General features: G+C 39.0%; 5 protein-coding genes and 6 long non-coding RNA genes across 13 annotated transcripts; 4 read left to right on the top strand and 7 right to left on the bottom strand.

Annotated features, from left to right (window-relative positions):
• Positions 1-91729: 91729 nt before the first annotated feature.
• mmp15b (matrix metallopeptidase 15b) lies at positions 91730-135893 on the bottom strand. The gene is made up of 10 exons (XM_065261569.2): positions 135000-135893; positions 121443-121591; positions 120736-120858; positions 120289-120596; positions 114387-114548; positions 111218-111444; positions 101236-101374; positions 99600-99750; positions 97371-97489; positions 91730-97059 (listed from the first exon to the last, which is right to left on the bottom strand). The coding sequence occupies exons 1-10, from the start codon at positions 135117-135119 to the stop codon at positions 96596-96598; spliced, it is 1962 nt and encodes a 653-aa protein (XP_065117641.1). The 5' UTR covers positions 135120-135893; the 3' UTR covers positions 91730-96595.
• A 5248-nt stretch (positions 135894-141141) lies between these two features.
• Positions 141142-256256, top strand: LOC135743641 (adhesion G-protein coupled receptor G2-like). The gene is made up of 11 exons (XM_065261414.1): positions 141142-141247; positions 241505-241643; positions 245814-245930; positions 246041-246157; positions 246245-246284; positions 246485-246582; positions 246700-246818; positions 252131-252399; positions 252627-252732; positions 255378-255658; positions 256085-256256. The coding sequence occupies exons 2-11, from the start codon at positions 241584-241586 to the stop codon at positions 256168-256170; spliced, it is 1293 nt and encodes a 430-aa protein (XP_065117486.1). The 5' UTR covers positions 141142-141247; positions 241505-241583; the 3' UTR covers positions 256171-256256.
• Positions 150016-156710, bottom strand: LOC135743989 (uncharacterized). 2 transcript variants are annotated; one of them, XR_010530637.2, is made up of 5 exons: positions 156583-156710; positions 155746-155792; positions 154212-154258; positions 151942-152078; positions 150016-151018 (listed from the first exon to the last, which is right to left on the bottom strand). It is a non-coding gene; the product is annotated as an uncharacterized lncRNA (long non-coding RNA). The 2 variants fall into 2 exon arrangements; XR_010530636.2 differs by having other exon boundaries at positions 150016-150094.
• On the top strand, positions 159816-167372 carry LOC135743628 (adhesion G-protein coupled receptor G6-like). Its single transcript, XM_065261401.2, has 6 exons — positions 159816-159867; positions 159985-160103; positions 160478-160746; positions 164824-164929; positions 165839-166119; positions 166540-167372. The coding sequence occupies exons 1-6, from the start codon at positions 159844-159846 to the stop codon at positions 166623-166625; spliced, it is 885 nt and encodes a 294-aa protein (XP_065117473.2). The 5' UTR covers positions 159816-159843; the 3' UTR covers positions 166626-167372.
• LOC135743876 (adhesion G-protein coupled receptor G2-like) lies at positions 185745-204042 on the top strand. The gene is made up of 13 exons (XM_065261753.1): positions 185745-185821; positions 186192-186274; positions 187067-187109; positions 187328-187457; positions 187687-187803; positions 192341-192457; positions 192545-192590; positions 192776-192873; positions 192991-193109; positions 193516-193784; positions 199055-199160; positions 202014-202294; positions 202722-204042. The coding sequence occupies exons 1-13, from the start codon at positions 185814-185816 to the stop codon at positions 202805-202807; spliced, it is 1503 nt and encodes a 500-aa protein (XP_065117825.1). The 5' UTR covers positions 185745-185813; the 3' UTR covers positions 202808-204042.
• LOC135743697 (uncharacterized) lies at positions 205840-208683 on the bottom strand. The gene is made up of 5 exons (XR_010530563.2): positions 208580-208683; positions 207053-207109; positions 206850-206913; positions 206502-206563; positions 205840-206342 (listed from the first exon to the last, which is right to left on the bottom strand). It is a non-coding gene; the product is annotated as an uncharacterized lncRNA (long non-coding RNA).
• LOC135743794 (uncharacterized) lies at positions 223530-226518 on the bottom strand. 2 transcript variants are annotated; one of them, XR_010530581.2, is made up of 5 exons: positions 226242-226518; positions 224637-224693; positions 224433-224496; positions 224084-224145; positions 223530-223931 (listed from the first exon to the last, which is right to left on the bottom strand). It is a non-coding gene; the product is annotated as an uncharacterized lncRNA (long non-coding RNA). The 2 variants fall into 2 exon arrangements; XR_010530580.2 differs by lacking the exon at positions 226242-226518 and having other exon boundaries at positions 224637-224926.
• Positions 256257-264001: 7745 nt separating the features above from the next.
• LOC135743839 (transmembrane 4 L6 family member 5-like) lies at positions 264002-266752 on the top strand. The gene is made up of 5 exons (XM_065261702.2): positions 264002-264237; positions 264559-264624; positions 265074-265207; positions 265329-265546; positions 266245-266752. The coding sequence occupies exons 1-5, from the start codon at positions 264061-264063 to the stop codon at positions 266262-266264; spliced, it is 615 nt and encodes a 204-aa protein (XP_065117774.1). The 5' UTR covers positions 264002-264060; the 3' UTR covers positions 266265-266752.
• LOC135743841 (uncharacterized) lies at positions 265058-269251 on the bottom strand. Its single transcript, XR_010530595.2, has 3 exons — positions 269152-269251; positions 265342-265499; positions 265058-265195 (listed from the first exon to the last, which is right to left on the bottom strand). It is a non-coding gene; the product is annotated as an uncharacterized lncRNA (long non-coding RNA).
• A 4825-nt stretch (positions 269252-274076) lies between these two features.
• On the bottom strand, positions 274077-274823 carry LOC135743765 (uncharacterized). The gene is made up of 4 exons (XR_010530578.2): positions 274746-274823; positions 274514-274647; positions 274328-274431; positions 274077-274217 (listed from the first exon to the last, which is right to left on the bottom strand). It is a non-coding gene; the product is annotated as an uncharacterized lncRNA (long non-coding RNA).
• A 13-nt stretch (positions 274824-274836) lies between these two features.
• LOC135743764 (uncharacterized) lies at positions 274837-276975 on the bottom strand. Its single transcript, XR_010530576.2, has 4 exons — positions 276789-276975; positions 276477-276644; positions 276199-276294; positions 274837-275129 (listed from the first exon to the last, which is right to left on the bottom strand). It is a non-coding gene; the product is annotated as an uncharacterized lncRNA (long non-coding RNA).
• Positions 276976-288187: the final 11212 nt, after the last annotated feature.

Below are 288187 nucleotides of genomic sequence, written 5' to 3'. Positions count from 1 at the left end.
ACCCAGGGCATGAGTCAATTCATGTCAACAGAGCAAACCATCACAACAGGGACTCTCGGGTTATTCATTAAACACCAGGTGAATTTTGTATTTCAGCTTGGTTTACCAAGAGCGTTTTACGACGGGTGAGTTAGTTTTAGCTCTCAGCGATAAGAATCTCAGGGAGGACTGAACTCTTTGAAGACAGGATCAGAGGAACACGCTCAGCAGGTCGAAATGAAGATCTATAAAAATGGTCCTCCTGACCTCATAGGCAAAGCATGGAGTCTGGGTTATTGCTCCGTCACAGTACGCCAGTGCTCACGTGCAAGCTGTTATTCTCAGCCGGTCAAAGGTCTTAAACACTCACATTAAAAACAAAGTGCTTTTCTCACCTCTGTTTTTACAGCTTACACGCCTCAGAGAGAGAGAGAGAGAGTGAGAGAGAGAGAGAGAGAGAGAGAGAGAGAGAGAGAGAGAATTTATTACTGAAACTGACATCCATTTTGTACACATTCATATATCTTAAAGAGCACCTATTTCATTTGTAAAAACAACGTTATTTTGTGTATTTGGGATAATACAATGTGTTCTTGTGGTTTATGGTTAAAAACACATTATTTTCCACACACTGTACATTAGCTCTAGATTTTACTCTCTTCCTGAAATGCACAGATTTGAAAAGCTCTGTGTCCCTGATTGGCCAGCTAATCTGTATGCTGTGATTGGCCTGAATTCCTTTGATGTCAGTCGGAAATGTGACGCTCCCTTCCATGTTTGAAAGATTCGGTTGCTAACAGGAGTTAACTTACAGGCTGTGAGTCCAAAGTAGGAGGAATTATGATAATGTCGGTCTTGTCTACATCATAAATCCCAGGAAGTAAACTGTTGCCTACAATCCGTGTGTTTGTTGTAGTCCAAGAAAAGAGATTTACGTTGGAGACGATAACTCGCGTCATCGTTTACTTTGGGGTTTGTTCCTTTTGCATATTGTTGACGTGTACTAATACACACTTACGCACCAAAGGAAATTTAAAAACGTGAATCGGACAATAGGTGCTCTTTAAATATCCCTTCGCCTGAGATATCTTATACAGTATCTCAATTGGTTATCACATGGCATGAGCAATGCGAAAGAACATGTAAGAACCAGATACAGAAAACAATTCCAAAGTAGGGCAACCCTTGTGAATAATGTGGAAGAAATGCCAAAAATCATACTTAATACCAAATTGAGCATGCCCTATTTTATTAACACACTTAGCGTGCATGCCAAAGCGTTAATGCTGGCGACCAGCATATGTTTTCAATTGTTTCCAATGGAAGCGCGGCGCTTTTCAAAAACGCCAGCAGCTGGGCGCCGAGAGTTGAATATTTTCAACTTTGGGTGAAACGCTCAGCTCATCATCAATGTCATTTCTCACTAAGCCATCCAATCATAGTGGAGGAGGGGTGGGACAAATATTACAACAACCAACCGGTGCATCGCCAACGACTGGTAAAGCAGAAGTATTATTCAGTCCTTCCAGAAAAGTTTTTTTGTGATTGTTTTCCTTGAAAAATCCTTGATCTTGCAGCACATTTTCTTAAAGGGGACAGAGAATGAAAAACCATTTTTACCTTGTCTTTGTTGAATAATGGTAGTCTACCGGCATTCACAAACATACAAAAAGTGCTAGACATGCTAAACATCTCAGTCTCATAGAAATTCCTCTTTTAGAAATGTCAGCCAGAAAACGGCCCAATCTGAAAAACTGATGCTTATGACATCACAGGCATCTCACTGCCCCTCCACTTTAAAATAATTGGCTACATTTTTGAGTGGCAGCAAAGTCATCCAATCAGTAATGAGATTGCAAGTTAAGCCAGTAGGGGGAGCCAAATAGATGCAAAACCACTTGTTTAAAATCCCCACACTAATAGAGCTATCTGAGAGAGGTTTTTAGGAAGCTTCTAAGGCATTACAGACACAAATAAAAAAATTTTTGTCTACATGTCACATCACAGAACAAGGATAAATACATCGTTCAATCATTCTATGTCACCTTTAAAAAATGTGATTGAATATGCGGGATATTTATGCAATTTTATGCAATGAAATTGTGTCAATTGCAAAAACTGTTTGCAGCTTTTGCAGCTTTTCATTGATGTTCACGTCGCGTAATTACGTCAATTCCTAACATTCCCATGACAACAGGGGACATGGCGGCGCATGTGTGAAGTAAATGAAAAAAATTTCAACTTTCTGCTAAGATATTTATGACTTTTTGCTCCGAAAATGCGGGGATTATGAAATCATGCAAGCCCTGCATATTTTGCGAGCAGAAATCTGCAATTTATGCGGCGAAAATGCGGCGTATTAAAAAATGCGGCCCGCATTAATATGCAGACTTTGGCTGATTATGCATTGAATCATGCGATCGCATAAGCGCGTTTTTTTTTGATGGACTGATTATAGCAACCAAAGCACTGAAAAAAGCTGGCAAGCGCCTACAGATTGCATCCGCCTGGCGTTTCAGCCACATTTAGTTTCAGCTTTTAGTTCTCTCAGCTTGCCATAGTTTGCCGTACTAATTGCTTAACAATTTCACTTTATTATTTTTTTGAGTTATATCATCTTTTCTTGTTTTATATGTGAAATTAAAAACAGAGTTTCTCCAACAAAAGTTGGATTTTTTTGTTGATAGTTGATAGAAATGCCTCATTTTTAAAACTCCAAAAGCACCTCCATTAAACTATAATCTATACAGTTATTAATTGTAATTGATATGAAGCGGTAGGTCTTTGTAATGTTGGGTCAGCCTTCCGCCTGACCTTAAATCTCTAATGAACATGTGTACGACTGTAGTGTAAAAAGTTTGAAATATAAATGTTTCCTTATTAAACCCATCACTTTACCTCAAAAGTAATGTACTATATAAACTGTTGGATTAGTTTTTAATGGATGAATGCACTTTTGTGAGATTAAAAAATCTAATGGAATTATCAAGTTGAAAGTATATTATTTACTTTTTCTCCAAATGTATTTGAAATTTTCATTTTGGGGTGAACTATCCCTGTAATTCACAACATTTCTGTTGTTTGCACACCCAAACATTCACAACATCAAGATCTAACCAGACAAGAAGTTTTTCTCTGGCACACCAACGCTTCACACCCAGCCTGCTACTCCAGAAATGACATCACCCACTACTCTTCCGCTAGGAAATGGAAATCTATCGATTGTAATCCTCTTTCCTTTCCCCCCTTCCTTGAGGGCATGAGATGAGTGACCAGTTTACCAGGGGCAGGAAGTCCATTGTTCTGGCTGCTTCACACACTTCAGCCAATTTACCACGGTAACCAAACTATTGATGTCAGCAAGTCAAGGTTAGCCAAGAAAAGTGCACTCGACCACCCCGAACTCCACCCCTTTGTCTACACGTCTGTCACAAAGCTTTGTTATCTATTCACTGACTTACAGCTGAGTCCTTAGAAGTAAATATCAATTACGCTTTAGTGTAACATATCCGTGTGGCCGTTCGAAAAGCACAAATGGATTTGCGTGACCTTTGACCATTTCACTATAAATAATCAGTGTGAGAGAATTTGGGAGATTTATATTGCATTTATAATCTGTATTTGTTTTATGGTTTCTTTATTGAGTGTTTTAACTGTAATGCATATCTTAAAGTTGAATATTGTGTCTTCTGTCACCTGAATAGAACTGTTTTGCTGTTAAGTTTCGGTTTATTAAAAGGACATTGAGTGCATTATTTCCCTTTTGAACTAAGTTCATTGCAAGTGCATCGTTAGGTTTCCAAGAAAAGTGCAATTGCATTGAAACTAAAATAAAAACAAAATTGCTCTGTAGCAAACAAAGCAAACCTAATTGCTGACTGGTGAAAACTAAAAGGTTGAAAACAAAAACCAGACAATTCATCAGCTCAAATTAGCAAATGTGACAGACGCAGAATCTGAGGCTGTTGCTATGGAAACATTGAGTCTAGGTATTAAAAGGTATTTTAAAAAAACAAGCTTGCAATGAAACTATAAGAATAGGAATTGGTGGTTTGGAGTTTTGGATGAGCTGTTACATCTTTTTGGTGATCACCAGGCTGAGCCAGTATTTTATTAATTGCTGTCTGATACAATTCTTTAATAAAATGAATTTGTTTACATCTCTCTACTGTTTCCATTATTTCATTAAAGCCCCTTCTTTCCTTTTTTAATAATATGATGAAGGGTTTTTTGACACACACCTCGAAATTCCCCGACAACAGTAAATCCCCAGCACAATTTGTGTAGTGCATGCTTGGCTTACCGCTATCCGTCCTTTATATCTGTTCTCCTCAGTTGGTCAAGCGTTCCTCGCCATTGGAGTTTCGTCAGGAAAACAAGTGGAGCTTTTGTAGTCTGAGCTGGTGACCCTCACGGCCAACTGAGGATTCGTCTGTAATGAAGTCTGTCCATTTTCTTTCTTGAAAAGCCCACATACAGTACATGCACACATCACATACAAACTCAACACAGAGACCAGACACCGTTAGCACTGTTACCAGAAATATATGGACTTAGTTATCATAATTTATTGCCATAAATGAACTGACCATTATTTGGTGAAATGGTTGCAATGCACGAGAAACTCACATATGTTACACTGGCCGCATTCTTTGAAGGAAAGGTCAATACAAACTGAGATATTTTAGGAGTATTTGTGGCATGTCAATGACAACAGAAATGTATTTCAACTCAAAAATCTTTAAATTTACAGTTAAAAAAAATAAATGTAAATTAAAGCTGCAAGCAGCGTTTACCGGGTTTCGAGCATTAAAGCACATACAACATGTCAGATGTCGTCGACCAGGCTGATACACCACATCGCATCCAGAAAAACGTAAGAGATGGTCAGAAACGGTTCAGACAGACTATGTAGCTTACACACAGGTGCACCTATAGGACAAACATGTCACATCCTTAATGTTAAGTCATTCTGATAATTTGTTAACGAGAATTAGTTTTTCAGATTTATACCGTAAAATACAATTCAGAAATGGCCGTGTTTAGTTGAATTTCAATGCCATTGAGTCAGGTTCAAGCGATTTGGGACCTTAAGACCTTTAAGGGCATGCCTGTGTAGTTTTGCTGAATTGTACAAAATAAATTATAAAAAATAAGCTACCTCACACACCTGTTCAAAGTCATCAGCAAAAAAGGTGCTATCATTCAGTGAAATGTCTCCCTCTCTTCTCACAAAGCATTGACAAATAGAACACTGAAGGAAATGTTTGTGGTGCTTACAGTGGCAAAACTTGGGTCACAAAATGTTAAAATAGTGTAAAAAAGTCAAACGAGCCGAAACTCATATCTCTACGATGTTCTGATTCAAAGATACAGCTCTTGCTAAATGGTTGCTAGGGTATTCTGATTGGTTGCTAGGGAGTGAATTGCAATCCACCAATGATTATACTCAAAGCCATGAAAGGCATAATCCACGATGACTCATGATTTTAGATATAAGGTTGCAGTATTTTTAAGTCAAAATAACAAATAACCACTAGGTGGCGCTATGAAAAACTTGTGCATGCAACGTCATGAATGTGTTACATCTAGCTAGTATCATGGCTATACACTTAAGTTTAGTGAAAAAAACTGTTGTATGACCATTGTGCTAGCTCAACGTCAAAGGTTTTGTTCAATTATGAGGCCAACTAGTGGTGCAGGCATACCATTTTTTTTGTATTGCCTCAGACTCTGCTCAGACATCAGCGTATCAAATCTGGTAAAAAAATATCATTTCGTTGCGGAGTTATAACCATTTATGTGTAAAAAACACAAAATTTGGAGTAAATTTTTCGTTTTTTGCAATTTTCGGCCATTTCTGATGGAAATTTTAACATAATGCCAATAGAACTTTTTGTTCAGAAGGTAATACAATATTCTTCCTATGGTTGTTTCGAGTCGATCGGATGAACCCTCGCGGAGTTATTCGCGCATGTTTTTTAAGTGCTATTTTCCTGTGCAGAACCAACCGTAAAGCAAAACCTGGCATGCTTGGTATCATTGGACTCGGCAACAATTCAGGAGTCCATTGAAAAACGTCGCATGAAAATACGTTAAACTCAGCCTAAGTTATAAGCATTATTCGATTCGTATGACCACTAGGTGGCGCTGTGACGAAACGATGCATGAAACCTCAGGCCATGACTCTCATCACAAGTACCAAGTGTCGTGTTGATACTTCATTCCTGTCCCCAGTTATAGCCAATAATGTTCTAGTGCCTGCCCACAATTCAGACGTGTGGGCGTGGCATGTTGACCGTGAGTCGAAAGTTCAACTTTTTTTTGATAATTATTGATATTCAAACTCCAAGGAACATTTTAGCACTGGAATGATTCCGATCGGGCGAAAAACCTAGGACTAGTTCGTTTTTATTTTTTTCGACAAAATCGAAAATAGCGGAAAATTTTTCATGACGGAAATGAAATCGGAGATATACATTTTTTAAGTTTGGAGCCAGGGATTACAATGATACCAAACACTTGAGTGTAGGATGTCCGGTTTAGGAGTTATGAGCCCCAACGCGTCGGGCATTGCTATAGCGCCACCTATGGGCCGATTTGGCTGATTCACTGTATCTGAGTAGCCTGCTAATATACAACCAGTTGACCAAGTGGCAAGTTTCTACGACTTACGGTTTGTGCTGGGCGACGCGTTTTATGGCGGAAAAATAATAATAATAATAATAATAATAATAAATATAGCTGCAAGCAGCGATTAGCGGGGTTCAAGCTATTTGGGATCACAAGACGTTTAAGGACATGGCCATATAGATATTCTGCATTGTATATTGTACACACACACGTTTACCTGAGAAAGGAGAAACAAGACTGTTAAAGAACAAGACTTAATATTGACATGGTTACACACTTATTTTGTATGTAGTTTTTTTTAATAAAAAACATAAAAATATAATTCTTACTGCAAATGTCGTGTAAGTGCCTCCAAAATTATGTTCACGTTTCACAGCTATCATAAAGTGACATGAGTGATAAAACTGACAACTCAGAACAATTGAAGTGGTAGTCTTTCACTAAATTTGATTTTAATAGTATAACAGTAAAATCATGAAGTTAAAGGTGCAGTGTGTACATTTTAGTGGCATCTAGTGGTGAGGTCACAAATTGCAACCAATGGCTTAGTCCACTACTCACCCCTCGCTTTTGAAACACATAGAGAAGCTACGGTAGCCGCCAACAGACAAACATGTCATCGTCGGAGACAACTTAGTAAAAAAATTTGTCCGTTAGGGGCTTCTGTAGAAAAATTGCGCCACAAAATGTTGACTTCCATGTAAGGGGACCTTGGTGTATGTAGATAAAAAGGTCTCGTTCTAAGGTAATAAACACATACCGGTTCATTATGAAAGGTCTTTATACACCCCTGATAATATAGTTTTGTATATTATTTTGCATTTCTGTCAAGAGATCCTTCTAAAAATTACACACTGCACCTTTAAATGTGAACAGATTTCTATTAATAGTAGAATTAGTTAAAGAGTAATCATCTTCTGTGTTTTCTGTGAGTTCAAATGTCAGCCAGTGATTGATCCTCTTCTGCCATCTAGTGGACATAACGGAAAATTGCACCTAAAATCCACAATAAGGAATTTGAGTATATTGCCTGATCTCAATAATACATTGTATGCTTTGTCATAAGCTTTAGGGTCCGTTCGTCAGGGCCATTTTCAAAATGACTGTGTGATAGCTATACTTTTTCAAAGTTGTTTTTGTATTTGATATATATAAATATATATAAATTAATTTATACAGTGTAGAGAAAATTGTACTGCACTGGCTTTACTGTTGTTGAGTGTAAGAACTGAAACAATTTAATAAAACAACCAGATACGTTATCTGAATGGTGGATGGTGTTATTAAATCGTGTCAATAACAAATATCATTTCATTTAGCAGATTCATGTTCATGTCCATTAATCGAGTACCATGAAGACTTTCTGTTTTAATTAGGTAAATAAAGTGAGGTGTGCAAGTTATTAAACCGTATATATTTTTATGGACAAAAGGAACATATACACAAACATGCTCTGCACATTTTGTATGTTTCTCTCATCTGAAACAGTCATTTTAGTTCATAGAGATCTATTCTGTAGGTCTTACTAAATGTTTGCTTGTTTAAATCTTTTAGACATTTTTTTAAACAAAAGTAATTGTTCTTATAGAACATATATATTCTTTGACATAGATATTATGTGCAAACATACAAGTATTTCAGATGACAGCCTCTGTCATATTATAGTAGGCCTAAAAGTAGTACTAAAGCTCTACATTTTTTTATATTTAACCGCTGGCTATGTCCATACATAACTGATACAGATGTGTTGTTTATATCAAATGGAGTTAATAACAAATGATGTCATTAAGCAAATGTCAGTCAGATTTGCTATTAAGCACTTATTAGTGTTCACACATGTGCTGTGCTAGAGTAAGTTTTCAGCAAATCATTTACATTTGAAATAACCAATTGTATCATAACATTACAATTTCATTGCAATAATTCTATAAACAATTATTAAAAACTTTATAAGATACATCATGACATGTTTATGTTCTGGAAAGTAGATTAGAATACTAAAGCTACTGATAACCAAATATATATTCTCTTTATGTATGACTATTAGTTATTATTTCTAATGTTGGCCTATTATTGTTCTTTAAGGATCCACATATTTACAGCAATCTTTTTCATACCTTTAGGATTTGAAAAATTCTAAGACAACATTTGAAGCTTTATAACTTTATTGGGTTGTTTCCCACAGGTTTAGATTGATGCATGACTAGCTATTAGTTATGTAAAAACATTTAGGTACTTTTTACAAACAAACCTTATAAAAAACATTACTTGTGTACATCTTAAGACAAAACTATGGCCCAGATATATTAAAAGGTAGGCCAGTGTAAGCTATTTTCAAGTAAGATAACTAAAACTTAAGCCTAAATTTTAGTCTGGAACTACACTTAAACCAATGGTCAGTAACATTAATCTCTAAGACTAGTATTCAAAGTTAGTCATACATTTTTATCTTCACGATTGAACACAACTGTTTTAATTATCACGTGAAAAAATATTTAAATTATTTAAATTATATTTAAATCCAAATAGTAAGCAGCGGGCCTCCCAGGGCCGGCGTCATGGGGGGGCATTCGCGGGCAGTGCCCCCCTAAACAGGTTGTTGTGCCCCCCCTACAAAGTTTTTTATTAATTTAATATATATCAAGATTAATTGAAATAAATTAAACTTTGAATGTTTCATGACTTGTAATGTAATCAAATGAGGAAAATATAGTTGATATACGTTTTCTTTAATTAAAACAGACCAGTTTCTCTGATTCGATGTATTGCCGCATCTCACCCGTCTTACGTCTTTATCATATTTCTGACTTGATACTTGCAACGTGTTTTTTCGCGGCATTTTATGGATCGTGTAAAATATGGATATTAGAACATTTAGAACGAACAAGCACCGTCTGCTTCATCTGACTTCATGCAAACACAGACTGGCTCAAACTCAGAGATTAGAGGTCGAGGTGGAATTTACAAATCTACAGGACACAGTTTTAAGGAAGTTTAATGTTCGTACACGCCGTCTTCAGCTATTTTAAAGGTAAGTTAGCGTTGTTTTAAATTACGTAAGCTTAAATGTGAAGTGTGGCTGTAGACCATTAACAGCATAACGACGTGATTATGGTAAAGCGGCTTTTTTAAAGCTAGGACGCGGTGTGCGCTGCGCTATGAAACCCATTCATTTCAATGGCTTGCGCCGCGTGAGGGCGGTTTGTTGTTGCATCGAGCAAAGCCCGAGCGCAGCGGAGCTCAGCTTGCGCTCACGCCGCGGTCGAAGTTCAATAGTTTTGCGCATAGTTTGTGGTCTTTTGCACTTTATACGGGAAAAGAGCTGACAGTCTGTACCAGTTGTATGAATGTGTGCTTGCTGTGTTTTTAATGTCTTGTTTTTGCAAGTTATTGTTGCTATTGCGTGCCCCTCCGTTGGAAGCCAAGTGCCCCCCTGTTAGTTATGGTCTGGCGCTGGCTCTGGGGCCTCCAGGAATAATTTTGAGAACCACTGATCTAGGGGACAGTTAACGTAACACACGTTGTTCTAGATGCAAATATTTCCGGAATGATGAGCCAAAAATCCTCACAGACACTTGAGAACATAAGACAAACAGGCCCATCAGTTTAGTTGTAATCGCACACCATTACACTGGACTCGTACATGGTTAATGCTGGCTGGCTGTTGGTCTCATGTTTTCTAAGATATGTAATTATCCTAATAGACCCTTATAAGAATCTGAAAGCAGATGTTATGTGCAAAATAACAAGTAGGTCAGACAAATATTTATGTGTCGTATACATATGCTATAGTCATCGTTCTTTGTTCTTAGGTTGTAGCGCCACCTAGTGGACAATCTCTGAAATCTTTTGCATGTGACCTCGGCCTAGGTCTATACATATGTGTACCAAATTTCGTGTTGATATCTGATTCCTATCATAAATGATAGCCATTTAAGTATTTGTGGCACCGCCTCTTCGTACTTTTGACCGTGGTATTGCGACGATGAGTGCAAAGTTCAACTTTTTTTTGATAATTATTGATAATCAGTGTCTAAGGAATATTCCAGCACTGGATTGGTTCAGATCGGTCAAAAAACCTAGGACTAGTTCGCAAAAGTAGGTTTATAAGAAAATGATGAATATCTAACAAACGATTTGACTGAGACAAATGCTTCTTGAGGGAAAGTTGTTCATTATAAGTACCTCTATTAAATTATGTGAAGATCTTGTTGATATCTGAAACACTGCATAATACACAATCACTTAAACACTGAAAAAATGTGATAGCGCCTCCCGGAGGCCGAATTTTTTCTTACTCTGCACAGACCTTCATGGCCAAGAGACAAACAGGCCCAACGCGTTTCGTTTTGATCGGCCTCCGTTAACCCTGTCTAATAGCTGCTTTTTCTTGATTGGCCGATGGCGGCCATGGTTTTTGAGCTACGCGAAATTCCTTTTAGACATAGATAGTACCCTAGACAAGGAGCACCGGTGCCAAAGGTCAAGTTGATCGGTCGCATATTTCTATAGTTACAGACCTTCAAAGTTGAGGTGGTGTTATAGCGCCAACTAGTGGTCAAACGTCGCAATTTTTTGCAGGTGACCCCAGAATAGTCCCCTGTATATGTGTACCAAATATGGTGTCGATACCTCTTTCCAATCCCAAGTTATAGCCATTTAAGTCCAAGAGGCTCCGCCTATTGGGGGCGTTTGGGCGTGGCTTTACGACGGTGAGTCGAAAGTTCAATTTTTTTTTGATAACTTTTGATATTCACACTCCAAAGAATATTACAGCACTGGAACGGTTCCGATCGGACAAAAAACCTAGGACTAGTTCGTTTTTATTTTTTTCGACAAAATCGAAAATAGCGAAAAAAAAATTATGACGGAAATGAAATCGGAGATATACGTTTTGTTCGTGTTGACGCAAGGATTCCAGTGATATAAGACACTTGACATTTGGACAAGATTTGTGGGAGTTATGATCATCAACGCGTTTGTTATCGCTATAGCGCCACCTATAGGCCAATCGGGTTGATACTCTATCAACCTCTCCCCAAATTGGGTCCTACCATTTGGCCAAGTTTCAAGTCTCTAGGCCTTACGGTTTGGTCTGCACGTTCCGTTTTACGGCAAAATAATAATAATAAATAAAAATCTTAACAATTACAATAGGGTTTCAGCCCTACGGGCTTGAACCCCTAATTAAAGCTGCAAGCAGCATTTACCGGGTTTCGAGCATTAAAGCACATCAGAGACGTCAGACGTTGTCGACCAGGCTGATACACCACATCGCATCCAGAAAAACGAAAGAGATGGTCAGAAACGGTTCCTAAAGACTGTTTACTTACACACAGGTGCACCCATAGGACAAATAGGTCACATCCTTAATGTTAAGTCATTCCGATAATTTGTTAACGAGAATAAGTTTATCAGATTTATACCGTAACTTACAATTCAGAAATGGCAGTGTTTAGTTGAACTACAAGGCCATTGAGTCGTGGTATGGTGCAATGGTGTAAACAGACTGCAGACGTGCACATAAGGCACACACACAGCAACGCAACAAACCGCAAGGACCTACAGTGGACAGCAAACACAGCTGGAAAGATAATGCTTGACTTATTTAATGTCCTCCTTGATTGTGTTCTGATAACTCCAGGACTAAGCATAAGGCAAAACCTGGCATGTTTGGTATCGTTGGACTCTGCAACAATTCAGGACTCCTGTGAAAAAAGTCTCATGAAAATACGGTGACTGCAGCCAAAGTTCTAGGCGTGTAAAATATGCGTCCGACCACTAGGTGGCGGTGCAACGAAACTGCAGGCTCCCTCAGGCCCTGACTGCCATCAGAATTACCAAGTACCGTGTCATTATGCATACGTTTGGCGAAGATACAACCTTAAATACATTAGTTATCAGCAAAAAACGGCTCTCATTAAGTGAAATCTCTCCGCTCTCTACTCACTTTTAAGTGAAAATAACAAATAACCACAGGATGGCGCTATGACAAAATTGTGCATGCAACGTCAGGTCATGACTTTGTTACATCTAGCTAGTATCATGGCTGCACACTTTAGTTTAGTAAAAAACAGTTGTAAGACCATTGGGCTCGATCAACGTCAAAGGTTTTGTTCAATTATGAGGCCAACTGCAGGCATACCATTTTTTTTGTATTGCCCCAGACTCTTCTTAAACATCAGCGTATCAAATCTGGTGAAAAAAGTCATTTTGTTGCGGAGGTATAACCATTTATGTGTAAAAAACGACAAATTTTGAGGTAATTTTTCGTTTTTTGTAATTTTCGGCCATTTCTGATGAAAATTTTAACATAATTCCAATAGACTTTTTTGTTCAGAAGGTAATGCAATGTTCTTCCTATGGTCGTTTCGAGTCGATCAGAATAACCCTCGCGGAGTTATTCGCGCGTGTTTTGTAAGCGCTATTTTCCTGTGCAGAACTAATTGTAAGGCAAAACCTGGCATGCTTGGTATCGTTGGACTCGGCAACAATTCAGGATGCTAAAAAACAACTCCCATGAAAATCTCTTGACCACAGATAAAGTTATAGGCGTAAAAGTTGTAACCATTGCATAATCACAGTATTTAGTGCCATTTTCCCCGTTATAGCGCCATCTAGTTTCCGATCGGCAAGATTTTTATATCACGACCTTAGACCGATGGCCTACACATATTATTCAAGCCCCATGATGATATCTAAAACCCCTCTCAAGTTATGGCCGTTTAAATGTTCTAAGCTCCGCCCAGTTCGGTTTTTGGCCACTCCTTGCGTGTATGAATACAAATTTCAACTTTTTTTTGATAATTATTCATATTCACACTCCACAGAGTCAATCAACCTTGGTTAGGTTCAGATCGGACGAAAAACCTAGGACTAGTTCGCAAAAGTAGGTTTGAACGTTATCGCCAATAACTAACAAACCGTTTGATTGACAGCAATGCTTCAAGAGGCAAAGTTTTTCGTCATGAGCCGATCTATCAAATGATGTCATGTTTGTGTGTGTATGTCAAACGTCACGTGATACAGGCACCAAAATACGGTATTATGCCCCCTAGTGGCCAAATGACACCGTAATTCTTACAGGCCTTCAGGAGCAGTACACGAAGAAGCACAGTGCGTTTCGTTCCGATCGACCTTTGTTAACCCTGTCAAATCAGTCCTCAACGTTCATTGGCCGATTACGGCCATGTTTTTGGAGATACGCCAATGTCCTTCTATACCCTCATGGTACATTGCACAAAGACACACCATACCAAATATGAAGTGTATCGGGCTTACGGTTGTGTAGTGATAGCCATTTTCGACCTCAAGCTTATTATAGCGCCACCTAGTGGCCAAAATCCGCGTATTTTTTTCCTGTGACCCCGGAGTGAGCTGATACACATGTGTACCAAACCGTGTTAAGATATCTCTAACCGTTCACGAGTTATAGCCATTTTCCTGGAGATAGTCTACTTCCGGTATTGAATTTTGGCGCCCCTTAGTGACACTGAAGCGAAATTACACATTCTGTTCGATAATTATTTACCTACTCACTCCACAGATTTCTCCTGCGTTGGAACGATTCCGATCGGGCGAAAAACCTAGGACTAGTTCATTTTGGCTTGAAATGCATATTATGCAAATTAGCGAAAAAATTTGCATACCGGAAATGAAATCGGAGATATACATTTTTTAAGTTTGGAGCCAGGGATTACAATGATACCAAACACTTGAGTGTAGGATGTCCGGTTTAGGAGTTATGAGCCCCAACGCGTCGGGCATCGCTATAGCGCCACCTATGGGCCGATTTGGCTGATTCACTGTATCTGAGTAGCCTGCTAATATACAACCAGTTGACCAAGTGGCAAGTTTCTACGACTTACGGTTTGTGCTGGGCGACGCGTTTTATGGCGGAAAAATAATAATAATAATAATAATTAAAGCTGCAAGCAGCGTTTACCGGGTTTCGAGCATTAAAGCACATACAACATGTCAGATGTCGTCGACCAGGCTGATACACCACATCGCATCCAGAAAAACGTAAGAGATGGTCAGAAACGGTTCAGACAGACTATGTAGCTTACACACAGGTGCACCTATAGGACAAACATGTCACATCCTTAATGTTAAGTCAATCTGATAATTTGTTAACGAGAATTAGTTTTTCAGATTTATACCGTAAAATACAATTCAGAAATGGCCGTGTTTAGTTGAATTACAAGGCCATTGAGTCGGGTTCAAGCGATTTGGGACCTTAAGACCTTTAAGGGCATGCCTGTGTAGTTTTGCTGAATTGTACAAAATAAATTATAAAAAATAAGCTACCTCACACACCTGTTCAAAGTCATCAGCAAAAAAGGTGCTATCATTCAGTGAAATGTCTCCCTCTCTTCTCACGAAGCATTGACAAATAGAACACTGAAGGAAATGTTTGTGGTGCTTACAGTGGCAAAACTTGGGTCACAAAATGTTAAAATAGTGTAAAAAAGTCAAACGAGCCGAACCCCATATCTCTACGATGTTCTGATACAAAGATACAGCTCTTGCTAAATGGTTGCTAGGGTATTCTGATTGGTTGCTAGGGAGTGAATTGCAATCCACCAATGATTATACTCAAAGCCATGAAAGGCATAATCCACGATGACTCATGATTTTAGATATAAGGTTGCAGTATTTTTAAGTCAAAATAACAAATAACCACTAGGTGGCGCTATGAAAAACTTGTGCATGCAACGTCATGAATGTGTTACATCTAGCTAGTATCATGGCTATACACTTAAGTTTAGTGAAAAAAACTGTTGTATGACCATTGTGCTAGCTCAACGTCAAAGGTTTTGTTCAATTATGAGGCCAACTAGTGGTGCAGGCATACCATTTTTTTTGTATTGCCTCAGACTCTGCTCAGACATCAGCGTATCAAATCTGGTAAAAAAATATCATTTCGTTGCGGAGTTATAACCATTTATGTGTAAAAAACACAAAATTTGGAGTAAATTTTTCGTTTTTTGCAATTTTCGGCCATTTCTGATGGAAATTTTAACATAATGCCAATAGAACTTTTTGTTCAGAAGGTAATACAATATTCTTCCTATGGTTGTTTCGAGTCGATCGGATGAACCCTCGCGGAGTTATTCGCGCATGTTTTTTAAGTGCTATTTTGCTGTGCAGAACCAACCGTAAAGCAAAACCTGGCATGCTTGGTATCATTGGACTCGGCAACAATTCAGGAGTCCAAGGAAAAACGTCGCATGAAAATACGTTAAACTCAGCCGAAGTTATAAGCATTATTCGATTCGTATGACCACTAGGTGGCGCTGTGACGAAACGATGCATGAAACTTCAGGCCATGACTCTCATCACAAGTACCAAGTGTCGTGTTGATACTTCATTCCTGTCCCCAGTTATAGCCAATAATGTTCTAGTGCCTGCCCACAATTCAGACGTGTGGGCGTGGCATGTTGACCGTGAGTCGAAAGTTCAACTTTTTTTTGATAATTATTGATATTCAAACTCCAAGGAACATTTTAGCACTGGAATGATTCCGATCGGGCGAAAAACCTAGGACTAGTTCGTTTTTATTTTTTTCGACAAAATCGAAAATAGCGGAACATTTTTCATGACGGAAATGAAATCGGAGATATACATTTTTTAAGTTTGGAGCCAGGGATTACAATGATACCAAACACTTGAGTGTAGGATGTCCGGTTTAGGAGTTATGAGCCCCAACGCGTCGGGCATTGCTATAGCGCCACCTATGGGCCGATTTGGCTGATTCACTGTATCTGAGTAGCCTGCTAATATACAACCAGTTGACCAAGTGGCAAGTTTCTACGACTTACGGTTTGTGCTGGGCGACGCGTTTTATGGCGGAAAAATAATAATAATAATAATAATAATAATAATAATAAAACAGACAAATACAATAGGTTTTCAGCACTTCGTGCTCGAAACCCTAATTAAAGCTGCAAGCAGCATTTACCGGGTTTCGAGCATTAAAGCACATCAGAGACGTCAGACGTTGTCGACCAGGCTGATACACCACATCGCATCCAGAAAAACGAAAGAGATGGTCAGAAACGGTTCATACAGACTATGTATGCTTACACACAGGTGCACCTATAGGACAAATAGGTCACATCCTTAATGTTAAGTCATTCCGATAATTTGTTAACGAGAATAAGTTTATCAGATTTATACCGTAACTTACAATTCAGAAATGGCAGTGTTTAGTTGAACTACAAGGCCATTGAGTCGTGGTATGGTGCAATGGTGTAAACAGACTGCAGACGTGCACATAAGGCACACACACAGCAACGCAACAAACCGCAAGGACCTACAGTGGACAGCAAACACAGCTGGAAAGATAATGCTTGACTTATTTAATGTCCTCCTTGATTGTGTTCTGATAACTCCAGGACTAAGCATAAGGCAAAACCTGGCATGTTTGGTATCGTTGGACTCTGCAACAATTCAGGACTCCTGTGAAAAAAGTCACATGAAAATACGGTAACTGCAGCCAAAGTTCTAGGCGTGTAAAATATGCGTCCGACCACTAGGTGGCGGTGCACCGAAACTGCAGGCTCCCTCAGGCCCTGACTGCCATCAGAATTACCGAGTACCATGTCATTACGCATACGTTTGGAGAAGATACAACCTTAAATACATTAGTTATCAGCAATAAACGGCTCTCATTCAGTGAAATCTCTCCGCTCTCTACTCACTTTTAAGTGAAAATAACAAATAACCACAGGATGGCGCTATGACAAAATTGTGCATGCAACGTCAGGTCATGACTTTGTTACATCTAGCTAGTATCATGGCTGCACACTTTAGTTGAGTAAAAAACAGTTGTAAGACCATTGGGCTCGATCAACGTCAAAGGTTTTGTTCAATTATGAGGCCAACTGCAGGCATACCATTTTTTTTGTATTGCCCCAGACTCTTCTTAAACATCAGCGTATCAAATCTGGTGAAAAAAGTCATTTTGTTGCGGAGGTATAACCATTTATGTGTAAAAAACGACAAATTTTGAGGTAATTTTTCGTTTTTTGTAATTTTCGGCCATTTCTGATGAAAATTTTAACATAATGCCAATAGACTTTTTTGTTCAGAAGGTAATGCAATGTTCTTCCTATGGTCGTTTCGAGTCGATCAGAATAACCCTCGCGGAGTTATTCGCGCGTGTTTTTTAAGCGCTATTTTCCTGTGCAGAACTAATTGTAAGGCAAAACCTGGCATGCTTGGTATCGTTGGACTCGGCAACAATTCAGGATGCTAAAAAACAACTCCCATGAAAATCTCTTGACCACAGATAAAGTTATAGGCGTAAAAGTTGTAACCATTGCATAATCACAGTATTTAGTGCCATTTTCCCTGTTATAGCGCCATCTAGTTTCCGATCGGCAAGCTTTTTATATCACGACCTTAGACCGATGGCCTACACATACTATTCAAGCCCCATGATGATATCTAAAACCCCTCTCAAGTTATGGCCGTTTAAATGTTCTAAGCTCCGCCCAGTTCGGTTTTTGGCCACTCCTTGCGTGTATGAATACAAATTTCAACTTTTTTTTGATAATTATTCATATTCACACTCCACAGAGTCAATCAACCTTGGTTAGGTTCAGATCGGACGAAAAACCTAGGACTAGTTCGCAAAAGTAGGTTTGAACGTTATCGCCAATAACTAACGAACCGTTTGATTGACAGCAATGCTTCAAGAGGCAAAGTTTTTCGTCATGAGCCGATCTATCAAATGATGTCATGTTTGTGTGTGTATGTCAAACGTCACGTGATACAGGCACCAAAATACGGTATTATGCCCCCTAGTGGCCAAATGACACCGTAATTCTTACAGGCCTTCAGGAGCAGTACACGAAGAAGCACAGTGCGTTTCGTTCCAATCGACCTTTGTTAACCCTGTCAAATCAGTCCTCAACCTTCATTGGCCGATGACGGCCATGTTTTTGGAGATACGCCAATGTCCTTCTATACCCTCATGGTACATTGCACAAAGACACACCATACCAAATATGAAGTGTATCGGGCTTACGGTTGTGTAGTGATAGCCATTTTCGACCTCAAGCTTATTATAGCGCCACCTAGTGGCCAAAATCCGCGTGTTTTTTTCCTGTGACCCCGGAGTGAGCTGATACACATGTGTACCAAACCGTGTTAAGATATCTCTAACCGTTCACGAGTTATAGCCATTTTCCTGGAGATAGTCTACTTCCGGTATTGAATTTTGGCGCCCCTTAGTGACACTGAAGCGAAATTACACATTCTGTTCGATAATTATTTACCTACTCACTCCACAGATTTCTCCTGCGTTGGAACGATTCCGATCGGGCGAAAAACCTAGGACTAGTTCATTTTGGCTTGAAATGCATATTATGCAAATTAGCGAAAAAATTTGCATACCGGAAATGAAATCGGAGATATACATTTTTTAAGTTTGGAGCCAGGGATTACAATGATACCAAACACTTGAGTGTAGGATGTCCGGTTTAGAAGTTATGAGCCCCAACGCGTCGGGCATTGCTATAGCGCCACCTATGGGCCGATTTGGCTGATTCACTGTATCTGAGTAGCCTGCTAATATACAACCAGTTGACCAAGTGGCAAGTTTCTACGACTTACGGTTTGTGCTGGGCGACGCGTTTTATGGCGGAAAAATAATAATAATAATAATAATAATAATAATAATAATAAATATAGCTGCAAGCAGCAATTGCCGGGTTTCGAGCTTTAAGGCAACGTCAAAAACCTCACACGTCGCTTACCAGGCGGAGCAGTTACACCAGAACACAGCCACAATGAATGATAGACCACCTCGCTCCAGAAAAATGAAAGAGATGGTCAAAAAAAGATCATACAGACTATGTATGCTTACACACAGGTGCACCTACAAGACAAACATGTGATGTCCTTAATGTGACGTTATGAGGATAATTTGTTAACTAGAATTAGTTTTTCAGATTTATAATGTAACATACAATTCAGAAATGGCCGTGTTTAGTTGAACTACAAGGCCATTGAGTCGTGGTATGGTGCAATGGTGCAAACAGACTGCACACGTGTACATAAGACAGAAACACAGCAGCGCAGCAGACCGCAAGGACCTACAGTGAACAGTAACCCCAGGACTAAGCATAAGGCAAAACTGGGCATGTTTGGTATCGTTGGACTCTACAACAATTCAGGACTCCTGTGAAAAAAGTCCCATAAAAATATGGTGACTGCAGCCAAAGTTGTAGGCGTGTAAAATATGCTTCCGAAACTGAAGGCTCCCTCAGGTCCTGACTGCCATCAGAATTACCAAGTACCATGTCATTATGCATACGTTTGGTGAAGATACAACCTTAAATACATTAGTTATCAGCAAAAAAACGGCTCTCATTCAGTGAAATCTCTCCATATAACCATTTATGTGTAAAAAACGACAAATTTTGAGGTAATTTTTCGTTTTTTGCAATTTTCGGCCATTTCTATTGGAAATTTTAACATAACGCCAATAGACTTTTTTGTTCAGAAGGTAATGCAATGTTCTTCCTATGGTCGTTTCGAGTCGATCGGAATAACCCTCGCGGAGTTATTCGCGTGTGTTTTTTAAGTGCTATTTTCCTGTGCAGAACTAACTGTAAGGCGAAATCTGGCATGCTTGGTATCGTAGGACTCGGAAACAATTCAGGATGCTAAAAAACTAACTCCCATGAAAATCTCTTGACCACAGATAAAGTTATAGGCGTGAAAGTTGCAACCATTGCATAATCACAGTATTTAGTGCTATTTTCCCCGTTATAGCGCCATCTAGTGTCCAATCGGGGAGCTTTTTATATCACGACCTTAGACCGATGGCCTACACATATGATTCAAGCCACATGATGATATCTCAAACGCCTCTCGAGTTATGGCCGTTTAAATGTTTTAAGCTCCGCCCAGTTCGGTTTTTGGCCACTCCTTGCGTGTTTGAATACAAATTTCAACTTTTTTTCGATAATTATTCATATTCCCACTCCACAGAATCAATCAGCTTTCGTTAGGTTCAGATCGGATGAAAAACCTAGGACTAGTTCGCAAAAGTAGGTTTGAACGTTATCGCCAATAACTAACGAACCGTTTGATTGACAGCAACGCTTCAAGAGGCAAAGTTTTTCGTCATGAACCGATCTATCATATGATGTCATGTTTGTGTGTGTATGTCAAACGTCACGTGATACAGGCACCGAAATACGGTATTACGCCCCCTAGTGGCCAAATGACACCATAATTCTTACAGACCTTCTGGAGCAGTACACGAACAAGCACAGTGAATGTCGTTCCGATCGACCTTCGTTAACCCTGTCAAATCAGCCCTCACACTTCATTGGCCGATGACGGCCATGTTTTAGCAGATACGCCAATGTCCTTCTAGACCCTCATGGTACATTGCACAAAGACACACCATACCAAATATGAAGTGTATCGGGCTTACGGTTGTGTAGTGATAGCCATTTTCGACCTCAAGCTTATTATAGCGCCACCTAGTGGCCAAAATCCGCGTATTTTTTCATGTGACCCGGGAGTGAGCTGATACACATGTGTACCAAACCGCGTTAAGATATCTCTAACCGTTCACGAGTTATAGCCATTTTCCTGGAGATAGTCTACTTCCGGGATTGAATTTAGGCGCCCCTTAGTGACACTGAAGCGAAATTACACATTCTGTTCGATAATTATTCACCTACTCACTCCACAGATTTCTCCTGCGTTGGAACGATTCCGATCGGGCGAAAAACCTAGGACTAGTTCATTTTGGCTTGAAATGCATATTATGCAAATTAGCGAAAAAATTTGCATACCGGAAATGAAATCGGAGATATACATTTTTTAAGTTTGGAGCCAGGGATTACAATGATACCAAACACTTGAGTGTAGGATGTCCGGTTTAGGAGTTATGAGCCCCAACGCGTCGGGCATTGCTATAGCGCCACCTATGGGCCGATTTGGCTGATTCACTGTATCTGAGTAGCCTGCTAATATACAACCAGTTGACCAAGTGGCAAGTTTCTACGACTTACGGTTTGTGCTGGGCGACGCGTTTTATGGCGGAAAAATAATAATAATAATAATAATTAAAGCTGCAAGCAGCGTTTACCGGGTTTCGAGCATTAAAGCACATACAACATGTCAGATGTCGTCGACCAGGCTGATACACCACATCGCATCCAGAAAAACGTAAGAGATGGTCAGAAACGGTTCAGACAGACTATGTAGCTTACACACAGGTGCACCTATAGGACAAACATGTCACATCCTTAATGTTAAGTCATTCTGATAATTTGTTAACGAGAATTAGTTTTTCAGATTTATACCGTAAAATATAATTCAGAAATGGCCGCGTTTAGTTGAATTACAAGGCCATTGAGTCGGGTTCAAGCGATTTGGGACCTTAAGACCTTTCAGGGCATGCCTGTGTAGTTTTGCTGAATTGTACAAAATAAATTATAAAAAATAAGCTACCTCACACACCTGTTCAAAGTCATCAGCAAAAAAGGGGCTATCATTCAGTGAAATGTCTCCCTCTCTTCTCACGAAGCATTGACAAATAGAACACTGAAGGAAATGTTTGTGGTGCTTACAGTGGCAAAACTTGGGTCACAAAATGTTAAAATAGTGTAAAAAAGTCAAACGAGCCGAACCCCATATCTCTACGATGTTCTGATACAAAGATACAGCTCTTGCTAAATGGTTGCTAGGGTATTCTGATTGGTTGCTAGGGAGTGAATTGCAATCCACCAATGATTATACTCAAAGCCATGAAAGGCATAATCCACGATGACTCCTGATTTTAGATATAAGGTTGCAGTATTTTTAAGTCAAAATAACAAATAACCACTAGGTGGCGCTATGAAAAACTTGTGCATGCAACGTCATGAATGTGTTACATCTAGCTAGTATCATGGCTATACACTTAAGTTTAGTGAAAAAAACTGTTGTATGACCATTGTGCTAGCTCAACGTCAAAGGTTTTGTTCAATTATGAGGCCAACTAGTGGTGCAGGCATACCATTTTTTTTGTATTGCCTCAGACTCTGCTCAGACATCAGCGTATCAAATCTGGTAAAAAAATATCATTTCGTTGCGGAGTTATAACCATTTATGTGTAAAAAACACAAAATTTGGAGTAAATTTTTCGTTTTTTGCAATTTTCGGCCATTTCTGATGGAAATTTTAACATAATGCCAATAAAACTTTTTGTTCAGAAGGTAATACAATATTCTTCCTATGGTCGTTTCGAGTCGATCGGAGGAACCCTCGCGGAGTTATTCGCGCATGTTTTTTAAGCGCTATTTTCCTGTGCAGAACCAACCGTAAAGCAAAACCTGGCATGCTTGGTATCATTGGACTCGGCAACAATTCAGGACTCCAAGGAAAAACGTCGCATGAAAATACGTTAAACTCAGCCGAAGTTATAAGCATTATTCGATTCGTATGACCACTAGGTGGCGCTGTGACGAAACGATGCATGAAACCTCAGGCCATGACTCTCATCACAAGTACCAAGTGTCGTGTTGATACTTCATTCCTGTCCCCAGTTATAGCCAATAATGTTCTAGTGCCTGCCCACAATTCAGACGTGTGGGCGTGGCATGTTGACCGTGAGTCGAAAGTTCAACTTTTTTTTGATAATTATTGATATTCAAACTCCAAGGAACATTTTAGCACTGGAATGATTCCGATCGGGCGAAAAACCTAGGACTAGTTCGTTTTTATTTTTTTCGACAAAATCGAAAATAGCGGAAAATTTTTCATGACGGAAATGAAAACGGAGATATACATTTTTTAAGTTTGGAGCCAGGGATTACAATGATATCAAACACTTGAGTGTATGATGGCCGGTTTAGGAGTTATGAGCCCAAACGCGTCGGGCATTGCTATAGCGCCACCTATGGGCCGATTTGGCTGGTTCACTGTATCTGAGTAGCCTGCTAATATACAACCAGTTGACCAAGTGGCAAGTTTCTACGACTTACGGTTTGTGCTGGGCGACGCGTTTTATGGCGGAAAAATAATAATAATAATAATAATAATAAAACAGACAAATACAATAGGTTTTCAGCACTTTGTGCTCGAAACCCTAATTAAAGCTGCAAGCAGCATTTACCGGGTTTCGAGCATTAAAGCACGTCAGAGACGTCAGACGTCGTCGACCAGGCTGATACACCACATCGCATGCAGAAAAACGAAAGAGATGGTCAGAAACGGTTCATACAGACTATGTATGCTTACACACAGGTGCACCTATAGGACAAATATGTCACATCCTTAATGTTAAGTCATTCAGATAATTTGTTAACGAGAATTAGTTTTTCAGATTTATACCGTAACATACAATTCAGAAATGGCCGTGTTTAGTTGAACTACAAGGCCATTGAGTCGTGGTATGGTGCAATGGTGTAAACAGACTGCAGACGTGCACATAAGGCACACACACAGCAGCGCAGCAAACCGCAAGGACCTACAGTGGACAGCAAACACAGCTGGAAAGATAATGCTTGACTTATTTAATGTCCTCCTTAATTGTGTTCTGATAACTTCAGGACTAAGCATAAGGCAAAACCTGGCATGTTTGGTATCGTTGGACTCTGCAACAATTCAGGACTCTTGTGAAAAAAGTCCCATGAAAATACGATGACTGCAGCCAAAGATTTAGGTTTCTAAAATATGCTTCCGACCACTACGTGTTGGTGCAACAAAACTGCAGGCTCCCTCAGGTCCTGACTGCCATCAGAATTACCAAGTACTGTGTCATTACGCATACATTTGGCGAAGATACAACCTTAAATACATTAGCTATCAGCAAAAAACAGCTCTCATTCAGTGAAATTTCTCTGCTCTCTACTCACTTTTAAGTGAAAATAACAAATAACCACAGGGTGGCGCTACGACAAAATTGTGCATGCAACGTCAGGTCATGACTTTGTTACATCTAGCTAGTATCATGGCTGAACACTTTAGTTTAGTGAAAAAAAACAGTTGTAAGACCATTGGGCTCGCTCAATGTCAAAGGTTTTGTTCAATTATGAGGCCAACGAGTGGTGCAGGCATATTATTTTTTGGGTATTGCCTCAGACTCTGCTCAGCCATCAGCGTATCAAATCTGGTGAAAAAATGTCATTTCGTTGCGGAGGTATAACCATTTATGTGTAAAAAACACAAAATTTTGAGGTAATTTTTCGTTTTTTTGCAATTTTCTGCCATTTCTGATAGGAATTTTAACATAACGCCAATAGACTTTTTTGTTCAGAAGGTAATGCAATGTTCTTCCTATGGTTGTTTAAAGTCGATCGGAATAATCCTCGCAGAGTTATTCGCGCATGTTTTGTAAGTGCTATTTTTGCTGTGCAGAACTAACCGTAAGGCAAAACCTGGCATGCTTGGTATCGTAGGACTCGGAAACAATTCAGGATGCTAAAAAAATAACTCCCATGAAAATCTCTTGACCACAGATAAAGTTATAGGCGTGAAAGTTGCAACCATTGCATACTCACAGTATTTAGTGCTATTTTCCCCGTTATAGCGCCATCTAGTGTCCAATCGGCGAGCTTTTTATATCACACCCTTAGACCGATGGCCTACACATATGATTCAAGCCCCATGATGATATCTCAAACGCCTCTCGAGTTATGGCCGTTTAAATGTTTTAAGCTCCGCCCAGTTCGGTTTTTGGCCACTCCTTGCGTGTTTAAATACAAATTTCAACTTTTTTTCGATAATTATTCATATTCCCACTCCACAGAATCAATCAGCTTTCGTTACGTTCAGATCGGATGAAAAACCTAGGACTAGTTTGCAAAAGTAGGTTTGAACGTTATTGCCAATAACTAACGAACCGTTTGATTGACAGCAACGCTTCAAGAGGCAAAGTTTTTCGTCATGAACCGATCTATCATATGATGTCATGTTTGTGTGTGTATGTCAAACGTCACGTGATACAGGCACCGAAATACGGTATTACGCCCCCTAGTGGCGAAATGACACCATAATTCTTACAGACCTTCTGGAGCAGTACACGAACAAGCACAGTGAGTGTCGTTCCGATCGACCTTCGTTAACCCTGTCAAATCAGCCCTCACACTTCATTGGCCGATGACGGCCATGTTTTTGCAGATACGCCAATGTCCTTCTAGACCCTCATGGTACAAGACACACCATACCAAATATGAAGTGTATGGGGCTTACGGTTGTGTAGTGATAGCCATTTTCGACCTCAAGCTTATTATAGCGCCACCTAGTGGCCAAAATCCGCGTATTTTTTCCTGTGACCCGGGAGTGAGCTGATACACATGTGTACCAAACCGCGTTAAGATATCTCTAACCGTTCACGAGTTATAGCCATTTTCCTGGAGATAGTCTACTTCCGGTATTGTATTTTGGCGCCCCTTAGTGACACTGAAGCGAAATTACACATTCTGTTCGATAATTATTTACCTACTCACTCCACAGATTTCTCCTGCGTTGGAACGATTCCGATCAGGCGAAAAACCTAGGACTAGTTCATTTTGGCTTGAAATGCATATTATGCAAATTAGCGAAAAAATTTGCATACCGGAAATGAAATCGGAGATATACATTTTTTAAGTTTGGAGCCAGGGATTACAATGATACCAAACACTTGAGTGTAGGATGTCCGGTTTAGGAGTTATGAGCCCCAACGCGTCGGGCATTGCTATAGCGCCACCTATGGGCCGATTTGGCTGATTCACTGTATCTGAGTAGCCTGCTAATATACAACCAGTTGACCAAGTGGCAAGTTTCTACGACTTACGGTTTGTGCTGGGCGACGCGTTTTATGGCGGAAAAATAATAATAATAATAATAATAATAATAATAATAAAACAGACAAATACAATAGGTTTTCAGCACTTCGTGCTCGAAACCCTAATAATAATAAATATAGCTGCAAGCAGCGATTAGCGGGGTTCAAGCGATCTGGGACCTTAAAGGGGTCATAGCGTGAAAATCTGACTTTTTCCAAGTGTAAGTGCTATAATTGGGTCCCCAGTGCTTATATCAACCTAGAAAACATGAAAAAGATAAAAAATAAAATAATCGAGAGCACAATTGAATTTCAATTACAACAAACCACCATCATTGTGATCAGTGTTTGCATTTCATCCACTCATTTGCATTTTAAAGGAAACACCCAAAAACTGCACAATTTTGCTCAGGCCTACAAAGTGTCAATTTTAACATGCTATAATAAATGATCTGTGGAGTATTTTGAGATAACACTTCACATACACACTCTGGGTACACAAACAATTTATTTTACATCTTTAAAAAATCTCATTATATGAACCTTTAAGACCTTTAAGGGCATGCCTGTTTAGATTTGCTGCATTGTTATCAAATATACTTAGAATATGAAATACTAACATGTTACCAATTAGGTAAATTTTCTGAAGAGAAAATTATGTGGTGCATGCTGTTGCAAGATTTGTCACACAAAATGTTTCAAAAATTGTTAACATGAGACAAAACAGCCCACCACAATTTCTCTACGATGTTCTGATATAGAGATATAGGTCTCATATGGCTAATCTATAACACAGCAATGATGAAGAATAAGCTAAAACACATACATGCATTTACACACAGAAGCAGAAATGGCAGGGTTAGGAAATAAGACTTTGAAATAAATGACCAATCTCCATATGCTTGGTGTCCTTTAAGAGTTCATCAACCTATTTAAATGTTTATCCTATGTTCGAATGTCACATGACTGTTAAAACGGATACCGTCAGAATGATTGACGAAATGTTATTTTAACATAATAATACTGACTTCATAAAGTTAAATCATGCATCCATTGATGAAACCTGTGAACACAATTTCATTGAGTATACATTTTAAATAATAAATAATAATTTTAGCCAGCAGATGGCAGAAGATGACCTTCTGCCATCTGTTGGCTAAAATTATTGTTTTCCTTTTACAATTAATTTAACATAAAATTAGTATTGAATATTTAAAAGTAAATAAAGGTAGACACATTTTTAACTCAAATCGTGATAAGCATGCTCTTAAGTATATTAATGAGGGTCTGTGTTTCACACAGAGAGTATATATTTTTCATATAATCCTTTTATTGTGTTATTGTAAGAGAATACTAATTTATGGATTTGGAAGCAATAAAGCAAAGTTACATATTTTAATAGAAACATTTTTAGGCTCTGTCATGTTAAATTGTCAAATAGTGGTATAGCTCTGCAATTATTTTCATGTGATTTTAGGCTGGGCCAATAAATAACTGATCCAGATATGTTTTCAATATCAAATTATGTCAATAACAAATGTCATGTTATTTAGTAGATTTGCAGCAGATTTGCTGGTGAGCATTTGTCTGTGTTACTTTCATAAAGTGCTGCTTTTTAGTTGGGTTCTAGCAGGTCATTTATGTGAATAATAACCAATTGCATTATCACATGAAGTTTTTGGTGCAATATTTGAAAAATAACATATAAAAATGTAACAACTTTGTATTATACATCATGTCAGGACACGTTTATGTCATGGAAGGTAGAATAGAATCCTAATGCTACTGATGTAAATAAATGGAGATAATGAAAAACTTTAATCCATATCTTTATGAGTTCCTTTAAACACACATGCTGCAATTCAGTCGTACAAATGGCACCTACACCAATGTGTGACATCACATGAAATCTATGCTTACAAAAGCAGGTATTCAAATTCATTACATTTTGTATTTGATATACCTTTACACACAGAGGACAGAAAAATGTACTGCGCTGATTTTATTGTTGTTGACTGAAAAAATTCTAGTAGTTTTGAAAAGTTGTTTTTGTAATTCAAAGCTAAACAACTAAAGGAATAAGACGTACAATTGGTGATAACAATTTGGCATTCATATTTGCTCACAGACTACAGGAAATTGTATTGCATTGGCTTTAGTGGTGTTGAGTGAAAAACCAAGTATTAGTTCACAAAATAGTTTTTTCATATAAACATAAACATATAGAGCAGTGGTTCTCTACTCCGTTTCTGAAGAACCACTGCTCTGCACATTTTGTATGTTTCTCTCATCTGACACAATCAGTTTAGTTAATAGAGATCTCTACTATTGTGCTGATTATGTGAAGCAGGTGTGTTGAGAACCACTGATCTAGAGAACTGTTTACTTTGCACACATTGTGTTAGATGCAAAGATTTTCAGAAAGATGAACTAAAAATCCTCACAGACACTTGGAAACATAAGACCAACAGTCCCATGAGTTTAGTTGTAATCACACACCATTAGGCTTGACTCGTACATGGTTAATACTGGTTGGCTGTTGAGTGGCATGTTTTCAAAGATAAATAATTATCCTCATAGACCATTATAAGAACCTGAAAGTAGATGTAATGTGCAAAATAACAAGTAGGTCAGACAAATATTTATGTGACATATACATATGCTATAGTTATGGTTATTTGTTCTTAAGTTATAGCGCCACCTAATGGACAATCTCTGCAATTTTTTGCATGTGACCTCAGCTTGGGTCTATACATATGTGTACCAAGTTTCATGTTGATATCTCATTCCTATCATAAATGATAGCAAAATAAGTATTTGTGGCCCCGCCTCTTCGTACTTTTGACCGTAGTGTTGCGACGACGAGTGCAAAGTTCAACTTTTTTTTGATAATTATTGATATTCAGTGTCTAAGGAATATTCCAGCACTGGATTGGTTCAGATCGGTCAAAAAACCTAGGACTAGTTCGCAAAAGTAGGTTTAAGAGAAAATTATGAATATCTAACAAACGATTCGACTGAGACAAGTGCTTCTTGAGGAAAAGTTGTTCATTAAATGTAGCTCTATTAAATGATATAAAGATCTTGTTGATATCTGAAACACTGCATAATACACAATCACTTAAACATTGAAAAAACGTGATAGCGCCTCCCGGAGGCCGAATTTTTTCTTACTCTGCACAGACCTTCATGGCCAAGAGACAAACAGGTCCACCACGTTTCGTTTCGATCGCCCTCCGTTAACCCTGCCCAATAGCTGCTGTTTCTTGATTGGCCGATGGCGGCCATGTTTTTTGAGCTACGCGAAATTCCTTTCCCACACAGATAGTACCCTAGACCAAGAGCACCCGTGCCAAATCTCAAGTTGATCGGTCCCATATTTCTCTAGTTACAGCTCTTCAAAGTTGAAGTAGTGTTATAGCGCCAACTAGTGGTCAAGCGATACAATTTTTTGCACGTGACCCCAGAATAGTCCGCTGTATATGTGTACCAAATTTGGTTTCGATACCTCTTTCCAATCCCAAGTTACAGCCATTGAAGTCCAAGAGGCTCCGCCCATTGGGGGCGTTTGGGCGTGGCTTGACGACGACGAGTATAAAGTTCAACTTTTTTTTGATAACTTTTCATATTCACACTCCAAGGAATATTACAGCACTGGAACGGTTCCGATCGGACAAAAAACCTAGGACTAGTTCGTTTTTATTTTTTTCGACAAAATCGAAAATAGCGAAAAAAATTTCATGACGGAAATGAAATCGGAGATATACGTTTTGTTCGTCTTGACGCAAGGAATCCAGGGATATAAGACACTTGACATTTGGACAAGAATTCTGGGAGTTATGAGCATCAACGCGTTTGTTATCGCTATAGCGCCACCTATAGGCCAATCGGGTTGATACTCTATCAACCTCTCCCCAAATTGGGTCCTACCATTTGGCCAAGTCTCAAGTCTCTAGGCCTTACGGTTTGGTCTGCACGATCCGTTCTACGGCAGAAGAAAAATAATAACTAGAATAATTAAAGCTGCAAGCAGCGTTTACCGGGTTTCGAGCATTAAAGCACATACAACATGTCAGATGTCGTCGACCAGGCTAATACACCACATCGCATCCAGAAAAACGTAAGAGATGGTCAGAAACGGTTCAGACAGACTATGTAGCTTACACACAGGTGCACCTATAGGACAAACATGTCACATCCTTAATGTTAAGTCATTCTGATAATTTGTTAACGAGAATTAGTTTTTCAGATTTATACCGTAAAATACAATTCAGAAATGGCCGTGTTTAGTTGAATTACAAGGCCATTGAGTCGGGTTCAAGCGATTTGGGACCTTAAGACCTTTAAGGGCATGCCTGTGTAGTTTTGCTGAATTGTACAAAATAAATTATAAAAAATAAGCTAACTCACACACCTGTTCAAAGTCATCAGCAAAAAAGGTGCTATCATTCAGTGAAATGTCTCCCTCTCTTCTCACGAAGCATTGACAAATAGAACACTGAAGGAAATGTTTGTGGTGCTTACAGTGGCAAAACTTGGGTCACAAAATGTTAAAATAGTGTAAAAAAGTCAAACGAGCCGAACCCCATATCTCTACGATGTTCTGATACAAAGATACAGCTCTTGCTAAATGGTTGCTAGGGTATTCTGATTGGTTGCTAGGGAGTGAATTGCAATCCACCAATGATTATACTCAAAGCCATGAAAGGCATAATCCACGATGACTCATGATTTTAGATATAAGGTTGCAGTATTTTTAAGTCAAAATAACAAATAACCACTAGGTGGCGCTATGAAAAACTTGTGCATGCAACGTCATGAATGTGTTACATCTACCTAGTATCATGGCTATACACTTAAGTTTAGTGAAAAAAACTGTTGTATGACCATTGTGCTAGCTCAACGTCAAAGGTTTTGTTCAATTATGAGGCCAACTAGTGGTGCAGGCATACCATTTTTTTTGTATTGCCTCAGACTCTGCTCAGACATCAGCGTATCAAATCTGGTAAAAAAATATCATTTCGTTGCGGAGTTATAACCATTTATGTGTAAAAAACACAAAATTTGGAGTAAATTTTTCGTTTTTTGCAATTTTCGGCCATTTCTGATGGAAATTTTAACATAATGCCAATAGAACTTTTTGTTCAGAAGGTAATACAATATTCTTCCTATGGTTGTTTCGAGTCGATCGGATGAACCCTCGCGGAGTTATTCGCGCATGTTTTTTAAGTGCTATTTTCCTGTGCAGAACCAACCGTAAAGCAAAACCTGGCATGCTTGGTATCATTGGACTCTGCAACAATTCAGGAGTCCAAGGAAAAACGTCGCATGAAAATACGTTAAACTCAGCCTAAGTTATAAGCATTATTCGATTCGTATGACCACTAGGTGGCGCTGTGACGAAACGATGCATGAAACCTCAGGCCATGACTCTCATCACAAGTACCAAGTGTCGTGTTGATACTTCATTCCTGTCCCCAGTTATAGCCAATAATGTTCTAGTGCCTGCCCACAATTCAGACGTGTGGGCGTGGCATGTTGACCGTGAGTCGAAAGTTCAACTTTTTTTTGATAATTATTGATATTCAAACTCCAAGGAACATATTAGCACTGGAATGATTCCGATCGGGCGAAAAACCTAGGACTAGTTCGTTTTTATTTTTTTCGACAAAATCGAAAATAGCGGAAAATTTTTCATGACGGAAAGGAAATCGGAGATATACATTTTTTAAGTTTGGAGCCAGGGATTACAATGATACCAAACACTTGAGTGTAGGATGTCCGGTTTAGGAGTTATGAGCCCCAACGCGTCGGGCATTGCTATAGCGCCACCTATGGGCCGATTTGGCTGATTCACTGTATCTGAGTAGCCTGCTAAAATACAACCAGTTGACCAAGTGGCAAGTTTCTACGACTTACGGTTTGTGCTGGGCGACGCGTTTTATGGCGGAAAAATAATAATAAATATAGCTGCAAGCAGCGATTACCGGGGTTCAAGCCATTTAGATCACAAGACGTTTAAGGACATGGCCATATAGATATTCTGCATTGTATTTTGTAGGAGAAACAAGACTGTTAAAGAACAAGACTTAAAGGTTAAATGTCACGTTCTTCCTGATACCATTTTTTAAACCCTAGTTTGCGTGTAATGTTGCTATAATAGCATAAATAATACCTGTAAAATGATAAAGCTCAAAGTTCACTGCCAGGCGATACATTTTCTTCAATAGAATTCCTCTTTAAAAGCCTACAACGAACGGGCGGTTTGGACTACAGCTCTCTATTTCCTGCTTTAATGACGTCACTAAAACAGTTAGTTGACTAAATTCCGTCCACAGGAATACGTCAGTCACCTGCTTTGGCTCAAACGGCTCTGCTAAGCTTAGCTGCTATCGAATCACAGCACACTTAACAAACTACACAATAAAAACTTGATACGTATTTCTGAAGGAGGCACTTCATAGAACAAGGAAGACATCAGCCCGTTTTGAGGACAGTGAAAACAGCGCTATACAGATAAGTAAATTGTGTGAAAACTACCGCGTTTTTTTAACACGTGAAAAACATGAACACATGTTATATTGCCCACTATAAACACAATCAAAGCTTCAAAATCACAGACAGAACGGGAGCTTTAATATTGACATGGTTACACACTCATTTGGAATGTAGTTTTTTTTATAAAAAAAAAAATATATATAATTCTTACTGCAAATGTTGTGTAAGTGCCTCCAAAATTATGTTCACATTTCACAGCTATCATAAAATGACATGAGTGTTAAAACTGATAATTCAGAACAATTAAAGTGTTAGTCTTTCACTAAATGTGATTTTAATATTATAACAGTAAAATCATGAAGTTAAAGGTGCAGTGTGTAAATTTTAGCGGCATCTAGTGGTGAGGTCACGAATTGTAACCAATGGCTTAGTCCACAAAAGGAACATATACACAAACATGCTCTGCACATTTTGTATGTTTCTCTCATCTTAAACAGTCATTTTAGTTCATGGAGATCTATTCTGTAGGTCTTACTAAATAGTTGCTTGTTTAAATCTTTTAGACATTTTTTTTAAACAAAAGTAATTGTTCTTATAGAACATATATATTCTTTGACATAGATATTATGTGTAAACATACAAGTATTTCAGATGACAGCCTCTGTCATATTATAGTAGGCCTAAAAATAGTACTAAAGCTCTACATTTTTTATATTTAACAACTGGCTATGTCCATACATAACTGAACCAGATGTGTTGTTTATATCAAATGGAGTTAATAACAAATATGATGTCATTAAGCAAATGTCAGTCAGATTTGCTATTAAGCACTTATTTGTTTTCACACATGCGCTGTGCTAGTGTAAGTTTTCAGTAAATCATTTACATTTAAATTAACCAATTGCATCATAACATTACAATTTCATTGCAATAATTCTATAAACAATTATTAAAAACTTTATAAGACACATCATGACATGTTTATGTCATGGAAAATAGATTAGAATACTAAAGCTACTTATAACCAAATAAATATTCTCTTTATGTATGATTATTAGTTATTATTTCTAATGTTGGCCTGTTCTTTAAGAACCCACATATTTACAGCAATCTTTTTCATACCTTTAGGATTTGAAGAATTCTAAGACAACATTTGAAGCTTTATAACTTTATTGGGTTGTTTCCCACAGGTTAAATTGATGCATGACTAGCCATTAGTTATTTAAAAACATTTAGGTACTTTTTTACAAACAAACCTTTTAAAAAACATTAATGGTGTACATCTTAAGACAACACTATAGCCCAGATATATATAAAGGTAGGCCAGTGTAAGCTATTTTCAAGTAAGGCAACTAAAACTTAAGCCTAAATTTTAGTCTGGAACTACACTTAAACCAATGGTCAGTAACAGTAATCTCTAAGACTAGTATTCAAAGTTAGTCATACATTTTTATCTTCACGATTGAACATAACTGTTTTAAGTATCACGTGAAAAAATATTTAAAATATTTAAATTATATTTAAATCCAAATAGTAATACTGATTAGCCCTAACTAACTACTAGTTCTTCAGACTAGTCCTTAAAACACAGTCTTAATTATGTTTTTTATATTATATAGTTTTTAAAATAACATTACTAAAATATTAAATGTATCATTTTTTATGAGGAGTTGAATTTGAATCCCGAGCAGTTTTAACCTTACGGACATGTTACTATAACAACAACTCTAGGATGACCTTAGAAGAAACAAATAATTCAACATGAAGCTAAATCGTCAACAATGAAATCCAGCTAATTGAGTAATCTACGTATGAACGACGGACCCAGCAGTGAAAGCTTTTAACAACTATAGTGTATACAGCTCTTGCATTAGAAGTCCCACAATCAGTTATAAAAGAGTTGGATATTATTTTGTTTAATTTCATATGGAAGAACAGATCGCATTACATTAATAATTCAATTCTATGTAATCCAGTTGAGAAAGGAGGATACAATTTTTTTACTAGATTTTAATACTGCTAACTGTGTTTTTAAAAATAAGTGGATAAAAAGTTACTGAAGTTGCAAAGGAAGTATATGGAACATCATACCAGAAAAGATTTTAAAGAAATTGGGTTGTTTGGAATTGTTTTTGCGATACAATTTTGATATAAACAAGGGTTCCCATAAAACTGTCAGGTTTCCATAAACAGGTTTGTTTATCTTGGATGCTCATATATAAACATAACTTTTCTCCACATAGATATGTTATTTGGAATAACAAGAATATTCTATACAAGAAACAGATCCTTATTTTATAGAAATTGGTATGATAATAATATAATATTAGTGAGGCAGTTATTTAAAGATGATGGTCACCTCTTTAATTATTGTGAATTCCTCAATCATTATAAGATTCCAGTAACTGCTAAGGACTTTGCAGTTGTATTTGATGCCATACCTAGTGGACTTATTCAACTCTGTCAATGTTATACATCTTATGATTGTAACTCCTTACATAATACTGAGTTATGTATTAATGGAGTAAATATTCTAGAAAAATTTTTTTATAACTTTTTTATAAGAACAGAAATGAATGTAGAAATAATATTTGCCTAGATGTAAACCATACTAATCTCCAGTTCAACCTTTAAACAAGTTTTAATTTAAACTATTTGATTGTAATAATATAGTAGTGAGTTTGTAAAACTAATATATATAAATTGTTCATATTTTAATTTGATAACAGAAGTAGAGATAATTAGATTTTATTTCAAGTTAATAGACACATTCACTTGAATTCAAAATAAAATGTATAATACAGTGAAAAGTCTTGATGATGACAACTATAATTATTACTCGATTATTTGTCATTTAATACTATTGTTGTTTTTTTAATAGAAAACAGTTTTAATACATTTTGATGATTTGATTATAAAATAAAATAGATATAGTACAGTAAATTCACAAAATTGTTTTTCATATAAACATAAACATCTAGAGCAGTACTTTCAAACTCAGTGAAAAGCAGTGGTTTCTCGAGACCCAATGCTCGGCACATTTTGTATGATTCTCTCATCTGACACAATCAGTTCAGTTCATAAAAATCTCTACTTATCATTAAAGTAGATTTGTTTAAAATAGAAGACTTTTGTATATGTGCGAGCAGTGGGCCTCCAGGAATAATTTTGAGAACCACTGATCTAGGGTACAGTTAAAGTAACACCTGTTGTTCTAGATGCAAATATTTCCGGAATGATGAGCCAAAAATCCTCACAGACACTTGAGAACATAAGACAAACAGGCCCATCAGTTTAGTTGTAATCGCACACCATTACACTGGACACGTACATGGTTAATGCTGGCTGGCTGTTGGTCGCATGTTTTCTAAGATATGTAATTATCCTAATAGACCCTTATAAGAATCTGAAAGCAGATGTTATGTGCAAAATAACAAATAGGTCGGACAAATATTTATGTGTCGTATACATATGCTTTAGTCATCATTCCTTGTTCTTATGTTATAGCGCCACCTAGTGGACAATCTCTGAAATTTTTTGTATATGACCTGGGCCTAGGTCTATGCATATGTGTACCAAGTTTCGTGTTGATATCTGATTCCTATCATAAATGATAGCCATTTAAGTATTTGTGGCACCACCTCTTCGTACTTTTAACCGTGGTGTTGCGACGACGAGTGCAAAGTTCAACTTTTTTTTGATAATTATTGATATTCAGTGTCTAAGGAATATTCCAGCACTGGATTGGTTCAGATCGGTCAAAAAACCTAGGACTAGTTCGCAAAAGTAGGTTTAAAAGAAAATGATGAATATCTAACAAACGATTCGACTGAGACAAGTGCTTCTTGAGGAAAAGTTGTTCATTGTAAGTACCTCTATTTAATGATATGAAGATCTTGTTGCTATCTGAAACACTGCATAATACACAATCACTTAAACACTGAAAAAACGTGATAGCGCCTCCCGGAGGCCGAATTTTTTCTTACTCTGCACAGACCTTCATGGCCAAGAGACAAACAGGACCACCGCGTTTCGTTTCGATCGGCCTCCGTTAACCCTGTCTAACAGCTGCTTTTCCTTGATTGGCCGATGGCGGCCATGTTTTTTGATCCAAGCGAAATTCCTTTTACACATAGATAGTACCGTAGACCAGGAGCACCGGTGCCAAATGTCAAGTTGATCGGTCGCACATTTCTGTAGTTACAGACCTTCAAAGTTGAGGTGGTCTTATAGCGCCAGCTAGTGGTCAAGCGGCGCAATTTTTGTTTCGTGACCCCAGAATAGTCCATTGTATATGTGTACCAAATTTGGTGTTGATACCTCTTTCCAATCCCAAGTTATAGCCATTTAAGTCCAAGAGGCTCCGCCCATTGGGGGCGTTTGGGCGTGGCTTGACGACGGCGAGTCTAAAGTTCCACTTTTTTTTGATAACTTTTCATATTCACACTCCAAGGAATATTACAGCACTGGAACGGTTCCGATCGGACGAAAAACCTAGGACTAGTTCGTTTTTATTTTTTTCGACAAAATCGAAAATAGCGAAAAAATTTTCATGGCGGAAATGAAATCGGAGATATACGTTTTGTTCGACTTGACGCAATGATTCCAGTGATATAAGACACTTGACATTTGGACAAGATTTGTGGGAGTTATGATCCTCAACGCGTTTGTTATTGCTATAGCGCCACCTATAGGCCAAACGGGTTGATACTCTATCAACCTCTCCCCAAATTGGGTCCTACCATTTGACCAAGTTTCAAGTCTCTAGGCCTTACGGTTTGGTCTGCACGTTCCGTTTTACGGCAAAATAATAATAATAAATAAAAATCTTAACAATTACAATAGGGTTTCAGCCCTACGGGCTTGAACCCCTAATTAAAGCTGCAAGCAGCGTTTACCGGGTTTCGAGCATTAAAGCACATACAACATGTCAGATGTCGTCGACCAGGCTGATACACCACATCGCATCCAGAAAAACGTAAGAGATGGTTAGAAACGGTTCAGACAGACTATGTAGCTTACACACAGGTGCACCTATAGGACAAACATGTCACATCCTTAATGTTAAGTCAATCTGATAATTTGTTAACGAGAATTAGTTTTTCAGATTTATACCGTAAAATACAATTCAGAAATGGCCGTGTTTAGTTGAATTACAAGGCCATTGAGTCGGGTTCAAGCGATTTGGGACCTTAAGACCTTTAAGGGCATGCCTGCCTGTGTAGTTTTGCTAAATTGTACAAAATAAATTATAAAAAATAAGCTACCTCACACACCTGTTCAAAGTCATCAGCAAAAAAGGTGCTATCATTCAGTGAAATGTCTCCCTCTCTTCTCACGAAGCATTGACAAATAGAACACTGAAGGAAATGTTTGTGGTGCTTACAGTGGCAAAACTTGGGTCACAAAATGTTAAAATAGTGTAAAAAAGTGAAACGAGCCGAACCCCATATCTCTACGATGTTCTGATACAAAGATACAGCTCTTGCTAAATGGTTGCTAGGGTATTCTGATTGGTTGGGAGTGAATTGCAATCCACCAATGGTTATACTCAAAGCCATGAAAGGCATAATCCACGATGACTCATGATTTTAGATATAAGGTTGCAGTATTTTTAAGTTAAAATAACAAATAACCACTAGGTGGCGCTATGAAAAACTTGTGCATGCAACGTCATGAATGTGTTACATCTAGCTAGTATCATGGCTATACACTTAAGTTTAGTGAAAAAAACTGTTGTATGACCATTGTGCTAGCTCAACGTCAAAGGTTTTGTTCAATTATGAGGCCAACTAGTGGTGCAGGCATACCATTTTTTTTGTATTGCCTCAGACTCTGCTCAGACATCAGCGTATCAAATCTGGTAAAAAAATATCATTTCGTTGCGGAGTTATAACCATTTATGTGTAAAAAACACAAAATTTGGAGTAAATTTTTCGTTTTTTGCAATTTTCGGCCATTTTTGATGGAAATTTTAACATAATGGCAATAGAACTTTTTGTTCAGAAGGTAATACAATATTCTTCCTATGGTTGTTTCGAGTCGATCGGATGAACCCTCGCGGAGTTATTCGCGCATGTTTTTTAAGCGCTATTTTCCTGTGCAGAACCAACCGTAAAGCAAAACCTGGCATGCTTGGTATCATTGGACTCGGCAACAATTCAGGACTCCAAGGAAAAACGTTGCATGAAAATACGTTAATCTCAGCCTAAGTTATAAGCATTATTCGATTCGTATGACCACTAGGTGGCGCTGTGACGAAACGATGCATGAAACCTCAGGCCATGACTCTCATCACAAGTACCAAGTGTCGTGTTGATACTTCATTCCTGTCCCCAGTTATAGCCAATAATGTTCTAGTGCCTGCCCACAATTCAGACGTTTGGGCGTGGCATGTTGACCCTGAGTCGAAAGTTCAACTTTTTTTTGATAATTATTGATATTCAAACTCCAAGGAACATTTTAGCACTGGAATGATTCCGATCGGGCGAAAAACCTAGGACTAGTTCGTTTTTATTTTTTTCGACAAAATCGAAAATAGAGGAAAATTTTTCATGACGGAAATGAAAACGGAGATATACATTTTTTAAGTTTGGAGCCAGGGATTACAATGATATCAAACACTTGAGTGTATGATGGCCGGTTTAGGAGTAATGAGCCCAAACGCGTCGGGCATTGCTATAGCGCCACCTATGGGCCGATTTGGCTGGTTCACTGTATCTGAGTAGCCTGCTAATATACAACCAGTTGACCAAGTGGCAAGTTTCTACGACTTACGGTTTGTGCTGGGCGACGCGTTTTATGGCGGAAAAATAATAATAATAATAATAATAAAACAGACAAATACAATAGGTTTTCAGCACTTCGTGCTCGAAACCCTAATAAAACAGACAAATACAATAGGTTTTCAGCACTTCGTGCTCGAAACCCTAATTAAAGCTGCAAGCAGCATTTACCGGGTTTCGAGCATTAAAGCACGTCAGAGACGTCAGACGTCGTCGACCAGGCTGATACATCACATCGCATGCAGAAAAACGAAAGAGATGGTCAGAAACGGTTCATACAGACTATGTATGCTTACACACAGGTGCACCTATAGGACAAATATGTCACGTCCTTAATGTTAAGTCATTCAGATAATTTGTTAACGAGAATTAGTTTTTCAGATTTATACCGTAACATACAATTCAGAAATGGCCGTGTTTAGTTGAACTACAAGGCCATTGAGTCGTGGTATGGTGCAATGGTGTAAACAGACTGCAGACGTGCACATAAGGCACACACACAGCAGCGCAGCAAACCGCAAGGACCTACAGTGGACAGCAAACACAGCTGGAAAGATAATACTTGACTTATTTAATGTCCTCCTTAATTGTGTTCTGATAACTCCAGGACTAAGCATAAGGCAAAACCTGGCATGTTTGGTATCGTTGGACTCTGCAACAATTCAGGACTCCTGTGAAAAAAGTCCCATGAAAATACGGTGACTGCAGCCAAAGATTTACGTTTCTAAAATATGCTTCCGACCACTAGGTGTTGGTGCAACAAAACTGCAGGCTCCCTCAGGTCCTGACTGCCATCAGAATAACCAAGTACTGTGTCATTACGCATACGTTTGGCGAAGATACACCTTAAATACATTAGCTATCAGCAAAAAAACAGCTCTCATTCAGTGAAATTTCTCTGCTCTCTACTCACTTTTAAGTGAAAATAACAAATAACCACAGGGTGGCGCTACGACAAAATTGTGCATGCAACGTCAGGTCATGACTTTGTTACATCTAGCTAGTATCATGGCTGAACACTTTAGTTTAGTGAAAAAAACAGTTGTAAGACCATTGGGCTCGCTCAATGTCAAAGGTTTTGTTCAATTATGAGGCCAACGAGTGGTGCAGGCATATTATTTTTTGGGTATTGCCTCAGACTCTGCTCAGCCATCAACGTATCAAATCTGGTGAAAAAATGTCATTTCGTTGCGGAGGTATAACCATCTATGTGTAAAAAACACAAAATTTTGAGGTAATTTTTCGTTTTTTGCAATTTTCTGCCATTTCTGATAGAAATTTTAACATAACGCCACTAGACTTTTTTGTTCAGAAGGTAATGCAATGTTCTTCCTATTGTCGTTTAAAGTCGATCGGAATAATCCTTGCAGAGTTATTTGCGCATGTTTTGTAAGTGCTATTTTTGCTGTGCAGAACTAACCGTAAAGCGAAACCTGGCATGCTTGGTATCGTAGGACTCGGAAACAATTCAGGATGCTAAAAAAATAACTCCCATGAAAATCTCTTGACCACAGATAAAGTTATAGGCGTGAAAGTTGCAACCATTGCATAATCACAGTATTTAGTGCTATTTTCCCCGTTATAGCGCCATCTAGTGTCCAATCGGGGAGATTTTTATATCACGACCTTAGACCGATGGCCTACACATATGATTCAAGCCCCATGATGATATCTCAAACGCCTCTCGAGTTATGGCCGTTTAAATGTTTTAAGCTCCGCCCAGTTCGATTTTTGGCCACTCCTTGCGTGTTTGAATACAAATTTCAACTTTTTTTCGATAATTATTCATATTCCCACTCCACAGAATCAATCAGCTTTTGTTAGGTTCAGATCGGATGAAAAACCTAGGACTAGTTCGCAAAAGTAGGTTTGAACGTTATCGCCAATAACTAACGAACCGTTTGATTGACAACAACGCTTTTAGAGGCAAAGTTTTTCGTCATGAACCGATCTATCATATGATGTCATGTTTGTGTATGTATGTCAAACGTCACGTGATACAGGCACCGACATACGGTATTACGCCCCCTAGTTGCCAAATGACACCATAATTCTTACAGACCTTCTGGAGCAGTACACGAACAAGCACAGTGAGTGTCGTTCCGATCGACCTTCGTTAACCCTGTCAAATCAGCCCTCACACTTCATTGGCCGATGACGGCCATGTTTTTGCAGATACGCCAATGTCCTTCTAGACCCTCATGGTACATTGCACAAAGACACACCATACCAAATATGAAGTGTATCGGGCTTACGGTTGTGTAGTGATAGCCATTTTCGACCCTCAAGCTTATTATAGCGCCACCTAGTTGCCAAAATCCGCGTATTTTTTCCTGTGACCCCGGAGTGAGCTGATACACATGTGTACCAAACCGCGTTAAGATATCTCTAACCGTTCACGAGTTATAGCCATTTTCCTGGAGATAGTCTACTTCCGGTATTGAATTTTGGCGCCCCTTAGTGACACTGAAGCGAAATTACACATTCTGTTCGATAATTATTTACCTACTCGCTCCACAGATTTCTCCTGCGTTGGAACGATTCCGATCGGGCGAAAAACCTAGGACTAGTTCAGTTTGGCTTGAAATGCATATTATGCAAATTAGCGAAAAAATTTGCATACCGGAAATTAAATCGGAGATATACATTTTTTAAGTTTGGAGCCAAGGATTACAATGATACCAAACACTTGAGTGTAGGATGTCCGGTTTAGGAGTTATGAGCCCCAACGCGTCGGGCATTGCTATAGCGCCACCTATGGGCCGATTTGGCTGATTCACTGTATCTGAGTAGCCTGCTAATATACAACCAGTTGACCAAGTGGCAAGTTTCTACGACTTACGGTTTGTGCTGGGCGACGCGTTTTATGGCGGAAAAATAATAATAATAATAATAATAATAATAATAATAAAACAGACAAATACAATAGGTTTTCAGCACTTCGTGCTCGAAACCCTAATAATAATAATAATAATAAAACAGACAAATACAATAGGTTTTCAGCACTTCGTGCTCGAAACCCTAATAATAATAATAATAATAATAAAACAGACAAATACAATAGGTTTTCAGCACTTCGTGCTCGAAACCCTAATAATTAAAGCTGCAAGCAGCGTTTACCGGGTTTCGAGCATTAAAGCACATACAACATGTCAGATGTCGTCGACCAGGCTGATACACCACATCGCATCCAGAAAAACGTAAGAGATGGTCAGAAACGGTTCAGACAGACTATGTAGCTTACACACAGGTGCACCTATAGGAGAAACATGTCACATCCTTAATGTTAAGTCATTGTGATAATTTGTTAACGAGAATTAGTTTTTCAGATTTATACCGTAAAATACAATTCAGAAATGGCCGTGTTTAGTTGAATTACAAGGCCATTGAGTCGGGTTCAAGCGATTTGGGACCTTAAGACCTTTAAGGGCATGCCTGTGTAGTTTTGCTGAATTGTACAAAATAAATTATAAAAAATAAGCTACCTCACACACCTGTTCAAAGTCATCAGCAAAAAAGGTGCTATCATTCAGTGAAATGTCTCCCTCTCTTCTCACGAAGCATTGACAAATAGAACACTGAAGGAAATGTTTGTGGTGCTTACAGTGGCAAAACTTGGGTCACAAAATGTTAAAATAGTGTAAAAAAGTCAAACGAGCCGAACCCCATATCTCTACGATGTTCTGATACAAAGATACAGCTCTTGCTAAATGGTTGCTAGGGTATTCTGATTGGTTGCTAGGGAGTGAATTGCAATCCACCAATGATTATACTCAAAGCCATGAAAGGCATAATCCACGATGACTCATGATTTTAGATATAAGGTTGCAGTATTTTTAAGTCAAAATAACAAATAACCACTAGGTGGCGCTATGAAAAACTTGTGCATGCAACGTCATGAATGTGTTACATCTAGCTAGTATCATGGCTATACACTTAAGTTTAGTGAAAAAAACTGTTGTATGACCATTGTGCTAGCTCAACGTCAAAGGTTTTGTTCAATTATGAGGCCAACTAGTGGTGCAGGCATACCATTTTTTTTTGTATTGCCTCAGACTCTGCTCAGACATCAGCGTATCAAATCTGGTAAAAAAATATCATTTTGTTGCGGAGTTATAACCATTTATGTGTAAAAAACACAAAATTTGGAGTAAATTTTTCGTTTTTTGCAATTTTCGGCCATTTCTGATGGAGATTTTAACATACTGCCAATAGAACTTTTTGTTCAGAAGGTAATACAATATTCTTCCTATGGTTGTTTCGAGTCGATCGGATGAACCCTCGCGGAGTTATTCGCGCATGTTTTTTAAGCGCTATTTTCCTGTGCAGAACCAACCGTAAAGCAAAACCTGGCATGCTTGGTATCATTGGACTCGGCAACAATTCAGGACTCCAAGGAAAAACGTCGCATGAAAATACGTTAATCTCAGCCTAAGTTATAAGCATTATTCGATTCGTATGACCACTAGGTGGCGCTGTGACGAAACGATGCATGAAACCTCAGGCCATGACTTTCATCACAAGTACCAAGTGTCGTGTTGATACTTCATTCCTGTCCCCAGTTATAGCCAATAATGTTCTAGTGCCTGCCCACAATTCAGACGTGTGGGCGTGGCATGTTGACCGTGAGTCGAAAGTTCAACTTTTTTTTGATAATTATTGATATTCAAACTCCAAGGAACATTTTAGCACTGGAATGATTCCGATCGGGCGAAAAACCTAGGACTAGTTCGTTTTTATTTTTTTCGACAAAATCGAAAATAGCGAAAAAATTTGCATACCGGAAATGAAATCGGAGATATACAATTTTTAAGTTTGGAGCCAGGGCTTACAATGATACCAAACACTTGAGTGTAGGATGTCCGGTTTAGGAGTTATGAGCCCCAACGCGTCGGGCATTGCTATAGCGCCACCTATGGGCCGATTTGGCTGATTCACTGTATCTGAGTAGCCTGCTAATATACAACCAGTTGACCAAGTGGCAAGTTTCTACGACTTACGGTTTGTGCTGGGCGACGCGTTTTATGGCGGAAAAATAATAATAATAATAATAATAATAAATATAGCTGCAAGCAGCAATTGCCGGGTTTCGAGCTTTAAGGCAACGTCAAAAACCTCACACGTCGCTTACCAGGCGGAGCAGTTACACCAGAACACAGCCACAATGAATGATAGACCACCTCGCTCCAGAAAAATGAAAGAGATGGTCAAAAAAAGATCATACAGACTATGTATGCTTACACACAGGTGCACCTACAAGACAAACATGTGATGTCCTTAATGTGACGTTATGAGGATAATTTGTTAACTAGAATTAGTTTTTCAGATTTATAATGTAACATACAATTCAGAAATGGCCGTGTTTAGTTGAACTACAAGGCCATTGAGTCGTGGTATGGTGCAATGGTGCAAACAGACTGCACACGTGTACATAAGACAGAAACACAGCAGCGCAGCAGACCGCAAGGACCTACAGTGAACAGTAACCCCAGGACTAAGCATAAGGCAAAACTGGGCATGTTTGGTATCGTTGGACTCTACAACAATTCAGGACTCCTGTGAAAAAAGTCCCATAAAAATATGGTGACTGCAGCCAAAGTTGTAGGCGTGTAAAATATGCTTCCGAAACTGAAGGCTCCCTCAGGTCCTGACTGCCATCAGAATTACCAAGTACCATGTCATTATGCATACGTTTGGTGAAGATACAACCTTAAATACATTAGTTATCAGCAAAAAAACGGCTCTCATTCAGTGAAATCTCTCCATATAACCATTTATGTGTAAAAAACGACAAATTTTGAGGTAATTTTTCGTTTTTTGCAATTTTCGGCCATTTCTATTGGAAATTTTAACATAACGCCAATAGACTTTTTTGTTCAGAAGGTAATGCAATGTTCTTCCTATGGTCGTTTCGAGTCGATCGGAATAACCCTCGCGGAGTTATTCGCGTGTGTTTTTTAAGCGCTATTTTCCTGTGCAGAACTAACTGTAAGGCGAAATCTGGCATGCTTGGTATCGTAGGACTCGGAAACAATTCAGGATGCTAAAAAACTAACTCCCATGAAAATCTCTTGACCACAGATAAAGTTATAGGCGTGAAAGTTGCAACCATTGCATAATCACAGTATTTAGTGCTATTTTCCCCGTTATAGCGCCATCTAGTGTCCAATCGGGGAGCTTTTTATATCACGACCTTAGACCGATGGCCTACACATATGATTCAAGCCCCATGATGATATCTCAAACGCCTCTCGAGTTATGGCCGTTTAAATGTTTTAAGCTCCGCCCAGTTCGGTTTTTGGCCACTCCTTGCGTGTTTGAATACAAATTTCAACTTTTTTTCGATAATTATTCATATTCCCACTCCACAGAATCAATCAGCTTTCGTTAGGTTCAAATCGGATGAAAAACCTAGGACTAGTTCGCAAAAGTAGGTTTGAACGTTATCGCCAATAACTAACGAACCGTTTGATTGACAGCAACGCTTCAAGAGGCAAAGTTTTTCGTCATGAACCGATCTATCATATGATGTCATGTTTGTGTATGTATGTCAAACGTCACGTGATACAGGCACCGAAATACGGTATTTCGCCCCCTAGTGGCCAAATGACACCATAATTCTTACAGACCTTATGGAGCAGTACACGAACAAGCACAGTGAGTGTCGTTCCGATCGACCTTCGTTAACCCTGTCAAATCAGCCCTCACACTTCATTGGCCGATGACGGCCATGTTTTTGCAGATACGCCAATGTCCTTCTAGACCCTCATGGTACATTGCACAAAGACACATCATACCAAATATGAAGTGTATCGGGCTTACGGTTGTGTAGTGATAGCCATTTTCGACCCTCAAGCTTATTATAGCGCCACCTAGTGGCCAAAATCCGCGTATTTTTTCCTGTGACCCCGGAGTGAGCTGATACACACGTGTACCAAACCGCGTTAAGATATCTCTAACCGTTCACGAGTTATAGCCATTTTCCTGGAGATAGTCTACTTCCGGTATTGAATTTTGGCGCCCCTTAGTGACACTGAAGCGAAATTACACATTCTGTTCGATAATTATTTACCTACTCACTCCACAGATTTCTCCTGCGTTACAACGATTCCGATCGGGCGAAAAACCTAGGACTAGTTCAGTTTGGCTTGAAATGCATATTATGCAAATTAGCGAAAAAATTTGCATACCGGAAATGAAATCGGAGATATACATTTTTTAAGTTTGGAGCCAGGGATTACAATGATACCAAACACTTGAGTGTAGGATGTCCGGTTTAGGAGTTATGAGCCCCAACGCGTGGGGCATTGCTATAGCGCCACCTATGGGCCGATTTGGCTGATTCACTGTATCTGAGTAGCCTGCTAATATACAACCAGTTGACCAAGTGGCAAGTTTCTACGACTTACGGTTTGTGCTGGGCGACGCGTTTTATGGCGGAAAAATAATAATAATAATAATAATAATAATAATAATAAAACAGACAAATACAATAGGTTTTCAGCACTTCGTGCTCGAAACCCTAATAAAACAGACAAATACAATAGGTTTTCAGCACTTCGTGCTCGAAACCCTAATTAAAGCTGCAAGCAGCGTTTACCGGGTTTCGAGCATTAAAGCACATACAACATGTCAGATGTCGTCGACCAGGCTGATACACCACATCGCATCCAGAAAAACGTAAGAGATGGTCAGAAACGGTTCAGACAGACTATGTAGCTTACACACAGGTGCACCTATAGGACAAACATGTCACATCCTTAATGTTAAGTCATTCTGATAATTTGTTAACGAGAATTAGTTTTTCAGATTTATACCGTAAAATACAATTCAGAAATGGCCGTGTTTAGTTGAATTACAAGGCCATTGAGTCGGCTTCAAGCGATTTGGGACCTTAAGACCTTTCAGGGCATGCCTGTGTAGTTTTGCTGAATTGTACAAAATAAATTATAAAAAATAAGCTACCTCACACACCTGTTCAAAGTCATCAGCAAAAAAGGTGCTATCATTCAGTGAAATGTCTCCCTCTCTTCTCACGAAGCATTGACAAATAGAACACTGAAGGAAATGTTTGTGGTGCTTACAGTGGCAAAACTTGGGTCACAAAATGTTAAAATAGTGTAAAAAAGTCAAACGAGCTGAACCCCATATCTCTACGATGTTCTGATACAAAGATACAGCTCATGCTAAATGGTTGCTAGGGTATTCTTATTGGTTGCTAGGGAGTGAATTGCAATCCACCAATGATTATACTCAAAGCCATGAAAGGCATAATCCACGATGACTCATGATTTTAGATATAAGGTTGCAGTATTTTTAAGTCAAAATAACAAATAACCACTAGGTGGCGCTATGAAAAACTTGTGCATGCAACGTCATGAATGTGTTACATCTAGCTAGTATCATGGCTATACACTTAAGTTTAGTGAAAAAAACTGTTGTATGACCATTGTGCTAGCTCAACGTCAAAGGTTTTGTTCAATTATGAGGCCAACTAGTGGTGCAGGCATACCATTTTTTTTGTATTGCCTCAGACTCTGCTCAGACATCAGCGTATCAAATCTGGTAAAAAAATATCATTTCGTTGCGGAGTTATAACCATTTATGTGTAAAAAACACAAAATTTGGAGTAAATTTTTCGTTTTTTGCAATTTTCGGCCATTTCTGATGGAAATTTTAACATAATGCTTATAGAACTTTTTGTTCAGAAGGTAATACAATATTCTTCCTATGGTCGTTTCGAGTCGATCGGAGGAACCCTCGCGGAGTTATTCGCGCATGTTTTTTAAGCGCTATTTTCCTGTGCAGAACCAACCGTAAAGCAAAACCTGGCATGCTTGGTATCATTGGACTCGGCAACAATTCAGGACTCCAAGGAAAAACGTCGCATGAAAATACGTTAAACTCAGCCGAAGTTATAAGCATTATTCGATTCGTATGACCACTAGGTGGCGCTGTGACGAAACGATGCATGAAACCTCAGGCCATGACTCTCATCACAAGTACCAAGTGTCGTGTTGATACTTCATTCCTGTCCCCAGTTATAGCCAATAATGTTCTAGTGCCTGCCCACAATTCAGACGTGTGGGCGTGGCATGTTGACCGTGAGTCGAAAGTTCAACTTTTTTTTGATAATTATTGATATTCAAACTCCAAGGAACATTTTAGCACTGGAATGATTCCGATCGGGCGAAAAACCTAGGACTAGTTCGTTTTTATTTTTTTCGACAAAATCGAAAATAGCGGAAAATTTTTCATGACGGAAATGAAAACGGAGATAAACATTTTTTAAGTTTGGAGCCAGGGATTACAATGATATCAAACACTTGAGTGTATGATGGCCGGTTTAGGAGTTATGAGCCCAAACGCGTCGGGCATTGCTATAGCGCCACCTATGGGCCGATTTGGCTGGTTCACTGTATCTGAGTAGCCTGCTAATATACAACCAGTTGACCAAGTGGCAAGTTTCTACGACTTACGGTTTGTGCTGGGCGACGCGTTTTATGGCGGAAAAATAATAATAATAATAATAATAAAACAGACAAATACAATAGGTTTTCAGCACTTCGTGCTCGAAACCCTAATAATAATAATAATTAAAGCTGCAAGCAGCATTTACCGGGTTTCGAGCATTAAAGCACGTCAGAGACGTCAGACGTCGTCGACCAGGCTGATACATCACATCGCATGCAGAAAAACGAAAGAGATGGTCAGAAACGGTTCATACAGACTATGTATGCTTACACACAGGTGCACCTATAGGACAAATATGTCACGTCCTTAATGTTAAGTCATTCAGATAATTTGTTAACGAGAATTAGTTTTTCAGATTTATACCGTAACATACAATTCAGAAATGGCCGTGTTTAGTTGAACTACAAGGCCATTGAGTCGTGGTATGGTGCAATGGTGTAAACAGACTGCAGACGTGCACATAAGGCACACACACACAGCAGCGCAGCAAACCGCAAGGACCTACAGTGGACAGCAAACACAGCTGGAAAGATAATACTTGACTTATTTAATGTCCTCCTTAATTGTGTTCTGATAACTCCAGGACTAAGCATAAGGCAAAACCTGGCATGTTTGGTATCGTTGGACTCTGCAACAATTCAGGACTCCTGTGAAAAAAGTCCCATGAAAATACGGTGACTGCAGCCAAAGATTTACGTTTCTAAAAAATGTTTCCGACCACTAGGTGTTGGTGCAACAAAACTGCAGGCTCCCTCAGGTCCTGACTGCCATCAGAATAACCAAGTACTGTGTCATTACGCATACGTTTGGCGAAGATACACCTTAAATACATTAGCTATCAGCAAAAAAACAGCTCTCATTCAGTGAAATTTCTCTGCTCTCTACTCACTTTTAAGTGAAAATAACAAATAACCACAGGGTGGCGCTACGACAAAATTGTGCATGCAACGTCAGGTCATGACTTTGTTACATCTAGCTAGTATCATGGCTGAACACTTTAGTTTAGTGAAAAAAACAGTTGTAAGACCATTGGGCTCGCTCAATGTCAAAGGTTTTGTTCAATTATGAGGCCAACGAGTGGTGCAGGCATATTATTTTTTTGGGTATTGCCTCAGACTCTGCTCAGCCATCAGCGTATCAAATCTGGTGAAAAAATGTCATTTCGTTGCGGAGGTATAACCATCTATGTGTAAAAAACACAAAATTTTGAGGTAATTTTTCGTTTTTTGCAATTTTCTGCCATTTCTGATAGAAATTTTAACATAACGCCACTAGACTTTTTTGTTCAGAAGGTAATGCAATGTTCTTCCTATGGTCGTTTAAAGTCGATCAGAATAATCCTCGCAGAGTTATTCGCGCATGTTTTGTAAGTGCTATTTTTGCCGTGCAGAACTAACCGTAAGGCGAAACCTGGCATGCTTGGTATCGTAGGACTCGGAAACAATTCAGGATGCTAAAAAAATAACTCCCATGAAAATCTCTTGACCACAGATAAAGTTATAGGCGTGAAAGTTGCAACCATTGCATAATCACAGTATTTAGTGCTATTTTCCCCGTTATAGCGCCATCTAGTGTCCAATCGGGGAGCTTTTTATATCACGACCTTAGACCGATGGCCTACACATATGATTCAAGCCCCATGATGATATCTCAAACGCCTCTCGAGTTATGGCCGTTTAAATGTTTTAAGCTCCGCCCAGTTCGATTTTTGGCCACTCCTTGCGTGTTTGAATACAAATTTCAACTTTTTTTCGATAATTATTCATACTCCCACTCCACAGAATCAATCAGCTTTCGTTAGGTTCAGATCGGATGAAAAACCTAGGACTAGTTCGCAAAAGTAGGTTTGAACGTTATCGCCAATAACTAACGAACCGTTTGATTGACAACAACGCTTCAAGAGGCAAAGTTTTTCGTCATGAACCGATCTATCATATGATGTCATGTTTGTGTATGTATGTCAAACGTCACGTGATACAGGCACCGACATACGGTATTACGCCCCCTAGTGGCCAAATGACACCATAATTCTTACAGACCTTCTAGAGCAGTACACGAACAAGCACAGTGAGTGTCGTTCCGATCGACCTTCGTTAACCCTGTCAAATCAGCCCTCACACTTCATTGGCCGATGACGGCCATGTTTTTGCAGATACGCCAATGTCCTTCTAGAACCTCATGGTACATTGCACAAAGACACACCATACCAAATATGAAGTGTATCGGGCTTACGGTTGTGTAGTGATAGCCATTTTCGACCCTCAAGCTTATTATAGCGCCACCTAGTGGCCAAAATCCGCGTATTTTTTCCTGTGACCCCGGAGTTAGCTGATACACATGTGTACCAAACCGCGTTAAGATATCTCTAACCGTTCACGAGTTATAGCCATTTTCCTGGAGATAGTCTACTTCCGGTATTGAATTTTGGCGCCCCTTAGTGACACTGAAGCGAAATTACACATTCTGTTCGATAATTATTTACCTACTCACTCCACAGATTTCTCCTGCGTTGGAACGATTCCGATCGGGCGAAAAACCTAGGACTAGTTCAGTTTGGCTTGAAATGCATATTATGCAAATTAGCGAAAAAATTTGCATACCGGAAATGAAATCGGAGATATACATTTTTTAAGTTTGGAGCCAAGGATTACAATGATACCAAACACTTGAGTGTAGGATGTCCGGTTTAGGAGTTATGAGCCCCAACGCGTCGGGCATTGCTATAGCGCCACCTATGGGCCGATTTGGCTGATTCACTGTATCTGAGTAGCCTGCTAATATACAACCAGTTGACCAAGTGGCAAGTTTCTACGACTTACGGTTTGTGCTGGGCGACGCGTTTTATGGCGGAAAAATAATAATAATAATAATAATAATAATAATAATAATTAAAGCTGCAAGCAGCGTTTACCGGGTTTCGAGCATTAAAGCACATACAACATGTCAGATGTCGTCGACCAGGCTGATACACCACATCGCATCCAGAAAACGTAAGAGATGGTCAGAAACGGTTCAGACAGACTATGTAGCTTACACACAGGTGCACCTATAGGACAAACATGTCACATCCTTAATGTTAAGTCATTCTGATAATTTGTTAACGAGAATTAGTTTTTCAGATTTATACCGTAAAATACAATTCAGAAATGGCCGTGTTTAGTTGAATTACAAGGCCATTGAGTCGGGTTCAAGCGATTTGGGACCTTAAGACCTTTAAGGGCATGCCTGTGTAGTTTTGCTGAATTGTACAAAATGAATTATAAAAAATAAGCTACCTCACACACCTGTTCAAAGTCATCAGCAAAAAAGGTGCTATCATTCAGTGAAATGTCTCCCTCTCTTCTCACGAAGCATTGACAAATAGAACACTGAAGGAAATGTTTGTGGTGCTTACAGTGGCAAAACTTGGGTCACAAAATGTTAAAATAGTGTAAAAAAGTCAAACGAGCCGAACCCCATATCTCTACGATGTTCTGATACAAAGATACAGCTCTTGCTAAATGGTTGCTAGGGTATTCTGATTGGTTGGGAGTGAATTGCAATCCACCAATGGTTATACTCAAAGCCATGAAAGGCATAATCCACGATGACTCATGATTTTAGATATAAGGTTGCAGTATTTTTAAGTCAAAATAACAAAAAACCACTAGGTGGCGCTATGAAAAACTTGTGCATGCAACGTCATGAATGTGTTACATCTAGCTAGTATCATGGCTATACACTTAAGTTTAGTGAAAAAAACTGTTGTATGACCATTGTGCTAGCTCAACGTCAAAGGTTTTGTTCAATTATAAGGCCAACTAGTGGTGCAGGCATACCATTTTTTTTGTATTGCCTCAGACTCTGCTCAGACATCAGCGTATCAAATCTGGTAAAAAAATATCATTTCGTTGCGGAGTTATAACCATTTATGTGTAAAAAACACAAAATTTGGAGTAAATTTTTCGTTTTTTGCAATTTTCGGCCATTTCTGATGGAAATTTTAACATAATGCCAATAGAACTTTTTGTTCAGAAGGTAATACAATATTCTTTCTATGGTTGTTTCGAGTCGATCGGATGAACCCTCGCGGAGTTATTCGCGCATGTTTTTTAAGCGCTATTTTCCCTGTGCAGAACCAACCGTAAAGCAAAACCTGGCATGCTTGGTATCGTTGGACTCGGCAACAATTCAGGACTCCAAGGAAAAACGTTGCATGAAAATACGTTAATCTCAGCCTAAGTTATAAGCATTATTCGATTCGTATGACCACTAGGTGGCGCTGTGACGAAACGATGCATGAAACCTCAGGCCTTGACTCTCATCACAAGTACCAAGTGTCGTGTTGATACTTCATTCCTGTCCCCAGTTATAGCCAATAATGTTCTAGTGCCTGCCCACAATTCAGACGTTTGGGCGTGGCATGTTGACCCTGAGTCGAAAGTTCAACTTTTTTTTGATAATTATTGATATTCAAACTCCAAGGAACATTTTAGCACTGGAATGATTCCGATCGGGCGAAAAACCTAGGACTAGTTCGTTTTTATTTTTTTCGACAAAATCGAAAATAGCGGAAAATTTTTCATGACGGAAATGAAATCGGAGATATACATTTTTTAAGTTTGGAGCCAGGGATTACAATGATACCAAACACTTGAGTGTAGGATGTCCGGTTTAGGAGTTATGAGCCCCAACACGTCGGGCATTGCTATAGCGCCACCTATGGGCCGATTTGGCTGATTCACTGTATCTGAGTAGCCTGCTAATATACAACCAGTTGACCAAGTGGCAAGTTTCTACGACTTACGGTTTGTGCTGGGCGACGCGTTTTATGGCGGAAAAATAATAATAATAATAATAATAATAATAAAACAGACAAATACAATAGGTTTTCAGCACTTCGTGCTCGAAACCCTAATTAAAGCTGCAAGCAGCATTTACCGGGTTTCGAGCATTAAAGCACGTCAGAGACGTCAGACGTCGTCGACCAGGCTGATACACCACATTGCATGCAGAAAAACGAAAGAGATGGTCAGAAACGGTTCATACAGAATATGTATGCTTACACACAGGTGCACCTATAGGACAAATATGTCACGTCCTTAATGTTAAGTCATTCAGATAATTTGTTAACAAGAATTAGTTTTTCAGATTTATACCGTAACATACAATTCAGAAATGGCCGTGTTTAGTTGAACTACAAGGCCATTGAGTCGTGGTATGGTGCAATGGTGTAAACAGACTGCAGACATGCACATAAGGCACACACACAGCAGCGCAGCAAACCGCAAGGACCTACAGTGGACAGCAAACACAGCTGGAAAGATAATGCTTGACTTATTTAATGTCCTCCTTAATTGTGTTCTGATAACTCCAGGACTAAGCATAAGGCAAAACCTGGCATGTTTGGTATCGTTGGACTCTGCAACAATTCAGGACTCCTGTGAAAAAAGTCCCATGAAAATACGGTGACTGCAGCCAAAGATTTAGGTTTCTAAAATATGCTTCCGACCACTAGGTGTTGGTGCAACAAAACTGCAGGCTCCCTCAGGTCCTGACTGCCATCAGAATTACCAAGTACTGTGTCATTACGCATACGTTTGGCGAAGATACAACCTTAAATACATTAGCTATCAGCAAAAAAACAGCTCTCATTCAGTGAAATTTCTCTGCTCTCTACTCACTTTTAAGTGAAAATAACAAATAACCACAGGGTGGCGCTACGACAAAATTGTGCATGCAACGTCAGTTCATGACTTTGTTACATCTAGCTAGTATCATGGCTGAACACTTTAGTTTAGTGAAAAAAACAGTTGTAAGACCATTGGGCTCGCTCAATGTCAAAGGTTTTGTTCAATTATGAGGCCAACGAGTGGTGCAGGCATATTATTTTTTGGGTATTGCCTCAGACTTTGCTCAGCCATCAGCGTATCAAATCTGGTGAAAAAATGTCATTTCGTTGCGGAGGTATAACCATTTATGTGTAAAAAACACAAAATTTTGAGGTAATTTTTCGTTTTTTGCAATTTTCTGCCATTTCTGATAGAAATTTTAACATAACGCCAATAGACTTTTTTGTTCAGAAGGTAATGCAATGTTCTTCCTATGGTCGTTTAAAGTCGATCGGAATAATCCTCGCAGAGTTATTCGCGCATGTTTTGTAAGTGCTATTTTTGCTGTGCAGAACTAACTGTAAGGCGAAACCTGGCATGCTTGGTATCGTAGGACTCGGAAACAATTCAGGATGCTAAAAAAATAACTCCCATGAAAATCTCTTGACCACAGATAAAGTTATAGGCGTGAAAGTTGCAACCATTGCATAATCACAGTATTTAGTGCCATTTTCCCCGTTATAGCGCCATCTAGTGTCCAATCGGCGAGCTTTTTATATCACGACCTTAGACCGATGGCCGACACATATGATTCAAGCCCCATCATGATATCTCAAACGCCTCTCGAGTTATGGCCGTTTAAATGTTTTAAGCTCCGCCCAGTTCGATTTTTGGCCACTCCTTGCGTGTTTGAATACAAATTTCAACTTTTTTTCGATAATTATTCATATTCCCACTCCACAGAATCAATCAGCTTTCGTTAGGTTCAGATCGGATGAAAAACCTAAGACTAGTTCGCAAAAGTAGGTTTGAACGTTATCGCCAATAACTAACGAACCGTTTGATTGACAACAACGCTTTAAGAGGCAAAGTTTTTCGTCATGAACCGATCTATCATATGATGTCATGTTTGTGTATGTATGTCAAACGTCACGTGATACAGGCACCGACATACGGTATTACGCCCCCTAGTGGCCAAATGACACCATAATTCTTACAGACCTTCTAGAGCAGTACACAAACAAGCACAGTGAGTGTCGTTCTGATCGACCTTCGTTAACCCTGTCAAATCAGCCCTCACACTTCATTGGCCGATGACGGCCATGTTTTTGCAGATACGCCAATGTCCTTCTAGACCCTCATGGTACATTGCACAAAGACACACCATACCAAATATGAAGTGTATCGGGCTTACGGCTGTGTAGTGATAGCCATTTTCGACCCTCAAGCTTATTATAGCGCCACCTAGTGGCCAAAATCCGCGTATTTTTTCCTGTGACCCCGGAGTGAGCTGATACACATGTGTACCAAACCGCGTTAAGATATCTCTAACCGTTCACGAGTTATAGCCATTTTCCTGGAGATAGTCTACTTCCGGTATTGAATTTTGGCGCCCCTTAGTGACACTGAAGCGAAATTACACATTCTGTTCGATAATTATTTACCTACTCACTCCACAGATTTCTCCTGCGTTGGAACGATTCCGATCGGGCGAAAAACCTAGGACTAGTTCAGTTTGGCTTGAAATGCATATTATGCAAATTAGCGAAAAAATTTGCATACCGGAAATGAAATCGGAGATATACATTTTTTAAGTTTGGAGCCAAGGATTACAATGATACCAAACACTTGAGTGTAGGATGTCCGGTTTAGGAGTTATGAGCCCCAACGCGTCGGGCATTGCTATAGCGCCACCTATGGGCCGATTTGGCTGATTCACTGTATCTGAGTAGCCTGCTAATATACAACCAGTTGACCAAGTGGCAAGTTTCTACGACTTACGGTTTGTGCTGGGCGACGCGTTTTATGGCGGAAAAATAATAATAATAATAATAATTAAAGCTGCAAGCAGCGTTTACCGGGTTTCGAGCATTAAAGCACATACAACATGTCAGATGTCGTCGCCAGGCTGATACACCACATCGCATCCAGAAAAACGTAAGAGATGGTCAGAAACGGTTCAGACAGACTATGTAGCTTACACACAGGTGCACCATGTCACAAACATGTCACATCCTTAATGTTAAGTCATTCTGATAATTTGTTAACGAGAATTAGTTTTTCAGATTTATACCGTAAAATACAATTCAGAAATGGCCGTGTTTAGTTGAATTACAAGGCCATTGAGTCGGGTTCAAGCGATTTGGGACCTTAAGACCTTTAAGGGCATGCCTGTGTGGTTTTGCTGAATTGTACAAAATAAATTATAAAAAATAAGCTACCTCACACACCTGTTCAAAGTCATCAGCAAAAAAGGTGCTATCATTCAGTGAAATGTCTCCCTCTCTTCTCACGAAGCATTGACAAATAGAACACTGAAGGAAATGTTTGTGGTGCTTACAGTGGCAAAACTTGGGTCACAAAATGTTAAAATAGTGTAAAAAAGTCAAACGAGCCGAACCCCATATCTCTACGATGTTCTGATACAAAGATACAGCTCTTGCTAAATGGTTGCTAGGGTATTCTGATTGGTTGCTAGGGAGTGAATTGCAATCCACCAATGATTATACTCAAAGCCATGAAAGACATAATCCACGATGACTCATGATTTTAGATATAAGGTTGCAGTATTTTTAAGTCAAAATAACAAATAACCACTAGGTGGCGCTATGAAAAACTTGTGCATGCAACGTCATGAATGTGTTACATCTAGCTTGTATCATGGCTATACACTTAAGTTTAGTGAAAAAAACTGTTGTATGACCATTGTGCTAGCTCAACGTCAAAGGTTTTGTTCAATTATGAGGCCAACTAGTGGTGCAGGCATACCATTTTTTTTGTATTGCCTCAGACTCTGCTCAGACATCAGCGTATCAAATCTGGTAAAAAAATATCATTTCGTTGCGGAGTTATAACCATTTATGTGTAAAAAACACAAAATTTGGAGTAAATTTTTCGTTTTTTGCAATTTTCGGCCATTTCTGATGGAAATTTTAACATAATGCCAATAGAACTTTTTGTTCAGAAGGTAATACAATATTCTTCCTATGGTTGTTTCGAGTCGATCGGATGAACCCTCGCGGAGTTATTCGCGCATGTTTTTTAAGTGCTATTTTCCTGTGCAGAACCAACCGTAAAGCAAAACCTGGCATGCTTGGTATCATTGGACTCGGCAACAATTCAGGAGTCCAAGGAAAAACGTCGCATGAAAATACGTTAAACTCAGCCTAAGTTATAAGCATTATTCGATTCGTATGACCACTAGGTGGCGCTGTGACGAAACGATGCATGAAACCTCAGGCCATGACTCTCATCACAAGTACCAAGTGTCGTGTTGATACTTCATTCCTGTCCGCAGTTATAGCCAATAATGTTCTAGTGCCTGCCCACAATTCAGACGTGTGGGCGTGGCATGTTGACCGTGAGTCGAAAGTTCAACTTTTTTTTGATAATTATTGATATTCAAACTCCAAGGAACATTTTAGCACTGGAATGATTCCGATCGGGCGAAAAACCTAGGACTAGTTCGTTTTTATTTTTTTCGACAAATTCGAAAATAGCGGAAAATTTTTCATGACGGAAATGAAATCGGAGATATACATTTTTTAAGTTTGGAGCCAGGGATTACAATGATACCAAACACTTGAGTGTATGATGTCCGGTTTAGGAGTTATGAGCCCCAACGCGTCGGGCATTGCTATAGCGCCACCTATGGGCCGATTTGGCTGATTCACTGTATCTGAGTAGCCTGCTAATATACAACCAGTTGACCAAGTGGCAAGTTTCTACGACTTACGGTTTGTGCTGGGCGACGCGTTTTATGGCGGAAAAATAATAATAATAATAATAATAAAACAGACAAATACAATAGGTTTTCAGCACTTCGTGCTCGAAACCCTAATAATAATAATAATAATAATAAAACAGACAAATACAATAGGTTTTCAGCACTTCGTGCTCGAAACCCTAATAATAAAACAGACAAATACAATAGGTTTTCAGCACTTCGTGCTCGAAACCCTAATAATAATAAAACAGACAAATACAATAGGTTTTCAGCACTTCGTGCTCGAAACCCTAATAAAACAGACAAATACAATAGGTTTTCAGCACTTCGTGCTCGAAACCCTAATAAAACAGACAAATACAATAGGTTTTCAGCACTTCGTGCTCGAAACCCTAAAAACTTATAAAAGGAAAATAAATAAAAAAGTATGAAATGAGTAAATGTTTCAATACAAGCTAACTATTTAAAGGTACACTCCACTTTTTTGAAAATTTGCTAATTTTTCAGCTCCGCTAGAGTGAAACATTTGATTTTTACAGTTTTGGAATCCATTCAGTTGATCTCCGGGTCTGGCGGTATCACTTAGCATAATCCATTAAATCTGAATAGACCATTAGCATCTCGCTAAAAAAATAACCAGAGAGCTTCGATATTTTTCCTATTTAAAACTTGACTCTTCTGTAGTTACATCGTGTACTTAGACCAACGGAAAATTAAAAGAAAATTAAAAATATTTTTTTTATTTTCAAGAAAATTGGAGTGTCCCTTTAAGTGCATGGCCCTTTTTGCTTTCTTTGTAAGGGTAAAGAATCATCTTTGTTAAGTTTTAATTGAATTTTAACTGGACTTTCTTCCTACATTTATTTACATTTAAACATTTGGCAGATGCTTTTATCCAAAGAAACTTACAGTGCATTCAAAGTACACATAAAAAATGCTGGGTTACTTCCAGCCCAGCACTGGGCCAAAAAGCTATGAACCCAACTTGTTGGGTTGTTTTAACACAAAATGCTTGGTTGTTTTAATTTTTGGGTAAAATATAAAGATTTTCTTGGTTAATTTAACCCACAGGCTGCTTTTGTCCCACTTTGACCCAACGCTGGGTTGAAAATAACCCAGCATTTTTTTTCAGTGTACACTCTGCTCGCTTGTTTTATCCCATTGTTGGGTCAAATATAAACATTTTCTGCGTTCATTTTAACCCAGCTGCTGGGTTTGTCCGTTTTTGACCCAACGCTGGTTGAAAACAGCCCAGCATTTTTTAGAGTGATGTTCCCTGGGAATCAAACCCACAACCTTGTGTGCTGCTGACACAACCCTGCTGAAAAAAACAGCATTAAACCAGGGTAATTACGCTGGTCTATGCTGGGTTGCTGCTGTTCACAAGCAAACCATGCAGCACCAAAAAAACATATGCTGGTCTTGCTGGTATGCTGGATTTTCCAGCAGGGAATGCTCAACCAATTATGCTACAGGAATACTATGATACTTTACTGTAAATTACATTATCGATACAATAATTTCTATGGAAACATGACATAATGCCACAGACGCTGGTGAAATTGCAAAACCCCATCATTTTCTAATATGCCACACTATTACAGAAGATTTAAACCGAACGAGTACGCCAGAAATCTTAGAAAAGTAGACTGAAACATTAGCCAGTTTGCTGTGTAGTGTTTTAATTACACATCCACAAAGCATACCGGGTGGTCAGCATTACTGCCAACATTTACACATCCACTGTCAGAACAAACTAACCGTGTTACACTAAACCTGTGATATTATTGCAAATTTGCCTCGTAAGCCATGTGGTGTCACTGCAGCATGAAAATGTAAACAAAGTCTGAATCTTTCCTCAGTCTACTGTCAGCTCGAGAATATTAACTTTGGCGTGAAACATTGAGGTCACAAAACAGTGACAGGGTCATTGTGTAAATAGTGTACCTTACCTGAAAACCATCATAGTCAATTAAACCTAAGGGGTAGAGACTGTCCAGTCTCTTTTCGAACTAGAATAACCAATAACTTTTCTGTCAGTGTACATGAGCCAGTGTCATGATGAGACATTAGTCCTGCTGACCCCTAGATGACTTCCAAGCTAGAAAACCTTATTTACTAAAATCACCCAAACTTTTGATTTTGCATTGATTTCGATCAAATAAATTATTACAAGCATCTTTTTCATTTCAAATGTTGCTTATTTTACATGATTGGAAAGATGTGAGTTGAATGTGAAATGCATTGTGTGTTGTCTCTGAGGAGATGTTGATGAGTATAATCACAGGAAACAGCCCACATGAGGACTGACAGGAATGGGCGAGGACACACGACTGGAGGATCCGTGAAACATGATTTACTTGCAAATAAGATGAGACGTTTTTTGATGATGTATAGTATTTGGAATATAAATGTATGTTTGTCTTCCACAAAACTATACATTTAAACGGCGCATTTTACAAGACTTTTTAAAGATGTCAAATAAATCTTTGGTGTCCTCAGAGTACGTATGTGAAGTTTTAGCTCAAAATATCATATAGATAATTTATTATATTTCTGTTGAAATTGCCACTTTGTAGGTGTGAGCAAAAATGTGCCGTTATGGGTGTCTTTTTTATGCAAATGAGCTGATCTGTGCACTAAATGGCAATGCCGTGATTGGATAGTCCAGATTAAGGGGCGGTATTATCCCCTTCTGACATTACAAGAGGATCCAGATTTCAATGACCTATTTTTTCACATGCTTGTAGAGAATGGTTTACCAAAACTGGTTGATCTTTTTTTTTTTTACAATTTTTTGGTTGATAGAAGCAACGGGAACCTGATTATAGCACTAAAACATTGAAAAAGTCAGATTTTCATGATATGTCCCCTTTCAATTTCAGACACATCATGCAGAAACATAATTTTATCTTAAATGGAGTAAGCCGACATTGGCTTAACTTAGCACCCTCATCTTTACATTACATTATTACAACACTTGCTTGTAAAGTTTATTCATAGTCGCTGTATTTTGCTACTTATGTTGTCTGTCGATTTTTCTGTGTCTTTCCCCTCTTTTATTAATGTAAAGCTGCTTTGAAACAATTACCAATTAAATTGAATTAAAATATTAAATGGCTCATATAATGTTTTTAAATATAAACATTATTTGGTGTAATACAATGTGTAAACATGGTTTATGATTCAAAAAACACACTATTTAGCACACCGTACATTTTCTTTTAACCATGGGCGTTGGAAGCAAATAAATACATAAATAAATAAGGGTGGGTCCAAAACATTTACTGATGTAGATGCCATTTTCTTGTATTCTGGTGCCTTTAAATTAAACAATTGCTTTTATAGCTTAAAAACTTTGTTTACCTTGTTCTGTCATCACCCATAGTGCGGCAGGCGAAAGTAGTAAAACTTTTGAGTTTAAATTATTGCTGTTAAATGAGTTAAGTTAAATTTATCTGAGAAGCAGCAGTGTGGAAGTCAAGGTTGTTGCTAAAACATGGAACAGAGTTTAATTTATTAAGGCATTCCTCAAGTGGAATGGATTTGACTAACGGTGCTCTGACAAGTGAAAAGACATATGCGTGAGCATCCCTACTGCTTTCAATAGGCAAATCCCTTGAATTGAGCTCTTTGAAAGCTGTACAAAATATATGGTCTCATGTATGCGTTTGGATTTCCCTACAAATGGTGCAAGAGATTTCAAAAGCTTTTCAGTGATAGCTTATTTTGTTCTTTCCTCCACACAAAGCAATTAAAAAGACTTTAATTTCAGAATAAACTACTGTGTGTTAAGAAATGCTTGTTAATGTGTCGGAACAAATACCTTCACTTTTGGAGGTCTAGTAACTGAGATATGTGGGGTTCATAAGGGTCGTGTGATTCCTTGCAAAGGCCTCAGACTGCTAAAAGTGTTGCCATTATCTGTGATGTACGGTATGTTGAAGAGCAGCAGGGTCTAATGTGAAGAAATACTTCACTTCTGGTCAGACCGCTGTATTAGAGACTTGAGCTCCATCTTAGATCGTCAGTAATGTTTTCTCATTATATGGGAGGTATTTGCAGTGCCATCTGTAAAACCACAGAGATAATGACAATACTGATGATCATAACACTGCAGATACATTATCATTTATGCATTTGGCAGACACTTTAATCCAAAGTAACTTACAATGCATTTAAGCTACATTTTATCAGACACTTTGTAGGTGTGAGCAAAATTGTGCTGTTTTTGGGTGTGTCCCCTTAAATGCAAATGAGCTGATCTCTGCACTAAATGGCAGGGCCGTGGTTGGATAGTGCAGATTAATGGGCGGTATTATCCCCTTCTGACATCACAAGGGGAGCCAGATTTCAATTACCTATTTTTCACCTGCTTTCAGAGAATGGTTTACCAAAACTAAATTACTTATTGTCTTTTTTCTTTTTATCACAATTTCTTGGTTGATAGAAGCACTGGGGACCCAATTATAGCACTTAAACATTAAAAAAGTCAGACTTTCATGATATGTCCCCTTTAAAATAGTAGGTTTAATTAAACAACCAAGTTGTTTTAAATTCATGCTGCATTTTTTTTTACAGTATATGTGTTTCTGGCATTGAACTAGTGATGCACCGATGTATCGGCCGCCGATATTTATCAGCCGATTTTTGATGAATTTGAAACCATCGGCATATCAGCAATGAAGAAAGGCACGAAAAAGGCTGATACCGATTTTTTAGTAATCAACCGCATTGAACCTATGACCTTTGGGTTACAAATACAATGCTATACATACCAGTTGACCTACAGGAATACAGGATACAGTAATAGCGATATAGTACAAATAAATCTTACAAAAAAGTAACAGATTGACTCTTGTCAAAAAATCTAATGTGGAGGAAACACAAGTATTAAACAACTTTTAATCAAACTGAGAACCAAAGTTTTATTTTAGCTTTTCTAATATTATTTTATAAAAATAACTAATATTAGCTTTTATTTTGTTTTTGTTTTTAGTCAATTTTAATATTTAGTATCTATTTAGTAGCTTTTTATTACATTTTGTTTTCAAACTAATGCTAATTTAAATTAAATCCCATTTTTATTTCAGTATTATTTAATAATAACATCTAAAATTATAATATAATATTATCATTTACTTCAAGTCTTTTAACTAAAACGTAGGCCTATTTGATTTCAATAAACAGACATCTTTAAATAGTTTTTTAAGTTATTTTCAGTTTCAAATTACCTGCAGTAGATGCTATATTTTAATATTTTGAATCATTTATTTATAACTTGTGGCTTTAACTTGGAATTTCCACAGTTCTACTTAACAATAAAAGAAAAGGCAGAACTACTATATATAGTCCTGTAAATTGAGTAATTGTGCGTATTATTTCCTGTTCTCATATTTATTTTGAGGTGCAACATAATTTTGCATGCTTAAAATAAAGTCTGACACCTTCTCGCCCTTGTACGCACATGTGCAAAAACAAATGGTGTGAAGGACTAGGGCTAATGCGACAGTGTGACTGTATGTTTGCGTAGCTGATGTTGATGTCATCGTACCTTTAACCGATCGCCATAGCAATACTGACGTCAAACGCTTTTGCAGATATGCTTGCAAAAGAAAAGATGCTGCCCTTTCTCCTTTTAATGAGCAGTGACTCCACATCAGGATTTAAATCACCGTACCACAGGCTGAGACATCATGACCTCGGACACGGGCATCACGGTCCAGCTACATTATAGTGATGCGCACCACCATAGCGATATAATTCGCCATGTCGCCTTTGCTCTGAGGTCATTCTTCACTGGCACAATTAACCAAAATATTGTCCAAACTTCCCTGTGTGCCATGCGGTCAATGACATCATCTTTCCGTACCCAGACCCCCCCACCTACGATCTAATGACCTAACCTTTGCTAACATCCACTGGGTTTTCCCCTTTCTCTGCTCTTTGGATCCTGAGAGCACAATTAAACCGGATCCGTATGTATAAATATGCCCTCAATATAAGGGTCATGTTGAATTATGTGTATTTTACAGTGAAGGGTAAAGAGTGGAAAAATCAGGTCAAAGCAATTAAAGTGGTAAAGCTGGTACTTCAAAACATGAAAAAAACAGCTGGTCTACCAGGTCTAAACCAAACATGTCCGTCATTTTAATGTGTAACATCTCCTTTGATACAGCAGATCCAGACTGGATCTCCTCCCATCTTTATCTGTCTTGTCTTCATCACCCCAAGATCTTACTCGACACAACCAAACATTTCTTTCACAGACATCCGTAGACATTTTACAGTCTACCGGCGGTAAATGGCCAAACTGTCCTAGGTTAATAAGGCCTTTAATGAAAGGGTTACTGTAATCTCCGCCCCCTTTCATTTATTTGTTTATGTCTTTCCATTGTCTGCCGTCCTCCGTGTCATCTAAGATTCATCGGTGTCTCCTGAGAGCAGTTAACTGTCTGCTGCGTCAGCAGACCTTGACCGCATTACCTGCCCACCGAGAGGAGGAGGTCTCTGAACTCATCTTATCTAAAGTGCTCCTTTGTTAAAATTGGAAATAAACATGACAGAGAGAAAAACGAGATGGGGGAGTTCTTCTTGTTGAAGTTTCATCTCTGCGTGCAGCATAATTCAGACGGTAGCGAAGATTGAGTGACCCGAGGGTCAGACAGGGTCAGCAGATGTTGAGATGTATGAGGCTTTCGGTTTTTGAGAGCATCTTTCTCACACGACTCCCTGCATCGGATAGCACAGAGGATTAGCACATAAAAGTCCAAATGCATTTCTTCAGGCACGCAACGGACCTAAATATCAGTTTCGCAGCTAATGCAATCCATTTCGCCCCTCTGCGCAGGACTGTTTGATGTTAGCACCTGTTAAGGCTTCCCTGAGAAAAGACAAACATTTAAAAGAAGAAAGATTAAAGGAGTACGTATCTGTCTTCTGTCCTGAAACCCACTGGAGACTCTCATCCTTTGAAAAGTATGTCAGCTGTTTTAATGGTTTTCATATTTGAACGCTGACAGGGTTCTTTGCCAGGTTCAGAAACATTTAGATCTTACTCCTTTCTCAGGCCAGCACTTGCTGTTCCCTTAAAAAATGTATGGGAGAACAACACGTTGAGATATCCAATAGAGGTGTATATTTACAGATTTTTTTGTCACAGGGTTACTCAAGGGCAACAGTATACATAAATGTCATTTTTGAGTATAGTGTTTTCCCAAGCACACAAATGAATGTGTGTTTTAATAAAACAAGCATAACACACAATTCCTAACAAATGACTGCAAGTATTAAATTAATTATTAAAGGTATAGTTCACGCAAATATAAAAATCTGTATAACGTATATGTTGCTCCTGACTACTGCATTACTGCTTTGCTCAAAAAGGAACACAATATAAATAACATAACAGAATATTTAGGCATCCTTTGTCTTTACAGATGTAGATTGTGACTACACACTGTCACGATTCAAAAAGATAAACAGATACCAAAAGGATTCCAGTAATGGTAATATGCAGTCCAGTAATCTGTAGCCTGTTTATCTGAAGTCCAGCACGATTCTCTGTAGTCTAGTAATCTGTAACCCAGTAATCTGTAACAAAGTAATCTCTATGCCAGCACATTAAAATGTAGTCCAGTAATCTGTAGACCAGTAATCTGTAGATCAGTAATCTGTAGTCCATCACTGTAATCTGTAGACCAGTAATCTATAGACTAGTAATGTGTAGCCCATCACTGTAATCCGTAGTCTAGTTACCTGTAACCCAGTAATCTGTAGAGCTGCAAACTGATCTCTAGTCTGTTAATCTGCAATCCAGTAATCTGTAGTCCAGCGATCCTTAACGCAGTAATCTCTAGTCCAGCACTGTAATCTCTAGTCCAGTAATCTGTAGTCCAGCACAGTAAAATGTAGTCCATTAATCTGTAGATAAGTAATCTCTAGTCTAGCACTGTAATCTGTAGTCCAGTAATCTCTAGACCAGTTCTTTAGTCCAGCACAATAATACATAGTCCAGTAATCTGTAACCCAGTAATCTGTAGACCCGTAATCCTAAACCCACTTATATGTAGTCCAGCACAGTAATCTGTAGATCAATAATATGTAACCCAGTAATATGTAGACCTGCAATCTTTATTCTGGTTATTTGCAATCCAGTAATTTGTAACCCAATAATCTTTAGACCCGTAATCTGTAGTCCAGCACTGTAATTTGTAGTCAAGTTATCTATAACCCAGTAATCTCTAGAACAGTAATCTCTAGTCTGGCACAATAATATGTAACCCAGTCATCTGTAGACCAGTAATGTGTAGTCCATGACTGTAATCTGTAGTCCAGTTACCTGTAACCCAGTAATCTTTAGATCTGCAAACTGATCTCTAGTCTGTTAATTTGCAATCCAGTAATCTGTAGTCCAGCACTTTAATCTGTAACCCAGTAATCTTTAGACCAGTAATCTGTAACCCAGTAATCTCTAGACCAATAATTTCTAGTCCAGCACTGTTATATTTAACCCAATATCCTGTAGACCAGTAATCTGTAGTCCATCACTGTAATCTATAGTCCAGTAATCTGTAACACAGTAATCTCTAGGCCAGCACAGTAATATGTAGTCCAGTAATCTGTAACCCAGTAATCTGTAGACCATTAATCCTAAATCCAGTCATATGAAAGTCAAGCCAAGTAATCTGTAGTTCAAAAATCTGTAACCCAATAATATGTTACCCAGCAATATGTAGACTTGCAATCTGTAGACTGGTAATCTGCAATCCAGTTATCTGTAGTCCAAAAGTGTAATCTGTAGTCCAGTAATCACTAGACCAGTAATTTTTAGTCTGGCACTGTAATATGTAACCCAGTAATCTTTAGACCAGTAATCTGTAGTCCATCACTTTAATCTGTAGTTCACTAATCTGTAAAACAGTAATCTCTAGACAAGTAATCTGTTGTCCATCACTGTAATCTGTAGTCCAATTACCTGTAACCCAGAAATCTGTAGAGCTGCGATCTGATATGTAGTCTGGTCATCTGCAATCCAGTAATCTGAAGTCCAGTAATCTGAAATCCAACATTGTAATTTGTAGTCCAGTAATCTATAACCCAGTCATCTTTAGAACAGTAATATGTAGTCCGGCACAATAATATGTAACCCAGTAATATGTAGACCAGTAAATTGTAGTCCATCACTATAATCTGTAGTCCAATAATCTGTAACCCAGTAATATCTACACCAGTAATCTGTTGTCCATCACTGTAATTTCTAGTCCAATTACCTGTAACCCAGAAATCTGTAGAGCTGTGATCTGATATGTAGTCTGGTCATCTGCAATCCAGTAATCTGTAGTCCAGTAATCTGAAATCCAACAATGTAATCTGTAGTCCAGTAATCTATAACCCAGTCATCTGTAGACCAGTAATCTGTAGTCCGGCAAAGTAATATGTAACCCAGTAATCTGTAGTCCAGTAATCTGAAATCCAACATTGTAATCTGTAGTCCAGTAATCTGTAACCCAGTCATCTTTAGACCTGTAATCTGTAGTCCAGTTACCTGTAACCCAGTAATCTGTAGTCATCACTGTAATCTGTAGTCCAATAACCTGTAACCCAGTATTCTGCAGAGCTGCAATATGATCTGTAGTCTGGTCATCTGCAATCCAGTAATCTGTAGTCCAGCACTGTAATATGTAATCCAGTAATCTGTAGTCCAGTAATCTGAAATCCAACACTGTAAACTGTAGCCCAGAAATCTGTAACCCAGTAATATCTAGACCAGGAATTTGTTGTCCATCACTGTAATCTGTAGTCCAATTACCTGTAACCCTGAAATCTGTAAAGCTGCAATCTGATCTGTAGTCTGGTCATCTGCAATCCAGTAATCTGAAGTCCAACACTGTAATCTGTAGTCCTGTAATCTGTAACCCAGTAATCTTTAGAAAAGTAATTTGTAGTCCAGTAAATTGTAGTCCATTACTGTAATCATAAATCCAGTAATGTGTAACCCAGTAATCTGTAGAGCTGCAGTCTGATAATCTGCAATCCAGTAATCTGTAAATTTATAATTGTATTCTGTAACCCAGTAATCTGTAACCCCACATTAAACACAAGATATTTGCATCATTTTCTGCGTACAGCTGGAAGCAAACCTAGTGCTGTAGAAGGAATAAAATGTGCAAAACTAATTGGTTCTCATGTGTATCATAACCACACTATGTATGAACACAACAGAGTGAATAGTTCGTCCAAAATAGGGACAGATGGTGGATAACAAAAGTGAATAACAAATTCATTATTCATACTTTATTCATCATTTAAACTTTATTACTGTTTATTTCCTCACAAAACTGTATTAGGAAAGATTTAATTTTTAAGAAACGCTTATAAATGTGTAGTCACAAATACTGTCACCATCAGAGCTCCGGTCACTGAGATATGTGGGGTTCATAATGGCCGTATCCAGACAGATTCCTTTAGAAAAAAGCATCAGAAAGCGAGAACGGTTGCCATTAGCCGTGATGCATGTCATAAAGCAGCAGGGTCTAATGCGAAGGAATAAATGGTGAAGATCTCTGTGTGGTCTAAAATCTCTAAAGTCAAGCCTCTTCTTTATCTGCAGGACACTGCTGAACTGTCCATGACAAGAAGCAGGAGGCATGACACCAGATATTAGATTAAAAGTTACTGTAGGGGCAATCGTAACAATTGCCACATTTTCCTTGTTGCACAAATACAAGCATACAGTGTCTCAAAGTGGTTTATTTGTAGAAGTCTGTGACATTTAAATGAGACAATGCTAATAAATAATATTATATGATAATATGAAAGATGATAGTACAAGATGATTTAATACAAAGGTTTCAAGTGGCCCCTTTTAACCCACTGTATTTCACCCTTATAAGATATTGTATTAATTCTTCTAGATGTCATGAATGATAAAAATGCAAAAGTCTAAGAAATGTTCAAGTCACTATGGGATATCCCCAACACAGCTGACTGAGATGAAACTGTTTAAGAAATAAGAGGTAGACAAACTTTTGAGAATGTAAACAATACAGTAATCCTAATTCCCTATTTGGCAACAGAAGCTTCATTTAGTGACGATGGCGGGGTGCAATGAGATTTGATGATTGGCTCAGCTGGGGTGTTTATAGTCTGTGCTACGTAACCCTTACAAAAAACACGGCCTCAGCTTTGCTGTGCATGACAAGCGAGCATTAGTGAGCTGTAGAGAATAAACAGGTCTATAAATTCAGACTGGAGGCCCGTCATAGACCTCTCAGCCCCCTGGGACACATGTCTGTGTGTTGCAAGTGTTTTTTTTTGGTGTTGTCTAAAATAAAGTGGAACAAAGTGAGCCCACAGAACACACCAGGTCAGAGTTTCATTAATGTGGACGAAGAAAGGAACAGCTCATTATTTTGCCGTCTAACAGGCATTTCCTTTCTTATTTATGGGCCACTACATCAATCTTTAACAAAATCAAGGTTTAGATGCAAATCAGTATAGGTTCAGACACAATGCTGAGTGCCATAAATACACTCTCAGAAAAAAATGGTACTTTTAAAAAACGTCTTAAGGTGCAGATATGTATACATTTGGTACCATTAGGTATATGCTTTCTTTGGGTACAACAGTGAACTTTTTGAAAACCCAGTGACAGATTTTGTACTTTTTTCTAAGACTGTATAAGGAAACGTAATGCAAGCGATATCAAGCAACAAGTCATGGTCCACAAAGCTATTAAACATATAATAGGATTCATTTACATTGGATTTATAAATTTGATTGATTGTTTTATGTGAAGTGAATTGAGACATTTCTCTCCTGGGGAATCAAACCCAAAACCTTGCATTGCTGGTATCTTCTACAATTTGAGTTATACAAATTAGCAATTGAAACAACATTTGAACAAAGCAAAGTTTTAGATTAAAAAATCTTATACATTATATCCACTGTAAAAAAAATTATTGGTTCAACTTAAAAAAATTAAGTTACCTGGTTGCCTTAAAATTTTAAGCTCAAAATAGTTGACTCAAAAAAGTTATATATAATAATAGTAATATATGTCAACTAATTTATTTTAGGTAACCAGGTAACTTACTTTTTTAAGCTGAACCAACTTTTTTACAATGTATAAATGTAACATAAACCTATTAGATGCTGCAGCTAACTTGGACGTGGTGGAAGTTTTGCTCATGAAGAATTGAATTCCTACACTGTCAGAAAAAAAGGTTTAAAATTGTACCTTTTCTGTCACTGGCACCTTCAAAGGTTCAGTTTTGTACCTTTTAGGGCTATACGACACATTGAAATGTTTTACCTTTTGGGGTACAATATTATACCTTAACTCTTTCACCGCCAGCATTTTTCATGATTTTCTCAAAAGTTTAATGCCTTTCAGAAAATGCTCCTTTTTAAATATATAAACATACAATATATGAAATAAAAGAACAGACACTCTGCTTTCAAACAGAAAAAAATCAGTTTCATCCTACCTTCATGTTTTCTGTTTTTATCACCTCTCAAATATGTGTAGGTTTCATCAAAAACACCAAATTTTGAGCAAAAAGCTGAGATAATTCCATTTTTGTGAAGGACTTTTGATAGAGATCAGATGCAGAGCGATCTTTAAAACATATACGGACATACAGCTGTTTGCCCTAGGGCAATACTTCCGGGTTTTATAAGTTGCGGAAGAGCGCCATCTGGTGAATAATAGTAGTATTGCAGATTGACGAGATAACTCGTCAATGGCGGGGAAAGAGTTAAGGACCTATTGTGTACCTTTGGACCAATTTTGTACCAAATAAATGTTACGGCGCATTCACACGGGGCGTAAGCGTTGACGCTTCCCTTTCACTTTTAATGGGTGACGTCAAGCGTTGACGAACTGAATTGTGGATCCGTCGGCGCCGCGTCAATTTCTCAACTTTTCAAGCGGCAACGCGTGCGTCAGCCAATCATATCGCCTTATGCAAATAACCTAGGCAGAGCCAGCCAATTACGTTTATGGAAGACCGGAGCTTGTGTTGCGGCCACAGTGATTGGCTGTTGGCCACGCTTCACACAAGCCTTCCGTTAAGCGTTAACGCTTACGCCCCGTGTGAATGTACCGTTAGTGGTACAAAACATTTTACTGTTCCTTTAAAGGTACAAAATAGGTCCTTAAAGTATAATATTGTACCCCAAAAGGTACAACATTTCAATGTGTTGTATACAAAGGTACAAAACTGAACCTTTGAGGGTACCACCCCAGTGACAGAAAAAGTACAATTTTAAACCTTTTTTTCTGACAGTGTAATATAAGAATTTTTAGATATTTGAACCTAGAACCTAGAAAATGTGAAAAAGATCAACCCAGTAACTTGAGTTACAATCATTGAAATTTGGCTCCCCTTGCGATGTCAGAAGGGGATAATACCGCCCCTTAATCTGCATTATCCAACCATGGCACTGCCATTTAATGCAGAGATCAGCTCATTTGCATTTAAAAGGACACCAAAAACAAAAACGGCACATTTTTGCTCACACTTACAAAGGGGCAATCATAACATGCTATAATAAATTATCTATATGATATTTTATGCTAAAACTTTACATATGTACTCTGGGGACACCAAAGATTTATTTTACATCTTAAAAAAGTCTTCGTGAAATGTCCCCTTTAAAGCAAGCAAAAAAATAATAAAAATCTGCCAATGGGTTAGGAAAAAATCACTTAATTCAAGAAATTTTTTTTTTGTTTTAAGCACAAATTCACTTAAATTTTACACTTATATTTTATTAGGTAATTTTTCTCATCTAGAAAATACATTTTCATTGAAGAATTTCCAAAAATACTAAGTAAGAAAGTCTTTTTTTGCAGTGTATCTCTACACCATCCTATCATAGTTCAAACTGCTTTGCTTGTCTGTCTGTTTATCATCATCTGGCTGAGAGTTAAAGAGACCTGGAGGGTGTTCACTTATCACTGCCTAAAACCCTTTCATCTCACTCCTAATCCTCCTTTCACTCCATTTGAAGGATGCTTGTATTGTAGAGATTCCACGTTGGAGAACAGACCTGTTAAACCTCATACAGATATGAACTTTACTTTAAGACTATACTTTTAAAGTTGTTGCACAAAAGACTTAAGACTTAAAATCAGTTCTGCACCACTGGCTTCATTAAATTATTTAAAATAATGTAATTTTACCAACGGTAAGAAGTTTAGTAGAATGAAATTATTTGAAAACCATTCTATGTTAGATAATCTATGTAATGCAAAGTGCAAAATAGTTTTCTGAAATATCTTAGGCCTTGTGATGTCATTATTTCCATGTATGCAATTGGCAGACGTTTTCATCCAAAACAACTTACAGTGCATTCAAGCTATACATTTTTGCAGCATGTGTGATCCTTAGGATCGAACCCTTGACCTTTGCATTTGCTAACACAATGCTGTACCAGAAACAGGCTAAGAAACAGATGCACAACCCCTCATTATCACACAATGATGCCATTCAAGTGTGTGTGGAGTGGAATAGGGAAAGGATTGTGTGTCGAGAACCGGACCAGAGCATCACACACAACTTGCATAAAAGCTCTTTTCATTCAACACCAACAAATGAACAGATAAGCGGAGACTCACTACAACTACAACTGAAACTAAAGTTTGACATCTGAATGGTGCAAAATCTACCGTCGTCAATCACGTCTCTTTACCAAACTGCACAATTTAGCATTCACGTCAATGCAAAAGCTTAATAAGTAAGGGTGCTAGGACTTTTCAGGCCTATTAATAATGCAAAACACTAATTTATTTGGTCATCCTATTTCTGTGTGTTTGAATAGGAAAGTAGACAAATGAGGAAAAGTGGAAATGTCCAAATAAAAGTGCATTAAAAGTCAATGTTAGAAGTTAAATAATTATTTATGGCATGTTTTTAAAGGTCATAGACAGACAGACAGACATTGCACTAGAGACATCATGTCCTCAACAAGTAAAAATACTCTACAAACCCACAATATACAGTGGTGGCCAAAAGTGATTTGCCCCCTCAGATTAAATTAAACCATAAAAATGTGAAGAGTATGCTACAAAAACTAGAAAATACAACTTAGTTAAGGTTTTATTTGACAAAATTATTTGGCAAAAAGGAGAAACTATCCCATATAGCAAAATGTGGGGCTAATGATAAGCAAAACAGCCCACTTAATCTAAGTCCACAAACAGTACAGCAATGAATTACGGTCCATTAGTGGTCCAGATCTGGTAGCCAGAATGCAGGCCACATATGGCCGACATAACTGCCACATTTAAGCCACCTTTATGCCCACTGACAGTATATAATAATAGGTTTTATTCTAATATACAAAAATGCATAGAAAAACAAAAAGCTGACAGTCTATAAATAGGCGTGAATCCCGAAGGTGCTCAGGGGCTCCGAAATAGCCAAAATGCCAGATATGCTCAATTAATTTTAATTAAAAATGCTTTTAAAACTCTGATTGGTGGATCTCGTGAGTTTTAATATGCTTAAATTAATGAGCTAAGAGGTGCTTCACATTTTGCATCTAAATCGCGTCCACGCTGCTTTCCTCCTTCTTTCCAAAGCGCTTGTGCGCTCCCGTAGCGTCTGCCATTGCTAAGCAACCAAAGCGTTGCATGACGTTGAGCTGTTGTGCCGAGCACCCACCACTGGAAAAACAAATCGGCGCCTTGAAATATAAATTATTCATATACTACAGTTAAATCAGTTATTAATACTTTGTTGATCCTCTTTTCATGCTGACTATGACTATTGTCATTATTCTGTGCCTTGACTTTCTAAGCTCTGTGTGTGTGTTTTTTCTTTGCCAAGCTTTCTTAAATTCGTCCCTATACTCCAAACATAACTACACAATGCGCAAACTAAATATTTATTGCTGATATATTTATATGTGACCCGTCACGGAAACTAGTGACACAAGTCAGCATCACAAGTTTCGAGAAAATGAGAAACAAAGGTTTTTTTTACAACATTTGTGATTTTCGTTTTATTGCAGAATCACGAAGAAGCCTCTCCATGTTTGAGATAGCAGTTTTGTACATTTAAAAGCGTACATTTTGCGTTTGAAATCGGCTTGTTTTTCCTGAGATTCTAGCGTGCAGCGGGGGGCGTCATTGTCTGTGTGTATTTACATACTGGATAAGCGGATTTAGTTTTTGCCCCGCCCCCAAAGGGAACAGCGTGACTACTAAATAAGGATAGTTCACCCAAAAATGAAATAATGTCATTAATGACTTACCCTTATGTCGTTCTAAACTCGGAGGACCTCCGTTCTTCTTCTGAACACAGTTTAAGATGTTTTAACGTTAGATTTAGTCCGAGAGCTTTCTGTCCCCTCCATTGAAAATCTATGGTTTCCATGTCCAGAAAGGTAATAAAAACATCATCAAAGTAGTCCATGTGACATCAGTGGGTCAGTAAGAATGTGTTGAAGCATCGAAAATACATTTTGGTATATATATAGCAAGAATTACAACTTTATTCAGCATTGTCTTCTCTTCCAGCTTGAGCGTGAAGTCACGTGACTGTAGTGACGCGGCTGACCTGTTCCTCAGACATGTTTGCTAAGTTTTTTTTTCAAACTTATAGCGTGCATCTCCCCAGACTGTAAACGAAGCTCGGGCGAAACATATAACAGTCAGCCGCGTCGTACGTCAGCCGCGTCACTGACTTCATGCGCCGCCACAGTCGGATGACGTCAAAGTACCGCGAGCTCTCAGGGAAATCTTACAGAGTAGTTAAATTTGGACTCGCTCTCGCGGTACTTTGACGTCATCTCTCTGTCAGTTCTTGCAGCGCAGAATGAGTCCAAACACACATAAGTTACACAGAGATCGTTGAATTGGTTATATAATTGGCTACATGTTTTGTCTATCAATATTTTCCATGAAGTCATTGGCTGATGGAGGAACGAGTGAGTGATTGGTTACATCCCTAAAGGACTTCACGTTTTCGACGGCGCTGTTTGGATTATCTATTGTACTACCGCCCTATTTTAAATACAAACTTTGAAGGCGGGTTTATGTGTTTAACGGAACGTAAATTACTGTGTGTAATCTCATATACCCTTACATGTTACGATGTAAATAGTCCTCAGATTGTATATTCTATTCTATTACCAGACGTTCATGCAAAATCTGATGTAAACAATAGACTATATATCTATATTTCATAGATTATAAGCATTTGTGGACAAAAATGGTCATTGGATGATTCACACATCTGAAGCAGACTGGATTCGACTTGTGATCAACACAAAGGTAAAAAGTCATGTTTATTTTTGCATGTTGTCATTCGGACTTCTGTCATAAAATACTACATATGATGCTAGAACATCTGTATCTCAAAACGGCTTTACAGGGGGTATGGCTCAGCTAAATGAGATGTAAATGAGCCCTATTGTCTACCCCAGCTGGAAAGAAGAGTCCCTTTCATCTCGATTTTCTCGGTTTGAGTTTTTCTGAATCCCTATATTCAAATGGCCACAACCTCTCCAAATCTTATCAGATTTCCATGTGTTACACATCGTTGGAAAGCTTAGAAACTGCACTTTCAGAATTTGTGAATAACTCAAAATGGCCCAAAATTGTGCGTCACTTTTGGCCTTTACTGTACAACATTACATTTAAGATGTAATTTTAAAAAATATCAGATTTTTATACATTAGACTAAAATATTTGTTAATACTCAAATTAAAATTGAAGTAAAAACTGACTGATTCCTATGAAAATGCAAAACACTATAACAGTATTAATGAGTTTGCTTGTCTTTGAGTGTCCAAACTTATTAAAGTCACCACGATCCAGAGTTCCTATATTTTCCTAATGAACATGCAAGAGAGGAAATGTTTTTGTTAGCCGGGTCTCCCTCTCTCTCTGGTGTTTAAGTTGTTTAGGGGAGCGATCTTATCTGACAAGCCAACAAGAACAAGCGTGATGGATGAGGTGTGGTGCAGTGAATGAAGCATTGGCTGACACGGAGGAAGAAATGACATTAGGCTATACTGGGATTTACTCTGACTGATGAGTTTGATGGGTTTGGTCTGGATTACTGATGATTGTTGCACAGAGGTCCAGTCTACCAATTGTGGCCATTGATTAATAAAAAAAAGTCTGTTTATAATTGCTTGCAAGCAGTGGCGGCCGGTGACTTCTTTTTTCGAGGGCGCTCAATGCGAATTTCGTCACAACATGTATGTAGCCCGTCATGTGTGTGGTTCCTTTATTTAAAATATGTGTTCTGCGCATCGAGAGATCATGTGTGCATCACGTGTTTTGTCAAAATAAGTGCCTGCTGCAGATGCGTCTAAAGGGTTTATTGTAAAATGACGCTAGTGCCAGATACTCACATGTGTTAAGGGAGTGTCTTGCATATATTTTGTGAACGTGAGCATCTCTTTTATCATAAACAGTTTTTACCAGTGTGCAGCAGGCACTTATTTTAACAAAACACGTGATGCACTTGGTTTACATGACGCAACAAACACATATTTTGAAAACGCAAGCAACACATGCGTGTGAGTCCAGAGAGATGTGATTGCATTTGTAAGAAGTAATGGGAAACACTGACCTATGTACACAGGATTTGTTATGGAGAATTATGTAGTCTTGCAGTCTGCAGAGGTGTGAAACTGATCAAATTGTGTCCCTAATTCACCATCTCTAATACCCTGTTGGAAACGAGGAGCACATTTGATGGACTCCATATCCAGTGCTTCTTCCCAGGAATCTTTTTACTGCCTGACCTTTAAACACACCCTGAAACTAGTGTATAAAGTCCAGATGCTGAACCCCGTCACGAGGGTCTTCACCGCTCACACAGCTGCAGGACCAGCCGACATCACGGACAGAGAATGTCTGACTAATCGGCGAAAAGATCCGTGCACAGATGTGCTGAGTCGACTAAGTAATGTAACATACATTCATGTGGACTTATACGAGAGCACTCCTCCCAACAACACACACTTTAATCATTTACAATGACTTTTTATAAGTCTGATGCAGCATTTTAGCATTTAAATGTCCTAAGAGCAGATACTAGGGGAAGTTTTTGTTTTATTTGCCAGGTCTCCCTGATATGGGATGCAGGTTTCTCCACTAAGTTTCTTAAAGCCGCCATGAAAATAAAATAAAAAACTGTAGTATTGTGGTATTATGGAATATTGTTGTATTTTTTTTTTTTTACAAAGGACTTATCTGTGAGCTTCATTATTTTTTTTATTCATGTGCCCTCATAATGTTTAATCAAAAATGCGAATCTCCTCACCCCTCCAAAGCAATCTCTCTTTACTTCCGGTTATATGGTATGGCAGCTGGGCGGGGTCCAGGAGAAGATGGCTGCAGTTAGCAATTAGCAACACGACCAAACTTCAAATGATCCAATCAGATCTCCATGGAAAAATTTAAATCCAGCCCTGCCTTATTTCATTTAAGAAGCCAGTTTCACCCGGATATACCTCACCACGTGGTAAATAAGGCAATCGGGTGATTCTTACGGAATCCAGATTTAGAAGGTGTCCAGCATCAGAATTTTCAAAAAGCCATTTTTTTTTTGCACATATAAGATTAAGGTCTGAACTTACTTCCATTATTTTTAGAGGATTTAAAAAATATTTCCTATAGAATTATTTACAAACTCATGTTTCGGTAATGAGAACTAAAAAGTTTTCTAGGTACTATGACAAACAAAATTTCAACTTTTATCTGGAGAGAAAAAATAAGAACTGTTTACCTGGAAGCCATCTTGAGTGTCACAGTCAATTATGTCCCTTCCAAAAAGGAAAAAGACTTTTTTTAATGTTAGTTCCTTGAGGGTTTAAACAATGATTGAAAATTGTTGCGGAGGATGAGAAAATTGGTCTTGGACACATTTATATTCCTTATTATTGTCTCTACATTTATCAATGATCACCAAATACCACATGTTTCTTTACTGTAAATGTTTATAGTATAACATGAACTGAAGCTTTTTATTTTTTAGATTTTTTAAAATTATAAATATTTCCATGTCAAAGAACCCAAATCCAGTCATGGACACATTGTGGTAATGACAATTTTCCCCTTAAATGTGAAAAAAAACAACAACAAAATTGTTTGTATGATGTCATTTGAAATCATGTGCAAAACTTTGTTTTTTAAGTTATGCCAACTAATCACAAGTCAAAACTTAAAAAGTATGTTAAATTGGCAAAATTAAGTTGTTTAAACTTTATGCCGCATTTTTTAGAGTTATAATAATGACATTGGATGCCCCATTTTAAAAGCTCTAAAACGCGGATTCATCCATCAAAAAATAATCCATACGGTTATTAAATGTTTTTTTTTTTAAAGTGAAGCGATTGATTTTTTTTGGACATATTTACATTTCAAACTTTATTAACTATGATCAACAGCTTATGGAAACGTCTGTACAGGTACATGCACGTGTTTATGAGAGAGTTGACAGAAATATTTGCCTTACAGAACTCATTGCTTTATTTCAGCAGACAATTAATAATTGTATGGATTAGTTGTTTGATGATGGATTGATGCAGTTTTTAGAGTTTTAAAAGTAGGGAACTATCCAATGCATTTATAAAGCTGAAAAGAGCCAGGATATTATTTAATGTAACTCCACCTATGTTTGTCTGAAAGAAAAAAGACATATACACCTAGTATCCTAGGTGAGTTGCTTGAGGTGAGTAAAATGTGATTTTGAAGTGAAATATTCCTCTAAATAGCCTAACCATCAAGAAGTTCCTTGGTCGACCATGTTTACTTTGCTGGTGAAAGAAATAACTAACATTATATAGATCATAAACAAGATTAGCATGACATTTACAGTATGGTGTTTTATTTTACTTTATGTCTTACTGCAAATTGTTTTGAAACTAATTCACAAAATATTTACCAACAGCAAAATGATTGATTTTACTCAATTCTGGCCTGTTATTTCTTCAGTATTTAATGGTAATGAGTTTAGCATCCGCATTCTGTCTGAAAAAGCACATTTCAGAAGAAAGCACATTGAAACACCTGTACTGTTTACAGGCGTCTAGAGACCCCGCGGAGCAGACACAAAGTAAACAAAGCATTTACACAAAATGCCCAGAGTGCTCACAGATGTGCATGCCACATAAACTCATAAGTGTTGTTTGCTAAGGCCAGCTTTACTTTTGTTATTGCTAAAACTTTATTCTAAGGATTTTTCCAAACTCATAGACCATACTGACGCATAAAGGTGGGCTCTTCAGACAATGGCCTGTTTGTCGATGCTCCATTGTGAAGCACACATTTTCCAAATCAGACTGATCTCATGGAAAGTTGTGTTATAGTCATGAAAAATTTGATTCATTTATTTGTGTCCATGGCATGAAATTCAGCTTTTTCATGCCTTGAGCATGAATGTCTATTTCGTGTCACTCGCACAAATTTCTATAAATAGTTTTTCGTGTCCGTGGCACCACTTTTTTGTGGCATTTTATGTATTCTTTTCTCATTGTTTTTTTTCTATTTTCTTGCCATTGTCACTTGGGTTTGAATTTCGTGCCATGGACACAAATAGCTTAATCAAATTTTTTGTGACTATAACACGGCTTACCGTGAGATCATGTTGCATAGAGGACTAATACATTTGTTAAGCATTGTTGGCTATATGTTCGTGAATTTGTAGTTGTGTTCATAGCAATGTCTTTGTAAAATTTGGTAGGTACTGTAGTACAATATGCAGTGTGAATTGCCTTGGAGTGCACAGACATTGTGCATGGCTTTTAATAGTCCAAGAGAAGTATTATAGTCTTTTGCATTTGGCTTTGTGACCGTGTTTGATTCTGAAACACATATGGTATTTTGCTGATCTAAATCTTTGATGTATAGTGCAGTCTATTAAATATATTTTATTGATAATGCCCCTGTGGACTTTAAACTTATACAGTCACAATGTGTTCACATAAATCAAAACCATATAGAGGACTGTGCATGTGCGTCATGCGAAAAAGAGTTTCAGTTGGTTTGAATTTGCATTTGCACAGGCATACTATATTATTTAGTATTCTCTATTGCATAAAATGTTATATGAATTAGCATACAGTAGAAAATAATACATAATTGAAAAAGACATAGTGTTGCCATATTTTATAATAATTTAGTGACTTGCAGCAAAGATATTGGATCAAACAACATAGAGGGACAATGCAATGCTTAATATGGTCGCTCTGGCGACAGAAGTCCCGCCTTTCAGTTAAAAAGGACCAATCATCAATCAATACAGACTGATGTTCTCTGGGGAGGGCTTTGTATACAGAATCAGCCACTTAGCATGATCATAGCTGAAACGACAAAGATTGAAGGTGTTTAAAAAAAATAAAAGTTATGGTACAGTTCAGGTTTAATTGTTGGTCAGAAATATGTTGTTTATTTGTGATTTTAGCACGCGATCTGTCTTTCCTGGTTTAAATAGATAGCACTAGTCTTGCATGCTTAAATAACTGCCCAGAGGCATTGCATTCATTCCCTAAAGGGACTTTGCAGTTTGTTTACTTCTCCAAAACAAGGTTACATTGCATCCGATTACATTTATGTTATTTTTTTGCCAGTGCGAACAAATAATGAGTCAAGGGGATGACTGTTTTAAAAAGGTTGTTATGACCTCTTCTTTATCTATCACACTGGAAATGGAAGGTATGGTTGAGGTAATTGAATGTATATAATATAAATAAAGAATATAACCACTAATATAATAGTAAAGAACTGTAAAGTCAGAGACAGAGATGGGAACTGAAACATGTGATAAGCAAAGGCGCAAATGCTATATCATAAAGGACAAGACTTTCCCTCAGGAAACAGAGTGACCCGAGCAGACCGCCTGACCCCGACAAACTCACTTCCTCTGACCTCATCAAACATCATCAACATACATCACATGTAGCCTAACTGCTACAGAGGCGACACAGTTTATCCCATGATTCTTTAACATTTACAATAAGGAATATGGCAGACACTTATACCCAAAGCGACTTTTACAAGGTATACATTTTATGTATATGCATGTATATGATCTAAACAATAACCTGGTGCGATGCTACGAACATACTGCTCTACCAGTTGAGCAACAGCGACATTTTCTACAGGCACACTTTCAATTCAATTCAATTTTATTTATATAGCGCTTTCACAATTGGTAATTGTTTCAAAGCAGCTTTACATTATTAGAAGCAGTGAAAAGCACAGAAAAACGACAAAAAGCACAACATAATACACGATAGCATAAGCAGCTAAATTTGCTGCAGCTATGAATCAACATTATAAGCGAGCGTATTACTAATGTAACGTATAGAAGAGGGTGCTAAGTTAAGCCCAAGAAGACTGCCTCACCGGGTTGAAAAACCCCCTAGGAGAACCCCCCCCCTCGGCTTTTTAGCCGGGGAAATAAAAAAAGTCCTGGAAGGGAAAAACCCTTGGGAGATATATATATGTACACATGTAAACGGATAAGGAGATTAAGCGGGTTCTGCCGGTGGTCGTTGGCCAGTAGATCAGAGGTGTGCCCACTTTCACATTTACCAGAACTGGTTCTGTTTGTCTCATTGTCCTCGGGGTCGAGGACGAGACAAAGAGAGAGAAACAAAATCCTATTAGCGTAGGGGCCGTTTACATGTAATGCAAGTGTCACACAGTGATGTGGTTTAAATCAGCTTGGTTCCAGACAGGCTAACTATTGCGGCATAAGTATGTTACCCACAGTTGAGGGTGTAGCAAATTGGGGGCCCAATGCGAAGGTATCTATGGTAACTAAGGGTCACCTTCCGATATTTAAAAGAAAATGAAACACTGATACTGTTAAAGTGTTTTCATTGCAATAAAATATGCTGTTTTTTACCTATAGCGTTGGGTCAAAATGGGACATATCCAGCCAATAGGTTAACTTAATTCAGAAAATGTTTATTTTTGACCTAATGCAACAACCCAGCATTTTTAATAGTGCATTGGCATGACATTTTTTAATTGTAACAGATACGAGCGTAAAGATTTACAACAGAATGTTTGAGTACAGTTTAACACATACACTGCATGCATAGTATACACTACAGTATGTACTGCTTAGTAAACAACACTTCTTGCAATGCCAAATGATTCAGCGGTAGTTCAGTAGGCCTAGTATGATACATTGTACATCTTGCATATTTTGTGACTGGCATATATTAGATATAAATAGGGTGACCATACGTAACACTTTCCTTGTATGCTTCCTAGTCAGGATTTTGGGTTGCTTCTTCCGGAAGTTGTATTTGTTGAACACATGCGTCAACAAGGTTCTAACATTTCATCTAAAATCATTGTATAGTTTCATTATTACCTTGAAATGTAATGGTTGCTTTTCTGAAATAATAAACCTTTATGATGTATGCGGTCGACAAATACGACTTCCACAAGACGCACCCCAAATCCTGGCCAGGACCCATCCCGGGAAAATGACATGTATGGTCACCCTAGATATGAAACATTTCTCAGATTATAAATCATTTTTTTTTTATGGAAGTATTGTGATAAATGATGAAGAAGATATTTATTTTTTTATACAAAAAAATGGTAAACACACAGTTGAAGGTACCCATTGAGTTTCATCATATTAGTTTTTCCTACTATGGAAGTCAATGGTTACAATCAGCTGTGTGCCTACCATCATTTATAAAAATATCTTTTTTTATATTCATAAGAAAAAATAATTTAGGGGTGAAAAAATGATGACAAAATTATCATTTTTTTTTGTGAACTATCCCTTTAAATGTAAAACACACAGATCTTAAATTAGGCCTATATTTTGTTTCTTTTTATTGCTTTTCTTTTAATATTATGTTTTTTTACATCCTATAGGGTTATGTGTCATACATGCCTTGTAGCAAAACTTAGATTCATGCAGTTCTGCATTACCGGAAAGTCATTATGTGCTAAAATCTTATTATGACGATCATCACAATGATCATTTCCCTTTAATGTGTATCATATGGGTGACTTCAGCAGTCATTTCACCACAAGCCCATTAACCAGCTGCTAAATGACTCCCGGTGTGTTTATTCAACATTGAACTGTCAGTAATACTCACGCATTTAGGGGTTTTTCCCGACCAAAATGTTTCATGATAGTCTCATAATGCTGATTCAACAGTTCAGTGCACATTTTATGCAAAAGGTTTGTACAGGTGTGTGTATATTTGTTTCCATATTTGTGATATGACGGCACATCTGCTCTCGCTTTGTGTAAAACTGCACGTTTAAACAGCAGTGTTGAAAAACTCAACTTACGGCTACATCCTGTACATCCCCACCTATCTGTAATTTTCAAAGTAATCCTTCAGGTGTTTCATTTGGTCGTCCAGACACAGAACTGAATATCCCTGCTGTATTTTAACTATTTGAAAAGTATGCCAAACTAAATTTGTAGATTTCATAGTAATCTTGCACTTCCATATAGCAGCCGAATCCGCGCCAAAGTCAGCAGCTCCGGTAAGGATCCAGTGCAGATCCGGCCCAGAGTCATCTGATGTCTCCTTTTGTTAAAATTCTAATGGATTCAAAATGATGCACTTAGTGGACAAAACAATTGATCAGGAAACAGTTAAGACCCTAAAGGAATAATGTTGTTTACACTACAACCTAATGGACACCTTGCGTTTAACCATTGTGTCTTTTTCATTAAGCATTGTGTACATTCAGAGATGCCATCAGTCCTTTGGCTGGCCTTAGGCAGAGAAGCTGACAAAGCATTTTGTGCCTTCTAGGGTTACAAACGTGCGGCCACAAGTGTGTCAGCTTAGAAAAACAGATGGAGGGTTCATTTTAAAGAAAACACCTCTGAGCTGCAGGTGTTGTGTTTATAAGCGTGAGTTCATTTTCATCATTAAAGCAAACAGACCCAAGGCTCACATCAGACATGAAAATGCTGCGTTTTGTTCCTCGTTGTTTACAAGTTATTGAAGGAAAACATTGTTCGTAAAGGAAACCATATAAAGAATGTGCTTGCTGGCTCTTGTTAGCGTCATACTGCTTTTATGGAGAGATCTGCCCACCCCAGTCGTTCCAACTCACTGTAACATACAAATAAACAGCCAAAAACCACACGCTTTCTGCTCCACGCACTGACCTCATTCCCCGAAAGAGAGAAAGTCAGACGAACAGAGCGGATGATGGTGTATGAAAGAGTAAGGAGTTATGATAGCAAGACCCACCTGTTTTCTTTAAGGTTGTTTTGGTAGGAAACAGCAGGTGCTTTGGGGAGGGGCGGGTGCTAAGTGTTTCTTTAAAACGCCAGGTGCGAATCTGAAAGCAATTAGAGGAGAAATCAAGTTGAAGGTCGGCGTATTGCTTTCTGTGCAGCGTACATTAAATGCTGTCTATTATTCTTATTGCACAATTGGGAAAGACAAACATTTTTAAACAACGTTGTGACGTGATGTCATTACACGCACTACTCACAGTTATTGCCTTGGCACTTAAAAATGGTTACGGTTGTGTTTTAAATGTCGTATCTTTTGGCAATCAATTAAATAGAGTCAAGATGCTACAGCTGATGTGTCTTTTCATGCAGGAAATTGGTCAAGCTGGAGTGCATTGTGGGATTTTGAGAGGAAACAGAAAATAACGGGGATCAAACAAGTTTGATTTCAACCTTTTATACAACCTTAATATGGAAATACGTTAAATATTGTTTAAAAATCAACCCAGATTAAGACCTCAACTATGCAAAGAAAGCCTAAATTTGTTGGGACCAATTTGTATGGGCAGTACCCTTTAAAGGGGTTCTAATATGTATGACAGGTACAGATATTTATATTTGTGGTGAGGTAACATACTAATATGAACTCTTTAGGTGCAAATATGTACTTTTTGAAAGAGTACTACTACCCCAGTAACAACTAGGGAGCATGCATTTTTCTGACAGTGCACTTTCATGATGTAAAAATTATGACGTATATGGAAGCTTTTAGTGACATCATAATTCCCAAAGTTATAGTTGTGTTATTCAATAGTTTTGATAAGTTTACTATATTATCATAAATGTGTAAACAAACAAAACTCAATCTTATGGTAATGTATGTGTATAAGTGGTTTTGAACAACTTGTTTAATCAGACTCCAGTCCTCTGAGATCCCATAAGGCAAAAAATACATGTCTCTGGCCAAACATATGTTTTTATGCTGAATACATGTTGTAGAATGTTAAGCTTAATTAAATATATTTTGAATTTAAAAATGTGTTTACTTTTAACTTTCATATTAACATATATTTCAAATCATGCCCCAGTTAACTATGGCATACCACAGGGATCAGTTCTAGGCCCTATTCTGTTCTTGTTATATATGTTACCTCTAGGAGACATCATCAGGAAACACAACATAAGTTTTCACTGCTATGCAGATGATACCCAGTTTTACATCTCCTCACATCCTAACGAAACCCACCAGTTTTCTAAGCTAACAGACTGTATTAGCGATATTAGTGACTGGATGGCAAATAACTTCCTTATGCTAAACTCTAATAAGACAGAGATACTTATTATTGAACCAAGTTTTTTTCACCTCCTGGGCCTTTTCCCGCAGGGTTTTTCTCCTAGGGTTTTTTCAACCCCTGGGGAGTCTGTCTACATTGGCTAATTTAGCCCCCTCTTATATACGTTAGATTATTACTACACTAGTATGGTTAATCGTAACCAGCGTTTAAATTGGGCCGGGGCCGTCCGGGGCTAAGCCCCGGCACATAGGCTGAAGGTCGCGCTCTGCTCTTGCCAGTGTACTCGCTGCGCTGGTGCGTGTGCACTGACGCGAAGGGAATAATGTGTTTTCATTCATTATGGGGCATACTTACCAACGCAAGTTCAACGATTTGCGCGAGCAGATTATATACAAAGTTAATGCAAAGACGCAACCAGGTGCGTCCTCGCACGGGTCGATGAAAATGACGCGAATTGGGCGCCGCAATTGCCGCGAAAACACACGCTTTTCCCTTTAAATGCGTCTTCGCGCAAGTTATGGAACTCAAGCGAAAAAACTCAGAACTTCAAGAACGCGCTCTCACGCAGGATCATTTGACGAGAGAGAGAGAGAGAGACAGAGAGAGAGAGAGGTAATAATGGTGCCCACGTCGAGAAAACTTCATAGAAGACTAGAAACGTGTAAAGGATTAAAGTTTGTATGTCACTCATCTAATTACATTATGTTAAGGATAACACTGGATATAACTATTGTATAGTTTAATAAAATAATGTATTTTGATTACACAAATCAAACCTAACTATATGATTGTTTTAGCTGCTGACCAGCATAGGGAATCTCTGTGGCTAATTTATAAGACATGTTGATGAGACATGCAGATGCTCTTTTTAAAATATTTTGGTTCAACCTCTGGCACAGCTTTAAAGCTGAAACTTATCAAATCCTATCAGAGGTCCAGAATGTCATTGAAACACACCAGTGGCTTTGCTATCATCAGTATTAAACATGTTACCCCTTGAAGTACCCCTCCCCGCAGAGCCCCCCCCACATAACAAATCCCAATTTAACCCCTGATCGTAACCGTTGTATTCTGCTGCTTATGTTTATGATTTTTTTCTGTGTTTTCTCCTGCATCTATTAATGTAAAGCTGCTTTGAAACAATTAAACAATTGGGAAAAGCGCTATATAAATAAAATTGAATTGAATTATATCAGGGGCAACAAATACATTTCTAATTCTGCAACCTATACGGTAAAATATATATTTTTATATTTTAATATAGAAGTATTCTTTTCAGTTAAAAATATATATAATTAGAATCTTTTCAAGCCTGCTTTGTTTGCAGGTTTGTAACATACAATGATTTCTTCCAATGCAATGTGAATATAAATGCTGTTAAATATATTTATTTTTTAAATATATTTGAAAATATAAAAAATGGGCAAAAAATATATTTGAAAATATATTTTTGGCAATTTTTTTGTATATTTTGAAAATATATTTAACATTATTTTTCATCTGTATGGGATGCTTCATTAAAAATATTGGCAATGATCCACAAAGTTTCCAGCACAGATGCTAATAATTAAAAGTTGTATGACTGAATTGCACACTCATATGTTTCTGCTTGGATTCTTGCAGCCACTTTATGGCACCTGTTCATGCTTCAGTCACTTGTTTCCAGTCCTCCTCACGTCTGTCAGCGGGCCTCTATAAATAATCCACCCAGTCGCTCACGGCTCATGTGGTCCTGCTGTTTCCTGAGGGAGGGGAAGCACTGGTCGATTCAGGGACTCTGAACTTTCTCCCAGGAGAGAGGAGAGCACTGAGATGGGGGTTGGGAAGGATAAGGTCTGTTTACAGTGGAGCTCTCTGGAGTTCTGCACTGTACAGGATGAGAGAAACCATGAAAGGCAGTGGTAACAATGAACATATACTGCATGAAAGTGAAGCAATGTTTATTTATGCAACGACTGGGAAACAATACGAAAGGTTACGTCAACATAAAAATGTTGGGTGTTTGTAATCCTGTTACTTCCGTAATGTAAGGAAGTCATTTTTTAAAGCACTTTTCAAGACCAGTGTCACTAAGTGTGTGACTTCATATATCTAATTAAAACTGCATTGAGCAAAAGCAAGTTTAAACAAATGGGTTTTCAGTTGCCTTTTAACATGTTTCCGAGTAAAACAGGATGTTCGGCAATAACAATTATACATATGGTGGGGCTTGTTTCATTTAGCAACTGACTGGATCATAATAAATATCCTATATGATAGAGCTAAAAAATAAGACTGCTTGGTGACGTCACTCAAAAAGTACCCTGCCAGCATTTCAACGTTTATTTACCGTTGAATCAAGAACAAGGTTGAACTAACGTTGAATTACCTTTTGATTTTGCAAACTGAATCAACATTGAACAAACACTGACATTATTTCAACCAAATTTCAACGTTGATTTTTAAGCATTTTATTAAAGGGACACTACACATTTTTTGAAAGTGTGCTCTAGTATGCCCTAGAGTTAAACATTTGATTTTTACCATTTTGGAATCCATTCAGCTGATCTCTGGGTCTGGTGCTAGCACTTTTAGCATAGCTTAGCACAATCCATTGAATCTGATTAGACCATTAGAATCGCGCTCAAAAATAACCAAGAGTTTGGATACTTTCCTATTTAAAACTTGACTCTTCTGTAGGGGTGTAATGATACACTAAGCTCACGATTCGATCTGTATCTCGCTGCTTGGCCCACGATACGATACGATACACATCACGGTGGTTTTTTTGGGGAGCAAATTAAAACAATTTAACTGTTATTGAAATTTCAGACTAATTTTCATAATATTAGTAGTTAATATTAGTTTCAGTAACTTTTTTGTTGTACATAAAACTTAATAAAGAATTTTAACATTTTAAGGCTTAACTGAACCTTCTGTACTGCAGGTCTCTCATGGAAAAAAGGGAAATTTTACATAAAATTAGAATTAAGGGACTTAGCAGGGGCGTTGTTAGATATAAAGCTCTACTGGGGCACATGCCCCCTATTTTTTCTGACTTTTTTGAAAGCCTAACACTTTTATACAATGTCCTTTGCTTACCTATTCCTACATTTATTTAAAAATGTTTAAGTATCATGTTCATTATACTTAACATGAACATTGTTAACATGTTTGGAGGCATGCATGGCATAAAAGGTTTGGAACTAATGACAGCAGAGAACATATTTTCTTGCACATTTGCATTTTACATTATACAATTATAACAATGATTAATAACTTATTTTTTACAAGAATATTTTACAATAGCACTATTTTAAGAAACTAGTCATTTTATGACTGCTATACTAAAATAATCTCAGTCATAGTTACTGCCAACTGTGTCCTACAGCTAGTTAACTAAATATTAATTTTATATCTGAAAATGCAGAACAGTATAACACATACATGTGATTTTTTTTTAGCAACAATGCAATTCTATAGACTTGACAGAGGTTTACTTGAGATTTTCCTCTAATGTTTAAGACCTGACTAGGTAACTATTAAACTACTTTAAACTCATCATCTCTCATTTCTGCTTCCCTTTCCCTGCTGTGCACAAAACATTTCTGATGTCCATCTACAGGAGCCAATAGTGATCGAGTCAAAATAAGATAATCATTATCATTTATAAAGTTGCTTTAGTTATGTTATGTTTTCATAAGATATCTCAATCACGTGGCGTCATGTTGTATGCGGGTGCGCGCGGCTGACGGACAGAACAGAAGCGCTTGTCTGGACATGTGTTTGTGCGTGCACGCGTCCGTGCGATTCATTAAGATTCCCGTCGAGTGATATGAAAACAAAATGCTGCCAGACGTTGGACTTAAAAGATGACGGGGCAATTTCTTATATCAATCTATATCAATTTCTGTTTCTACCGAAGTCATGTTGCTGACCTTCATTTCAAGCTGCGGGTGATTCAAGCGATTTCTGTGTGACTGCGGTGAAGCACAGGTGACGCTGGCGCAGAGTAGATCACGTGTTGACCGGTCAACGAATAAAATAAAAAAACGCGAAGTATCGTTACATCGCTACTCTTCTGTAGTTACATCGTGTACTAAGACAGATGGAAAATTAAAAGTTGTGATTTTCTAGGCCGATATAGGAACTTTACTCTCATTCCGGAGTAATAATCAAAGACTCTGCTGCCGTAACATGGCAAAACAAATAGTCCCCTGCTTTATACTAAGGGGAATATTTCCGGCTGCTGCGTAATATCATTGCGCCATGGAAGCAAAGTCCTTGATTATTACATCAGAATGAGAGTATAGTTCCTGGCCATATCTGCCTAGAAAATCGCAACTTTTAATTTTCCGTCGGCCTTAGTACACGATGTTAATACAGAGTTTTCAATAGAACATTTTTCTAAAACCTTTGGTTATTTTTTAGGGTGGATGCTAATGGGCTAATCAGATTCAATGTACTGTGGAAAAAAGTTGAGTGTCCCTTTAACCTTTTGCAACTGTTTAGCATTAACTGTTGTATCAACATTGTTTCAACGTTAAAACAACAGCTGACATTATTTCAAGGTTGAAGGTCGGTCAAATGCCTGATGGGTACAAGCATTTCAGTAGCACATATAGTTTCCCCTCAGAATGCATTGATAAATATGGGTAATTGTATACATAAAAATTATTATAAATATATATCATTGGAGAGCTGAATAAATAAGAATAAATAAGAATAAATTCCATTGGTTTGTTAGGATAAGATAATATTTGGCCGGGATACAATTACTATAATCTGGAATCTGAGGGTGCAAAAAATCAAAATATTGAGAAAAATCACCTTTAAAGTGTCAAAATAAAAGCCCTTAGCAACACATTTTACTAATGATAAATACATTTTTGAAAAAATTACGGTAGGAAATTTACAGAATTTTTTTCATAATAAATACATGATCTTTACTAAAAAAACTCTTGACACACACTGGATCATCCGCGGGATGACGTCACTTTTTAACAAATGACTTAAAAACTGATTATTTTGACCCATACAATGTATTTTGGCTATTGCTACAAATATTCCCGTGCATATTATTACTGGTTTTGTGGTCCAGGGTCAAAATTTTGCATAATAAAAACAGAAATGTGTAAGAATATTCCAGCAAGCAATAGCCGTCATGTTGTGTTAACTATAGATCCGATATAGTCCAGCTATGAGTAACCCACTACTAGCCAAAATAAACTTGAAATTGGTCGTTATTGTCAAAATAACTTGTGAGACGCATGATATTACATCATGTAAGCAATGTCAAACATCATTACAAGATGTTTAGTTCTATTTATTTATTTTATTTAACTTATTTTTGGCCTATGGTGGTTGGACGTCTATAAAATTTTCACTCCCAGCTCAAATTTTGCCTTGTTTCAGTCTAGACGTCTGGGTTGTGTTTGGACAGCTATTGAATGTGTTTTAAACCCAAAATTGCTTGCTGGGATGTAAATAGGGTACATTTGGATTTTACCTTGACGTTTGCGATAAAATTTAACGGGAAACATTTTAATAAATCACACTTTTATGACTCTTCTCACATTTTGATCTTTTATTATACTTTACATGTCCAGCATGGATTGTTAAACACACTCAGATGTGACAACAAACATAAATGTATAAAATCCTCAGTTTCTACATAAGAATAAAATCAAAACACAAATCGGAATGTTATTAACAAGGTAAAAATCTAAAAAACACGAAAAAACGAAAAATATTTCAAAAAGGTACTATTTACAATTTTTAAAATGACCAAATTTAAGATCAAGAAAACTGAACTGTAAATACAATTAATGTCAGTATAGCATCAATAAGAACCACAATGAGGTGTTTACGAAAAACACTGCAGCACATATTTGCACATCATTGCTTTACAGTAAATGTTAGTGATTTGCTACTTGAGTTTTGTCTGCGAATGCTTTTAAACAGCATGTTTTTGTCAGTTTCCAGTAAAGTGAGATTCCCTTCAAGACAGCGTGCATACCCAGACGCACCGTCACACAACAAGATGATTTCAAATCAAATCTACCCATGCTGCCGCATGCTTGCCATCGCTGTCCGTGTCTCATTCAACCAATTCCACAAAACTGAAAACAACGCTATTGTCTCGACCCAGTTTGTTCAGTTAACCAACAATAACTGCATTTGACTAATGAAAAGTGGTTAATAAATGGGATGAACATATGATTTTAGAGGCACGTCTGATCAGAGCTCAAGTTTATATCAGGAGAAGACACACACACACACACACACACAACCTCACTGTCCAGACCGATACTATACACACGCTCCATTTGGGTGGTGATTCTAGCGTGATCCTAAACTGTTTATGAGAAAGGTGTGACCCAAACAGCCAGCGTTCATCATTCACACTCGAGTCTGTTGTTAAGAATGCTATGTTAGGGTGGTAGGAAGCTTTGTGGCCCTGGCCGAGGGCCCGGTCGGACAGAAGCAATGTGCCCGGCAATAATGCAGAGAGAGAGAGGCCATTGTTATAAGAGCCAGTCAGATACTTGGCCTGAGGTTGATTCGAGATGGATATGTTTAAAAACTACAGTATTAAATACTGACAAACAGACTTGTTTGATTACGCAGTCATTGTCTATCACAAGATAAGTCACACAAAAGAATACAAGAAGTAATGCACGTTAATGCAGTTTAGACTTACAAATAAAGTACTGTTGTGGTACCGTGATACAGCAATGGTTTCAAAAGGACCCCTGGCTATATGTGACCCCGTGTCTGTGAAATCCAGGCTAAAGTCTCATACTCTAACTTTAAGATTTAGAGTATGAAACTTTGATTTCAATTATGATCTTACTTAGGTTATAGGTTATATTTTCACTGAATGTTCTTTACATCCTTAAAAATACCTTTAGCTGGGTTTTCACAGACTTTTACGTCTATGATGTATGCTGCCTAATTCATGTACCATGGCGCTTAAAGCAGTGGCACATTTGGGAAAACATATTTATAAAATAAAAAGGAAGGGAAAAAAGCCTGAGTGAGCCGAGATCCTTAAAGCCTATTTCTGTATTCCTCATTGATCCGGGCGGAAGGAGGGGAAGGTAAAGGGCACCGAGCGAAACGCAGAGGAGCTTTTATGTCTGATTAACTCTCTCCCAAATCTCCCCAGACGACAGGAGCACCACGGTGAGGGGTGCACTCATAAGTGACGGCATTCATATCACGACTGTCCTTGCTCTCCTCTAGGAGTAATATTTATTAAAGGGCTTTATGCTTTACCCTTGTCTGACAGAGCAATATTTACAACACTACTCTCAGTCTCGCTTTCCTCTGAGAACAAACTCGTTCGGAGAGCGTGACGGGGACATTTTTCACTTTTAAAAAGGTTTTGTTTCTGAATACTGCGTACTATGTCGAGTTTATGGAATCTTCCGAAGTTAGACATTAGGCTAAGCAAAAAAAAAAAACAGATTGCAAAGACAGATCTATCTGAGAGAAGTTTAATCGTACAATGTTCGGAAACGTGCCTAGTAGATCGCATCTGGGTAATGAAAAGTCGTGAATGAAAAGGGGATCATATTACTAGTGATCCAAAAATTACCAGTGGTGGGCCATAGCAAAAATGGGTTGGTATGCCAACAAACTCTCATACAGGGTTGGCGCCGTTATGCATGCTATCTAACAAAGCTCAGATGAGGTCAAGAACAAACTCTACACATGTATGCAAGAAAGCAACACTTGCATTGCATTATGAATTGGTATGGTACTAGGGATGCACAGACACGAAATATCGGTGTCGATACCGATATTCGATTACTTAGAATCACATATGCAGGGTTCCCACACCTTAGTTAAATTCAAATTCAAGGACCTTTCAAGGACTTTCCAAGTCCAATACCCTCACATTCAAGGACTAAATGTGGGGATACATTTCAAGTGAGAGCAAGGATACATTGCGATACCTTTTAAGATACATTGTAACAGTTCTCTTTCGAGGGAACTCGCGCTGCGTCACTGCGGTGACACTTTGGGGACGCCTCCAGGGGTAAGTGCGCCTGAATGTGTATATCAAATTCAACCAATGGTGAGGCTTAACGACAAAGACAGGGTGACGTGGGAGCCAGGAAGTATATCGCTATCTGAAATATTGCCAAATACGGCATTACAGGGACGCAGGAAGTATGGTGAGGGAGACGCAGCGTCTCGTTCCCTTCTCAGGGAACAACAGTTACATAACCAGAGACATTTTCATTTGTCAAACACAACTATGCAAAAAAGCATTTTGGTATGAATCAACATTCGCATACAGAAGATATAAGCATTTAAAGTGAACAGTTTAGCACGTGTGCTTAAAAAGTCTAGAATTTGTATGATATTTTCCTACACTACACAGGGACTAATATGGATTTTTTTCCTTGCATAAATTAGATTCAAGCACTTTCAATGACCTGTACCTATGTATGTATATTTTCAAAAACTTCCCAGGGCCTTGAATTTTTTCCACCAGATTCACAAACTTTCAAGGATTTCATGGACTCGTGGGAACCCTGCATTTGGCGTTACCGATACCGATAGTTTTGTTTTTAGGTATTTGGTTTTGAAACAATCTGCCGATGTTTAATGATGGGAAAAATACTCTCATCTGCCACTTACAGGCCGATATATCGGTGTTCCTAAACACAATGACACATCAATCAGGCTTGTGTAGAGTATGCAGTAGGATAATCCTTGCCTGTTTATTTCACCCCCACCCCTAAAATCTGCACCATCACTGTAATACAATCCACACCGAGCTGTTAAAACATACAGTAAGCCCTCGTGCAAAGACTTGGTAGATCAAGTTTCTGTGTCTTAACCCTTTCTTTAAACTCACACAGTTGTTCCTGTTCTTTTATTCCTGTCCTGGCCACCTCTGCATTGTCAACGAGAGTCATATTTCTGAGTCGGAGAAAGATTTGGGGTGGGAAAATGTTTGCATTGTGTTTTAGGCCCCTGCTGTTTTTCAAAATGAGAGGATTATCTAACAATCCTGACATGAGGGCAACAACGAACACCGTTTTAGGATTTTTATTCGTAATTGGGCCCTGAAGCGAATGTGAGCGCATTTTATGGAGTTTTAAATTGGTGCACGTAGCTGTATGCTTTTATAGCCTCGGTTTCATACAGTATGTATAAACCTATTTAGCGAATTGCTCCTACATCAGCAAAGGTAAGATATTTCTTTAACCACAATGCCCCAAGTTTCATAAGTCTCAAGTGAAGCGAAAGAGGTCGAAGCGGCTCTACAAATATGTACGACGAAACCACAAAAAAACATGTTTGGCTGGCAAGACCAAGGCACCGTTTAAACAAGAGGCAGTAAAATGTGATTTTTGTTGTGATCATACCAAGTCAGCAAAATCTGGAGAAAAGTCCCTACTTTATGATTTTGAAACAAATGGCTATGCTGCATTAAAAATGTTGTTAAACGCAACTGGACTTGGTTACCGGTCGGAAAAAAACATCCAGCTGCTTTTATTGCTAATCGACTAACGTGCTATGGTAATCTGGATGACCAAAATATTTATTGACATGAACATACAGTGGGGTCCAAATGTCTAAGACCACATCTCAAAACATGGAAATCAACATTTGTCATCAAACGTAGGCAGATAATTGTGATTTTCTTGGTTCCATTGGCACACATAAATCTCTTGGGAAAATTCTGGAGTTATGCTGGGATAACAGCAATCATCAGATTTTGGACAAACATGTGGAGTCCAGGCCAGCTCAACTGCATGTTGTCATAAAAGCAAAAAAGCGACATGCTAAACACTAAAAACATCTCAAACTTGTGTTCATCTTAAATCTGATTTCAATTGTCATACCAATAATATTGTTTTTAATTAAATATTCTGCATTGTACAGGAAAATAAATAGTTAAACATTTTCCCAAGCACAGTAGCTTGAAACTTTTGGACCCTACTGTATATCCATATATTAATGTTAATGATTGGCATGTTATAATTGAGTTATAATATGAGTTGCCCGGTCGGTAGGTACATCGCAGCTCAGAGTCCAAACAGGAAGTTATTCCCATCTCCGCTTCCGTATTCCTCTTTTGGAGATTTTCCAAATCTCCCTCAGTCTGTTCTTCTTTAGCTCTGAGTGCAGATCTAGAGGTCTAATTGTTACATTTCAAACTGAAGAAAATAAGAAAATCCCACAAATTAATAAAATATTATGAATAAGAACACCGAAAAAAAAAAAATCAATGTGCAAACTTTCTGATATAAATAGACTAATCGACATGTTAGAGAAAAGCACCATGGGAAAAAAAAAGAGACGTGTGAATGAAATGTGTGCGTTTATGTGTTTGTGTGTGCAAATTGTTTTTGATTGGATGATATGGGTGCACAACGGAGGTGAAAGGTTAAACCCAATCCTGCAGCGAGCGTTTGCAGTGCACTAAATATTTAGGCGCTCCTTTCCTCTGTAGTGTGTGAATGATGGCGTAGATCAATCCCAGGATGCACAGCACCAGGACCAGTGGTACCGTCACCATGATGATGTTCATGGTGCGTTCTGTCTCGTCAATCTTCAATATCACGTCGGTTGTTTCTTCTTCGATTTTGTCTGTGTGGTCGACATCATTAGTGTTGTCTGGCTCTTTCTCTTTCTCCTTATCTTTATCTTTGTCTCGTCCGGCATCGGGATTAAAAGGTGGCCGATCGGGCCCCTTGCGGCCTGGGTCCACATCGGTGTCTCTGTCGGGATCGAGGTCAACGTTGCAGCCCATGAAGTCTTTGAGAATGGACTTTGGATAACCCGGTTCGCTCTTCATTCTGTGGTTGTCGAATTTCCAGTACTTTGAACCCTTGTAGAAGTATGTATAAGCTGTGAAAAAAGACAGGGTTGGAGAGTTTAGTGCCATGGAAAAAGCATCACATTTCTGCATTTAAATCTTTCACTGTGAGCCTGTTACCATAACCCACTGAAATTAAAACCAATAACCCACCACAGATGCTTGCTTGTTTTCAATCCCTCCAATAATCGAATGTAATATTGCGTTTTACTTTAATCATAGCCTTTCACTCATTGGCTGATGAGATTGATCTGACTGGTCCTTCCCCATCCATCCTCTATATTAAGCTGACAGGTCTCAGAAAACCCCCCATTCGTTCATCCCATGCATTAAGACGGCTCACCTCCATCATCGCTGAGGAAGGCTCCTTTGGGAGAAGAGGGTACAGAAGTGCCCCACACGCTTATTGGTTTAGGGTATTCCTGATCCGCGGCTCTCGAGTGCTCATTAAAGCGCCAATACCTGTAATTTATTAAACACAGTTTAATAGAAAACATACACAATGCACTTTATATGAATCATCACATTATTAGGAAGCATCACTAAAATGCAGCCATCTTAGCAATTTTGCATTTCAGCAATTGGCAGACGCTTTTATCCAGTGCAATCAATCTATACGACTTTTCAGTATGTGTCATATCTGGGATTGAACATCAATGTACCCCACGAAGGAGTGCCTGCTTATAAAATATGCATTTACAATGATCATCACTAACCAGTCAGGTTCATACTGTTTTGAGCTCATCTTTTATTTAGAAAAGCTCATACATACATAAACAAGATTTTACCAAACAGTGATAAACTGTCATAAGTGTTAATCTAAATTAAAGTGACACTTTGTAGTTTTTCAACCTTTATATTATATTTTCAAGACCCTTGTGATGGTACATGGACTTAAAATAGGTTGAATGACATGTCCATAGCCTGACGGGGTCTGTATCACTTTTACTCGTACTTTTAAACTTAGGGTTTCTGGTAGTAACCCGAGCACAAAACAAAAAACTACAAAAAACTGCTTTATGGCATACGTCACTTTCTCCACTTCCTCAAATTCAGACTTGAGAGCGCAACTATTTATTTTCCTGATGTTTTTGTCATGGCCGAAGCAGCAACTAAGAAAAGAAACCAAAGGTTTTGTTGGAGGAGACCAGAAAGAGAAAACGGGAGAGTGACCGAATAAGAAGAGGATGAAGATCAATTATATTGGGCCAGCGTTCGCTCACTGGCGTGAACTAAAGAAGGAGGAGGGGTTTCTGACCAATGCTGACTTGGCCCCAAATGCTTTCGTACTATATACATAATGTTATATTGCTTGCATATATAAGTCCTGTCTGGTTTTTTACGTGAATTCTACTGGAGGCTACTTGGAGAGTTTAAAGAAAGATTTATATCACGTGACATTGTGGTACTGTGGTGGCATCATGGACCTACGACACGGCCGATCCGGGTTCGATTCCCCTTGAGGACAATTTTTTTTAAATATAAACTTTAACCAAGCGACAACCGTTACAACTGGCTTGTAAATGTGAGCTACGCGATGTTTTTGGCGTTTGATGAAAATAAAACCCATGGAATTATATTATATGACACATGACATGCTGGAAGGCACACTTTGTGACCTAAAGAGTTGTCTTCTTTTCCTTTGTGACAGTGCTGCGGCGCTTGTGGCCACTAGGGGCGCTAGACGTGAAAAATACATGTCTAGCACCTCCTAGATGCCAAAAAGTTCCATGGTGTGCCTTTAAGTCACAACGTTGAACTTTGAATAAAAAAATTGAATCGGCGATGCTGCCACGCCGCTATGTCACGTCCTGTCAGCAACCTCCTCTAACTTTGCTAGCTACAGCCAGTTAAAAGATAGCATGGGAGATGCAGGAGACACCGCGCGAGTGCTCTTTACATTGGAAACAAAAAAAAGCAAGCGCAGCAGAGCGACGTCTGTGCCAGGACTGGTCGTTTCTCCAAACTGAGATCAGTTTAAGTTTCACAACAACTTATTTTAGTTGCTTAAGAGTTATGAAAACAGCATTTAAACATGACTTATAGGAGTATAGTCTTACAATCTCGTCTGACGGTAATAAAAGCGTGTTTTTAAGGTGCAAAGTACTGACAGATCTGACGGGAAGTTTCGTTTTCTCAGGTATGTGCGTGTACCATATTTTTCCACTGGCAGCACGACTAACATGGCAGGGCATCTTCGGGTTCAAGGTCAGATATTATATTTCATAAAAGTCCAGTCTAAAAATGGCATAGGAACCTGTTCTTTAAAAAATAAAGTAAAAACCGAGAATCCAATCAAACCGTGACCTTAGAATAAAAAAATGTATTCGAATTGAGGATTTGGAGAATCGTGACACCCTTACACTGTCATATAGTGAGGTACGTAGTCACGAAATCAGATTCCCTCTCTTGAAGGAATCTAATCTTCTGTGGTCATTGGAGAAGCAATGGATACGCCCTAATACCAGGGTAAACAACAGTCTGCCACAGTGGTCCGATCACCCATGTCTAAAGTTAAAACCTGGTGTAAACAGGCCCTGGAAAGCAATAAAGTACAACACTATCCACTTACCTGTCTCCTTTGAAGAAATAAGTGAATCCAGACGGTTCCCACCAGATGGCCGTGTCTATCTTGTCGTAAGGGATGTCTCTACCGTAGTCCATCAGTTCTTGAGGGTAACCCGGTTCCAGGTTAGCTTCCCTAAACAACCAGAACTGATTTCCTACAGGAAAAAGATTACAAAGGAAAAGAGATGAAAGGATTGATTAAGATATTTGCATATTTCAGCCAAGCAAAACAAACATACACATATGAATAACTTTATTGAATACTTTTACACAGATTATAAACACATTTACTGCTATGTATATATTAGGGCAAGAATCATTTGCAGAATACAAATTTTTTACATCATATATGTGTGTGTGTGTATGGTGTAAAATAATTATGTATGTAACTAGTATTATGTAATATATATAAATACACACGCGTGCATGTATAATTTTAAGAACGAAGATGTGTATATATTAAGTATTCATGTATTTGTGTATAATATAAATGAGATATAAATATAAAAATGTACGTACACATGTAAATAGTTCTTAAATATATACATGAATGTACACACATATATGATGTAAACAAAAACTTTTATTCTGCAAAATTTACGATATATCTACAGGGACTTTCCATCAAAGACACCGCATTACAAATGTGTGTTTATTCTCGTGAAAACACAAATAACTGCATTACAACACTACACCGCCCATGTGAATTCAGTCCCAATCCCACATAAATGACGACAGAGCATTACAGGGAGCAGTAACAGAAACATTACGACAAGCTTCAGTTTTATGATTTTACGGTATGGCAGACACTAGGGCACCATCCTCATAGACTCTCCTAAATTCAACAGGCCCGTATCCAAGTCCAACCTCTGCTGTAAGCATCTGGTAGAACCGCCAGCTGACGCAATGAACCTCACCTCACAAAGAACAGATGTTTTACCCCAATATTTTCCTTCCCCTGGTTTCTATTGAATGGCGGAAATCCAAATGTAAAAGGCCCTTGCCAATGACATCATATACACGTTTGCTCATGAGCGAGCAAAAGTTGTTTTGTGTGTGTTTGCTTCAAAATACAAAGACATCTCCACTGTGCTCCTGCATAGCTCGGTGGGAGAGCATTGCGTTAGCAACACAAATGGTCATGGGTTCGAACCCAAGGAACACATTTAGTGCCAAATGTATATTTAAATAGTTAGCTGCTTTAGAGGTGAAGTGTGTTGATGTGTATAAATAACTTGGTAAACCTCGCTGCGGTTTGAGCAAGTTTTGGTTTAAGTTCACAGAGAAGGTTAAAACACTGTGGTTAGCCTGTTTTGCAAACTTTGGTTAGCGCTCCAACTGTTAACAGTTCCACAATACAGCCTTACAATAACATAGAGTACACCCAAAATATCTTTTGCAACACTACCTGTAAAATGCATCAGACAACTGGCTGAGGGAAATCAAAAGGTTCTTCCTGTACTATATAACACAAGTCAAAATCGATCGCTCTTTTTAATACGACGACCACTTCAATCCGACATAATTCTGCCAGCCCGGGTAATGATCTCTCTCCGGATATAACATTTTTATGGTTTATACCTTTGACGTATCCACTTTCAAAGTGCATACAGCAATAACAGAGTTAGGGAGGGAAATACCTTTGAAAAACACAAAGCGGCCATCATGTCTTTCATATGCGGCGTCGATGTCTCCCGGCAGGCCTCTCCAAAAGTGTCCAATAGGCATCGGGTAATTATCCAGCACTCTATTCCTCCTCACTCTCCAGAACCAGCGACCCTGAGGAGGCAAGAAGATCTGAATCAGCGACCAGACACAGACTATTTTTACATGCGCATCAATAATGTGATTGCTTTCAAAGTTATGTTGATAGAAATGTAAAGAAAACTGTTCACTATGAATCTGTGCTTAAAAATTACAATTCCTATTTTTAGGGAATATTGCAGTGTTTATAAATGATTCATCCATGTAGGTCATTATAAAAAAAAGTGCTCATAATTTTTTATTAAAAACTTTAACTTCCCCTCCCCCTCAATACGACATGTCTTCCGTTTATGATGTACGTCTCGGCCTGAGGGCGGGGCTATATTCACTGTCCAATGGTCAGACTTCCAAATTTCAAGGATTTAATCGACTCCTGATGGACAAAATCAAGTTTTTAGCTTTCTAGAAGCCATAATACGAAAAACAATCCATTTTATGACGACTTTAAGGTGCATAATGAAATTATGTGTGCAAGTTTTTATTGCAATTTAAATTGGCATACTTTGCATGTTTTAAAAGGATTATGCTTGCTGCGATAATGAGCTTAATCACATTATTTCGATCAAAGTATTTTGTTTACAAGGGGTAAAGTGTAACCGCAATAGAGTGCTACAGTGGCAAAACCGGGAAGCGAGTTAGCTTTTTAGCACTTCCGGTTGCATCGTCCTGAAGTCGATGGTTTTTTTAAAGGTCACATTCTTTTCTGAATTCATTTTTTAAACTTTAGTTACCCTGCTGAAAAAAAACAGCATCAAACCAGCATGGACCAGCATGGGAATTATGCTGGTCTATGCTGGTTTTGCTGCTGGTCACCACCAGCATACCAGCACCAAAACACAACATATGCTGGTATGACCAGCATGGTATGCTGGTGCTAATGCTGGTTTGGTTCTGGTTAAGCTGGTGCTGATGCTGGTTTGATGCTGGTTTAGCTGGTGTTCACTAGCAAACCAGCACCAAAACACAACATATGCTGGTCTTGCTGGTATGCTGTTTTTTTCAGCAGGGTAGTGTGTAATGTTGCTATAATAGCGTAAATAATACCAGTAAAATGTTAAAGCTCAAAGTTCATTGCCAGGCGATATATTTTCGATAACAGAATTTGCCTTTCAAAGCCTACAGCGAACGGCCGGTTTGGACTACAGCCCTCTTCTTCCTGCTTTAATGACGTCACTAGAACAGTTTTTTGAATAAACCACGCCCACAGGAATACGTCAGTTGCCAGCTAAGCTAGGGTGACCATACGTGCCATTCTTCCCGGACCCGTCCTGTCCAGGATTTCGGGTGCGTCTTTTGGAACTCGTATTTGTCGACCGCATACGTCATAGAGGATTATTATTATTATTACAGAAAAACAACCGTTACATTTTAAGGTAAGAATGAAACAACGATTGTATATCTTATGTTTTTAACTGAATGGCGTATGCGGTCAACAAATACGACTTCCGGAAGACGCACCGAAATCCTGGACGGGATGCATCCGGGAAGAATTGCACGTATGGTCACCCTAGCTAAGCTAACGGAAAGCTAAGCTAATGGCAAGCTAAGCTGCTATCGAATCACAACACACTTAAAGGGATACTTCACCGATTTAGCATTCAGCTTTGTATCTGTAGAAACCCGGCAGTATTACTGAATGACCATGTTTCCCTCCATCATTTCCCCCTGAGAGGAGAGATATCTGCATTTTGGTTCTGCAAAAAAGTCCTCCGATGATGCAAAAATCGTCATATTACATCATCGGAGGACTTTTTTGCAGAACCAAAATGCAGATATCTCTCCTCTCAGGGGGAAATGAGGGAGGGAAACATGGTCATTCAGTAATACTGCCGGGTTTCTACAGATACAAAGCTGAATGCTAAATCGGTGAAGTATCCCTTTAAAGGCAGAGTAGGCAGGTTTAAGTCTACAAAAGTCTAAAACACTTTTTCCAAATTTGTTTAAACTGTCTTTATATACCAATATATAAGTAAAATGTAAGTACTCTGAAAAAAGAGAGTATAAGAATGGAGTGTCTGTAGACCTCTCACGACTGTTTTAAACACAGCTCATTTTTCCATTCACTCCACCCCCTCCCTTCTGGGTTTCTTCTAAAGCCACGCCCCCAAAACACATGACGCAAGAAGCATTTACCTCAGACGAGCGGAGAGGAAGGAGCGCGGTGCATGTAACATCATGTCACAATCACATGTAATACACCTTTATCACTATGAATAAACAAATAGAATGGCTTTTAGTACTCACTGTTAAGCTAGCATAATGATACTGGTAAAGTTTAAAATATATTTTGTTTGATTCGGTAACAAACAAGCTAGTTATATTTATAAGACAAAGCTAAAAACAGATTGCATTGATACAAGTTTTTTTATTACCATCAGTTACACTGTGATGAAGATGAATTTTGTGGAAGATTCATAACATATACGGTGTTTAGCATGGAAGAGTTTCCGTAATGAAAGCATTGTTGACTCTGATGAGGACTAAACTCCGGAGACAATACCGCTACCACATTGTCGACTTGAGGAAAAGCCACGCGATATTTACTCTCGTTTGATTTCTTTGTTTATTCCTTTGTTTGTCTTCGCTGACTGCATATGGAGGTACTGTGAGTTCTGAATGCTCTTTCTCTGCCGTACATTTTCTCCTCCTAGAGTGTCTCGTGCACGTTCAAATCAATCGGGTGTGCGCATGCGTGGGCAGATCCCATAGCAACAGGGGTGGTGCCAGGGTCGCGCGAGAGAGTGATAGTCGCGCAAGACAATCATTTGTTTCGGAAATAATAAACTGTGTTTAAAACAGTGGTGAAAGGTCTACAGACACTCAAGTTTTATACTCTCTTTTTCAGAGTACTTACATTTTAATTATGTATTGGTATATAAAGTTTAAACAAATTTGTAAAAAAGTTTTTTTAGATAATTCCTGCCTATCCTGCCTTTAACAAGCTACACAATCAGAACTCGTTACGTATTTCTGAAGGAGGGACTTCACAGAACAAGGAAGACATCAGCCCATTTTGAGGACAGTAAAAACTAGCGGTATAGAGATAAATAAATTGTAGCAAATTGTAGTAAATTGACCGTAGTGTAGTTCGCTTATAGCCTAAGGTTTGCTATTAATTTCTAGAAAATGCATGTAGATGTCAAAATTTACAAAAGTTGTGTTCATCTGCGAATATTATCTTGTTGGACAAAACGTGTAAGTGTCATATGGTTGTATATAGTTGTATATGGTCATATGGCGATGGAAAGGTTATGGGATCGATTCCCAGTGAACACACATGCTGATAAAAAAATGTATGCCTTGAATCCACTGTAAGCCACTTGAAAAAGCATTTGCCGAATGCATAAATGTAAATGTCATAAGCTTATTTTTTTTGCAATAATCCAAAAGTCTATAGGAAAAATGAATGCGGTTTTTGGCAAGGGAACCAGTGTCCCGCTAACTTCAGGGTTGGCATACAAAAATACGTCATCCCTGCGGCAGTCTATATTGCCAAAATCTCATGGCATTATGAGGGTGCATGTTAACATAGTGACTGATGCCTTTGTATTTCTGTCTGAACACTGTCCAGATTCACGAGCAGACTGATTCATATTCTGATTCAGAATCATTCTGAATTCAGTTTTCTGGTTTTTCTCCAGACCAAGAAACCAGGTTTATTTGTACGTCCTCTCTGCCAAGCCACAGTTTTAGTCGTTCAAAGACTACAACCTGTTCTGCACATGCTGAACAAACTGTGAACAGACTATAGAGGCATATTTATTCACCTCAACATTTACTTACTGTACATTTATGTCAATCCAAACCTGCGTAACATAAATGAAAAAATTCTGCAGATGTTGACACTTTCCATACAATAAAACTAAATAAAAACTACTATTCATCTTCTTGTGTGTTCTATGGAAGAAAGTTATTCAGGTTTGACATGAATAGGGCGTTTTATGTCTTTGAAGCAGGCAACAATAAGAGGTTCAGGAAACATGTAGTTATTGCTCCATCAACATACTCCAAACCTCTTTTTTATTGGTGGTGCTTGTAAAGGCTCGTGTCACTTATACTATGGGTTACGATTTGTTAAAAACCTCAAGGATGTAACTCCTTTTACATTGCTTTTTTAATGGTAAATGAATCTTGAATTATAAAAAAACGAACACACCTGGTGCTATGCATACACTTGACTAACCCGAAACTCTTTACTTTCCATAGTTTAACAATACAGTACTATACAAACACATCTTTCTTTAATACGGTTCACTTTAAGCTTCATTACTATTTCTATTTGTAAACAAAGCTTTGTGTACTGTTACATGTTGTCTCTTAAAGGAAAACATCACTGTTTTTTCAATATTTTACTATGTTCTTACCTCAACTTAGACGGATTAATGCATATCTATCTTTTTTTAATGCATGCACTTAATCGTTGTACAGCATGCCGTGAATGTGTTAGCATTTAGCCTAGCCCCATTCATTCCTTAGGATCCAAACAGGGATGAATTAAGGAGCCACCAAACACTTCCATGTTTTCCCTATTTAAAGATTGTTACATGAGTAACGTGAATAAAACGTGACAATTTTTTATGTGAACTATATTGTATGGCGGAAGAGCACTAAGTGCTCCTCCGCTATACAATAAAGTTCTCATTTTTATTCGCTTAAAAAAAATCGCAATGTTTTTATTTTTGTGCCACCATACTCGTAAAACTAGTCATGTAACAGTCTTTAAAAAGAGAAAAACATGGAAGTGTTTGGTGGCTTCTAAATTCATCTCTGTTTGGATCCTAAGGAATGAATGGGGCTAGGCTTAATGCTAAAACATTCACGACATGCTGTACAAAGATTAAGTGCACTCATTGAAAAAAAGATAGGTTGTATTAATTTGTCTAAGTTGAGGTAAGAACATAGTAAAATATTGAAAAACGGTGGTGTTTTCCTTTAAGACACAATGTTAAATGCTCCTTCATTTGAAAGTTGCTTTGTATAAAAATGTTTACTTAATGAGTAAAGTTCCTGTATCTCCTTTGGTAAAGCATTTCATTGGGTTTGATACCAGAGAAAAAACATACTGATGAAATGTACACACTTTGGACAAAACCAAATGTACAGTAAACCTCACCATATTCTTAAAAAAACAAAAAACTTGTAGTACAATAAAACCTAACCATAAAAACACAAACACATATCCCTTACATATCTATAATAATCTCCTCTATTGCTCTGGCTCTCGGCCAGAACCTTCAGAACATTTTAAACGGAGCCCAAATTAAAACCAGAGACCGGACCGCAGCCAACATACTCTAAATTTATCCAGCCGTCTCCTCCACACCCCTGAACAACTACTCACAACGCAGACATACACTCCAATTTACAGACTAAGCACACCTCGTTCTTCCTTGAAAACAAATGAGGAAATAGGCAAGATTTGGGTTGCGGAGCGCACGGGGGACGACTTTATTTCCGAAACCTACATGTTGTCTTTCATGCATGGGAAATACGCAGATAACCGAGGGTGGTCCTTCACTCAAGGGTATCTGATTGTTGTGCACTAGTGGATAACTTAACCACTGAGACCAGTTAAACAATACCACCTGCTGAACAAACCCTATTAATAATTGCCAACAAATTGTAATAGCAAGTCCAGTTCGGGTCATCGCATGCTGTCAAATGACTTGCAAATGTTTGGTTGTTAGAGCCAGCAACACATCTGAGGGGAAATCTTTTAAACTTTCATGGATGGATTTCCAATCGTCATTGGATAACTGTGAATCCCAGGTGATGAAGAATGGGGCGAGGTGGAATTGGCTTGATTTCCGGCATAAATCATCTAAACATTCTTAAATAAATGTTTTACCTGTTTTAGGGATAAACTCACTTAAAGGCAGGGTGCACAAACTCTGAAAGCCAATGTTGACATTTGAAATCACCTAAACAAACACGTCCCTACACCAATAGAATCTGGACTTTCTTTTGATAGACCCGCCCCACACATACGCAACCCAGGCAACGATGTCAGTTTGTAGACACGCCCCTTACTGCTGATTGGCTACAAGTGTGTTTTGGTACTCGCCCCGATTCCCTTTCCAAAGCGTTTCTCAAAAAAAGTGCACCCTGCCTTTAATGGAATATTGCAGTGTTCATTACAAACCATTTATCCGTAGTTTATGTCCCCTGATAAACTTCACTCAAAATCTGAAAATCATTCTCTGATGATGTCAGCTAGATGGCTTGGGCGGGAGCATCTGTTAACCCCGCCCCCCTCCAACTGTCAGTCTACTGCGAGTTCCATTTCTGAATGAAATGCCCACTTTTCTATATCCAATCAATTCAGAGTGGAAAACTGAAGCCACACCCCATTATTTTACTTGTGTGATATTCTGTTTCACTCGGAAGTACATCAAAATACAAAGTTAAGTCAATCGTGACTTCCTGTTCACTTCCTGTTGACTTTAAGGATTAGTCCATTTTCTTAAAAAAATCCAGATAATTTACTCACCACCATGTCATCCAAAATGTTGATGCCTTTCTTTGTTCAGTCGAGAAGAAATTATGTTTTTTGAGAAAAACATTCAAGGATTTTTCTCATTTTAATGGACTTTAATGGACCCCAACACTTAACAGTTTTAATGAAGTTTAAAATGGCAGTTTAAAAGGACTCCAAACAATCCCAAATGAGGCATAAGGGTCTTATGTAGTGAAACGATTGTCATTTTGGCAAGAAGAATAAAAAATATGCACTTTTAAACTAGGGATGCTCTGATCGATCGGCCGATAATTCTTGCTATGTTTCTCAATGAATTACGGTGAAATGCCACTACATCCAAAAGCCAGGGGGCGCTCTCGTGCAGAAACTCAAAATGTGCTGTAGACGAAGAACAATACAGACGCAGCTGTGATGACACACAGCTCCAGGAAATGGCTTAAGGATATATTTATATTGCTGTTCTTCAAATCTTTTCAGGTATTTTCATGATAATAAAGAATATGTTTAATAATTATGTTTGACGAGTGTTGCTTTTTCAAATGCATGTTATAAACGACTCAAACTAACATTGATTTTAGATCGATAAGGACTTACTGATCAAAAGCCGTAGTACATGAAATAGCTGTAATAAGATCGGCTGTCCGATTCAGATATGTGATCGGCCACGTATTATTAGTGGAGATCGGGACATCCCTATTTTAAACCACTACTTCTCGTCTTCCTCCGTTCGTATGATGCGCCAGCATGACCTCACGTAATGCGTCATCACGTCAAGAGGTCACGGATGACGTATCAAAACTACGCCCCAGTGTTTAGAGTTGGGTCCTAGTCCACCTTTGTCGAGTACGAGTCAAGACCAAGTCCTTAAACATCAAGTCCGAGTCCAAGTCCAAGTCCAAAAGGGTCCGAGTTGGACTCAAGTCCCAGTTCTTAAAGGCCGAGTCCAAGTCGAGTCCGCCCGAGTCCAGAAAGTAATTAAATTGAAAAAAGATACAAAATTTGTATTGTAAATGGTTACTTTCTATTAATACTTTAACCTTTCAACCCATTTAACCAATGGCAATATAAAAATGTAATAAAAATACCTCTTTTGCATCATGTCATTGCCCTTGAACATTTTTATTCTATGTAAACTAGTTTCCTATCAAAACTGATTTCAAAGAAAATAATGGGATATAGAGGTATCTTCTTTTTTCCAGATGTCATGCAAATAAATTCTCTATGATTTTCGTAAGCAAAACAAATTATTGCTGACTTTGGGACATCGTGCTAGCCACGCATTGATGTGTGTGATGTGTTTGTCTGCAAGTATGATGCGACTGACTGCTGCCTGCCAGTGTGTTGCAGTAAAATAACAGGAGGGGAGACGGTCCCGTACACACTGCATATTAATTCGGTTGTCACTTCACCTTTTAATGCTTAATCCTGTTCTGTACACACACACACTTCAGTAATTTACAGTATTTACGTACAAAAAAGCTGAGGACCTGGCAACACTGCAAGACCGCGCGCTGTGAAGCAGCCTCACAAAAGAAGCGTACAATACACAACGCCCGGACAGAGGTTCATTGCAAAACACAATGCTGTTAGATTATTTTGGTCAAAGCTGTGAGTAATAAGCACGCGAGACGGCAGAACGTTGCTATGGTTATTTCTGTGTCAATCATCACATTGTCTTGTTCTGTACAGACATGAAACGAACATTTAGGGGATTCACTCCCGCATTTAAATGCGGTTGTCACTCTCGAAAGTTTGCAGTGTGTACGAGACGAGACATTCATTACTTTCTCATCTCAAGTTCATGCTGTTTTTTCACATGACGTGGACTCGACTGTACTCGGGATATTTTCCGAGTCCAAAATGTCCAAGTCCGTGTCAAGTCCGAGTACAAATTCACCCGAGTGCGTGACAAGTCCGAGTTCATTCAAAATTGGACTCGAGTCCGGACTCGAGTCCGAGTCCAAGTTCGAGTACCCCAACTCTACCAGTGTTTACAAGTGTGAAGAAAGAGGACTGTTTTGACGTTGTTGTATGTGGAATGATACTGTACTAATTAATGTCTTTGTGTCAGTTTATTGTTTAAAATGGTCCGCAAATGTGCGTTTCATATATGTAACACTTGACCTTCCTACGTTATTACGCAATTACGTGAGGTCGTGCTGGCTCGTCACACAACCGGAGGAAGATGAGAAGTTGTGGTTTAAAGTGCATAATTTTTATTTTTCTTACCAAAAATGACAATCGTTTCGCTAGATAAGACCCCTATGCCTCGTTTGGGATCTTTTAGGGTCCTTTGAAACTGCAATTTTTATTAAAACTGTTAAGTGTTGGGGTCCATTAAAGTCCATTAAATGAGAAAAATCTTGGAATGTTTTCCTCAAAAAACATAATTTCTTCTCAACTGAACAAAGAAAGACATCAACATTTTGGATGAAATGGTGGTGAATAAATTATCTGGATTTTTTTTTTTTAAGAAAATGGACTAATCCTTTAATATATTGGGTCATTTTACTCAGTTAAATAATTTTTTTTATATCTATAGGCTACTTGAAAACAAGACAAAAATACCAATACATTCATTTTTTACAGTATATTGAACTTGGCTGACTCTCTTTTAAAATCCAAAGTAAGCTGATATCTGATAAAAGAGTATTTACTTCTTAGTATTAATATCAAAAAATTATTTTAATTGCCTGAATTAAGACGGAAACAGTTTCATAACCAGTAATAAATATTTATGTCTGGTAACTGATTAAATTCAAATCATCACTATTGGTAGATTTGTTAATTTTAGCCCCTTGCTATTCCATTGAACTTCCTCCAAAAGCAAAACAATTCAACATGTGGAAGGAAGGAGAACAAGCACATGCTGCAGTCCCTGTTTTCATATAAAAACAACAATTGAATACAACTCGACACAGAGAACGCTCCCTTCATGCGAGAGGAAATCACATGACATTACATGACCACAAAACAGCAAACTCCAGCAAAAGACACAAAGAAAATGAAGTCAGATGTTTCTCCTGATCAACTCCAGACTGCAGAGTCTTTCTCATTTTATAGAGATCTGCCACTTAACAAAAACCAGCACTGGGGTTTTTACAGCCCAAATCGTAACAGGGCACGATTAAGAGCAGGCCGACCTCACCAGGTCTCTACCTGCATGTCAGGTCTTTCACCTGGAACCATGAACTTTTATTGTTTCACAGTCTGACCTGCTTTCATTTAGAGAGCTCTGCAGCGGATGAGCGAATCTTAACAAAGCTGTCAAGAATTTTAAGGTTGTATTTCAGCACACAATTTACGGTACATCTCTGAAGATCGCATAATCACAACACAATGTTTGTCTTAATGCAGGACAGCTATGATCTCCAGCTCACCTTGAAAACGAACATCTCTCCCCTCAGCATTGTGACCGTGTCGAAATTGCCCTCACAGATGTTGGGGCCGTAGTGATCGGGTCGATCGGTGGTCCTGGGCTTGTCTGGACGGCGCGGGGGTGATCCGGGTGGGCTTTTAGGTGGGGTGGGTGCTCTGGGGCCTGGCTGGGCCGGTCGACGTGGGGTCACAGTGGGGAGCGCCTGAGTTGGGGAACTGTTAGGAAGTCCTAGAAGAATAAAATATTAAAGAGACTTTTCAAAAGAGTATCATTATTCAGCAACTGTAGAAAAAGTATCAAATCCCTACTAAAAAAAGACCAACTAAAACCAGCCTAACCTGCTTGACTGGTTTTAGCTGGACTCCCAGTCTGATTTTAACTGGGTAGGCTGATAAAACAAAGTGGTTTTTTTTTAGACTTTTTAGCTGGTCAGGCTGGAAAGCCAGCTGATCCACCAGATTCAACCAGCTTGACTAGGCTGGAGGCTTAGCCAGCTTAGCTATAATGGTTGGTTGGTTGGTCTTGGCTGGCATAAGATGAAAGTAGCTGGTTTAAACTGGTCCTCCCAGCCAGGCAAAGCTGGTTATTGCTATTCTTCCACCCTGGTTAAGCTGGTGGGTCAGTTGGTTTTAGCTAGTGGAACAGCTGGTCTCCCAGCCTGACCAGCTAAATACAGCTTGGCCAGCTAAACAAAATTGAGCCAAAACCCCTCTAAAACAAGCCTGTTACCAGGCTGGGAGACAGGCTGGTTTTAGTTGTTTTTTTTCAGTAGGGATAATATATGCAAATATAGTCATGAAGATATTATGGTCCCTAGATATGTGTCTATGTAGCTTGGTTGAAAGGTTATGGGATCGATTCCCAAAGAACACACATGCTGATAAAAAAATGTATGCTTTGAATCCACTGTAAGTCACTTCAAAAAGTGTTTTCCAAATGCATATATGTAAATGTAATGCAGATATGTTTAACGTCCTTCCTTTGTCAAAATCCTGCCAGATCCTTGTTTGTATTTAGATCTAGTCATCATGGCAGGGTTCTGACAGTACAATGTTTTATGTGGGAGATGCGTGGTTTTAGTATTGGTTTATTCTGACCACGCATTTCCCGGGTCTCGTCACTTTTCCCCGATCCCTTACTATTTCCAGGTGTTTGTAATTTACTTTCTCCCTATTTAAGAGTCCTTGTGTTTGTTGTCCAGTGCGGGTTCGTCAGTGTTACGCTGTTGGTCTTTGAGTCTTCCAGTATATATCTTATGTTCCAGTTTATGTTTAGTGTTTTGTTTAAGTAATAGTGTTTAGTGTAGTCTTGTTAGGTTTGTGTTTGCCCTGTTCTGTTTGCCCAATCGTGGGTTTTTGTTTTTCTGTTTGTACCCTGTTTGTTTAATAAAGTCCTGTGTTGTTTCATCACATCCGCACTTGGGTTCTTCCTCGATTCAAACACTGACATCTTTAAATGTGTGGGACTTCTTTACCCATATATAATATAATTTTTATATATAAACCAGCTTGACTAGGCTGGAGGCTTAGCCAGCTTGGCTAAAATAGTTGGTTGGTCTTAGCTGGCCTAAGATGGAAGTTGCTGGTTTAAACTAGTCCTCCCAGCCTGACAAAGCTGGATAAGCTGGTCTTCCAGCCCGGTTAAGCTGGCGGGTCAGTTGGTTTTAGCTAGTGGATCACCTGGCCTCCCAGCCTGACCAGCTAAATACAGTTTGGCCAGCTAAAAAAATTTGGGCCAAAACCCCTCTAAAACCAGCCTGTTAACCAGCTAAAACCAGGCTGGGAGACAGGCTCGCATGCTAATAAAAAGAAATGTAATGCAGATATGTTTAACGTCCTTCCTTGAATACTGTATGTGGGACTTCTTCACCTATTTATTTGTCCTCCACGTGGAAATCGAAGGTGGATAGAGGTGTTCATACCAAAGGATAAAGATTTGAATAAACTCCTAATCCTTTGATTCTTTTTATAATGACTTACTGTGGATTCAACGATATAAGATACTTGACCTAACAAAAGGTTAGCAGACAAAAGGTCACATACTGAAAATACCATCTTGCTCCTCACACACACAAAAATACTGTATGAATCAAAAAAAAAAAAAAAAAAATATATATATATATATATATATATATATATATATATATATATATATATATATATATATATATATATATATTGATTGCAACATAAATATCGCAATGGTAGTATGTAATAATTGAATGATTTTAATACTTTAAAATGTATAGTCAAAGATTTGGGCCGATGCAGATAGCAGAGAAACTGTGAAACAGAGAATCTGATGCTTTCTTTTGCTAAAAAGTATGTGAAACATGTATGTTGGTTATATATTTTTCAGGTTTTTTAATGCATTAAAGCATTACTGTAATGCATATTGTATATTGCATTATTTACCAAATTATCACAATTGCATTTTTCTACAATATCGTGCAGCCGCAGTATGAATAAAACATTATCAAAGTCCATAAACACTAAAGCATCTTAGTGGCAAAGTACGCAAACGGACCATAAAAATAAACATTATAAACTTTACAGCATAACCATGAATAACACGAAAACAACTTGTAAACTACTTTTATAGCTCTGAACCAGAAAACTAAAACCTAACAGCTGTAAATGAGCAGCTGACAAATCACCAATCCATAAAAATTATTATTTAACATCAAGTTCTGTCGTTTCTAAACTCAGAATTTACAAATATATTATGTAAAGAAAAAACATTTTTAATCAACTCAAAATTTCCTCCTATACAAGGATGAATGATTTACAAATAGTCCATGTAGTCTTTTGAAAATTATGAGGTCATAAAAACTGCATGTGTGACCATTATGCAGAAATCAGTTTCAAACTGTTTTAGAGGAAGAACAACACGCTATACTGCAAGACAGTTAAAGTCAACTTCATAAATCTTTATAATGAAGTCAGATTATGCATTTCATCTTTTTAGGCCGTTGCTACTTTTTATAGTCTGTAAGGGAGAAGAAATGATGGAGGAAAGTTAGATCAAGATATGACATAAACCCGACTCAATCCCACACCCCCTCATGCGCACAATGGCTGAAAATATCAGCCATCTCTCATCTCTCAAGCAAAAAAACCCATATAGAGCACATAGGTAATGTTAAAGACATCATGCATGCACAAGGTTACCATAAATCTGCTGAATCCCACGGAGATCATCATCTGGAAGTTCAAAGTTTTCCGTGTCCATCCATTGGTAGAAAGGAGCCATGATAGCCATGGGATTATTGGAGTGTTCCAATCCAAGGGCATGGCCCAGCTCGTGCACCGCCACCAGGAAGAGATCATTACCTGCGGGAGACAGATATTAAATATCACAGGCTGTGGTAGAAAAGAGAGCTGATGGTCAGCAATGAGGTGATTTACTGAGGTCACTGGCGGGGAACGTCTGATGCAACAGTTTATTCATCTTTATTCGTCCTGGGAGATCACAGCTGGACTTTATGTGCAGTCTCGCTTAAAGACACATGATATATAGCGAATCGGGCAGAACATTACATTCTGCTGCGCTTAATGACACAGAAGCGCTTCGCAAAAGTGCTACAGGGCTTATAATGGCTGGAGATGAAATAAGCACAGGGAAGCTATATTGAATCGACTGGGTAAATATGTGAGAGAGGGAGAGAAGACGAGCACTTTAAAGTCGAAATGAAATTAAAATTGAACAAACGCTCCTGGTCTTACTTTGCAGGATCTTAAGCTTCACATTACTCTAAAGGAACATAATGTTTAGCTTCCTAATCTTTCATTATATACTGTGCACAGTATGCAATTGTGGATGACCTGCTACATGTGTAGTGGGTATGAGGTAAGGAACACTGTACTTCTATGTCAAAAGAACTGTAACATCAGCAATGACTTTAAAGGGTTAATTCAACCCAGAATTAACATTTTGTCAATGTTTTCTCATCCTAATGTCAATCCACACCCATACAACCTTTGTTTCTTCTTCGGAACACTAATGAAGATATTTTTGATGAAATCTGAGAGCTTTCTAAGCCCCCATAGACACCAATGCAACTTTTAAGTTCCAGAAAGGCAAAAAAAATGTCAATGTGACAACAGCTGTTCAATCTTCATTTCATGAAGTGGTTAAAAAAATACTTTTTGTGCTCATCAAGTAAGTCTCCAATGCATATATATGAAAGCAGCTCAAGTATTCGTTAAACACCGGCATTGTGCGTCAGCCATAGACATACATATACATAGATACACCATTAATGCCTCGCATCAGAGACTTTCCATGGGTGTTTAAACCACCAAATGTTGACATCTGAGATATCAGTATGGTTAAAAACAATTGGTTAAAACTTTTCATGGTAAGGTTGACATTTGCGTTGGATTGCTCTGACGTATTTACTTCAGAAACAAAGTTGCAGTGTTGTTTAAAAAAATAAAAACTCCATAAGGGTTTGTGCTTAAACAAGTCAAATAATTTGATAATGAAGTATTTAAAGGTGCAGTGTGTCATTTTTTTTTAGAAGAATCTCTTGACAGAAATGCTAAATAATATACAAAACTATATTGTCAGGGGTGTATAAAGACTTTTCATAATGAACCGTTATGTTTTTATTACCTTAGAATGAGACGTTTTTATTTACATACCGAGGGTCAACTTACATGGAAGTCGCCTCGCCATTTTGTGCCGCCATGTTTCTACAGATCCCTTAACGTCCTTGAATTTGAAGTTAACTAAGGTGTGGGAACCCTGATTTAAGCTATATTTTATAAACTTACAGTGTGTACTACATGCTCTAAGCTCACGACGTCACAGACAACAATACTTTAATTCATAGACGATTAATTACTTTTCGGTCATCAGGAATTTCAGTATGGAGATAAAGATTGCAATTTTTCAGTAGTTTTACACTGCACTGTAAGTGTATATTATTATTATTGTTGTTTGTTGTTCGTTTAAGGTATCTGATGTGAGCGTTTGGATCCGGAAGTTGTGCCGTGTGACGTCAGACTTAACAACCGGATAAACAATGCCAGCCATTTACACAGGCCTTATGAAGTCATCAGACAACATTATTAGTGCTAATAGCAGTGTAAAGATAAGTGCTGTACTGAACATCTTTCCTTATAATGCAGTCAGACAGCTCCATCAATGATGGCATTCACAGATACACGATCCTGTGCCGTTCAAAGCGGTCTTGTATGAGAGCCACAATTGTTGAAAGATGCAAGTTCAGAGCGATAGAAGACATCTCTCCTCAGAGCTGTGAAAGTGACCGAGACTTCAACTGCGTCTAACAATGACAATCCTGTAGCCAGACATTACAAACCTACAGAAATACACGTTGGAAAATACAACAGATTCCTTTTGAAATGCTTGATCAGTGAATGTTGCTTTGATTTGATGTCATTTCAAATGCACTGTGCGTCGTGTTGTCAACCAAATTACAGGTTATTAATCTTACATGGGATGATTACATATTGCACTGGAGCTTTTGAAAAACCTGACATCCTATTGCATGTAGACAGAAACACAATCACGTTAATCAGAAGCAATTTGAGCCACTTTTTGAAAGTCATTTTAATGTCAAAATATGTGGCCCAATTCATCTAATTCATTCATATTTTTCTTAAACACTTTACTGTTCTCCAATGCAAAAGAATAAAACTAAATAACGCTTAAAGGGACACTCCACTTTAAAAAAAACTATACTCATTTTCCAGCTCCCCTAGAGTTAAACATTTGATTTTTAACATTTTGGAATCCATTCAGCCGATCTCCGGGTCTGGTGCTACCACTTTTAGCATAGCTTAGCATAATCCATTGAATCTGATTAGACCATTAGCATCGTGCTAAAAAATGAGCAAAGAGTTTCAATATTTTTTCTATTTAAAACTTGACTCTTCTGTAGTTACATCGTGTACTAAGACCGACAGAAAATTAAAAGTTGTGATTTTATAGACCGATATGGCTAACTATACTCTCATTCTGGCGTAATAATCAAGGACTTTGCTGCTGTAACATGGCTGCAGCAGGCGTAGTGATATTACGCACAGCCCGAAAATAGTCCCCTGCCATTGAAAGTTACTAAGGGGGCTATTTTTGTCTTTTAAATAGGAAAAATATCGAAACTATTTGGTTATTTTTGAGTGCTAATGGTCTAATCAGATTGAATGGATTATGCTAAGCTATGCTAAAAGTGGTACAATCAGACATGGAGATCGGCTGAATGGATTCCAAAACGGTAAAAACCAAATATTTAACTGTAGGGGAGCTGGAAAATTAGTATATTTTCAAAAAAGTGGAGTGTCCCTTTTAAGGGCCGCTAACCTTTGTGTTTTCAGCAATATAAAAATAGTCTCTGGTATCCCCAGAATCTGTCTGTAAATTTTCAGCTCAAAGTACATCACAGATCTACGGAAGAGGATTAGAGCCACTGGTGAAAAAATTATTTGAATTCTGAATTTTTTCTCAGAATTCTGACTTTAATCTCAGAATTCTGACTTAAATCTCAGAATTCTGAGATTAAAGTCAGAATTCTGAGATTAAAGTCAGAATTCTGAGAATAAAGTCAGAATTCAAATTCTGAGTTTAAAGTCAGAATTCTGAGTTTAAAGTCAGAATTCTGAGTTTAAAGTCAGAATTCTGAGAATAAAGTCAGAATTCAAATTCTGAGATTAAAGTTAGAATTCTGAGATTAAAGTCAGAATTCTGAGAATGAAGTCAGAATTCATATTCTGAGATTAAAGTTAGAATTCTGAGATTAAAGTCAGAATTCTGAGATTAAAGTCAGAATTCTGAGATTAAAGTCAGAATTATGAGAATAAAGTCAGAATTCTGAGAATAAAGTCAGAATTCAAATTTTGAGTTTAAAGTCAGAATTCTGAGTTTAAAGTCAGAATTCTGAGATTAAAGTCAGAATTCTGAGAATAAAGTCAGAATTCAAATTCTGAGATTAAAGTCAGAATTCTGAGATTAAAGTCAGAATTCTGAGAATGAAGTCAGAATTCATATTCTGAGATTAAAGTTAGAATTCTGAGATTAAAGTCAGAATTCTGAGATTAAAGTCAGAATTCTGAGATTAAAGTCAGAATTCTGAGATTAAAGTCAGAATTCTGAGAATAAAGTCAGAATTCAAATTCTGAGTTTAAAGTCAGAATTCTGAGTTTAAAGTCAGAATTCTGAGAAAAAAGTCAGAATTCTGAGATTAAAGTCAGAATTCTGAGAATAAAGTCAGAATTCTGAGAATAAAGTCAGAATTCAAATTTTGAGTTTAAAGTCAGAATTCTGAGTTTAAAGTCAGAATTCTGAGATTAAAGTCAGAATTCTGAGATTAAAGTCAGAATTCTGAGATTAAAGTCAGAATTCTGAGTTAAAAGTCAGAATTCTGAGATTAAAGTCAGAATTCTGAGATTAAAGTCAGAATTAAAAAAAAAATTCACTAGTGGCCCTAATCCTCTTCCGTACAGATCTTTCATTATATGATGTAAACATGGCCATTTGTGGCTGCAATGAAAATCGCACTGTTTTTATGTGTGTTTCTTTAAATGCAAATAAAGCTGTTGTTCCCCTCCCCGTTTGTAAAGTATGGGATAGAGCGCTTACACATGTGCTTGGACTACATCAAAACATGTGTCTCTGGCAAAAGTTCGGTCTACGCGCTCATAAGGCGGAGTCTGTGAGCGGTCATGGGTTGGGTGTAATCAATGTGACATCACATTGATATGGGATCCCCAACAGCCTGTTTTGTGTGACTGTTGCGGTTCAAAGGAGATTACACAAAGAAGAATAGATGGATTTGTATAATAAAAAAGGTTTCTGCACACACACTGGTGTCTCATTTTTTGCTAGAAACACATTTAAAATGCATTTTCTAGGCTTTAAGAGTCTCCAGGCATCGTCTTGATGCTGAATCACGCTCCTCACACAGTCAAGCATCTGTCTGGAATGACATCATCCACCTCCACAGACATATGAATTCCTCAGATCATTGAATCTCTTTGATAGACACAAGAGCACACAAGTACACTAGCCAGCCACTTGGCATTTAGAGTGAATACATGACATGAAACTAAGCTTGCAAATGTGACCTTTTTTTAACTAACAAACTTGAAAAGTCCGCACTTGATTTTGGTGGTCGAGTTTAAACATTAGAAAAACTCTGAACGAAGTTATAATTTTTTTTTTACGTTGCATGAATTCATGTTCCCCATTCATGATGACACATAATAATAGGTTATCAGTGGCGGCTCGTGACTGCCCTTCCAAGGGGCGCAAATTCAAAATATGTGTTCGGAGTGTCTTGTGTGTTGCTTGTGTTTTCAAAATATGTTTTGTTGCATCATGTGAACCATGTCCATCACGTGTTTTGTCAAAATAAGTGCCTGCTGCATACGCGTCAAAACCATTTATGATAAAAGAGACGCTCACGTTCACAAAATGCACGCAAAACACTCCATTAACAGTAAACTCTGATTACGCATGACATTATGCGAGTATCTGACAAACGCAAGCGTCTCTTTTATCATAAACCCTTTAGACGCGTCTGCAGCAGGCACTTATTTTGACAAGCAACGTGATGCACATAGGTTCACTCGACGCGCCGAACACATATTTTGAAATTACGAACCACACACATGACGGCTACATAAATCTTGTGACGAACTTCGCACCGTGCACCCTCAAAAAAAGAAGTCACCGGCCGCCACTGTAGGTTATACAGAATAGAAAAACATCAAATTCCTAAATGTACGTTTTATTAAAGCTAGTTTAGTTAATTTTTTTCTAAAAATTCAAAACCTACAAAAATTTCTTAAAATGTGTTTAGAAGAACAATGTAATTTATAAAGGTAACTTAAGGGTGAGTAAATGGTGACAGAATTTTCATTTTTGGCTGGACTATCCCTTTAATATTATTACTAGTGTGATCTTTCTGACAGCAGTTTATAAATCACAGATAGTCTTGGTAATTTGGACCTGAGGTGGGAAAATGCTAAGTTAATTTCCAGAACTGCTTTCATTTTTTTTTACCAAAGCACAGCAAATGTCTTACACAGGGTCCTGTCGACTCACCTTGCAAGTTTGCTGAACCAATCGTCCACGGCTCATCCGAGTCAAAGTGAGTATCCCCTCCCATTCCTGGACCGGGGAAGTAAGCGTGCGCCAGAAATCCACCCTCTCCATCAAACGGTGAGCTGTCACCGTGGAAACCAGAGGCGAAGAAGATCATGATATCAGGTTCCTTCCGACGGCCGTATTTGACCTCCAAAAAGGGAATTTCAATGAATGTGAGAGGCGTCACCTTCTGCCACACCTGGAAAGCCCTTCGGATAGCTTCGTACGAGTTGTACTCTCCGATCTTAGGGGTGTAGTTCTGAATACTACAACCACAGCAAAGACCAAAAGAAAAGTTAGATGCGACTAAAAGTTAGATGTGCCACACTGAATCGCGGTACTTACTTAAACACAAATACAAGAACATGGATGTGGTGCATGTACTTAAGAGTAAATGGCACTTACCTAAAAGTCAATTGCGTCTTGTCCCATTTGTGGCCGGTGAGTGCGTATCGTTTCCGCCGGACGTTGGTCTTGATTTGACCTCCAAACTTATCTGGCACACCACAGCGGGGTCTTCTCATAGCACTTTAAAGAGAAAACCAGAAGTGGGCTTAATATAAAGAAAGGTAAAGCATGCACAATGCAAAATGAAGATCCTTTTATTCCCCAACATTGGGTTCTGATCCTATTTCTTAACTTAATGGATATAGCATATTAACTTCTTATTTCTCGGTTTAATTAAAACATGAAACGTATTTACAGACTAGCAGGTTGGTGCAAGGCACCATGAATAAACAAATAGGCATTTTAAATAGGCAACCCTCACAGTGTTTTGAAAGCATAGCCATAGCAATTAAACCTTACCATGAGACTGGTTTAATATAACTTCTACAAAACTGCTCGCCAACCCTGTCTGTACAAAGTTATATATAAACCATCTACTCATGTCATTACAATCCAAAAAATAACCAGACGTTCCTCCACCTCGAGAAGTACTTCCATTTAGATTACATCAAAATACATCTTTATACATGTATACACTTCTCTATATGATCACAGGACGTAACATAAATGGGGAACATAAATGTTTTAGTTGAGATAAGCAACAGCTGCTTGGGTCTAGCAGTGCAGCTGATGTATTGGATTAAGTGATGGAGCGAGTCTCTTACTCGATGGTCTTCGGGTCCATCTCTCCAGTGATCTCCAAGCCATAAAAACGCTGCATGTCGCTAATGGCGTTAGACAGGATTTGGGCCGAGCGCATGGTGGACATCTGCCTGCTGGCCTGAGGGAGGTAGCCGTACATTCGCAGCCATGACTATAAAAAAAGAAAGAGAGACAGAGGAAATTAAAGAGAGACACCAAATTGATACAGTTCAGTTACTTATTTCACATGCAAACAAGACACATCCTAAAAAAGCTTGATCCTGAAGGTCAGGTAATGGTCAAGAACTCAATAAAGGCATGACAATTTAAATACGCATCAGTCTTAATCCACCCTGACAATGGGAGATAAATTCGATACGGTCACACACTGTAAGAACGTCACACCTGTTATACTCGACATATAATACTGGGCCAGACTGTGAGAGACATTTGAGGCGGATGTGAGCCCAGATTGAGGGGTGACGGCACCAGCTGGATTAACAGGGAGAAGTCATTGCTGGGGGATTTTCCTGAGGCTATAGAGACATGCATGAAGTCACAACTCTGTTCCCATCTGGCCCACTTGTGGATAGGATGGGGGATTCCAAAATGCTTGAGGGTCTTATGGCTTCATCGGATGGAGTAAAGGGGGGTGAGGGTTACACTTGTGCTCTTGTGTGTTGCTTCTACTGTTAATCATCCTTAATTAGGTATTTAACACAAATTGGTCAATTAAACTCCTCTTTGTGGAGGGTGCCCTGTGGCGACTGCAACCCGGACGTCCCGAGCCAGACGGTAAAGATAAATCACAAATGAGATCTACTCAATATCTCAATTGTTTCTTCTAGACATAAATCACATTAAATGAAACACTACTATTAAAAAAAAAAACAAGTAATCGTACATCGATACTCTAGATGTGTGACTATCATCTTTAAGATAAGATCTCAGCAATAGTTATGTTTCTATTACACTTCAAATTGCACAAATTGAAACGTTTTTACTTTGCACGAGGCAGTTAGTAAAAGGAATATATCGCAAAAACAAGTTTTTACATTTACAGGTCACCTAACATGCATTAAAGTTACGAATAGGGCTGTCACAATTATTAAATAATTGATTTCAGATCACCGCAATGATTGCACATCTCTCTGAAAAACACAAGGGGGAGCTGCAGCACCTGTATAAACAAGGCATCAGATTATCACATAAAACAATGTGTGAAAATAATTTCATAAACAAACAAAAAAATGTCACAATTTATTAGTCAATTAACCGTCGCCCAAAATTCATAATCGTGACAACTCTAGTCACGAATATTGTTCACAGATGCAAACTTGTGTACGGTAACCTCCCGAAACACCTCAAACATGGTCGCTTCTTGCCATTATTGCTTGGGTTACACTTCTACGTCTTTAAACACTTTTTTTTTAAATAATAATAACCAGCGCGGTGGCCACAATATATGTAAACCTACCAACATTCGTTAGCATGATTTCTGGATTGACTTATGTTTTAGTGGCATAAGATTAGTTAACTCTTTCACCGCCAGCGTTTTTTAAAAAAGTTGCCAGCCAGCCCCAGCGTTTTTCATGATTTTCACCAAAGTTTAATGCCTTCCAGAAAATGTTCTTCTTTAAATATATAAACATACAATATACCAAATGAAAGAACAGACCCTCTGCTTTCAAACAAACAAACAAAAAAAAAAAACGTTTCATCCTACCTTCAGTGGTTCTTTTGTAATCAGCTTTTGAATATGGGTAGGTTTTTGCAAAAACACCACATTTTGAGCAAAAAGCAGATATAATTCCATTTTTATGACGGACTTTTCATAGAGATCCCATTCAGAGCGATCTTTAAAACAGACACGAACATGCAGCCACTTGCCATAGGGCAATACTTCCGGGTTTAAAAAGTTGCGGAATTCCCCTGGTGGATAATAGCGGTATTGCGGAAAGACGGAAAATCTCGTCATTGGCGGGGAAGCGTTTTCTCTTAATTGACGAGATATCTCGTCAATGGCGGTGAAAGAGTTAATAGAAACTGCATCACTCTGCAATAGTTTTTACCGGCTTTTACAAAATATAGTAAAAGTTTTGTGCAAATCTGTAATGAAAACCAGGCTAATGTCTTACGCTACTGTGTGTTTAGGTCTGCCAAGACACTAAAGTTTTCAATCACAAAACCAAATTGCATCTTAAACCTGTGTGTAAGCCAACATTTGTCTCATTTTTTTCATTCCTCATAGGGTAATATAAGAGAAGAATACTTGAAGCTGATACTTGAATGATACTTTAATACTTTAAGAGCTCCATTTGAACAATAAAATGTTCCTCTAGGCTGTTAAACAAACAAAATGAACACATTAAAGTGGTATTAAGATATAATTTATTGATGTCTATTTTTTAACCTACCTCCATTTTCGTTTTCTCCACATACTTAATATAAATGTCAGAACCTCTGTTTTATACTCATTTATTTCTGAGTTGCGGTTCGAGAACCATAAAGAATTTAAATAAATGATCACAGAGGACCAAATTGGATTGCTCTGGATTGTGACAGAGTTGAATTTCACCTGGATTTCATTATAAGAGGCTTAATCTGGAGTCCCACTGGACTCATGAATGTAGGGGTTCAGTGCCTTTATAATGCCCCCCCCCTATCTTTCTACTCTATAATCAGTGCTGTCACACAGTTGCTTGGTCTGATCCCCCTTTACCATGGCCACAGTAAACACAGGCCTTTGTGTGAAACTCTGAGCATTGTGACGGTAGCTGAGTCAAAAAGTTGAACGGATGGTCTTGTTTCTAGCCATGGATATTATGCCCACCGCCAATATGTAGATCTGGAAATCTCATGTAACACAGCATACATGAGCAAGTCTAGGATACTGCAACACAGGCCCAAATTTCTCATCACTTTCCTGGTCTTGCCCCTTATAACATTCCCTTTTATAAAAAGAGAGACAATCTGGGAATCAAACCTATTGCCTTAACTTTGCTAATGGGTGATTTTCGCGAAATCGGACTTATGAGGTGTCATGAAACATTTTGATAAAAAAAGTAAATGCAAAGAGTATCAAAATAAGAAACATACAGTCACAAACACATGTACTATTCTGCACATGATTTCAAATGACATCATACAAACCAATTTTGTTTTTTCCCACATTTAAGGGGAACATTTTTATTACCGCAACGTGTCCATGACTAGATTTGGGTTCTTTGACATGGAAATATTTATAATTAAAAAATCTAAAAAATAAAAACCTTCAGTGCATGTTATACTATAAACATTTACAGTAAAGAAACATGTGGTATTTGGTGATCATTGGTAAATGTAGAGACAATAATAAGGAATATAAATGTGTCCAAGAAAAATGTTCTCATCCTCCGCAACAATTTTCAATCATTGTTTAAGCCCTCAAGGAACTAACATTTTTTTTAAAAATAAAAAATTGTTGGAAGGGACATAATTGACTGTGACACTCAAGATGGCTACCAGGTAAGCAGTTCTTATTTTTTCTCTCCAGATAAAAGTTAAAATTTTGTTTGTCATACCTAGACAACTTTTTAGTTCTCATAACCGAAACATGAGTTTGTAAATGCATACATTTAAAATAATTTCATGTTGCAGTAATGATCATTTTTGATAATGATAATCTAAAAAATAAAATAATTCTATAGGAAATATTTTTTTAAATTCTCTAAAAATAATGGTTATAGTAAGTTCAGAGCTTAATCTTATATGTGCAAAAAAAGCTTCAGAGGCTTTTAAAAAAAATCTGATGCTGGACACCTTCTAAATCTGGATTTCGTGAAAATCTCCCTAATATATAAATATATATTTTGCTTCATATCATGAAAATCAGACTTTTTCCATGTTTAAGTGCTATAATTGGGTCCCCAGTGCTTTTATCAACCTAGAAAATGTGAAAAAGATCAACCCAGTAACTTAGTTTTGGTAAACCATTCTCTACAAGCTTGTCATTGAAAATTTGGCTCCCCTTATGATGTCAGAAGGGGATAATACCGCCTCTTAATCTGCACTGTCCAACCACGGCACTGCCATTTTGTGCAGATATGCTAATTTGCATTTAAAAGGACACGCCCAAAAACAGCACATTTTTGCTCACACCTACAAAGTAGCAATTTTAACAAATTATCTATATGGTATTTTGAGCTAAAACATCACATACGTATTCTAGAGACACCAAAGATTTATTTGACATCTTAAAAAAGTTTAACCAAAAAAGTATCCTCAGATGTCAAATTCACGCTGGTCACAATCATGTTTGTATCAGCCTACAGACTTGAAGAAAGGAAGTGCTAAAGAGCTGTTCAGTGAAGGACACACCTCACCCTATAGATAAGACTGGGTTTCTTTCAGTCAGTCTGAGCCCTGGGGCTTTTAACAGGGCAAGAGGTTGAAGGGTGTGTGAGTACTCCCACAAAAGGAGAAACACATTAACCCAGTGTTCTGCTTGCTGTCTCACACAAAATAACAACTTTTGAGGTTTCTATATTCTTTGTTTCCTATCTCAAGGGCACCTAAAGTCATTCTGCTAGATATTCATTAAAGGACCCTGTCACGAATGCCAAGTTCTGCGGTGCTTGAGATAAGCAAAGGCCCCTTTCAAAGCATAAAGTATTTCAGCGTCCACCATCACAACATCCCATGTCTTGCATACAGAGTAAGTTTGCAAGGAAAGAGAGGCACGGAGAGTCATCTTTCTCTCCGATCAAACGTCGTGCCAGCCGTTGCCTCAATGGGACCTTGAGAGTGTCTGCCAATAGCACGTCCTCCAGGAACCTGTGATTCACAACGCACTGTAAAAAGACTCAGGTTTGTGTGCGAGAGAACGAGTGTGTGTATGCAGAACAATGTCAGCCAAGATTTTAACGACTAGAGAGCGCTATTATTCTTAGGCCTTGGGTGCATGCCATCTTTTCGGTCATTAAGTGAAAGGGAACGTAGAGCGAGCAAACCAGATCAAGTGAAAACGATTAAGAGAAAGACAGGAACACAGAACATGATAGAGGAGGGGAGGAATAAAATAAGTTAAAAGCAGACTTGATCTTCCAGACAGAATCCTGGCTCAGATATATCAGGTAGGAAGAAGTGACAGGACAAATTTCATCTATTGTGATCTTGAGCTTACAGGAGCTCAGGGACTGTGTCAAAAATGCATGCATATCAATTGCTTTTAAATTATCCCATGTATAAATACCAACACTGAAAAATGTGCAAATATTTTAATGCATTTTTTTTTCTTTAACCCAAGACACTGCCAGCAGTCCAGTTTATGTGTCTGTGTGATACATGCTTGAGATGTTTAGGTACAAAATTAAAAAAATTAAAATTGCCTCTTTATATAATGGCATATACTACATAGTATAAATAAAACATATAGTATCCCAATCTTCTTTTTACTGTTTATTTCATGCATGAAACGTTTTGAATCTGCTTTACACCAGTGGCTATTTTTTACGTATATCATAGCCCTACAGTATGTATATCTTTATTAGATGGCAGCAGTCAATTGTGAAATGAGACTCAAGCGAGGTCAAAGAACCAAGTGCATCAGTCAGAATCCAATTTCACTTTCCAGCTGTGTAAAAATCAATAATAATCAATAACAAAAGGAACGACAAACTTAATTAAACGGTCAATCAAATTAACATTTCTTAGAAACTGAAAGTAAAAGCAATAAATGATTATATACAAATCAGTATTGAAAGATGATCAATGGTTTACTGTGTCAACCAAGGATCGTCTCACAAACCGACGTGGAGACGGCGGGCCGCCATTTAGATCTAGATGTGTTTACATTTAAACGCAATATAGCGATCACTAAATACCATAGGCGGAGTCTCGCGTTTGTGCTTGGAGAGCGACCTACCGGCAAACAAGGGTACTGCAATACTTTAAGATTAGTGAAAATATGGTTTAAATTAATTAAAGCTATTCTAGCCTTAAAGCAACACTAAAGACTTATTGCTCTTTGCTCCCCCTACAGGTTAGAAGCGTAATTGTTCATTAGCACTGTCGTAAATACTGCAGCATAGCTGGCTCTGATTAGATTGTAGGTCTGCCGTAAAGCAAGTTTTTGTAGTTTTCACTCGAACTACAGGACCACTACACGACGGTTGGAAACTTCTTTAGTGCGGTTTTGGCCGATAGAGGGCTGCAAAGCGAATGTGAAAGTGCCATTCACTCTGTTTTGAGTGGATGAACCACTGAAACTTTTTTGGAAACGTTATTTTAAGGTAAAAAAAACCTCTTTGGTGTTGCTTTAAGTAACTTGGTCCACCTATTAAAATATTAAGATTAGTCGAATAAAGTATGACATTTTGTATTTCTATTTCAATAATAGCTCAGACAATCACAAATGGCTCTGGTTTGGGGGGGTAGTGCCTCCCCCGCCACCCCCACCTATGCTAAATATTCTCAAAATACAAATGGTTTTCTCTCACAAACATATATTTACACTTAAAGAGCAACTATTGTCCGATTCACGATTTTTCGTTTCCTTTGGTGTGTGTGTGTGTATAAGTATGTTAACGATATGCAAAAGGTACAAACCATAAAGTAAACGATGACGCGGGTTATTGTCTCCAACATAAATCTCTTTTCTTGGACTACAACAAACACACGGATTGTAGGCAACGGTTTACTTCCTGGGATTGGTGATGTAGACAAGACCGACATTATCATAATTCCTCCCACTTCGGACTCACAGCATGTAGGTTAACCTCCTGTTAGCATTGCATTGTGAGCAAATCTTTCAAACACGGTAAGGAGCGTCACATTTCCGGCTGACGTCAGAGGTATTCAAACCAATCACACCGTACATATTAGCTGGCCAATCAAGGACACAGAGCTTTTCAAATCTGTGCGTTTCAGGAAGAGAGGGAAATCTGGAGCTAAACATAAACCACGCACACACATTGTATTATACCAAATACACAAAAAAACGTTGTTTTTTTAGCAATGAAATGGGTGCTGTTTAAAATATTACGATTAGACAAATAAATTATGACTTCTTGTATTTCTATTTCATTAATAGCTCAGACAATCATAATAAGCTCTGGTTTGGGGGGGGGGGGTAGTGCCCCTCCCGCCACCCTCGCCTTTGCTAAATATTTCTAAAATACAAATGTTTTTCTCTCACAAACATTTCGTTGCACTTCAGAAAACATAAAAACATATACTAACCTACTGGAGTTCTTTATCTGATGATGGATGGATTAAAAAAGGGCTTGTAAGAGCCAGGATATTATGTGCTCAGGAAAGAAAGTCATATACACCTAGGATGGTGAGAAAATTTTGGGGCAATTTTTTATTTGGTAATATATTTCAGTACTGATAAACTATTGATTAAAAATATATTAATTAATGAACTATAAACGTATATTTGGGTGCTTTGTGTTTTAATAAAGTATCATGTTGTTGGTTTAGCAACACACCAGCCTAAATCTCTGAGTCTGAGAGTCAAATCATATATGACAACTCCTATTTGTGTGTACAAAATCCAGTCTCTGCATACAAAGACAGTAGCTCTATACAGGATTAATTAGTAACTGAGTTGATGGTTGACCCTGAGTCTTAATGAGGGCAAATAGCTCTAACCCTCTTAAGTCATCTACTAAAACAGAAACACAAGTGCCATTTCCTGGTCCAATCAGATCTCATTATCCTTCGTGTTCAAAGCGAGGCAGTCCAGACCCCACACCAACAGACCTCGGAGCACATAAGATGGACCTGATACCCTAGATACTGCCATAGATACACATAAGGCAAGTGGCACTGCAGGGGTTAAATGAAGGATCTAGATAATGTTACAGGAAGCGATACAGTCGGCTCCTTCTGTACTACAGCTCTCATATCCCCCCCCCGTCCCTCCCACCCGAGTTTTTCCTGTCTCTCTATCATGCTGCACCTCTGTGAATGCAGTCAGCTGAACACAAGAAGTCTCATTGTTGCGCCTGGGAGCCCCGCAGGCCTGAACATCTCATTCTGTTTCTGTTTGTGACCTATTTAGAAAACAGCTGTTGCATTCACCAATCACATGCAGAACAAAAAGGCAAAGCACCATTACTTTATATTTTCCCTCATCTACATGGTATTGTGTCTCATTTATAAATGTCAAGCGAATAAAGTTCGGACGTTGAAGACTTGCAGTGGGAGAAACAGAAAGGCTGATAGCTGCTTTGTTGCTACAGTAATCCTCCTTCCTGATACACATGTTCCTCGTAAACTTCAATCAAAAACAGTGAAAATCTGTTTGAGAGAGAAAATGCTTTGCTTTTAAGTATTGTGTTGTGAATAACTGTACAACAATGGGCTTTCTGACCATCACCCACACACACACATACTCTCAACACTCCCTGATCTAACTCAAGCGTCTATATTATTTGTGTTGAGGGTTACACAAGTTTCATTTGTCAGTAATGATCAACTTGTCTTAATTATCATTGTACTATTTCACAAAATGGAGATAGCAAAGGTTCCTTGTGTAACTTCTTGCATTGTTTTCACAGTGAGGCTGCGTTTATATGGCCAGTAGATGGCGATGCTACTTTGTAAAGAAACACTATGCATTTGCGCACATATGCATTGTTCTACAGAGCATTAAATACAAAAAATCAAGATCATCGCACAACTTTGTTTAGATGGACGGTTAAGTAGGCTTATTACAACATGTGACCCCGGACTATAAAGTGGCTAAATTTGTACATTTAGTTGGAAAAGCATTAAAGAGTACATATTTCATTGCTTAAAAACAACGGTATTTTGTGTATTTGGTATAATACAATGTGTTCGCGTGGTTAATGGTTAATAAAAAATAAATATTTTCAACATACCGTACTTTTTTGTAGCTCCAGATTTTACTCTCTTCCTAAAATGCACCAATTTGAAAAGCCCCTGATTGGCCAGCCAATCTGTACATTGTGATTGGCCTGAATACCTTTGACGTCAGCCAGAAATGTGACGCTCCTTACCATGTTTGAAAGATTCACAATGCAACGCTTACATGAGTTAAAGGCGGGGTGTACGATCTCTGAAAGCCAATGTTGACATTTGAAATCACTTAAACACCCCCCTAACCCAATAGAATCTGGACCTTCTTTTGATAGACCCGCCCCACACAAGCCTACGCAACCCAGGCAACGATGTTGGTTAGTAGACATGCCCCTCACTTCTGATTGGCTACGAGTGTGTATTGGTACTCAGCCAGACTGACTTTTCCAAAGTGTTTTTCAAAAACCACCCCGCCTTTAACTTACAGGCTGTGAGTTTGAAGCGGGAGGAATTATGATAATGTCGGTCTTGTCTACATCACCAATCCCAGGAAGTAAATTGTTGCCTACAGTCTGTGTGTTTGTTAGTGATGGTCAACCCGGATCTTTTTAAGGATTCGGGTTATTCTGAGTCACTCACTAATATGATCCGGGTTGTGCGAGTCACTCGAGTCCCTTGGTCAAAATCTCCCAATTCCAATCGCTAAGTCATACTAATGCCAACCAAGCAACTCGGATCACGCGTGCAGCTACGAGTTTATGACTCCTCTGCTCACAAAAAAGGGCTTATGTGACCTGAGGAACTCGTAAAAAACATGCATGCCCGTGGTAACATTATCAATAACATAATTGTAAAAGTTTGGTGTGTTTAGTTTCATTTCATAACGACAATATCAACACCACATTTAGAAGATGTCAGGCTTGGTTGACTTGGACGTGAGAGGAACGTGTCCTGTTTCAGATTGACTTAAAAGATCCACGATAGGCTTCGGTTAATCTTGTGAGTGAGTCCCAGACAGAGCCGCTCGCCCGCTCCTGCACGGGTCCTGTGAGTGAACCACTCACGTCACTCTGAGTGACTCAGTCAACAAGAGGAGCCGTGTACGTCCGTCGGTGGCGGATCTTTCCAGCAGCACTGCTGCAGCAGTCCTCGTATTTAAAAATGTTAAACATTTGCAGCTTCTACCCAAAACATTGTGCCAGTCAAATATTTCAACAGATTAGCCTACATGAGTCAGTGGGTTAACAACACGAGCAAGGTTTCTCCTAGCCCAGGATTCAAGCTCCATGAGTTGAGTCACTCTCTGTGTGAATCCCCGAGCCGCCGACCAACTCATTGTCGCGCGCACGCATCCCTTTGTACTCGGACTCGGAGCTGCAAGAAATAATGATCCGGAATAGCAGCTTTTGGTTCACTCGGTACCCCCAGTCGACATTTGGTGATGTAAATTAACTCGTTGTTGCAAGTTATAGAACCTATGTCAGCTTATGTAGAGTTATTTGTTGTAATTCTGTTGTAAACATTTGAAGAGCTTTGTGTTTGATACAATTTCTCATTTTTAATGCAAAATCTGAGAGGACTCAACTGACTCGGGTTAATGGTCACTAAGGACTCATGGTTCTCGAGTCATTTTAGGGATCGGGTTAAATGATCCGAGTTTCGGGTGACTCGCTCATCACTACTGTTTGTTGATGTCCAAGAGATTGATGTTGGAGACAATAATTTACGTCATCGTTTACTTTGGGGTTTGTACCTTTTGCATATCGTTCTCATGTACTAATACACTTACACACCAAAGGAAATGTAAAAACATGAATCGGACCATTGTTGTTAGGGTTGTGAAGTACTCGCACATGCCTGTAGACTGAACGCATAATATACGTGTGTGACATTACCAAATTAACAGATTTGAGTTTATGACATTTAGATAGAAATTATTACGCTATCATTTTCAAAAACTTCCACTTTGAAACCCATTTTCAAAAGTGGAAATGTAAAAATGATCACAAACCCTAAAACTCCGTGATCGTGCAAACAACAAGCCAAAACATAAGAAAGTTTCCCATAAACAACTTCTCAGTGACAATATAGAGGCTGTTTACACTTGTCATTAACATGCGTTTTCGTCGATCGGATCACAAGTGGACGACTTTAATGCCGGGTGTAAACGGTGTTTTGAACGCGTCCACTTTCAACCACATTCAGAGGTAGTCGAAACCCCTTTCAATCGGATTGCTTTTGTAGTGTAAACGCACATGTGGTTGAATGTGTTCGAACAGCAACACGCGACTGCCTTCTCTCCGCCCATTTATCTAATCTGAGGTACTAAACACAAGTTTTACGTCTTTTTTTACTTCTGGCGTGAACACACGTTGAATAGCGTTATTTTTAGCCTTTCATTGATACAACTAAAGCGGCTGATCTCCGTAGTTTCATTTTGAAAGCATGTTAAAGTTGCGCGATCCTATTTCATCAATTGTGCTGAAAATTCAGAGAAAGCTCTAACATATAAACGTACAAAACACTGTGCAGCATGTTTACTTGCTAAACAAGCAGTGAACTCCGACATAATAGTAGTTTGCGTCCATATAAACTCATAATTACTGCCACTTGCGTTTGAATGACAGCAGAGAGACTCGCCCACCATCTCACAGACCACCCCCTCACAGTATTCAGGACAGAAGTGGTCGAAAGTGGACAAAAGAGACGGATTTACATACCAGGTGTAAACGTGATGTGTCTCTCTCTTCCACTTGTGATCCGATCGATGAAAACACATCTTAATACCAAGTGTAAACAAACCCATAGACATTATCTTTTCAAGCTAAATTTTGAGGTGATGAAGCATCACTATATATTTATAAAAACATGGTGCAACGTGGGATTTTTAGCGGCATCTAGTGGTGAGAGTGTGAATTGAAACCAATGGCTCAGTCCACAGCCCACCCCTCCTTTTCAAAACTCATAATAAAGCTATGGTAGCCACGGCAGGATAAACTCCATTGTCTGAGACAACGTAGTAACAAAACGCTTGTCCGTTTAGGGCTACTGTAGAAACATGACGGCGCAAAATGGCGACTTCCATGTAAGGGGACCCACGGTGCATGTAGATAAAAATGTCTCATTCTAAGGTAATAAAAACAATACAGTTCTTTATGTAGCGTCTTTACACACCTCAGATAATATAGTAATGTATATATTTCATTTCTTTCAATAGATCCTTCTAAAAGTTCCACACTGCACCTTTAAAAAAAAAAAGAGCATACCAGACTTACATTTTACTACCGGTTGTATATGCATTGCATATAACTGTGTATGTGACAAATACAACTCTTGAATCTTGATATACAGGACACACAAAAGAATAGAAGCATACTAATCTATTAAGTTCATGAACTACTTTTAAGTGACTGTATCTTAGAGTTATCTTACCCCACACACCATGCTCAAATCTGTGGGTCCTACAGTATAATCCCTTTAAGACCCTGCCCACCACTGTGGCATGTACAGGCCTATCTGCTGTCATAGTGCCTTAGAATAACTCAAACAAGCCGCTTATGTCTAAAAGCATTCATATGAGCTATATGTTTAGAGAGGGCTATAGGTTAAACTACAGGTTTAAAGACTAAAACCTCTCCCTTGAACATTACAACGATAATGCAAACGTCCAGATGTTCCAAGAATTATAGGGTAACATATAAGACCTGAATGCTTTGAAACGTCTGAAAAAATGCAAGCTTGATTTTAATGAGTATAGCATTACATAAACATTCACAGAACTAATAAAGGTAAATGGTGCATACATCTGAAGAGAAAAAGACTCCAATGTCATGACACCTACTGTAGATGATTACCTCTGCTAAACACAACCTGCATGGATAGCACTATACATAAAGCTGGAAGAAGATGTTATAGCAAATGTGTTAGTCAAGTCTGAGCAATATCACTGGCTACCCTAAAGAATGACCATATGACACATCTCCTCCACAGGTAACCAGGTAAAGCAAAGCAAAGCAGAAAGCATGCAGGTACCAACCATCTGGTTTGAAGGTGACTTAACATCTCAATTTTAACTGGACCTTCAATTTGAATAACTTAACAGAGATGGGTTGCAGTGTTTAAGATGCTATCTTTCCATCATTTTGTTAATCTTGGTCAGTGCTGCTCTAATGATGAGCTATGTTCAAGAAATGGTTATGAAATTCATGATAAAATCAGAGAGCTGGTTCTGCTGTCAGTCTCTCTGCACCGTGCCAGACCACCAATGAGAGGGTTTGGACCACTACACTACTGAATACATGGGGTGGCAGTGGCACACCACAACCAAACCTCAAACCAAGAGACTACATGCTTGTGGCCAACATAAAAAAGATATAAATCTCTAAAAGTTAGTATTTCCTTTCAAACTGGTGTGTTAAAAGCCCTGCTTTCTAATTTACTCTTGAGCATTACAACCCTTCACATGCTGGGTTACAGGCAACATCTTAAGTGGAAGAAAATTAGCAGTCCAATGAAATCCAGACCTGGGGACACGAAGAGCCTAAAAACACACAATGTAGTCTACAAGAGACACATGTCATATGGTTGATCCTTGTTGAAGAACTATATAGCTCTATAGAAAAGCAAAGCAACGAATTCAAAAAGATAACAATTAGCTAATGGTATTACACAATAATGGTATGACAAATGTGTTGGCTTTTTCAAACATTGAATGATTGTGATAGAAAACTGTGCTTTGTGCATTACACTAAATAAATACTGAATAAAATTACCTCTCCATTAAAAGAGTCGTCTCCAAAGGTGCGCAGATCAGTGATAGAAAACATCAGAACAGAATAAATAAGAGTCCGTCTCCACATGAACGTCATCAGGACATCCCATAATTCAGCCATTCTCACCGGGACCAGACAACCAAGTGTGTGATGCTGATCTATAACCGCTTTAATTCAAACATATAACCAAATTCAAAGTATGTGGAAGCCAAACTGTCCAGAAGTAAAATAACAAAAACGCAAATGCATTCGATTAAAAAACAAATTGCAATTTATGTTGAGTTTTCCAATAAAACTCTTGAAACAGTCAGTATCCCTGAGCTCCTCAAAAGTGTACCAAGTCAAAATGAATCACAAAAGTCAAATAAATTGGCCACTTTGTGTCCATTCTTCAAAAACGCACGGCTTCTTCAGTGTAAAGTGCGCGTTTAACGCTGTAGATGTAAAGCGGACTCCCAACGCAGTACCAAAAGTCAGGGACGGATGCTGTGGTCTTGTAAGTTTCTGAGGGTTTGGTATCACATCCCATGCGTTGCGTCCCACTCACGTGGTGCTCAAAAAATTAATAATAGCTACAAGCCACTTCAAAGTGCTACGCGACGCGCAAAACAAAGTCGCAATTTCCCCTTGCGATACGACTCCGTAAACGAGGCATGAACAGCGGCTGTTACCTCAACTGACAGAAATAAAACAACGCGTCGCGCAGCAACCACAACAGCGCGCAAATCGTTAGCAGATGACAGCGACGCGTAACGACACCTGCTCTCGTAAAGGTTTAATGTGACAGGGTTCCTCTCAATAAAATCCACGTTTTCTGTGTTTTCCTGGAGCGCGTACTGTACAACTCGTATCCACTGCGCGCTCTTGGGGCGTGCGCAACGCCTCGTGCTCAGTTTGTCGCGCGGACTTTGTCCCGCTGTCATTAAGCGGGGAGGAGGGGCACACGCCGTACGGCTATCAGTATCCAGTGCCTCCCCCTGTCAGGATTAAGGATATTTCTTTTAACAGATTGTGAAGTCATTGACCCGCAGCTGTTTATTAAAACATGCTCTGTTTTCACTTTACATCTGCAGTTCCAGATAAATCAAATGGTGTTTATTAGTTCTTTAATATATTTTTGAATATATTTATGAAAACTTTTAAAACATGACCCCATCAAAGTATTTTTGTTTTATCACAAAATAGCTATGCACATTTTATAGATGATTATTACAATAAAAAAATCTGTTAATCTGTCCAAGTAAATTTTGAATCAAAAGACTGCAGGATCATGTCAAAATCAAACTGAATTTTATGTATGATTTTAGGAGCAAATAAAAGGTCCTTGGGTTCTCTCGGGGTCCCAAACAGAGCATAAGGGTTCATTCTTAACTTTTAAGCAGATTAACTGTGGTCATAAGCCCAATAGCTTTTAAATCTATATTATTAGGGGTCCACCTTATATTTCAACTATTCTCTAAAATTACAAACTATTTCAAAGTTACTTCTACCATAAATGAATGTGATCATAAGCCGTACCCAAAATAAGCTTGAACATTTTTTTTTATTACGTTTTTTTATTTTATGATTTTGTCATACAAATTCTTTGGAGGGTGGCACAAGGGGGGCCACCGTACACAAGAGGGGCCACAAGCCGAAAAAGTTTGAGAACCACTAATGTAGAGTATAGGCTTTGGTACTTGTACAAGAGCGCCACCTACTGAATAAAGTAAGTCAAAATACATGAGCACTGTACTTATGTTTTAATTAAAAAGCAGATTGGACATCTATGTTAAAAATGACCATTTCCTTTACAGTGCCACCACAAACAGAAGCTAAAGGCTTTCCTGAAAATGTAAGCTTTGGTACCTCTTTTGACAGTGTTTGTAAATAGCATTTAACATATTGCAATTTAAATTCCTGACACAGACCAAGAGGAGATTTCAGGTGCTTGTCATTAGCAAGGCGTCTGTGCTACTTTTTAGAATATTTGAACTTTCTTGTGTCCTAGACAGCTTTTTTAAAAGACTGACAGTGTCAGAGATAAAGACATAATTGACCATGTTGCTAATAGCAGTAGATGAGTGTATAGATCTGTCAAACTGTTGAACATTTTAACTTCTGTCAGCACAAACAAATTAAAGCGCTTAATTTAAATACACAGGAATGAACAGGTGGACCTCTCAGGAAAAACTGCTGGTCAGCAAACACCCTGTAATGTACACAGACAGAGAAAAAGAAATGAATCCACACTTGAAGCGAATAAACTGAGCATTTTGCTAAAATAGTAATAGTTGGTAAGAAAAATAGTTAGATTTCCATTTACAATACATTTTACATAAAAATATCACTTACTTAAGGTCAGATTCTAAGATACATCACCCTCTTGTGGTTAGATATATAACTACAACTGAGACTTAACAGAGTTCCATGTGCAAAATCATACTGGGGTGGCCACAAGGGGTGTCCAGAGTTTAGACAGTGGTGGTCGCCCTGGTATTAAATTGTTGATTGACGATCTGTATATCATGAAAAAGTAGCCAAATTAAAAACGTAAACATATACTGTAGCTGTAAATAAAGCATAAAACAACACATAAAATACATTCACACATTTTTATTTGGCTTTCATTCAAAGTGACTTGCACATGAGGGAGCACATGCATGTGATAAAAGGTTAAATAATAATTTAGGGCATAGAGAAAACTAATATCACAGTAAAATATTTAAATGCAAAAACATAAGCATTTTTCTGATTCTGTGTAAAAGTGTTAATTAATAATAATTATTTGTGCCCACAGCTGAAATGTTGTAAAATGACCCATACAGTATATGCCAAATAAAAACAAACTATTCAGATTTATAGGTATTAAGCTAAATTAATTGTTATACTGTAGCATGGTACTTTTTGTATATATGTTATGTTTGTTAAATGCTTTCTGCTTATGAGTTTTTGTTTGTTTGTTTTCAAAGCTATTCTAGTCAAATGACAAGCAGTCCTTTTCATTCAATTAATTATTCAAATGTCTTTGAAAGGAATTTGTTTTCTGTGGACTCACATGCCCACAGTTGCTGACAGTATGATATCAGACAGTAATGCCACAGTACTGAAAAAATTACCATTTACCATTCATATACTGGTATTTGCATGACACCCCAGGGCACTGTAAGAATAGCATAACAGTAAGTGAATGAAATTTTTTTAAATGTTTTTTTTTGGATGTTTATAACATTTAAAACTATCCTAATCATCCCAATCCTAATTAAAAATGTGACTTAAAAACATTAAATCAACTAAACGTGACAATGTGATCAAATATACTTTAACTGTTCAGTTCATGCAAAATAAATTAATTCATTTACATTTAGGCTTTTATCCAAAGCTACTTACAAAGGTTAGGAAACAATAACGCAATTTGTCCTATAAAGGCAAAGACATGCTTATAAGTTATTCATATTCTGAAACAATACCTGTTAATAAAGAAAAAAAATAAAGAAATCTTTTTTTATGAAGATAGAAGAAATGAAAAGCATTTAACATCTATTTGTTCAGTATTCTTGAAAAATATTATTATTTATTATTTTTTGTTTGTTTTCTATCATACCACCGCTCATTTGCCAAGCGTAAGGAAGGCATGGCATACATAGTTAGGTAGAAAACTGTGTATAAAACTTTCATATAGGTAAATGTGATGACCAGGATCTGTCATTACAGCAGATCAGTGCGTGTGTGTCCAAAACCACAAGATTTGTGTTTGATTGTTCACCTCTAACATAGCGTGTGAATTACAAAGTTTGCCACACAGAGCTTCACAATTTCATCCTTCACAACATAGAAAATGGTTAGGTAAGTGATCTAACTTATTGTCTAATATGAAATATAAAAGTAAATCAGAATCACAAAATGCATCTGAAGTTTGTAAGAGATTTTACATAAATGTACGTGCGTAGCTCAACAATAAAGTTTTTTCTGCAAGCCCAGTTCAGATTTTTATATCTTAAGGTGCACTGCTAATAATGATGTCATTTTGACTGGAGATTTATATTACAACATATAGTTTATCAGTCTGTCTATATTGTAAATTATTTTTCACAGAGCTGAATATTTAACACTTCTTCTATTTCTGACTGTGATGTGTGGTGTGGATAATATATATGATACAACAAGTGGGCAAAGCACAACAAGTAAGTTCTCAAAATGTTATTGAAATTTAGATTCCTTTTTATATATATATAACAGATTTGAAATTTTACTGTTTCTTATCAATGTCGGCAAACGCAGAGGGAATTAAAGGCCATAGGAGACTTTTCTTGAAGGTATTTTGGAGAGTACCTGCTTCCCCTGACCGAATTATAAAAGTTTTTAATATCAATATTGTATAGATATGATAATGTGGTAACGACGTTTAATATGCGGCGTCAATTGACCTAAAGCCAAAGTATGGCAGAATCTGGTGATGTCATTCAATTTTACTTCCTCGATGTGACGGTTCCATAGGCTATATTTTCATTATTTTCCTCCTGACCCTATCATACACTAGCGGCCAAAAGTTTTGGGACACTTGACTAAAATGATAACTGTGATCTCTTACAAATCATTTAACCTGAAGGTGTCTGGTTAAATGCTTGAAATTACTTTTGTAGACAAAAATATACCTGTGCAGATTAATTTCTGTTATTAGAAAACTAAAATTTTAGTTTAAAATATTATTTTTGAAATAGATGACTTACACTGAATATTGAAGAAAAAGCAGCCAATAAGAGCCCAGATTAAATATGAACTCCTTCTATACTCTTTAAAATTCATCCTAAATTGAAAATTTGAGAAGCTTCTTGAAAAAATGACATGTGTAGGGTTGTACAATTTCTAGTCAAAGGGTGAATGTTTCAGATAATAAAATATAACAGAGTTTTGATTTATTTTGGATGCTTTCAGTCACCAACATGATTCTCACAGTTACAATTGTGTTATGCCTTAGTTTGGACGAGTTTTTATTATTCTGTAATATGGAAAAAATATAAATAAAGAACGAGTGAGTGTCCCAAAACTTTTGGCCGGTAGTGTACATGCTGCTGCAGCAACCATGCTCAAATATCACAACAAAGCACAGCACTTTAAATAATCTATTGATGAGAACATCATCTAAGCAATTTGACAAATTGACATGCATGACAAATTCGTCAAAAGGTTATTCTGCATGCTAGACAAAAGCACAAGCCCTAAAGTGCTTTAAAACGGCAAGAAACCTTATAGTCTTTGTTGACTAACTGTCTTTCTTTCTCTTATAACATTGCAAAGACAGCGTTTTGCTGCCAAATTGCAACATAAATGAACTGCTCAAGTCGGACAATATTTCTAACCAGCATGCACTGCTTCAAGCAGGACCGGCCCGTCTAATTGCAGTGCTTTGACATTTTTTACACCAGTGGGGTCCATTTTTTGTGGTCTCGCCTAGGGCCCCATAACCCCAATGGCTGGCCCTGGCTTCAAGTCAGCCGCCGATTGGTCTGCATAGCACCGCATGAAGCTAAACACTATTGTTTATTACATTTGCATATATTACAACAATTTACGATTAAATAAGTATAATTGTTAATATTCTGAAATAAGAATAGTGTCACCCCAGCACTATAGCCTATCCTTATGTCTCTAACATATACTTTTAATCAGTTTCTTCGACTTACAGCAGCGATGCTTCAATGTGATGAGATAGAAAGACCATAGCTTACCTATAAATAATTGGCTTGATTTAGATGCGCCTTGCCTCACCTAACATTTAAAGAAGTGCAAGGGGCTGCAGTAAGGGGGGGGGGGTCTTGTAAGTCGGACACTTCCCATGAAGGTGAACTGTTTATTACTGGGAAAGGTTAAGCTAATTAATAAATGATGTGATGTATAAATCTTAGTCTAGTGGTACATTTTCTGTTGTGTGAAAATTAATCAGCTCACAGTAAAGGCAGTGAGCTTTTTAGAATTAAGAAGTTATCAGATGACATTTCCGGATCAATGAGCATTAGCTGTGTCATCAGCAAGTCTTTTCACATCATGCTTTTCATCAATGCAGTCATATTTAGGTGTTTTTGACTTAAATAAATCAGTACTTGATACATTGCGGCTTTTTGGTCACAACATTATTTTTTGCAGATAAAATCCATCCAGGATTTTTATAAAGACTTACAAGACAACAATAAAATTAAAAATGACTGCTCGCAGACCAATAGGGACTCGGAGCCTCAAAGCAGCAACAATAAAGACTGTTTAATATACAGGTAAATGTCAACTATTTTAAAATATTTTAATATATGTGATGAACCTGGTGTCGATTTGTTTTAATCCCATTGACGTCATATTATCATTATGCAGAAAGGAACAAGAAATCATACTTAACATTACAAACTGTGCAGAGAACAACAGCATCTACACATTTGAGGGGCTTTTTAAAATGAATGTTGTCATAATAAACAGTACGGCAGATGATTTTGTTCCAATGAATGCAGCAGAGGTAAGAATCTTCCCACATTCTCAAAATACTGTAAAGAGACTCAAAAACACAGCTTAAAACAGGGCCAAAAAGACTGATGACATCACATCATAATAAATGCAAAAGCTGTAGGCTACACACTTACTAAACAATTGTATTTAAAAAACAAAGTTTTAAAAATCTAACAGCATACTGTTTAATCGAATTTGATGTAATTTCCATTTAAATTTTTCATTTAAGCTTTTTAATGATACTGACGCACCACATCTATGGATCCCAGAGGAGTCTTTCCTAAATATTTCAGTCACAGAGCACAGAGTCGGTGTAGTTGTCTATGATTCAAATGAGCAGTTCACTGTGAGTCATTTAATTCTTTATTGTTCTGCTGAGCGTAAACTATTTCAAGTATCCTTATTTCTACTTTAACTCTGTTCCTTATATACATCTGCCCGTTGTTTTATGTAAATGTTGTAATTTCAACAGCTTGGACTGGAAAATGCGACTATAATATCTAAAGTCCTACGGATTGAAGTTCCTGGGCATGACATTGTGAATTTGACCGATCGACTTATAATACAGTTCCCAACTGTAAGTGTAACTCTGACAACACTTTTCACATGTTCTCAACATTGTTAAGTCTGATTTTTTTGTGTGTGTTTTGATATTGATAGGAGAATGCCACATATTCCTGTCAGTTCTATGATGAGGAAAGTAGGTTGGAGTAAAACGTCTCGGTTACGGATGTAACCCTCGTTCCCTGAAGGAGGGAACGGAGACGTCACGTCGTGACCGACGAATTGGGAACTCGCTTCGAGAGACCAATCTGCTTCGAATACTACTAAAACGCCAATGAACTTGGCATTGAGATATTTGCATAATGCTGGCGCCGCCCCGCCAGGTGCGTATATAAGCAGCAGGTGCAAATAGGGAAATTAGCTTCTTATTCGCTGAGAAAGCCGGAAAGTGTGACCGGCCGTAACAGCAGGTGGCAGCACCTGTGGCGACGGGACGTGACGTCTCCGTTCCCTCCTTCAGGGAACGAGGGTTACATCCGTAACCGAGACGTTCCCTTTCAGTCGGTCACTACGACGTCACGTCGTGACCGACGAATTGGGAATCCCTATCAAAACGCCACTAGGGGCTGACCTCTTCCAGTGACTGCGTAAAAGCCCTCCGGTTCCACTTAAGGAGGAGGAGGTAGGTTTTAAGGCAGAAGGCCGGGCACTAGATGTTCCTTTAACCCCACAGAAGTGCCAGCGACTGGGAAGCGCCCTACCTGAGCGGGATAGGAACGCTGCGGAAGCCACCACCCGTCTTAAGGGCTAATGGTGGGCGAAAGTCAACCGTAGTTGAGGAAATAAGACAGCCGTGGCTGTGTAAGCAAAGCAGTGCTCTGCTAAGGGAAACGTGGGCTAGTAGGATTAACCCCACGGAAAAATACTCACAATGGAACCCGGTGGGACACAATGTGGAGCCCGAGCCAGACACGTAGGTTCGCGAGGATACAGCTAGTGAAAGGCTGACAGCCAATGCTCCGCAACAAAGGCTGCCAAGGCAGCGGAGGAAGAACAATTCAAACCATTACGCATTCTTGTTCTGAAGGCCTTCCATACTGACACAGTTATGAAGCATCAGTTGGAGGCTGCAAGCCGACCTGCGAGACTGTTCTCCGTGCTCCCCCTGGTGAGGAAGAACACGAGAGGATACAGGCTCGATACGAACCCTGTAGAATTTAATGAACGTATTAGGTGTCGCCCAACCAGCAGCTCTGCAGATGTCTGTTAGCGAGGAACCACGAGCGAGAGCCCAAGATGAGGCAACACTCCGTGTGGAGTGCGCCCTCAAATTAAAGGGGCAAGGAATACCCTGAAGATTATAAGCCAGGGCGATAGTATCAACTATCCAATGAGACATCCTCTGCTTAGTGACAGCTTTCCCTTTCTGCTGGCCACCATAACAAACAAAGAGCTGGTCTGAGGTCCTGAGGCTTTGCGTGCGAACCACGTAGAATCGCAGTGCGCGTACGGGGCACAACAAAGCCATGGTTGGGTCTGCCTCCTCCGGGGGCAGCGCTTGCAAGCTCACCACCTGATCTCTGAAGGGAGTGGTGGGAACTTTGGGCACGTAGCCTGGTCTGGGCCTCAATGTTACACTCGAGGCAGCAGGACCAAACTGAAGGCACGAATCGTCAACAGAGAATGCATACAAATCCCCTACTCTCTTCACTGAGGCCAAAGCTAGCAGGGTCAGAGCTTTCATTGATAAAAGCTTCAGACTCGCAGACTGCAAAGGCTCGAACGGGGGGGCCTGAAGGGCTTTCAGCACCATGGACAGGTCCCAAGTAGGAATAGAAGGAGGGCGCGAGGGGTTTAGCCTGCGAGCGCCTCTTATAGTGTAATAACCAAATCATGCTGGCCAACTGATCTGCCGTTGATAAGTGAGTGAGTGACGAGCAGAAATAGCGGCGATATCAACTTTAATGGCGAAGGGACAGCCTACCATCTAACCTATGTTGAAGATATAAGCACAATGTTAATGGGGCATTCTCTGGGGTCCTCGCGTTGCAAAGAGCACCAGGTGACGAAAAAGGTTTATTAAGCGCGTAAGCCCGTCTTGTGGACGGTGCTCGAACCGCGTCGATGGTGTTAGATACCGTTTGCGATAAATCACCTAAACCTTGCGCGCGCTCAACGACCATACATGGAGATCCCACGGGTCGGGGCGCGAGTGCCAATGTGCCCCTTCCTAAGAAAGAAAGTCCTTCCTCAGGGAAATCCGCCAGGGAGGGCTGTCGCGAGGAGCATTAACTATGAAAAACCAATTCCCAGTCGTCCAGTACGGACGATTAATAAAAGGCTCTCCTCGTCCTGCCTGACTTTGCACAGTGTCTGTGCGATTAAGCTCACTGGAAGGAATGCGTATTTGCGCATCCCCCGAGGCCAGCTGTGTGCCAATGCGTCCACGCCGAGGCTGCCCTCGGTTAGTGAATAAAATAGGCGACAGTGGGTATCGTCCGGCGACGCAAACAGGTCTGTCTGCGCACGACCGAACTTCTTCCAAATTAGCTGGACCGTCTGGGGGTGGAGTCGCCATTCGCCGGGGCGCGCAGCTCGAGAAGCGCGTCCGCTGCTGTATTGAGCGAGCCCGGAATGTGAATGGCACGAAGGGACCTCAGATGCTTCTGACTCCAAAGGAGGAGATGACGAGCGAGATGCGACAGGTGACGAGAGCGCAAAACCGCCTTAACGGTAAATAACGCAACAGTCGCAATGTTATTGGTGTCGGCTAATACATCCTTCCCTCGCATCTCCATAGCGGAGCGTACAAGTCCCAGATATACAGCGCACCGCTCGCGGCAGTTGGGGTGCTATGCACACCCCTGAGACTGCAAGCCCGTCATACGTGGCGATCATCCCGTGCTAAGGGCATACATGCTACAGAATGCCAGGAGACCTTTCAGGGGCGCATTGTCTATCGGCAATGCCGGGTCTACCACGGGGAAGTTGGAATGACACGCAGGTGTAATGTTTACACGGTGTATGCCGGTGCGCCACGCTCTCCTCGAGACTCGATCGTAAGCCAACGCTGAAGCGGTCTCATATGAAGCAGCTCGGGCGGTGTCACAACCGCAGCATGCTGTCATATGTCCAGGAGCTTCTGAAATTGTTTCAGAGGGACCGCGTACTTCCCTCGAATTAAACCGAGGCAAGTCAGAACTGACTGGTTGCGCGCTCTTGTAAAACACGCCCTTTAGTCGATCGAGTCTAGTTTCCATACTGAGAAAAAGGATCCTCTGCACGGGGCAAAGTACTCTTTCCCAGTCGACCTGAAGACATAGACGAGCGAGATGCCGAAGCATTAACTCTGTGTTCGCGCACGTCTGCCAAGAACGGGCTATTATAAGTCGACGTACATAAAGCAGAATGCGAACAACCCTCTCTCTGATATTTTAAAGCCGTGACTAGCACATGGAGACACGGAGAGAGAGAGACAGCTCGAATGATGTACTTAGTATTAATATGCCCACCCCACGACGCAGAGCGAAAACCGGTCTAAAGCGAGGGGAGATGGACACATAAAGTACACGTCTTACAGGTCTAAGGCTGCAAACGATCTGAATATTGAAATACGAGCCTCGGCGTTATCGTCCAAAAGAACCCCTTTGTAGAGCCGGTGCGTAAATCAAATCGATCGTAACCCGCCGCGTATTTTGGGTACTATGAGATAAAGGCTGGAAAAACCCTATCATCATCATCATCTCGGTAAGAGGGACCGGCTCGAACATCCTTCGCCAACAGGATATCGATTTTTGCACGCAGTACATGTGCATCGGACGCTTTCACTACAGTGAAACGAAAGCCCGAATTTTGGGTGTGCCGGATTCGTAACCGAGGCGGATTGTGCGTAAAACCCAACGAAACGGGCTGGGAACTGAAGCCAAGCACCCAGGCACCGTACGAGGAGAAATAACGACACTACCGAAGTACCCGCGGTGGGGCAGCGAAGCGAGACAGGTGGGACTGCCGGTGCGTCTGCTGTGACAGCATAAGCATCTACAGCATGTGTGTGTGACACTGACCTGAGCCCGCTGAGGGTGACGGTCGTCTGGTCTCCTCAGCGGAGAGCACAGACTCCGAGGAGGGTGCTGGTGGTCCCGTCTCCTCAGCGGAGAGCTGGAACTCCTCAGGACACCCGCTGGCGATAGAGGAGAGGGAGGAAGAGCACGTGAATGCCCGCTCACATCTCTCTCGATCCTCTGGAGACCTGGAGAAGGAATAGGAATGCACTCTTTTTGTGGTTTTGTGGGTGCCGGCTGAGAAGCCGGCGGAACAGAACAAAACGAAACCAAAGATTCTCCACCCGGCCCTCTACCGGTGGAGGGAGCGATGCCATCACCGTCTCCCGTAGAGTGATCCCATCCGAATCCAGGTCGCCCGTCTCAGGGCCGCTTCGATTTCCGTTTACCACGGGAAGCGGGTGGGGCGGGCGGGGCGGGCTGCCGACGGCTGTTCCCCCTCCGTGGCCTGGAAGATGTTCTAGTGGGGGGGGTGGAGGCAGCCGCCGCAGGGCGCCCTCGGCGAGGAGCAGACGGGGCCGCCGGCGCTGGAGGGCGAGATGCAGGTCGCTTGCGCCGGGGCATGATCTGAGCGATCGCCTCCGTCTGCTTCTGGGCGGCGGAGAACTGCTGGGCAAAAGACTCCACCGACTCACCGAAGAGACCAGCCTGGGACACGGGAGCGTCTAAGAACTTGTTCTTCTCCGCATCCGACATGTCCGCCAGACATAGCCATAAGTGGCGTTCCTGGACCACCATCGTGGACATGGCACGACCAATCGCCTGCGCTGTCACCTTCGTAGCGCGAAGAGCCAGATCAGTGGCAGCCCGGAGCTCCGAAAGGACAGGCGAGTCGTGTCCTCCCTCGTGCAGATCCCTCAAGGCCTTCGCTTGATGAACCTGCAGCAACGCCATTGCGTGCAGGGCTGAAGCCGCCTCTCCACATGCCTGGTGGGCAGCGCCCGTTAAACCGGAGGACTGTCTGCAGGCACGAGAGGGGAGGGTTGGGCGGTCCTTCCAAGAGGGAGCGTGTGCCGGACACAGTTGCATCGCGACAGCACGCTCCACGGGAGGGATCCCCGTATAACCCTTAGCGGCTCCGCTGGTGAGGGAGGTGAGGGGGGAGGGCTGAAACGGCCGTAATCTCGTGGAAAACGGCGACTTCCAGGTTCTAGTCAGCTCCTCGTGCACCTCGGGGAAGAAAGGCACCGGTGGAGAGGGTTGTGAAACCCGGGCAGCTCCAAAGAACCAATCATCCAGGCGGGACGGTTCGGGCTGAGGGGGGGGAACCCACTCTAACCCTACGGTCTCCGCCGCTCGAGCGAGCACGGCCACCATCTCTGGATCGAACTCCGGCGTCCCAACCCGACCAGAGGGAGGAAGGGCGTCGGGGTCCACGTCAGGGGGAGGAGGCCCACCCTCGGATGCTGCGGCGTCGGTGGACCCGGAGGGCGGCACGATGGATTCTAGAGACATCGTAGAACACGACGCTGAAGTCTCCATCGGCACATCAACCGGCTGTGGATGAGGAGGCTGAGAGCCTGAGGACGAATCCCCCGCTCGGCTCAGCACAGTGATGCGCAGGTCGTCCTTTGAGAGCTTCACAGCCGCACCGTGGCGGCGTTCAGCACTCGCATGACGAGGGTTGCGCTTTTCCCGGAGGAAAGACAACCGTCTGCGCAAATCCACAAGGGACATGCTCTCGCAGTGAGAACACTTACCCCCAGCGAACGCTGCCTCTGCGTGCTCGATGCCCAAACACGAAAGACAACGCTCGTGACCGTCCTTCGGACCGATGTATTTGCCGCACCCAAGATCGCACGGACGAAAAGCCATCCTGAAAAGGACGCTGATGTCCGGATATACGAGAGAGTGGCTGCCTTTAACAAGGCACAAAGCTCTCTCGTATCACTCTTTTAGGGAAATTCACTCAGATGCTTAGTTGATGAGCGCACAGGGAAAGGCAACGCACACACTAAACTCAAAAACAACAAACAGATGTAGAGCCGTGGAATAAGCGAAGCGTCCGCTGTGGTACTGCTAGTACAACCAACTTCAGCAATCAGATCCCAACAGAGTAGAGTAGCTTCTCAGTAGCAGATACTGCAGGCTTTCGAAGCGAATAAAAGCTAATTTCCCTATTTGCACCTGCTGCTTATATACGCACCTGGCGGGGCGGCGCCAGCATTATGCAAATATCTCAATGCCAAGTTCATTGGCGTTTTAGTAGTATTCGAAGCAGATTGGTCTCTCTAAGCGAGTTCCCAATTCGTCGGTCACGACGTGACGTCGTAGTGACCGACTGAAAGGGAACCATTATTTCACCAAAAATAAATAATCATCATTCACTCACTCACCTTTGTGTCATTTATTAAAAACTGCATGCTGGTATATTTCTGAATAAGCATTTTATTCTGTACAGTAGACCGTTTTGCCATTTTATGCTGATAAAAATGAATATGTGTTGTTTTTTGTTTGTTTCATGTCACTCAAAAGACAACACCTGGAAAAATGACGGGTGTATCACCGAACAGATCAGCCAATCAGGGGCGGGGCCAGGGGGGGGCCAGGGGGGGCACGGGCCACCCCCACAATTTGATTGGCCACCCCAAGTGCCCCCCCTCCCACACCATCAGTCTCGTCAGTATTAATTATGTACTAGTGGTTTTGCTTTTCTTAAAATAAAACTTCATATTTTACAGGGCTTTGATTTATTTATATTACATTTTTTTATTAGCTTAAAATATTAAAATAAAAAATTTTGTGGAGGCTCCGCCTATGAAAAATTGTCTAGACCCGAGGAACCACTCTACCGTGACATGTTGTTATCGGAGTCAATTAGTAGGCGCACACTTACAGTATAGTAACGAACGGTGGTGGCACCAATAAAAAGCAAGGAAAAGCAAGGAAAAACACAGAGGACGGAGAAAGGAGTTTTATGCAGATAGTGAAAAAGGACAACAAAGTCATAGGTGAGTGAGCTGAGTTTTGATATGTTTCCTTAAATGTGGAAACCTGCGATTAGGAAGTTAGAGCTAGCTCCTCTCTGTTACTGTCGAGAATGCTCATTACTAAAGTTGAAGACAACCTAACGGTACATTAAAAGAATATATAAAGTCACGTTTGCCTTTGCGTTTGTAATAAATAGTGGTGTGTTAGATCGCAGTTTATCCATACGGATCAGAACCCACGTTTCAACCCGCATGCGATTCGATCGCGGATTAAACAGGGATAGTTTATAATTTACACGTGTTTTAAAATGTTAACCTTCAAGTGCTTTTAAGCAATTTAACACTAAAAAGGCACTAAGTGAGTAGCTGTATGCAAAGACAGGTTGAATGTGTCCGGTCCCGTTCCAATCAGACGTAATCCTCCCTATATCCTTCAAATATTGATGTGTAAACTTTAGGGAGAGTTGCGCTATTGTATCTCATAGTGTATGGAATAGATCAATGAAAAACAACGTAACGTTGGCCCAGGTAGCCAAAACAGTTTGGCCCAATAATGGCCCAAATCCGGCAGGCCAGAAAAAAAACCACGGCCCAGTTCCGGCTGCCAGAAAAGGGCCAACTCTGGGATGAATGACGCCCCAGAATCGGCCCAAGTACACTGGCCCATTTCCGGGTGCCTTAAGTGAGCCGGCACTGCCAGCACAGTGCCAGAATCACGCCAGCTAAAACATTACACTCAGCCGAAACTGGCCCATGTCCGGGTGCTTAAAGTCAGCCGACACTGCCAGCACAGTGCCAGAATCATGCCAGCTTAAACTGTACACTCAGCCGAAACTAGCCCGAATTATTTTTTAAAGTGTTTTTTATTTTATAACCTTAGCCCTTAAGATGTCATGTACTTATCCCTTCTTAAAAAAAAACTTTTATTATATTTAGTTAAAAAAAGTTAAACTGCACATTAGAAGTTCTATCCTCAATGTTTGTGATGCTTTTAATGTGTTAAGTGTCACACTTTACTGTAGGTGTTTAAAAAAAAAGAAAAATATACAGTATGTTTACATGTTTATTTGAAACATAACATTACATTAATAAAACATTAATAAACATCTGGACACTCCTCAAGTGTACCCTAAAAGAAGGAAAGATTGAGAGAAAAGAGATAAGAGGGGGAACAGAAAATGACTCATGGTTACTTCATCAGATAGACTGAAGGCATTAATGTTAACTTGGGTAAATGTTAAAGGAATAGTTCACCCTAAAATAAAAATTCTGTCATCATTTACTCATCCTCATGTTGTTTTAAAGGTAGGGTAACAGATTTGATCCTGAAAGATTTTTAGTTATGCTGGTTAAAAGTCTCCTCACATCCTGATAGCAATCACTGTGTTAAGTTGTTTAAATGTATTTGTAGAATTTATGTCATCTGTGAAAGGCGTAGGACCAAAAAATGTTCAACCAATCATAAATTTCGGTCCGAATGGACGTTTCCTTTTTTGTCCCTCATACGTAAGCATAATTTGAATGCCCACCGCGCAGCGAGTCCATACAGACTAGGGCTGGGTATCGATTCAGATGTTCCAGATCGATTTGATTTCGCTTCACAAGCTATCAAATCGATTCGATTCTGATTCTCGATTCAATTTTCGATTCTGGTTCTGGGGTAGGTTTTTATACTCGATTCTCGATTCAACTCAATGAATATAGATTTAATACAAATACTATATTAATAAAAAAGAACAGTGAACAGCAGTTTACAAGTGTGTAATTAATAAAAAAATTAAAAGCCACAACACTAACGTTGAAGAAGACTAGTAATTAGATTAAAGTTAATCTTACGTTCAATGTTTGTGGAAATAAATATGAAAGAAAAAAATCTATTCTGCTCTTTGAGAATCGATTTTTATTAGACCACGTTTTAAAAAACGATTAATCGGAAAATCGATTTTTTTGCCCAGCCCTTACGCAGACACCATAGGTCATCTGCGTGTTCACATGCGCTTACCTCCTGTCTGTAAACAGCGAGAACAGCAAACTTTTCTGCTGAATTGACAACCTGTACAGGAGGCACAAAATGAAAGCCATCTTTTATAACAACAACAGCAAAAACTGCCTGGATCTGCAAAGAGCAAAAACCCAAATTAACATCGGTAACTTTACTGCTTTACCCCAAGATGCAAACAGCTGCAGGAGGCAAAGGGTCAAAAAGGGTCGTTGTTTATTTTGGTAAGGTACGCGATATGTTTGTATTTGAGATGGATTCGATATTCTACTTTGATGAAACATTGTGTTGCTTATGAAATTTGTGTTCGTTTTCCGGATTAGCATAACGATATAGTTACTACGTCTACACAACCGAACGTGTGCTTAAACTAATTCTGATATAAACCAGTTGTTTATGTTGGTTATTTTGGAAGTGTTATTCACTTTGTACTGCAAAGTTTTCTCACTGGTGAATGAGACATGAAATGTGACCGTCTGATCTGTGCGTGTTCATGTGTTTTGAAAGAGGCGTGACTTTGGATGGCGATTTGACTTCATCGTGATTTCATTACTAGGCGGCTACCGTTAGCATTTTTCAAAATGTGTTACCCTACCTTTAAACCTGTATGAATTTTTTCTGATGAACACAAAAGAAGATATTTTGAGGCATGATGGTAAACACACAGCAGATTGTAACCATTGACTTCCATAGAAGGAATAAAAAAATATGATGGAATTTAATGGGTACCGTCACCTGTGTGCTAACCATCATTTATCAAAATATTTTCTTCATCATTTATCACAATACTTCCAAAATACTTTTTCCTACTATGGAAGTCAATGGTTACAATGTGCTGTGTTTTTACCATCATTACGCAAAACATCTTAATTTGTGTTCATCAGAAAAAAATCATGCAGATTTAGAACAACATGAGGATGAGTAAATGATGAAAGAATATCTATTTTGAACTATCCCTTTAACAACAATTGAAATACCTTGAATTTGCTTGTTTTCAGGCCCGCTCTCTTCTTCTTTTTGCATCTCTGTCAGATGCAAGCTGCAGAAGTTTTTACGAACTTTTCTACTTCACCATCTGGTGCACGAACAGTAGTTGAATTTCTTCTGACAGATTCTTGAAAAGAAACAAAATTATTTAATTAGGTAAATGCAAGCATGTTAGTTTAACCCTGGAGAACCCAAGAACCCTTCTCTTAGAATCAATTAACATTGGCCACATTTGACCCGTGGGTTCTCCAGGGTTAAATGTTACCTACAAGCTATTCTGCTTCAAAAACAATGACAGGTACTTTAGGGTGGAAGACTTATAGCTTCATAGATTAACATTGTAATAGCTTTATATACAGTGGCAAAAAAAAGTATGTGAATTTCACAGTTTTCTGAACAAATTTGTCATAAAATGCGATCTAAACTTTATCTAAGTCAAGGGCATTGATAAACATAATGTGTCTAAAATTACACATAATTACACAAAAAAATTCTGATCTTTCATGTCTTTATTGAGAACTACCAAAAAACATCTTAGTGCTTGTGAAAAAAATGTGAACCCTTGATTGAATGACCTCAAAAAAGCCAATTGGAGTCAGGACTTAGCACAGCTATTCGCCTATTGTTTTTTCCCCAGATTCAGTTTAATTTTTTCTCAAATTCCGTGTTTTTCGTTTTATTCTGGATTCTGGTTAAATTAAATTTCAGTAATCAAAAAGCACATCTTATCAACTGAAAACATAACAGAAAATTAGCAGATCCACCACTACAGTGATTATACTGTACTGTATGAGTGTGCGACTGTGCGTTTCCACAAGGTCACTAAGACACGAGGGCTCACTAAGTTTTCTTTCTTGTTTAAGTGAACATAAACAGCTGTATGTTTATTAGTATATTGAAGCAGTGCCGTCTTAAAGCTGTCTTGGGTGTTCAAAGCTGTCTTAGGTGTTCAATGTTCATTACACAAAAAATGAAAACCCCTCACTACTATTAACTGAATAAATTTCCCAGCTGCACATTTAATCCATACAGTGAGGACAGTGCAGTGTTTTATTTGTATTTATTGCTAAGGTTCATGTTAAAATCATGTTGACAGACAATTTCATAACTAATATATTTACATTTAATACAGATGCCTGAAAAGTAAAACAAGAAAAGTATAGTATTATGATTAAGAGGAAATATTAAAAATTTGGTTGCTTTTCAGTAGCATTGTTGTAGTGACAGCCAAAATACATTGGCCTATATGTAATACACATGAGTAGTACAAAGTCCATTTCCTACTTTGCAAACTCGACACAACAAAAAAAAAACTAAACAAAAATGAGTGGAAGTGGCAACGAATATCCAAAGATGATAAATTGTGGACAAAAAGGTAGCACAAATTCCTTTATATGGAAGTGGTTTGGCTAGCTAAAAAACTGACGAGGCGCAGATTAAAATATAAATGAACCCTCTTGTTTTTGTGGCTTCAGTCATTGTTGGCATACTGTTTTAAAGCTGGAAGCATTAACAACTTGCATCGAAATATATATCGTTATCGTTCAATATGGATTTTTTTCTGAGATCACATTTTTGCCATATCGCCCAGCCCTAGGCCGATGTATTTTGGCTGTCACTACAACAATGCTACTGACAAGCAACCAAATCTTTTGTTTTTTTTTATCATAAGACTATACTCATCTTGTTTTACTTTTCAGGCATCTGTATTAAATGTAAAAATATGAGTTATTAGAATCTATGATTTAACATTAGCAATAAATACACACAAAACACACAGTCCTCACTGTATGAATTAAATGTGCAGCTGCAAAAGTTGTTCAGTTAAGAATAGTGAGTGATTTTCATTTTTGGGTGGAAAGAACATTTCTGACACAGAAAGCAGCAGGCTACTGTCACTTTAAGACCCAAAACAGCTTTAAGACTGCACTGCTTTAATATACTGATACTGACACATCTAGCTGTTTATGTTCACTTAAACAAGAAAGAAAACTTAGTTTAGTGATCACGCATGTGTTGACTGCGCATTGTGTGCGTGCTTCGCGAGCCCTCATGACTGAGGAACAGATGTCAAGCGTGCGCGTTGTGGGAACGCCGAGTTGCACACTCATACAGAACAGTATATTCAATGCAGTGGTGGAGCCGCTACTTTTCTTCATTTTTTCTAAATTTGTGAATGTCCTGTAAATAATATATACTTTTTAAAGCGGTACGGATGTGTGCGTGGGCAAGGCGGACATGGAAAGAAAGTATACTGTACCTTTTCTGTCTGTTCTGTTCCAGCCTTTATTGGAACCTGCTAGTGCTCTGAAAAACACATGAAAGATCTGAATTTCTTGTGTAATAATTTTTAGACACATTATGTTATTTATGTATATTTATTCAGAAAACCATTACATTTACTTGCTAATGTATATATATACATAAACATACAATACATATATATAATATTGATGGCTCTTGCTTCGTTCTGAAACCCTAGATGGCAGTTTTCTTATCCTCGAACAAACTGTCATCGCAAGGGCCATGTTTACATGCACAAAATTTTGTCAATCCGACTGAATTTAATCCGATGAAAGGTTACAACAATACAGTTTACATGCACCCTAAACATGTTTAAATGTTTGCACCTCAAAATGTTTGTTTTCATGTACATTTTATATAAACCGAACATCTGTGCAAGCGCACAGCCAGGGTTGGCAGCTTCACATATCAAAACCATCCCCATGGACATTCAAAATTAGCCCAAAAGCATCCCAATGACTTATCACAGCCCAAATACCAATAACTAATGAACAAAATCCTTTCATATCTGACCCGCAGAAAAAACAACTCGCAAAGACAGTTTAAACAGTAGCCCAAATCTGAACGAAAAAAACAGATGACTTGGCAATGCCACCCCAAAGCCAAACCAAAGCAAATAAGAGGTAAATATACGACGTGAACTTGAGCACAAATTTTCTGTGCACATGCACAATGTATTTTTGCATCCGACAAAATACTTCGATTCACGCATTTACATGCATACTTTTCTCCTGCTGATCGGATCACAGATTGGACTACACCACCCCTTTCAATACGATTCAAATTTGCATCCAATCTACCTCAATCGTATTGATTAAGGTTTTTACATGACGACTTTTTAATACGATTGAGCCATCAATACGATTACAAACTGATTAATTGGTTGCATGTAAACATAGCTACTAGAAACATAAGTACTAGAATAAGGGCACACCACTAAGGTTAAAAAAACGGTTACATGCCCAATTGTGCCAGTGTTGTATTATCGAGAAAGTTCATTATTATTTTTATACCTTTTTAAGCCTTGCCTATTTAAAATTGTAATATTTGCAAGATGCAGCAAAAGAGAACTCAATTTGGTTTTTAAGTTTTGTTTTGTTTTGTTTTGAGATTTTCAATTATATAAAAAAGTAAGTTTTCCTTACTCTTAATCACACACATCCGCAGATAATTGTGTTTTCTCTACCATTATATTTATATTTCAAAATGACTGCAAATGCCAAATCCATAAACTGGAATTGTGATCTAATAAAATATCTTGTTATTATAGTTTACATAACAACGTTTACATATCAAAGTTTAGTTTAGACTACTTAATGAAAATACTTTTTAAAGACTTGTTATTTGTAATATATATTTGTAGCCCTAAACAAATCCCTATCATACTTCAGGCCCCAATTGACCCCTCAGACAGTCCTGACATTAACAATGCAACAAAACTGATTCCCAAGAAATATCCATGCCCCGTCCAATATTGTACTTTTACTTACATTAATTCTTCAAATGAATTCTGTCCAAACTGATGATCTTGAGAAATCTAAATGTGACAAAAACAATCACAATAAGTTGTTAAGTTGTATAACAGACAGACAGATCATAGATACAAAATGTTGAGTAATAATTACATAATTTAGGTTCACTCATTTTCTACAAAGTATCTTTCAATAGATGAAATCGGTTATAATGTTGTGCAACAGTGAGGTGGAAATATTTTTACTGCAGGTGCACTTTAAGTAAAGAAGTTTAACTACCAGCTGTGTCCTGTAGCTGCAATGCTCTCTATTCTGTGAAATTTAAACGTTTTCTGTACCAGACAAAGTTATACCTTGGTAAAAAAAATTACCTCAGTCAGCTGTATAATAGCGGAACTGGCTGAGGTGGCTACGAGTGTTTAGCAGAATAGCTTCACGATCCCTCAGTTACTCCCGCCTGCTGCATAGACTGCTGAGGCAAATCCTCAGACCAGTTGTATGAGTTGCGAAATATTATTTGTTTGTTTTGCTAAACGAAATATTACTGTTTAAGTAAGTTCATTAAACTGAGCAGAGTTCATTTCTTATGTCCGAATTCTCCTTGTCAGATAAATTATAAAAATCGATTTTCTACTCAAATTTATCTAGAAAGACTTCAGTATTTTAATAATAAATTCAAATGCTAATTTACATATTTGTTGAAGCGGGATTGTGGTCATTTAAAAAATTACGTATACTATATCAGTCACACCAGTTTGTCCTTCTTTTAAATGAAGTTTACATATATCTAATATGTGCAGAGTATAAATATTTTATGCATTAAAATTATGTTAAATAACTTCCAAAAAGTCTTACCTCAGAGAAATTGCAGCAGACTTCATGCAGCAACAACCGTTAAAGCCCGGTAAATGTCGTCACTAGATGTCGCAGCTAGTGCGCATGTCTTGAAACAGCAGCAGTTCTTTTTCCAAAATAAAAGTTCCTTTAACCAGCTTTTAAATTGTCTAAAAATTGTAATCGATAAATTATAAATAGATCAATCTTTATGATCAAATTAGTTCAAATTCTGGAAAAGGGATGAAAAATTGTAGTTGTAATAAAGTAAACAAATTGACAAGCTTTACAGCTTATTACATTTTTTATAAAATCTTAATTTAGTATTTGACCATTAATTAATACAATATGTGTTTGTTGAAATATTACATACATAGAAAATATTTCAGTATAAACTTAATAGCCCAGATACTTACATTCAATAGGCTAATGGCACTTTATGCCTCTACAAACCTATTCTTAACATTAAAATATGCTTCTCCCCTTCCCTTATTTTATTAGGGAAAAATTTCTAAGCTTAACTTTTCCTCACACTACTTTTCACTTATTGACATAGGCTACCATTAATCAGGAAAACTAAAAACAATTATCAAAACATTAAATAGAAACAATTATATGCATATCAATTGTTAAATTAATATATTTTTATTAAAACAAACGTGAAATGTGAAAGCCAATATGTGGAAAATATGCCATTTGTCAGCCAAAATCGGACCAAATCCGCATATCCACAGCCTAGCCGAATCTGGCAATTTTTGCTGGGCCAGTGCTGGCTTAATGCTGGTAAGCCGCAGCCAGAACACAGCCGTGTGCGCCGACACTCAGCCGGATCTGGCCCGAATGCACTGGCTACCTGGGGAGTGACTGTTTAAGCTGCGCCGTCTGTGTGTGCATGGGTTTATTTAAGACGACAAACAAGTGCCCTCAATAGTCGACACACGGAGAGAGCTTTGCGTTGATTCGGCGCATGCAAAAACATTAACATGTCATACGACTATGAATAAACGTCTAGAATTTCCTCAGCCTCTAAACATTCATTGCTATTAACTGTTTTCCTTTTGTTAAGTACATTTTATGTTGCATGAAGCAGGTTTCACTTTCAGGTGCACAGGCTTTGCAAACTCTAGATAAAACACAAAGTTTAAACCAAGCACTGTCCAACATCTGATCCTGATCTAAACCAGTTTGGATTTATCTAGATTTGTCGACTCCAAACTTACTCTGAATTTTGAAAATTAAGAGTTTGTTGTTCAAATAGCTTCATGCAACAGACCACAGCCTCAGAAGCATATTTAAAGAAAACAACATAAACATTATTTCTTTCTATACATTAACTCACTGGGGCTCTGTGCAATATGCCATTTAATACAACCAAATGATAGGGATGGCGAAAACGAAAAATGTTCTTGACCGGCCACCGAGCCTCATTGGCCGGTTGAAACCGGTTAACTGATAGGCCTATTAGTTTAAAATATGCTATGCTATTTAAAATAAACAGCCATTTCGAGCCGCGCCTGCAATTTCGCAACTCCCATCTCTCTGCGCTCTGCCTCCGGCTCACACACACACACACAGACCTCACAATACTTTTTAAATCCCCTACAGCGCCAAACATGAGTCCCGCAAACGCGGCGCCGTGCTTAGTTTTGAAATAGTTTAGGTACTAGGTGATCGCGTTGAACTTGAAAATAAAGGCGTTTGTGAAGCTCATTTGAAAATTTCCGCGGCTCATTTAATAAAATGACAGCTCAGAAGAGAGACTGCGCTTTAGTTTGGGGTAGTAATATTAAAGACATAGGATGATCATCATCACCTTTTCTGTTACCACTGAAATATAGATGTAATGTATTTCCAAATCTAAACCCATCTTATGCGGAATGTTGCCTAATAGACTGCAACACGATAAAACCAATGGATTAAACGGGCACCTTCAGAATGTGTAAAAGCACCGGCCAAAGCAGGTCTCGCACTGTTTTTGTTCTAGAACAAATGCAGCAAAGATATTTAATGCTTGTATGAGGCATATAGGCCTACGCTGAGTTTTATTTAATTATGATGAGGTGCGTTCTAATTAACAATGCAATGCAAGTGAACGCGCAGTGCCGGCGCCTTCATGCACGGACCGGTAATTATATACTCTGCTATATTTGCTTTTTATTTAATAAATACATGCATTTGGTTGATTAAACATTTATTAAAATTAAGATACAATTTATACAAAACGAAATTCACTTCAAAGAAATGCTTTCTACAAAGCAAAACTTAATAAAGTGGTAAAAATCATGGCTGAGGATTTACAGAAACAAAACTTACTCTGCACTTTACTGTTAGCCTAAAAGACATAAATGTTAATAATTTGGAACACAACCAGGAGAGACTTTAATTTTAATTATTGTATTACTGTATTTTATTTACTATTCGAATAAAGGAATTTATCAAAAAATAGCCTGTAGCATTTACTTTTCGCAAACCTTGTGAACATGCGAAACCAAAAGCAGTGACCTCACGCCAAATGTTTTTTTATTGGTTTATAAAGTACAAACAGACCAGTTATGAAAAACTGAGTGTGAGGGATTTGTTCACTTCACACAAAAAGATCTTGGAAAGAAAGAGATGACTAACTGTAGTAGGGTTTAGTCTATAATAGCCCTTTACAGATCCCTTTTTTTAACCGACAACCGACAACTTTGACAGGTTAACGTTGATACGGTCAACCATCGGTCAAACGGTCATCGGTTAACATCCCTACCAAATGTAATATCTTTATTAAGATGATATGCGGACAACATTCAACTTTAGGAAATAAATTAGTTTATGACTTGACAAAGTAACTGAGAAAAATGCATTATTATTTCTTTAGGGACAGACAGACAGTCAGATACAGGCAATAGGACCAATGAAAAGGTCTCAAAAAATTCAGAATTTCTTCATTTTGAAGAAAAAAAGAGAGATAGAAGCAGAAAGGCATGAGGAGAGGGAAGAGAGGAAGATGCAGCAGTAGTCCACTGACTTTTCTGCAAACCAAGGTATTTGTATTACATGCAGAGACCAGAGGGAGGTTAAAACAAAAACACATCAGGAGGTTTAAATGTACTGAATGTATCAGGATACAGTATACAGTATTATTACCTTCAATGTAGGGCAAGTTACACTAATTCACTGTTTATATGTATTTAAATGTGCCACCCCTCTCTAAGTCTGTGCCCCAGTCCGGCCCCCCCATGAAAAATTCTCTAGACCCGCCCCTGCAGCCAATATGTTGTGAATTGTTCCTATGCTCAAATGACTCCATTTGCTTTGCTTATGGTGAGAACCTATAGTGACTTTCTATTTGATGCATTAAATAATGATGGAATTATTAATTGATTTATATCATCCTCATAAACATTACAATGCTATTTGTGCTCAATTCACTCATAACAGATTAATATGACGAATATTGATGAAAAACAGTGGGAAATCTTGTCATACATCAGCTATATAGGCTGCAGTCTGTCTGCCGTATTTTCTGCTTTCTCCATATTGTCCTATATTGTCAACAGGTGCAGTTCCTTATGTTTTCAATTAAATGTATATGGACCTAATCTCTGATTCACATTATTACTTACATGAATGAGCTACATCCAAAGTAAATGTGTGAATGTGAAAAATTCAAAGCCACAGTGCAATTTTTATTCATGTCATAGTAATGCAGTGGTCTCCAAAAGTCTAAGACCACTACACAATCTCAGAAAAAAGGTAGAAAAGTTGTAGAAAAGAGTGCAGAAAAGACTTTTAGTTTGCATATAAATGACTATGACTATTGCAGAAAACATATTGTACAAAAGTTTAATTTTGTTAACATTTACAGAACATGGGTGACTAGAGATTTGTTAAACATGTCAAACAGTTAAAAAGTTAACTGTGTGTTTTTCAGTAATGCCAGGAAAGAAGTGTCCACCAGCATCCATGTGTCTCTGAGCGCTGCTCTGTTTCACCTCAACATCAGCTTCATGCTCAGTGAATGGGCCGCCACACTGAATATAAATGAAGTTTGTGTGTTTATTGCTGTGACGATACACTACAGTCTGTTGTGTTGTTTCACCTGGATGGCCATTGAAGCTCTGCACCTCTATCTTCTTCTGGTCAGAGTCTTCAACATTCACATCAAGCACTACATGGTCAAGCTCTCTCTCATTGGATGGGGTGAGAAATATAATCAATGTTTTTATATTACATGAAATGTACAGTAGCCTTGTGTGTAAAGAATCCAAGATGCAGGGAAGTCATCAAGAAACAGGCTTTACAAAGTCTGTTAACAGGATGTTCAACAATTCAACAACAACAGCAATCAAAAGGCAATAGAGACAGTTAACGATTTTAAATATTTAGGTGTTATTTTAGATTCTCATTTAAAATTTGATGTGCAGAGGCTGTGTAAAACAATCAGATCAAATTTGAATTGTTTATCTTATTGTGTGACTGTCTGGAGTCAGGTTTCTCATCTGACTATTAAACCTGTTAGATCTCTATATAAACAAACACTTAAAATTCTGGACAAGAAACCAAATAAATGGCATCATTGCAATATTATACAAAAACTTAGTCTGCTTAGTTATGAAAATTGTATTAGTTTGTCTCTTATTAAATTGGTTTTTAAATGTGTACATAATCTTGCTTCAGACATAATATGCAAATGAATATTGAAACAGTGGTAACACTTTATTTTACGACCCGCAAAGTACCGCGTAATTAAACTGAATTTACAAAGGTACCTATTTGTAACAACAGAGTACCACTACAGTACGTACTTGTAGTTATAAGGGAACAATATTTTAAGTTTGGGGTAATAAGGGGGTAAGAATATATGGAAAATTATTCTCTAAGTATTTCATAACTACAGGGTACCTTTTGTAATATTACGTGGTATGTATGACTTACGCCTCTGGGTAATATGGTCTATGTGTAATTTTTTTTTTTTATATATATGCTACTTACCTGATGAAGTGTATTGTATAGCCTACAGTTGATGTCTACAAGCCACGTCGGCAAATAAAATATAACACACAATAAAAATAATAGCAACTTGTACCTCTTTGATCTGTATATGTATATGTATACATGAGTTAGGAGGTAACTCTTATATTTGCGTGCTGTAAATTAAAGTGGGGCTTATTCCCCGCTTGTTCTGTGTATGTACCAGGTAACTCTTATATTTGCGGGCTGTAAATTAAAGTGGGGCTTATTCCCCGCTTGTTCTGTGTATGTACCAGGTAACTCTTATATTTGCGGGCTGTAAATTAAAGTGGAGCTTATTCCCCGCTTGTTCTGTGTATGTACCAGGTAACTCTTATATTTGCGTGCTGTAAATTAAAGTGGGGCTTATTCCCCGATTGTTCTGTGTATGTACCAGGTAACTCTCATATTTGCGGGCTGTAAACTACAGTAAAGTGGTGCTTTGTTCACCTCTTGTTATAAAAGTTATAGGGTAAATACCATAAACATACAGAATATTGTTATTTTTATTTTAAAACAACTTATTTCAAAACATCTTTAAAACACTATAATTAAGCCAACACTTAATTTTTATTAACACAAAACTTTTATTTCAAATAAAAAGTCATGACAATTTTTCATTGTTTTTGCGGCTTGGCTTCCTCTGTTGGTGTTCTTGTCCACTCGGATGATGAGTTGATGTCGTCTCACAAATGCTGTTCTGCATTACATATAAAAAACATAAATGAAAGCCTTCAGTAAATGTTTCTTCACTGTGCCTTGACAGAAACAAAGTTTTCTGAGCCAGTTAATAACTTTAGGCTAGCTAAACTGCTTCTACCGTTAGCTGGCAACTTTCTTGAAAAAACAACTTGTTTGAAATGCGTTAGTCATGTATTAACAAAACCAGTCACCTTATTCAACATGCGGATCCTGCTAACATCACTCGCAGCCGTACTCCACAGTGTAGAACGATTTTAAAACCTCTTAAAGAAATTTCACCTCAGGATCGCGTTCCAGCAGGCAAACCTCCTGCAGACGGCCGCGCGCTACACCTGCGCAGCCGCAGTAGCATACGCAATAAAATAAAATAAAAAAATAACACATAATTTCCACAAAGATTTGACTAAGTCATACATACCACATAATATTACAATAGGTACCCTGTAGTTATAAAATACTTAGAGTATAAATAATTTATAATTCTTCATATTCTTACCCCCTTATTACCCCAAACTTAACCCTTGTGCATTGTTCAAATTTACTACCTTCGTGTTGTTAGTGGATGAAAACATCCCCAACAACACATGAGGGTTAAAATATTATTCCCTTATACCTACAAGTACGTACTGTAGAGGTACCCTGTTGTTACAAATAGGTACGCTGTAAATTTGGTTTAATTACATTTTCCACATTTTCAGTTCAAGGTACACTGCTTTGGAACAGCCTGCCAACTGAACTGAAAATGCAAACAAAGTTGAACATTTTTCAAATACATTTGAAAAAGTGGTTCAAACAAAAACAGGTTGGAGAATCACGAGGCGGAGAACCCAGATGCAGACTTTTAACACAAAACTTTAATAACAATAACAAAAAGGCCCACGAGGGGGCAAAATTACTGACAGGACAGGAAACAGGCATACATGAGACAAAACGAACCAGCACAGGACAGCTAGTGATGGTCGTTTTCGATGCACTGCTTCATGAGGCTTCGAAACATTTACGAATCTTTTGTTTCGAATCAGTGGTTCGGAGCTTGTTTCAAACTGGCCCAAGTCACGTGATTTTGGCAAACGAGGCTTCTTTACGTCAGAACTGTTTCGAAACGTTTCGAAAATCCGATGGTTCACCACTAGGGGGAGTTGATCACAAATGACCAGTGTCTAATATGTTTAGGTGAACTCGGGTCAGTTTTATTATGCAAGTTCATAAAAAATGTATCCTTCTGACTAATTACACTACCATTTTGTCTACTTTTTGACAGATTTAATGACAAAATGTGCATAATTAAAAGAGTAGTTAGTTTTAATGATTTGTTTGCCCCAAATAAAACTAAAAACACATAATACACTTTTAACTATGTCTTAAGTTAAACATTTTTTTAAACATATTTTAATAAAAATCTTGGGTAACACTTTATTTTGATGGTCCCCCTATAGATAGTTAGTTGAAAAGTAACTGATAGCCAACAAACTATCTATAGGGGGACCATCAAAATAAAGTGTTACCAAATCGGGCTATTGTTTTGAAAAAAAATGTTTTGTGTAAAATGTTTGGACATATCTGCTTTTACACTCTTTTGACCAGCAGGGGTCGCCAGCGTGTGTGGTGTTTGGAACTGCTTTGAAAAACTGAATCAATTTTCGAAGCTATTCGTTCAATTGATTCGAAGCTTCGAAAAGTTTAATTTCTCCCATCACCAAGGACAGCAAACACAAGGGCACTAAATAGGAGAGTAAATGATGAGGTAGCAGGTGATATGAATTAAACAATAATGGGATAATTAACAAGGAGACAAGGGGGCGGGGTCAGAAGACGAGACAGGGAAGCACACAGCACAAAAGCCATGTGCTACCACACAAAAAGCATGGGGCTGTCATGATCCTGCCACAAGGAACAAAAACTATGACAAGAAGGCAGGACCATGACAGTTTGTGAACACTGATAGTCTTACGCAGTCTCAGCTTTGTTTTTCTTGTTTTGTTTTTTTAACTTTCACTTCGTTTTCTTTGTTTGATTTATTGTTTTATTGGCTAGAAGCCTGTATGTAGAGCAATGGCTGCTTGAAATATAATGACATAATCGATTATGGCACTTTGCTGCATCGATGCTGAATCGTGCATGTGCGCATTGCGATGCATTGCCGAATCGATTATTGTTGACACCCTTACTGTGCATTCAGACCGCCACCGGCGAGAGCGTCAATAAAAGCTCTGGCTGCCCTGACAACGACGCTAAAGAAAAGTTGTAGTGGACGCTCTGACGCTCGAATGCATTCTCTGAACTCCTCTCAGGCGGAGGTTTCCGCCTTCCGATTGGTTGCCGGTGAACATTTCCGCCTTCCGATTGGTTGCCGCCGAACCGCGTCATATCTCATTACCATAAAGTTGAGCTTATTTCAACTCTCCTCGACGCTCACGCTGTACATGACGCGCCGTGCCGCTGCTCGCCGCCGGCTCTCATTGAAAATGAATGACTTCCGGCCACTTTGACGCTCTCGCCGGTGGCCGTTTGAATGCACAGTTAGTTTAAAATGTGGCTGATTTTGTGATCTTTTCCTCTTGACAGGAGTCCCAGCTCTTCTTGTTGGAAGCTTGCTATCAGTTCATAGCAGTAGTTCTGTGTATGGTACTAAAAATATCACATTATCAGACACAAATCAAACAAATGCAATGTAAGTCCTCACATTATAATTTTGCACTTGATATAGAAAATGTGTTTTCTCAATGCTGCATGCACTTTAACAGCCCATAGCAGTCGAATTTAACCAACTCAAACGTATTTATGACTTCAAATGTCAAAATGATTTCTTTAGAATTTGTTACATATGGATTTTTTGGCATTATGCACAAATGTAAAACAATGTAAAATTCATTCAGTGATGGCTCAAATAACAGTCAGATCTATTCACATACTCAAATATCTCCTTCCTTGCATGATGCACACATAAAAAAACTGTTAAATAATATGGCCCACATTTATCAGATCTATGCAAATAATATTTTTTCTTCTATAATGCAAAAATGTAAAATAAATGATGTGTAACCCCATTTATCAATTTACCATGGACAGTCGGTAAAACACTGATATGGCCAGGGTCCTGAATTTCCATGGACCCCTTGTTTTCTGATGAAAGTGTACCCCAAACTGACATGTGAATTATTATTTCCACTCAAGATACCTTATTCAAATAAGTCTCAATAGTGGAGTACACACTTCACTAAATAGGCACAAGTGAACTTCAAAATAAATGTATTAAAATAAGGAAACTTATAAAAAGACAATTTTAGCTTTAGGAACAATCTTGTATGTCACAATATATAGCATAATATAACCGAAAAAAGTTTATGGGATTTTTCAGGTGTTTTTTTACCCATGTGAACATTGTGCGTCCGATCGCTTATGAAAGTCATAGCACACCTCTTCTCAATAAGCCAATCGATTTAAGCCTTCATAAATCTTTATAAAATATTGACATTTGAAGATTGTAGTTTTCCTTAAACTGTACTGTTTTTCCTCACTCAGTGCCACACATCTCTGTATCTATTTAAACCTTCAAACATGTTTATTTTGTTTAATACAGCTGCTGGACCACAGATGGTGTCATCCTTTATGCTGTGAACATTTCCTACTTTATCCTTGTATTCCTGTTCAACTCTGTAATCCTGATCTTAGTGTCCAGATTAATCTTTAGACTACAAAAATCAGACAACAGACCTAAGAGCAAAACCACTTGCAAGAATGCCAGCACAGTTCTTGGTTTAATGTCTCTGCTGGGGACCACGTGGGGTTTGGCCTTTTTCACTTCTGGATATACAAACTATCCTATTCTTTACCTCTTCTGCATCTTCAACTCAACACAAGGTAGACTCACCTCCAGCAAAAGTATATTTCCTAACTTTTTTACACAATTTTTAATGCATTCAATCATTTGCATTTATGCATTTAGTGGATACTTTAATTCTTAGCAGCATACTTAGAAACTTGAAAAGATTTTGGACTGAATGCAACGCTATTTCATGGCAAATCGTATGATTTTTATAAAGGTGGCTGATTCGTATCAATTGGTATCACACTATTCATACATTTTTGTACGATTTGCCTTGACCCCTTTGATGTTGAGAATAGGGTTGGGGTATCCGTATTGTTTTTTATGATAAATGAACTTTTTTGCATGATTAACTTCGTATAAATTCATAGCCAACACTTACAATGCATGTGCGAATTCTCAGGATATCAGGCCGAAACTCGCATCAACTTGATCATTGTTGTTTATTTTGGCAGGGTTTTACATCTTTCTGTGGATGTGTCTGACAGGGAGGACTAAAAAACAGCAAGAAGAAAAGAGGACTACTCCCACTGACACCTAACCTTAAAGCACTTAAATCAAAACAAGTTTTAGTAAATCACTTTTAATATAACAGGGAGCAAACAACATTAAAGTGTTTTTTTTTTTAACTTAAAATCCTTAAAAATATTACTTACTACATAGTTTATGGTTGTTTAATTGAATATTAAAAAATGCTAATGCTAAGTTCATGTGTTGTTTTGCAACATTTAAAAACATTTATTTTATTATATTTTATTAAATACATGACGACTTCAGGTAGTGCATTCATTCAAGTCAAAGTGATTTTTTATGTCTTTTAATTTGCCTTTTTAGACTTACTGTTTACTCAACATATAAACATGTTGATGAATATTGTAAATAATGGCATGTTTATCATGATATGAATGTTGTGATGTTGAATTTTAGTTGCCGACAAACCAACATGAAGATCACAGCACAAGCACATCCATTTTCACATGACATCACACATTTTCCGCTTTGAGTCAAAGCTGCGTATTTCTACTTCTGCCCTCATAAGTCGAGCGCTGTGTCACCGGGTTGTTTGTATTTCTATCCTCTACACACTGTCACAAAAACACCTGGTAGATTTACAGCATCTTTTCGCTTACATGGTGATCAAAACGTGACATATGAAAGACAAAGAGTCTTCATTGAGTGTATCTAAAAAGGTGTTTTGGTCGTTCTTGCATTAGCAATTGTACTAGTCTTAGCTGTTAGTTTTTGTTTTAAAATGTCATATTCTTAATTAAATGAGCACAAACTCTTGTTGCAACCACGTTTCTATATAACTGTTAGCAAAAGATGAAAAAAAAAATATATGTTTATAAATGTTTGTTGTTTGTTTTTTAATAGAAAAGGTGTACACTTGTACATGTTAAATAACCTTAATGGCATAAATGTGACTTGCCGTCATGGCAAACTAAAATTCAATATAAAACATTAAATATACATAATAAACATAACATCCAAGGAATCAAGGAATATTGCAAATATAAAATATAAGAACCAAGAGATATTAAAAGTTTATTTGCACAAAAATATAACATGCAATGCATTTTAGATACAGAAAGAAACAATGTATATTGTCCAAAAAAAGTAACTTAAACAAGATAAACTATTACTGATTCTAAACTGACCCCAAAACATGCATGTGCCGATCAGTAACTTTAACAAATTCTTGACACAGTTTCTTCTTGTCCAAGTTATACATTCTCTCTCTGTGAACATGACAAACAGCCATACTGTTGAGTTAGGTTTGTGACATTGAAGAGCGCAACCAGGTCTTCAGATGTTTCAAGGGACTAAAGTTTCTCTCTGCTTCAGCAGATGAGGCAGGAACAACGAGCCACAATCGCAGAAGTCCCTCAACTTGGCTGAAGAGACCATATACCTCAATTGTTGGCTATTGCTAAAAATATACCCGTGCTACTTACAGTAAGACTGGTTTTGTGGTCCAGGGTCACATATGTTGCGTTGTATGCTTATGCCCTACTGAAAAATCCAGCTAAGACCTGCATAAGCTGGCGATCTGGTTTTAGCTGGTCTCCCAGCTTGGTTTTAGCTGGTATTGCTGGTGTAGCAAGCTGGTTAGGCTGTGTTTTGATCACTTTTTTAGCTGGGCATAGCTGGTCATGCTGGAAGACCAGCTTCTTTGCCAGGCTGGGAGGATCAGATTGAAGATCAGGTAAGAGCGCGGTTTTATTTCGGCATGTACCCATTTTAAACTTTATGTGGGATAAAAATACCCCACTAGTGGGCTAGGACAACATCGACCACGTTTTGCTGACTAACTGCACGGAAGCCTTGAAAATGCCGCCAAAGAAATATTCAAATCTACCCGAAGAGATGGAGGAAATTAAGAAGTCTCTAGACTTTTTGTCGGCGGAGATTTCAACCGTTGCAGGACAACAGAAGAAAATAATGGATCTGATGGGGGAAATACAAACGTTAAAAAAACAGAGTTTGGAGAAGGACCGAAAGATCGCTTTTCTGGAGTCTCGAGTTGCTGATCTTGAGCAATACTCTAGAATTAATGATGTTATCATAAGCGGCCTGAGAACCAACCACCGGAGTTATGCCAGGGTGGCTGCGGAAGCTGGGCACAACGCTGACGGAGGGAGTGAGGCCTCCGAGGTGGAGAAGGAAACGCTGGAACAACAGGTGATTTGTTTTTTGGACAACAAAGGCATCTACGTGGACAGCGGGGACATTGAGGCATGTCATACCCTGCCAAGCAAAAACAAAAAGGCTACTCCATCGATAATAATCCGGTTCACGAACAGAAAGAAAAAGCTGGCACTCCTCAGACAGGGAAGGAAATTAAAAGGGACAGAAGTTTACATCAACGAACATCTTGCTAAGAAAAATGCGGAAATTGCAAGGAAAGCACGCTTACTCCGAAAACAAAACAAGATCCAGGCAACATGGTCAAGAAATTGTAAAATCTACATCAAATTACACGGGTCGACACCTGAGGAAGCGAAAGTGCTTCTTATCAGGGATATCACCGAGCTGGATAAATATGATGATGAAAGTACGAAGCAAGAGCAACACAGGCATGCATAAGGTAACTGAATACACAGTCCTACTGAACTGAAATTGTTAAAGTATAATGAGCATGACAAACTTGGTCAGAAATTCATTTGATACATATGACCAATTGAACTTGGAAACCTACAAATATACCGAACATAAACCACAAGATATAGAAAATGACATTGATCCAGATAATAACTTTTACAGTGGAACCCACAGCAACTGTGAATATTATACAATTGAACAGTTCAGAAAAAATATTAAAATGGATGGCACGATATCAATAATACATTTCAATAGCAGGAGTCTTATAGCAAATCTTTCAAAACTTAAACAGTGCCTAAAAGATGTAGAAAAAAAATTCACAGCAATTGCCATAACAGAGACTTGGCTCACTACAGAACATCAGGATTTGGCTGAGATCGAGGGATACGAACTGTATTTCATCAATAGGAAGCAATTAAAGGGTGGGGGGGTTGCATTGTATATAGACAAGAGTTATCATTGTAAAATAGTTAGTAAAATGTCTTTTGTTGTAGATACAATCATGGAATGCATTACAGTACAAATTGAAATGGGAAAATCTAAAAATATTCTAATTAGTTGTATTTATAGGAAACCAGGATCAAATATTGATATATTTAATGAAAAAATTACAGAAATATTCAGTGATAGCATTAACAAAAAAATGGTTATTATTTGTGGAGACTTTAATATTGACTTGCTTAACCCACAAGAACATACTAAAACTACAGAGTTCATTAATTTGATGTACAGCCTTAGTTTATATCCCACAATTACACGACCAACCAGAATCACAACAAATAGTGCTACACTAATTGACAATATATTTACTAATGTTATTGATTGTAAAGTTGAAAGTGGATTAATAATAAATGACATTAGTGATCATCTGCCAGTCTTTGCAAATATATATAGCCGTATTAAGACCAGGAAAGACTGCAAAAAATATACAATGACCAGACACAGAACTCAAGAAAATATCAATAAATTTAAAGAGGATTTAATGAAACAAGACTGGGGTAAAGTGTATGTAGAAAATGTGAATGAAGCCTATGATACATTTCTGACTGTTTTAACATCACTTTATGAAAAAAACTGCCCTCTTGTAAAGAAAGAAGTAAAACAGATAGATGATGAAAAACCATGGTTAACTAATGGAATACTAAATGCATGTAAGAAGAAAAATGCGTTATACAAAGAGTTTTTAAGGAAGAGGACAAAAGAAGCAGAACAGAAATATAAGATATATAAAAATAAACTCATCAGAATTATGAGAAGCAATAAAAAGAATTATTATAGTAAATTATTAGAGGATAACAGAAGTAATGCAAGGAACACCTGGATGATTTTGAATGAAATTATTAAGAAAAAGAAAGACAAATCAAAAGACACTAGCTATTTCATTACTAAAAATAGAACAGAGGTTATGGATATCTCCTTGGCTGCAAATGAATTTAATGATTTTTTTGTTGGAGTTGGTCCAGGTTTAGCTGAGGAATTTGCAGAAACTGAAAAAATTACAGATGTGATAAGTAAGAATGTTAATATAAAAGAATCTATATTTATTATGGGAATTGATGAAAAGGAAATTATTGACATTGTTAAAGCATTTAAGAGTAAAAAGTCCACTGACTGGAATGGCATTGACATGTGTATGGTCAAAAGTATTATTGAATGTGTTGTCAAACCTCTAACTTATTTATGTAATCAATCTCTGATAACTGGAGTCTTTCCAGACAAAATGAAATTGGCAAAGGTGATACCATTATATAAGGCTGGTGATAAACATACACTTTCAAATTACAGACCTGTTTCACTGCTCTCCCAATTCTCAAAAATATTAGAGAAATTATTCTCTACAAGGCTTGAAAAATTCATTACAAAACATAATATACTGTGTGATCAGCAATATGGGTTCAGGGCTAACAGGACAACTTCACATGCACTTATTCAATTTGTGGAAGAAATATCAACAGCAATAGAACAAAAAAAATATGCAGTGGGGTTATTCTTGGATCTTAAAAAGGCATTTGACACAGTAGACCATAATTTATTGACTATGAAATTGTACAATTATGGTATTAGGGGGACTGCACTTTCTTGGTTAAAAAGTTATTTACATAATAGACAACAATATGTTGAACTGCAAAACCAGAAATCAGAGATAAAGAAAATTACTTGTGGGGTCCCCCAGGGGTCAGTGTTGGGACCATTGCTGTTTATTTTGTATATAAATAATGTATGGGAAGTGTCAACAAAATTGAAAACCATTCTATTTGCTGATGACACAAATTTCATCTGTTCCGGGGAAAATTTGGAACAACTCTTGGATACTTTAGAAAATGAATTAACAAAATTGAAAAGTTGGTTTGACGCAAATAAATTAACATTGAACTTAAGTAAAACAAAATGTATAATTTTTGGTAATCGAACAATACCTTTGCACAAAAAACTTATGATAAATGACATTGAAATAGAAAAAGTAAAAGAATATAAATTTTTGGGAGTAATAATAGATGATAAACTTTGTTGGAAGCCACATATTCAATATATTAAGACTAAAATATCCAAATTAATTGCCATACTGTATAAAACCAATTACCTATTAAATCAACGCTCATTGTATACATTATACTGTTCCTTCATAATGCCATACATTACTTATTGTTTGGAAGTGTGGGGGAACACTTACAAAACGAACACGGAACCTATTTTTATTCTTCAAAAAAGAGCCTTAAGAATTGTAAATAAAACAACTTATAGAGCATCAACTAATCCATTTTTTATTAAATTAAAAGTTCTAAAATTTAGAGATATGGTTGAGTTTAAAACTGCACAAATTATGTACAAAGTAAAAAATCATCAGTTATCGAACAGTATCCAAGGGCTGTTTCAAATGAGAGATAGCAAGCATAACTTAAGAGGAGAGTCAGTTTTTCAAAAGAAACATATTAGAACAAATGCCAAATATCACTGTGTTACAACTAAAGGAGTTAATGTATGGAATAGCTGCAGTGACAAGATGAAATCATGTACAACAATTAGTAAATTCAAGAGATTATTTAAAAATCATGTATTGAATGGCTATAAAAAGGACTTGAGGTTATAGTATGGTATATTGAAAGAAATGAAAATAGTGTTGTAGGTATGTATGCATGTTTGCATCTGTCTGTGGTCTATGTATGTATGGGTATATGTGAGCTGTAGGTAGGTAGATATGAGGTGAATATTTATGTAAATAAGAATTGTGTGGAATCCTTGTGTATTTATCTAATTGATAAAACTAGAGAAAGGGGGTGGGATTTGAAAAGTTTATGAACTTCTTCCTACTCCTTTTGAACATGGGAATATATTTGTGTTTTTGAATTATTTATTATTTATAATAATTTTGGTTGAAAGTGCTGAGAAGTACATGTCCTAATTTATCTGTTATTTTATTTTTATTTTATTTTTTTTGTTTGTTTTGTATGTATGTATACACAGTATAAATACTTATTATAATATATATGTATATTTTTGTATTTTATTACATGTTCAAATAAACTTATTATTATTATTATTATTATTATTATTATTATCAGCTTAGACCAGCTTCCACCTTAAACCAGCTGAAACCAGCTATCGGCTTATGCTGTCTTTGCTGGATTGATGTGTTTTCTTTTACATATGTAATGAATTTCATTGTAATCATTGATTTAACGCAGTTTTCTACAGTGTGATGCTTTGGCACTGTTGGATTGAGCTGGTTTTGCAGGGACTGTTACATGTGCAGTCGACATTGATGAGGTATTTTCGTGTTGCGGACTGGCCTATACTATGCCCATTTTTAATGTCCCGTTATTCAATATTTTTCCAGTCCTGTTGTAATGTTTTTCACCTGATCTTTTGTCCCCACTACTTTTCAACACAAACTGATGCCCCTGGTGATGCTGATCTATAACCTCTTTAATTCAAACATATAACCAACTACAAAGTATGTAGAAGCCAAACTGTCCAGAAGTGAAATAACAAAAACGCAAATGCATTCGATTGCAATAAATCTCTTGAAACAATAGTATCCCTGAGCTTCTCAAAAGTGTACCAAGTCAAAATGAATCACAAAAGTCAACTAAATTGGCCACTTTGTGTCCTTTCTTCAAAAACGCATGGCTTCTTCAGTGTCAAGTGCGCGTTTAAAAAACTTTTATACAACAGACAATACTTATTATTATTAATTAAATCTGGTAGCTAGTGAGGGTCAAATAAATTCTGATTACCCATAAGGCGTTATTAAAAGCCTGTAATATCAATAAGAATCTAACTCAAGTAGTTTTTTACATACATCACCCTCTTGTGGTCAGATATATAACTACAACTGAGACTTAAGAGTTTACTTCAAAACCAATCCATGTGCAAAATCATACTGGGGTGGCCACAGGGGTGTCCAGAGTTTAGACAGTGGTGGTCGTGGGGGCGCCCCTGATATTAAATTGTTGATTGACTATCTGTATATCATGAAAAAGTAGCCAGTTGAAGTAAATTTGATGAAATATGAACAATTAAAAACAAACATATACTGTAGCTGTAAATAAAACATAAAACAACACCTAAAATACATTAACACGTTTTCATTTAGCAGAGGCTTTCCTTCAAAGTGACTTGCACATGAGGGAGCACATACTGTGTGTGACAGCAGAAACTGTTAAAATATAATTTAGGCCATAGAGGAAACTAATATCACAGTAAAATATTTAAATGCAAAAACATTCATAAGCATTTTCATGTTCTGATTGTGTAAAAGTGTTAATTAATAATTATTATCTGTGCCCACAGCTGAAATGTTGTAAAATGACCCATATATACCAAATAAAAACAAACTATTTAGATTTATAGGTATTTAGCTAAATTAATTGTTATAGCATGCTACCTTTTGTATATATGTTGTTTGTTAAATGCTTTCTGCCTTTGTTTTGTTTGTTTTCAAAGCTATGCTAGTCAAATGACAAGCAGTCCTTTCCATAATAATCATTCAAATGTCTTTGAAAGGAATTTGTTTTCTTTGGACTCACATGCCCACAGGTGCCGACATTATATGGCATCAGACAGTAATACCACAGTCCTAAAAAATTACCATTTACCATTCATATACTGGTATTTGCATGAAACCCCAAGGCACTGGAAGAATACCATAACAGTAAGTATTCATGAAAATGTTTCAAAATGTTTTTTGGATGTTTAAAACTATCCTAATCATCCTAATGCTAATTAAATAGTTTACTAAAAATATTAAATTAACTTAAATGTAACAATGTGCAGATCAGATATACTTAGTAGCTCAGATAACCATTTAAGCATTTAGCAGACGTTTTTATCTAAAGCAACGTACAAAAGTCAGGAAACAATAAGGCAGGGCTATTCAAATCTGACCCTGGAGGGCCGGACACTACAGATTTTAGCAGTAGGAAGATTGCAAACTTCTCAATTCTCACAAGTGTGTTCTGTGTTCTCGCGATCTTTTGAGTTCGTTCTTCCAAGGTCGCCTGGCAAGACCAGCCTTAATGAGAATGCAAGTCCGTTCTTGGAATTGAGAAACAGCCGTGTTTTTTCAAAATGTCTGAGGGTCGCAAGAGAAAAAGTGTTTACGAATTGTATGACAAAAAGAGAAAGGCCTCTGAAGAAAGAAACAAGAAAGTGTTTTTGGGAGAATATTTGACACGCAGGTGTAACCTAGGTTACTATAGCTCATGTCAAACCTAAAAAAAAAAAGGGAGAAAAGAGAAAATAATTAAAAATTCACAAATAATTTATTTATTTATTTATTTTAGTAAATAAAGAGTTAAATATTGTTGAACGAATGTAGAAAGTGTCACAAATTGAAAACCGAATTAAAATTGAACAATTCGGAATAGCTCCGCCCCCAGAGTGTTGCATCATCTCTAGCGCGGAGCGGAACAGGCAGTCTCTCGTAACAGAGCGAGGTGAAATGGCCGCTTGAGCAGTGATGCACGTCAATCGCAGTTCTAAAGTTAAGAAAGTAAGTGAGTGTTATTAGATTAATTATTGAAACGCATAGTTTAAAGCATCAGTATGAAGGAAATGTTATTTAAATAGTTTTAATTGCGTTTGTGTTGACTCTAAGGATTAAAAGAGAAGTTGAGCTGATTCGTCTGGTAAAACTGATTCCCTTGATACATCGAAATCGTTTCTGATTGTTGTCGATTTATTTTTGGTAAGTGAGCTCATAAATCCTCCCTATTTAGCTATATGATTTGTGTATTTTCAATCTTTTGTGGAGTTGAGTGTTCTTAAATAATACTGTGATGTATATATCTTGTGAAATATGTTGATAAATGAGTTTATATGTAAATTTATCACTTAAATATGCTGTTGATCTGCTGTTTACAAATGTTTATATCCATTTTCTAACTTTGTGAATGTGACAAGTGTAACGTAGCTCACGTGGAGTTTTTGCTAACCATGCGGGCCACGTGCTACGAGCTACGAGCTAATTGAGTGCACATTCGTCACTTTATGACATTATTCTTCATTAATAGTTATATTTCTGTTGAAATATATGAAAAAAGAGAAAAATGTGTAAAATGTGTAGCATTTTAAAGCATTTAATGTGTTGAAAGTGATCATTTGAAATATTAATGTTGTTATATGAAAATTAATTGTGATTTTCTGCCTTGTTTTTGCAAGGTTGGGTTTTTTTTTTTTTCCTCTCTTTTGTTTTCCCTCTCCATCATCTTGTTCCTGGTCCTTTTACATCTCTCTGGAAACTGAACGAGGATTCGTTCAGAATCGTTTCTGCCAACAACGAGTAGTGCTCAGTATTGGTGGAGACTGGCGAGCCAACCTGGTTTTCTCGAGCTTGTATATTTGATTGTTTCTTCAAAGTGGTAGGATCTCACTTATTCTGTGAACAAGAACTGTGTTTTCCCTTTTGCATTTTTCATCTTGGAACTGTGTGTTTGCGCTCCTTACACTAACTGAACATTGAAACAGGAGTACGAAGGAACACTGAGTTAAACTCTTGTTAAGTTGCTTGAGTTTATTCCAAAGACATTCCAGTCGGTTGAAAAGGACTCTGATTCTGTGTCATTTTGCACTTTATTGGGCATTGTTTCTGCTGTTATTTTGTTATTTTTTGTTTTATTCGTTTTCTTCTATTGAAGCTGTTCTGAAAAGAGAGCACAAGTTGCTATGAAGCTGTGATTTGTGTAAATGGGTCATACCATCTGTTTGTAAAAGAAAAGTGTGTTCAAAGGTATACAGCTAACCAAACCAAGCTAGAAAATTGAACTGAGTGAATTAGGAATACTAAAGTTAATTAAATAATAGAACAAAATAAATAACTAAATTCATAGTAGCAAATTAAATATACTAAATACATAAATATTTTATACATAACTAAGGAAATAAATAACACACAAAGAGTCAATAACTGAACGGTTTCATTTAAAGGAGTTTATTAACAAAGGGGTGTTATTGTGAAATACATTATTGTTTCATTCACTGCTTTTTGTTTGGTCCCTTGTTTATTTCAAGAAACAGTTTAATACAAGAAAACATAAAAAGAAAGAAAATACTCACCTTTTAAATCATAGTTCTGTCTCTTGTCGTCTTTTCCCTTGTCTTGCTGCAACGCTGGCTCAAGAGCGAACATAGACTTCTGATCTGGTCCAAGGTATTAGAAAGTGTGTTTTATGAGACTGTAGACGCGTGTGCTACAGAAAAGTTGGCGAGCCAGCCAGGAGCCAGTTCTTGCAGCGAGGGTAACTGTTAAGAAACAGAAAAGGGAAATTTGTAAGACACAAGAAGCAAATTATCGAACTTGCAACCGTCGCAATGGAAATTGTGAAACAAGAGGACGTTAACGTGTCAAATGCGCTCATAGTTGAGGGCCTTACGTTAACTGAAACAGACAATGAGCTAGAAATGTACCTGCAGAGACATGGTTCAATCAACCGAACCATAATAATTGATAGCCCAGCCTCAGAGTTCCATAGAAATGCCATCATTGAGTATAACCATAACTCAGCAATCCAAAGTTTGTCCCCTTCCCTACCCTTAACATTAGGGAGCCTTTCTGACCCAGATGTTACCTTCAGAGTGCGCGCCTTAGCTAATGTCTACACTGAACCTGCTAACGACACTGCCACTGAAAGATATCTGGAAAACCTGAAAACCGTTGCCAAAGAGAGTAAAAGGCCCTTTCAAACGGTACTTCAAGAGGAGTTGTTGAAGCTCAGAGAAACCCACTCTGTTAACCAAGATCCAGCAGAACCTCAGAGTGTAGGAGCTATCGCTCCACCGCCGATAAGTAGCTTCCAGACCCTCAGTCTGGCTCACCCAAAAGTGACAGAGACTCAAACCTCAGAACTTAAAAACCCAACCAAGAATAATGTGACATATGTGTCTCCCTCCTCTCCAGAAACCACCACAGATGGTGTTACTGTGACAACCAGTTCTGCTTTCCTCACAAACGTAGTGGACCCACCCAGTGTCCAGAGAATGGTGGTTGAACACATAGTGAAAACAGGCGACGCCACCCTGTCACAGCAAACCTCGGTCCGTCTGAGGGTTTTCTCAGGGAGATCTCCTCGTCCTCCCAACGAGCCAGACTTTGACACTTGGCGTGCCAGTGTCGACTTCTTGTTAACCGATCCTTCTATCTCTGACTTGCACAGAACACGAAAAATCCTTGACAGTCTCTTACCTCCAGCAGCCGACATCGTAAAGCATGTGCGCCCTCAAGCCTTACCTGCTGTGTATCTTGAGCTGTTAGAGTCCGTGTATGGTTCTGTTGAGGATGGAAACGAGCTGCTGGCTAGACTAATGAACACCCTACAAAATCAGAGTGAGAAACCATCAGACTATCTGCACCGTTTACAAGTCCTTCTGAGTGCAGTGATCAGACGAGGTGGTATAGCAGAAAGTGAACGTGAACGTTACCTTCTGAAGCAGTTCTGCAGAGGGTGTTGGAATGATCGCCTCATTGCTGATCTTCAACTTGAAAGAAGAGAAACTCAACCTCCCACCTTTGCCGAATTAGCAGTACTCATTCGAACCCAAGAAGACAAACATGCCTCTAAGGAGGAACGGATGAGGAAACATCTTGCGATGACAAAACCACAAAATGCCTATCCTAAGTCACGGGCGATCTCTAACAATGTGTCTGCCTGTCCATGTGACGTGCCCAATTCTGATAGCTCTGAAACCAGTGTTCTGAAGAAACAAATTGCTGAAATTCAAGCACAAGTTACCGCTTTGAAGCAGTCTCCTGATCAAAAGAGAACAAAGAGTCATTCTGAGAATGCAGAGCTGACCGCTTTAAAGAAAACTGTGGAAGAGTTATGCACACAAGTAGCCTTGATGAAAGCATCGGTTACACAGGGATTAAGACAAAACAATGATGAGTCAGAAATAGCTAGGCTACAACGTCAAGTAGCGGAGCTGCAAATTCAAAGTACTGCTTACAAAGTACCTCGAACTTCAAACTCGCAAAGACCACTTGAAACAGATGTGAACAAAAGTCCAAGGATGGGACCACTGAAAGTTAATAGACCACGACCCTGGTACTGTTTCCGATGCGGAGAAGATGGACACTTGGCCATTAATTGCGAGAATGCTGCAAATCCTTCCAAAGTTGAGGAGAAGCAACTCAAGTTAAGAGAACAACAAAGACAATGGGACTCTCTACAAGGAAGGCCTGCCCAGCCTTTAAACTGAAAGGGGTCTCTGTAGAGGGGCATATGGAGACCAGACGTTCAGACTGTCGCCCTGAATGTTACAAACATGATGTGAATAACCATGATATACCACCATTGAAAAACTTGCCCAAGGGGTTAGTGGGAATTAAATGCACAGCAAAGGTCACCATCGAAGAGAGAGAGGTAGATTGTCTGTTGGACACAGGATCACAGGTGACTACGATCCCCCAGTCATTTTATGAAACAAATCTCCCAGACATCCCTTTGAAACCATTGGAAAACTTGCTGGAAGTAGAAGGAGCCAACGGACAGGCTGTGCCTTATTTAGGTTACATTGAGTTGACTCTAAAATTTCCTAGGACATTTGTAGGAACTGAAGTTGAAGTCCCCACCCTGGCCTTAGTGGTGCCAGATCTAACAAGCTTTTCCCAAGTTCTTGTAGGGACCAACTCCTTAGATGTGCTTTATAGCAAAGTTGCTAAAGAAAGTAGGCATAACCCCCAGTCAAGCTTTCATGGCTACCAAGCAGTACTTAAAGTTCTGGAAGCCAGATGGAAACAAGCTAGTAGTGAAACCCTAGGTTACTTGAAGTCAAGTAGAAACTCTCCTGAAGTCGTGCCTGCAGGAAGCACAGTAGTCTTGGACGGTTTCGTCCACTTAAACGGCCCGCACACGGAGAAGTGGGTAACCCTTGAGCCTCCGTCTGTCCCGTTACCAAGCGGCCTGCTAGTCGCAAACTGTTTGCACACCTTACCCTGCAAACGTCTGTCCAAATTGTCAGTTCTACTGAAAAACGGAACACAAACTGATATAATGATCCCTCCCAAAGTCGTACTGGCAGAGATTCATGCAGTCCAGGAGATTATAGACCAGCAGCATCAGAATTCGGATGTCAAAGCTGAAGAAGAAACACCTACCTGTGCCAATCTTACCTTCGAGTTTGGTGATTCCCCTCTGCCCACAAGCTGGAAAGAGAGAATATCAAAATTGTTGAACTCCATGCCTGAAGTCTTCTCTTTGCATGACCTTGATTTCGGCCACACTGAAAAAGTCAAACATCAGATCAAGTTGAGTGATGAGACGCCATTCAAACACAGAGCTCGACCCATCCATCCACAAGACATCGATGCTGTGAGAAAACACCTTCAGGAATTATTAGAAGCTGGCGTCATTCGTGAGTCTGAGTCTCCGTTTGCGTCACCCATAGTTGTGGTCCGTAAGAAGGATGGTTCAGTGCGGTTGTGCATTGACTTCCGAAAGCTCAACTCGCAGACAATCAAGGATGCTTATGCCTTACCAAACCTAGAAGAGGTCTTTTCGACACTGACCGGTTCCAAGTGGTTCACTGTGCTTGACTTGAAATCTGGTTTTTACCAGATCGGCATGGAAGAGGCCGATAAGTGTAAAACAGCATTTGTCTGCCCGCTTGGATTCTGGGAATTCAACAAAATGCCGCAGGGAATTACCAATGCACCAAGCACGTTCCAGAGACTAATGGAACGGTGCATGGGAGACTTAAACAGGAAGCAGGTACTGGTCTTCATCGACGACCTCATAGTGTTCTCAAAGACTCTGGAAGAGCATGAATCCCGATTACTGCAAGTTCTCAACCGACTAAAAGAGTATGGGCTGAAATTGTCACCTGAGAAATGTCGGTTCTTTCAGACATCAGTCAGATACCTGGGACATATAGTCTCTCAAGATGGAGTAGAAACTGACCCCACAAAAGTAGAAGCCTTACAAACTTGGCCAAAGCCCAAAAACCTAAAAGAGTTGAGGTCCTTTCTAGGTTTTGCCGGATACTACCGGAGGTTTGTACGTGACTACTCCAAGATTGTTAAACCTCTTACAGACCTTACAGCTGGATATCCCCCTCTCAGGAGGAGCAGTGACAAAAAAACAAAAGGCGGAGTGTACTTCAACCCCAAAGAAGAGTTTGGTAATCGGTGGACTCCAGATTGTCAAAGTGCTTTTGATACCATAATTGGCAAGCTCACGTCCGCACCTGTCTTGGGTTTTGCTGACCCCAAGCTTCCCTATGTGCTTCACACCGATGCCAGTACTACCGGGCTCGGTGCGGCTTTATACCAGGAGCAAGAGGGGCAGATGCGCGTTATAGCCTTTGCCAGTAGAGGGTTGACTAAGGGTGAGAGTAGATACCCTGCACACAAATTAGAGTTTTTGGCGCTAAAATGGGCAGTCACCTCCAAATTTAGCGACTACCTGTATGGTGCAGAATTTACAGTCATAACAGATAGCAATCCCTTGACGTATATACTAACTTCAGCAAAGCTTGATGCCACTAGTTACCGTTGGCTGTCCAGCTTGTCAACCTACAACTTTAAGTTGCAGTACAGAGCAGGTAGTCAAAATCAAGATGCTGACGGGCTTTCCCGACGACCACATGGTGAGCTCCTAGATGACATGGTCTCACAGAAGGAGAGAGAAAGGATTAAGCAATTCACGCTCCACCATCTTGCAGGACCAGGACCCGAGTCATTGGTTCTCATGGCAGATACCATAAAAGCAATCTGTGAAAGACATCAGGTGTTGGGATTATCTCAGAATTCTAGTCCTTCTCACTCTTCACTTACCTTAATTGAATCTCTTACTAATGATGAGGATGCTCTGCCGAACGAGTTCCAACATGAAGATAGACATGGTCTTCCAGATCTTCCTCACCTTTCAGAAGCTTCCTTAGTAGACCTACAGAGGAAGGATCCAGAAATAAGGATTGTTATTGAAGAGGTGGAGAAAGGCAAGAAACCTTGTAACCTGAGGAATCACACACCTACCATGAACTTGTGGTTTAAAGAGTGGAACAGACTTGAGCTGAGAAATGGAGTGCTCTATAGAAGGAGACAGGAGAGTGGAGCCTATCAGTACCAGTTAGCACTGCCCACCGCATTGAGAGACATGGTGTTAAAAAGCCTTCATGATGACATGGGTCACCTAGGTATTGACAGGACCTTGGATCTCGTCAGGTCAAGATTCTTCTGGCCGAAAATGTCACAGGCAGTGGAAGGAAAAATTAAAACTTGTGAACGCTGTGTCCGTAGAAAAACACCCCCAGAAAGAGCAGCTCCTTTGGTAAACATCCAAACTAGCAGACCCTTAGAGCTGGTATGCATAGACTTTCTGTCGCTGGAGCCAGACCAAAGCAACACCAAAAACATACTGGTTATCACGGACCACTTCACAAAATACGCTGTTGCGATACCAACTCGGAACCAAACTGCTCAAACTGTTGCTAAGAGCTTATGGGACCATTTCTTGGTGCACTATGGGTTTCCGGAGAAACTACATAGTGATCAAGGGGCTGACTTCGAGTCACATACCATAAAGGAGTTGTGTAAGGTCGCAGGAATTCACAAGATAAGGACTACCCCATACCACCCACGGGGCAATCCAGTGGAACGATTTAATCGTACTCTTCTACAGATGCTGGGGACACTGGAAAATGAAAAGAAATCTCGCTGGAAAGAGTTCGTAAAGCCTCTAGTGCATGCATACAACTGTACCCGAAACGACACCACTGGGTACACTCCTTACGAGCTCATGTTTGGACGACAGCCCCGCCTACCTGTTGATCTGGCTTTTGGATTGCCAACGGACACCCCCACCAGGTCGCACTCTCAATACGTGCAGGACCTAAAGAACCGGTTGCGTGAAAGCTACGAGGTAGCTGTTAAAAATGCTGGAAAGGTAGCTGAGCGTAATAAAAGAAGATTTGACAATCGTGTGGTTGCTTCAACATTGGAGGAAGGAGACCGAGTTCTTGTAAGGAATGTGCGGTTGAGAGGAAAGCACAAACTGGCTGATAAGTGGGAACAGGATGTCCATGTTGTTGTCAGACAAGTCAAAGACCTGCCAGTATACACAGTCCAATCTGAGAGAGGGAATGGTCCTCTTCGGACCTTGCATCGAGATCTATTGCTGCCATGCGGGTTTTTGCGACCAAGCAATCCCGAAGAACAACCAAAGCAGAAAGTTCGAAAGCCAAGAACCAGAGCTTCTCATGATAATGAAGGGAAACAAGAATCAGAGTTTGCTTCTGAATGTTCACAATCTGAGGATGAACAAACTCCATGTTATGTACCTGGGAGAATATTGGGCTCTGAAACACATATCATTACAGGCCTTGAGCACTTACCTTATTTCCAACCCCCCTTATCTGCTTTACCCAACTTACCTGTCCAGAAACCTGTGGAAGGAAATCCTGAAGAACCTTTATTGACGTACTTACCTGTCCGGGAACCTGTGGAGAAAACTGTTAATGAACCTATAGGAGTGGAAACATGTGTGGATGAGGTTGAATCAAATTGCACCAACCCAGAAATTACTGTGGAGCAAATATCAGAACCAGAACAATCCTCTATGTCCCTGAATGAATACCCTATTCAAATTCAAACAGCACCCATTAATTCTGAATCAGAAAGTGAAGAGAGAAATCTGACTTCAAATGAAACAAGCCACACTCGAGACACTGAAAACAAAATAAGGAGAACTGAACCTGAAAACAATGTTGGCCCCAGACGCTCAGAGAGAGAGCGACGCCCCCCTAAGAAATTTGAATACCCCCAGTTAGGGAATCCACTTACCTTAGTGATTCAGTCCTTGTTACAGGGTCTAAATGAAGCTTTTAGTTCTTCTTTAGAAGAGTCAGCCTTAGCCCCCATAGTCCACTTATAAATGCAACGGGACGTGCATATGTTCCAGAGGGGAGAGTGTAACCTAGGTTACTATAGCTCATGTCAAACCTAAAAAAAAAAAGGGAGAAAAGAGAAAATAATTAAAAATTCACAAATAATTTATTTATTTATTTATTTTAGTAAATAAAGAGTTAAATATTGTTGAACGAATGTAGAAAGTGTCACAAATTGAAAACCGAATTAAAATTGAACAATTCGGAATAGCTCCGCCCCCAGAGTGTTGCATCATCTCTAGCGCGGAGCGGAACAGGCAGTCTCTCGTAACAGAGCGAGGTGAAATGGCCGCTTGAGCAGTGATGCACGTCAATCGCAGTTCTAAAGTTAAGAAAGTAAGTGAGTGTTATTAGATTAATTATTGAAACGCATAGTTTAAAGCATCAGTATGAAGGAAATGTTATTTAAATAGTTTTAATTGCGTTTGTGTTGACTCTAAGGATTAAAAGAGAAGTTGAGCTGATTCGTCTGGTAAAACTGATTCCCTTGATACATCGAAATCGTTTCTGATTGTTGTCGATTTATTTTTGGTAAGTGAGCTCATAAATCCTCCCTATTTAGCTATATGATTTGTGTATTTTCAATCTTTTGTGGAGTTGAGTGTTCTTAAATAATACTGTGATGTATATATCTTGTGAAATATGTTGATAAATGAGTTTATATGTAAATTTATCACTTAAATATGCTGTTGATCTGCTGTTTACAAATGTTTATATCCATTTTCTAACTTTGTGAATGTGACAAGTGTAACGTAGCTCACGTGGAGTTTTTGCTAACCATGCGGGCCACGTGCTACGAGCTACGAGCTAATTGAGTGCACATTCGTCACTTTATGACATTATTCTTCATTAATAGTTATATTTCTGTTGAAATATATGAAAAAAGAGAAAAATGTGTAAAATGTGTAGCATTTTAAAGCATTTAATGTGTTGAAAGTGATCATTTGAAATATTAATGTTGTTATATGAAAATTAATTGTGATTTTCTGCCTTGTTTTTGCAAGGTTGGGTTTTTTTTTTTTTCCTCTCTTTTGTTTTCCCTCTCCATCATCTTGTTCCTGGTCCTTTTACATCTCTCTGGAAACTGAACGAGGATTCGTTCAGAATCGTTTCTGCCAACAACGAGTAGTGCTCAGTATTGGTGGAGACTGGCGAGCCAACCTGGTTTTCTCGAGCTTGTATATTTGATTGTTTCTTCAAAGTGGTAGGATCTCACTTATTCTGTGAACAAGAACTGTGTTTTCCCTTTTGCATTTTTCATCTTGGAACTGTGTGTTTGCGCTCCTTACACTAACTGAACATTGAAACAGGAGTACGAAGGAACACTGAGTTAAACTCTTGTTAAGTTGCTTGAGTTTATTCCAAAGACATTCCAGTCGGTTGAAAAGGACTCTGATTCTGTGTCATTTTGCACTTTATTGGGCATTGTTTCTGCTGTTATTTTGTTATTTTTTGTTTTATTCGTTTTCTTCTATTGAAGCTGTTCTGAAAAGAGAGCACAAGTTGCTATGAAGCTGTGATTTGTGTAAATGGGTCATACCATCTGTTTGTAAAAGAAAAGTGTGTTCAAAGGTATACAGCTAACCAAACCAAGCTAGAAAATTGAACTGAGTGAATTAGGAATACTAAAGTTAATTAAATAATAGAACAAAATAAATAACTAAATTCATAGTAGCAAATTAAATATACTAAATACATAAATATTTTATACATAACTAAGGAAATAAATAACACACAAAGAGTCAATAACTGAACGGTTTCATTTAAAGGAGTTTATTAACAAAGGGGTGTTATTGTGAAATACATTATTGTTTCATTCACTGCTTTTTGTTTGGTCCCTTGTTTATTTCAAGAAACAGTTTAATACAAGAAAACATAAAAAGAAAGAAAATACTCACCTTTTAAATCATAGTTCTGTCTCTTGTCGTCTTTTCCCTTGTCTTGCTGCAACGCTGGCTCAAGAGCGAACATAGACTTCTGATCTGGTCCAAGGTATTAGAAAGTGTGTTTTATGAGACTGTAGACGCGTGTGCTACACAGGCATGCGCTTGATTTTCTTTCATTAAAATGTATGTTAACTAGAAAGCAGACAAACAAATGTGATGACCAGGATCTGTCATTACAGGAGCTCAGTGGGTGTGTGTCCAAAACCACAAGATTTGTGTTTGATTGTTCACCTATAATATAGCATATGAATTAAAAAATTGTCACACAAAGCTTCACAACTTCAACCTCCACAACGTAGAAAATGATGCGGTAAGTGAATAAACACTACACATACATATAGTTCTAACTTACTTTCTAATGTAAAAGTAGAATTACAAAGAGCATCTAAATTACTTTGACATTTTACATAAATGTATTTGTGTGGCTCAACAGTAGTTTTCTGCAAGCCTAGCCAGATCAGTTTAGAATTTTACTTGCCCAGGTCAAATGTTTGTTATCATATTAATATAAAACCTTCAGTTCATAATAAACACTAGGGTATGATAACATTAAGGTGCACTGCTAATAACAAAGACATTTTTTGTTGCTCATACTGGCCTGAGTCATTCTTACTTCTGAGCCCTTACTGGACATTTATATTACAACATATAGTTTATCAGTCTGTCTTTATTTTTCACAGCGCTGAATATTTAACACTTCTTCTATTTCTGACTGTGATGTGTGGTAATGATGATGGGGGAAATAATGGGCGTGACACAACAGGTAAGTTCTCAAAATGTTATTGTTTAAAACAAGTTTAAAACTATTGGATCTGCTCAGAGTCACTCTGCCATAACCAATCGCTAACGTTTGGTCGTGACGTATGTCACTCAGTCTGGCGCGCGACCTCAACCTCATCGTTCTTAGCCACCCCCCCCCCCCCCCTGTTCGCTGATTGGACCTGCAGATTTTTGCCGGAGAAAACAAACTCTACACAGCAGTCCCAGACGTTGTACTGAAAATTAAGCGAAAGCACGTAGGAGGGCGAAGCCAGGCGACAAATTCAGTGCCTTTGTTATGTCTACCAAAATCATTCATGTAGTTTCAACTCCAAATTCACTTCCTTCTTAAAAATGTTAGTGGATTAAACATTAGTAGGTTTAATTTCAAACTTTTTAAAATTTTAACTCAAATTTTGGTTAAAAAAAAACAAGAATTCTTTTTTTATAGTTTACATTTATTTTATTCAATCTACCAAGGCACATAATAATTGTTTACAGAGTGTGACATCAATTGTAACAAAAATGGTCAACCAGTTAATTAAATTCAAAATAAATTTTTTGTTTTTAAACTAAGAAAATAGATAGTCTAGAAATGTTAAAAAACTAAGAAACATTGACAATCTGCAACAGGTAAACAGCAATGAAAATAATAGAAATAAGTACGAAGTCAACATGATGCCGTGAGGAGAAAGAAATCATATATTAAATGATTAAATTGTGCGTTTAAATTTAAAAATCATTACCAAACTACACAAACCTAAAGATGTTTTTGTCACAACATTATCTGTTGCAGAGGCAAGTCAAAACTATGGCAACATCATAAAAAGCTACAACAGGTAAATGCCTTTTTTTACATTTTAAATATACTACTAGTCAACATTTCAAGTGGATCCAAAACATTTTGTCAAGAAAAAAAGTTGCCAAGAACGGGTATTTGGTATTGGTTTTAAGACAACTTTTATGAATGGTTTTGATCCACTTTAAATGTTGACTAGTGTTTTTGTGGTCTTGGTGTTGACTTGTTTTAATCCCTGTTGGTGTCATCATTATGCAGTCAGCCAAAAGATGATAAAAACAACATTATAAAACTTGCATTTAATGCTACGTTTGACAAATTCAGAGGTCTTATGGCTGTGGTTAGGATAAATGTAAGAAGGGCATATGGTCTAATCAACACTTCACAGGTAAGAATCTTTCACAAAAATCATTACATACCTCAAAACATGGAAACTTAAAAACACACATAAGAACAAAGGCCAAAAATACTGAAGACATCATATTATAATGAAAACAAAAGTTGTACACACTTATTTCAATTTACAAGGTTTTTTATTTTAAAAAAAGTTTTTAAAAGTTTAATAGCATACGATTTAATCTCATTTTAACCCAAATATGAATTTCAATTCATTGTAGCTTTTTAATGATCCAAAAGCACCACTTATATTGATCCCAGTGGAGCTTTTCCTAAATATCAGAAAAGCAGAGCATAAAGTTGGTGTAGCTGTCTACGATTCTGATGAGCAATTCACTGTGAGTTATTTGAATTCTTTATTGTTCTGCTGAATGAAAACTGAATTTTTGGCTGCATCTCAACCAGCTCCCTTGTTCAGTAGTCAGGGACAGTGCGAGCTGGTCAAAAGTTGGCCAGAGAGGAAAGCTACTTTGACAATTTACCAAAGGTTAAATATCAAATTAATACAAAATAAAATAGTTTAGTTGTACTATTTCACAGTTAGTCATGTTATTACTTATTTAAAAAAAAAAATCTAAATTGAGTTTGTTGTGTGTGTCATGTGTGTGTGTGTGTCTGGGGCGCCACCCAAATGAGTGTGTATAGGTCAGTAAATTTGTTAAAAGCATGTGACTTGAGGCTGAGCTCTAATTCAACATCATAGACCAGAGCATCATGAGCACCTTCTATAAAACAGGACATCTTTATTATAAGACGCACAGGTTAGATAATCTAATGAAACATCGTAGGCAATATTAATTAGTGCTGGGTGATCAGTGTTGGGAACGTTACTTAAAAAAAGTAATTAGTTATAGTTACTCACTACTTGTTCCAAAAAGTAACTGAGTTAGTAACTGAATTACTCTATAATAAAAGTAACTCGTTACCAGGGAAAGTAACTATTTGCGTTACGGTTAAAAAAAGTTGCTATATGTCAAAGAATTTGTATTTTTTTAGCAGTTTTCACATGTCAGTTGAAATGAGTAGAACAGACAGGTGTTCATACATAACTTTCCATATTTATTGCACGTCAACAGACAGCAAGAGTTTTATCCTACACTTCAAGTATTATCTTTGTAAGAAAAGTAAACAGTTACACCATATAAAGTGCATTTAACTTCAGCAAACTAAATGAAATAAAACTCTCTCAACCTGAGACAACTGGTCAAGTAAACAACCTGTACTTCCAAGTGTTTTGTTCACAAAAAGTTAACTTTATACAACAAAAAGTGTGTTTGCTCTGTAGTCGTATTCTTAATTAAATAAATCAAACTCCCAATGTCAGACAACTGGTCTGGTAGACATTCTGTACTTCAGGTATTTTCTTCAAAAGTAAACAGTTAAATAATATAAAGTGTGTTTGCAATAACTGTAGCAAATTAAATAAATCAAACTGAGATAAATAGTCTGGAAGACATAGGCTGCTGTATTTCGTTTTCTTCATTTAACAATATGATTCATTAAATTAGAGTTGCTTACAACGGATGTCGACAAAGTCTTCGCTCCCGGACATAATGTACACATTACATGCACGTTCTTGCTTTGACCATAATGAATTTGAAGTAGTGCTTATATCTCCACCTTGAAAATGGCAACTTTTCATCGGATTGCTCCTCCTGACTCGCCATCTCTTCTGCTGCCGCGAATCTCTGTTTAGCTGTTGCGTGTGTGTGGGTAAATTCCAAATGCCGTTTGTGCGCCCTTGAAGGGCACTTCGCGAAGGGGATGTAAAATCCAAATAAACAGAAAAAGACGCTGTATTTTATCACCAAGTGTATTTTAATTAGCCACATTATCAGACAACATTGCGCAACTTTATCTAGAGTTTATACATCAAGAGATTTGATCTTCGAAGGGAATAGGGCATAGTGATCATCACTTTCGATTGGAATTCGCCCTGTGTGTGTGTCGCCGCAGGCGCGTGCGCTGGCATGTGTATAACAACATTGGCTCTGATTGGCTACCATGAAACACATTACTCTGCCTTAGCCAATCATAATCGCTTATCTCGTTATTAACCTACCTCCTCACTAGCTGTGTGAGCCAGGGTTGCGTTTGAAGTCAGTGCATAGTAACGCACCGCATTTAACGTCCGGTAACGTTAACGGCGTTGTAACGGCGGGAAAAGTAATTAATTAGATTAGCCCGTTACTGAAAAATGAACGTCGTTACGTAACGCCGTTCTTTTAAACGGCGTTATTCCAAACACTGTGGGTGATACAGATATACCACTTTTAATGGCTGATACCGATGTCGATACCACAACCTTGTGTATCTGTCGATACCGATCCAATACCATCTCTATCGCCCTTTTAATCAATTAAGGTGCAAATAACACATTTGTTAGCCGTACAAAAATCAATCATGCTTAAACAGCAACAGATTTCAAACATTTTACTGTGCAACAATTGACTGTGCAAATTCATGACTCAATGAAACCTTGTGCAATACCGCTGCTTCATTTTTATTTAAATGTTTCAAACAGGCTAGTAGCAACTTTTTTAATTAGTAAGCACAAAAATGTAAAATACAATGTAAGGTGAAACTTTGGACAATTTAAAGTGTAACTTTGTGCAAATTTATGTTGCTCAGCAAGTCGTGCTTTACGCCAAGTTGTCATGACAGTTAAGGTCCATGTTGGTATCAGATCGGATTGTAGTCCCCGACTTCTACAATATTCAATCCAGCCATTTTTGCCAATATTAGACTAATATCGATACTGAATATCGGATCCGCCCACCCCTTATATTAATGGATAAGATAGCATAAGATAGCATTAAGTTCTTGTTTAACCATAACCCCAAACTTCTGAATCTCCCTACAAGACCAGAAAAAGTGAATAAGATCTCCTTCCTCTGTTTTACATTTCAGGCACACTGGCGAGCAGTTTTCTTTAAACTTGTGCCTCTGCGAAGGTGAAATGTGAGCTCTGTGCAAAAATTTCAACTGCATATGCTTAAGGTCTCTCAACTTTACTTGGTGGTAATTGGTCAAATGACATTAAATTGTCCCCCTTGAATAGATCATGTAAAGTATTGAGACCTCTATGTGCCCAAACACAAAAATTTGGGTCTACAGTCCCCTGCAGGAAGTCATAGTTATCACAAATAGAAGTAAAAGTTGAGGTAAGCTGGGGTCGACTTGTCATGCCTTGACAGCATTAATTGTGATGGGGTTACTGAAAGCGACTTTCAAGAAAATCAGATGTGCTAAAGGAACTTTACTGAGTGAGCTCTCAATATCAAACCACCCTGTTTTGGACCCTCTACACCCAGTGAGAAATATAATGCAAGTGAACCCTTATGCTGTGTTTACACTAGCCGCGGTAGAGGCGTGAAGCGCGAGTGATTTCAATGTTAAGTCAATGTGAAGACGCGTGGATGAGGCATTTGGCGTGGCACGGTAGACGCGTTTCCGCCTCATTCGCACATCTAGTTCGCTCGAAATTGAATGTCGTGCGCAGTACGCGCAAATGGTGCTTTTTGCGTTTCACGCGAATTTGCGTCTGCATTTACACCAGCCAAGGTGGAGGCGTGAAGCGCGAGTGATTTCAATGTTAAGTCAATGTGAAGACGCATTGATGCGCATCTGGAGGTCCCACGGTGCGGATGAGGCGTTTGGCGTGGTAGACGCGTTTCTGCCTCATTTGCGCGTCTAGTTTGCTCGAATGGCGCAAATTGAATGTCGTGCGCAGTACGCACGAATGGTGGTTTTTGCATTTCACGCGAATTTGCGTCTGCATTTACACCAGCCACGGTAGAGGCGTGAAGCGTAAGTGATTTCAATATTAATGCTGCGTTCCAGGCAACCGGTAACCCGTGAATCACGACTTCAAAACGACGACTCACGACTCTGAACTGGGAGTACATCGATCTAGTACGAGTTTCACGGGTGGGAAGTCACGAGTTTGACTGCCGTTCCACTGCACTTTCACAGGTAGAAGGTTGTAAAAACACGGGTTACAGGCTGCCTGGAACGCATAGAGTCGTGAGTCGTGGTTTTGAAGTCGTAATTCACGGGTTTAAAAACCTGCTTGGAACGCAGCATAAGTCAATGTGAAGACGCGTTGATGCACGTCTGGAGGTCCCACGGCGCAGATGAGGCGTTTGGCGTGGCCAAATTCTTGCTTTTTGCATTCAAACTGTTCAAGCGGCAAACTAGGCGCAGTAGATGCGATTTTGACGCCTGAAACGCGGTTGTATGCAGCATTAGGGAGTCGGCCATTTTAAGGGCTGTCTTAATCGCAAAATACTAATGCACTGGAATGTAAGTTCCTTAAAAATTCCCACAATGCAACGCAAAACCAGCAAGCATCGATGGTCCATGTTCCTTTACAGGAAATCACGTGACCTTTTCTGAAGCTCTCCAATCAAAATAATGTGAGCCAACTCAATAAACTTCATGAAATGTGACAGAACAGACAAACGTTTGTTTTAGTTTTAATATAAACACACATTGCTAGACAGGAAAGGACCGCAGTCTACTTATTATTTAAATGTAATATGTAAGAGAATAATGAAAGTGTTTTTATAATGTACTTTAACAAGTGTTTTAAAAATTAAGCCAGAAAGATGTTGTTTTTGACGATTGTTGACGAATAACAGCTGTTAATGATCACAATGCGCTTAAGCTCATGTCACAGGAAATAAGTGAACAGTGTCCCAATGTAAAGTGAGCATGGTCCTTACCAGTGCCCGAACCTGCGTACACGATATAATGATTCACAACCTCGGGAACTAGGGAACTGATTGAGACACAGCCTCTGTCTCTATTTTAACTCTCTGTATCTTATATAAATCTGCCTGCTGTTTAATGTAAATATTGTAATTTTGACAGCTTCAACCTGGAAACCCAACTATAATATCTAAAGTCGTACGGATTGAAGTTCCTGGGCGTCACATTGTGAATTTGACCAATCGACTTATAATACAGTTCCCAGTAAATAAGAAAACTGTAAGTGTAACACTGACAACACTTTTTCACATTCCTACAGAAAAACGTTGTTAACTCTAATTTTTTTGTGTGTGTTGATGTTGATAGATAAACACCATATATTCATGTCAGTTCTATGATGAAAACAGTGCAGGTAGGTAGCAGAAAAATGAATATTTTACCAAAAATAAATAATAATTGAATCATTATTCACTCATCTTTATGTCATTTTTTGAAAACTGCATGCTGGTATATATCTGTAGGTTAGACAGTTATTGGCATTTTATGTTAAAATATCAAATACATGTTGTTTTTTATTTGTTTCATGTCACTCAAAAGAAAACACCTGGAAAAATGACGGGTGTATCACCAAACAGATCAGTGATAATGTTGTGAATTGTTCCTGTGATCATATGACTGCATTTGCTGTGCTTCTGGTGAGGACCTATAGAGACTTTCCATTCAATGCATTAAATAATAATGTAAATATTGAATGATTTATATCATCCTCATAAACATCACGACTCTCTTTGTGCTCCATTCACTCTTAACAGATTGATATGAAGAACATTGATGAACAACAGTGGGAAATCTTGTCATACATCAGCTATATAGGCTGCAGTCTGTCTGCTATATTTTCTGCTGTTTCCATATTGTCCTATATTGTCAACAGGTGCAGTTCCTTATGTTTTCAATTAAATGTTTGCCAAATCTCTGATATACATTATTACTTTCATAAATGGGCTACATCCACAGTAAATGTGTGTATGTGAAAAATTCAAAGCCACAGTGCAATTTTTATTTATGTCATAGTAACGCAGTGGTCTCCAAAAGTCTAAGACCACTACACACTCTCAGAAAAAAAAGGTAGAAAAGTTGTAGAAAAGAGTGCAGAAAAGACCTTTAGTTTGCATATAAATGACTATGACTATTGCAGAAAACAGATTGTACAAAAGTTTTAATTTTGTTAACATTTACAGAACATGAGCGACTTTATTAAATATAGATTTGCAATGTGAGACATTTGGACATGATTGTGTCTAACAAACTTTTATAAATGGTTACTGTGTGTTTTTCAGTAATGCCAGGAAAGAAGTGTCCAGACGCATCCATGTGTCTCTGAGTGCTGCTCTGTTTCTCCTCAACATCAGCTTCATGCTCAGTGAATGGGCCGCCACACTGAATATAAATGAAGTTTGTGTGTTTATTGCTGTGATGATACACTACAGTCTGTTGTGTTGTTTCACCTGGATGGCCATTGAAGCTCTGCACCTCTATCTTCTTCTGGTCAGGGTCTTCAACATTCCCATCAAGCACTACATGGTCAAGCTCTCTCTGATTGGATGGGGTGAGAAATATAATCAATGTTTTTCTATTACATGATATGTACAGTAGCCTAGTGTGTAAAGAAATGCAAGAAGCAGAGAAGTCATCAAGAAACATCTCGGTTACGGATGTAACCCTCGTTCCCTGAAGGAGGGAACGGAGACGTCACGTCGTGACCGACGAATTGGGAACTCGCTTAGAGACACCAATCTGCTTCGTATACTACTAAAACGCCAATGAACTTGGCCTTGAGATATTTGCATAATGCTGGCGCCGCCCCGCCAGGTGCCTATATAAGCAGCAGGTGCAAATATGGAAATTAGCTTCTTTTCGCTGAGAAAGCCGGGAAAATGAGACCGGCCGATAAACAGCAGGGGGCAGCCCTGTGGCGACGGGACGTGAATTGGGAATCCCTACCAAAACGCCACTAGGGGCTGACCTCTTCCAGTGTCTGCGTAAAGCCCTCCGGTTCCACTTAAGGAGGAGGAGATAGGTTTTAAGGCAGAAGGCCGGGCACTAGATGTTCCAAAACCCCACAGTAGTGCCAGCGACTGGGAAGCGCCCTATCTGAGCGGTATAGGAACGCTGCGGAAGCCACCACCCTGTTAAGGGCTAATGGTGGGCGAAAGTCAACCGTAGTTGAGGAATAAGACAGCTGTGGCTGTGTAAGCAAAGCAGAGCTCTGCTAAGGGAAACGTGGGCTGGTAGGATTAACCCCACGGAAAAATACTCACAAAGGAACCCGGTGGGACACAATGTGGAGCCCGAGCCAGACACGTAGGTTCGCGAGGATACAGCTAGTGAAAGGCTGACAGCCAATGCTCCGCAACAAAGGCTGCCAAGGCAGCGGAGGAAGAACAATTCAAACCATTACGCATTTTTTGTTCTGAAGGCCTTCCATACTGACACAGTTATGAAGCATCAGTTGGAGGCTGCAAGCCGACCTGCGAGACTGCTCTCCGTGCTCCCCCTGATGAGGAAAGAACACGAGAGGATACAGGCTCGATACGAACACTGTAGAATCTAGTGAACGTATTAGGTGTCGCCCAACCAGCAGCTCTGCAGATGTCTGTTAGCGAGGAACCACGAGCGAGAGCCCAAGATGAGGCGACACTCCGTGTGGAGTGTGCTCTCAAATTAAAGGGGCAAGGAATACCCTGAAGATTATAAGCCAGGGCGATAGAATCAACTATCCAATGAGACATCCTCTGCTTAGTGACAGCTTTCCCTTTCTGCTGGCCACCAAAACAAACAAAGAGCTGGTCTGAGGTCCTGAGGCTTTGCGTGCAAACCACGTAGAGTCGCAGTACGCGTACGGGGCACAACAAAGCCACGGTTGGGTCTGCCTCCTCCGGGGGCAGCGCTTGCAAGCTCACCACCTGATCTCTGAAGGGAGTGGTGGGAACTTTGGGCACGTAGCCTGGTCTGGGTCTCAGTGAGACAGCAGGACCAAACTAAAGGCACGAATCGTCAACAGAGAATGCATGTAAATTCCCTACTCTCTTCACGGAGGCCAATGCTAGCAGGGTCAGAGTTTCATTGACAAAAACTTCAGACTCGCAGACTGCAAAGGCTGAAATGGAGGACCTGAAGGGCTTCAGCACCATGGACAGGTCTCAGGAGGAATAGAGGGAGGGCGCGAGGGGTTTAGCCTGCGAGCGCCTCTTAAAATGTAATAACCAAATCATGCTGGCCAACTGATCTGCCGTTGATAAGTGAGTGAGTGACGAGCAGAAATAGCGGCGATATCAACTTTAATGGCGAAGGGACAGCCTACCATTTAACCTATGTAGAAGATATAAAGCACAATGTTAATGGGCATTCTCTGGGGTCCTCGCGTTGCAAAGAGCACCAGGTGACGAAAAAGGTTTCATTAAGCGCGTGTGCCCGTCTTGTGGACGGTGCTCGAACCGCGTCGATGGTGTTAGATACCGCTTGCGATAAATCACCTAAACCTTGCGCGCGCTCAACGACCATACATGGAGATCCCACAGGTCGGGGCGCGAGTGCCAAATGTGCCCCTTCCTAGAGAAAGAAAGTCCTTCCTCAGGGGAATCCACCAGGGAGGGCTGTCGCGAGGAGCATTAACTATGAAAACCAATTCCTAGTCGTCCAGTACAGACGATTAATAAAAAGGCTCTCCTCGTCCTGCCTGGCTTCGCACAGTGTCTGCGCGATAAAGCTCACTGAAAGGGGTGCGTATTTATGCATCCCCCGCGGCCAGCTGTGTGCCAACGTATCCACGCCGAGGCTGCCCTCGGTTAGTGAATAAAATAGGCGACAGTGGGTATCGTCCGGCGACGCAGACAGATTCATCTACGCACGACCGAACTTCATCCAAATTAGCAGGACCGTCTGGGGGTGGAGTCGCCATTCGCCGGGGGCGCAGCTCGGGAAGCGCGTCTGCCGCTGTATTGAGCGACCCGGGAAGAAAATGGCACGAAGGGACCTCATATGCTTCTGACTCCAAAGGAGGAGATGACGAGCGAGATGCGACAGGTGACTAGCACATGGAGACACGGAGAGAGAGAGACAGCTCGAATAGTGTACTTAGTATTAATATGCCCACCCCACGACGCAGAGCGAAAAAACGGTCTAAAGCGAGGGGAGATGGATACATAAAGTACACGTCTACAGGTCTAAGGCTGCAAACCGATCTGAATATTGAAATACGAGCCTCGGCATTATCATCCAAAAAGAACACCTTCGTAGAGCCGGTGCGTAAATCAAATCGATCGTAACCCACCGTGTATTTTGGGTACTATGAGATAAAGGCTGGAAAAACCCTATCATCATCATCTCGGTAAGAGGGACCGGCTCGAACATCCTTCGCCAACAGGATATCGACTTTTGCACGCAGTACATGTGCATCGGACGCTTTCACCACAGTGAAACGAAAGCCCGAATTTTGGGGAGTGCCGGATTCGTAACCGAGGCGGATCGTGCGTAAAACCCAACGAAACGGGCTGGGAACTGAAGCCAAGCACCCAGGCACTGTACGAGGAGAAATAACGACACTACCGAAGTACCCGCGGTGGGGCAGCGAAGCGAGACAGGTGGGACTGCCGGTGCGTTTGCTGTGACAGCATAAACATCTACAGTATGTGTGTGTGACACTGACCTGAGCCCGCTGAGGGTGACGGTCGTCTGGTCTCCTCTACGGAGAGCGCAGGCTCCGATGAGGGTGCTGGTGGTCCGGTCTCCTCAGCGTAGAGCTCGGACTCCTCAGGTCACCCGCTGGCGATAGAGGAGAGGTAGGGGAGCTGGTGTGAACCCGCTCACGGCTCTCTCGATCCTCCGGAGACCTAGAGAGGGAAGAGGAATGCACTCTTATGTGTGGTTAAGTGGGTACCGGCCAAACAGCCGGTGGAACATATGCAAACCAAGGATTTTCCACCCGACCCTCTATCGGGGGAAGGAGCTCCATCTCCTGAAGAGTGATCCTCTGCCAATCCGGGTCCCCCTTCACTGGCCACTTAAACTCCCGAATTTCACGGCAAGCGGCTAAGCGGGCGGGGCGAGCTGCTGACGACCGGTTCCCCTGCGCTGCCGAGATGGGGTCCGAGGAGGGGAACGGAGGTGGTCGCCGCAGGACGCCGACGGCGAGAGGCAGACTGAGGAGCCGGCGTGGTGGACCAAGGGCAGCTCTCTTCCGCCGGGGCATGACCTAGGAGATCGCCTCAGTCTGCGCAGCGGAGCTGTACGACTCCCCTGGCTCGCCGAAGAGGCTGGTCTGTGAGACAGGAGCATTCAAGTTGTTCTCGTCTGCGTCTGTCATGTCAGCCAGACACAGCCAAAGGTGGCGATCTTGAACCACTGTGGTGGACATCGCACGACTGAAGGTCGCGGCCTCCCTCGTAAATCCTTGGTGAGCCTGCAGCAACGTTATTGCGTGCAGGGCCGAAGCCGCCTCTCCGGCATGCCTGATGGGCAGCGTCCGTAACCAGGAACGCATCCCGCTCCACTGAAGGGGTCCCCGCCCTTAGCGGCTCCGTTGGTGAGGGAGGTGAGGGGTGAAAGCTGAACGGCCGGACGGCCGCAAATCACGTCAGCTCTTCGTGCCGTCGGGAAAGAAAGGCACAGGAGGAGAGGACCGAGAGGCCCGAGCAGCTCCGAAGTACCAATCATGTGGGCGGGACGGTTCGGGCAGAGAGGGGTTAACCTTTCCAACTCTACCGTCTCCGCCGCTCGAGCGGGCACGGCCGCCATCTCCGGAACGACTCTGCCTCGGAGGAAAAAATGGACACCCCTCTGATGCTGCAGAAGTGACGGGACCAGAAGGAGGTCCAATGGATTCGGCAGACATCGTAGAACACGACTCTGCAGTCTCCACCGGAGCCTCAACCGGCTGAGGATGAGAAGGCCGGTAGGTGGAGGACGCATCCTCAGTCCTACTCAGCGTAGTGACGCGAAGGGCGCCCTGCGAGCGCTTGACAGCCGCACCATGGCGGCGTAAGCACTGCAAAGGCGCGGACAGCGTTCCCGTAGAAACGACAGTCGTCTTCGCAATCCAAGAGGGTTATGCTCTCACAGAGAGAACAGAAACTCTCCACGAACGCAGCCCCGGAGTGCTCGATGCCTGAGCACGAAGACAGCGCTCGTGACCGTCACTGGAACCCTTATACTTCTCGCATCCAAGATCGCACGGGCGAAAAGCTATCCTGAAAAGGACGCTGATCTCCGCACATACGAGAGAGTGGCTGTCTTTAAAAAGACACAGAGCTCTCACGTATCACTCTTTTAGGGAAATCACTCTTTAGGTGCTCAGCTGATGATGCGCACAGGGAGAGGCAACACACACACTAAACTCAAAACAAAAAAGATGCAGAGCCGTGGAATACTGCGAGCGTCCGCTGTGTTAGTACTGCTTGTCAATCAACTTCCGCAACCGTTCCCAGAAGAGCAAGTAGCTTCTCAGTAGCAGATAATGCCGGCTTTCGAAGCGAAAAAGCTAATTTCCATATTTGCACCTGCTGCTTATATAGGCACCTGGAGGGCCGGCGCCAGCATTATGCAAATATCTCAAGGCCAAGTTCATTGGCGTTTTAGTAGTATACGAAGCAGATTGGTCTCTCTAATCGAGTTCCCAATTCGTCGGTCACGACGTGACATCGTAGTGACCGACTGAAAGGGAACAGGCTTTACAGCGTCTGTTAACAGGATATTCAACACTTCAACAACAACACATACCTGTAGGGCTTGTTTAGATTGTTGTCTGAAGTGTTGGCAATTTCTAAACACAAATTGGAAGTTTGAAATGTGGCTGATTTTGTAATCTTTCCCTCTTGACAGGAGTCCCGGCTCTTCTTGTTGGATGCTTGCTATTAGTTCATAGCAGTGGATCTGTGTATGGTACCAAAAATATCACATTATCAGATACCAATCAAACAAATGCATTGTAAGTCCTCTTATTATAATTTTGCACTTGATATAGAAAATGTATTTTCTTAATGCTGCATGCACTTTAACAGCCCATAGCAGAAGAATTTAACCAACTCAAACTTATTTATGACTTCAAATGTCAAAAGGATTTCTTCAGCTCTAAAGAATTTGTTATATATGGATATATGAATGTAAAATAATGTCAAATTCATTCAGTGATGGCTCATATTATAGTGGTCAGATCTATTCACGTAATCAAATATCTCCATCCTTGCATGATGCGCGTGTCACAAGGTGACAATCTTTTTAAGGGCGGAACCAAAGTTAGGGAAGTTTTGGTTCCGCCCGGAAGGTTTCCCCACCGGGCCACATACGAGGACGGACCTTCTCACTTCCTGGTTTCCAGGATTACATAATCAGGGCTTTACGAGCCACAGGTGAGAAGAGTTAAGTAAGCGAAGTGTGATTGGAGGCTGTGGGAAAGGGAGATGAATAAATAGCTCTGCTGAAACACAAAGAGAGGGATGTCAGACACGAGAGGCGATCGACACGGGGAAAGCTCCTCTGCCTAAGGCAGAAAGATGATCCGCACCTTTTGAAGAGCCCGTAGGCTCTGTTGATCCGGGCTGCGCTATGAAGCGCGCGGAAAGAGGACAGGAGCCACGAGAGGCGAAAGAAAGGCAGGACGGGAAGAGAGAGTAAAAGGAGCACCCCGAAGAGAGCTTTTGCTGGCTGGAATAGTGCGTTTGTGAAGACATCGCGAACCTTAAAGGTTGAGAAGCCAACGGAATATTTGGTGAATTGAGACCAAGAGAAAACGGGGATTGAAAACGGCATTGTTGTGAGTACCAAGTGTAAGTTGCAAGTACCTTGTGTATTGATCTAGCTGTATGTTAGATTCCTCCAGGACAAGGAGGGCGGCCCTACCCCTATTATAGCGTGGTGGGCGAGCCGAACGGGTATTTACCGAAGCAGTCACAACGACGACACCACTAGCTGGGCCGCATATTTTATCGCCAGATCTGACCAAAGTGAAGTAAAGGAAGACGGGTGTCCTTTTTGTACACTGAGCGTGGTGGGTGAGTCTTTGTGCTGTGAAAACCTTTAATTTTGACGTGGTGCAGTATATTGCTGTGGGTTGCTGTGTATTGCTGTGTGTCCTGTCTGACAGACCCCCGCCTTCACGCACTTCGTTAAGGGAAGACAAAGAGGCTGCTGGCCCTAGCTTGATCCAATGCAGCATATGTTGTGAGCGTGCTTCAGACCTCTGAAAGTAGCACGGTGCCCCGGGACGATCTTTTCCCCGCCTAGACATCGGGCGAGTGTGAAGAGTGGCAGTAAAGAGCTGGAGAAGCAGCAGCGGTGTGAGTACGATCTGGGGCTATCATCATTGGCACTTTAAATTGCATGAGTATTGTGTTGCAGAGAGAGAGGTGAAGCGATTCCATCGTCCCGTGGCCTCTACAAAGGGGCGCCCCTGTCCAGAGTTCGAACGCCTGACGGCAGTGAGGAAAGGGCAGCGCTCGGCCCGGTGAGACGTTGTGTTATCCCACCCCCCTGCCATCACCCAGCAGTTGAGAGGGTTCGCCCCCGACACCACGTAGGGACTGCTTACTACATCGGACGCTTCGCCCATTTGCTACAATACCTGTGGAGAGAAGAGCAGAGAGAGAGTGAATAACCTGAGGAGAGAGCAGAGAAATCTGTACTCACGGTATGCTGTGTCCAGCCGAGAGGTGAGAGCCATTCAAAGCAAAGTAACTGTGCTTTTGTGTCCAAGTCGATACCTGTGGAGAGAAGAACAGAGAGAGTGAATAATCTGAGGAGAGATCGAAGAAGCTCGTACTTACGGTACGCTGAGCCCAGTCAAGAGGTGAGAACCATCCACGTCAAATTAACTGTCTCTCTGCCAGTTGTTACCTGTGGAGGAGATAGAGAAAATGAGCGACACGAAGAAGAACTGTGTGAAATCCAGCCGGGGGAAAATAACGAGAGCCTGAAGAGGCCGTTTTTTTAAGTTCCCTTTCCTCCCTCTCCTATTTATTATTTTAAGTAATTTAAATAAAGTAAATTTTAATTTTATGCTTACCTTGTGTGTCCGGTCATTGGGGTGGCTTTGGGAATCTCCTCGAGGTGGAGAAAGGGGCGTGACCTTATTAACATCTGGGTCCACCCCTACCTGTGACACGCGCATTCAAAAAAACCTGTTATAATACGGCACACATTTATCAGATCTATGCAAATAATAGGTTTCCTTGCATGATGCAAAATGTAAAATAAATGATGTGTATTCCCATTTATCAATTTACCATGAACAGTCGGTAAGCACTTATACATATGCACAAGTGAACTTCAAATCTGAGGTATGTTCTAAAAGAGCCTAAAGCAATCTCTTCAAATGTAGAAGCCCACACGTTTCTGTGAAATCCACCCTCAGAGCGATGACCAGTCAAAGTTCGTCACAATCTATATTTTTGCCCCGTTGTTTGTCTATGGGAAATTTTGTCCACCGCTTTCACCCCAGGGGTACAATTTGCTCCCCATTGCGAGATATGCCACAGAGTCTCTTCAAATGCACTAAACCACACGTTTATACAAAATCCTCACTCAGAGCTATGAACCTTAAAAGTTGTTCACATTGTTAAATCTATGGTGATTTTTTGACCTGTGTGAAGATTGTGCGTCCGATCACTTATGAAAGTCATAGCACACCTCTCCTTAATAAGCCAATCGATTTTGAGCCTTCATACTGTAAATATTAATACAATTTTGACATTTGACTTTTCCTTAAACTGTACTGTTCTTACTCAGTGCCACACATCTCTGAAACTATTTAAACCTTCAAACATGTTTATTTTGTTTAATACAGCTGCTGGACAACAGATGGTGTCATCCTTTATACTGTGAACATTTCGTACTTTATCCTTGTATTCCTGTTCAACTCTGTAATCCTGATCGTAGTGTCCAGATTAATCTTTAAGCTACAAAAATCAGACAACAGACCTAAGAGCAAAACCGCTTGCAAGAGTGCCAGCACAGTTCTTGGTTTAATGTGTCTGCTGGGGACCACGTGGGGTTTGGCCTTTTTCACTTCTGGATATACAAACTATCCTATTCTCTACCTCTTCTGCATCTTCAACTCAACACAAGGTAGGATCACCTACGGCAAAAGTATATTTGCTAACTTTTTTTGCACAATTTTAAATGCATTCAATCATTTAAATTTGCATTTATGCATTTAGTGGAGACTTTAATTCTTAGCAGCATACTTAGAAACTTGGAAAGATGCTGGACTGAACTCGCAATGTTATCTCATGGCAAATCGTATGATTTTTACAAAGGTGGCTAATTCGTATAAATTGGTAAGACCTTATTTGTACATTTTTGTACGATTTGTCTTGACCCCTGTGATGTTGGGGTATCCGTATTGTTTTTTTATGATAATCAAATGTTTTTGCATGATTAAATTCGTACAAATTCATACAAATTAGCCAACTCGTATAGCCTAATATGGGCAGTTCTCAGGAGATCAAGCCGAAACTTGCATCAATTTGATCATTCTTGTTTATTTTGGCAGGGTTTTACATCTTTCTGTGGATGTGTCTGACAGGGAGGACTAAAAAACAGCAAGAAGAAAAGAGGACTACAACCACTGACACCTAACCTTAAATCACTTAAATCAAAACAAGTTTTAGTAAATCACTTAAAACAACACCCTGCTGAAAAAAAAGCATACCAGCAAGACCAGCATTTTGTTTTGGTGCTGGTTTGCTAGTGAACACCAGCTAAACCAGCACCAGCATTAGCACCAGCTATATCAGCATCAAACCAGCATAGACCAGCTTAATTCCCATGCTTTTTTTCAGCAGGGCATTAAACTTAAAATCCTTAAAAAGATTACTTAATACATAGTTTATGGTTGTTTAATTGAATATTGAAAAATGCTAATGTGTTGTTTTGGGAAATTTAAAAACATTTATTTTATTATATACATGACGACTTCTTCTAGTACATTCATTTCTGTAGTTTTTAAGTCGAAGTAATTTTTTTTTGTCTTTTCATTTGCCTTTTGAGACTTACTGTATACTCAACATATAAACATGTTGATAAATATTGTAAATAATGGTATTTTTACCATATATGAATGGTGTGATGTTGAATTTATCACAAATTTTTCACTTTGAGTCATAGCTGTGTATTTCTACTTCCACCAGCATTAGTCGAGCGCTGTGTCACCGGGTTGTTTGTATTTCTATCCCCTCCAGTGTTTCCCAATCCTGGTCCTCGAGTACCCCTTCCAGAAAATTTTAGATGTCTCCTCATTTAAAACACCTGATACAACTAATCAGTCTCCTTCCAGAATGGATAACAAGTCTCCCTAACAAGCTGTTAAGTAAAATCAGGTGTGTTAGACATCTATAACTTTCTGGAAGGGGGTACTCGAGGACCAGGATCTCACAAAAACACCTAGAAGATTTACGACGTCTTTTCGCTTACATGGAGATCATAACTTGACATTTGAATGACAAAGAGTACGGAGCCCGTAAGAGGACATGGTGGTGGACAATATTTGGGATGAGAGGGTAAATTTTTTTTAAAGCTTTTGCGTTCCCCCGAGAACTTTTTGCGTTCTCTCGCAAAACGTTTGCGTTCCCCCGAGAAACTTTGCGATCTCTTGCAAAACTTTTGCGTTCCCCCGAGAAACCTTTTGCGTCCGCCTGAGAAACTTTTTGCATTCCCCGAGAAACTTTTTGCGTTTGCTCGCAACTTGCAATTCAGAATTGCAATAATGTTTCCCAAATTCAGTCTGGTGATGTCTAATCTCATCTGTGATATATCATCAAAAGCATTTTGACCTGATGTTAACACTTACACACATACAGCAGGGTCACACAATCTGGTAGAGAGTAACATAGGGTGACCATACGTGCCATTCTTCCCGGACGCATCCCGTCCAGGATTTCGGTGCGTCTTCCGGAAGTCGTATTTGTTGACCGCATACGCCATTCAGTTAAAAACATAAGATATACAATCGTTGTTTCATTCTTACCTTAAAATGTAACGGTTGTTTTTCTGTAATAATAATAATAATAATCCTCTATGACGTATGCGTTCGACATATACGAGTTCCAAAAGACGCACCCGAAATCCTGGACAGGACGGGTCCGGGAAGAATGGCACGTATGGTCACCCTAAGTAACAACAGCTTACCGAAATCGGTGACCTCTCTATGTTTCATCCAGAATTACAATAATGTTACCCAAATTTACTCTGGTGATGTCTAATCTCATCTGTAATATATCATCAAATGCATTTTGACCTGGTGTTAACACTTACACACATACAGCAGGGTCACACAATCTGACGGACAGTAACAACAGCCTACCGAAATCTGTGACCTCTCTCTGTTTCATTCAGAATTGCGTTTGTTTTTGCCAGTTTAATTTTTTATTACCAAACATATAACTTAATAGCAGAAAGTAAAATCTTCACAGCTTTAGCCAACACACATTACACATTTGAAAGTGCAAACTTTTATTGAATAGCAAAATAGAAAAAAAATGACCAAACTTAAATTATCAAAATAATCCAGACATGTTTTTCCCAAGTACAATGTCACTTTAAATAAATTATAAATAAACATCAATAAGTAAACAAAAATACTCAATATTCTTAAATAAAACAAAGATTTAGAGAACTAAGTGTCACAGTAATGTTTGCTTCATATCATATAAATGACGTTTTATATTTATATATATTTAACAGCCAGGAATTGTTAGCCTACCATGTGCACTGACTGCTAAAGTTAACTTTTACTGAGAAAGTATTAACCACCGTCACGTCAAAATAAACCACAAAATAAACTACTGCTCAATATCTAAAGAAACGTAGTAAAGAAAGTAACAACTGGCGTCAGTTATTTGTAAAATGCATATGCATAAGTAATGTTTTACAGTAAAATCTGAATTTAGCTTGCACTGAAGTTATAAATTATAACAACATAGTTTACTAACAATTATCAACTTTATTCAAGACACAAAGGTCCATAGAGACAACACAGTACAAAAATAAAACATACAAAACATTAAGAATGAAGCAAATGAGGCATCATTAAAAATAGACAGGCTTCGGGTCCAATAAACATCAATAAGTCAAACATTAATGTCAGCAAACTTAATTCTTGCTGTGGCGGTGCCGCAAAGTTGAACTCACCTTAAAACTTTATTTAATGCTGTCAGTAGTGATTGTCGGACCAGCGCACATGGACTTAGCAGTTATGGAGGCCCCCTTCCAAGCTTGAGGCCCTAGGGATTTGCCTACTCTGCCTATAGCTACACTGTTAACGATTTCCCTGTATTTTTACAGTACGGTACTGGCAGCACGGTTGCCAGTAAGTTACTGTATTTTGGTTTTACAGTACTGTACTGTAATACCATTTTACAGTACACAAACTAGTACTGTATAGTTACAAAGCAGTACTGTACTGTAATTTTACAATATTTTATTACAGTAGTCTATTTTTACAGTAATTTACTGTAATGTCTATATTGACCCATAAATACTATTTATTACTTATTACAGTTAATACAATAATATTATATAAAATAGCTAGAGATTTAGGTTTAAATCTATAGTTATTAATATGGTAAAAATGCTAAATTAAAACATAATGAATTAAAAGGCAATCCAAGCAATGTATGTATCAAAATTTTATTTAAAAAAACATTTAATTGAAACAAACATATTTAAAACAAGATTTTAAACAATAATAAACATATAATCAAGTAACATAAAATAAAATCAACAAGTATAAACAAGTTTGGAGACCCCTGCTGTAACATATTTAACTCTGGCAAATAGAACACTGTTCCATAGTTTGAAGTTTTCAGTTTAAAGTCCATCATCGACTAAAAGGTAACATTTCACTGTGGTAAAAAGAACACTGGCCCATAGTTTTCAATATTCTACTTAAATTTCATTTAACACTAAAAATAAATGCATTAAACTGTGGCAGACAGACCACAGTGGCCTTTACTTTGAAGTCGTCCATTCGAACTCAATCAGGGACTGCATGAAGCTGTTCACATGGGGGTTAATGGCCACAGCTTTTCTCTGCACCAAGTTCCTTGTCTTTTTGCTTGCTCCTTGTCTGGATGTGCACTTTTTCCCATCTTTGGAATTAATTCTATCCAGAAACCTGTTAGAAATATCATAAACATTAAGTCAACAAATATAAGATAGAAAAAGATTCTTAAAAAATTTAACTCAGCCTTGAATTTACTCCTATTCTGAAACCTTTTGCTCTTATTCTACTGTTCCACACCTAATTTCACTAAAATACAGAAGATTCACTTACCGCTGAACAAACTCTTTTCTCAATGGACAGCATCCACCTGGATCCTGTCATGATTGAATGTCCTGAACAGAAAGTACAATTGTTACTGATTTGGACACAACTTTTTATTCTGAAAACAAAATCTTTTGTCAATAAAGTCCAGGGACACCTCTGCTAAATAAATACAATTATTAAATTAAATTTCTTATAACCAAAGTCTGAATATTTCTGTTTGTATATTTCTACATGGCAAACTAAGACAATTGTGTACATGTTGTGTATGGTCGTGTTACAGTGTTGTGTGTGAATGAGTGAATGAGTGTATACATGGGTATTTAAAGAAACTGTAGTGGTAAAGAGCAAACTTACCGAACATAATGTGCTTGGTGTGTGTCTGGTATCACCCGTTGTGCCTCCACATCTGCCTTAACTCCTGAAAAGTGCAATGACACTCATGTAAACTACAAATAAAAAGTCAGCCACATTCCTGTGTCATTTTGCATGTGACGTGAAAGCATTTAATATTGCAGTCGAAAAAATACATGACTTGTAACTGTACATCATGTACTTGCCTGGTGCCTTTAAAGATGATCCATCTTACCCAATCCAGCTTACAAGCAATGGTAAGACTGTAAAAAATACAAATGTTACAAAATCTGTTAGCCATAGAAATAAATAGACATTGTGAAGGAAATGGTAAAAGAAAATTTAGTAACACTTTACTATAAGAGTTTATTCCTTAACATTTGGTAATGCCTTAGCTAATATGAACTAACAATGAACAATATATTTTACAACATTAATAATATTTGATAATGTTCATTGTGCAGAGACAAAGTGATTGATTTAAAAATTTATTAAGTGTTTAAATCTAATATCATGCTATGCTAACAAATAAAACATTACTGTAAGTGTTTAGTCAGTTGTAAAACAAATATATATATATTAGTTGTTATATTATATATTATATCTAAATATCTAAATAAGTCTTTTTTTTTATTATAACATCTTGTCTACAGAAAATCTCTGAAAATGTCTCGTTTAGTGCAGAAAATAGCGATTTATAGTGACAAGGTAAAAAGACTGTCCCTTAATGTTTTACTCGGACCGGCTGCGGTGTAACACGCTATTTCACGCAAAGTTTTTTAACAAGTTAGTAGCTAGCTGCTCACTTTAAAGATAAACATGATCGCCTAAATCTGAGCAATCCTGGTGATGCCAGTTTCCTACACGATGTTATAATGGACTATTTTACATCCAGAGATGAAGGATCAGATGACAGAGACGAGAAGACAAAGGTACGTAAATGCGGAGCCCATTCTCTTTTCGTGCATTGATTTGATGTGTTTTGGAAACTTATATATACTGCATGTAATGCATCTGAAGTGGTGGAAACAATGTGCCATAAAAATGTATTGGACAACTTACTGGACGTGTAAAACGCTTTAGAGAAGATATTCTCTGCTTTTGCGGATATACCGTAATATAATAACAACAACAATACGCGCGGCAATCCCTTTCGTTCATCCGATATTAAGATGGTCTGAATGATATTTGGTCGAAGTTAAAGCTGCGATGAGTTCGATGCATGTATCCAGTTAAATATGAGGTTTCTTGTTTTCACTTCTGTGGAGGAGTTCGGTATGCTGTGTACGGCGTGTCAAGTCCTGTCTGTTTACAACCACAGCCTTACCAAACAGTCGAACTTAATACTTTTCTCTGACGCTAACTGAACGGATGAAACGCCGAGATAAACGACCGTTATGCTGGGACCGCAAGACCGCGCTGGCGGGTTGTCTTTGTCCATTTCGTTAAAAATAGTTTCATTGTCACCACACTTTCATCACAATATAAACTCACCAAAACCCTCATAATTTAGTTAAAACAACCCTATATTCATTAAAAAAGGTGTAAAGCGAGTTAAAGCAGCGGTAGACATCTGTGTGTAACGTTAGCTTACTTTCTGAGGGAGATTGAAACTTTGTTGGCGACCGTTTTTTTCTCTCATTGCACGTTTAAAACAATATTGTGACAAACTATTGACAACATTCTTAAACTAAAAATTAAGTTTTCATGAAACAGAAATATTTCAAACTTACCGAACTGCCAGAAATCAATCGTCCTCCTTCAGCTGCAGCCAGGAGTTGTGCTCTCTCTCCCTCTGTGTGATTTGACTCTGGCGCACTTTCTCTGATTATTGCAAGAACACCTGGCACATTACAGCAATGGCTACAGCAAGGTTACATCAAGACCAAAATATACTGTAAAATTTTCCTGCTCAAACAAATTTACCCAGAATGCATTATGAACTGCAGTACTGTACTGTAATGTATACATACAGTATAGTACTGTGGATTTTTACAGTAATGTACTGCTAAATCTACAGCGACATCTAACAGTGTAGCGCAGGCCCTGTACTGACCCCAGGTTTTTGACATTTCAATTTCATAAATTTGTGAATGTTATTTATTCAAAGAAATCAGAAGTCATTTTCATGTATATTTTACCTTGTTTAACTCTGTTCCTATTCTACTCTGAGTTGTTATGACTTTTGGGCAACAATATATCAAGTGTCTAGTTTCAAACATGAAAGTGCTGGCTAACAGGTTTGTATTTGGTTAACTTGCATTAACACATTCATTGTCATGTATCAGCAAACTTTCTTTCTTGCTTTGACAGCAGGAGAGAAACCGTATATTGTTTGCTTAATATTTGTTCATGATTATTGCAATTATTACTATCACTGAACTACCATTGCATGATGGATGACTGTATGTACTGCTATGAGACACATGTATTGCAATTTTGCTATTTATAAAAAAAAATAAATAAACAAAAATGTAATTAACAAAGAAATGATTACTGGGAAATATATGCAGAACTTGGCCTATCCATGTTGAAGAAAAACATCACTCCTTTATGTGCACGCGCTTGTGGAGTAATCTTAGCTTTAGGATCAGAGCCTGAGTTGATGATCAGTTTCATGGTACCAACAAGTGATCACATGGATAGTTTTTTTTTTTTAAAGCATGTTGGGTAAATATTGGACAGAACAGACCGCTGGATTAAAATTGACTCAATGCTGCAATATTACAACCCAGTTATTGCATAAAAACAATACAACATTGGGTTATTTTTAACCCAGCACATGGTCTGTCCAATATTCAGGTCCCATTATGGGATAAAATAACTATCCATTTTTAGAGTGTTGGTTTGGTTTTGTCAACTCAATGCTAATCCTGTAACTTTGAGATTGTTTAACTGTCTTATGCCCCAGGTACAGTAAATATAGACCTCCAAAACCCTGCTGAACACACCTAAGCTGGCTGGCTGGTTTTAACTGGTCTCCCAGTCGGTTTGAGCTGGTGTAGCATGTTGGATTTAAAGGGGTTTGGACACTTTTCTAGCTGGTCAGGGTGGAAGACCAGCTGACCCATTAACTTGACCAGTCAATAAAACCAGATGTATGCAGCTTTGCCAGGCGTGGAGCACCGGCGTAAACCAGCCAAAACCACTCTTCTGAGCTTTCAGCCTGGTAAAGCTGTTTTTTTATCTGAATAGTGGGCTCTTAAAACCTTTCTAAAACCAGCCTGCTACACCAGCTAGTTACAACATCTTACCGAAATCTGTGACCTCTCTCCGTTTCATTCAGATTTACAATAATGTTACCCAAAATTTACTCTGGTGATGTCTAATCTCATCTGTAATATATCATCAAATGCATTTTGACCTGATGTTAACAGTAGCACACATACAGCAGGGTCACACAACCGTGATCTTAGAATTGAAAATGTAATCGAATCGAGGATTTGGAGAATCGTGACACCCCTAGTTGTTACTGTCCGTCAGATTGTGTGACCCTGCTGTTTGTGTGCTTCTGTTAACATCAGGTCAAAATGCATTTGATGATATATCACAGATGAGATTAGACATCACCAGACTGAATTTTGGGTAACATTATTGCATTTCTGAATGAAACAGAAAGAGGTCACAGATTTTGGTAAGCTGTCTACCAGATTGTGCGTGTAACATTAAATAGCAACAGCCCCAAGTAAAAAAAACAAAACATTTGTGATGTTCTAGTATTTTAGATAAGAACCTATTTCGCGTTATTTTAATCGGCGCGTTCGTTTCTCACGAAGTCTGACTGCTTCATTTATACGCTAGTCTAGAGTGAGGGAGGGTAAAATGACGTCATCGCACAGTGGGCGGTCACATATATCGTTAGAAACTCCCTTGCCGCACTCACGATAATGTGCACAGGCGCCCGGCGCGATCTCGTGTGAACAATTGCTAAACAGCGACCACTAGTCACAGAATTCGGCATAACACCTGGAAGAGATTATCTAAAACCAGGACTAGGCCTTAATTTATTTAGGAAATATAACTAGTTTTAACAAACATGCCTTACTAAAAACATTACTTGTGTGCATTTTGAGGCAAAACAAAGGGCCGTGATGTATTTTAAGATATGTCAGTGCAAGTTGTTTTCAGTTTGGAGAGCTCTTAAATTTATTTAAATCTTAGACTAGTCTAATCCCTGTCTGAGAAACCGCCCCATTCGTTATTTATAGTGTTGTAGTTCTCGAGACCGGTCTCGGTCTCAAGACCGATCTCAAGACCACTTTTTAAAGGTCTTGGTCTCGTCTTGTAATCAACCGCATTTGTACTCGGTCTCGTCTCAGTCTCAGACAAAGAGGACTCGGAATTTTATTTCAAGACCGGTCAAGACCACAACTGATGGCACACTGCAAAAAAAAAAAACATTTTCAAGAAAAAAAATCTTAGTATTTTTATCTTGTTTTCAGTAAAAAAGATCTAAAAAACTTAAACTGATGAAAAAACGACCCAAGAAAATAGGTCTAGTTTTAAGAGCAAAAATATTAAATTTAAGTGATTTTGTAAAACAAGCAAAAAATCTGCCAATGGGGTAAGCAAATTTTTCTTGAATTTTTCTTGAATTTGTGTTTGGGAAAAGTGTTCAAGATTTTTTTTTCTTACCCCATTGGCAGATTTTTTTGTTTGTTTTATTCACAAAATCACTTAAATTTTATATTTTTTGTCTAAAAACTAGACTTATTTTCTTGGGTAGTTTTGCTCATCAAGAAAAAGCATCTTAATTTAAGAATATTTTTTACTAAGGGTGTCACGATTTCGATTTTAATTCGAAATTGATCGAAATTAAATCACAACCTCGAACTTTGAATTAAAAAATGGGATCGTCGATGCTGCCACGCCCCCATGTCACGTCCGGTCAGCTTGCCAAGCTGGAGGAAATAAACCTCTTAGAGGTGCCTTTAAAAACATCAGAATTTATTGCTACAACTACTTGAAATGCATATCATAAACAGGATTTCTACCTAGTGATCTGACTTCGGACAGAGCGCAGCTCTCGCACGTGCACGAGAGAGCCGCCAAGATGCAGCGGGTTATATTTTAAACAAAAGGGATAGTTTGCCTCAGCTCGCATGAAACGCATAAAACTGAACAAATACGTAAGGATTACTACTTTAGTTTATGTTTAGACTTTGGACAGATGCGAGAGCGCGTGCACGTGAGACGGAGAGAAGCGCAGCTGCTTATGACTAGGGATGCACCGAAATGAAAATTCTTGGCCGAAACCGAAAACCGAAAAAGAGGAAACCAAGGCCGAAAACCGAAAGCCGAAACACTGAAAGAAATTATGCCAATTATTAGTACTACCATTGCACTTATGGTATTTTTGCGTGTAATAGAAATGGAGTCAACACACACAGTTTGAGAAGAATTAAGCATGTGGCATAAACAAACCCAACTTCAGTTATATAGGCTATCTGCCACTGGTGAGTAGGCTACTAGTGACACATCAAGTTGTTAAAAGTTAAACTGTTTGTTTAATTAATCCTTTGGTGCTTGTTTACCATGCAGTATACATTTAAAAACTGAGATGTGCTAGTTGTGGTTTGGTTTTAACGTTAATGTTACAAAATGCTAAAAAAAACATAATGGCATTTTAATGCACATTAAAACCCCGCATGGATTGAAGGCTCAGTCAAATATGAATATCTTCTTTATTTAGTATGACATGTTTTTGTTAAGAAAGAAAATCCTATTTAGCCTACCTTCTCCGGTGAAACCCGTTTTTCTCATTAATGCCAGCTGCAGAAAAAACTGTGCTCTGTGGTTATCCAGTGAGAACAACAAATGGATCTAACAAATATATCTGAATTTAATATTATGTTACAAATAACGCAAGCTGGCTTAATACATTATTGCTGATGGTGCAAATTTACGAGGTTAATTTAACAACACTTCACAAAACGGAGCTATTGTTTGCTGTTATGGCATTTTTCGGTTTTCTGGTTGGTTATAATAACCATATCCACAGATAAAATAAATGTTCCCCGTTTCGCTTTCCATGTGTGTCTCGTGTCGTTTTAACAACAAAATAAACTAGGCTATAAAAGGAAGCTAACAAATCTCTCATGATGCACGCTGATGCGGCGGCGGAGAAGCACGTCTAACAACCGGCATTAAAACTCTAGACCCTTAAATTAGTCTGCAATCTGAATTACCAAAACAATCAGAAATACATATTTTCATGTATACTTTACATTAAAGTCTGTAAAAGACCGTAGAGGTGAAGTGAAAAAGGATTAAATGAGCAGTAGCCGTAATGCTGTGGTGGCGGATTAAAAACATTTGAATATCATTTTTTTTCCATTCTAATTATTATTGCAGATCGAATATTTGACCATTCGTGCACATCCCTAATTTTAAAAGCAATTATGTTTAATGTCTGTTATTCTGGATGTTAATCTGAACTAATGTTTAGTCGGAGCTTGTGAAAACTGTACACAAATGCATAGAGAAAATCCGCGGGTTTGGACACAAACATTACGGGCGTGGGCGGGAGTGGAACTCACAGGTTGCGGGCATCCTGGTCAGAAATTCGGCGGACACGGGTTTGAGAAAAATCTAGTCCACACTGCAGATATGTTACTTCAGACAAGCACGTGCAGGTTGCGGTTTCTGTTTGCGTCATCACATTATTTCGGCCGTATTTTTTCGGTGATAAAAGTCTTTCGGCCGCAAAACCGAAAATCCACTTTTGGGCCATTTTCGGCCGAAAATTTTCGGTGCCCGAATATTCGGTGCATCCCTACTTATGACGCACCGGTTTTATTTCAGATGATAGGAGTCCAAGACGCGTGCATTAAGTCCATGTGCGTGCAAGAAGGAATCCTCTCTCTACAAGCTCTCTCACGTAAAGTAAAGCCCACAAACCCCCATGCGAGGAAAAGCACGCAATGTGCGTGTTAATGTGAAACTATAATAATAATAAAAATAATAAAAGCATATAATTTTTTGTCTTTCAAAAAAAAATCATTCAAAAATCGAGAATCGAATCGAATCAAATCGTGACACCAGAATTGAAAAATGTAATCGAATCGAGGATTTGGAGAATCGTGACACCCCTAATTTTTACTGAAAACAAGACAAATATAATAAAAAAAGAAAAAGTGATAACACTTTCCAGTAAACCAGACTTTCAGGCTTAGCTTAATATTATAGGTGCACCCTGAATGTCAGTCAGTGTTAAATGCTGTATTACGGGGGTCTCAAACTCAAATAGGCTTGAGGCCATTTCTGAGATCGACATCTCATAGAAGGGACAAAGAGCTATTTAACATTAAACAGCACAATTATTTATTTTACATTTATAAACTAGTAAACATTTTTTGCCACCGGGTTGTGTTTCTGTTTTGATATATTATGGATTTATTCAGTCATAGTATTGACTTTCATAGTTCCATCTGTGTAAAAGTTTATAGTTTTGATCCATTTGCTATTATAGTAATATGTGGAGAAAGTCAACGTGACCCTAAAACAATTGTAGTATTTAATGTTACATACTGTAAAAGAAAAAAAAAATTGCTGATCTACTTGTAATTGCTTAGCAAGCTAGATAGTGATATATTTGATACTAGACATTTATTTACTGGGCTCGACATAAGGGACTGCCCGGTTGCCCGGGGCCAGTATGAGAGAAGCTCGGGACAGTAAATCGTATTGTCACTTGCCCGATCGGGCCAGTGCTTCACCCTCAGTCACTAAAATATATTTTCTGTCTGCGTTGGGCCAGTAGAATTTTTTTTTGCGTTGAGCCCTGAATTATATTATACATATTACTCATAACCAGGTGGCACAGCAGCATACATACACAGCATCTTTTCTCCTCATCTTTACCCTTTTCTAACCTTGGCACCTTATGGCTTAAGCCTATTTTTTCTCACCAGTAATTAAGTTTGTGTGCATCATCTCCTGTTCTCCGTCCCTATATGGTGTCGTCATTGGAAGCTGTGACTTGACGCGAACTAAACCCGCACCTCCTTCTCTTACTTCTGAGTGACAGCTCTTCTCTGAGCAAACACTCCAAAGTCCCGAATAGATTAATTGATCACATGGTGACAATGATATGATTTGACGCGAGGTACAGATGAGCGATTTTAATCCGCATTCCATTTGCTCGTCGTCCTGGAGATTGCGGCTCATGGTTGCTTAACTACAAAAGACGCCACGCGTTTAAGAGGGAAATAACGCCTTGACCCGCATTTAACATGCGTTTTTACACGTGACATGTGAACGGCCACGGGACGCCGTAATGTATCGAAATATCAGAAATGTGTTTAGAAACTATATCACTGTTATCGAAAAAATATTATACCGTGGATATATTGATATTGAATTATTGTCCAGCCCTAAGTCTATATGAAATTATTAGCTACACTTATGCATCAGCAGTTCCCTTTCAGTCGGTCACTACGACGTCACGTCGTGACCGACGAATTGGGAACCGCTCCGCGGGTGACCTATCTACTTCGAGAAACTATAAAAACGCCAATGAACTTGGCATGCAGGTATTTGCATAATGCCGGCGCCGCCCCGCCAGGTGCGTATATAAGCCGCAGGTGCACAATACCAAATTAGCTTTTATTGCTTCGAAGCCGGCAGACATCTGCTCTCGAGAAGCTTTCTATCTGATCTTCGTAGATCCTGTTCTGGAAGGGAAGAAAATAAGATCTCAGCTTGCTGAAGTTGGTTGGGCAAAGACACCTCAGCGGAGGCTCGCAGTGTTTTTCTCCACCCTTTCTCTCTCTCTCTCTGTCTCTTTAATTTAGGACTTGAGTTCGAGTGAGTGCGTTGCCTCTCCCTGTGTGTTTCACCAGCTCGCACAAAAGAGTGATTTCCCTAAAAGAGCAGCACGTTTGAGCTTTGTGTCTTTTTAAAGACAGCCACTCATTCGTGTCACGGTCGGGGTCGTCTTTTTAAAGATGGATTTCCGTCCGTGTTCGGTTTCTGGATGCGGTGTGTTCATCGCCCCCCGGGATGGCCACCAGCGTTGTCTTTCGTGTCTGGGGCTCCAGCACGCAGAGGCAGCGTTGCGTGATAGTTCATGCTCCATCTGTGAGGGCATGACTATGGCGGATTTGCGGAGACGGGTGTCGTTTCTCCGGGAACGGCGCCCGCCTTCCAAGTCTGGTGCTGCTAAGAGCGCAGCTACCAGACTTGCGAAGGATGATCTCCGTATAACGGTGCTGGGTCGGTCTGCTGGTTCGTCCAGCAGCTCCCAGCGCCCTGATCCGTTGCCAGCGGAGGTCCCGATGGAGACGAGCAGCCCGTGTTCTACGGTGTCCTCGCGCTCTGTCGAGCCTCCACCCGACGCGATGTCCACCGTAACATCGGAAGGGGGGTTGTCAGCCTCGGACGTCGATCCGGATCCGCTCCCGCCTTCGGGCCAGGTTGCGGCTTCTGCGTTCGACCCCGAGATGGCAGCCATGCTCGCCCGGGCGGCGGAGGCGGTCGGCTTGGAGTGGACTAAACCTCCCCCACCTGAACCGTCCCGCCTCGATGATTGGTTCTTCGGGGGTGCCAGGGCTTCTCAGTCCTCGCCCCCGGTGCCTTTCTTCCCCGAGGTGCATGAAGAGCTGACGCGGTCGTGGAAAACCCCGTTTTCCGCCCGGAACCGACCGTTTCAGCCTTCACCCCTCACCTCTCTCGAGGGTGGAGATGCCAAGGGGTACACTGGTATCCCGTCAGTGGAGCGGCCGGTCGCGATGCAGTTGTGTCCGGCCGGTGTCGCTTCCTCCTGGCGGGACCAGCCTACTCTCCCCTCACGGGCCTGTAAGCAGTCTTCGGCGCTGTCCGGTGCTGCTTACAAGGCTTGTGGGGAGGCAGCCTCTGCCCTGCATGCCATGGCATTGCTGCAGGTCCACCAGGCTAAGGCTCTGAGGGACCTGCACGCGGGAGGTCACGACTCGGCGGAGTTCTCTGAACTGCGTGCGGCTACGGATCTGGCGCTCCGTGCGACCAAGGTCACCGCACGCGCCGTCGGGCGTGCGATGTCTACCCTGGTAGTCCAGGAACGCCATCTCTGGCTGTGTCTGGCGGACATGAAGGATGCTGATAAGACCCGGCTCCTGAATGCTCCGGTTTCCCAGACCGGCCTGTTCGGCGAGACGGTCGAGGAGTTTGCCCAGCAATTCTCCGCGGCCAAGAAGCAGACTGAGGCCATCGCTCAGATCATGCCACGTCGGAAGCGTCCTGCGCCTGCCCCGTCCACGTCGGCACCTCAGCCTGCTCCTCGCCGAGGGCGTCCTGCGGCGGCCGCCTCCGTTCCTCCCCGGGGCTCTTCTAAGAAGCGAGGAACCGGTCGTCAGCAGCCCGCCCCGCCCGCTCAGCCCGCTTCAAAGGGTGGAAAAAGAAAATCGAAGCGGCCCTGAGACGGGCGACCTAGAGATGGAGGGGATCGCTCTTCGGGAGATGGTGAAAGCACCACTCCCCCCACCGGAGGAGGGCCGGTTGGGGAATCCTTTGTTTCAATTTTCTGTTCCGCCGACTTTTCAGTCGGCACCCACAATTCCACAAAAAGAGCGAATTCCACTTCCATCTCTAGGTCTTCAGATGAGCGCCGGAGACACGAGCGGGCTCATAACCCCCCCTCGTTCTCCGACTCATCAGAGGAGTACGAGAGCAACGCACGGGCTCATAACCCCATCGCGCTCTCTGACTTCTCAGGGGAAAGAAGACAATCACGGGCTCATAACCCATCGTCTTCCTCCCCCTTCGCCAGAGGGTGCATCGAGTGGCGTGAGGTGTCTTCAGCAGAGCCTCCCTTACTCACCCACCCAGCAGCGGACTCAGGTGAGTGTTATCATGCACAACACTGCTGTCGGTGCGGCCAATACGCACACACCGGCGATCACCTCCGTTGCGCCCGCCGCGGGTACACCGATCGTGCCTTTAGTCCCTCTCGCACGGTGTCTGGGGGCGTGGGAACAGCTTCCCAGCCCGTCGCGTTGGCTTTTACGCACGATTCGTCTCGGCTACGCGATCCAATTTGCCCGGCGTCCCCCCAAATTCTCCGGCGTTCGTTTCACTGCGGTGAGAGCTGCCGATGCGCACGTCCTCCGTGCGGAGATCGCTGTCCTACTGGCGAAGGACGCGATCGAGCCGGTCCCTCCAGCCGAGATGAGGTCGGGGTTTTACAGCCCTTACTTTATTGTACCCAAGAAAAGCGGCGGCTTGCGACCGATCCTGGACCTGCGTTCGCTGAACCGTGCACTTCACAGAATGCCGTTCAAGATGCTGACGCCCAAGCGCATATTTCCATGCATTCGTCCAAACGATTGGTTCGCATCCATCGATCTGAAAGACGCGTACTTCCACGTATCGATTCTCCCCCGGCACAGGCCGTTTCTCCGCTTTGCGTTCGAGGGGCGAGCATACCAGTACAAAGTCCTCCCATTCGGGCTCTCTCTGTCTCCCCGTGTATTCACCAAAGTAGTGGAGGGGGCTTTAAAACCCCTGAGAGAGAAAGGTGTGCGCATTCTCGCGTATTTAGACGATTGGCTCATAATAGCTCAAACACGTCAGACGCTGTGCGATCACAGAGATTTAACTCTGAAACACCTCGCTCGTTTGGGTCTTCGGGTCAACTGGGAAAAGAGCAAGCTTTGCCCCGTGCAGAGAATCTCTTTTCTCGGTATGGAACTGGACTCGATCGATTTGACAGCTCGTCTAACAGAAGCGCGTGTACAGTCGATTCTGACTTGCCTGAATACATTCAAGAGCAAGAGCGCGGTCCCGCTGAAACAATTTCAGAAGCTTTTGGGGCATATGGCAGCAGCCGCAGCTGTAACTCCGCTCGGACTGCTTCATATGCGACCGCTTCAGCATTGGCTTCACGATCGAGTCCCGAGGAGAGCGTGGCTGCGCGGCATTCACCGTGTTATCATTACACCTGCGTGTCGTCGCACTTTCACTCCGTGGTCAGACCGTGCGTTTCTCCGAGCCGGTGTGCCTCTGAGACAGGTCTCCAGGCATGCAATAGTATGCACAGATGCTTCGGACACGGGGTGGGGGGCCACGTACGATGGGCTTGCGGCTTCGGGGGTCTGGACGGCACCCCAGCTGCATTGGCACATAAATTGCCGAGAAATGTGGGCTGTATATCTTGCGCTCGTCCGTTTCAGCAACGAGTTACGGGGCAAAGATGTATTAGTTCGAACAGACAACACTGCGACCGTGGCGTACATCAATCGTCAAGGCGGTTTACGCTCGCGTCACCTGTCGCATCTCGCCCGTCATCTCCTCACTTGGAGTCAGAAGAATTTGAGGTCTCTTCGTGCCATTTACATCCCGGGCACGCTCAATGTAGAGGCGGATGCGCTCTCTCGGGCTGCGCGTCCCGGCGAATGGCGGCTCCACCCCATTGCGGTTCAGCAGATTTGGAGACGTTTCGGCAAAGCGCAGATAGATCTGTTTGCTTCCCCAGAGACGACCCATTGTCGCCTGTTCTATTCACTAGCCGACGACTCGCTCGGCGTGGATGCATTGGCACACAGCTGGCCGCGAAACATGCGCAAATACGCGTTCCCTCCGGTGAGCCTCATTGCGCAAACCCTATGCAAAATCCGGGAGGACGAGGAGAGCGTGCTGTTGGTGGCACCGTATTGGACAACCAGGAGTTGGTTTCCAGAACTCTCTCTCCTCGCGACAGCCCCTCCTTGGAAGATTCCCCTGAGGAAGGACCTTCTTTCTCAACAAGAGGGCACATTATGGCACCCGCGCCCCGACCTATGGAACCTCCATGTGTGGTCTCTGGACGGGGCACGGAGGATTTGAGTGATTTACCGCAAGAGGTATCTAACACTATTGCTGCTGCGCGAGCGCCGTCTACGAGACAGGCTTACGCGCTTAAATGGAACCTGTTTGTCGACTGGTGTTCTTCCCAAAGTGAAAACCCCCGAGAATGCCCGATTAGTGTTGTGCTTTTATATCTCCAGCGTCGTTTGGAGAATAGGCTGTCACCATCCACTATTAAGGTCGATATCGCTGCGATATCAGCTCACCATTCACCCGTAAATGGTAGAACAGTGGGTCAGCACGACCTGGTCATTAGATTTCTCAGAGGCGCTCGAAGACTGAATCCTTCGCGTCCTCCCTCTATTCCTCCTTGGGACCTGTCCTTGGTGCTGAAATCACTCCAGGAAGCCCCATTTGAGCCTCTGCATAGTGTGAGTGTTAAATTTCTTACTATGAAAACATTAACTCTCCTTGCTTTGGCTTCTGTTAAGAGGATAGGGGATATTCACGCATTTTCGGTCGATGAATCGTGCCTTCAGTTCGGGCCGGCTGCATCCAGCGTAACACTGAGACCCCGGCCCGGCTTTGTGCCCAAAGTTCCCACCACTCCTTTCAGAGATCAAGTGGTGAACCTCCAAGCGCTGCCTTTGGAGGAGGCAGACCCAGCCATGGCTTTGTTATGCCCTGTTCGTGCACTACGTGTGTATATAGACAGGACGCAAAGTTTTAGGACCTCAGATCAGCTCTTTGTTTGTTACAGTGGTCAGCAGAAAGGAAAAGCTGTCACCAAGCAGAGGATGTCCCATTGGATTGTGGATACTATAGCCCTTGCATATCAAAAGCAGAATGTGCCTTGTCCATTTAATTTACGTGCTCACTCTACACGCAGTGTGGCATCATCTTGGGCGCTGGCTCGCGGTTCCTCGCTAACAGATATTTGTAGAGCTGCAGGCTGGGCGACACCTAATACGTTCACAAGATTCTATAGTGTTCGTGTCGAACCGGTTTCCACTCGGGTTCTTTCTACTAACTAGTTAAGAATGCCGAGGGTCGGCTCGTGTGTCGGCTTGGAGCCTCTATTTTGGTGCTGCACATCTGCACCAATATGGAAGGCCATCGGGGCAAAAACGTCTAAAAAACTGTTTTTGCCTCTCCTCCACCGCCCTGATAGCTGGTGTTGCGGAGCATCCGCTGTCAACCTATCACTGATGTATTCTCTGTAAACCTGTGTAGGCTAGGCGTCCACATTTGTCCCCTACGTGGGGTTCATTTGTGTGTATACTCCGTGGGGTACTAATCCTCCACGTTTTCCTTAGCAGAGCCTGCTCTGCATCTCTCTGCATACTATGTTTTGTTCAGAGACTTTTTATGAGCAACCTATCGGTTGTTTCATATTTTATGTCATCCATTCAACCTTCTTAGGGGATGGCTTCCGCAGTGTTCTAGCTCCGCTCAGTTTAGACGCTTCCCCAGTTCGCTGCTTCACTATCGTGGGTTAAGGAACAGGTAGTGACCGGCCTTCTGCATTTCGCCTTAGGTTCCGCCCCTTACGTGGAGGGCGGAGGGCTTTTACAGACACTGGAAGGGTTCAGCTGCAGTGGCGTTTTGGTAGGGATTCCCAATTCGTCGGTCACGACGTGACGTCGTAGTGACCGACTGAAAGGGAACGTCTCGGTTACGTATGTAACCCTCGTTCCCTGAAGGAAGGGAACGGAGACGTCACGTCCCGTCGCCACAGTTTGCTGTTCCATTGCTGTTTTTTAGGCCGGGCACTGTTGCTCGGCTTCTCAGCAATAATATAGCTAATTTGGTATTGTGCACCTGCGGCTTATATACGCACCTGGCGGGGCGGCGCCGGCATTATGCAAATACCTGCATGCCAAGTTCATTGGCGTTTTTATAGTTTCTCGAAGTAGATAGGTCACCCGCGGAGCGGTTCCCAATTCGTCGGTCACGACGTGACGTCTCCGTTCCCTTCCTTCAGGGAACGAGGGTTACATACGTAACCGAGACGTTCACTTTAAAATACACTAATTATTATGGACAGGAAATTACATACAAAACAACTTTTTGTTATCTCGATATGATCAGAGGCGTCATGCCCATCAAACTGAGGGGGCACCTGCCCCCTTGGTTTTTTTGAGGCCAATGGATTTTGCATCCAACCTCAAAATCAAATAAGCGTCCATTAATCTGTTATTTGACTTTTAATCTGTTTAATATGCACAATATTATACATTCTGTGCTGCATCCTTGTCACTTTTCGGAGATTTTCGCCGTTTTGATAGTGTTCTGATCATGTTACATTACTTTTATTCTGGCGGCAGCTGGCGCTGCAGTCAGAGCGCAGTCGCAGACGTCATCAGCGTCTGGCCGCGCTCACGAGCTCTCTGCTGTTGCTGGCTTGCTGCTGCATTTGGCTATCTGAGGAATTAAAACGTGTTAGAAACGCTCACAACATTTCCAAACCCCAGTACGGTAATGTGCAGTTAACCTTCTCTGTGTAGAACATGTCTGGTTTTAAATGTGACCGTCTCAACGTTATATTAGTAGAGATTCATCTTCTTGGCACAATGCCAAAGTTCACCAGAGTTCACGCGGGCGCGGAATCTCACATGCTTACATGAGGTAAAATTTAATGCAAAAATTTAATCCGTTCCTCTAATAATTTTATCTAAACATATAATTTAAAATCATTATTGAACATTAAACTCAATCACGTGGCTATAGCTTATGTCATTTTCGTTGTTTATATACTTTATGGATTTAAAATTACATTAATTTTATATGATAATGTAGTTGTTGTGCAAAATGCATTAATGACACAATTAAACAAGCCATTAAGACTTAAATAAATAAAACATGTCGTTTCAGATGTAAATATGATGCAAATGTGTCATTATTCCGATTGAATATTTGATATTAAAGTTAGTCATCAATCTTATTTTGGAGGTTTTTACATGAAAGCAGGGGTTTTCAGATTGTTAGAAATGTAAGTGCCATGGAAAAGACTGAAAGCTCTATAATATTTCGTTTGATGTCTGTGTATGCACAAATTTCTGTGAGCTGTTGACACTGTGCCCCCTTAAAAAAAATTGTTGCATGACGCCCCTGGATATGATCATCATTTGTTATCATGATCATGAGAAAACAAGCAAGCAAAAATAATAATCGTGCATGGTCTCTCTCGGCTTCAATACAATTTAGACAAAAAGAAAAAATGATAATTTTAAATGAAGGCATTTATTTATTGAATTGTAATTGCAGTGTTTGGAGGAGAGATGGATTCATTCCTACCGAATGCTTTGCTGACCTGTGATTATGTTCCTGACATCGGACTTTCGTCAGAGGTCGGGCGCGCTGCCGGGGGTATGAATCCAAGTGGAGGAGGAGAGGAGAAAATCCCAACAAGTAAGATGAAAATTAAAGCAAAATGTGGCTTTATGCTGATAAGTTTACATACACTGTTAACGATTTCCCTGTATTTTTACAGTACGGTACTGGCAGCACGGTTGCCAGTAAGTTACTGTATTTTGGTTTTACAGTACTGTACTGTAATACCATTTACAGTACACAAACTAGTACTGTATAGTTACAAAGCAGTACTGTACTGTAATTTTACAATATTTTATTACAGTAGTCTATTTTTACAGTAATTTACTGTAATGTCTATATTGACCCATACATACTATTTATTACTTATTACAATTAATACAATAATATCAAATAAAATGCCTAGAGATTTAGGTTTAAATCTATAGTTATTAATATGGTAAAAATGCTAAATTAAAACATAATGAATTAAAAGGCAATCCAAGCAATGTTTGTATCAAAATTTTATTTAAAAAAAACATTTAATTGAAACAAACATATTTAAAACAAGATTTTAAACAATAATAAACATAATCAAGTAACATAAAATAAAATCAACAAGTATAAACAAGTTTGGAGACCCCTGCTGTAACATATTTAACTCTGGCAAATAGAACACTGTTCCATAGTTTGAAGTTTTCAGTTTAAAGTCCATCATCGACTAAAAGGTAACATTTCACTGTGGTAAAAACAACACTGGCCCATAGTTTTAAATATTCTACTTGAATTTCATTTAACACTAAAAATAAATGCATTAAACTGTGGCAGACAGACCACAGTGGCCTTTACTTTGAAGTCGTCCATTCGAACTCAATCAGGGACTGCATGAAGCTGTTCACATGGGGGTTAATGGCCACAGCTTTTCTCTGCACCAAGTTCCTTGTCTTTTTGCTTGCTCCTTGTCTGGATGTGCACTTTTTCCCATCTTTGGAATTAATTCTATCCAGAAACCTCAAATATCATAAACATTAAGTCAACAAATATAAGATAGAAAAAGATTCTTAAATTAAACTCAGCCTTGAATTTACACCTATTCTGAAACATTTTGCTCTTATTCTACTGTTCCACACCTAATAACATAAAAATACAGAAGATTCACTTACCGCTGAACAAACTCTTTTCTCAATGGACAGCATCCACCTGGATCCTGTCATGATTGAATGTCCTAAACAGAAAGTACAATTGTTACTGATTTGGACACAACTTTTTATTCTGAAAACAAAATATTTTGTCAATAAAGTCCAGGGACACCTCTGCTAAATAAATACAATTATTAAATTAAATTTCTTATAACCAAAGTCTGAATATTTCTGTTTGTATATTTCTACATGGCAAACTAAGACAATTGTGTACATGTTGTGTATGGTCGTGTTACAGTGTTGTGTGTGGGAATTGTGAATGAGTGTATACATGGGTATTTAAAGAAGCTGTAGTGGTAAAGAGCAAACTTACCGAACATAATGTGCTTGGTGTGTGTCTGGTATCACCCGTTGTGCCTCCACATCTGCCTTAACTCCTGATAAAGTGCAAGGACACTCATGTAAACTACAAATAAAAAGTCAGCCACATTCCTGTGTAATTTTGCATGTGACGGGAAAGCATTTAATATTGCAGTCGAAAAAATACATGACTTGTAACTGTACATCATGTACTTGCCTGGTGCCTTTAAAGATGATCCATCTTACCCAATCCAGCTTACAAGCAATGGTAAGACTGTAAAAAAGACAAATGTTACAAAATCTGTTAGCCATAGAAATAAATAGACATTGTGAAGGAAATGGTAAAAGAAAATGTAGTAACACTTTACTATAAGAGTTTATTCCTTAACATTTGGTAATGCCTTAGCTAATATGAACTAACAATGAACAATATATTTTACAACATTAATAATATTTGATAATGTTCATTGTGCATTAACTAATGTAAACAGAGACAAAGTGATTGATTTAAAAATGTATTAAGTGTTTAAATCTAATATCATGCAATGCTAACAAATAAAACATTACTGTAAGTGTTAAGTCAGTTGTAAAACAAATATATATATATATATATATATATATATATATATATATATATATATATATATATATATATTAGTTGTTATATTATATATAAATATCTAAATAAGTCTTTTTTTAATTATAACATTCTTGTCTACAGAAAATCTCTAAAAATGTCTCGTTTAGTGCAGAAAATAGCGATTTATAGTGATAAGGTAAAAAGACTGTCCCTTTAATGTTTAACCCGGACCGGCTGCGGTGTAACACTATTTCACGCAAAGTTTTTTAACAAGTTAAGGTTAGTAGCTAGCTGCTCACTTTAAAGATAAACATGATCGCCTAAATCTGAGCAATCCTGGTGATGCCAGTTTCCTACACGATGTTATAATGGACTATTTTACATCCAGAGATGAAGGATCAGATGACAGAGACGAGAAGACAAAGGTACGTAAATGCGGAGCCCATTCTCTTTTCGTGCATTGATTTGATGTGTTTTGGAAACTTATATATACTGCATGTAATGCATCTGAAGTGGTGGAAACAATATGCCATAAAAATGTATTGGACAACTTACTGGACGTGTAAAACGCTTAGGAGAAGATATTCTCTGCTTTTGCTGATATAACGTTACCGTAATATAATAACAACAACAATAAGCGCGGCAATCCCTTTCGTTCATCTGATATTAAGATGAGCCCAGGTCTGAATGATATTTGGTCGAAGTTAAAGCTGCGATGAGTTCGATGCATGTATCCAGTTAAATATGAGGTTTCTTGTTTTCACTTCTGTGGAGGAGTTCGGTATGCTGTGTACGGCGTGTCAAGTCCTGTCTGTTTACAACCACGAGTCAGCCTTGCCAAACAGTCGAACTTAATACTTTTCTCTGACGGTAACTGAACGGATGAAACGCAGAGATAAACGACCATTATGCTGGGACCGCAAGACCGCGCTGGCGGGTTGTCTTTGTCCATTTCGTTAAAAATAGTTTCATTGTCACCACACTTTCAACACAATATAAACTCACCAAAACCCTCATAATTTAGTTAAAACAACCCTATATTCATTAATAAAGGTGTAAAGCGAGTTAAAGCAGTGGTAGACATCTGTGTGTAACGTTAGCTTACTTTCTGAGGGAGATTGAAAATTGTGGTGACCGTTTTTCTCTCTCATTGCACGTTTAAAACAATATTGTGACAAACTATTGACAACATTCTTAAACTAAAAATTAAGTTTTCATGAAACAGAAATATTTCAAACTTACCGAACTGCCAGAAATCAATCGTCCTCCTTCAGCTGCAGCCAGGAGTTGTGCTCTCTCCCTCTGTGTGATTTGACGTTGGCGCACTTTCTCTGATTATTGCAAGTACACCTGGCACATTACAGCAATGGCTACAGCAAGGTTACATCAAGACCAAAATATACTGTAAAATTTTCCCGCTCAAACAAATTTACCCAGAATGCATTATGAACTGCAGTACTGTACTGTAATGTACACAGACAGTATAGTACTGTGGATTTTTACAGTAATGTACTGCTAAATCTACAGCGATATCTAACAGTGTATCTTTAAATCTGTAACATGATTGTTCCTCAATAGTTTTGTTGGCCCTTGCAGATACTGATATCTTATTACATTAAATTCAGTAAAATTAAGCATCTTACAATAAGAAATTAAGTTTAGACCATTGCTAGTGTGTTTTAAACTCTTATTTTAACAGCATTAATGCAATAATCATTGCTTTATTTTTAGGAATTTATTATAAAGAATTAGATAATCAATTCATATACATATTTGATAAAATAGTATCTAGGTGGACCGTTTGTTAAATGTGTTTATTAAGGATTATTACTGACCACGGTTTTTTGTCATTCTCTTTTGTTATAATGAATTTTCTAATAGTTTATATTTTGTTTTTGTTTTTTGGTGTAGAAAAATTCAAGAATAAATTATTTAAATCATTAAAGAAGGCATGGGAGAATGTAAAGCACCCATTCCTTCATAATGACAAAGTGGAAACACTGATTCCTTCAGAGGTTTGTTACATCATTACATTTACTACAACTATCTGTCCATTTATAGACATGTTTCCATCCAGGTTTTGTTATCGACCAAGTGAATATGCGTAAAAAAGGTTTTCTATTCAAATGGTGCTAAAATGGTGTCCGTGGTGATGTCACGAATGATGAAAGCCAATTGTCACATAAGTTTTGGTGTATCACAAAAAAATCTGACTTTGAGCAAATTATCTACCTAATTTCTCTAATGCTCTTACAATAAAAGCTTAGCCAGGTTGAGTCTGATGTTTGTGGTCTTGGTAATTTAAAATAAATGTGCTTTCACCAAAGGGACCCGATTATGAGAAGAAAAAAATTATATTTTTATGAACTGAGAGCGGCTTAAGTTTAAGTTCAGTGCAGCTTGTGTACCCTTCTGCGTATAGGGAGGATCGACTATACAGAAATCAAAACAGAAAGTTTCAGGCTGCAATAAGAGCCCCCATTGTTTGCTGTAATGCGCGTGATGATCTATCATGTGACATCACATTTATTTGCGTTAAAGCTATTTAAATTTTTTTTTTCCCTGATGCCAGGGAAGTTATTGATCTGGCAGATTCTCAATCAAAGAGTGTTGGCTTAAAGAAACAAAAACAAAAGGCTTCAAAGAGCCGCTTATTTCACAACCCTTGGAGAAAAAAAGGGAAGAGTAAAGTGAAAAAAGATGCCAATCCAGCTATTCCTGATGCCACGGATGGTGCGGATCTGGCCAGTTTTGGTGGCATCGCTGCAGCCAATGCCAGGCTACAGAAGTTAGGTGCCAATCCAGAGAATATTGGGTTAAAAGGTGGTGGAAATCCTGACCCAAATAAAGCTAAAAATCCTGGGTCAAAAGATGTTGGAAATCCTGAGGCAAAAGGTGGTAAAAATCCCAGGCCAAAAGCTCTTAAAGCTCTTGGGAATCCCAGACGTCCTTGGATTCCTAACCCAAGTAGAACTAAAAATCCTGGACCAAAAGAAGATAAAAATCCTGGACCAAAAGAAGATCCCAGACATCCCTCCCCAGAAGATGATAAAGTTGTCAGGCCAAAAGTTATAAATGTTGTTCCACAAGCTTTTGAACCGCCAAGCGAGAAGAAACCAGCTGATCCCTCAGTGCCTAAAGGTGAGTGTACTCACTTCATTACTCCTATGGTGGGTTGCACCAATATGTGAAATGGTTTCTTCATCATATTCTTCTGTACCTGGAAATGTATGCTGTACCTTTCATCTGTGAGTATACAGTATGAGTGTTAACATGTACTGTCACCTCATCATTTTTCTGTGTGTTTTTCAGACACTTTTGATTCTAAATATCAACTCTTGGAGGATGAAGTGCTTGGGAAAGGTGTCTGTGGCAAAGTGCACAAAGGGATTCATAAATCGAATGGCACTCCGGTAATGCACTCGAATTTATATCAAACACAATGTTTGCTGAAATGTTTATTTTCACTTGATCTAAACCATGTTTTAAAGTTTGTAGATTCTCAAACCTTAAAGTTATGTGTGCAGTGTCAGGTGAGCCGCTTTAGTCAGCTCAGGAGAAATTAACTTTAGTTTTTTTCTCTTTACAGGTTGCCATCAAGCGAATTTCCAAACAAAACACTCACACATATCTTCAGATTGTAAGTTGTCATAAAATGTAATGAAGTAAACTAGACATAAAATAGACAGTTAAGCGAATATGCACCAATGCAAGATATTGTTTTTATCTAATTCATCATTCTTCTACAGCCTGGATACTCCGAACCGCTCATTACAGAAGTGGCGCTGATGCTTAAGTTAGGAGATGCGCCCTTATGCACCAATGTCATAGAGATGTATGACTGGTATGAGACTAAACACGATTTCACGCTCGTGTTGGAGTACCCACTGCACAGCGAATCCTTGTGGGATTTTGTTTTTAATCATGGATGACTAAGTGAAAATACAGCAAGACATCTCATGCGTCAGGCGGTACTGGCAGTGCAACACTGTGTGGATAATGGAGTTTTCCACGCCGACCTCCATGCCAGGAACTTCTTGGTGCAGCAATCAACAATGAGCCTAAAGTTAATTGACTTTGGGGTTGGACATTATCTGACGCATGAGGCATATAAGTCCTTCGACTTTATAGGTGAGCTGTATTTTTTTATATAGCGGAGTATTGAAACCTGTTGTTAGTGCTGGGTCATCTTTTACAAAATGACTCAACATGATATTTTGTGTACAGGAGTTCCATGTTGCACCCCGCCTGAGATCTACACAGCTAAGAAATACCACGCCGTGCCAGCAAACGTCTGGGCATTAGGTGTTTTGCTGTCCTTCATGGTGGTTAAATGTTTCCCCTCTTCTTTAAAAGACTTTCTTTCCGGGAATCTGAAGACAAATGAGAAGGGTTTATCAAAGGGTGAGTGAAAATGACTGATCAACATGCACACACAAAGCCTCTGATCAAATACACAATAAATATTATCAGAGGATAGGGTCTGTCTGGCAAGATGTTAGATTTTATTGTGTTTAGCTAAACAGTCATTTAGTGGCTCGCCAATGTATTACACCACTGTGCCATCATCTTAACCTGAGGTACTGTCTGTCTGTGACCAGGGTCCCTTTAGATGATAGACAGACAGACTTTTTTGCAGTATTATTAAATGACAACAAAAGCTTTGATTATTATTGCCAGTTGTGTGTCATGATGACTAACCAGCTCTCTCCTAAATCTTGTACAGAAATCTATAATCTGTTAAAATGGTGCCTGGCCAAGAATCCAAGTGATCGTCCGACGCTCAAGCAGATCTTAGATCATGACTGGTTTAAAACCGAGTCTGACGAAGAAGAGCTACTCGTATACAAAATAAGGTAACAGACCAAGTAGGAAACTGCATTTTGCAGATTACATGCTTTTTATTTTGTGTAGTTAGTTGTGTAGTAAGATTGTTTTAAATTTACATTTTCATCACTACAGGGCACTATCCACACAAATATAAAAAGGATGAAGCTGAATGACTGAAGGAGAGGGGAATGATTGGAGATGCTGTTTTCATCATCCTGAGACATATGGAGTTTGAAGGAGGTATGAATGAATGCTTTTTTAACAATCGCATAATCTCGTGCATAATCAAAGTTTACTGTTAAGTGAGTGTCTTGCGTGTATTTTGTGAACGTGAGTGTCTCTTTTATCATAAACGGTTTTGACGCGTGTGCAGCAGGCACTTATTTTGACAAAACACGTGATGCACATGGTTCACATGACGCAACAAACAAATATTTTAAAAACGCAAGCAACACACACGACACTCCGAACACTTATTTTGAATTAGCGCCCCTCGGATGAGCAGTCACGAGCCGCCACTGATATTGTGGCTTTAAGGTTCTAGATATACTATAAATATGATGACTAAAAATTAAATGTTGACATTTCCTTTCTTTCTCATCTTCAGGTTTTATTTCAGCCTCAGACTTCATGAACACAGACCGCTGAACGTCTGACGCAGATCCTGTGTCGTCCTTGAACACATAAATTTTTTTTTCATTATTAATGTTTTTATATTTTAAAGTTGTAAAATAAAGTTTCTAATATATAGTATGTCCTCTATAGAATCAGCTAAATCTGGCTCCCTCTCTAGTTTTTTTCCAGGTTTAACTTAGATATCTCTTCTATACATTACATTATCGCAACGCTCGATAGTTCAGTTTAATCTGTACTTTGCAACTTTTGTTGTCCCTTGATTTTTCTGTGTTTTTTCTTTTTTTTATTAATTTAAAGCTGCTTTTAAATAATTAAACAATTGTGAAACGTGTTACAGTATATAAATAAAATTGAATTGATAGGGAAGACTTTTCTTTAGCAGATGTTTTAATTTGCTTTTTTACTTTTTTATTTGATCAAACTGATTAACTAGGGTTACTTATGAACATGTTTTTCATATGCAATATGAAACCCTTGACCTTGGTATAAAATACTGGGAGTAAACGTAGTAAATCCAATCAGACACAATGTTAAACCTGATGTTGTTTTAACCCAAATAAATAAGTACACTTGACCTAAACCTTAAAATATACCCTTCTTTACTCTGTGTTTTAGTTTAATTTGCTTGATTTCTCTCAATCATCAAGACATTTTGATTAACTTATTTTATTTAAATCTGTGGATTTGAACATTTCACCAATCATGCATAAATTAAACTGCTACTCTGCAGCTATTTCTGTTATCACTGTTGGCTATTATTTTTGTTGTAAAGTTAAGAGCTCATTAAAAGTACATTACTTTACAAAATACATGTAATAAATATTTATGATAATATAATTGCAATTAGCCTTAAATGAATCTAGAAAAAACTTAAGCTAAAGCCACAGAAATGATTGAAGTGCTTGAAACACCTGCTGGGGAAAACATAAAAGCAACAAGATCTCACTCCAAACATTTTGCACTTCTTAAAGCCATTAAGTCAAAGTGTATTCTGTTTTTTTTAGGGCAGATCATTATTAAGACTTTTACCCCTCTTTTAATTATGCACATGTTTGTCATTAAATCTGTCTATAAATAAAAACTAGGCAAAATGGTAGCGTTATCAGTCAGAAGGATAAATGTTTTATGAACTTGCATAATAAAACCGACCCAAGTTCACCCAAACCATATTAGACACTGGTCATTTGTGATCAACTCCCCCTACCATCGGATTTTCAAAACAGTTATCACAAAAATGAAGTCTTCAGACTTTTTTGTTAAATGTATAGTTTATTATCCATTTTTTATGTGTAATCAAAGAATAAAATACATTTAACACAAATCTTAAAAAATAAAGCTTGAGCATTTGTTTGAATGAAAAAGCATTTTAATAGATTTTAACGTTTAATAATTCTCCGTCCATCTCCGGTCTGAGATTACAACTCCGCCACTTCAGGCCAGACTGTCAGGCTGGGGCTGTCAGTCCAAAGAACTTATATTGACAAGAAGTGAAAGTCAATAGAACGTTCCATTGCAACACCAGCGCCCAGCAGCAGCCCTACGAATCCACCATTTTGGAATGAGAGCGACTCGGGAGTCAAGTGATGGCAATATCAGCTACTTTGTACATTAAAAGATCAAACTCAAACTGAATGATGATAACACAGAATAACATACAATCAGACCAGTGGTCATTAATCCCTTTTTACAGCTTATTTTTAGATATTTAGACAAGTCTTCCACATTTATATAGGCTAACTTTACATACATACATACCGACATAAACTCATCCACACATAATATTTTGGCTCCATAGTTTCTGTTTTTCCTAATAACTATAATTTTGTTAGTAAAGAAGGTCATGAAGTCGTTACTATTGTGTTGGAGTTTACTATTGGTTTCTGTTTGTTCTTTGTTTCTAGTCAGTTTCACAACTGTGCTAAAGAGGAAACAAGGGTTATTATGATTTTCTTTAATAAGATTGCTGAGATATGTAGATCTGGCGATTTTTATAGCCTGTCTTTAGTGTTGAACATTCTCTTTCCATGCAGCACGCCATACCTCTAGCTTTGTGCTTCTATAATTTCTTTCCATTTTTCTAGCTACTTTTTTAAGTGCTGCAGTGTGATGGTTATACCATGGAGCTGGCGGTTTTTCTTTGATTCTCTTTTTCCAATGGGCGCAACGGCATCCAGCGTGTTAGAACAGACATTTTTCAGGTTTTCTATTACAATATCTATAGATCGTCATGGTTTTCTACTACATGTTTCATTTGGGACAGGTCTGGAAGAGTGCTAATAAAGCTATCTTTAGTGGTGGAAATTATTGTTCTGGCTAGTCGGTAGCATGTTGTGGATTGAGTGATCCTATCAGAATCAGAATCAGAAAGAGCTTTATTGCCAAGTATGCTTGCACGTACAAGGAATTTGTTTTAGTGACATAAGCTTCCAGTACTGTACACAGAGACACCAACACACAGACAAAAATTGTAGGCAAATAAATAGGAGTATAAACAATTGTGCTATAAATGACAATGGAATAGGATTGAATAAGATGCAGGGATGTACTAGAATGGAGGGGTAACAAATAAATATAAGGATATTGCACATGTTTTTTTTTTTTGCATAAGCATGAGTGGTGAACATTTAACTGTTCATGAGGTAGATTGCCTGGGGGAAGAAACTGTTTTTGTGCCTTACTGTTCTGGTATTTGCGGCTCTGAGGCGCCGGCCAGATGGCAAAAGTTCAAAACTGGGGTGACTTGGATGTGAGGGATCCAGAGTGATTTTATGAGCCCTTTTCTTCACTCTGGATGTATACAGTTCTTGAAGGGTGGGCAGGGGAGCACCAATAAACCAATAATAGAAGTACAGTGTATGACACAAGGTAATGGTCAGAAACTGCATCACTCTGAGGTGATATTTCGATGTCATTAATATTGAGCCCGAGTGACAGAATTAAGTCTAATGTGTGCTTACGAGTATGCGTGGGCCCTGTCACATTTTGTCTAATATTGAGAGAATTCAGAACATCCATGAATGCTAATCCTAATGTATCTTTTGTGTTATCAACGTGGATATTAATGTCACCAAAGATAAGAGCTTTATCTACAGTGACTACAAGCTTAGACAGGAAATCTGCTATTTCTTTAAGGAAAGCTGCGTTGTGGCCCGGAGGCCTATAGATTGTAGCTAAGGCAAAAGAAAGCTGTTTGTTGTTACGATCAGTTATTTTCATATTTAGCATCATTATTTCAAATGATTTAAATTTTAGTTCAGATTTATGGTTTACTTTAAAGATTTTGTTGTATATTGTAGCTACTCCACCCCCTCTCCCCTTTAATCGAGGTTCGTGTTTAAAATAGTAGTCTTGTGGGGTGGATTCGTTTAAACTAATGTAGTCGTCTGCTTTAAGCCAGGTTTCTGTTAAACAAAGTGAATCTAAGTTTTGGTCAGAATTATTTCATTAACAATAGGTTCTTTATTGTTCATGAGTCTTCTGCAGATCTCACTTAAGCTGTTTTCCAAAGAATCAATTACAGTTGGAAAGACATAGACCATTAATAACACAGACTGTTAACAATTTTTTTATCAGTATTTAAACATTCTCTATGATACATTTAAAAATAATAATAATAACACGGTTTAAGTGGTTATAGAGTTCTAATGACGGTGTTCAACTATAACCGTCGGTCTCATGGTTATATAATCACCGTCACACCCTTATAAGCATTTTCATTTTCTGATTCTGTGTAAAAGTGTTACTTAAAATAATTATTTGTGACCACTGCTGACATATTGTAAAATGACCCATATAATAAATAAAAACTATTCAGATTTGTAGGTATTAAGCTAAATTAATTGCTATTCTGCTTATGTGTTTTTGTTTGTTTGTTTTCAAAGCTATTCTAGTCAAATGACAAACAGTCCTTTCTATTTTAATCATTCAAATGTCTTTGAAAGGAATTTGTTTTCTATAGACTTCCATGCCCAGAGGTGCTGACCGTATGGTATCAGACAGTAGTACCACAGTACTAAAAAAAATACAATTTACCATTCATATACTGGTATTTGCATTACACCCCAGGCCACTGTAAGAATATCATAACAGTAAGTGGGAATGAAAATGTTTTAAAATGTTTTTTTGGATGTTTATAACATTTAAAACTATCCTAATCATCATAATCCTAATTAATTAGTTTACTAAAACATTAAAGTAAGCTAAATGTATCAAAGTGCAGATCAGATATACTTTCCATTTAGGCGTTTAGCAGACTTACAAAGGGAACAATAAGGCGATTTGTCATATAAAGGCAATAATAAAAGACATACTTATAACAAGTTATTACTATTCTGAAACAATACCTGTCGAGAGGGAGAAATATTTTTTTGTTATTGTTGGAAAAATATTATTTTTTATTTAAAAAAATTATATAATTCCACCGCTCATTTGCCGAGTGTAAGGAAGGCATGGCATACATAGTTAGGTAGAAAACTGTGTATAAAACTTTCATATAGGTAAATGTGATGACCAGGATCTGTCATTACAGGCATTACAAGCTCAGTGGGTGTGTGTCCAAAACCACAAGATTTGTGTTTGATTGTTCACCTATAGCGTGTGAATTACAAAGTTTGCCACACAGAGCTTCACAACTTCATCCTTCACAACGTAGAAAATGGTTAGGTAAGTGAAAAACACTACACCTAATATAGATCTAACTTATTGTCTAATATAGAATATAAAAGTAAATCCGAATCACAAAAAGCATCTGAATTAATTTGTAAGAGATTTTACATAAATGTACTTGCGTTGCTCAACTATAAAGTTTTTCTGCAAGCCCAGTCAGACCAGTTCAGATTTTTACCTACCCAGCCAAAAAAACAGTACACTCTAAAAATGACTGGGTTATTTTTGACCCATAATGGGTAAATATTGGACAGAACGCAAGCTGGGTTAAAAATTACCCAATGTTGGGTTGATGTTATGCAACCATGGGGTATAACAACCCAGCAGTTGGGTTAAAACAACCCAGAATTGGGTCAATTTTAACCCAGCGTCCAGTGTGTTCTGTGCAATATTTACCCATTATGGGTCAAATATAACCCAGACATTTTTAGAATGTATGAAAAGCTTCATAATAAACACTAGGATATGATAACATTAAGGTGCACTGCTAATAACAATGTCATTTTGACTGGACATTTATATTACAACATATAGTTTATCAGTCTGTCTATATTGTAAATTATTTTTCACAGAGCTGAATATTTAACACTTCTTCTATTTCTGACTGTGATGTTTGGTGTGGATGGTGGGAATAATAATAAGCAAAACAAAACAAGTGTGCAAAGCATAACAAGTAAGTTCTCAAAATTTTCTTGAATTTTCGATTCTTTTTTAGCAAAGCCAAAGTATGGCAAACTCTGGTGAAATTCAATTTGACTACCTCAGTGACAGTTCCATAGGCTATATTTTCATTAATCCGACCCTATCATATTGCTGCTGCACAAGCTTTAAATAATCTATTGTAGAGTTATCATCGGGCCAGGTTTGGGTCAAAAATATAAGCAAATGAGTCGGGTCGGACCTCGGGTTTAATCTTTTCCGCTCAGTGAAAAAAAAGTATTAATCATCGCTGCTGTTCAATGTGAAGAAAGTCTGGCTGCTGCGTGCAACGTGCATCACGGAGAGGGGCGGGGGCAGACCTGACGCCGCTGCGTGCACGCCTGTATCCTGGAGAAGAAGATGGAGTTGGAGAAAAGTAAACTTTACACAGGTGTCCGGGCTTTAAAAGCCACAGGCTGGGTTGGGTCAGGTTGTAAATATCAGGCCCGTTGAGAACTCTATTGATGTGAACATCATGGAAGCAATTTGACAAATTGACATGCATGACAAATTCATCAAAATGTTATCCTGCTTGCCAAGAGAAACAGCACCAGACAAAAGCACAAGCCCTAAAATACTGTAAAACGGCAAGAAACCTCAGTGTAGTCTTTGATGGCTAACTGTCTTTCTCTTATAACATTGCAAAGACAGCGCGATCATGCCATTTTGCGTTATACAATATCAGCAAGATATGGCCATATATTATCGAGCATGCTGCACAACTTCTAATTCAGGCCCTTGTAATCTCCTTGCTGGCCTTCCTGTACAGTCTATTAAATCACTCCAATTCGTTCAACACAGCAGCTCAGCTCATCTTCCAGGAGCCCAAAGGGCACATGTAACGCCGCTCTTTATCTCTCTCCACTGGTTACCGATTGAAGCGTGCATCAAGTCGCTACAACTCACTTCCAGAACTTCAATGGGACAGCACCGTGGTACTTTCACACCTTCATACATTCCTAAACCCCATCCACATCCTTACATTCCGCAAATGGGCACTAAATCACGTTCCCGCTCATTTTCCTTCAATTCTCCCTGCTGGTGGAATGACCTTTCTATTGAAATCCAGTTCGCCACATATCTTAAAACATTCAAAAAACAATTTAAAACCCATCTCTTCTAGAAATATTTAACATAAAATATTGGCCACATTTCTTTCTCTTCTCCCTTTTCAGATAAAAAAGTCCACTAACAAACAAGGCCATAACTCTAAAACAAGTCTATAAAACCCCAAAGCGGTTATTAAAGCCGGTTCTTGAATCGTTCTCTTCCATATCATGGTACTTAAATGCCATACATCACAGTCACATGCCATCGGCGCCAACTCAAGTCGGTTGTGGCTCGAATCTTACCCCCAAACCTACCCCTAAACCCAACATTTCACATGATTTAGGCACTAGTTGTACTCCTTCTAGACCGAACTGCTGAAGTCGGAAAAAATTTCTAACCAGCATGCACTGGTTCAAGCACCTGTCTAACAGGCAATAGAGGCGATTGCCTGGGGGCCCATGACAAAACAAGGGCCCTCCATGCATAAAAATTATTTTGTCATTACACAAATCGCATTGGATGCGATCGGTACGCAATGCGCGTTGCATGCGCAGGGATCTTATTAATTAAAATAGGGATCACAAAGACAGTGGTTGAAAAAACGCCACAGGGATTTAATAAATTCTCCACAACACAATTGACAGTAAAATGACAATAAATACAAAACATTAGCATATGAAGATGTAAACATTACAAAATAAGAACAGAGTGGGTTAATTTGCATTTTAATGTTAATGATGCGATTGCCGGAGTGTGTCTCATTGCGCATGTTTGGAAATAAAACTTTTGGGATTATGGGTAATGTAGTGTTGTATAACAACGTTTACGTTTCATCTTTCTATAAAGATAAAAACAAGGCTTATTTTAGTGAGGTTGTGATGGTGGCTTTGGCAAACTATGACATTAAAACTGTGCCTTTCAGAAGCTGCAGAGAACAGGACAAAAGCACACGCAGAAAATCGATCACAATGTAAAGGTATGTTCTGTATTACATTGTTTAATGCCTATGCTAATTTAAAAACATAAGAAAAATGTCCATTACCCTTTCTAAATTGACACACTGTAACGTGGGCTGCTTACACAAGCGGGAGAGAGACAAATCCAAATGCAAGAGGTTTTATTGTAAAATGCCTGGAGGCAAGCAAACAAATCCAAAGGGCAATCCAAAAACGTAATCCAAAAAACAGGCACAGGTCAAAATCCAGAATATTCAAAGCAAGACAGGAACAAGACAGAACTATGGAAACACTTGGTATGCAGGAGTTACTCTGGCAATACTTCGCAGTGAGATGTACAGATTGAAGTGGCTTTATACGGATTAACAGGAAGTGGAAAGTGAAGCATGACATGACCAGATTTCAAAATAAAAGACTGAAAACAGAACAGGATTACAAAATAAAAGACCTAATAACAAAACAAACAAAACACAAGACAAAACCCTTACAACCACATGAAAAAATACTATTATACTATATAATTTACTGTAGTAAACTGTAGTAAAATTCTTAGACACTAAAAACATGGGCAAGTCTTATATCAAATGAATGCCCTAACTCTCAGAATATTTTTGTTCTATTATCATCACATTTCCAACAATCGTCGAATGAATAATGAGGTATAACAATTGTCTTTTGTAAACATATGTGAAACTTGAGTGTGAACTGCCTCAGATAGCACAGATAGCCACAAATGCTACACCATCTTTTATCTTAGGTCCTACTCTAAAAATTGAGTCCATTCACAGCATTTTCTTTGGTTGTGTGCATTAATAATCCCTTGCTATTTATTATATGTGCAAAACAAAACACAGTATTTTTATATGAAAAATTAATTTTCCCACCCTTCAGTAAAATAAGAATAACTTTTGAATGTGACATGCTAAAGAGATCATTCTTTTTTTGGATGTTTACTGTCATTACTTGATACAGGAATGAGGACGCAAGTGCAGAGTTTGTGTTGAAATAAATAACATTTAATACATAAGTAGAAACAAAACACGATAATCAAAACACGGCAGGTAGGTAAAACACAGGAACAGATAAACATGGAACAGGATATAAACATGGTAGTAACGACAATGATCCGGCGGGGAATGTGACACAAACACAGGTATAAATACACACAGACTGATGACACACAGGTGGAATGAATCAGGTGATAAATGTCCAGGTGACGACAAATGTAACAGACACAAAACATGACACGGATCCACCGTGACAGTTTACTGTCTGCTGCTGGTAAAAAAAAGAAATGTCTGCAGTCTGCTAGAGCACACAGAACCAGAGTTATTCACTTTCAAAGACAGTGTTTACAACATAAAAAAGAAAAGTTGGTGGTTCATCATATGAAAAACAACATAAATAACAATATTTGTCACAAACAGCAGCTTTTTATGTAACTTCAAAGGGTTTTCTTTAAAATGATATAAAGATATTGCATTTATTTCACTGTATGTGGTTATGAGAACACTTCAAATGTTTTTAGGCAGAAATTGAATGCAAAAATGGTATTATTCCTCCCTTCAGTTGGAGTAAAATAACTTTTGCATAGATTATGATAGAGAAAAAATTCCTTTTCCAACTGTAAGCTGACATTTGCTGGAATCCAACAAAACTGGGTCTGTACGTTTAGGGACCACTCATGGCCAGAGTTATACACTTTCAAATACAGACTTTAGAAAAAATTTTTTTTTATTTTTGTGTTTATTAGAGGACTGACAACAAATACAACCATGTTTAGCACTTTCAACAGTGTTTTATGTAATATGAAAGGGTTTCCTGTAAAATGATACCAAACTTTTGTATGTACACCTCTGCATGTGGGTATGGGAAGCTCTTGAATTTGGGTAGGCCAAATCCAGGCGGCAATCCCCAAAATAATATCAGAGCGTGACTGGGGATCACAAAGACGGTGGGTTAAAAAACCCAAAGGGATTTAATAACAGGATAGATTCTCCACACAACAATTGACAGTAAAATGACAATAAATACAAAACATTAGCATATAAAGATGTAAACATTACAAAATAAGAACAGAGTGGGTTAATTTGCATGTTACTGTTAATGATGCGATTGCGGAAATGTGTCTCATTGCGCATGTTTGGAAATAAAACTTTTGGGATTATGGGTAATTCAGTGTTGTATAACAACGTAATGTTTACGTTACATATTTCTATAAAGATAAAAACAAGGCTTATTTTAGTGAGGTTGTGGTGGTGGCTTTGGTAAACTATGGCATTAAAACTGTGCCTTTCAGAAGCTGCAAAGAACAGGACAAAAGCACACGCAGAAAATCGATCACAATGTAAAGGTATGTTCTGTATTACATTGTTTAATGCCTATGCTAATTTAAAAACATAAGAAAAATGTCCATTACCCTTTCTAAATTGACACACTGTAACGTGGGCTGCTTACACAAGCGGGAGAGAGACGAATCCAAATGCAAGAGGTTTTATTGTAAAATGCCTGAAGGCAAGCAAACAAATCCAAAAGGGCAATCCAAAAACGTAATCCAAAAAACAGGCAAGTGAAGTGGAAAGTGAAGCATGACATGACCAGATTTCAAAATAAAAGACTGAAAACAGAACAGGATATCAAAATAAAAGACCTAATTACAAAACAAACAAAACACAAGACAAAACCCTTACACCCACATGAAAAAAAGACTATTATACTTTATCATTTACTGTAGTAAACTGTAGTAAAATTCTTAGACACTAAAAAATATACTATAGAAAGATTCAAAAACAGTATACAGAATATTAGATCACCTTTTAGTAATAATTCTGTATTAATATCCATGATATTTGGATTTACATACAGTAATGTGGTTCTGTTGCATTACAGTTGTTGCGCTATAACAACATTGCTTAATATGTTGCACTTAATAAAAATTTCTACATATAAATATATAAATTGTAGGGCCTATTTTTTATGGTCTCGCCTAGGGCCCCATAACCCCAAAGGCCGGCCCTGGCTTCAAGTGACCACAAATGTCAGCAGGACAGAGATCACATTTGCATATATTTTTGTGGATGAAATAGCAACTGAAATACCAATAAATGCATTTAAATGATGTTTATAAGGAGAATCAATGATGGTGAACTGTTTATTACTTGAAAAGGATTAGCTTATTAGTAAATGGTGTGATGTCTTAATCTTAGTCTAGTGGAACATTTTTTGTTCAGTATAGGCAGTGAACTTTTTAGAATTAAGAAATTATCAGATTACTTTTCCGGACCAATGACCATTAGCTGTGTCATCAGCAAGTCTTTTCATATCGTGCTTTTCATCAATTAAGTCATATTTTATTACTTTATTTATGTGTTTTTGACTGAAATAAATCAGTATTTGATACATTGCGGCTTTTTGGTCACAACATTATCTTTTGCAGAAAAAAAATTCTGTAAAATATATTTTAAAAGAGACTTACAAGACATCAAGGAAAATAGAAAAATAAATAACTGCTGCCATAAACATGATCACTCGGAGCATCAAAGCAGCAACAATAACACTTGCTTAAAATACAACAGGTAAATGTCAACTGTTTTTAAATATTTAAATATATGTGATGAACCTGGTGTTGACTTGTTTTAATTCTATTGATTTTATATTATCATTATGCAGAAAGGAAAAAGAAATCATACTTAACATTACAAACTGTGCAGACAAGAACAGCATCTACACATTTGAGGGGCTTTTTAAAATGAATGTTGTTATAATAAACAGTACGGCAGATGGTTTTGTTCCAATGAATGCAGCAGAGGTAAGAATCTTCCCACATTCTCAAAATACTGTAAAGAGACTAAAAACACAGCTTAAAACAGGGCCAGTGTTGGGAGTAACGCATTACAAAATATAATATATTACAGAAATGGTATATATATATATATATATATATATATATATATAAATATATATTAGTTTTTGCTGTAACGCAGTAATATTACGCATTACTAATAACATTTTGGTAATATTTTACTCGTTACAGGCTGACTGTGGGTTTACACCAGATGCGAGTTCAACGATTTGCGCGAGTAGATTATATACGAAGTCAATGCAAAGACGCGATCAGATGCGTCCTCGCGTGGGGCGATGCGAATGATGCGATATGGGTGGCGCATTTCCGTGAAAACACACGCTATTTGCCTCAAACGCGTCTTCGCCCAAGTTGAAAATATTCAACTCGATCGAAAAATTCGCATGACATGAAGTTAAACCCCGCGAGTAATCTAGAGCGAGCAATGCGATGCGATTGCACGGTTCGCGTTTGGGGTAAACCCACAGTTATGCTGCGTTTACACCAATCGCGGTAGAGGCATGAAGAGCGATTGATGTCAATGTGAAGACGCGTTGACGCGCGTCTGGAGGTCCTGCGGCGCGAATGAGGCGTTTTCTGCGGAAGACACGTTTCTGGCTCATTCGTGCGTCTAGTTCACGTGAAAGGCGCGAATTGATTGTTGCGCAAATAGTGCTTTTTGTGCATTGCACGTTACAACAGTGCAAAATTAGACCGTGTTATTTTTAGTCTTTTTTTTTACCAATGCCGCGCAACCAGCATCCACACAGGAAAAAGCTGCGGGTAAAATAACGTTTTGTGGAAAGTCCGCGGCTTTATAAGCATTGACTAAAGTTGTCGCAATCAGGTCCGGTAGTGCCGCACACACATAATTCTGCGAATGAGAGCACTAAGTAAAATCAACAGAAAGTTTCTATCGGTCTCCCATGCTGCTTGAACCTCAGAAGTAAAAAGCTTGCCAGTAAAATCCATATCAACACCAACAATGACAAGATAAGCTAACGTTGCTATGGTTACAGTCCATATACATAATAGATTGCTAGGCTATTCCTTTGCTATATACAGTTTTATTACAAACAGCAACCTAAACTACAACGTAACATTAGTGTAGACTTAAACATGGTTATCTAAATAGTACATGTAAACATCACTGTTTAAAGTTTTTACCAGCCTTTGTATGGGAGCCTATATTCATTGTTTGGCAAAAAGCAGTGTTCCCTATGTTTGTCTGTGTTTTATTAAGCAATTATATGTTAGCCTACATGTAATCCTTACATTGTACTGAAATGAGCTGTATTCTTTGAGGTCTAATCCTCCAATAGCACTTTTTGATAAGTTGTGTCAACCCAATGCATGTCAGGTTTGTGCTGTGAATCTGAATTAAAGTGAATTAAAGAATAGAAATGAAAAGAGGTCTCGCCATGTTATTAGGCTATAGGTTGCATTATAGTGGGCTCTAGCTCTATTGTGTTTGGTATGTGTACCATAATTTTGTCTATGTTTATGATTCTGACAGTGATTGTTACTGTATTTTGCCATAAGTCTTCAATGTGCCTATTCAAAGCTCGAGGGCCAACACATATCGTCTAGATTTATAAGCAGCAATAAACTACATTTAAAGCAACACTATGTAGTTTCCATGTAAAAATGACTTACAGCTCCCCCATGTGGTTGAAAAGCGCAACAGTGCCTGGTATCAGACACTCTTCTGCAGGCAGGGGGAGGGGCAGGGCTGTGTGCTCTACCCTCCACCGCCACTTTCAGAGTGTGCTTGTAGCAGCTAGGAGGCTGCTCAGGTTGCAGCAACAGTACACTGTAAAAAATAAATTGTTGGCTCAATTATTTTTTAGTAACTAGTTCCACAGAAATTTTACGTTCACTCAATTTCTGACTTCAAAGTGTTACCTGGATTGATGTTTTTTAGTTGGCCCAATTTTGACTCAAATATAAAAAAGTATGTTTGCTCAACTAGCTTTATAGCTCATTAAACTAAAATTTTTTAATCAGTTGAGTCTTTAAAAACTTACAGCAAAGACTTTTTTAAATTATTTATCAAATAATTTATGCTGGTGTTGTTAACAAATAATTAACTTCAGTCACATAAAAACAAAAGCTTTATTCACTTATCATTCAGACTGAACATACAGAATTAAGTCTTCTCTAAATAGAAGGCATAAAACAGTCCAAAAGCACTCCAAAGTCAGTCAGAACATCTGAAGGGCCATTTAGGAGAACTTCTTTCGCCATCCCTCTGGTCTGCCTCTCCACATCATCACTGCTCTGGTTTGATAAACAGAGGAATATAAATACACACACACATACATAAATACATGTTTAATATAATAAAGCTTGATGGTGAAAGACTTTATACCCTAAAATTGCCAAATTTCCCTCAGACATCACACGTAATTGAATTAAACACTATTGGGCGGTTTTCCCGGACAGGGCTTATCACTGACTAAAATACTGACATCTCTTAACATATGAGTGCTATTGTTTTGTCTCAAAATGCACGCCAGTATTGCATTTTATAAGGTTTGTTTGTAAAAATGTCCCAATTATAATTAAGACGGAGTAATAAACCCTGTCCGGTAATCTTAACTAAAATAGCTCCACTTTAACTTGGACACATAACATAACACACCACTTTATATAACTTATATCTTTACAAAAACGTCGAGTATTTGCGTCTTTGCCAATTAATATAGTGTAAAATTAACATTTATTTACAACCACTTACCTGAAGTGAACTTGAGGAAACGGCTGATGACTTGTGTCATGTGAATCAGTAAGTGATTCTGGCTGTTAGGTGCGGATTGATCTCAGATGAAATGACCTGTGATCCAGATCCTTCCGAGTTAAGACATTTTAAATTAAAAACTCACGCACATACTGTACATACACACACGCGTGCGAGCGGGTCACGTGCAAACGCGCGCACACGGGTACACACACGGGTATATTTAGAAGTTTTATTTAAGGTTGTAAAAATATTGGGACTATTTCTCCACCCGCTCCTTCAGCTCTGAAGTTCAAATCCGCATGCAGTCCGGTTATAACGAATGTAAAAGATATGAAACATCACTCAACAGCGATATCAATTAAGTGCAATCCTAAAATATGATTTAAAACATAACCCTTTCATTGTTAAGTATGAGAAATTAAAATGAATTAAATCACGTTTAAACGCCACAGAGATATCAGAGCCAGCAGTCGATTTCTGATGCGCTTGCTGAGGCGAGGCTGCACTGGGCGGGCTGTGAGTGCTTAAGTGCCGGTGATTTTCTGAAGCTAATATAGAGCTCATATGGAGCTAATCTCCGTCCGAAAGTGTCCGAGCACATTTTTAAATAGACGCTATCTTTATTAACCGACCGCAAATTTAAACTTTAAGCACATACATTCACGCCTGAACAACTCTTACAATTACATTTTGTGACCAAATAACAGTAATATTAGGAGCATTTTGTCGTCAGGAAACAAAGCTGTCATAAGTCCACATATTTACCTGATTTGTCTTAATTAGTTCAGTCAACACTAGCCATTCTGAATGTTGACTGGATTTGAAAATAACCATTAATTTAATGTTTTAAACACAGATTTATCTAGACTTAAAATAATATGTCTTCTCAACTAGCTCAAACAAAAAAATTGGTTTAACTTATATATTTTTGCCCGTCCAACATTTCATTAATTGGATTTTTTACAGTGTACAATTTGTCCAGTTAACAGTTGTTCTATGACTGAAATAATTTTAGAGACATTATTTAAAGGTAAAAAACTACATAGTGTTGCTTTAAACATTTTATAATGCCTAGTCATACTTCTGTTATTTTGATGAAAGTAACTCAAAAGTAACGCAAAAGTAGTGTAATTCATTACAGTTCAGAGACAGTAATATTGTAATGTAACTAATTACTTTCAAATGACAGTAATTTGTAACATATAATGTATTACACTTTGGAAGTAACTTTCCCTACACTGAAAAAGACTGTTGACATCACATCATAATAAACGCAAAAGCTGTAGGCTACAGACTTACTAAACAATTGTATTTAGAACACAAAGTTGTAAAAATCTAACAGCATACTGTTTAATCTAATTTGTTGCAATTTCCATTTTTATTTTCCATTTAAGCGTTTTAATGATACTGACGCACCAAATATATGGATCCCAGAGGAGTCTTTCCTAAATATTTCAGACGCAGAGCGCAGAGTCGGTGTAGTTGTCTATGATTCAAATGAGCAATTCACTGTGAGTCATTTTATTTCTTTATTGTTCTGCTGAGCGTAAACTATTTCAAGTAACTCTGTTTCTTATATAAATCTGCCTGTTGTTTTATGTAAATGTTGTAATTTCAACAGCTTGGACTGGAAAATGCGACTATAATATCTAAAGTCGTACGGATTGAAGTTCCTGGGCATGACATTGTGAATTTGACCAATCGACTTATAATACAGTTCCCAGTCAATAAGACAACTGTAAGTGTAACTCTAACAACACTTTTCACATGTTATCAACATTTACAAACATACAAAAAATACTATTTTTTTGTGTTTTGATGATAGGACAATGCCACATATTCCTGTCAGTTCTATGATGAGGAAAGTAGGTTGGAGTAAAACCATTATTTCACCAAAAATAAATAATCATCATTCACTCACTCACCTTTGTGTCATTTATTAAAAACTGCATGCTGGTATCTTTCTGAATAAGCATTTTATTCTGTACAGTAGACAGTTTTTGCCATTTTATGCTGATAAAATTGAATATATGTTGTTTTTTGTTTGTTTCATGTCACTCAAAAGACAACACCTGGAAAAATGACGGGTGTATCACCAAACCGATCAGTGATAATGTTGTGAATTGTTCTTGTAATCATATGACTGCATTTGCTGTGCTTATGGTGAGAACCTATAGTGACTTTCTATTTGATGCATTAAATAATGATGGAATTATTCATTGATTTATATCATCCTCATAAACATTACAATGCTCTTTGTGCTCCATTCACTCTCAACAGATTGATATAAAGGACATTGATGAACAACAGTGGGAAATCATGTCATACATCAGCTATATAGGCTGCAGTCTGTCTGCCGTATTTTCTGCTTTCTCCATATTGTCCTATATTGTCAACAGGTGCAGTTCCTTATGTTTTCAATTAAATATCGACCTGATCTCTGATTCACATTATTACTTACATGAGTGAGCTACATCCAAAGTAAATGTATGTATGTGAAAAATCGTCTCGGTTACGGATGTAACCCTCGTTCCCTGAAGGAGGGAACGGAGACGTCACGTCCCAATTCGTCGGTCACGACGTGACGTCGTAGTGACCGACTGAAAGGGAACCAAAGCCACAGTGTAATTTTTATTTATGTAGTAATGCAGTGGTTTCCAAAAGTCTAAGACCACTACACACTGTAACGATAGAACACGCTGGAAGCAGATGCAGGAAAAATAACACAGATTTATTTAAAGATGTAGACAAACACAGGGAAGTAAGCAAACACAATGTCCGGATGGTGGTAATGGTGCTCGAAGGACTACGGTGGTAAAGCGGGTGATGGTGGTTGTGCAGGTCGTTGGTGGTGTAGGTCTGAAGTGGAGTAAAACCCAGGAACAGAGACCGGAACATCCAACACGAAGACGACACGATACAATCCACATACGCTGTACAAACAATCCAGAGAAACACGGAGGCCAAACAAAGAGTGAGAATCTGACGAGGAACAGAGAGCAGAGTGAGTTTATATGGAGAGTCTGTAATGATGAGCAGCTGGAGTGAGACAATCAACACAGGTGAAGGGAATCGGGATAACGAGCACATGACATCACAGGTGAGTAAACACCATACACGAGACACAGAGAGAGCAGTGTATTTACCCACCGTGACAGTACCCCCTCCCCTAGGACGTCACCTGACGTTCCTAGCCTGCTGTACCTGTTGATGGTAATCATCAATAAGGGAGTGATCCAGTATGTCCCGAGCAGGTACCCAACTTCTCTCCTCCGGACCGTAACCTTCCCAGTCCACCAAGTACTGAAATCCGCGTCCCCTCCGCCTAGAGTCCAGAATACGATTCACCGAATAGGTGGGTTCCCCTGCTACGAGACGAGGCGGGGGGGAACCGGGACTGGCGGGTTAAGTCGTGAACGAAAAACTGGTTTAATTTTAGAGATGTGAAACGCAGGATGAATTCTCCTGTACGCAGGAGGGAGGTTAAGGCGAACTGTCACCGGGTTAATAATCTTGGCAACAGCAAACGGGCCAATAAATTTGAGAGCAAGTTTGTTCGAGATGGAACGCATCGGAATGTTCTGAGTAGAAAGCCACACTTTTTGACCGACGACGTATACGGGAGGCTTAGACCGGTGGCGATCGGCTTTAGCCTTGGTGCGCGCCCCCACCCGGAGTAGAGCTTCACGAGCTCTAGTCCAGGTGCGGTGACACCTCTGGACATAGGCGTGAGCGGAGGGAACCGCAATCTCGGATTCCAGACTGGGAAAATTAGGTGGCTGGTAACCTAGACTACATTCAAACGGAGATAGGCCCGTAGATGACACTGGCAACGAATTGTGTGCGTATTTGGCTCCAGGACGAAGGATTCTTGGAGGCCAAACATCGTAACACTCTTTCCACATCTTGGTTGGCTCGCTCGGTCTGACCATTGCTCTGGGGATGAAACCCGGAGGACAGACTAACAGTCGCTCCTAACAACTTACAAAATTCTCTCCAAAATTTGGACACAAATTGGGGACCCCTGTCGGAGACCACGTCTGTCGGAAGGCCATGTAACCGGAAGACGTGGTCTACGACAGTGACCGGTGTCTCCTTGGCTGACGGTAATTTGGGCAAGGGGATGAAATGAGTCGCCTTCGAGAATCGGTCCACTACGGTTAAAATCACCGTATTACCCTGGGAGGGTGGGAGGGCGGTAATAAAATCTAGCGCAATGTGGGACCAGGGTCTCGAAGGGACTGGCAGCGGTAAAAGTAACCCGTCAGGGGGGCGATTAGAAGTCTTACCAGTGGCACACACCGAGCAAGCCAAAACAAAATCGTGAATGTCACGAGCCATACCCGGCCACCAGAATCGTTGTTTGACTAAAAACTTAGTGCGACTCACCCCTGGATTACAAGCTACCTTGGAACAATGAGCCCACTGGATTACGTTGGACCGTAACTTCTCCGGCACAAATAAGCGGTTCGGTGGGCAACGAGACGGGGGCGTTACCCCTTCTAAGGCTGTCAAAACCTTCGATTCGACCTCCCATCTGAGCGCGGAGATGAATAGAGTCTCCGGTAAAATACGCTCGGGAGTAGAAGTGCGACCGGAACGCTCAAAAAGTCGAGACAAAGCATCGGGTTTGATGTTTTTGGAACCCGGACGGTATGAAAGAGTAAAATCGAAACGTCCGAAAAATAAAGCCCACCGAGCCTGCCTGGAGTTAAGTCTTTTGGAAGTTTTAATGTATTCGAGGTTCTTGTGGTCGGTCCAAACGATAAAAGGTACACCCGAACCTTCTAACCATTGACGCCATTCCTCCAAAGCCAGTTTGACTGCCAATAACTCTGTTACCAATGTCATAATTACTTTCCGCCGGGGATAACCGATGAGACAAAAACGCGCAAGGGTGAACCTTTCCGTCTGAAGGTGTGCGCTGGGAAAGCACTGCTCCTACCCCCACCTCTGATGCATTGACCTCCACTATGAACTGGCGTGTGCGATCAGGGGACACGAGAATGGGAGCTGAAACGAAGCAGCTCTTGATTTTGGCAAACGCAGCCTCGGCTGCGTCTGACCACCTGAATGCAGTACTAGGGGAGGTCAAGGCAGTCAGAGGAGCGGCTAGTTGGCTGAAATTGCGAATGAATCGCCTATAAAAATTGCCGAACCCCAGAAATCTCTGCAGGGCCTTGCGAGAATCTGGGGATGGCCAATTCACCACAGCCTTAACCTTATCAGGATCCATGCGGACACCCTCAGTCGAAATGATGTGTCCTAAAAAAGAAACAGACTGTGCATGAAAAACGCATTTTTCCGCCTTGACAAAAAGCCCATTCTCTAGCAACCGCAGAAGCACTCGTTGTACGTGTTGCACATGTTCCTGGAGAGACGACGAAAAAATCAATATGTCATCCAGGTAGACATATATGAACTGATCTATCATGTCTCGCAACACGTCATTAACGAGTGCTTGGAAGACCGCTGGCGAGTTCGTCAATCCCAAAGGCATGACGCAGTACTCAAAATGGCCACGAGGGGTGTTAAAAGCAGTCTTCCATTCATCCCCCTCCCTGATTACGTAAGTCCAATTTAGTGAAGACGGACGCTCCTTGCAACCTCTCGAAAGCTGAAGACATTAACGGCAAAGGATACGTATTCTTTACCGTAATGTTGTTCAACCCTCGGTAATCAATACAAGGTCGCAAGGATCCATCCTTCTTCCCCACAAAAAAGAACCCCGCCCCCGCTGGAGAAGAGGAAGGACGAATGAACCCCGTTGCTAGAGAATCAGAAATGTATTTCTCCATGGCCTTCATCTCTGGAACAGATAAAGAGTATAACTTGCCTTTAGGCGGAAAAGTACCGGGAAGTAACTCTATAGCACAGTCATAGGGACGGTGAGGAGGTAGAGAATCAGCCCGCGACTTACTGAACACTTCCTTCAGGTCATGGTACTCTGCGGGCACGTTAGATAAATCCACTGCTTCCCCCTGAAACACAGACTCAGAAACAGTTAGACACGCAGACAAAAGACAAGACTTGTGACACCCCTTGGTCTTTTACCGGGCACTGATGGATCTGGTGCCCGGCTTTACCGCAGTATAAGCACAATCCCAGGGATCTCCGCCGGAGCTTCTCCTCCCGGGAAAGCCGAGCTCGACCCACCTGCATGGGCTCGAGATCGTTGGAGGGGCAGACCGCACCGCTGTGGCTGGTCTGGAGATGATCCAGTCTTACGGGTAACGGCGTGGTAGCTCTCCGGCGTGCTGCTTTGCTGAGTCGGGCGTCGACCCTTATGGCCAGGTCGATGAGAGCATTCAGGGACGTGGGTAGATCCACCACATGGATTTCTTGTTGGATGCGGTCAGCCAGCCCATGCAGGAAATGATCCCACTGCGCTTCTTCGTTCCACCTACACTCCGCCGCCAGGGTGCGAAACTCGATCGCGTAATCAGAGACGGTCTTGTCCTCCTGACGGAGCTCTGAGAGGCGTCTCGCGGCTTCCTTCCCGGCGACGGAGCGATCAAAAACCCTCTTCATCTCATCGGATAGGGCGGAGAACGAAGAACAGCAGTCGTCACGGTTCTCCCACACCGCCGTCCCCCAGAGGGCAGCCTTCCCAGTCAGGAGAGAGAGCACGAACGCCACCTTGGTTTGTTCGTTGGAAAAAGTTCTGGGTTGTAAAGCAAAATGGAGAGAACAGTGAGACAAAAATGTGCGGCAAAAACTCGGCTCACCCGCGTATTTGTCCGGAATGGGAAGTCTGGGCTCGGACTGAGAGGCGCCCTCTGGTGAAGAAGATGTAGCTGGGGGTGTGGGAGGCGCAGTGGGAGGTAGTTGTTGTTGTTGTTGTAGGGTCAGCTCGGACACCTTCGTCACCATTACTTGGACTGCTCGACCCATCTCCTCTATAACTTTATCCTGACGGTCCATCCTCTGAACCGCCCGCTGGAGAAATTCCTCGAGAGGAGATGGGGAGTGATTTCCCGCTGCTTCCATTTCTGGTCAGATCCTTCTGTAACGATAGAACACGCTGGAAGCACTTGCAGGAAAAATAACACAGATTTATTTAAAGATGTAGACAAACACAGGGACGTAAGCAAACACAATGTCCGGATGGTGGTAATGGTGCTCGAAGGACTACGGTGGTAAAGCGGGTGATGGTGGTTGTGCAGGTCGTTGGTGGTGTAGGTCTGAAGTGGAGTAAAACCCAGGAACAGAGACCAGAACATCCAACACGAAGACGACACGATACAATCCACATACGCTGTACAAACAATCCAGAGAGACACGGAGGCCAAACAAAGAGTGAGGATCTGACGAGGAACAGAGAGCAGAGTGAGTTTATATGGAGAGTCTGTAATGATGAGCAGCTGGAGTGAGACAATCAACACAGGTGAAGGGAATCGGGATAACGAGCACATGACATCACAGGTGAGTAAACACCATACACGAGACACAGAGAGAGCAGTGTATTTACCCACCGTGACACACACTCTCAGAAAAAAAAAAAACGTACAAAAGTTGTAGAAAAGAGTGCAGAAAATACTTTAAGTTTGCATATAAATGATTACTATTGCAAAAAAAATATTGTACAAAAGTTTAATTTTGTTAACATTTACAGAACATGGGCGTCTTTATTAAATAGAGATTTGTAATGTCAGGCTTTTGGACATGATTGAGTCTTATAAACAGTAAAAATGGTTACTGTGTTTTCCAGTAATGCCAGGAAAGAAGTGTCCACCAGCATCCATGTGTCTCTGAGTGCTGCTCTGTTTCACCTCAACATCAGCTTCATGCTCAGTGAATGGGCCGCCACACTGAATATAAATGAAGTTTGTGTGTTTATTGCTGTGACGATACACTACAGTCTGTTGTGTTGTTTCACCTGGATGGCCATTGAAGCTCTGCACCTCTATCTTCTTCTGGTCAGAGTCTTCAACATCCGCATCAAGCACTACATGGTCAAGCTCTCTCTGATTGGATGGGGTGAGAAATATAATCAATGTTTTTCTTATAATATTAACAGTAGTCTAGTGTGTAAAGAAGTCGTCAAGAAACAGGCTTTACAGCGTCTGTTAACAGGATATTCAACAATTCAACAACAACACATACCTGTAGGGCTTATTTAGATTATTGTCTGAAGTGTTGGTGATTCTAAACACAAATTGGAAGTTTGAAATGTGGCTGAGTTTGTAATCTTTCCCTCTTGACAGGAGTCCCGGCTCTTCTTGTTGGATGCTTGCTATTAGTTCATAGCAGTCGATCTGTGTATGGTACTAAAAGTATCACATTATCAGATACCAATCAAACAAATGCATTGTAAGTCCTCACATTACAATTTTGCACTTGATACAGAAAAGGATGTCAAATGTCAAAAGGATTTCTTCAGTTCTAAAGAATTTGTTATATATGGATATATGAACGTAAAATAATGTAGAATTCGTTAAGTGATGGCTCAAATTACAGTGGTCAGATCTATTCACGTAATCAAATATCTCCATCCTTGCATGATGCACGCATTCAAAAAAACCTGTTATAATACGGCCCACATTTATCAGATCTATGCAAATAATATGTTTCCTTGCATGATGCAAAATGTAAAAAAAAATAAGGGGTATCCCCAATTTACCATGGACGGTCGGTAAAACACTTATAAGGGCCTGTGCCCTGAATTTCCATGGACCCCTTTTGACTATCTTCTGATGAATGTGTACCCTGAACTGACATGTGAATTATTATTTCCACTCAAGATACCTTATTCAAATAAGTCTCAATAGTGGAGTACACACTTCACTACATATGCACAAGTGAACTTCAAAACAAATGTATTAAAGTAATTTGGGGAAAAGTTTAACTAAGAACAATCTGAGGTATGTTCTTACTGTAAGACGCCACCCATTGGCCCAAGGAAGGTACCCAATGGCGTGGTGAAGGGATTGCGTGTTCTTTCCGTCCGTAGCGCTTCTAGAAGAATAATTCCATATCAGGATTAATTAAAATTCTTTTGACCTCTGTATTTAAATTATAATCTGACTCCAATTTAATAAAGTAAGAATTTAGTGTATTCCAATTATCTGTTGATCATAATTTAGATATTTGATTATTTATAAATTCCCATAGTCTTAGTTATTCGTTCATTAGGGACCCGGTATCGCACAGAGTAAACGCCGGCCGTTGCGTATATCTCACGGACACAAAATTGACAGTCTGATCTTAGTCAGAGGTTTGCCGGGAAAACTCATTTTTATGTCTGGCCGCTCCATGCTTGCTCCGATCATAAAAATAGTTACTTTAGTTTAGCGCTCATGCAACTTGCTAAGGCAGGTGATAGACATAAATCTGAGAGTTTTAATGAATGTGCCCCATGCTCCATTCGACCATCAAAACACCAGTGTGATCATATCCTGACAGAATAATCTTACGGTAATACCAGACTCCTTCTAATCTACTAGTCATAATAATTTCTGAAAGAATTAAAATAAATCAATACAATTTCTGAAGAATTAAAATGAATCAATTATAACAATTTATTATACCAGGCAGGTTCCAGCTTAAAGAATATCATATAATACAGAATATGATTCAATTCCAATTAAAATTATCAACAGTTGCAAACGTTACAAAGTCATACCTGGCAATAGACACTCTGGCTACAGAGTACTTCTATCATGAATATAATACACCTAAAATGGTGTAGGAAGATCCTTGTTAAGGGTTTCTTGCATGATGTTTGAATACACACACCCAAAGTGTGGGGAAGATTCTTGCTAAAGAATACTTCCCAGAGTCTCTTGCCAAGCCACCTTATATACACAGAATGAGACAAAGAATAATAAAATCTCAAATCAGTATTTGGTTGGTCGGTTCTCGTGACCTGAAGGAGCACCAAATGGGACTGTTAACCATCTGTAATCTAGATCTTCTCATGATGTGACACCCCTCGCAGGAGTACAGCTTATGTCTTTAAGTTTTAAACTTTGATACACTTTCTCTTAGTATTATAGAAATTAGACCTTTTTAACCATCGCACCATCACCTTTAAATTGAAACCAAACATGAAGATGAAACCTTTGTAGCATCACAACATAGAATGAATACGACATTACATAGATTCAATAGACCTTTAGGGCGCACTCACACTATCCAAACCAAACCGCGCTCGGGCGCGTTTGACCCCCAAAGCCTGGTTTGTTTGACTAGTGTGATCGCTCTGTTCCGCGCCCGAGCACGGATTGGTTATTCGCGCCGCGGCCGGGTTGAAGAGGTGGGCCGGAGCGCGGTTCACTTGGGCTCAGGCGCGGAAGGCTGTGGTGTGAGCGCATTCGCGCCTGAGCGCGATTCAAAAGGTGAAGACGTCAGTTGCGCGACCACTACCTTCATCTGCCTCCGTAAAAACCTTTTGATACGCGCCGCGGGGTTACGTGAATGTCCGAGCTGCGCACGTGACAGATGAACTAAGCAATATGATGACATGTGAGAGGGCTGCCTGTAATCGCGCACCAAACGACTCCGAAAAAAAAAACACAGACTTATCAATATGGTGGGTTCCAGTGTTAAGAGAGTGCTTTACTTCCTGCTTTTTTCAAAACAATCGCATCTTAATGACGAAAGCGCGCCCGGACTCGGATCGATACAAGTACAGTGTGAGTGCGTGCATCTGGGGGAGTAGGGAGGGGTGACAATCGCGCTGGGGCATGGTTTGGTTTGGTTTGGATAATGTGAGTGCGCCCTAAAAGTTGTTCACAATGTTAAGTCTATGGTGATTTTTTTGACCTGTGTGAAGATTGTGCGTCCGATCACTTATGAAAGTCATCGCACACCTCTCCTTAATAAACCAATCGATTTTGAGCCTTCATACTGTAAATATTAATACAATTTTGACATTTGACTTTTCCTAAAACTGTACTGTTTTTACTTACTCAGTACCACACATCTCTGAAACATGTTTATTTTGTTTAATACAGCTGCTGGACAACAGATGGTGTCATCCTTTATACTGTGAACATTTCCTACTTTATCCTTGTATTCCTGTTCAACTCCGTAATCCTGATCGTAGTGTCCAGATTAATCTTTAGGCTACAAAAATCAGACAACAGACCTAGGAGCAAAACCACTTTCAAGAATGCCAGCACAGTTCTTGGTTTAATGTCTCTGCTGGGGACCACGTGGGGTTTGGCCTTTTTCACTTCTGGATATACAAACTATCTTATTCTCTACCTCTTCTGCATCTTCAACTCAACACAAGGTAGGCTCACCTACAGCAAAAGTATATTCGGTAACTTTTTTGCACAGTTTTTAATGCATTCAATCATTTGCATTTATGCATGTAGTGGAGACTTTAATTCTTAGCAGCTTACTTAGAAACTTGGAAAGATGCTGGACTGAATGCAAAGCTATTTCATGGCAAATCGTATGTATTTTACAAGGTGGCTAATTTGTATCAATTGGTACGACCCTGTTCGTACATTTATGTATGATTTGCTTTGACCCCTTTGATGTTGAGGTTAGGGTTGGGGTATCCGTATTGTTTTTTTTTATGATTATCATACGTTTTTGCATGATTAACTTCGTACAAATTCATACGAATTTGCCAACTCGTATAATATGTGCAGTTCTCAGGATATCAGGCCGAAACTCGCATCAACTTGATCATTCTTGTTCATTTTGGCAGGGTTTTACATCTTTCTGTGGATGTGTCTGACAGGGAGGACTAAAAAACAGCAAGAAGAAAAGAGGACTACAACCACTGACACCTAACCTTAAAGCACTTAAATCAAAACAAGTTTTAGTAAATCACTTTTAATATAACAGGGAGAAAAACAACATTAAAGTTTTTTTTAAACTTAAAAGGATTACTTACTACACAGTTTATGGTTGTTTTATTGAATATTAAAAAATGCTAATGCTAAGTTCATGTGTTGTTTTGCAACATTTAAAAACATTTATTTTATTATATTTTATTATATACATGACTTTTTCTTCTAGTGCATTCATTTCTGTAGTTTTTAAAGTCAAAGTGATTTTTTATGTCTTTTCATTTGCCTTTTTAGACTTACTGTTTACTCAACATATAAACATGTTGATAAATATTGTAAATAATGGTATGTTTTTCATGTTTTTCATGATATGAATGTTGTGATGTTGAATTTAGTCGCCGACAAACCAACATGAAGATCACAGCACAAGCACATCAATTTTCACATGACATCACACATTTTCCGCTTTGAGTCAAAGCTGCGTATTTCTACTTCCACCAGCATAAGTCGAGCGCTGTGTCACCGGGTTGTTTGTATTTCTATTCTCTACACACTGTCACAAAAACACCTAGTAGATTTACAGCATCTTTTCGCTTACATGGTGATCAAAAAGTGACATATGAAAGACAAAGAGTCTTCATTGAGTGTATCTAAAAAGGTGTTTTGGTTGTTCTTCCGTTAGCAATTGTACTAGTCTTAGCTGTTAGTTTTTGTTTTAAAATGTCATATTCTTAATTAAATGAGCACGTACACAACTCTTGTTGCAACCACGTTTCTATATTACTGTTAGCAAAAGATTTGTAAGATGAAAATAAAAAATACATCTTTACAAATGTTTGTTGCTTGTTTTTTAATAGAAAAGTTGTACATGTTAAAGAACCTTAATAGCATAAATGTAACTACCTTGCCGCCCTTCATGGCAAATTTAACATTTAAAGTAAAAAAAATCAATATAAAACATTAAATATACATAATAAACATGACATCTAAGGAACACTGCAACAGCATCTTGATGACTGGGACACACATGGATGTGGATGGACTGCAGTTTAGAGATGAACACAGAAGAGCAATGAATAGCATCAGCAAGCATATAAAATTGTTTAGCAGTTTGATTAAAGGATTAGTCCATTTTCTTAAAAGAAAAATCCAGATAATTTACTCACCACCATGTCATCCAAAATGTTGATGTCTTTCTTTGTTCAGTCGAGAAGAAATTATGTTTTTTGAGGAAAACATTGCAGGATTTTTCTAATTTTAATGGACTTTAATAGAGCCCAACATTTAACACTTAACGGGTTTTTTTTACGTTGTTGTATGTCAACTGATACTAATTAATGTCTTTGTGGCAGTTTATTGTTTAAAATGGTCCGCAAATGTGCGTTTTATAAATGTAACACGTGACCTCCCTACATCACTACGCATTTACGTTAGGTCGCGCTGGACCGGACCTAGACGAAAAGTTGTGGTTTAAAAGAGCATATTTTTTATTTTTATTGTCAAAAATGACAATCGTTTCGCTAGATAAGACCCTTATGCCTCGTTTGGGATCGTTTAGAGTCCTTTGAAACTCCGTTGAAAAAAACTGTTAAGTGTTGAGTTAAGTATTAAATGTTGGGCTCTATTAAAGTCCATTAAAATGAGAAAAATCCTGCAATGTTTTCCTCAAAAATCATAATTTCTTCTGGACTGAACAAAGAAAGACAACAACATTTTGGATGACATGGTGGTGAGTAAATTATCTGGATTTTTCTTTTAAGAAAATGGACTAATCCTTTAAGTGAGTGCATCTATCAAGCTATTATAATGAACATCATTTTCACAGGAAAGTAATCAAATTTAAATAATAAAGGCATATATCCCTGTTGTAAAGTTATAGATACCATGCTATTCAAACTGTTAAACGCAGTTACGTAATGCTAACTTAGAAATAACCTAAATATTAATAAACCTAATTTTATCATTCATATTTCGAGTTGTGGTTCCCACATGTCAATGACAATTCTATAGTGTAATGGTTAAAGCGAAAGTCAAGACTCGCCCTTCGCTGAAAAGTTGTGAAGGGCTTTAACAACCTAAATTTTAATATTTATTTATTTATTACATATTTTTTATATTAGCTTGGCTTCTTTTATGTATGTTAAAATTTTTAACAACAATAAAAATATCAACAAGTAAAATAAAATAAAATCAACAAGTAAAACGTTTTAAGTAGACTATATCAAAAAAGTGTCTCTCCAAAAAGTTGAAGATCCCACAAACTCCAAAACTACGCCTTGTCTGCTTCCTTAAAAAACGAATCAAATGTCTTGTTAGTTGTTGTATTTATTCCCAAAATCCCGAACACACATATAATTCAGCAATTCACCATCCACATCACCAACAAATTAACATTTCAATAAATCAAAACCACATTGCAAAGTAACTGACTTGAACAAAGCTTTGTTTATCCTTGACACGTCCGCATGAGCGTGTTGATGTGTGCAACTAAAATGGTGTCAACGTGGAGTGGGCGGTCGTGCACATTTGGTGTGGGGGTCTCCATTTCTGTCACGACTGGTGACGAGAGTGAGGACGCAAGTGCAGAGTTCATGATGAATAAATAAAATTTAATAGCAAACGAGAAACAAAACACGAGAATCAGACAACGGGCAGGTAAGTTACACAGGAACACGTAATACGGAGCACAGGTACAAACATGGAACTAGCGACAATGATCCGGCAGTGAGTATTTGCACAAACAGGGGTATAAATACACAGACTAAGTGATAACATTCCAGGGAACAACTCCACCCGTCTCGGGGCAACAGCCTCGTATACAGCAGCGACCATCCAGGGGAATAAATCGGGCATGGCTTCGGCCGACCCAAGAACCGCATCGAGCACGGCGGTGGTCATCCCAGGAAACGACCCAGAAGATTCGACCATCAGAGGAACCAATACAGCAGACTCGAGCCTCCCAAGAACCAGCTCATGAGTTGCGACAACCACCCCGGGGAATGAATCGAGCGTGGCTGCTGCCAACTTCAGCCAAGCCTGGAGCTCTGATCGTTCCCTCTCCAATAGCTCCAGTGGGTGTCGGGACTTAGCAGCTTGCACGTCCCGATGTCCACTACTCCCCCTTAAAAAATATTTGGGGAAGCTCCACTCGTTGAACTCGCTGCGTCCTTTAATGGTCGGATCATTCTATCATGACTGGTAACGAGAGTGAGGACACAAATGCAGAGTTCACGATGAATAAATAACATTTAATGACAAACGAGAAACAAAACAAGAGAATCAAACAACGGGCAGGTAAGTTACACAGGTAAGAATCAGAATGAGCATATTTTCAAAAACGTTTTTTCATCCCTTTAACATGTTACCAAAAAGTTTAATATATAGTGCTAATTAATAGAAAATACAATTATTTAGTTGTACTTATTTACTGTTAGACACATAATCAGTTATTAAAAAAATCTAAACTGTATTTCGTTGTGTATGTGTGTCATATGTGTGTGTCTGGGGCGCCACCCAAACGAGTGTGTATGTAGGTCAGTAAACTTGTTAAAAGCAATTGCCTTATTTCAGATCGGCCTTGGGGTGCACAGTGCTGCCTTCAACATTTCTTGTTAGCTAATAAATAGGTGTGTCTGACTTCATGCGATGCTGTGCAGACCGATCGGCGGCTGACTTGAAGCACTGCATGCCGGTTTAAAATTTTGTCTGACTTGTGATGGCGCTGAAGGCACATGACTGTGACGTATGGTTTTAAAGTACCGCGACAACACATCTCTTCGTGATTGGTCGCCTCACTGATGACAACGATCATGTGGGTTTCATGTTTAATCCAACTTTCAGTTCCACTAATAAAGTGACTTTTCACATTGTCTTCTCTGTAAAATCTGCAAAAAAATGCAGAGTATTTTTGTATGCCCATGTGGGAAAGGTGTGCAAGAAATACCATTCCCAATGAGGAAAAGATAGCATAGATACTGCCATCAGAGCCGTTTATTTATCTCTAGAAAAATAGGCAGGAGGTGATGCATTTGGTAGGGATTTTTTTTATGATAGTAAAAGCCATATTAAGACGTAAGACTGCTCCTTTAAACAATTCCCAATCTAGCTTAGTCTGTAGGCCTAACTGTTGATTATTAGCTGGGGTGATATTAAATCATGAATATGAAAACGTACATGTTTTTATGGTCTTGGTCTCAACTAGGTCTCGACTCCAAAATGACTCAGGCTGGGACTTGCTTCCTCAAAGACTTCGTCTTGACTCGGTCTCGACCCTTCAAAGACTCGGTCTTGACTCGACATAGGCGGTCTCGTCCCCATCACTAGCTAATGACAATAGAGTTTGCATTTATCTGCCTTCATGTCGTTATCTACATGTTTGTTGGTATTTTAATCGCAATAGTATTTTGTGATTTGATTTGTTTATATTTGCCTATTGAGCATAAAGTTTGCATGTTTTATCTCCTTCGCTGTCAGTGCAACAAAGCATTCATTTATCTGCTTCATGTGATGTTAAACATGTAAAGTAATGCACAGTCTCTGTTCATCTGTTCTCTTCACAGATAAATAAACGACATATTTTAACTTGTATGCTCGTTTCGTAAGTTCATGATTATAATGAAAATGTGAACGAAAACAATTATCATCATTAAAACGTGAAATGACAGATAACAATTGAATATGATAGAATTTTTACAACACAGACTTGAAAAGTCTAACGGAAACAATAATTACATTGATTAGTTCATTACTGATAATAAACCCACATTATACTTAAATTGATTGATTCATAGTACATTTCTTTCATGCTTTACCACTTAACATTTTCAGTATTTTAACTAAGCAGTAATGTTACTGGTTAATGGCTATTTAAAGTCCTGCATTACTGAAGTAAAAAAATTACGTTTGTTTGCCTCCCCTCAATTTGTTTTAGCAACAGCCGCCACTGGTTGATTGTACAGATAAGTTTTCAAGACCTCTCCTTATTTGGATATAAACTCATCACATTTTTGTCTTGGTAACACATCAAGCGTATATGCATATCTTGTTCGAGTAAACAAAACGTATGAAATCATATGCATATATTAGCAAAGAAAGTATAAATAACTCAGGTGTTGGCCTCTCACCTCGCCTTGAAAATCCCCTATAACTTTTTATGCACAATTCTAGTTGTGGTTGTGATGATGTCTTCTTTATTAACCTGAACGTTATTACATTTTCTCAGTTTACGTCCTCTTTTCTATTCCTTTTTGTTACTTTTTTCTTTTTCCTTCTGCAGACCCTGCAGTTTAATCATACAATTAATTTCAATTTGCTGTGTTTGACTAGGATAATGCAATTTTTTTCTTATCAGAATTGGGTGTAAGTTGTCTATCAATAAACAAAACGTATCTGCTTCTCTAATCAGTATTTCATTGTCGATATTTGTTCTGCTGTATAATATGGATACTGGTTTAACTGTTTGTTCTCTATAGAAACTATAGTTAAGTATCAAGACGACAACTATAATATGACACAATATAGGCCTATTGTCAAAATAATATGACTGAACAAATCTGTGTGCTTTTTGTGTGACACCAATAGAACCATTTCTTTCCTAAAAACCAAAGAAGGACATTAATTCACATTCTTTTAACACCTAAAGGTGTTTGCCTTAATGTCTGACACGTTGTGTTACTGTCAACAACACACATTTAAAATAGGGCCACCATATAAATAGCTGAAATAAAGCTGAACATGCAGATACTTTTCAGCAAAATGTTGGATGTGTTTGTCTAGATCCAGTTTTTTTGAAAATGGGGGTGTCTGCGACAGGGTCAAAGTGTATTAATTTATGAACAATCTTTAATCACTAACCAGTTTGGTGGGTTATGTTTTACTATTTATAGTCAACTTATTTGCTGCCGAAGTTTAAGCAGTCATACTCAACTCGTAGCAAGGCAATGGCAACAAGAATGCGTTATAAAGGTAATGGGGTCAGAAGCTTTCGTAACATTACATAAAGCAATAAAATAGCATTGTGCCTTTCGAAAAGTGTGATTTCTTTGCATATATTTGAAAACTTCTTAAAAACAACTTTTTCTAACTCAACTTTGACTTTGTACATTCATCCAGAGCGTGAACTCGACGAGAGATGCTGTGCACTGCGTTGCCAAGTCCTCTGCTTAATTGTGGACTTCAAATTTGTGCTACTTTTAAACTGTTTCAGCGAGTTGATTCTTTCTGTGGGTTAAAGATGAAAGCATTTTGTTTATTAGTTATTGGTATTTAGGCTGTGAATAGTCATTGGGATGCTTTTAAGTAGTTTTGATACACAAATCTGCCGACCCTAGCTGTGCGCTTACCCGTCTCTAAGCAATAACTAAAGGCGCATTGGTTTGTTTGGCCTGACAGAAATTACAAAGACACAAGAAACATCATGTGCGGTAGGTAAAGTCATGTTAAATCACAGATCCAAAGGGGATAACTGCAGTCACCGGATTTAAGCGTTTCGTTAACGGAATCGTGCAGGACTAGTTGTCACGTAGATAGAGCGGGGTAAGTTGTCACACTTTTCACACTGTCTAACATTTACACAATCCAACACAATGGTATAAATCTCATACCGAATGAAAGGAGGAAGTCTTGGGCACATATGTTGTATTCATTAAATTTTCATCTCACCCTGTAGCCCAAGACAGCTTGCCCACTGAAGCTAAGCAGGGCTGAGCCTGGTCAGTACTTGGATGGGAGACCATCTGGGAAAACCAGAGGAGTCAAATGAGAAGGAGTCAAACAGTGTGAGACATGAACCAGATAATCCAGGATTCTGTTAACCTGGGGTTTAAAATAACCCGGGGTTAACTATTTCCATGTGAAAGACATGTGACGACTAGCCCCAAAGTCATTGATAAAACTTGCCCCAAACTGACATGAGTGCTAATGTTGGCTAAATCTCAGGGTTAGCTCAACATAGCACGTCAGCTAAAGTATCAAAAGACTCGTTATTGTCTTCTCTATTTTCTGCAAAATAATCATTTTAGACATTCATACCCAAAAAAGTTGTATTGCATAAAATTTTAAGTGCAGATTCTTTCATTTTTAAGCCAAAAAATAAGAAAATTGTGCTAACGTCAGATAAGAGAGATACTGACCACATTTGAACAACACGAAGTTGACAATAGAAGTCATCGTGGTCACAAAGTGGCTATTCAATTTTTGAGATAGAGCCTCTAGTATTTGAGTTATGAACAGTGTGACAACTTACTCCGCTTTCCTTTACTCACGCTGTGTCACTTTGTTAATGTAGACTCAACGTAGAAGTCGGCAAACTGCTTCATGTCTGTGCTACATTACACTGTGAGGTTAGGGTTAGGTAGATGTTAACTGTGAATGTTCTTTTGTAATATACGCATCTGAGTGTTGCTTTGGTTTTAAGTGCAACGTTGCTCATAAAATAACCCCTCAGCGTTGCCTCCATTGTAAAACACTACTTTGTTGATAAAGGTAGAGTTATTAAATGTATATCTGTCACTGTGGTTACCGGTATCCTGTGCGAATAGTACACAAGTTTGACTCAAGTTGCTCGTTCAGGTTTCATATTCACACATACTGTATTAGTGTTGTGACTGTAAGCTGTTGTGTTATGTTTATATGAAATTATAACACTATACTCTAGGCACACTATACTAATCCAAAGAGCATACTTTATATATAATTATTTTAAAAGTAAAACTTTTTAATGATTGGTACTGTAAGGTTTTACAGGGTGTGGTTAGAGGAAGAATTCCAAGGGGTGGTCTTATCTTAAGCCAGTGTTTATAAAGACATCAGCACTATGAAAGTGAGACATTTTGGGGGATCTGTGATACGTAAATCTTTTCATCTTCTTTAGGAGAAACACACAACTCACAATATGTGTACGGGAAAGTGTTCGCTGTGCATCGGGAAAACTTTGTACCCATTAGCGCTCATCTCCGCATTCTGTAATATAATACTGTTTTTTCCCGATTGGAAAGTTACATACGTGCAAAATAAACAAATTACAGAGGAGGTAAAACTCATGGGAGGACTGGTTGGAGGAGGTGTAATGGTGAGTTTATAGAAAAAGAATTAGGATATAAATATCCTATGTAAAAATTTGTATATGCTCATATGACTATTGGGTTTCAAAGAAGATACTGTGTGGTTCTTGTAATTTACATGCTGTTTACTACTTATTTGTAAAAAAAATCTTGAAAAAATAAAAGTAGGCAGTGGGTATTTTGTATGTTAAGATATTGCATCAATTGGGCTTTGCACAAATGTGACTGGTGAATGTACAAGATGATTTATTCAGTGTTCAAAACAATCTGAAATATATCAATAAATGAAATGACAAAATAATGAAACCAAAAAATTTCTCTGTTTGCAGGTATTGATCCCTGCATTTCATATTTACATGACTGGAGAGCGGGGCTGGTGTGCAAACCGCATTGGGGTGAGTTACAAACCCACCAACATACTCATTTATTTTTTATTTGCCATTTAATAATGTCTACAATCCTTTAGAAATTCAGTTATGAGAAAGCACCTGCGCTAAACTAACTCGAGATAAAATAAAAAGGAAGTTGTGTTACATGATCCACTTTAAATTTGAACCCATATGCAATGACTATTTTAATCAAACTTGAAGAATCCCAATACCATAAAGATCCAGGAACTAAAACAAGCATAAAAATGTGCAACACCTGACAAATGAAACAACAGGAAACAGCAGCAGCATAAAAATACACATATACATTTGTGGTTTTGCTTCTTGTTTGATCCTTTAACCGGTCATCAGGACAGGAACAAAGAACTCCAAAAATTATTTTGAAATGCTTGCTTAGTGGTTTAAGAACAGTTCAACTGAATAGTAAATACTCTGATGCCCATTTTCTGTTTTAGATGTTTCTGTCCATTATACTTGCAGCCGTGGGTGTTGCTGGTGCCCTCTATAGTTTCTCAGTGGCAGTGTTGGGCCTTTATCATGGGCCCCTCTGTAAAGTTGGTGATGAATGGATAACTCCCTTTGAATACAAGTAAGAGCCACACCTATTTACAGTACTTTTCAACATAAAATGACATTTGCACTTTCCTTAAAATTCTTCTGCATTTCTCAGATTGTCCTATGATACTAAAAGTTGTCTCTATATCTCTCAGGAATGCAGATTACCTTAAAGACCGCGCTTCATGGGAAAAATGCACTGAGCCAAAGAACGTGGTGAAATTTAATAGTGGTCTGTTCTCAGTACTGTTTTTCGTCAGCATTCTGCAGATCATCCTTTGTGGTATACAGATGATCAATGGCCTTTTCGGATGCCTTTGTGGAACCTGCAGGGATACAGAAAATACAAGACACAACAATGTGATATTGACCAGTAAGTATATTACAGTTATATATATATAAACACTCCGTGACTGTTGAAGCTACAAATCTGAAACTCATAGAAGTTTGGAATAGATCAAATAGATATATAGATATAAGTAATGTTGTACACTTTCAGAAATAAAAGCTGTACAAAAGCTGTCACTGTGGTGGTAACCTTTCAAAGAGCACATAGATGCATGTGATACACGCACACACACACGCACACACACGCACACACACACACACACACACACATGCACACACACACAGAGCAATTAGGGTAATGCTCAAGGGCACCACAGTTGCAACCCACCATCCGTGAGCCTCGAACCGGCAACTCTCGGGTTTCAAGGCTACAACTGCCCCAAGTATCAACTACCACAAGTATTAACAGCATGCAGGATTTTTTTCTACTGTAGATACTGTTAATACAAGAATTATAATGTATTATAATTAATTTTTAATACTGAAAGAGCCACATTTGTATTACAAGCGTCCAAACAAATCAGAAGGAATACAAATCACAATTTCATAATGAACCATATTTTATTATCCTAATTTCTTATAAAAAGATAAATGACACTTAGTAACTGTGGCTGTTGCTTCAGTCTCTAAAGTATATGTTAGCCACAGGCATAATGTGGATGCACTTTAAGAAATGAAACAGTTTTGAGCTACTTGTCATTTTACATTTGTTTTGTTTTTCAGCCACTGTACATGCTGCCTGATTTGGGTGAATGGGATCACAGACTTCATATCCACCATCCTGTCTCTTTAATCAGCTAACTTGCGTCCTCTTGTGGAAAGATGTATTGTATTGTTCATTTGCATGTTTGATTCATTCAGTAGTTGCCATTCATTGAATAGAATTTAGATGTGAGATTTAAATGCGGAAATGTTATAACATATGTATAACATTTCAATACAAATGTATTGGTACACTGTAAAAATTTGCTGTAATTATGCAGCTGGTTGCCAGTAACTTTCTGTAGAAGATAAAGACTGAAAATGTTTCATGTTCATTTAACTTTGAATAAACTGTTGCCAGTAAATAACATAAATGTAAAATCTACAGTAAGTTACTTGCCAGTAATACTGTAATTTCTACAGAGTACTTTTTCATTTTTAGTTTATATACTCATTGGCTTTGCACTGTTTGTTATTAATACTGTTTGTGAAATGATTCAGAGAATGAATGATGCTGTAAAGGAAATTGTCTTTATTATTAAAAGTAGCACTTTTTATCTATTTGTCTGTGCGCTTATTTTTTAGGAACTAAGAAATAATCACTAAAAATAAAATAAAACTAACACGTTACAGAGTGTGTTTTGTCAGTCACATTTAAAACCGCACAATACTTCTTCACAGAATCTATAATTTTATGTCATGTTATGTCAAAACATTATACCATTTAACTTGTTTGACTCTGTGGACCCTGTACCGGGTCCAGAATTATCTTATTTTGACTTAATATAAAATATTCCTTTAATTTTTAATGGTCTGTCATGGACCCAGTACCACATATGAGATACCGTTTGAAAGCTTAGACTCTCTACTTTCTGTAGATATGCATCACTTTGAGATATGTTTTACTGTAAGAAAGTTATTTACACTTAATTTACACTATCACCCCCCCCCCCCCCGACAATTTATTATATGATTTAATATTCACATATTTTTCAAGTATGACAAACATGGGCAAGTCTTATATCAAATGAAAGCTCTCATTCTCAGGAATAAGGCCACAGCATTATTTTTGCTCTATCATTAACACATATCCAACAATCCTCGAATGAATAATAAGGTAAAAATGGTCTTTTGTAAACATATGTGAAAAGAGTGTGGACTGCCTCAGATAGCACAGATAGCCACAAATGATACACCATCTTTTATCTTAGGTCCTACTCTAAACAATGAGTCCATTCACAGCATTTTCTTTGGTTGTGTGCATAATTAACCCCTTGCTATTTATTATATGTGCAAAACAAAAAATTAATATTTATATGAAAAATTTATTTTCGCACCCTTCAGTAAAATAAGAATAACTTTTGAATGCGACATGCTAAAGAGTTCATTCTTTTTTTGGGTGTTTACTGTCTGCTGCTGCTAACAACCAGAACTGTCTGCAGTCTGCTAGAGCACCCAGAACCAGAGTTATACACTATCAAAGACAGTATTTACAACATAAAAAAGACAATTTGGTGTTTTATCATATGAAAAACAACATAAATAACAATATTTGTCACAAACAGCAGCTTTTTATGTAACTTCAAAGGGTTTTCTGCAAAATGATATAAAGATATTGCATTTATTCCACTGTATGTGGTTATGGGGACACTTCAAATGTTTTTAGGCAGAAATTGTATACAAAAAGCGTATTATTCCTCCCATCAGTTGGAGTAAAATAACTTTTGCATTTATTATGATAGAGAAAAAAAATCATTTTTCCTCTGTAAGCTGGCAATAGCTGGAATCAAACAAAACTATCTGCAGGTTTCGTTACCACTCATGGCCAGAGTTATACACTTTTAAATACAGACTTTAGAAAAAAAAACATCAAAAAGCGCCTATTTATTTTTGTGTTTATTAGAGGACTGACAACACATACAACCATGTTGAGCACTTTTAACAGTGTTTTGTGTAATTTCAAAGGGTTTCCTGTAAAATGATACCAAACTTTTGTATGTGCACCTCTGCATGTGGGTATGAGAAGCTTTTGAAATTGGGTAGGCCAAATCCAGGCGGAAATCCCCAAAATAGCCTCAGAGTGATAAAATATGCACACATTTAAATACTGCCTATTGAAATATCATTCAGAGGAAAAAATAGCTGTCAAGAGATTTAAAATTGTAGGGATACGATATATGGCACAAATGTGTTTTTATGAACATTCAGTAAAATTTAGCTATTCAAAAAAGTAAAGGAAATGCGTTGTACCTGAACAACATAATAATAATAACAACATTAACACAAAAGGAGAATAGGCTACAAACACATCATCACTATCACATGATCTGTGGTTTCAGAACAGGCACTTGTCATTTAGGGTTTAATTTTGTAAATCTTCCTTTATTTATTAGTGTATTTAAAATGTATTTAGATAGTTATAGTTCATTCTGCGGGACTCCTTAGATTTGGCACATAAAGTGAATAAAGCAATTAACTTAAACCTTAAAATAAGATTATATGCATTGTAACATAAAAATATAAATAAAAAAGCTGTGTAATTAAAGTCTGTATTAGGGATTGTCCACATATTATAAGAACAGTTTTTTTTATTTAGGATAAAACACAGCTATGACCGCAGCATCCAATGATTCTTTGTATCACTGCTCAGCACCCTAATCAATGTAAACGTATGGAAAGAAACATGTGCCTTTGGTGATTTTACTTCATGAAAGTTGTGTGGGTACTTTTTTTTTTTGCTTTAATATTTTTATTGTGTGGTAACATCTCATAAAAGCAAGGTACTCAAGTCTAATGCTGTTTCCTAGTCTCTGCTAAAGGGGGCTGCAAGCACGTCGTGCCTAACTGCGCCCTTCAGCTGTGACTTAAAGCTAATTTATCTTTCTCTCACATTCTGTTCTGAAGATATGCATAAAGGATTAACATGACCTGTATCCTGGATTTAACAAGTCTATTAGGTACACCACAAGCCAAAGACAAGCTCCACCAAAACCCCCACTGAACACAATGGGGGTTACACCTGCAAAACACACACATGCCAACCAATCAAAAATGCCATCGATTGACATTCAAATGTCAATAAATCACAAATCTGATACTTAAAGTGTAGCTATACTAAATTGCTCAATCAGGTTCCTTACAATTACCTTGATTCTATTGAAACAGGAAGCAGGGTCGGATTATGTTAAATGGGGGCTTGATGTTTTTTATGCATTCTGACTTATTAACACAGTTATAGAGTTGTTTCCTCATGCTAAACAAATGCAAAGTTTCAAAGAAGCAGTTGGACGTGTTACAGAGTATTTCTGTGCCGAATTCACTTTGCAAGTAGTTTAACATGTTATCAAAAAGTAAAAAATATATAGTGCTACTAGATCCTTTTCACAACTACGTCACTCAACTTCTGCATTTTAGTGAAGCTGTGTGTTTTGACTTCCGTTTCAAGCATTACACTGGAGAATAACCTTTGCAGAAATGCTTAACAACCAGTCGAAATATGGATGGTACATTTGAGTTTATTAATGTTTGCGTATTGAATATGTGTTTTTTGTGGTATCATTATAGTTATTTTTTTAAAGAGCACCAATTATGCTAATAAATTAGCACGTTAGCACCTTATTGTAATATCCCATAATACATACATGTTATTAAAACTTGAACTAATGCACTGTGAGTCTTATAAATTGCTTACATACCTCACCGATTTCTGCCAGTCTGGAAAACGCTCGGTTTAGTTCCTGTCTCCGCCTCCCAAAATGTCTAGTGTATTCGGATTGGTCAGATGACTACTCAACTGTTATTGGTCAACTGGGTTCGGCGTGTGTTTGAAAGGTTACGCCCCTGACTACGCGTGGGTTTTCCGGTTCTGACTGAGAGTCACAGGCAACGTAAACAAGCGCTATATTTCTCTATAAACGATGGTGTCTGTACTGCCTTACCACTTCGAGCTCGATCCAGAGAGTTCAGACGGCCGTTACGATATAAACGATCTCCGTCAATGAACGCGATTGGATTTAACTTTTTTAGGTGTCCTTAGCTCTGCCAGAATGCTAAACGAAGACGAAAATGTGTTGCAAAGACATCCAAAAGGTAATTACAGATGTGGCCTTTAAAAATGCGCGTCTCTGAAAGCAGAATGCCGCGAGCACTTCCGAAATTCTGCGAGATCCCGCAGACGGGGGATTCGGTGGGGGACGCAGGAAATAAAAAACCTGTAGAGGGCAGTCGTGTTTCAAGTAGGGCATACTGACGACAATGTGTGCTCGACTTTATGCTTTAAGCATACTATATGATATTGAAGTAACATGACAGGGATTCTCGGTGCTTTGGCAGTACTTTGATGTCACATGCAAGCTTTTTGACACAAAGTTTTCTTTTGCCAGTTACATAAACAGTCAAATATTCTTCATAAAAATCTGACTTAAACGCGGATCATTCGTCTTTTTTTGTGTACACTTTCAGTAGAAGAGACGTGATGGTAACGGAGTCTTATAACAAAATAATTCGCGAAGACCTTTGAAGAAACCGAGAGCATTTGCGCAATATCATTAACTAGTTTATCTAATTGTACATTTAGTTCATTTTTGCATCTGAACGTTTTTAATAGCCTGAACATGGTTGTAATGCGCTTTTCTGCATTAGCCTACTGTACTTTTTATATTATCATGTTTTCCTTTACATGGTATGAAACTCGATATAAAGTGTGCAATGATGTTGAATAAATTTGTATAATGTGTTATATTTTGTAGTAAGTAAATAAAATCATGTTGTAAGTGCAAATATTCAATTCGAGGAGTTTCTGAGGTGTTTGTCATCGGCAAAAGGCGCAGTTTCTCTGTTGCTGATTAAAACCCGTTGGCTATATGGGATTTTTTTAAATTAACATTTGTTCTACTTATTATTTAATTTTTCTGCCTACATTTACTCAAATAATATCAATGTAAAAATAGTAAGTAAATCATAGTTCAAGTTAGGCGTAAAACGTACATTTTTTATGTTAAATACAAATAATATTAATTTGAAGAAAGCAATTATTACAGGTTTAAAAACTTAAATATATAATTCTGACATTATCAAATATATTGATTAAAATAATCTGTAAATTAAATACTTATATTATTAAGGCGTATACATCAAATAAAATATGTACATTTTAAACCAAATATCTATTTCTAGTCATTAATTTTGGTTTGTCTAACTAAAAAAAAAAAAATCACATAACTGACATTAAAAGATTTTATTAAGTTACTTTAATCATTTATTTTAGATAGCCTACATTTACAAAGCCACTGAATCATTTTTACAGTGTATACATTGTGATCTTACGGTATTATTAAATGCATATAAATAAAAATATGTAAAACTAAATAAAAGAGATGTCATACACGGACTCCATGAAAGGATACGTTTTCTTGTTCGGTCCACGTGGGTTAAACGGTCACATAGCCTATTCTCCATAAAAATCCGACTAAAATGCGCATCATTTGATTCATTTTTTCTGTGCAATTAGAAGAGACGTGATGTTAACTGAGTCTTATAACAAACCTCTATTCGCGTAGACCTTGAAGAGACCGAGAGCATTTGCGCAATATCATTAACTAGTTTATCTAATTGTACATTTAGTTCATTTTTGCATCTGAACGTTTTTAATAGCTTGGACATGGTTGTAATGCGCTTTTCTGCATTACTGTACTTTTTATATTATCATGTTTTCCTTTACATGGTATGAAACTCGATATAAAGTGTGCAATGGTGTTGAATAAATTTGTATAATGAGTTATATTTTTGTAGTAAGTAAATAAAATCATATTGTGAGTGTAAAAATTCATAAATTCGAGGAGTTTCTGAGGTGTTTGTCATCGGCAAAAGGCGCAGTTTCTCTGTTGCTGATTAAAACCTGTTGGCTATATGGGATTTTTTTTAATTAACATTTGTTCTACTTATTATTAATTTATTTTTTTGCCTACATTTACTCAAATAATATCAATGTAAAAATAGTAAGTACATCATAGTTCAAGTTAGGCGTAAAACGTACATTTTTTTTAAGTTGATTTTAAATGCAAATAATATTAATTAGAAGAAAGCAATTATTACAGTTTCAAAAACTTAAATATATAATTCTGACATTATCAAATATATTGATTAAAATAATCTGTAAATTAAATACTTATATTATTAAGGCGTATACATCAAATAAAATATGTACATTTTAAACAAAATATCTATTTCTAGTCATTTATGTGGGTTCGTCTAACTAAAAAAAAAAAACACATAACTGACATTAAGTTAATTTAATCATTTATTTTAGATAGCCTACATTTACAAAGCCACTGAATCATTTTTACAGTGTATATGATCTTACGGTATTATTAAATGCATATAAATAAAAATATGTAAAACTAAATAAAGGAGATGTCATACACGGACTCCATGAAAGCATACGTTTCTTGTTCGGTCCACGTGGGGTTAAACGGTCACAAAGCCTATTCTCCATAAAAATCCGACTTAAATGCGCATCATTTGATTCATTTTTTCTGTGCAATTAGAAGAGATGTGATGTATAACTGAGTCTTATAACAAATCTCTAATTCGCGTAGACCTTGAAGAGACCGAGAGCACTTGCGCAATATCATTAACTAATTTATCTAATTTTACATTTTTTTGTGATTTGTGAATTCATGTTCTGCTTTCCCCAATTCCAAATATTCTGTTGTATTATTATTCCCATTTTTTGTTAAACCGAGTATAACTCCCAAGCTAAACACCTACAAAACTAACCGTTTTGTCCAGTCTTAACAGTGTATGATATTCAGCTCGTCTTGATTTAATTATTTTATTCCGCCGAATGGAAAAATCCATAGGCTATCTGAATGAATGGGATTCATAAATTAAGTACAATAGTCTATACAGTATAACGTACTACATTACTTTGCAAACTATATGGAAACACCAAATGTAGCACATAGAAAGTATTTTTTGAAATGATTATAAAACTATTTCACTTATTAACATTATTTTACTATAGTAAACTTTATTATAAAAGCCTGCTTACATACTATATTACTGTGCAAACTATATGGAAACACCAAATGTAGCACATAGAAAGTATTTGTTGAAATGATTATAAAACTAATTCATTTGTTAACATTATTTTACTATAGTAAACTGTATTATAAAAGACTGCTTACATACTATTTCACTGTGCAAACTATATGGAAACACCAAATGTAGCACAAAAAAAGTATTAATTGCAATGAATGTTAGTTCTACATTATTTTACTATGGTAAACTTTATTATGAAAAACCGCTTACTTATAAGTGCTATGTTTTTACTTATTAGGTTTTAAGGAGAATGCAACAGGTTCCAGGGCCTCTTACCTGCGTGATTCATCATCCAGGTTTTGCACAAATTGTCTAAATCCCTACACACAGAACATTTATTGTACCGACTATAAGCCTTTGAGGTGCAGGACTAGAGTAAGTTTTATTACATTTTTAAACCAATAACACTAAAGTATCATTATAGTAACAAAGTACCCAAAAGAACAAAAGATGTAACTTTAAAGAAAATATAATAGTCAGTCAAAAGTTTTTTTTATTTATTACAAATATATATTTAAATGTTAAACAATATACAAATAAACATACTTTAGTAACCATATTGTGCTCTTGTTTCAAAAATTGTTCAATTCATTTCTTACAGCTATCTATTCAGATAAATGGCATATCAAAGCTTTGTCAGCTGGTGCTATTTAAGACGACACTAAAAGGTTATCATCCTGTCGTGTGTTGTTCTCCAGATACGCTTGGAGCTTCCTGATCAGATCGGTCACAATTTTGGCTTTCGACGACCCCTGCACTGAAGATGGCATGCAATCACGTCCTCCTTTGAAGGTCTCTCAAACTGTGATGCCAGGTCCATTGGAATCAGGGCTTCCTTCAGCTTATCTTCAAATACCTCATCAAACACAAGCCTGATCACATCATCCACATAACTGTAGAAATATTGCAGTCAATAAATCTTTTGTTTTGATCATTTATTTCCCTGCTTCATACATTAAGTTTTTAATTATGAATGTATTTGAAATAAAACATTACTGCTTACGGTATGTCACTTGTGTGTTTTGGGAACATAGCCTTGTACTTTCCCTCTCCTGCTTTTGTTACGGCTTGGTGACATTGTAATGGATGGCTGCAAGGTACAAATACCTGTAAAATATAAACAAGCAATTAATTTATTGTAAAAGTAAATACTACTTTATTTAACACAGTTACTAAAATACTTAAATACCTGCACAGCATTCCAATAAATGAGAAAATCAATTTTTTTTTGCTGCAAATCTGAAATCTCAGGCTACAGACGGCAAAGGCATCCACTGATGATGATGATGGAAACATTGTGAAACGATGCTACTGCCTGGGTTCCTATTATTATGCAGAGAAAAAAAACTTTGTCATCATCAGTTATACATTTAAGACTGGTAGTGGTATCACTAGCTAAATACATCATATGTGTTACACACCTTTGCTCCTCATATGCCAGTCTGACTCCTTGTACTGTGTGTTATGATGTTGCATGTTTGCATACAGTGTAGAAGGATACATACACATCAAGTCCTTTTTGAGACTCTGTTACTTGGATGACACTTTTCCATCATCAAGGCAAAGTAACATTTGAGTGAATTCAAGTGTGTTGTCAGTCGCCTGGGATAGCTGAGGTGTAGTGCATAGATCAGTCCAAACATTACCAGAAAGGCATCAGTAAATCTGCAGAGGTTGACCAAATCTCGCTTTCAACGATGACAGATTTTCTCAGGCTGGAAGTGAACTGGACTTGTGTCGTCATCTATGATGACTGTAAGGAGGGCCTTTACAACATCTTAAAGCTCTGGCTCATCAGATGTGTCCTGCAAAATAAAACAGATATTAAAGCAAAAACTGGTTACACATGGCAAATACCAAGGGTAAATAGTTTTTTATTAATTAATTTTAGAAAAATTTTCAATTATTTACAGCAGGTTTAGTGCAAAAATAAAGGCATAAATCTAGTCATGACATATGTTAAACAAACAATATTGCTACAGAACAACAGACAGAAAGTGATTTTTAAAGATGTGTGAACAAGGAACACATAAGGATGTGAAAAACAGAAAATCAGTGTTCTAAAGGAGCCAGCCAAGCTACCAGTACATCCAAGTTGATAATATGCTCAAAAACCTATAAAGATAAATGCCTTATCTTGTTTAAAGAGCACCTATTATCCGATTCATGATTTAAATTTTTTTGGGGGGGTTGTCAGTGTGTATTAGTACATGTTAAGTTATCGATGACGCAAGTTATCCTCTCCAACTTAAATCTCTTTTCTTGACTACTACAAACACATGGATTGTAGGCAACAGTTTACTTCCATGGCCTGTTGGCGTGAACACGACGGTCATTATCATAATCCCGCCTGTTTCTGACTCACAGCCTGTAAAGAATTTTTAAAGATTTAAAGAAGACTTAACCATGACTCAATCACGAGTTTTGTGTTACGCAGAACATAACAGATTGGTAAGGTAAGGATACTAAAACGTTAAAACCATGCCTGCATTTGTGATCGTAGAAGCGACAAACAACCAGCGCTACTCTGCACTGCTCAAAACTTGTGTTTGAATCATGGTTTAGTCAGTAGTAAATTCTTTAAATATGAAAACATAAGCGGGCGGGATTATGATAATGACCGTCGAGTCCACATCAACAGGCTTAGGAAGTAAACTGTTGCCTACAATCCATGTGTTTGTTGTAATCCAAGAAAAGAGATTTAAGTTGGACACAATAACTCACGTCATTGTTTACATTGGATTTGTACATTTTGCATATCATTAACATGTACTAATACACACTTACACACCAAAGGAAATGTAAAATCATGAAAAACATGTTCTTCTAATAATAGTAGTGTATATTTTCCACAAAAAAAAAAAAACCACTCACTGTGCAGGTCCTGAAGAACCCTGAGACGTCCTCATGTTGATAGACTGGAAGGAGATAAAGAGCAGTGATACACTTGGTGTGTATGTCACGTACCTCCTATAATGATAAAACACCATGGAACATAACTGAAATGTAAATGTTAAACTTGTAATGCAATCAGACAAATAAGTGAAGAAAATGTAGCATTCAAAATTGAATCATTAAACTTGTCAAATGCTTTTCAACTTTCCTCTTTCAATTAAGAATTACACCCATAAAATCTTTAACAATATCTTTACCTGTTAATCGTAGATTCTTAGGATTTCAGTCAAAGCATTAGATGTCTTCCCAATTTTGGTTGTCTTTCTAGACTGATGACTTTTTTCAGAAAGAAGATGTCGGTCAAGCTCAGAGCAGAATATGTTGGGCAGGTTCTGTATTGTAATTCGTTGGAAGTCTAAATACACCTACATTTTTAAAAAAGACAACACAGTTATTTTAATTATGTGAATCTGGTAAATCTAACCCTCCCATAAAGCATAAAACAGCCCCTGATTGTGGTATAGGTTATCAGGAAAGGAATAACAAGAAAAAGTGGCACTACACATTACCTCAGACTCTATTTGAGTGCAGGCCAGAGTTCCATGAGGTTTTTCACTGGTGGGCATGTCTTCACTATGGTCTGTCGCCACAGGTCAAATGCTGTTTGCATCCTCTTTCTTATAAGTGAAGAGGATGAAATATAAATCTTTAATGAAAGTGTGTCATATTTGTAGTTGAAATGTAACATTCATTTCAAATTTGGTTCCTATTTGACCGAGAAAAGGAGTGTTTGTAGTCTCACCCATAGATATGTATAAAAGCTAGATGTCTTACGGCAGAGTCTCTAACGTCCTCACCTGGTGGCCATCTTACCTCAGACAGTTCGCTCACTCGTAGCATTGAGTTAATGGTGCAGGTACTTTTAAATGACCATAACTTGCTCAATGCTATACCAATTTTCAAACGGTTTGGTTTCTTACAAACATTATTAACGGGGCTATAATTCTGGATGCTTCAACATTTTTCATGAATTTTTTCTATTTTTTTTGTATAAGCATGCAGTGTCATAGGTACATCTTTGACGTTTATAACAAACCGTTTGAAAATCTGTACAAAATTAAGCAAGTTATGGTCATTTAAAAGTACCTATACCGTTAAGACTCAATGCTACGAGTGAGCGTCATGTGGTAAGATGGCCGCCAAAATACGGACGTTCCACTCAATTGGCCAGCAGCACGGGCGAGAAATCTAGCCTTTATACATATCTATGGTCTTACCCCCTCAACAAAGATATTGGACTTCCTGCTTTCAATGATGCAAAATGATGATTTTACATAATTGAAAGAAGGAAGTGCAACACTGAAATCTGTATTTCTCCGTGGCAACTGAGAAAATGATGCACGACCATTGAAAAACATGTTCTAACTATACAAAGCTAAATGCAAATGGGTGAAGTGTCCCTTTAAATATTTGCAATCTGTCAGTAAAAGAAGATGAGCACAACTTACACTGACAAATCATTTTGCAGCCAGCCACCTGAAAGGCAAACAAAATGCATGTTAGCAAGTGTATAGCTCCATTATATCAGGAAAACTTGAAACAGTTTGAGTAGAATTCCTCATACTTAATACTGAGTAACGTATAAGTTAACCAACAGTTTACATGATTATTGAACTTCCGAACACATGTGAAGGCAGAAAAGTTTAAACTTTTAGACCCATTTCTACGGTCTGATTAAGTGATTATCATTACATGCATCTTGCGTCTTTATATATTTTCTGCTTTTGTTGTCAGTTCTGTTTCATAACCAAGACATCGATGATAAACACACACCATAAAGAACTGAGATTTTGGCTATATTTTATCACACACACAGCGCATGCACAGCTTATGTCTTTGTAACCATGTGTTTATTTACATACGAACTATGTTCGTGCTTATATATCCAAACAGTTGATAACAGTGACAGGTTTTAAAAACGCTGACCGCCATAGGTTGATCTGAATATGATGCTTCTCCCTTCCGAATCACACACATTACACTTTAATGTTTAATCACACACGCGAGAAAAGCGAGACCACGCGGGGCAGTACTGACGTGTTTCCCACTAAAGGAAAGCGACGGTTTATCCAAAACCCAGCTGCCACGGCAACGCGACTTCGGTGTTTCCAGGTTATTTACTTTATGTCCACATCAGACAACATTGGCAATGGCTGTTTTTTGTATCGCGGGGGACGGAATCAACTGTTCATTAGAAAAAACACATTTACACTTACCGTGAAACGCTTAGGTTACTCACGTAACCCCGGTTCCCTGAAATAACGGGAACGAAGCATTGCGTCAGTTTGCTGACGCTATGGGGGAAACTCCTGTTTACTCCGTGATTGAAGCCTATTGGTTAACGTCTGTAGAAAATACAGACCAATGACGTTTGAGCCCGCGCGGGGGCGTGGCACACGTCCCTATATAAGCCGGTGAAATACGTCAAGAGCTCATTATTATTCGACTGAAGCGCGCAGCCGAATAACACTCGCTGCGTAGACGTTTGTAGCACGGCCAGCGACGCAATGCTTAGTTCCCGTTATTTCAGGGAACCGGGGTTACGTGAGTAACCTAAGCGTTCCCTTTCAATACGGTTCACTTCGCATTGCGTCAGTTTGCTGACGCTATGGGGGAACGTAATCCCATCCCGCCGTGCATACACAACGGACTGAGGTGCCCTTACCGGAGAGACACTGCATGTGGCCCTAACCCAGCATACATAGCTCTAGCGAGCGCAAGTGTAAGCACCATATATGAGACAGTAATACGCATACAGTGAAGTTTCTAAACGCACCATGATGCATATACAATAGAGCACAAGACGGCGGGTTCTCTGAGCGCGCCGCGAGCTGTGCATGAATTATTAATAGGTAGCCATGACGGTGAGCTAACAACGCACCGTGAAGGCATACAGAAACGCAGTCGCGTGAATCATTAAGCCGATAAGACCTGTGCTTGTAAGGCAGGGACATCCAGGCTATAAAATCTGACAAACGTAGACGGCGAGGACCAGCCGGCCGCGTTACAAATGTCAACCAAAGAAATCCCCGTAGACCAAGCCCAAGATGAAGCCATACCCCTCGTGGAGTGAGCTTTTAAACCAACTGGACAATGTTCATTCAGGGAGGCGTAAGCCAAAGCAATGGCTTCGACGATCCATTTAGATAGCCTCTGTTTAGTGAGCGGCATACCTAAGGAATGTTGCGCGAAGCTTACGAACAGCTGATCTGACTTGCGGTATGAGGCAGAACGGTCCGTGTATATTCTTAACGCTCTGACGGGGCAGAGCGTGTTCGGGGTTTGTTCGCCGTCCGCCGTCGGAAGGGCGAGAAGTGAAACCACCTGAACTCTAAATGGCGTGGTCAAAACTTTAGGAATGTATCCCGCTCTCGGTCTAAGGATCACTTTGCTATCGTTAGGACCGAATTCCAGACACGACGGGTCAATTGAAAACGCGTGTAAATCGCCCACTCGTTTAACCGATGCCAACGCCAGGAGGAGAGCGGTTTTAAACGAGAGAGCGCGCAGGTCAGCCTGTTCGAGGGGCTCGAAAGGGGGACCGCGCAGCGCTTTCAGGACCGTGGACAGATCCCAAGACGGGACCGTGTTAGGTCGCGGTGGGTTTAGTCTGCGAGGGCCTCTGAGGAATTTAATGATGAGATCATGTTTTCCCACGGTGCGACCGGCGATAAGGGCGTGATTCGCCGTTATCGCCGCCACATACACTTTAAGCGTCGAGAGCGCGCGACCGCTGTCCAGCATTTCCTGCAGAAAGGAGAGAATATGCTCCACTTCACAGGTGTTTGGGTTTAAGTCTTTCGTCGTGCACCAGTCAGAAAAAATAGACCACTTTTGAGCGTAAAGGCGCCTGGTAGATGGGGCCCTAGCTTCAGTTAGAGTATTTAACACTCGTCCTGAAAGGCGTGATGGTTGCCGTTCAGAGACCAAACGTGTAGATTCCATAGCTCCGGCTGTGGATGCCATATCGTCCCTCTCGCCTGAGATAGGAGGTCTTTCCTCAGCGGTACTGGCCATGGTGCTGATGTTTTCAGCTGCCATAGGTCGGGGAGCCACGGTTGATTGTGCCAAAACGGGGCGACCAGAATTATCGCGCATTTCGTCTCTCTTATCCTCTGAAGGACCTGTGGTAACAGAGCCACCGGAGGAAAAGCATACAGAAGACACGCCGGCCATGCTTGCGACAGGGCATCGTGATGTCTCGAGAAGAAGATCGGGCAATGCGCGTTCTCGTCTGATGCAAACAGATCGATCTCCGCCCGGCCGAAGACGGTCCATATTCTCTCGACCGTCTGAGGATGCAGTCTCCATTCTCCCGGCGGCGGACCGTTGCGCGAGAGAATGTCTGCACCCGTATTGGCTACACCCGGTACGTGAGTCGCCTTTAACGAACGTACGTTCGCGTGAGCCCATAATAAAAGCCGTTTCGCCAGCCTGGATAGGGAGCGAGATCTCAGCCCTCCTTGGTGGTTTATGAACGAAACCACCGTCATACTGTCCGACCGCACTAGAACGTGTTGATGTTGGAGTTTCGGTCGAAAGTGTCGTAGCGCCAAGATAACCGCCCACATCTCGAGGTGGTTGATATGTAGCTGAGACAACTGGTTGTTCCACGCACCGAAGGCGAGCTCGCCGTCGCAGTGAGCGCCCCAACCCGTCGCAGACGCATCCGTAGTCACCACTTTCCTCCTGCTCACGGAGCCGAGCTCCGTGCCCGAGAGGAAAAGGTGAGGGGATGTCCATATCGAAAGCGCTTTCACGCAGCTGTACGTGATTTTGATTAATAAGCGGCCCGACAACCAAGCACGGGGCGGAACTTTCGCTTTCAACCAAAACTGAAGCGGCCTCATGAACAGCATTCCCAACGGTATTAGTGGGGATGCTGCTGCCATCAGACCCAGCATTTTTTGGAATCGTTTGAGAGGGAGATGTGAACCCGCTTTGAACGATGCCGCCTCGCGTCTGACCGTGAGCGCGCGTTCCTGTGTAAGCCATGCCCGCATCTTTAATGAGTCGAGCGTCGTGCCTAAGAACGCGATTCGCTGCGTGGGGGTGAGCAAACTCTTCTGGAGGTTGATTTTGAACCCCAAATTCTCCAAATGCTGGAGTACAACGGTCTTGTGCGCAGTAATTTCCCTCTCTGACTGTGCTAGAATAAGCCAATCGTCGAGGTAATTCAATATGCGGATGCCGCTCTGTCTGAGAGGGGCGAGAGCCGCATCCGCACATTTGGTAAATGTGCGTGGTGCCAGAGATAATCCGAAGGGCAGAACTTTGTACTGGTATGCTGTCCCGTCGAACGCGAATCTTAGGAACGGCCTGTGACGTGGCGCTATCGGAATGTGAAAGTAAGCGTCTTTCAGATCCACTGATATGAACCAATCGCCCGGTCGAATTAACGCCATGATTCGTCTGGCTGTAAGCATTTTGAACGGCCGTTTGGCAAGAGCGCGATTCAAAACGCGTAGATCCAATATCGGTCTGAGGCCGCCATCTTTCTTTGGAACGAGAAAATAACGACTGTAAAAGCCTGATTCGCTTTGATCCGCCGGGACCGTCTCTATCGCGTCTTTTAGTAATAAAGAACGCACCTCTTCCCTGAGGATCTGTACACGATCGTCTGGGACAGTGGTGTAGAGAACGCCGCGAAACCGGGGTGGTCTCCGGGCGAATTGAAGTGAATAACCGTGTTGGATTACGTTTAGAATCCAGCCCGGCATACCGGGGGTGGATTGCCAAACGTGAAATTTGACGGCGAGCGTCGATATGCTTATGGACGTTAAGCCGTGTGTGTGTGTTTGTGTGTACAGAGGAGGAAATTTGCTCTTTTTGTGAAAAGGTAAAAAATTTTATTTCGCTGTTACAGCGAGGGTGTGTCCAGCGCCCGAGGGGACTGAAACACGCAGAACTTTCGAGGGCGGGCCGGCCGAAGCGGGACCAGAGCCTCTTTTCCTCCTCAGACTCTCTTCAGGGAGGCGGCGCCGGCGTCGGGTCCAGCGTAATCCGAGGACGGGGACCGCGGCGTCGAGGCGGGCCAGCCGGTCGTGCAGGACGCTGGCGCTTGACCTCCGGTTCAGCTCTCTGCTGGGGCTGAGCTGGTGCTGGCTTAGGGCGTTGAGCTGGCGGCGGTTTTGGGCGGCCGGTCTCAGACGCTGAGGCAGATCGTTTTGGTAGAAAATGCCGCATAGCCTGCGACGATTTCTGTGCCTCAGTGAAGCGCTGGGTGAACCCCTCCACAGCGGAGCCGAAGAGCCCCGACGGTGACACGGGCGAGTCAAGAAGGGCAACCCGATCCGTGTCCTTTATCTCCGTCAAGTTCAGCCACAGATGTCTCTCCAGAACAACCAGGCTGGCCATTGCTCTTCCTACAGCCTGAGTGGCGACTTTAGTGGCGCGAAGGGCCAGATCAGTCGCGCTGCGCAGGTTCTGAAAGGTCGACGGGTCCGGACCTGCCTCGTCCATGTCACGGAGGAGTTTTGCCTGGTATACCTGCAGCACCGCCATCGTATGGAGAGCGGATGCAGCGTGGCCGTCGGCGGCGTAGGATTTCGACGCCAGGGTCGATGTCAGGCGACAGGGCTTTGATGGGTGGTTCAACTTCGCCCTCCATCCGCCGGCTGAAGACGGGCAGAGATGGGCGGCGACAGTTTCCTCGAGCGGCGGCATCTTGGAGTAGCCGTGTTCGTCGGCGCCGTCCACTACGGAGAGGACGTGGGAGACGGCGCTCTGAGCTCGGGTGGAGTGGGGAGCACGCCAAGATTTGGTGAGCTCCTGGTGAACCTCAGGGAAAAACGGCGCCTGCCGTTGGCGGGACGATTGACGGCGCCCGGGCTGCAGAAACCATTCGTCCAACCGGCTGAGTTGAGGCTCTGACGGCGGCGACCACTTAATGTTGAGCTCCGCCGTAGCTTGCGTCAAGATGCGGATGAGCTCAGAGTCGTGAGGACGCGACTCGGTAGGTTCATCAGCGGCGGCTGCGTGGGCGTCGTCATCCGAAGCCGCCCAATCCTCTAACTCCTCAGAGGATGACATCACTTCCAAGTTGTCACCGGACCCAAAGGAAACCATGCCGCTAGCACTCGGCAGGGGGCGTAGGTCCTCATGGGCGAAGGTGACAGGGTGACGGCGGGGAGACAGAGCACGCGGGGGATGAGCCGGCGTGGACTCGGTCTCAGGGCGTCTTCCAGCTTCACGGCTCCGCTGCTGTTTAGGCGGGAGAGCACGGGAAGCCTTCCGTTTAAAGATCTCGAGGCGGGAGCGCAGCACCGCGATAGGAAGGAGCTCGCAGTGGGCGCAGCCCGCCTCAGCGAGTACGGCCTCGGCGTGGGCAGGACCCAGACAGATGACGCACTCCTTGTGGAAATCCTCCACAGGCAAAGGGGCTCGGCAGGAGCCGCAATGCCGAAGCGACATTATCTCAACGCGCTTCTGCTCTTTTAGATAACTCTTTTTAGTCTCACCGGAAAGCGGCAGGGGAACACGCTGGTGTGTTGTAGTCCGCTGCAGTGCTTGGATCGACGGCGAGTAAGGGCTTCTTCTTCGGAGCAGCGAGAAGGTTCGCGCTGAAGGAGAAAAGTAATGAGCTCTTGACGTATTTCACCGGCTTATATAGGGACGTGTGCCACGCCCCCGCGCGGGCTCAAACGTCATTGGTCTGTATTTTCTACAGACGTTAACCAATAGGCTTCAATCACGGAGTAAACAGGAGTTTCCCCCATAGCGTCAGCAAACTGACGCAATGCGAAGTGAACCGTATTGAAAGGGAACCGATGGTGCTGATTACTGCCGACAGCTTGAAGTTCGAATGCAGTCAATTGTGGCGCCAAGCCGCCAACGTCATTCCCACGTTGCGCGTTCCGGTTCTCACGCACGCGCTGATCTTGGACCACGTGAGTGTCGTAAGCCAATAAAATGATGGACCTAACCTAATTCAAAATTAAACTTTTTTCAAACGTATATTAATGTTATCTTTGATAAATTCAAATAAACATCTAATGTTGAACCCACTGGCATGGTCAATGAAATTACAATTCTGAGACCCTAATTTGAAGTGAATATGTGTGTATATTTTAAATGTTAACCATTTTAAAATTTATATCATTTAATGACACTGACACACGCACGCAGACGTTACTGATGTCAGACGCTTGACAGTTGAAACAACAAAAATAAGTACATTGAAATTATACTCAAAAATCAACTTAATCTGCAAATAGTTTCAGTAAATTAAAAATATTGAGTTTAATTTACTCACAATTTAAAAAAAGTCTCAGAAATGCAAAACATTTGAGTTAGTAGAACTTTTTTAGAAAATTAAGTTTATACTACTCAATCAATTTAATTATTTTGAGCATTTGGGTTTACAGTGTGGTTTATGCGCCAAGCGCACAGCCGAAAAGAGGTTTTCCTATTTTCCTAATAAGTAATGGGAGTATTTTTGGCGTAACATGCAATAAACCAATGAGGGTCTCAGCTCTCATCCCCTTTAAAAGCCAATTGCACTGGCACCATGCTGATTGGTATAAAAAATTGTTGTTTTCAACTTTCAAAAGTTGTTTTCTTTCACTCATGGAAGTAAAATTAGTAGGCTTTTAATTGCTAAAAATGAATGGAAAGCCTACATGATCTGTGTTATCTCAAAAAATTATTTACAAATATGCAAGAAAAGGTTTGTACTCTAAAAATACTTTATTTTATACAAGATAAAGAATTTACAAATGTGCAGAGAGCCTTCAGCACAAGGACAGCGCAGTGAGTGCTTTAAAAAGCATTACTTAAAAACGGTTCTCATCTCATCATATCCACAGGTACAAAGTCATCATATACAATAAATCCATGGGGTAGCATAAAAAAAACATTTAATTACTTTCCAGGCTACAGGTGAAGCTACTCTTTACGTCTTCTAACGTCTAATAATCGATCCTCATTTATGTCCAACAGACTCGTTTACATTATAATCGTTAGATTTTTCATATTTTAGCACGTTTATGTGATCCATGTGATGAGCAAACGCGTGTTGTCGTCTTGTTTATAGGCGCATATTACTAACGCACTCATAAAATAACAAAAAATATTGCGCCATTGACTTTAGAGCAGGTTTTTGTTGGTCAATGGCGTAGTCAATTTTTAGTTGCCTCAAAATAGCAACGCGCCAACAATGCACCTGCATTTTCTCAACAAAACTATAAATTAACCACCATTTTAGTATCCAGTTTTACATTTTATGTACATAATAGTATTTGTAACACCTAACAGTTTTAATACTACTCTTGGCCACTGGTTTACACACTGCCATGTCATGTAGCTTCAAATGCAATTACCTGTCATGAAGAAATGAATAAACAATTAGTTGACAAACATAATTATTAACTGTTTACCAACATGATCAAGTCTAACAAATATTAATAGCTGACCTATGTCCTAAAATGGTGCATGTGCTAATTATCTTGAAGCCCATCGCCTTCGCTGTCAAACATGTAAAGTAATCCACGGTCTCTGTTCATCTGTTGTTCTGTTTACAAATAAATAAACACATTTAAACTTTTGTGCTTGTCTTGTAAGTTCATGATTAGAAATGACCATGTGAACAAAACCTCTCCTTATTTGGATATAAACTCATCACATTTTTTCTTGGCCATACATCAAGTGTAGATGCATATCTTATTCGAGTAAACAAAACTTGATCTCATATGCATACATTAGCAAAGAAAGAAAAAATAAATCATCTAGCTGTTGGCCTGTCACCTTGCCTTGCAAACCCCCTATAACTCCTATAACATCCTCTTTTCTGTTCCTCCTTGTTCCTTTTGTTTTTTTCTTCTACAGACCTTGTTTAATCAGATCATTAAAATGTATTTATAAATACGACACAATATAGGCCTACTGTCAAAATAATATGACTGAACAAATCTGTGTGCTTTTGTGACACCAACAGAATCATTTCATTCCTAAAAACCAAAGAAGGGCATTGATTTACATTCTTTTAACAGGAAAAGATGTTTGCCTTTATGTCTGACACACTGTGTTACTGTACTCTTAACACACATTTTAAATATGGTCATCATACAAATAGCTGAAATAAAGCTGAGCATGCAGATATGGTTTTATAGCAGTTTGATAAACACTGTTACAATATAATTGGATTATCCTGTGCAGCAGTTTTGAATATAAAAGAAGTACTTTAAAAGATAAAGAAAAAAACTTTCAATATAAAAACTATATATACATAGCATCTAAGTAACATTATGATGCATCTTAATGGGACACGCGTGTGTTGGATGGACTGCTGTTTAGGAAGTAATCACATTTAAATATAAAAGGCAAAGAGAAAGTTAAAGTTTTACTTACCGATGCATATATCCCTGTTGCTTAAGTTATCTATCTACCTACCTATTAATAATAAACTTAAAAAATAGTCCATAAAGTTACGTAATTTATAGATGTGTATCATTGACGTGGCAGTGACTTTTTCACATCAAACAATTGCAGAGCATTTTTGTACACCCATGTGGGAAAGGTGTGCAAGAAACACCATTCCCAATTGGTCCTAAATTGCTCAGTCAAAAGAGTTTCGTTGCAAAATTAGTTTTTTTATTTTTCAGAAATCTTGTTTTTTGGTTGTGCATTCCAATTAATATCAATTCAAATGCAGTTGGTTTGTTTTGATTTAAACCTTCATAACTTAAAAAAATACAACTAAGTAGCACCATAAAACAAAATAATGACATGATAACATAATAATAAACATGTTTTGACAAAAATGTCAAATTCATTTTGCAACAAAACTCTTCAAATATTGATCAAATGTATGCCTTATAATGCACTTTGAACAAAAGTGTCTACCATAAATGTAAAAGTTTGTATAAGTCATATAATAATTACACTTTTTTTCTGAATTGCTAAAACACTAAACCCCAATCTCTAAACCAAAATCATAGTGGCCTAAACCCATATGTCAAATCATGAACTTTTTTTTGCAAAACTCTACACAGAAACTTCTCACTAAAACACACATTTAACACTACAATGCACTTGTTTTATAAATGCTAAACACAGGCAGGCAAAAGTTGAACACAACTACAACACAGTTGTCATAAGTAAACACAACAACTCAAAATTCAGACTTTTGTCTAATGGCATTTTTTTACCAATTGTGTGGAAAGGCAGATGAAGAGTATGAGGAAGAACAGAAAACCAGAGATGACACAATTGGCAAAATTTGAAGATGGATTGCTGACTTTTTACAAAATACAAGTGCTGCTTACAGTAATATTGAACACTTACCATTACTTGCAGTCAGTGTTGTATAAAGTACTAGAAAGATATCTAATGTACTTAAGTATTTGAAGTAAAAGTACAAAACTTTGATTGTGAACTTTATTGTGGCTTTCTTGTAAAGCATATTCAGGGTTCCCAGAGGTGGGTAGTAACGAATTACATTTACTTCGTTACATTTACTTGAGTAATTTTTTTGGGTAACTAGTACTTTTAGAGTACATTTAAGGATGGGTACTTTTTACTCTTACTCAAGTACATTTCTAGTGAAAAAACTGTACTTTTACTTCGCTACATTTGGCGGCGTTACTGCGCTACTTTCAAATGGTAATAATTAATTTATATATATATATATATATATATATATATATATATATATATATATATATATATATATATATATATATATATATATTACTTTATAGGGCGTGTTCGAAAGTTTCGCGAGACAGGCTGCGTCACCCTTTAGCGCGCGACCGCGTGTAGATTATAGGAGAAGCAGATGAGGGCGCATATGCGTTGTGCAAGATATCGGAGGCAGATCATGCATGGCTGGGTTCAAGTTCGGTCTATGTTTTCACTCCAAGAGGTCAAAAAGAATAGTTTCATAATGCGATGCATGCTTTGTTCACTA

This window comes from Paramisgurnus dabryanus, chromosome 2 (genome assembly GCF_030506205.2).
Source record: "Paramisgurnus dabryanus chromosome 2, PD_genome_1.1, whole genome shotgun sequence".
Taxonomy (NCBI): Eukaryota; Metazoa; Chordata; class Actinopteri; order Cypriniformes; family Cobitidae; genus Paramisgurnus; species Paramisgurnus dabryanus.
The sequence above is the reverse complement of the archived record's forward strand: the minus strand, read 5'-3'. Positions and strand labels throughout refer to the sequence as shown.

Excerpts from the sequence above, each read along its gene's own strand:
- mmp15b (XM_065261569.2), bottom strand. The coding sequence starts at position 135,119 with ATGGCTGAATTATGGGATGTCCTGATGACGTTCATGTGGAGACGGACT. Across the intron at positions 111,445-114,386 it reads TGGGATTCAGCAGATTTATG|GACTTCCTAACAGTTCCCCA; the intron begins GTAACCTTGTGC and ends TTATTCTTCTAG. Across the intron at positions 101,375-111,217 it reads GAGAGATGTTCGTTTTCAAG|GGTCGCTGGTTCTGGAGAGT; the intron begins GTGAGCTGGAGA and ends TTGCCTCCTCAG.
- LOC135743628 (XM_065261401.2), top strand. The coding sequence starts at position 159,844 with ATGACTCCATTTGCTTTGCTTATG. Across the intron at positions 160,747-164,823 it reads GCTCTCTCTCATTGGATGGG|GAGTCCCAGCTCTTCTTGTT; the intron begins GTGAGAAATATA and ends TCCTCTTGACAG. Across the intron at positions 164,930-165,838 it reads ACAAATCAAACAAATGCAAT|CTGCTGGACCACAGATGGTG; the intron begins GTAAGTCCTCAC and ends TGTTTAATACAG.
- LOC135743876 (XM_065261753.1), top strand. Across the intron at positions 186,275-187,066 it reads TAATGGGCGTGACACAACAG|AGGCAAGTCAAAACTATGGC; the intron begins GTAAGTTCTCAA and ends TATCTGTTGCAG. Across the intron at positions 202,295-202,721 it reads CATCTTCAACTCAACACAAG|GGTTTTACATCTTTCTGTGG; the intron begins GTAGGATCACCT and ends TTATTTTGGCAG.
- LOC135743641 (XM_065261414.1), top strand. The coding sequence starts at position 241,584 with ATGAATGTTGTTATAATAAACAGTACGGCAGATGGTTTTGTTCCAATG. Across the intron at positions 246,158-246,244 it reads TCCCAGTCAATAAGACAACT|GACAATGCCACATATTCCTG; the intron begins GTAAGTGTAACT and ends TTTTGATGATAG. Across the intron at positions 246,819-252,130 it reads TTGTCCTATATTGTCAACAG|TAATGCCAGGAAAGAAGTGT; the intron begins GTGCAGTTCCTT and ends TGTGTTTTCCAG.
- LOC135743839 (XM_065261702.2), top strand. The coding sequence starts at position 264,061 with ATGTGTACGGGAAAGTGTTCGCTGTGCATCGGGAAAACTTTGTACCCA. Across the intron at positions 265,208-265,328 it reads ATAACTCCCTTTGAATACAA|GAATGCAGATTACCTTAAAG; the intron begins GTAAGAGCCACA and ends TATATCTCTCAG. Across the intron at positions 265,547-266,244 it reads CAACAATGTGATATTGACCA|CCACTGTACATGCTGCCTGA; the intron begins GTAAGTATATTA and ends TTTGTTTTTCAG.